The sequence below is a fragment of the Gymnogyps californianus genome, chromosome 28 (genome assembly GCF_018139145.2).
Source record: "Gymnogyps californianus isolate 813 chromosome 28, ASM1813914v2, whole genome shotgun sequence".
Lineage (NCBI taxonomy): Eukaryota > Metazoa > Chordata > Aves > Accipitriformes > Cathartidae > Gymnogyps > Gymnogyps californianus.
In genome coordinates this window covers 6,959,177-7,229,525 of record NC_059498.1, presented here as the reverse complement: position 1 = coordinate 7,229,525, position 270,349 = coordinate 6,959,177, and the positions used below count along the sequence as shown (strand labels likewise).

Genomic DNA, 270,349 nt, shown 5'->3' with positions numbered 1-270,349 from the left:
GGGCGGACCGTGAGCAGTGGGGAGCTGGGGCGTCCCCCCTCTTCCTGGGGGATGCAGGCGAGGAGCCTCGTCTGGAGCAGAGAGCTGGGGGAGACGGGGATGTTCCCGGCGGGAGCGGGTCTTGGGGGCCCTCCCAGGCTGAGCCCCTGATGCCGGTCTCTGCCCGCAGAATGCGCTGGTCTCCTTCAAGGAGCTGTGCGGGCTGACGCCCGCCGCCAACATGAAGCAGTGCATCCTGACGGTGGCTGCGTGGCTGCTGCACAGTGACAGTGCGCCCAGCGTCACCCTCAACCTGGCGGAGCGGTACCCCACCATGGAGGCCCAGGGCCCCATCCCGGACCTGCTGCGCAAGGTCCTCACTGCCTACGAGACGGTAAGCACCGTCCTGCCGGGGCTTGGCTCCTCGCGGGGATGCTCCACGGGGCTGGCAGCACTGGGACCACCGCCCTGCCCAGGATGGGGAAACCTGAACTCACTGCGCCCATCCCAGTGCAGGGGGAGGCTGGTGGGGGGCTGCCCAGGGAGGAGTCCTATCGAGGCGCAGGCTTGCCCAGCTCGGTACAAGCCCTGGGACCCTGCAGCCCCTGTCCCCCTGCCTGCGCTGCCTGCACCCTGTGCCATGGCCGGCTGGCGTGGCGTCCTGCGGTCCCGCCTGGCGGGAGAAATCCCATTAATAGCCGCAGCCGGAGCTGCTTCCTTCCTTTGTGTTGGAGGGGGACCTGGCCGCCGGCCAGGCGCTGGTCACACCGCACCTGGCTGTGTGCGGCAGGGCGAGGAGGGTCAGACCCCGGCCACCGCGCTGGGGCGAGGGGCAGCCCCTGCCCGAGCCTCTTCTCCCCATCCGCTCTGCCAGGGGATGTGTGGGGCCGGGGGCTGCCCAGCTCCTCACGCCACCCCTCTCCCCAGATGATCCAGACCAGCCGGACGCTGATCGAGTCCGCCGACGCGGTGTATGGCAAGCTCATCCAGGCGCAGCAGGCAGGTGGGTCCCAGGAGGGCAGGCCCAGCCCCGGTGCTGCTCCGTGCCGCAGACCCGGACACGTCCCTGGGGGGCCGGGCGCAGGGGTGCCGTGCCTCTGCACTGGGCTGGGGGCACGTGTCCCCGCAGGGCTCGGTTCAGGGGGTCTGGCACCAGGCTCCAGACCGGGGCACAGGCACAGCCAAGCGTGCCGGCATTTTTGGCCGTGCACTTGCATGCCTGCGGTGCACAGTGGAGGACGAGAGGTGCATGTCTGCACCCCAGGTGAGTGCGTGCTGGGGCTGGAGTTCAGCGGCAGAGCGCCGGGGCCGGCCGGCCGTGGGAGAGTGATTTCTGGCTGGGGTGGCCCCGAGCCCGGCTCTGCAGTTTTCCCACGTCCTGGCAGCACAGGGTGGGCACGGGAGGCTGCCCGGTGCTGGGTGCTGCTGGGGCACGGAGCCGCCTGCGCCAGGGCAGGGTGCTGGGCGGGTGGGAGGGGAGAGAGGGAGGGGAGCGGAGGAGGCTGATGAGGAAGCGGGGAAGAGTCATTAGCTGCCAAACGCCAGAATATAATTAGCACCAGAAATAACAGGCTGGGGCTGACGGTAGAAGTGGCAACGGAATGTTACGACTTCCAAGACACATGGCTGAACCCACACAGGCAGGTGCTGCCGGCTGCCTGCCCCGGTCCTCCCCCCTGTCCTGCCCCCACCCCGGCGGCTGCCCGGACCCCCAGCCCCACTCCAGGCACCGACGGCTGCACAGCCCCTCTGTGGGCTGGGGCCCTGCAGGGATAGCCCCGGCCACCCCTGGCTGCACGGGGGGCTGCTGGCCCGGGGGCTCACGTGGGCTCCCTGTGGGGCTGGGAGAGGTGCCAGGAGCTGGAGGGGCCGGGGAGGAAGGAGGGGGCCCCGCTTGCCACCCCCAGCCGGTACCAGCCTTGCTGCCAGCAGCCCTGTTTGTTCCCTGCCTGCGCAGCAGCCCGGAAATCTCCCCAAGCTCTTGGCTTTCGGCTCCGCCGCTGCTGCCAGCGCCGGGGGGAGCGGCAGCGGGGGGGCTGTGGGCTGTGGGGCTGGGGTGCAGGGCACTCTGCGCCCTCCTGTGCCGCTCTGGCTGCGGGAGCCCCGCTGCTCTGCTGGGGGGGGGGTGTCACAGGGCAGAGGGGCTCTGGGGTGTGCGGCTGCCGCTGCTGCCTCTGCCCAGCCCCTCGAGGCGGTGGCAAGCAGCGGTTTGGGGGCTGCAGCCCCCACCCCCATGCCCGGGGTGCTGCCTGTCCCTGCTTTTGCCCCGGCTGCGCCGTGGACAAGCCCCTGCGGTGCTGGCTCAGCCCGTGCCCGGCTGGCGGGTGCTGCGGGGTCCAGGGAGGTGCTGGCTGCGGGTGGGGGTGCGGGGCTGGGGGCGTGCTGATTGACAGGGCGTGGGCGAGCAGGCTTGCGTGGGAGCCCTCGTGTGGGCCCGGAGCCGGTGCTGCGTCAGGAGGGGTAAATATAGCACCCGCTCACGAGGACGTCACGCGGTGCACGGCGCGGGGGCTCGCGCTCCAGCAGGGGGGGGGCCTGGCGGCCCCGCTCTGAGCCCCCCGGGTGAGCCGGGGTGTGCAAGAGCCGTGCCTCTGCCTGGGGTCGTTGCTGCCCTTCCAGACCCCATGGCCTCCGGCGCCCAAAACCGCCAAGGGCTGGGGCTGAGCGCGGTGCCAGGGTGGCGGGGGGTCCATTGGCCTATTGTTCCCAGCACGGAGGGGGCTCGGGGCTGCTGGGGCAGTGGGGAGCCCACCCAGCCTGCACCCCTGTGCCGGGCAAAGGGCATCCCTCCGGCTCGGTCCCCGTCCGTGGCGGGCAATGGCTGTCCCCATGCCCGTGGCCCCGTGCCCGCTGAGCGACGCTCCCGTCTGCGCAGGCATGGACTTCCACAAGGAGCTGCACCGCATCGAGGCCAAGGAGGGGCTGCGGGGCCGCAAGCTGCAGAAGGCGCTGGAGAGCTTCGCCTGGAACATCACCGTCCTGAAGGTGAGGGGTGAGGGCTGCATGGCCCCCTCCCCGCCCTGCCCTGCCCTGCCCTGCCGCCCCGTCGACCTGCACCCGGCGGATGCTCCGTGAGCGCTGGGGATGGCACGGGCCCGTTCAGGGGGTCCAGGTGGTGCCTGCACCCAGCGAGCCCCCCTCGTGGGCAGTGGCCGGCGGGGCAGCACATGCTCCGCGCCGGGGGTCCGAGCAGCCCGGGTGGCGTGGCCCCAGGGCCGGCCCCTGACGCCCTCTCCCCGCACAGGGCCAGGCTGACCTCCTCAAGCACGCCAAGGCAGAGGCGCTGGACAACCTGTGGCAGATCCACAATGCGGGACAGTCCTGCGGCATCGGCAGGAACGGCTCGGCCTCGCCGGAGCCCTCCCGGCTGCGCGCACCGCTGGAGCCCATCCCCGAGACGGAAGGAGGCGGTGACACGGCGTCCTGCTGACCCCGGCCTGGGGCTCGGGGGCCCGGACTGAGCACCCCCCCAGCTGCAGGGGCCGGGACCAGGGAGCCCCAGCCTGCCCGTGGATGGGCAGCTGCCTGCCCGCAGGCTCCGTGTGCGTGGAGGGACGTGTGCAGGGCTGGGTGCCTGCGCTCTGCTGTGCCGAGGGGCTGTGGCGGGGCCCAGCGGGGAGGTTGGGGAGGGGTGTCCCCACTCCCACTTGCCCCCGTGCCCCAAGCTCCCGGGGCCTCATCCATGCCCCCCATCTGCTTCTGGAGCAAGCGCCCTGCTGCGGGGCTGGCGGGGATGCTGGCACCCCGGTGCCTGTGTGCATGTACCCCCAGCCTGCTGTGCCAGACTCCTGTTGTAAAAGCAGCCCCGGGTCTGGGCTCCTGCTCCCGTCCAGGGCCACAAGTTTTACCTTCGCCAGCCCTGGGGAAAACCTGCCTGGCAGGAAGGGTCCTGGCCAGTCCCCGTCCCCTCTCTGCGGGGCAGTGGGTCCCTTCCCCTCCCTGGCATCCCTGGGGACCCCACTGTGCAGAGGGGCCGGGAGGCTCTGGGGTGCAGTGGGCGGGGGGCTGGGGGGCTGCTGCAGACCATCCTGGGCAGCAGATGTGGCTTCTGGCATCAGGGAAACGTCGGGGCTCATCCCCCAAGGAGAGGGGGTCCCGGCGCAAGCAATGGGCGAGGGGCGGTCTGGGGTCGGACCGGGGCTGCGGAGCATTATAAAGAGTGCGAGACCCACCTTGGTGCCCTGCTGCTCCCTCCGCGCGCCTGGCATGGGGCCAAGGCGGGATGGGGTCACCAAAGGGGATGGAGGGTGGCACTGGGTCCTGGCGACACCGTCCCTCCCCTGGCACCAGCTGAGCACAGGGTGATGGCTCCCCACGTCAGGGAGCCGTGCAGCTGCCCGGCACCCCTTTGTTCGGGGAGGTAATTAGCCTAATGGGGCCACGAGGCGCGGACCCGCACACTGCCGCTGTCGGGAGCAGGCCAGCGCCTCCCCAGCGCTGACCTTCATCCCCTTTGTGCCGGCCTGGCTGCGGGGCCTGCAGGCAATTACGGCCTCATTAGTGCCACGCGCCCCGGCCGCCGCGCCCGGCCGGTGAGCACCCACACAATGAGGAGCTGCAAATGAGGGGAAAGGCCTGGCTGGTCTCCGAGCTACCGGCCACAGCGCACCCACGTCTCCCAGAGACCGGCTGCTCCCACCTGGCCCCGACGGTATTTTTGGCAGCACTATTGTGCCAGGCCCTATAAAGCGGCAGGCAGCGCAGGGCGCTGTGCTCTTGGCTGCCTGGCGGGACATGCCCCAGCGCCGCTCGGCCGCCTGAAGACCCCAGGAAGGATGGAGGTGCCCAACGCCAAGGTGGGGCCAGGGAGGGCGGCAATGGGGGAGAGGTCGGGATGTGGGGCCGGGGGTCTGGGAGTGCGGGAGGGCCTGGCCAGTTTCTCGGGAAGCCCGGAGCGTGCAGCTCCTCCCCAGGGCTCCCGACTGTGGCCAGCAGCTGATCAGGGGGGCTCAGCCCCATGTGGGCTCCTCGAGAGGGAGCTGGGCACGTGGTGCCTGCGGTGTCGAGCATGGGTGCTGTCACTGCTTGTCCCGTGGCTCTTGGCAGCGAGGGGAGGGTGTTTGTCACGGCTGCCTTGTGCCGGAGCAGGGCAGGCGTGCCGGTGAGGGCACCTGCGTCTGGCTGCTGGTCAGAGTGTGGGTGGGGGCTGCGGTTACTGGGGCTGGGGGGGTGCGGGGAGCAGCACTCCCAGCTTCCCTGGGGGTGCAGTGCTGGCTGTGCCCCAGGGCGCTGAAGGGCGATGCTCTGGGCGTGGGGCTGGGCCCCGTGGCAGCGAGGACGAGCAGGCAGTGCTGCAGCAACCACGGCAGATGGGAGCTGAGACACCGGCGGGCACGGCAGGACCGGGGGGCAGCCCTGGGGCTGTGCAGCCCCCCCCTCTCCAGCACTGCTGGCTGCCCTGCACTAACGCTGCCCATTGCTCCGGCAGTTCCAGCGAGCTGCCTGCCTCTTGCTCCTGCTCCTGCTCTGCTCCCTGGCCACTGCCCGGCAGAGTCTGCCCGAGTGCTGCCGGCAGAAGACCTGCTCCTGCCGCATCTATGACCTCCTGCACGGCATGGGCAACCACGCTGCCGGCATCCTCACGCTGGGCAAGAGGAAGAGCATCCCGCCGGCCTTCCAGAGCCGGCTCTACCGCCTGCTGCACAGCTCCGGCAACCATGCCGCGGGCATCCTCACCATGGGCAAGCGCGGGGAGCACCCTGACACTGCCTGCCCCGACGCATCGGGCTGCCCTGTGGGCGCGGACACCCAGCCGACGCCGGTGCTGCGGGGCGCTGACGCCAGCCCTGCCAGCCCCAAGGAGTGCCAGGGACACTCGGGGAAGGACCTGACCAAGAGCCAGGCCCAGGGAGCTGCAAAGAGCTTTTACTGAGAGGGGTGGGGGCAGCGGGAGCAGGGAGGTGATCCCTGGGGGGAGAGACCCCGGGGACACACACCCGGAGCTCGGTGTAAATAGCACTTTTACATACCTCCTCCTGGCGCTGGCCGACCCTGCTCAGGGCACCACAGGTACCGCTGGCCTTTTACAATAAATGGTAGCCTGACGTTACCCGGCTCTGCCTTCTCTCTGGGGAGGGGCTGGGGGGCACAGCTCTGCCCCGGGTCAGCCGGCGAGGCTGGTGCCTTTGTCTGTGGTGCCTGCACCAGGGGTGCACGTGGGCCCGGCCGGGCGGATGCAGGACCAGAACTGGGGTGAACCGAGCCTCGACCAGGCTTCCCAGGCGCGGAGGGTGTTTGTGAAGCCCCCCTAAAGGGCTTGGAGCATCCCCCACTGCAGCACCAGGGAGTCTTTGGTGACCCTGTCACGGCCGCAGGGCCCTGACCTGCCACCCTCCCACCACCCTGTCCCTGCTCAGGGTCCTGGGCAGGGCTCCGGCTGGGTCCTGTCACCCCTGGGTGCCCCTCAGGGGGTCCTGCAGGACACAGCCTTGCCCTGCAGCCCCCGGGCTGGCCCTCCCCAGGGCTGAGCCCTGAGCGGCGGGGCTGGGGCTGGTGTCCCTCAGCAGGTGGCCCCGGGGACGCGGGGTCCTGCCCCCTCCCCAGCCTCCACGGACCCCGGGAGGGCCGGTGCCTCCCGGTGCCGAGCGGGCTGGTACCGAGCAGGTGCCGGTGCGACGGGTCCCGGTGCCGAACAGGTCCCGGCGCCACCAGCGCGGTGCCCCCGGGGCCGAGGGGCCGGTGTCCCCCGGGGCAGAGCGACCTGCCCCGGGCGGGTGCCGGTGCCCGCCGGTGCCGAGGCCCCTCCCGGTGCCGGCGGCGCGCAGGGCCCGGGGCGGGGCGGGGGCGGGGCGGGAGCCCCGGGCGGGCCGGGCCGGGCCGAGCCGGGATCAGCCCGCGGCACCGGGGCCGCACCTGCGGAGGGGCCCGGGGCGACGGCGGAGCCCAGCCCCGCGGCCGCGGCCCCGCGGCGGGCGGCCCGGCGGGACCATGCCGGTGATGAAGGGGCTGCTGGCGCCGCAGAACACCTTCCTGGACACCATCGCCACCCGCTTCGATGGCACACGTAGGGCCGGGGCCGGGGCCGGGCCGGCGGGGAGCGGGGAGCGGGGAGGGTCCGCGCTGGGCACGGCGGGGCCCCGGGCGGGGGGAGGCGCTGCCCCCCGGGAAGCGGCGGGGAGGACCGGGGCTCGGCCCGGCACCGCGGCCCCCGCGGCTCGGCGGGACGCGACCGTCCACGCGCTCTGCGCTGTCCCGGGGGACCCCCCCTCCCCGTGTCCGTGGCCGGGCTCGGTGCTCCCGGATCCCCCCCCGTGTCCCCCGTGTCCCGGGCAGCCCCCGCGGTGCGGCAGGGATGCTCTCCCCGCCGCCCGTTCCCCGCTCCCGCTTGCCGGGGCCCGCGGTCGGTGCCGGTGCCGCCGCGCTCAGCACCAGGGACAGAGCCCGGGCGCGGCGGGAGGGGCCGCGCGGGACACGGGGGGGCCCCGGCCGGGGCGAGGGGGGGGTCCCGGGGAGCGGGCACGGCCGGGCTCACCCCCCCCAGGCTGCCCCGGGAGCCCCCGCGGGCCCGGCTTTGCCCCGTCCCGTGCCCGAGTGGTGGCCGGTCCCGGGGGGGACGTGCGGGTCGTGCCTGACCCCGCGGCGCGCGGGGCTCGGGGTGCTGCCCTGAGGAGCCCCCCGAGCCGGGGGCCCCCGGAGCCAGGGGGCGGCCGTGGGGCGCAGCCTGTGCCTGTCACCTCTCCGGCACACAGCGCTGCCGCGACGGACACCGCAGGGAAGCCCCAGTGCTGCACAGGCCGGTGCACCCCGAGCCCCCGGTTAGCAAAGCGCCCGCTTGCTTGGGGTTACGTCCCTGGGAAAGGTGGACACCGGTAGCGGTGCGTTTTGGCAGGGGCGAGGAGCTGGGCCTGTGCTGTCCCAGCACCGTCCGTTTTGGGGCCCCTTCCCACGGCTGGAGGTGCTGCGGGTGTGTCCCCGGGAGCTGGGCTCCCCTCCATGTCCATGTCCATGTCCATGTGCTGGGGCCAGGATGGATTAAAGCCCTGACACATTGGGGAGGGGATCATGCCGGTGTGCCATGTGCCAGCTCCTGGCACCACTGGCACCATGCAGCCGCCTGGGGATGCCCCACGACCCCCCAAAATCACCTGGAGCAGGGGCCTCCTGGGCCAGCTGCCTGCAGGGCTGGACATTTCTCACCTTGCTGGGAGGCACTGGCATGAAGATGGCACCGGAGCCTGCAGCCACCTCCCACAGCACCACCGGGGCACCAGGAGCAACCCTGGGGCATGTGTTGGCTGCGATGCTGGGCTGGCTCCTGGCCTGGTGTGATGCAGAGCATCCCAGATGACACAGGGTGTCGTTTGCCCATAGGAGCTCTCATTTGGGATGTCACCTTTGAGACTGTAATGCGTAACGAGGCAGCCAGCCCCCTGAGCCTTCCCCAGCCCAGCCCGAGCTGCGCCCAGAGGTGCCAGGGCAGAGCCGCATGTGCCTTGCGCTGGCGATCCTACGGCTGTCCCTCCGCAGCTCCCCAGGGCTGGATCTGGCTCTCCGAGGAGAAGGGTCCCCAGGGGAGCTGCCTGCAACACCCCGATGCAAAGCCCTGGGAATTTGCCCCGGGGAGACGGGATTTGCCCCACAGCACCCTGGCAGCATCCTGCCTTCAGCTGCACCAGCCCACCTTCCAGGCACTTTTAAACAGTGTCCGGCTTTGCGGGTTTGATGTGTCTCTTATCGGCTTTATCTGCCATGGAGAGGGGCTTTAGCCGCAGTGATACGCCGTGCGAGTTAACCCTGCCTCTCCCAGGCAGTCGCTGCCCACTGGGCCCGAGGGTGCCCGTCCAGGCAAGCTGGCCACCGTGGCAGGGGGCTGCCAGCCCCGCAGGGCCACATCCCCCTGCTCGGCAGAGCTGCTCCCAAATGCAAGCCCTTTTTTTCTTTTCTAATAACACATCCTGGACAACGCCATAATCCTGGCTCCCCAGAGCCAAAATCTGGCCTTAGTCACAGCTTCAAGCTATTTTTGCTTCTCCAAGCTAATCCTGGGCTGAGCTGTGCTGTGGTGGCCCCGCTGCACCCCCATCACACCAGGGCTGCCTGTGGCTGCCATCCCCTCCTTCCCGCAACCTCCTCTGCCCTTGCCCTGCCTGCGCTGCCTTGGCACAGCTCTGCTGTCGGTGCACGGGTGCTGTAATCTGCTGTGGGCTCCCCTTCTTCGCTGTGAGAGGGGGCAGACCACGTCTGACTGCTCCTAGTGCCTGGGCTGTGGGGGTGCAGGGGTGCTGGGCTGGGGACCTGTGGGCTGGAGACCGTGTCAGAGCAGGGGACACCGTGGTCTGTCCTCGCAGGGTGCAAACACAGCCCACGCCGGCCGCACACCCCGCTTCCTTGGCACTTTTTTAGCATGAAGCCGTCTGTCCCACTGGTGCAGAGCCTGCAGCAAGGAGCCGCTGCGGCCCCGGGGGCAGAGCCCCTGTCCGGCCCGCGGCTGGGGGGCTGCGGGGAGAAAGCGGCCGCTCTGCGGCTGGGCAGGGCACGGGGCTGGCAAAGGCTTTCCTCTGCCTGGTGCCATCTCCCCACCGCGGCAGGGGTGATGCTGGGGAGGCTCCGCGGTGCTGCGACAGACCAAGGGCGCTGCATTTCCCCTTCACCTCCAGCTTGTGCCAGCTCAGCACAGGCCCTCGACTCACCCCAGGCTCGTGGCTTTTCTCCCACCCTCTCGGCGGGTGCCGCCGCGGTGCCGTGGTGCCGCGCCGCCGCGCCTGGAGCTGGAGGTCGCAGCACCGCAGCCTGGCACCTCTGGGCTGGCAGCACCCGGCTGGGTTTGCCGCTGCTCCCGCTAAGCTGCCTGAGCCCCGGCGGGAGGTGGGAGCGGCAGATGGCGAGGGGGAGGCGTGAATCGCCTCGCTCGGGATCGCGTCTCTGGCGGTGGGAGCCGGGAGCTGGATCTGGGCTCCTTCCCCTTCCAGTGCATGGGGCTGGGGTCCTGCCCGGGACGGGGCCTTGGGGGCAGCAGGGCAGGGGATGAGCGAGCTCTGGGAGCGGCTGGGGGCAGCTGGCAGCTGGACGGAGACCTGGTTCTGCTTCCCAGAGGGACCCGTGGGGGGCCGGGAGGGCTGGACTCCCCTTTGTGCCCCCCAGGGTGGCCCTGAGCCCTCAGTGGCAGCTGCGTCTCCTTTCAGACAGCAACTTCATCCTGGCCAACGCGCAGGTCCGCCGCGGCTTCCCCATCGTCTACTGCTCCGACGGCTTCTGCGACCTCACCGGCTTCGCCCGCACCGAGGTCATGCAGAAGAACTGCAGCTGCCGCTTCCTCTATGGGGCCGAGACCAGCGAGCCCGTCCTGCAGCGCATCGAGAAGGTGCTGGACGGCAGGCAGGAGTACCAGACCGAGGTCTGCTTCTACAAGAAGGGTGGTGAGTGGTGCATGGGGCTGGGTCCCTGCCCACGGCTCCGGCTGGGACTCGGCCCCGTGCCGGCCCCGGGGTGAAGCCACCAAGCAGCGAGGGGGCTGTCCTGCCTTCACCACCCCTCTCCTCCACGCAGGAGCTGCCTTCTGGTGCCTGCTGGACATCATGCCTATCAAGAACGAGAAGGGGGAGGTGGTGCTCTTCCTCTTCTCCTTCAAGGACATCACAGAGAGCCGGGGCAGGAGCCACCCAGGCGACAAGGAGGGTGAGCCATGGCTGCAGGATGGGGATGGGATTCAGGGAGCGGGGTGCGCAGCGGGCACGTGGCAAACGGGCTCCCAGTTCCCTGCTGGGTCCTGCCTGCCTTCGTGCACCCGTGCAAGAAGGGGTCCCCAAAGCAGCCCCTGCTCTGTTGCACCAGCAGAGGCACAGCATTCCGACTAACCCAGCGTGTCTTGTCCGCTGCAGAGAAGCAGAGGAGCAAGAAGCCCGGGAGCTCACACCTGCGGGCAGCACGGAGGCAGGGCCGGACAGTGCTGCACCGGCTCAGCAGCCAGTTTGCCCGGCGGGACCACGGCGAGATGAAAATCAACCGCGTAAGGACCTGGGGGAGCCCTCAGCTTAGCCCAGTGCCTCCCAGGCTGGGGCTGTGGGCAGGCTGGCGGTGCTGCAGCTGTCCCGGGACCAGCCCTGCAGCAGAGCCTGGTCTCGCTGGGATGCTGTTCCCATGCACGCACCTCACTGGCCTCCCCAGGCACCGAAATGCCCTCCATCCCTGGCAGCCACACCGTGGTCCAGGCTGCAAATGTGGTTTGTTGGCAGCAGGAGAGCGAGCAGCGGGTGCCCAGAGCTTGCCGTGGGGAGAACAGATCTTCTGGCAGCTCTCACAGGGCTGTGTCTCTCCTCACACGTTAGCTGTCAGGAAAACCCAGCCGCTCGCTCGCAGCACAGCCGTGCCGGCCCTGGGGAGCGCCGTTACCAGGCTGCGGCAGCCGCGGGCGCGCGAGCAGCAGGGCTTCCAGCAGCAGCAGGGACCGGTGTCGTCTCTGTGCCAGCCTGTTTGTGTGGCTGCGGTGCCCCAGCGCAGGGTCCCAGGGCATGGCTGCAGCGATGGGCACCGCCTGCAGACGTGGGGCCAGGGCGGGGGTCTGTCACCAGCTGAGAGTGGCCGGGGGCCCAGAGCTGGCAAGCAGGCAAAGGGTTTCAGTGTGCCAGTCTTGAATTTTGGGGGCTTGGGTGGGATGGACCCGGCTCTCCCCTCGCCCAGGCTGGGCTCTCGCTGCCCCCCAGCAGCGCCGGGTCCCTGCAGAGGGTGGGGGTGGCTCTGTCCCAGCACATGAATTGGCACCTGAGGCAGTTCTGGGCAGCAGCTGGCAGTGCCAGTGGATTACGGTTAATAGCATTAGCATAGCGTTAATTCATGTGCCGTAATCGGGCATTCTGTGCCCATCTTGGAGGGTGACCTCAGCGCAGCCCATGTGCCCCATTGGAAAAGTGTGTCCATCACTCTGGCATCAGGGGGTGTCAGCCAGGCTGGCAGGACTCAGGAGGAGGGGGGTGCAGTGGCCTCCACCCCTCGTGGGGACGGCCCCTGCGCCATCCATGTGCCACCCTGCCGCTTGCTCCCCCAGAACGTGTTTGAGAACAAGCCGTCCATCCCCGAGTACAAAGTGGCCTCGGTGCAGAAGTCCCGCTTCATCCTGCTCCACTACAGCATCTTCAAGGCCCTCTGGGACTGGCTGATCCTGCTGGCCACCTTCTACGTGGCCGTCACCGTCCCCTACAATGTCTGCTTCACGGGCACGGAGGACAGCCTCTCGGCCGCCCGCAGCACCATTGTCAGTGACATTGCCGTGGAGATGCTCTTCATCCTGGGTAGGTCCAGGGGCCGAGCACCCATCTGGGATGGGGGACGTGGCTGGGCGGGGCAGGGATGTGGCCAGAGGAGCGGACCTGAGGGGTGATGGAGAGGGGAGCTGGCATCGCTTTGCCCCTGCTGCTGGTGCCGAGCACCCCGGGAGCGGGACCCAGGTTGGCCGTGGACCCCGGCCCAGCTCCTCCGGCCGCGGCAGGGACGGTGAGGGCTGGTCCTGCTCTCCCCGGGGCAGACATCATCCTGAATTTCCGGACGACGTACGTGAGCCAGTCGGGCCAGGTGGTGTACGACCCCCGCTCCATCTGCATCCATTACGTGGCCACCTGGTTCTTCGTGGATCTGATCGCCGCTCTGCCCTTCGATCTGCTCTACGTCTTCAACGTGACCGTGGTGAGTGCTGCTCACGCCGTGGGCGGGGGCAGCGGGTGGGACGTGGCCCCTTCCGCAGGGATCCGCTCCTCGCGTGCCTGTCTGGGAGCGGCGCGGGCAGTGAGGGGAAGCAGCGATGGCAGCTATAGCGGGAAGCCTCCCACGCATCTTAATTTAACCAGAGGCTGCCACAAATGACAGCAACTGCCAAGGCACCGATCCAGGAGCTGCAGGCAGGCGCCTGCCCTGCACCCAGCACCCAGCACGCCTGTGCTCTGCCCAGGGTACAGGGCAGCTCTGAGCAGCTCCACGTCCGCGTGCAAATACCTTGTGCACACATGCACACCGTCGCAGCGAGGGGCGCTTGCACGTTGCCTGCTCTGGCAGGGGCGTGCCCACGCGTGCAGGCACACAGGGCTCACGCCGGTGACGAAGGCAGGTCCCAGCCTGAGCCTCCCCGGGCTCTCAAGGGGCACCGTGGCACAGCGGGTGCGATGGGCTGTGCAAGCGCCCTGCTGGCACCAGCACCTTCCCACCCTCTGCTAATTGGGGCAGGGAGGGGAGGAGGGAGGCGAGTGCAGAGGCTGTAATTACGCTTATTGGAGGCAGAGCAGTGTGCGGGGAGCACAAGGGCACTTGGGGCTTGAACTGCCCCCCTGAGCCAAACCCGGCTCCACTCACACCCCGGCAGTGCTGCCTGGCAGGAAAATAACCACAGCCGAGGCAGGGGCGCGTTCCTGGGGCCGTGGCCGCAGGGGCCATTGCTGCTGCTGCCTCTGCCGGGGCTGGGGGCACGCAGCTGTGGCTGGCAGGATGGGCAGCCCTGGCAGGGACCCTCTGGGCAGCGGGGAGCTGAGTGGAGCTGAGCCACCCAGGGAGCGGCTCCGTCCTGACCCACCTCAGTGGGGTCTGGCCCCAGCATCTGCTCTGGCACAGCCCCTGCCCGGTGCCCCTGCCCGGTCCACAGCCCTGGGCTCCTGCGCGGTGCCCGGTGCAGCACTGGCAGGAGGCAGAAGGAGACAGGAGCTTTGTGCGAGGTGGGAGGCCCTGGGGCGCTCGGCATCGCTGCGCGTCCAAACCCACCTGCCTAAGCCAGGGCATCTCTGGCTCTCTTTGTCCAAGATCTCTGCAGGCAAGGCACAGCATCTTGCTGAGACTTCCCCTCGCAAATACATTAGATCAGCTTTCCGCCAGCACAGCCTCACCAAACGCAGCCTCTGGTAGCAAAGCCCCTGCTGCCTGCTCCCCCTCCCACCAGTCACCTCCCTGCCCCTCTCCAGCACCTCAAATCTCCCAGAGTGATTTGGTGCCCTGACAAGCTGTGACCCCGGCTGCCTGCTGGATGCTGGGCACGGTGGTGGAAGGCTGCCTGGGGACGAGCCCTTCCCAGCTGGCCCCGTAGCCCATGACCCTCCTGGCAGCTGTGGGGGTGGTGAAGGGTCCCTGCCCCGGGGGGAGGCAGGGAGGGTCCCTTCCCACCCCTGCCTGCAGCTCCGCCGGGTTCACTCGCCTGCCCCGCTCCCCAGACCTCGCTGGTTCACCTGCTGAAGACGGTGCGGCTGCTGCGGCTGCTGCGGCTGCTGCAGAAGCTGGACCGCTACTCGCAGTACAGCGCCATGGTGCTCACCCTGCTGATGTCCATGTTCGCGCTGCTGGCCCACTGGATGGCATGCATCTGGTACGTCATCGGCCGCAAGGAGATGGAGAGCAACGACCCCCAGACCTGGGACATCGGTGAGCAGGGCTGCCTGCGTGCAGGGGCTGCGCGGGGTGGGGGCACGCTCAGGACGCCCCACTCCCCCTGTGCCGCTGCGTGCCACTGGCAGGAGGGAGCGGGCAGAGGGCAATCCCATGGGACGGGCAGCGGCGGGGGCTACAGCCCTTCTGGCTGGCTCCTGCCTGCGAAGCGAGGCCGGAGCAGGGACGGGAGGTGCTCTCCATCCCCCTCGGCAAGCGCTAACCCCTGGCTGTGCTTGGCAGGCTGGCTGCACGAGCTGGGCAAGAGGCTGGAGGCTCCCTACATCAACAACTCAGTGGGGGGCCCCTCCATCCGCAGCGCCTACATCGCCTCCCTCTACTTCACCCTCAGCAGCCTGACCAGCGTGGGCTTCGGCAACGTCTGCGCCAACACCGACGCTGAGAAGATCTTCTCCATCTGCACCATGCTCATCGGGGGTGAGGCGGGGAGTTGGGCAGGGCTTGGGGGGCTTCATCTCCGGCTGCCAGAGCAGCGGGTGCGGCAGGCAGCCGGGCAGGGCACCGGGGGAGGCAAAGAACACGTGTGCCCTATGGGACAGCCCTGGGGATGGGGTTAGGGAGAAGCCCCCCGTGCTGCACCCCTGGACCCCACGTTGCTGGCGGGGGCTGAGCCCAGACCCTGCCTGGGCCCCCGTCCGACGCAGCCCCCACCCAGCCGGCGCCTCGGCGGGCCTGACGCTGCCCTCCCGGCCCCCAGCGCTGATGCACGCCGTCGTCTTCGGCAACGTCACAGCCATCATCCAGCGCATGTACTCCCGCCGCTCGCTCTACCACACCCGCATGAAGGACCTCAAGGACTTCATCCGCGTCCACCGCCTGCCCCAGCAGCTCAAGCAGAGGATGCTGGAGTACTTCCAGACCACCTGGTCGGTGAACAATGGCATCGATGCTAACGAGGTAGGAGGTGTTGGCTGGGCTGGGCCAGCCCCCTCCGGCCCCCCGTCCTGCACCCAGCGTGGGGGTGATGGGGCTGGCAGGGCCAGCTAGGAGAGGGCGAGTGTGTGTGTATGGACGTGTGTGCAAGCGTGCGGGTGTGCAGATGTGCACATGTCCGTGCTCTGTTGCTGGAGCGACCAGAGCTGCGTGCCAGGTCTGGGGCAGAGTCCCGCCAGCACAGGGAGTGGGACAGGCACGTGGAGCAGAGGCAGCCCATCACCACGGCCAGAGCTGTCCTGCATTTGCCAGCCAGGACTGCTGGGCTCTGCCGAGGCAGCCAGGGCAGCTGAGCAGCGAGATGCTCCGCTCCGGAGGGGGATCTGTCCCCTGGGGCTGTCAGGCTGCGGGGAAAGCTGCTCCCTGCCACCCGCACCCCAGCACCCCGGCCCTGCTCTCCCCAGCTGCTGCATGACTTCCCCGATGAGCTGCGTGCGGACGTGGCCATGCACCTCAACAAGGACATCCTGCAGCTGCCCGTCTTCGAGACGGCCAGCCGGGGCTGCCTCCGCTCCCTCTCGCTCCACATCAAGACCTCGTTCTGCGCCCCGGGGGAGTACCTGCTGCGCCAGGGCGATGCGCTGCAGGCCAACTACTTCGTCTGCTCCGGCTCCCTCGAGGTGCTGAAGGACAACGTGGTCCTGGCCATCCTGGGTGAGGGCAGGCGGGTGGGCTCTCCCCCAGCCCCTTCTGCTGCCCGGCCGGGTGAGGGGCCCAGGGCTTGTGCCGCTAGCCCACCCTGGTCCCCTCCTGCAGGAAAAGGGGATTTGATCGGAGCCGACCTGTGCAGCACGGACCAGGTGATCAAGAGCAACGCGGACGTGAAGGCGCTGACCTACTGCGACCTGCAGTACATCGGACTGCGGGGGCTCTGCGAGGTGCTGCAGCTCTACCCCGAGTACGCCAGCAAGTTCACGGCGGACATCCACCAGGACCTGACCTTCAACCTGCGGGAGGGCAGCGAGATGGAGGTGGGTGCGTGTCCTCCCTCGCAGGCCCCCTCCCGTCCTCACGGCCCCGGAGACCGGAGCAGGGCTGGGGCTCCGCACGGCCACGGCAGGGGAGTTTGTCCACTCCCTGCTCGTGGTCCCCAGGCTCCGAGGCTGGGGCAGGGGCTGCGGCTGCGGCTGTGCCACCCCGGCCGTGCAGGTACGTCCCGGCCCGGCTCCTCTCGGCTCCGTGCAACCTGGGGAATTGGAAGCAAGAGCATTCGCAATGCAGGAGGCTGAGGTGGATGGAAGGCTTGGAAATGGGGGTGGAGGGGCCTGGGGGGGGCACTGCGGGACAGGCAGCCGGGGCACGGCCCCCCCAGTGCGCAGGAGGCAGTGCCGGGGGCTGTCGGGTTTAGTCACGCTGCCAACTCCGGCAGCCGGCGGGATGTTCTGCTGCAGAAATAGCTCTGCAGCGCTTTTCCTCCCCCGTCTCTGCTGCTGGCTCTGCGCTGGCACCAAGCTGCCAGGGGCTCCTCCAGAGCATCTCCCCCCGGTACCCACCGCCCCCAGGCCCTGCAGAGGTGGGGCAGGAGGTCACTCTCTAGATCCCACATAACCCTACCAAAACCCAACACGTCCATCGCCCAGGAGAGGTATCAATAAACCAGGGGTGGAGGATGCAAACAGAGCTTGCCCGGTCCTGCAGAAGCCCTGTGCACCCTCCCCTGGCCGGTGGCACGCTCCCGGGAGAGCTGATGCTCTGATGGCTGAGCCGGGGCTGGGATTTGGGGCACAGCCTTGACTCCGGCTTGGGACACACAGGCTGAGGTCGGGCGGCTCATCAGTGTCATGACAGCAGCAGAGGAAGGAGAGCGGGCGAGGGGCTGCGGAGGCTGGTGCTGGGGCTGATGGGGTTGGGGGACGTTTGGTTGTCCAGGGGGGCACCGAGAGGCTGGGAGGGCTGCGTGCCGAGGCGGGGAGGGGTGGGCACATGCCCGGCACTGTGTCTGCCTGCGGCCGGTCCCCACGGAGCTGCGGGGGTCCCGCGTGCTGCTGAGCCGGCACCGTCTGCTCTCCCCGCAGGGGCTCTGCCGCTACTCCCGGTCCCCGCGGCTGTCGCAGGCACCGCAGGTTTGTGCCACACTGGGGGCGGGCGGGGGGAGGACGGGGCAGGGGTGGCCATGCTCGGCCTTGGCACCTGCACGGGGACCAGCCCTGACCTCCTCCCTGCACCCACCCACAGCCTCGTCTGGAGAGCGGTGCCGCCCCGGAGAAGCCCCTTCCCTCCATCCTGGAGGACGAGGAGGAGCCCGACGAGGTCTTCCAGCACTCGCCCGCCACCATCACCCGCCGCAAGCTGCTGCTGCCCCAGCTGAGCAGCCCGGCGCGCCACGGCTCCCTGAGCAGCCTCCTGGGCGATGAGCTGTGCCAGATCTCAGCCCTGCGGCGCAACTGCCGCTCCCCGGCCCGCTGCAGCGGGAGCCGCAGCCCCTCTCCACAGTGCCGGAGGGACACCCGGCTCCCGGAGCAGGAGGGTGGCGTGAGCAGGAGGCCGGCCAAGCTCCTCATCCCCTCCCTGCACGCCTACGGCCCCCCGGACCTCAGCCCCAGGTAAGGCTGGGACATGCCAGTGGCTCATCCCGCTGCTGTGGGTTGCTGGCTAGGCTGCATGGGGCCCCAGGAGGCCACTGGGAATGGTGGCAGAGGGGCGAGGGGGTGATGATGGCCAGCCCTCACCCCCTCCCTGCCCTAGAGTTGTGGACGGGATCGAAGACAATGGCGGGACATCAGAGCCACAAACCTTCTGCTTCAACATGGACCCCCCGCCGCAGAGCGCGGCGAGGGACTCCCCCACGTCAGGTACCTCCAGCAGCCGCTGGGCACGGCCGGGAGCGCTGGCCGTGGGGCTGGGGGGCTCGGGGAGCTCTCTGCCACCGGCCGTGTCTTCCCCGGCAGGAACCGACACAGGCGGCCCAGCCCTGGCGATGGAAGCAGAGGAGATAAAGCAGAACATCAGGAGGCTCAACCAGGAGGTGCGGCGGGGGCGGGGCGGGGGGCTTGGCCGGGGGCATCCGCCGGTGCTCACCGCTCTCCCTCCCCTTCCAGATCAACCACCTCAACCAGGAGGTTTCCCACCTCAGCCGGGAGCTGCAGCGCATGATGGAGCTGCTCCAGGGCCGCCTGGGCACCCCGCAGCCCCCGCCTGCCCCCACCGCCTGCCCGCAGCTGCCTCGCCGCCCCCCCGGCCCTCGCCACCCTCTGCCTCGGTGCCCCCCTCACCCCCACCCGTGCCCCCCAGCTCCTGCAGCTCCCCCTCCGCCAGCCCCCGGGCCAAACGCTGCCCTGTCCGCAGCCGCTCGGCCCACGCCACTGCCAGCCCCCCCACGCACCCCTGGGTGGGTGCCAAGGGGCTGTGCCCGCCGCGGGGGGACACCCCCAGCCCTGATCCCCACCGGGCCTCGGACTTGCAGCCCCTCTCACTGCCGCCCCGCTCTGCCCACTCCTTCCCCGGCTGCTCGGCCGGTGGTCGGCCCCGCACCCACCCGCAGCCCCGCTCCAGCTCCACCAGCTCCCACTGACCCCACGGGCATCGGGGTGGCGGCGGGGGACCCTCACCCTCGAGGGATCCTCGCCCTGCGGGACCCTCGCCCGCCGCCTCGCTCTGCCCTCCTCGCTGCCCAGGACACGCCAGCTTCGGCCTCGCCCCGGTCACCGGGTCCGACTCCGCCAGCCCGAGCCCCCCGGGAGGCGGCCGCCGGAGCAGGGCAGCAGCGGGGGGCACCCCGCACCCACCGCCACGCTCCCACGGGAGCACCCCAGGGTGCAGCGCTCGCCCCGGCCCGACACCAGCAGGGATTTTGATACGATTTTATACTCTTTGCCCACGGGGTCTTTTTTACAACCGGGCCAGGCCGACAGCCCCTCCCGGGACCCCCCCCCCCGCCCCCCGTGACCGGGGCCGTGGGACGGGGCCGGGCAGCGCTGCCCCCCCGGGGCCGGGAGGGGCTGGCGGCAGATTTTGTGCGCGGGGCGGTTCGGAGGCTCGGCGGGGCGGTGTGGTGTCTCCGGGGGGGGGGGTCACGGCTGCTCCCGCCCGGCTCCGCGGCTGTCGGCTCTGCGGCGGCGGTAGGTTAGGGTGTTCCCCCCCCCCCCCCCGCGCCCCCCGCCCCATCGGGAAATAAAGGCTCTATTTTTCCAGCCCCGGCTCCGGGTGAGTCTCTGCCCGCGGCTCTCCCGCCCCCGCGCGGGGCCTGCCCAGGGTCGCCGCTCGCCCCCCCGCGCCGGGACCCCCTTTCCCGGATCCCCGCCGGGGGCTCCCCGCTCCCCCCGGACTACAGCTCCCATCGCCACCCCTCCCTCCCCCCGCCGGCGGACGCGCCCTGACGTCACGCCGCCCGGCTCACGTGAGGCGGTGCGCCCGCGAGGGGGCGGAGCCCCTGCGGGGGAGGCGGGGCGCGGCTGATTGGCAGGTACCGCTGCCTGTGTCCGGCGGGCTGGGAGCGGAAGGGGCGGGAGGATCCGGAAGCGGAACGGGTAAAGGCGGAAGTGAGGGCCGGGGCCTGCGAGACTCACCTGCGGCGGCGGGAGCGGCGCTCCGGGCGGTGAGTGGGGCCGGGGCCAGCGGGGCCGCTCGTCCCGCACCGCCGCGGCGGGGTCGGCTGCGACGCGGCCCGCGGGGGCTCAGGGCAGGCGGTGCCCGGCGCGGCTCGGTGCCGAGCCCTGCTCCGGGCGGTGCCTGGCCTGGGGGCCCGGTTCTACCGGGCCCGTGCGCCGCAGACCCGGCTCCCCGGGAGCCCGGCCGGTTGGGGGAGGTAGTGGGGCGGCGTCGCTCCGAGGGCCCCGCTCTACCGAGTGGGGCGAGGCCGCCGCGTCTCGGCTGCGCCGTCGGGGTTTGCGTGAGCTGGGGTGCGCAGCGAGCTGGCGGTGCCGTCAGCGGGGCGGGGGGCTCCGGCCCTCGAGGCTGCCCGAAATAAACCTCCCCTCACCGGGTCCTGGGCCGGCCGGACCCGCTGGGTGTCCTGGCGAGGCGGGAGAGCGGCACCGCCGTGGTGCACCGGCGGCTCCGGCCTTGTGGAGTGTGGCACTGGTCTCGTAGTGAGCCGTAACCAGGGAAGGGAGCTATGCTGCTGGGAAAGATCAACACGTCAAAGGTGATGATCTCAAACTCAAGGAGAATGTCATGTCTGCCACTCCTTCGGGCTGTTGTCCTTTGTAAGTAGGAAGGGCTCGCTCGGCAGCGAGTACGAGTGCTGCTGTCGGTGTGCTGGGTCTGCCTGACTGCTGTTTCCCAACTCCTTTGTCTCTCTTGTAGCGATGACTGTTTGGAAGTTAAATAGAATTTGGGGAAGGTGTGGCACCTGTAAGGATAGAAGTGGTATAATATTTTGTTGTAGCTAGTCAGCTGCTGAGGTGGGAATAGAAACTCTAGAAGTCTGAAAGCCCAGCCAGGTTCCTGAGTAGAGGACTGCCTAATTGAAGGATGTGACTTTACCTGCTGACAATAGGTTCTAGTGGAGCGGAGACTGTTCTGGATTGCTGCTGGTGACAAACGCAGCCCCTGTGCCCCCCAAGGGGCATTTGTGAAGCGAAATATGTGGTGCTGCAGGCTCTAGAATGAGGCACAAAGTCTGCAAGAAGGTTTTGCAGCCTGTCTGGAAGGAAACCCAGATGCGCTCAGATGCAAGGCCATGCTTGGATCTTCAGCGCAGTGGGGGAGACCACTGCGTGTAAGCTGAGAGCACAGCCAGTCGGTATGTGATCCTGATAAGGCTAATAGTGCAGATGCAGGTATGAGCAACAGGTTTGTAGTGCTAAGTCCTGTGAAAGCTGCTTGAACCTTATTCCTGGTAATGCCCAAGGTGCTGCGAAAACTCCTGGGGCTGGGTGGGGGCCGTGAGGAGCCATGACAGTCGTAGTTGCTCTCTGCTAACTAATTGTGACTCTCACTGTAAACTGGTCTGCCAGCTAGACCAAATACAGTGTTGACTCGATCTCAGCTGACCTTTAGCTTGTTGCTTTTGTATGTGGCTGTTGGAGTTCTGACCTTGACTGTTTCCAAGCGTGTAAGGAAATCAGAGGGAAGAGAGTACACCGAGGTACTATTTTAAGTCTTACATGGAACAACTTGCATCTACTATTCTTAGCTTTTTGTGTGGTGGGTCAACACATTTGAGCTGCCCTGCTTATAGCATGACATCAATTCCACTTTGCACTAAGTTAGGACTCCTGAGCCTACTCTGAAGGCAGGACTCTCAACCTTGGTTGAGACCAAAAAAAGAAAGATACTTCTGATTCATATTGGCTTGATGTGCCAATGTCTGAGTGAATTGACATGCCTGTCTGAGTGAACTTTCTTGGAATATCCCATTAATGTTCACTACTGCCTTGACTCTAAAAGTCTCTTACTTTTTTTCAGCTTAACTGGATAATAAGGTGAAAGAACTGTGACTGAAAAGGGTGAAGAATTCAGAATAGTGTGTGTAGGCAGCTACGAGACAACGTTGGTCTTAATGCATTCTTGGAGTGAGGAGAGCAGGTAAAGCACAAGTCTGTATAGACCTGTAAGGTTAAGAAAAGCAATGCTTAGATTCAGTAACTGGGTCTCAGTGCTGAAATTATCTCAGACTTCTCTTGAGTCTCAGCAGTATGCCCAGTCAACTACTTCCATAGCAAAAATCTACCTCTAGAGGCAATCTTTCCCTTTAAGATACTATAGGCTAATTTAGATGACATTTGTTTTAAGATAGTGCCAGGCAGTGTAGGTCCCTTGGGGCTGTTTAAGTAGGTGCTGATACCCCTTCAGGTGAGGGAGCAACACAGGCAAGATGAAATGGGACTTCTGAAGAAGGGTTTAAGTTACTGGAGAGCAGTAAGGGGAAGGCTAGCTTGATGTGTGGATATGAATATAGTAAAATAAAACATTTGTCTAGTTTTACTATGAACAGAGTTGGGTTTAGGTCCATTTGCTTTACTAGTGAAACCAATAATAGATTGGGCAGTGTCTGAAACAAAACTGTCCAGTAATGTATTCATACTTTGTGTGCTTGGCCAAACTTAATTGTTGTCATGAGAAGTGGAATTATCTCCATTACAGCAAAGTTCTTCTGTGTCTGAAGAGGGATCAGCTCTAGAATTGCTCTAGGCCCTGCTGGTCATTAACTCTTGATCCTAACTTCTTAAACCTCCGCATGTTTAGCAGATGGGTGGTCATGGCATCTCCCTGAAAAGGGAGGGGGAAAGGATGCCAAGTACTTTCAGACACAGGAAATGAAATGGGAACGCTTCTAATGAAGTGGGCGTAGCCCAAAGTATTTCGGTCAGCATACTTAAAAGAGGGTAGAATGTAGAAATGGCGGAGTCAGCTGTTTTCTTCCCTTGGGGTATGAAGTTTGAAGTCCTCTTATGCAAGTTCTGTTAAGTTGTCAGAGTAACACTATGAAAACACTCCAAATGCTAGCCAGAAACAATGAACCTTCCTGGAAGTGACAGTATCTGGGGAAGAATAAAGCTTCATCTAAATCCTAAAAGGAACGCTTTCCTCCCCTGGAGCACAGGAATGAACTGCTGGAGTAGTTCTACATAAACAGATAAGAAAACACTGGTTTTCATGTTTGCTTTTATTTGGTGGAGCTCCAAATAAGGAGCTGCTAGAGGCAAGAGATCTTTGTGCAGTCTGGAAAAGATATTATGAAGGTCACTGACTCTTTTGCAGTGAAGATGGCAATTTTCTGCTTTGCATTGTTAATGATCTTGCCGCCTTATTCACAGAGTAGTAGGTGTTGTCTAAAGGCACATGTTGCTGGACTTCTGGTCAAAATTAAGCTGTGTCTTTTGAGGGCATGCTGAGCAGTGGATGATATCAAGAACAGGAGGTAAAAACCTTGCCTGCAGAATTAAAAACTTGATGCTTTTGTTCAATTTGTAGTTGGTCCAGACTGCACTCATGAGTTACTCCTTCAGCCTAGTTGTGCCTCATCTTCTGTGAAACAGGACTAAGTTCTTGCGGTATCAAGGATAACTGAAAGTAGGTAAGACCTCCGAGAGGGAGTTAATGTGGGGACAGGGAATATGGAGGCTTTGCTCCCTACAGCTAGTGAGAAGCTTATGTGAAATGAAAGTGATGCAGAACTCTTCCACAGAAGTCTTTGCTGCAATTCATGCCTTGGTAATGGTTGGTAGAAAGCTGCCACTTCTCATTCCGCTCTTTTTAAAGCAATCTTTGCAAGTGTATTGTCTCCATAGCTTAGCTAAGTGGAGCTTGACCAAAGCAGTCCCAAAAGCTTGCATTCGTGGGTCTTCCATCACTTGGATCTGGTATGAGTTCACTTGCTATTGTGTCAACACAACTAGGGGTTCGGTGGCCTTGGTTAGAACGTGAGTTCTAGTGTTATCCCTGCTGCTTTCCTGATACATGAGGACCAGGCAGAAGCCCTACACCTCAGCCTGGCCTCACTGGCTGTTGCTCTGTTCAGCTGTGGTGATCTAATAGGACACTAACTGCAGTTTTAAAAGCAATTAGTCATGCTATTCTGCAGAATTAAAACCCCCACTGGATTAGGCATGGAACTTTCTTGTGCTGCCAGTGACCAACATGGTAATAACTCTTGTTGCTGATACCTATTAAACTCTCTGAGTATAAAAAACTGTAGCTCCAAGGTAGTATCAGTAAGCGTAATGTCTTTTTACGTCATGAGTTGTTTTCAAGAATTCCTGGTAAAGGATAACCACTTAAACCTAGGAAACCCTTCTGAGGGGATGTGTATGGGGTTAAACTGGCTAGAAGGCTTGAGGGAGCTTGGTAACTCCCTTTGGCCAAAGTACTGCACTTCACTCAGTCATGCAGGCTGTGATCTTTGCCTCACCTTCTAAAGAGTCAGATCAGCTTTGTAGGATGCACGAGTGTTCCTGGCTTTGTAGTTTCCTAACAGTCTTAGAGCTGACTTGCCTAGTTCAAGCAGATGACATCTAGCAAATGAGATTTAGTCTCCAACTGAGCGGTAGCTTTCTGTATATAACAATGTGTTCTGAGTTGATCTGAACTTCAGACCATCTTGGCCAAGTACAGCGCTGCCTGTTCAGATCAGATCTTCAGTTTGGCCACTTGTGCTCAGCTCTGAGCAGCAGCCTGTCAGTAGGGCCTCATGCATGAGGCCTTGAGAAGTAGCAGAAACTTGGCCTTCGTCAGGATTTCTTCTCTTGGGTTTGTCTTGCCTTAAAAAGCTTTAGAGATGACTGAAGGAAGATGGCTCCATTTCACTGTGGTTGGCAACTGTCCTTCACAAGACCAGGCTTCAGCTCGCATCATGAAGCGATGGAAGGGCCTCTTCTGCTGGCTTGGCCCTGGATTGCCCAGCTGGGGGTAGCTGCGTGTTGTACTGTCCTGCTAGCTCAGCTGCACATGGCCTCTGCGCTGGATTTAGCGGTTACTGCGGGGTAGTGGCCTTGATATCTCTGATAGAATTGTTTTTGAAAAGCTGCTTTGAAAAACAGCCGGCTGCTGGGGCTGCTTTGGAGGCCATGGCTCTGCAGATGTCAGGAAACAGATGCAAGTATTAAAAGCATGAAAAGGAGCTGGTATTACAGATTCTACTATTCTTGTTCAGGACTGTAGCTACCAACAAAAAGGAATTTAACTTTTTGCCAATGTAAATCCTATTTACCTCTAAATTAAAATGAGCGTGCCCAAGTCTTTGGGAGGGAGGCTTGGGCATGAGACTCTACAGAGAAGTTCTGACTTTAACTTATGATAGTGTAACAACCATAGGAGTACTTCTGAAACTGCTGTCTGAGCTGATTTAGGTCTGTGAGTCTACATTTTAAGGCTGTAGCGCAGCTCCTGACAACTGCAATGACTAGTTCCCCAATTTAGAGCTGTTACTGAGGCTCCAGATTATAGCCTTACTGATCAAGAGACTAAGTGTTCTTTGTTTGTAGAGGGAAGTGCATGTTGTCTGTAGAAAGATGAAATATTAAAACTGATCAGACTTTGTGGGGCTGAGGGACTGAGGTCTGTACTTCAAGTCTGTTTCCTGGTTCATCTCATCAGTAAGAGCTGGATCTGTTACTCCTTCCTCTGCAGTGTGGACCCTACTGCAGTACGGCTTTTGAAGTTTGTTCTTATTAATCATACTGATGTGTTGGAAAATCAGGTTGACACCTCACACTATGCTAATCTGGGCTAGTGGAGTCTGTGTGGTGTTCTGGTGGGTCCCACGCTTGCTGCTGGTCCTGCTTGTGGAAGTTGCTTGTGAATCTGGGTCCTAAAGCTGACTTGCCAGTTCTGGGTGGGAGCAAGGTAGCACAAGCTTCCTGCTAGCAGTGGCTAGCTGCCCATTCAGTGTTAGGTAAAGCAAAACCACTCAGTAACTGCAGGAGTTGCTTTGCCAAGAAATTCATGTAACGCTGTCAGCTATTTAACAAGATAAATACTTCACTGGGGCTTTTGTCTTGAGTACTTTGATTCTAAGCCAACAAATCCACAGTGAAATGGTTTCTTGCATAGCTGAGAGCAGCAGCAGTCCTCTTGGGTAACTAGATTCTTCAGGATTGGGTTTCTAAATATCGCCAGCTTTCAGAGTAGTCCTTGCTACTGGGTGAATGCAGGGCAAAAATATCAGATTCTGTAACTTCTGACACCTTAAACTAGCAGCTTCCCTGTGGTAGGGAATCTTGTAAAGCAATTCTCATGCAGGGGTTAACATGGGGATCTGATAGTAATTGCCCCGTGGAGACTGGGGTTCTTGTACTGGGCTAGTTTGTTTGAAACGAGCGCTTGTGCTATTCTCGAGCATCCTAACAGCTCTGGAGAACTGCCTTGCTCTTGGGTAGGCTGGGAATGCAGCAGCGCTGGCATGAGCTTTCTCATTTAGGGCACTCAAATTCTTGAATTCAATATTCATGGCAGTGTACAAGCCCCTACAACAAATCTTGGGAAACGGGTGAGGTGTTGAGAGTGGCATAAACTGCAGAAGTGATAGACCTGGAGTTCTTGGTTGTTGGACAGCATCAGGCATTGAAACTTGTCTTTGATCTCAAAGCAAACAAGAGTCCGTTCCAGGAGTTTACAATAAAAAAATTGGTACTTTTGCCTGTGTGATGCAGAGCTCCTGCCTGTGCTTCAGTAAGCAGGAGGCGGGTGGGGCAAGCAAACAAACCAGCAGGTACCTTTTTATGGAGCTTGTGACATCACAAGCTGCTGAGTTTCACTGGTTACAAGAAGCTGGTAGGAAAATTAATACTTGTTAATCTTGATTACATGGGTACCCTATCATACCCTTCCTTCTCATGGTCTTGACTTCTTGAATTAGTATGGCAAGCTGCAACTTCAGCTGCTTTCACTTGTCTGCACAGTATCGCTGCAGTTATTTTGGTCTGACTGACCCATGGCTCAAGTGTCAGTGCCAGTGTTCTCTCGGGGAGCAGGCAGGGGTGCATGCCCAATCCACTCTGCTGGAAGAGGGGATGAACAGCCTCCCTGAGCACCAGAAATGGCTTCATACAGCATGAAGCACTCCCTGTTTCTCAAACCAGTATTCACTGATCAGTGTGGGCTGATCTAGCATGGATCCAGGCTGTGTAGTTTAGCTGCCTGTTACTTCTGCCTTCAGCAGAGTGGAGTTCTGTTTCTGACAGGAATGCAGAAATCCTCGAAGATGTTGGCATTAGCAAAAAGTGCCAATCTGATCCTCCTGCAATGGAGAGTTCTCAGTGTCTACAGCTTTGGTAGTCGCTCACTTCAATTATTTGGTGGTCTTGTGAACATTAGCAGAAATGCTAAGCTGGTCATCCTGATCTCAGGTATGTTCTTAGCCTGAGACTGTTAGTGATGGCTGCAAATAGGGTCATCTGAACTGCATAAATTCCACCCAAACATCCTAAAGATCTGGCAGCTTCTCAGGTGGACATGAAGTCATGTAATCCTGCAGCCAAACTTCAAACCAGCTTTAGATGGTGATCAGGTTCTCCATAATTAAAAGTGGTCAAAGGCTCTAGCTGCTTGACTACTTGCTCTGATCAGTAGCTCTCCATGATGAGTTGGACAGACAGACATGCTTGCCTAATTCTGTTTGAGTTCATGTAGCGCAACCAGATGGCAAAATGAATCAAGATCTATGAAATATAGGTCACACTAAGACTTGAGGATGTCAACAGGCTCATTTCCTTGTTTTGCTCTGGGAATCACCCCTATCATATTTCAGGAGGTCATAACTCAGTAGAGGCATGATTCACGTGGCGTTTAATGTGCAGAATGTTAGTCTGAAACAGTGACAGAGCTTACGTATTGCTGAAAGACTGCCCTGGTAAATGAATACAAGGTTAAACAAGCAAAAGCAGTTCCCTTGCAAACTCTGGTTAGAGGAGAAACTCTAGAAGGTGGAAACTTTTTCAGGCTGGTAGGGATGTAGAGCTGCTGCTGTGCCTCTCAAACCTGGTGGTAATCAAGCTGCTCCTGGCCAGAGCTGCAAAATGCTGCTGCTTCATCATCCAGCAAAACAAGTTGCTAATTTGCTTCCTATCAGGCTTGCTCATCCTGTCAAAACAGTGTTTGTCCTTCCTCGGAAGAGGAGGTGGGGGTCCTGACAGTGTTACTGGCCTTTGCAGGGACCCAGCTCTGAATTGCAATTTCTTCACTGACTTAACCCAAGACTGGACAGGACACTCAAAGCAACGGCTTCTTCGCAGCTCAGGCTACTGAAACATCTCACCACACCGTGAAGTTACTCATGGTTTCTTTCCTGCCTGCTAGCTTCAGTGAATGGTACTGACTTAACAGTAGGTTTCTGACTTGCCTCCTGGTCAAAGCAATTTGAGGTTGATTGTCTCTGTAGGTCAGAGTATGCTCAAGTGCTTTTGTGTTTTGAAAGCTGAAGAGGTTTTCCAGCTGATGACACTAATGGGCTATCCCTCCGGATGAGCTCTTGGACTGAAATGGCTGTAGGTTTCCTGTCAAACCATGGAATTGAGTTTAAACTTGAGATGTAGTTAAAGTAGCCTCACAGCAGTCACAACTGGACAGGCTTTGCTCTGGAAAGCAGGTATTTGAAACTCTTCTTTGGTAAGCCTCTGTATTGAGGCAGGCCTGAGTCTTGTTCACAGGACACACTGCTCCAGTTCAGACCCATTTCAACTTTAAGCTTTTTATTCGTAGGAATCTGGTATTTGCTGGGCGAATGCTGGATGTACTCAGAGCATACCCAGAGTTTCTTGAGGGTACACTCAGAACGAGGAGAAATTGGCTTTCGGGGGATTTTTTTTTTGCAGTTGTCTCCGTCAACAAGATGCTTGGGTTATGAGAGTTGAAGGGAAAGTGGTGATACAGAGCAGATGCAATCAGTTGTAGCATTTATCATTGACAGGAAGTGGGAGTTGTGATGAGTACAGGAAATATGCCTAAATCTGTATAACTGTGCACTTTGAAAGTACTCCTGTTCTCTGCTGCGTGCAGTTGAGCTAAATGGTTAGGAAGGCACTGAGACTTCACTTGTGGTTAACTATAGATGCTTGTCTTACTGTTCTTGCAATGGTTTTGTGCTTCTGCACGACTCTAGCGATTTGGTGCTGGGGAGATGGGATGGCAGTTCTGATCACGGGTGATGCTACCTGTTTGTGCTGTTCAGCATAGCTGGATTTGAACAGGCTTCTCGTGAAGAATGTGGCCAGTAGCCTGATGACCTGGAACGATGTGGGATAAGGGCATTGAGGCAGCTGGGACAGTGTGGGAAGTGGCAAGTGTCAGGTGTTGCCTCTACATTTGGATCAAGCTGTTGAGACTCTTGTTTGGTGGTGAGTATCTGTTTGCAGCAGGGATGGGAGTAGTTGCTTTTAGTCCCTGAATAGGCAGCCTGTGCCCAGAGTGGCTGCTACCAAATGACTTCCCTCCCTGTGGCAAGCTGCTTGCCTAGCAATTCAAAGGCCTTCCTCAGGACTGCTCTAAGATGCAGTATTTAACGGCTTGGTGTGAGGGCCTCTGAACTAACAGGCTGAATGTAGAAACTCCCTTTGAATGCCTTGTGATCTGAAGGACTGACATACAGAACTGCTTCCTGTAATGGCTTACGTGTGGCACTCGAACGTCTCTGTACTGCATTGATAGTCTGAAGTTGCTACCTTGTGAACTCGGGAGAGGAGGAAGGAGCTAAAGGTCAACCTCAGTTACCTCCATGAACTGAGTAATTGTTTTAGTAGACAAAGCTCTAATAACACCAATTGGTGTGCTGGCTGTTCTTTACTTGCCTCACCCTAGCAAGGTGTGTGTAACATCCACACAGCATGGAAGTGCTGGAGGGCCCACTGGTGGGGAGAAAAGCTTGTGTTACCAATATCCCTTCTCCAAGGAGGCTCAGAAGACTTAAGCTCCTGCTGAAGGAGCTGCCGACTGACAGAAGCTGCCCAATAGTGCTGTGGTGCATGCAGTTGGTAACTTTCCACCATGGGAAGGAGTCACCACCTGCCTGTGCTGATGGTGGTTGCAGATCGAACCCACCCTCTAGAACTGGTACGGCTGGTCCATGAGCATGTCACTAACTCTGACCTCCTCTTCCAGTTGCAACCTGCCTCCAGGTGGATCCCAGTGCAGAACCTGCAGCATCCTTAACTCTCGGCACTCCTGCACTTAGGCTACAATGGCAGGTCGAGGTGGAGCTGCTCGACCGAATGGACCAGCCGCTGGAAACAAAATCTGCCAGTTTAAACTTGTTCTCTTGGGAGAGTCGGCAGTGGGGAAGTCCAGCCTCGTTCTGCGCTTTGTGAAGGGGCAGTTCCACGAGTACCAGGAGAGCACGATTGGAGGTGAGTGCCAACTCCAGATGCCTACAGCTAAAAGATGCTGGCCTCACTAATGCAGTCCAGTGGTATCAGAAGTAATAATGGCTATTTCAATCTGGTCTGGGGTTTTTGCTATAAGTCAAGCAGCTAATGCTTTAACTCTTGGTTTACAATTTGTTTGTTAGTGTGAAGATCAGCGCAGCAGAGAATAATGCTATGGCAACTGTGCGCTCTGCCTCTAAGGCATCTTCACTTCCAGTGCTTGAATTCCTGCTTCTAATTGGAACAGAGGCCTTCAGCCTTCAGCTTGGTTTATAGCCCTTAATTATCTTTTCAGACCATGACCTGGGATTTTGGGGCTGTTTCTAGCCTGATACTGTTAACTACTTCCACAGCTCTTTCAGGTCTAGTAGTTCTTTAGCTTGAAATCCTTAGCATGGTGTCACCAATCAAAGGTCAGTCGGCACCTGGGTCTCTGGGCAGTAACATTAGGAGGTGTGTACTGAGAAAAGGCTTGATTTGTCCCTATAGTAACCCATGCAGGGAGTAAGTATAGCTGTTAAGTATAGCTTATGGGCAAGCAGGGCTTAATGCTCTGCTGCAGAGGGCCATGTGGGCACTCTGCTGTTCTGATTCAATCTGTATCCAAGGCTGGTTGCCTTTATCCTAGTTGTAACGCATGGTATTATACTCGCTGGAGCAAGAAAATAACCAGTTACTAAATTGGGGAGCGCAGTAACTGGGCTGACTGCAGTGCTTTGGCACTGTGGCGCTCTCCGAAGCTAATCCTGGCGATGTTGCAGCTGTACTGTGTGATCTGTGAGAGGAGGCTGCTGGGGAAGGGACTGGCAGTGCTGCTGCTCCGGTGCCCGTCTGCTGCCCGGGCTCTCAGGGCCACCTTCCTGTCGGCTGCGTGGCGGCTCTTGGGTTCCTGTGTGCAAGGAGCTTGATGATACAGCAGAGCTGCAACTTCCACAGCAAGTGGCACCACACTGGCCTCTGTCTGGGGATTCTGCTTGTGCCCATGCAAAAGCAGAGCTGCTCCGAGCTCCTGGCTCTTGCTGCAGGGGCTCTCCAGCTGGAGGTAAGGCAAACATGCACCTTCTCTTTCAGCTGCCTTCCTAACACAGACAGTCTGCCTGGATGACACAACGGTGAAGTTTGAAATATGGGATACAGCAGGACAAGAGCGGTATCACAGCCTGGCGCCAATGTATTACCGAGGTGCCCAGGCAGCCATCGTTGTCTACGACATCACTAACACAGTGAGTACTGCGTAGGGCTGTGAGTGTTTACTGGGGAGGAGGTGTCTGCGCTTGCAGCTGATGCCTCTCGGTTCCCTGGGAGCGTGTCTGGGTTCAGAGTCCCTGCAGATGCCTGCCTGCAGGTACTGAGTTTCTTGAAAACTGCTAATGGCCTCTTCCTCAGTTCTGACCAAGGCTGTCTAAGCTGATAAAGGATCCTGCTACAAAGTGCTGTAGAGGCAGAACACTTACAGGAAAGACTTGTTCTAATCATATCTTCACTGTGGATTAATAAGAGGCTGCCCTTCCTGACTGCTGCCTCCTGTTTGCTTCCAGGACACATTTGTACGGGCCAAGAACTGGGTGAAAGAGTTGCAGAGGCAGGCTAGCCCCAATATTGTAATTGCACTAGCAGGAAACAAAGCAGACCTTGCTACCAAGAGAGCTGTGGACTTCCAGGTGAGTGGGAATCCAGATCAGTTGTAACCTGAGCGAGTTGGGAAAGCAGCTTTTTGCTTAAGTGGGGGCGATGTGCAAAATGCTTTGAGGGAGAGTGGAAGTCAAGATTTATGCTGCTGAGGACCCCAGGATGCCACTTGAAGTGAATTGTAGCCTGCTTTTCCCATGCACTCCTTTCACAGCACTTGTAGCTCTAGTTGGTAAGTTATGACAAATGTGGAGGATAAGGCCCACAGAGCACAAGCGTCTGTCTGCAGTCTCTTCTGGTGCCTTACTCCGCTGGGGCTGTCTTCAGCAGCGTATGAAACAGCATCTTTTAGATACAAGATGTGAAGAACCATTCCCAGCTTGTTCTCTGCTCTTCACAGCTCTTACCTTGTCTAAGGCAGACTTTCAAGGAGAAGCTCTTATCTCAGACCTCTGCACAGGATTGCTTGTGGTGCATTACAGTGTGTATTACTCTCCCAGCTAACCAAAGTACAAGGTGGTGTGCTGCTCGGGACATGCTGTCTCTACATTTGGCTCCAGTGGCTCACAAACAGTCTGTGCTGCGGTACTCCAGCTTGGCTGCTGGGACACCAGCCATGCAGTATTGTCAGTGGTGCATGTCTCCCGGCTGTCCTGGCCAGGCAGGGTCAGGGGACTGGGGTGGGAATATCTGGCCTGGGATGGGACCGAGCGTTTCTCAGTGTTTAGTTTGCCAACAAGTGAAGCGTGTGAAGCCTGCTTGGGCATCCTCTTGGCAGGATGCCTTTACCACTCTGATGTGATTGTTTGTAGGATGCACAAACATATGCAGATGACAACAGCTTGCTGTTCATGGAGACGTCGGCAAAGACAGCGATGAATGTGAATGAAATCTTCATGGCAATAGGTAACAGCTTGTGTGTGGAAGGATGGCTGGAGTAGCTCTGAGCACCAGCAGTGCAGCCTGCTGCAAACCATGGGAGCTCCCATGTCAGCCAGGTCTGGAGGCTCTTACTGGAGTAGACGACCAGTGTGCTACACTTTTGTGAACAGTCACTCCCTGAGCGTTTGAGCCTTTGCCTTGCAAAGCCTGTTCCCTCTCTCCCTTTATCTGGGGTGGTGAGTAAGGAAGGAGCAGGACTGATGACAGCCAAAACTAGGAGTGGGTTTGTTTGCTGTACTCGTGCTGCTAGCAGTGTCTGATCCCAAGCTCCTTAAGAGGTGAGGCCTTGGGCCAGAGCGGGGCTGAGCCCAGCCTGTGGCCTGCACCGGGGAGGAGGTTGGCCTCTGTAGAGGAGCCTACTAACATCTTGTCTCTTTCTAGCCAAGAAACTGCCAAAAAATGAACCCCAGAACGTTCCTGGTGGCCCAGGTAGGAATCGGGTGGTGGACCTTCAGGAGAGCAGTCAGCCCAGCAGGAGCCAGTGCTGCAGCAATTGAGCAGCCGTTCCTGCCTGACGGAGCCCTCGAATGACGTGACTGGAATCCACGCTAACAATCGCACTTACCGTAGAGCGGCTGCTGCCGGTGGCTGCTGTGATTTCTCCATCCCTTTCTGATCATAGGCTGGAGGGAGTTCTTCCACCTGCACCTTTCTGTACAAATACTAATTCAATTCTAAGTCTTAAGTCACTTTTTTAATATATGAACTTCTGCTCTTCCCTCTTCCTGGTGGTGGTGGATGCATGACCTGGTGTCTGCCCAGCCAGCTCACCCCTGCCCACGGGTGAGGGCCAGCAGCACCCAGGTCCCACAGTACTGTAGTTCACTATTGGAAACAAAGGGATATTGAGACTAGACAACCTTGTTTAAAATTACCCGTATGTACAAGCTAAGGCTAACGCCAGTACGATATGCCTAGAGCAACCACTAAACTGTAGCATTATAGTGACAAACTCTGGCTTTTCAGCCACTTATTGACCAAATCAATTATGAGTATTCTGGGGTGGGGCAGAGGGAAGCAAAACTGGTTTCTTCTGTATTTTGTATTGTATGTTTCTTCATGTAACCAATCAGTATCTTGTCAATATAGTACATACAACTAGCTGCCTGTTGTCTTTATTTGTGTTGGACTCTAGCATGCCAACTCTTTTTTTTCTATCTCCAGTTCTGTCGTAATGCACTAATCCTGTTGCAACTTTTGCAAAAATCTTGTATAGAAAACTGTCCTTTTTTTGATGGTTGTGATGCCACTAATGTTGTTAACCCTACTCTAGTGTGAATACACATGGTTTACTGATGTACAGAGGTGGGGTGGGGGAAACCTCGGATAACTTGTCAGTGGAAACGATATGTATTGCAAAAGCCTGTAATTCCATGAAGTATGAAGGGAGGTATTAAAATGGCTTCTGTTGCCAGACTCTAACTGATGTTGGCTGCTGCCTAGTGCCTAATGCAATGTCTTATGCATACTGGTATTTAAGAGGAACTGTCAACTTAGTCTTCATCACAAACTTCAGTTTTGTGTGATTAAAAAAAAATTTTTATAAACCTATCATAATCAACAATGTTCATGTTTCTTAATCAGCTCAAACCAGAATGGGAGTGGACCAGAACATAACAGTTGTGCTGGAGGCTGAGATGTGCTAGGCTGCTTGTGGTGTGTGCAACACCCAGCTCTTCCGTAGGGAATCGTGGCCTTCCTTCCCTGGGCAGGGAGAAACACGGGCTGCTTGCCCTCGGACCTCTGCCTTGAGTCTGGGCTGTGCCAGCTGCTCCTGCAGCAGCCAGCTCCCTCGAGAGGCAGGAACTCCTTACAATGATGCTGCAGGTGGTTCTGTAAGCTTGTGGTGTGCTGTGCAGCAGCATGCAGGGAGCTTGCGGCAAATAGTGGGAATTAGTCATTGCCTCATACTTCTAGGGGAACTACAGTGCAAGTTGGGAAGAGGTGGGGGGAGCAGTATGCAGGGGAGCTCAGCCTGACAACTGGACAGGCTTAGGAATACTGTGCTCAGGCATTAATGAACAAAATGGCTCTGTCCCTGGAGGATGATGGCCTTGAAAGATGCTACTCTCCTGTCACTGCTGCATGGACTTGGAGATCCTTACACCCATGGGTGAGACCTGGAGTCAATATGGAAAATAAAGCATCCCCTTGCAGCTCTACTGCTGGGCCAGCACTGTACGTGCTTGGGAGAGCTTGAAGATCGTGATGTGCTGGTGCCTGAACCTGCTGCCTCTCCTCAGCTGTGGCTGCTGCTGGAGCTCTGCGAGAGGCACAGCTACTGTGCCCATCCTGGGGCTGGGCTTGCCCTTGGCTTGCAGTGTTGGGGCTCTGAAAGCTCTGCTGGGTAGCTGCGAATAAAGTCGTCTGTGTGAACAGCCTTGGCTCTTGTGGGCTTCATCATCTATGCGAGGTCTTGGTGCCTTTTGCTCGTGCTGGATTTCCTTGAAGTTCTGGAAGCAGGAAGGGTCTGGAGCGACTCAGTGACCGAGTTCCTGACCTCTGGCTGGAGCGCAGGCTGCCTGCGGAGCGTGGGCTCCAGCGGCCTCAAATGGGCTTTGCTCACCTGGTGCTGTGGGTGCTGCTTGTTTCCATCCCCTGCAAGGGAGCCTGGCTGCTCATCTGTGGCACACCTGAGGTCTCATGGCTTCCAGTGTGGTTTGGACTGGTGCTGCTGGTTTCTCCAGGCAGCAAGAGACGGACCTGTTGGAGAAAGGCTTCCCCAATCCCAACTCGGAACAATCTTGTGAACACAATGCAAGGTGCTGTTGCCATCTGCTGGCTTCTTTTACTTGGTTCCTGGCTGACAAGGCTTGGTTTCTAGCTCCTTCCAGGACTCCGGGTCTCCATCCCTGTGAAGGAGCCTGCGATGCCCTAAGGGGTGCCTTGCTGCTGCCTGAGCCTGTGCTGCTCAGCTGCAAGGGACTTGGTACGGGGCTGGGGACCTGCTGCTGGCTGCGGAGGTGTGCAGCAGTGCTCCACGGAGCCAAGCCTCCTCACTGCCAGCACCGTGCTGCCACGGGGAAGGGCTGTCCGAGCTCAGAGCAGCTTTAGCACAAACAGGCGTTGCCTGCCTGCATCCCTGCTGCCTGCCCGGGCCTGACCATGGGCGTTTACGGTGGTTACACACAGTGCCTGGGGATGGGCTTCACCCTCCCTGCTGCTGGGATCTCAGGGGGGGCTCCAGCAGCCCCTTTCCAAGCTGTGTGGGGGAAAGTGTGGCTACAACAGGGGCACCCTACACCTGGCCGGGCTGTCCAGCACAGTTGTCTTCCTATTCAGTGGCATCGGCCAGGGAGCGAGGGGCTTTGGAGCTGGTGCAGATGCTGACAGTAGCATGAGGAGGGAGTGAAGGCAGCCTGCCTGCTCCCTGGGAGAGCTGCCTCTGCACCAGTACAGGTGAGTGGGGCTGTCCCTCCCTGCTTGGGAGCTTCCTGCCTCCCCCCACCCTGAGCAGCACCGTGCTCACAGATCCCTTCCCTCCCTCTGGGTCCACTGTCGGCCCCACTTTGTGCTGCCCTGTGGCACCAAGAGAGGGTCTTCCCTCTCTGTGCATCTAGCTCCTCTGGCATCAAGAGCTGAGACCAGGGCCCAGCCTCCCCATCAGTCAACACCAAGAGAGCACAAGCAAGTTGTATGCAAAAGTGTTTTTATTGGATACAAAAACATTCCAGTATAGTGAAAAAAGTGACATCATTGCTGATGGAGCTTGTCGGGGCTAAAACCCAAGATTTGCTGCTGTCTGCTCCGGTCCTGCCGCGGGCCATCGGCTTCCCTCCCATTACACCTGGGCTTTGCTGGGAGCTCCATCCTCGGAGGCTGGTCCGGGCTGTGGGGCTGCAGGGCTGACCTGGATGGGCACGTTCCTCTCCGGGGCAGCCGGCAGGGCCAGCCTGGGGGCCTCGATGCGGAGCTGCCCCTCCTTGGACAGGGAGCATGTCAGCGCCTCGGCGTCCACCTCCTCGGGCACATCCCACTCCCGCTTCAGCACCTCATACTTGTAGGAGAAGGAGCCCTTCTCATCGACGTTCTGCGTCTCCTTCTGCCCCACCAGCACCACCTTCCTGCCCACCACCTTCACCGACAGCTGCTCGGGAGCAAAGTTCTTGACGTCCTGGCAGACGGAGAAGCCCTCCCCGGAGCCCTGGGTCAGGGCTGCGCTGGTGCTCGGGGCTCGCTCCATGGCGGTGGCTCCGTGGCTGCTCAGGAGCTGCTCGAAGCTGCTCATGAACTCCCGAGCTTTCTCCATCTCCTGCTGCAGCTCGGTGAAGATGGTCTCTGCATGCGGCCAGAGGGTCCTCACCGTGCCCAGACGGCTGGCCAGGGAGCTGGAGGCGAACGGTGCGAGGTGCATTCGGCAAAGCATTGCTGCTGCTGCTGCTGCTGCTTGCTGCTGCTGCTGCTGCTGCTGCTGCTGCTGGCTCTTGGCTCTCGAGCTGGGAGCACTCTGCCTCGGCGCTGTGACCCGCAGCTTTTATTCCCCTTCCTGGGAGGAGTGGCCTCATCCCACACATCACGTCATCCTCGGGAGAAGAGCTCAGCTCTTTCTAGCCCGTTCTAGCTCATTCTTGTTACTCATCCATGAGGAGAGGCACCTCTTACGTCGTGCCCAGCATACCTTCGCCCTTAGTCTTGCAGTTCTGCTCTCCTGGCTTATAATTAGTAGCATCACCTCAGCCTCCGAACGGGATGCCTGAGCCACCGCTGCCAAAAATCTGTGGCCTTTCTACTTCCCAGGCAGGGAGCGGGGCTGGGCTCCTCTCCTCCCTGCCTTCCCCCCCCCGCCCCGTGGCCTATTTCCCCCCATCTGCAGGCAGGAGAGCCCCTCTGCCCCCCGCCCCGTTTGCAGGACCCTCAGCTGCTCAGGGGGGGACCCCCAGGTGAGACCAGAAACCAGCCCATGGGCCCCTCCCCAGGCGGGGTGCACAGGCGGGGTGCGCAGGCTGGGACAGGACGGCGGATGGCCCCCGGGGAGGGAGGGGCCTAGAAAGTGCGAGAGGCGTCTGGCAGCGGGTGACGTAGGAACACGTTGCTTTAGGGGTGGGACTGTCCCCGTGCTGGCTGAAGCGACGCGCTCCTGGCACGGCGCAACCTGCGCTCCGCCGAGCCCCCCAGCGCGGGGGCTGCAAGAACGGCTTTGCTCGCCCCGCGGCCGGCAGTCCCGCGGGCGTTGCTGTCTCACGGTGGCTCTGCAGAAACCCGAGCTCCCAGCGGTGACTGCAGGTCCCTATTTGCGGCGTGTGACTCGTCCCCAGAAGCAGGCGCTGCTATTTTGGCTGGCGGATAATCAGCTTCTCAAAAATAGGTGATGGCTCCGGGAGGGTGCGTGGGGAGAGAGCGTTCTGGAAGGGGCACACCCCTGGGCAGGGGAGAATAAAACCCGCCGCTCCCCGGCCCCAGCCCAGCAGCGCTCCAGCCCCTGCACAGAGCCGAGCCGCAGCACGCACCAGGAGCACGCACCAGGAGCAGAGATGCTTTGCCGCCTGCACTTCATGCCGCCCACATCCAGCTCGCTGTTCCCGTGGCTGGGACCCATCCGCACCCTCTGGCCGCATCCAGGCACCCTCTTCGCCGAGCTGGAGCGAGAGCTGCGGCTGGAGATGGAGAGGGCTCGGGAGTTCATGAGCAGCTTCGAGCAGTTCCTGAGCAGCGGGAGCAGCCCCAGCCGGATCGGCATCGCTGCGGAGCGAGCCCCGAGCACCAGCGCAGCCCTGACCCAGGGCTCCGGGGAGGGCTTCTCCGTCTGCCAGGACGTGAAGGACTTTGCTCCCGAGCAGCTGTCGGTGAAGGTGGTGGGCAGGAAGGTGGTGCTGGTGGGGCAGAAGGAGACGCAGAGCACAGATGAGAAGGGCTCCTTCTCCTACAAGTACGAGGTGCTGAAGCGGGAGTGGGACGTGCCCGAGGAGGTGGACGCCGAGGCGCTGAAGTGCTCCCTGTCCAAGGAGGGGCAGCTCCGCATCGAGGCCCCCAGGCTGGCCCTGCCGGCCGTCCCGGAGAGGAACGTGCCCATCCAGATGGGGCCGGCGGTGGCGCAGCCGACATCCAGCACCGACGACGCAGCCGAGCGTGCCAAGGCGTGACGGGGAGCGGCGTAGGGCCGGGCTGAGCCCGGCTGCCAGGGCAGCAGCGGAACCATGCCAGGGACAGCGCGACGGCCCGGCGGGGGGGTCTCTGCCCAAAACATGTAGCTTTTTTGATATGTAATAAATATTCCTGACTTTTATTTGCGCAGTTTCTGTGTTTGCTGGTCTTGCCTGGCCCCATGCTTTGCAACGCTCCTGGCTGTGCCCACGCAGCCGGACAGCAGCCCAGGGAGCCGGGCTGTGCTGGCACAGGGCAAGTCCCTGGCACCTCACCCCAGCCCTGCCTTGGCAGAGGAGGTTGTTTGAGGGGCTCCAGCACATGCACAGCGCTGAGCATCCCGGGAGGGGGCCCTGAGCATTCCCCCCCGGGGCAGCCTTTGGGCACCCGACCCCCATCTTCGGGATGGTGCTGGGACACTCCCGTGCGGTACCCGCTCGGTCACGACCCGTGCTATGCCAGCATCCTCCGTGCCGTGCCAGCGTGCCGCGTACCGTGCCCCCCCCCCCCGCCCCGCCATTGCTGGCACCTTCCAGGCGCTGCCGGCTCCTCCGCGACCCAGCCTGCCGCCAAGCCACGCCCCTCAGCAGCGAAATGGGCGGAGCCTCCCATAAATGGGCAGGCAGGGGACGGCCCCACTTCATATATAGCCCGGGAGGCGGGCACATGCCGGGGTTGGGGCGGGGCCACACTCCATATTGGGTGGAGGAGGCGGGGCGCGGCGGCCTGGCCCCCACCCCGTGTTTCCAGTGAGGAGGCGGGGCGCGGGAGGTGGAGGGGCGGGGCCTCGCCCCATATTTGGCGGAGAAGGCGGGGCCGCGCTCCATATTTGGAGGGGGATGCGGGGAGCCGAGCTGCGCCGTGCAGCGCCGAGCACCCGCCGAACCGGGCACGGTACCGGTTACCGGAGGGGGCTCCTCCGGGCAGTGATGGTCCCACGCCACCGGTACCGCCTCGGGAGGGGCTCTCGGGGTGGTTGGTCCCCGTCAGGCCCGGACCTTGATCCTCCCTTGCCGGTTTACGTCGCCCGCAGCCCCGGGCGGGAGCTCCGCTCCCGCCCGGGGCTGCGGGCGACGTAAACCGGCCCCGGGAGCACCGACCTCCCCCCCCCCCCCCCCATCACCACCGCAGCGGACTACCGATCCCGGCGTGCCCGGCGCGCAGGCGCAGTGAACGCGGAGCGCACGCCGGACCCGGCATGGCGGAGCCGGAGGCCGCGCAGCCCGGGCGGCCCCCGCCGGGCCCGGGGGCTGCAGCGGGGAGCGGTGGGGTTGGGAGCGGGGCGACGGCGGGAGGAGCGGGGTCCAGTGATCCGGCGCGGCCCGGGCTGAGCCAGCAGCAGCGGGCGAGCCAGCGCAAGGCGCAAGTGCGCGGGTTCCCCCGCGGCAAGAAGCTGGAGAAGCTGGGGGTCTTCTCGGCCTGCAAGGTGGGCTGGACCGGCACCGGGCAGGACCGGCGGGGGGGTTGGGGTGCAAGGACGTGCATGGGCAGGGGATGCAGGAGGGAGGTGCTGAGCTGGGCAGAGGGGTGCAGGAGGGAGGTGCTGAGCTGGGCAGAGGGGTGCAGGAGGGGGTGCTGAGCTGGCAGAGGGGTGCAGAAGGGGGATGCAAGGACGTGCATGGACAGAGGATGCAGGGGGTGTGTGTGCGAGGACGTGTATGGGCAGGGGATGCAGGAGGAGCATGTAGGGGGTGCAGGAGGGGGGTGCAAGGCCATGCATGGGCAGGAGGTTGCAGGAGGGGGTGCTGAGCTGTGCAGGGGGTGCACAAGGGGGATGCAAGGACATGCATGAACAGGGGGTGCAGGAGGGGGGTGCTGAGCTAGGCAGAGGGTGCAGGAGGGGGTGCACAAGGGGAATGCAAGAATATGCATGAACAGGGGATGCAGGAGGGGGGTGCTGAGCTGGGCAGAGGGTGCAGGAGGGGGTGCAAGGACATGCATGGGTGGGAGGCGCAGGACGGGGCTATGGGCTGTGCATGGGGTGCGGGAAGGAGATGCTGGGCCGTGCATGGCTGGGGGGTGCAGGAGGAGCTTGCTGGACCATGCATGGGATGCAGGAGTGGGTGCTGGGCCGTGCGTGGGCATGGGGTGCAGGAGGAGAGTGCTGAGTTGTGTAAGGGAGGTGCAAGGACATCCATGGGCAGGGGGTGGAGGATCCTGGGGCTGCACACAGGGGAAATGTGGGAGAGTGTTAGGGTGCTGGGTCATGCAGGACGGGTGCTGAGGAAAGCTGGGATGGATACATAGGGATGGGTGGGACAGGTAGAGGAGACTTTGCAGGGGGGGTTGTTTGGCCAGAGAAGGCGGCAGCCTTGGCACGAGGCAGTGCACGGGCCGCTGCATGACGGCCTCTCCTGTCGCTCGTCCCAGGCCAACGACGCCTGCAAGTGCAACGGCTGGAAGAACCCCAACCCTCCCACTGCCCCCGCATGGACCTGCAGCAGCCGGTGACCAACCTGAGCGAGCCCTGCCGGAGCTGTGGCCATGCACTGGGTAACCCCCCTGCGGGGCGCCCGGGACCCCCCTGGGGAGAGGGAGTGGTGCCGACCCCCCCGGTCTCACTGCGGCTTTCTCTCCACCGCAGCGGACCACGTGTCCCACCTGGAGAACGTCTCGGAGGAGGAGATCAACCGGCTGCTGGGCATGGTGGTGGACGTGGAAAACCTCTTCATGTCGGTGCACAAGGAGGAGGACACGGACACGAAGCAGGTGTATTTCTACCTGTTCAAGGTGCGTCTGGGGCTGGGCACGTCTCACGGCCGTGCTCACGGCGGGGCTTGCGCAGGGTCCCTCAGCATTGCCGGGGAGCTGGGGCTGCTGTCCCGCTGCTTGTCCTCTGCCTGCTCTGCTGGGAGCTGTAGTCTGCGGCTGTGAGCCGTCCCGCCAGCCCAGCCGGAGACCTGAAACGCCGACCCTGTCCTGGGAGCAACTGCTCTCCTGGCCTTGAATTCCTCCAGGAGGGAGGTTTCCAGGGGAGACACGGGTGTGCTGCGGCGTGGACCCTGGCACCTTCCTGGCTGCGTAAATTGGTGCAGCCCCGCAGCAGCGTTCTGCCGCTTCCATCACTCGTGGTGTGCCTGGGACTTGAGTAATCGTGCCCGATGGTGTCTTCGCAGCTCCTGCGGAAGTGCATCCTGCAGATGAGCCAGCCTGTGGTCGAGGGGTCCCTGGGGAGCCCCCCCTTCGAGAAACCAAACATTGAGCAGGTGAGGCTGCTGTCAGGCTCACGCATTGCACTGATGACTTGTTCTGCGTTTTGCTGCTCTTGCACGGTCCCCTCCCTGTTCAGGGGGCAGCACTGAAGGGTCTGGTGCAGCACCCACTGCACTTCCACCGCCCCCTCCTCTCCCCAGGGAGTCCTGAACTTTGTCCAGTACAAGTTCAGCCACTTGCCACCCAAGGAGCGACAGACGATGTACGAGCTCTCCAAGATGTTCCTGCTCTGCCTCAACTACTGGAAGCTGGAGACGCCTTCCCAGTTCCGGCAGCGCTCCCAGAACGATGATGTGGCCACCTACAAGGTCAACTACACAAGGTGAGGGCGGGAGGGGGTCTGAGCCAGCCAGCCTGGGGGTCTGCCCGCTCCTCCCGCCCCTGCGTGGGGCTGACCCCTGACTCCCGGGGTCTTCGTCTCTCCCCAGCTCCCCTGGGTTGTTGGTCTGCTCTCCCAGGAGAGCAGGCTTCCAGTGGGGAGACTGCTTCCAAATAACATCAGCCGTGACCCCCTGGACGCCTGCTCTCCTCGTCCCTGCTTCCAGCAGCGTTGTCCCAGGAGGGGTGCGGATGCTCTGGGGTTGCTGGTCCCAGCCCCGTCATGGAGCACGTTCTTGTCTCCTAGGTGGCTGTGCTACTGCCACGTGCCGCAGAGCTGCGACAGCCTTCCCCGCTACGAGACCACCCACGTCTTCGGGCGCAGCCTCCTGAAGTCCATCTTCACGGTCACCCGCCGGCAGCTGCTGGAGAAGTTCCGGGTGGAGAAGGACAAGCTGGTGCCGGAGAAGCGGACGCTGATCCTCACCCACTTCCCCAAGTAGGTGCCCGATGCGGGGATGGCTGCTGCGCTGCTGGGGAGGCTCTCCTCCCTCGGGGCACTCGCACATCGAGTGTGGCTGACGTGCTGCTCCCTGCCAGGTTCCTGTCCATGCTGGAGGAGGAGATCTATGGCGAGAACTCCCCAATCTGGGAGGCCGATTTCACTGTGCCGGCCGCGGAGGGTGCCCAGCTGGTGTCTCGCCCAGGTATCTTGGGGAGCAGCCCACCCAGCTCGGGGGCGGTAGGATAAAGGACCAAGGTGTGGGTGAGCCTTGGCCGGTGGCGGTGGCTGGGCTGCCACGGCATGGTGAGCTGCTTTCTGGCAGTCACGGGCATCGTTGGTCTTTTCCAGCCGCGGTCAGCACCGTCACCGTGCCCACCACTCCACTCTTCAGCAAGAAGCTCAGCAACAGCAGCTCTGCTGCGAGCATGGACACCAGCACTCCGGAGCCCCTGCCAGGTAGGGCTGGCGTGAGCCCAGCACTGGGGGAGCTGGGACCTCCCTTGGTCCCTTCCGGTGCTGGACGTGCTGCTCCACTCCCCAGGGGAGAAGCGGAAGCTGCCCGAGAGCCTGACGCTGGAAGATGCCAAGCGGATCCGCGTCATGGGAGACATCCCCATGGAGCTGGTGAACGAGGTCATGCTGACCATCACGGACCCTGCTGCCATGCTGGGCCCCGAGGTACGGGGTCGGGGATGCTGAGGCGGCACCGGTGCTCTGCAGGGCCGCAGAGCTGCTTTCCTGGTGTACCGGGGCCTGGCTGGGCTCTCCCCACAGAGGGTGTGCCAGGGCCAGTGAAACCCCCCGCACCCCCCCAGACCAGCCTGCTGTCGGCAAACGCGGCGCGGGATGAGACGGCCCGGCTGGAGGAGCGCCGCGGCATCATCGAGTTCCACGTCATCGGCAACTCGCTCTCGCAGAAGTCCAACAAGAAGATCCTGATGTGGCTGGTGGGCTTGCAGAACGTCTTCTCGCACCAGCTGCCCCGCATGCCCAAGGAGTACATCACCCGCCTCGTCTTCGACCCGTGCGTGGCTGGGGGGGCGCAGGGAGGGCTGGTGTGGGGGGCTTCCATCTCATCCTCGGCCGTGCTGCCCGCAGGAAGCACAAGACCCTGGCACTGATCAAGGACGGCCGAGTGATCGGGGGGATCTGCTTCCGCATGTTCCCCACCCAGGGCTTCACGGAGATTGTCTTCTGCGCCGTCACGTCCAACGAGCAAGTGAAGGTGAGAGCGGGGAGGTGGGTGATGGGCATGGCACGGGGGTCCCCGGCAGCCCAGCACGGTGGCTGTGGGGTAGGGAGGAGCGGGATGGTGGGTGGGGGGCTGCAGGGCGCAGGTTGGTCTCGCTGTAGCTGGTAGAGCCCGGGGGTGTCCCGACCCCTGGGGCAGCCAGACCCGCTCAGCGCTGGCTGGCCCTGAGCAGCAGCAATTGCTCTGGGACATCTTCCAGCTGCCCATGTCCGTGGGTGGGAGGGGGCTGTGTGTCCTGTCCGACTCGGGCTGCCTGGGGGGGTCCCTGTCTCACGGCGGCTCCCCCAGGGCTACGGAACGCACCTGATGAACCACCTGAAGGAGTACCACATCAAGCACAACATCCTCTACTTCCTCACCTACGCGGACGAGTACGCCATCGGCTACTTCAAGAAGCAGGTGGGCTCCTTCCCCCGGGGTGGCTCCCCTCGGCCCTCCTGCCCGCCAGACCCTCCCACCCGCCCTCTCCCTCCTAGGGCTTTTCCAAGGACATCAAGGTCCCCAAGAGCCGCTACCTGGGCTACATCAAGGACTACGAGGGGGCGACCCTGATGGAGTGTGAGCTGAACCCCCGCATCCCCTACACCGAGCTCTCCCACATCATCAAGAAGCAGAAGGAGGTACATCCTGCGGGCGGGCGGGCGCTGCCAGGCTCTGCCTGCTCGGGCCCCTGCCAGCCGCCTCTTGAAGGCAGGGGAGAGGTGTGGGGATGCGCCGGTCCTTGGGAACCGGCCCTTGAATCTCCCCCGGGAGCAGGCTCGCGGGGCAGAGAGGGGACACTGCGGTGGCATTTATGGTGGCCGGGGTTGGCTCCAGCCCTGGGCAGCGGGTGCAGTCGATGCTCTGGGCCCGTGGGGTCCCACGTCACGGTTTGGCTCCCCGGAGCATCCTGCAGTCCCTGCTCACCTCCCCGCCGCAGATCATCAAGAAGCTGATTGAGAGGAAGCAGGCGCAGATCCGCAAGGTCTACCCTGGCCTGACCTGCTTCAAGGAGGGCGTGCGGCAGATCCCCATCGAGAGCGTCCCTGGCATCCGTGAGTCCTGCCGGCTTCTGGTGGGGAAGGGCTGTCTGGCAGGAGGGCTCTGTCCTCCCTCGCCCGTGGGCGTGGGGCAGACATGGTGACATTGACCCTTGTCTTCCAGGAGAAACGGGATGGAAACCACTGGGGAAGGAGAAGGGGTGAGTGCTGCGGGGGGGGGTGGGGTCCTGCAGCAGCTGGGCTGCGGCGCTCGGCTTGGGCTGCTCCTCTGCCCCAGCAGTGGCCCAGTGCTGGGATGGGGAGGTGGGAGCACTGGGCTGGAGAGAGGCTGCCCGCCCTCGGGCTGACGGCTGCTGGTTTTGTCCTGCAGAAAAGAGCTGAAGGATCCGGACCAGCTCTACAACACCCTGAAGAACCTCCTGGCCCAGATCAAGGTGCGGGCAGGAGGGGACCCTCCATTCTGGGGTGCCTGTCCCCCCGACAGCCCTCGGAGGTGCCTCCCCTGGGACAGGCTGTCCTGGGCTCTGCCCTCAGGGGGCTGGTGGGGTGACCCAGGCGTGCCGGGAGCGGGACCCCCATGTGCTGGGGCCGGCAGGGGCTGCGTGCACTCGCTGCTGTAACCTGCCCCCCTGCCCTCTCCCCAGACCCACCCCAGCGCGTGGCCCTTCATGGAGCCGGTGAAGAAGTCGGAGGCGCCGGACTACTATGAAATCATCCGCTTCCCCATTGGTAGGTGGTTGTGCCCGGACCCCGGGGCAGGATTGTGGAGGGAGGGCTGAAGACCCCCCATCTGGGGGGGATCTGTGCTGGGGAGGGGGTGTCATGGCTGGGGGTGACGGGATTCTGGGAGCTCAGAGAGAGGGACAAGTTGGGATCCTCGGTCAGTGTCCGGCTCCATGGCTGGGGGGGTGCAGAGGCCTGGGCGACCTGACCCTTCCCCACCCCCAGACCTGAAGACCATGACCGAGCGCCTGAAGAACCGCTACTACGTCACCAAGAAGCTGTTCATCGCCGACCTGCAGCGCATCATCACCAACTGCCGCGAGTACAACCCGCCCGACAGCGACTACTGCAAATGTGCCAACACCCTGGAGAAGTTCTTCTACTTCAAGCTGAAGGAGGGGGGGCTCATCGACAAGTAGGGGAGCTGGCCTGGACCCCACCTTGGCCACCAGCCCCCCCCACGGGAGGGACAGGGCTGCCTGTGGGACCCAGCCCCGTGCCGTGGGCAGGGGCTGCTGGAGGGTTTGTTGCTGCTGAGCAGCCCGGGGGAGCTGGGCCTTCCCTTGGAGGGGGCAGGGGGTGCCCAGTGCTTTTATCCCTGAGCTGTCAGCTGCCTCTCCTGGGGGTGTGTGAGCAGCGGGGCTGGAGCCCCCTCATTGGGATCTGCCCGGGGCAGGGGCAGCGCTGAGTTCCTGCCTCTCCCTGGGGGCCGGGAGCCCCCTGGCACTGGCACCAGCATTTCCCCGCTCCCCAGGGTCGTGCCTTCTGCCCCAGCTCTCCGCGACAGGGCAGGGGCACACAAGTGCTTTGGTTTTCTGCTTCCGTCCACGCACAGGCAGCCTCTGCCCCTCTTCTTGAATGTACGGCAGGGCCCAGCCCTGCCCGCCCTGGGCTGCAGGCAGAGATGCTGCTCGTGGTCCAGGGTCCTGCTGTGAGGGGGTGCTCTGCCCCTGCGCCCCCCAGCTGCTGCTGCCTCTGTCAGCTCTTCCCTCGTCCTGGGGGCAGGTCTGCCCCAGCCCAGCTGCAGCCTGCACAGTGCTCCCTGCCTGCACAGTGCTCCCTGCCTGCACAGTGCTCCCTGCCTGCACAGCCTTCCTGCCTGCTCCTGCTGCTAGCCGGGGCTGCCCCTCGCCTGGCTGGGAGTGGTGAGGGCTGGCAGCCCTGGCTGCTGCTCCTCTGGCTGCCGGGGCAGTGGGATGCCCGGCACTTCCCTGGCCTCTGCTCCCCCTGCTCTGCCCCAGCTGGGAGCCAGCCTCTGCCCCTGGGTGTGGGGTCGGCTCCTGCTCGCCTCCCCCCTTGCTGCCCCCTCCTTGCGCCTCGCGGACCGTGTTCCCCCTGCGCCTCCTTGGGCACTGGGCTGGGGAGTGCCCGACCCCAGCACTGGCCTGTCCCCCACTCTCGCTTGGTCCCCTGCTGCCTTGCCCCCCGTACTGTCATCGCTCTGTGGGCGCTGGTGATGCTCTGTGGCTCGCTGGCCTCACGCTGGTGGGACCAGCCCCCTCCACCCCTTCCCTGCCACCCATTCCACTTGACTGTTGTTTTTTGGTTTTGGTTTTGGTTTTTTTTTAAATAAATGTCCTTGTGCGGACCCAGCTGCATCCTTGAGTCTGGCCCCACAGCACAACCAGGTGGGCTGGCAGCTTGGGGTGCTCGGGGGGGCATTTGAGCTGGGGAGAGGGACAGGAGCAGCTCAGGGTGGGGAGGATGCAGAGAGCCCCTGGACTGGGCTGGGGTTCACTGGGGTGCACGGTGCTGCCCTGGGGGGCCCGGGCTGGCCAGGGAGCAGGGGCCTGTTGGGGTGCAGGGGGGGGCTGCACCGGGGCGGCCGCGGCTGTGGAAGCTCCGCCTGGTTTCGGTTTCTGTCCGTGGCCGGGGCTCCCGGGGGGGGGTTCCCGGGCCGCTGCGGGCCGGGCAGGCGCCGGGGGGGCGGCGGGGGCGGGGGCGCGGGCAGCGCGGTTCATCCCGGCTCAGCCCCGCTCGGTTCGCCCCGGCCCGGCCCGGCTCGGCCCGGCCCCGCTGCCCGCCCGGTCCCGGCAACGCGGCCGGCGGGGCCCCCCCTCGCTGGGGCTCCGGCAGGACGCGCCGCCCCGAGTTTCGTTTCCCGGCCGGCACCGGCACCGGCACCGGCACCGGCACCGGCACCGGCGGGATGGAGCTGCGGGGGTACCAGCGGGAGGCGGTGGCCCCGGCCCTGCGCGGCTGCAACAGCATCATCTGGCTGCCCACGGGCGCCGGCAAGACCCGCGCTGCCGTCCACGTCTGCCGGCGGCACCTGGAGAGCCGGCGGGGCGGCAGGGTGGCCGTGCTGGTCAACAAGGTGCCCCCCGACCCCCCCGTCCCCTGCCCCGGGGATAACGGGGCACCAGTGCCCGCCGGCCATGGGCTCCCGGGCGGTGGTCCCAGGCCGTTGCTGAGCGGGGTCTCATGGGCGCAGGTGCACCTGGTGGACCAGCACGCCAAGAAGGAGTTCCACGTGCTGCAGGACACCTTCAGGGTGACAGCCATCAGCGGGGACAGCAGCCACAAGTCCTTCTTCGCCTGCATGGTGAAGCAGAGCGACGTCGTCATCTGCACGGCCCAGATCCTGCAGAACGCGCTGGTCAGCGAGGAGGAGAACATGCACGTGGAGCTGATGGGTGGGTGCGGGACCCCCAGGCCCCAGCACTGCTCTCCCCACAGCCGGCCCAGGGTGTGACTGCCCCGGCTGAGCCTCTGCCGCTGCCCGGCGGCTCCTGCACGGCTCACCGCTCACCTCCCTCGCCCGGTGCAGATTTCTCACTGCTGGTGATAGATGAGTGCCACCACACGCACAAGGAAGCCGTCTACAACAAAATCATGCTGAATTACCTCCAGCGCAAGCTCAGCGGGCAGCAGGACCTGCCGCAGGTCCTGGGCCTGACGGCGTCCCCCGGCACTGGGGGGGCAACCTCCTTTGAGGAGGCCGTAGAGCACATCCTGCAGGTGGGTCCTGTGCCCCCCGTCCTGCGCCGAGACAGGGTGCAGCGGCCACGGGCACAGCTTCCCCTGGGGTCCAGCGGGGTGTCCCTTGGGGTGGGCATTGATAACCCGGTGTACAGGCGCTGGGCAGCTGGCCGGGGGAGACATCCCCAAACTCGCCGGGGTGCCAGCGAGCGCCTTGCGCCGCGTCGCCCTGGGCTGCAGGGCTCAGGGCTGGAAGCGGGGTCTCGCCCTCTCAGATCTGTGCCAACCTGGACACCGAGAAAATCACATCGGCGCAGGAGGAGGTGCAGCACCTGCAGATCCATGTCCCCCAGCCCAGGAAGCAGTACGACCTGTGCCAGGAGAGAGCGCAGGTGAGGGGCGGCTGGTCAGAGCCACAGGGCTGCTCACTGGGTGCAAGACGAGACCCCTGACCCTGCTGAGCCAGGGGGCTGTGTCCCTCCATCCACTTAGCTCAGGCCAGCGCGAGGAACCGGTTGACCCAGAGCTTTGGTGCAGGGGGATCCCGCAACCGTCCGGGTCCTGCCGTGCAAACAGCCCCTAACCCCAGGCCAGGTGCTCTGGGCTTCGCCTCCGAGGCTGTCTGGAGCAAAGTCCCCGAATCCTCGGGTCCTGAGCCCCTCTCTGCTCCCAGGACCCCTTTGGTGAGCGGCTGAAGAAGGTGATGGAACAGATCCAGCAGTACATGGAGATGCCCGGCCTGTTGCAGGACTTTGGCACACAGATTTATGAGCAGCGCATCATGGAGCTGGAGAAGAGAGGTGAGGAGGTGGTGGTGTGGGTGCGGCGGGGCAGAGCCGGCAGCCGTGGGGCCAGGCTGTGACCGCGGCGTGCCCTGTCCCTTGCCAGCGGCAGAGACATTCTGTCGCAAGATGCGGGTGTGCGCGCTGCACTTGCGCAAGTACAACGACGCTTTGCTGATCAACGACACGGTGCGGATGATTGACGCCTTCCAGTGCCTCCAGCAGTTCTACGCTGCCGAGAGGGACATGAAAGACCCCACCGAACGGTTCCTCACTGCCACATTTGAGGGTAACGGAGGGGCCTGGTGGGGGGTTGGTGCTGGCTGCATTTGGGGAGCGGGGAGCCCCCCTGACGCCCCGCTCGCCTGCGCAGAGAACAGGACGAGCCTGCAGGCGCTCGCCGGTGACCGGCGGTACGAGAACCCCAGGCTGGGCAAGCTGGAGGAGATCCTGCGGGAGCACTTCCAGCCCCTGGGCACTGCTCGCGGCATTGTCTTCACCAAGACCCGGCAGAGCGCCCACAGCCTGCTCAGCTGGCTGCAGGACACGGCCGCGCTCTGCGGGCAGCACATCAGGGCTGCCGTCCTCACCGGTGCCGGCTACAGCAACCAGACCAGGCACATGACGCAGGTGAGCGGAGGGTGGGAAGGAGCTGAACCAACCCCTCTCTGCACACTTTGCGGGTGCTGCGGGTGCTGCCAGGGGCTCGGAGCCTTATGCAGCTGCTGAAGCATCACCCCCTCTCCCCCCAGAATGAGCAGCAGGACGTGATCAAGCTGTTCCGCGAGGGAGCCCTCAACCTGCTCTTCTCCACCAGCGTGGCCGAGGAAGGCCTGGATATCCCTGAGTGCAACATTGTGGTCCGCTACGGGCTGATGACCAACGAGATTGCCATGATGCAGGTAGCTGCCCGGGCTCTCTCCAGCTGCTCTGCCCAGCCCCATGTGGGGGGCAGCCTGCCGGGACGCCCCAAAACCACGGGGGTGGGACACGGGGGCTCTTGCATCCCATGCCCGCTGGCAGCTCCCTGGGGATGAGCCCAGCCCCTGGCAGAGCGTCCCCTCGGCGAGGCACAGTGGGGTGTGGAGGGTGGATCTGTCCTCGCGGGGTGGCGTGGGAGGCAGGGGGGCTTGGCCACGGCCCGCCTCTGCTGACCACAGCGTTTGGCCCTTCCGCTGCAGGCTCGGGGCCGTGCCCGTGCCAAAAACAGCGTCTACTCTGTCCTCGCCAAAGCCAACAGCAGAGAGGTCTCTCGTGAGCTGCTCAACGAGGACCTTGTGGAGCTCATGGAGAGGGCGATCAGAGCGGTCCAGGCCATGCCCGAGCAGGAGTACCGCCTCAAGGTGAGCGCTGGGCACTGCCCTGAGCACCAGGAGGGCCAGGCAGCTCCTGCCCGCATCTGCTGCCTGGGGACAGCGCTCTGCGCCCTGGTTTCGGCCGCCTGCTCTCCCCTTGGGGCAGCACCGGCTCCTGGGAGGGGGAGCCATCAGGTGCATGGGGCAGCGCGTGCCACGCTGTCCTGCCCATCCGGCCCTGCCCGTCCTGCCGTGCGGCTCGCGCTCCCTGGGACGGTGCATCTCTCTGCGGCCGTGTGTCTTGCCATGTCTGCCATCTGTCTGTGCCCATAGCCCTGCTCTGACCCCTGTCCTCCCCGCTGTCCTGCTTCCCCCTGCCCTCTGCAGATCAGGGAGCTGCAGCGAGTTGCCGTTGCCAGCTGGCTAATGAAGGAGGCCAGGATCAGTGAGAGGCGGCAGCAGCACGACCCGGATGCTGTTTACCTCTACTGTGTCAACTGCAACACAGCGGTGTGCCGCGGCAGCGACATCCGCACCGTGGAGGGCATGCACCACGTTAACATCAACCCCAACTTCGGGTAGGAGCTGGGCGCTGGCAGGGGTGAGCGGGCAGAGCCCTGCTGTCAGGCATCACTTGCACGAGCTGCCACGCTCTCCAGCCAGGATGGGCAGGGGGTGGCAGCAGCCTGCTGCCAGTTCTTTGTTGGGGACATGGGTCTGGGGAGGTCACAGGGGCTTCGTGGGACTGTGTGACTACAGGAGCACATGTGCTGCCCTGTTTCTGTCCTCTGGACCGTCATCCTTAGAGTGTCTTTCGGCCCCTTCCTTGCAGGTTGTATTACAGAGTTTCCTCTGGGAAAATACAGTTCCAGCGGACTTTCAAGGACTGGGAGCCCGGCTGCCGCATCATGTGCAGCACGTGCAGCCAGGTGAGCGTGGCACACGGCAATCCCCCCGTGGCTGCAGCCCAGTCGGAGTTGGAGGGGCAGGAGGGGCCGTGCCTTGTGCCCCAGCTCCTGGCTGAGGAATGGAGCTGTATCTCCCTTCAGCACATGCCCGTGTGCTGTGCGTGCTGCGCGTGCGGGACATGCACACGGGCAGCTGTCTCCAAAGGGGGACGTACCCCGGGAGAAAGGAGCTGCCTCCCTCCCCGGTGTGCGTGGCCCTGCAGCCCAGGGACGCTGCGCCATGGGCTGCATGACTGTCCCCTCCCTGCCCACACAGGACTGGGGAATGGAGATGATCTACCGGCAGGTGAAGCTGCCCATCCTCTGCATCAAAAACTTCGTGGTGGAGACGCCGGCTGAGAAGAGGCGGTACAAGAAGTGGAGTGCTGTGACGTTCCCCGTCGAGGAGTTTGACTACCTGGAGTACTGCTCCAGCACCCACGGCCAGTCCTTCTAGCGTGGGCCCTGCTCAGAAGAGGACTATTCCCAGGCCACTTCCTGGGGCAGTGGGACCCTTCCCGTCGCACTTGGCATGGGACCCTCCCTCCAGGCCCGTGCAGACAGGGAGCCACGGCTCGCTCCTCTTTTCCTTGCTGGACTGAGCTGCCGCAGCCCATCCCTCACTAGAGCTCCCGACTGCAGGAGGAGGCTTTGCTGCGCCCACGCAGAACGGACGAGACACTGGGATGGGAAAGCACCCAAACCCTTCCCTGCCCACTGGCAGCTGTTCCCTGTGCCGCTGCCTTCCCCTCCTGTCCCCCAGCACTGCCGGGATCGGGGAACTGTCTCTGCAACCCTGCCAGGAGAACCAGCCATTTCACATGGGCCCAGGACATGGGCCAGCGTTTCTCTGGCAGCCTCCGGTCTGCTTTGTGAAGTTGATTGTCCTCCATTAAAAACGTGCGTGTGCGCTGGGAATGAGGGAAGCGTTGGCGGTCTCATTCATCGCGAGAGCTCGCTGCGCGCAGGCAGGTTCGATGCGGGACAGCCCTCGCACCAGAGCCGGACCACCCCATCACCTGCTGGAGAGCCAGATCCCACCGCGCACCACGCTGGCCCCGCAGGGGTCCCCAGGGAGGCACCTGCATGTGTGGGGCTGCCCCAGTCCCACCTTTCCCTGCAGACAGTGGCCTGAGCGACCCACCTCACCTGCCCACCCGAGACCAAACCTTCCCGTGGCCCAGAACGAGCCTTGGACCCTCCGGGGCAGCTCAGCCCTACAAGAACGCAGCCGGAGCTGCGGGAGGATTTGACCTTCTGATAGAAATGAAAGGGCTGCGGAGGCTGAAGCGGGGCGTCCGGCACGGCGCGTCTGGAGTCGCCCTGCCTGGGCGCCCGGGCTTGGGGAAGGGTTTGTGTGCCCCGGCCCCGGTCCCGGCCCCGGCAGCTCCGGGTGTCCCCGCGGGGCTCTGCGGGCTCAGCTGGGGCCGCCCCGGGGAAGCTGGGCTCGCCGGGCCCCTTGCTGCCGAGCCGGGGAGGCTGAGGGAGCCGCAGGGCTTGCGGCAGGACCCCGGGCCCGAGCCAGCCTCGGGGCGGGGAGGGGGGGTGTGTCGGTGCCGGGGGTTCGGGGTCCCCGCGGCCGGGCCGGGATGCTGCAGCCCCGGATCCCGCGTCCCCCCCCCCCCGCCGGCCGTGCTCTCCCGCCGACGGTCGCTAGAGGGAAGCCCCGGCCCGGCCCGGCCGTGGGATGAGGGCGATGCCCGGGGAGCCGGGGGACGCCCGGGGCAGCGGGCCCGGCCCGGCCCGGGGGTGCCGCCCGCCGGCGGGAGGATGCTCAGCCGGTGCCCGGCGGGTGGCGGGGGGCTGCGGCGCTCGCACCCGCCGCTCCGTGCGTGCCCCTTCCCCGCGGGATCCGGCCACGCGTGTCGGTGCCGGCGCGGGGACCTCCCGCTCCGGTAAGCAGCGCGGTTGCTCGGCGGGTTACGGGTGGCTCCGGGCGCCCCGGGAGGTGCGGGGGCGGCGGGGGGAGGCGGGAGCGCCGGGGGGCCGCCGTCTGTCCGTGCTCCCAGCCCGGTGCTGCTGGGCACCAGGAGCTCCCGCCAAGGGCGAGGGGCAGCTTTTCCAGCGGGCACCCGAGGCTGCAGGCGCAGGCAGGGGCACCTGGGTGCCTGAGCCTGACCTCTGTCCAAAACCCGGCCCCCCCTCTGGGCAGCCACCCCGGGGAGCGCGGTACCCCGGCACTGCAGCCATCCGGGCTCCTCGCCGTGGGCCGCTGCCGGCAGTGATCTCCAGCGAGGATGCATGCTTGGAGCAAGCGTGCTGCTCCTGCCTGACTTTGAAGGCAGCGGCTTCTGCCGTAATGAGGCATAGCCCAGTTTCAGGTGGAGTTAGCCCCAGGGGAAAGATGAAACCAAACTCCTGTTCATCAGAAACTGGATAATGAGGCCGTTTGAGTTATTTGTAGCTCTCTGTGGGCTGGGATGGCCTCTCCTACCTCTCCCCAGGCAGAATCCCTCCTGCAGGGACCCCAGATCATTTTGGTAAGCTCAAATTGCCCTGATTTGTGCTCGGAGAATCCAGGCTGTGAGTTAACCTGATGGGTGCCTGCAGCATTGGGTGGTACGACCTGTCACCAGCCTAGAGGGATCTGGTTGTCCATTTTGGTGCCCCAAACCAGAATTTCTGCAACATCAATCCGAACTTGCCCATTTTTGAGGGGGTGCACCTGACCCCATGCGATACATGGCCAGGACAGCATCGCTCTGTGGGACTCTGCAGGTTTTGCAAGCGGGTCTGCATCCAGCCTCTGCTTGTTCCTCCCTGTGCATCTCTGCTTTAACGCCAGCCCCATCTGGCTTCTCCTTCCCGGGGGCTCGGTCACCTTGGGCCTGGCAGCAGGGAGCAGCCGAGCTGCAGCGATCGGTGCTGCGACCTTGGCCGGCGTCCTTCAGAGCCAGCCTCCTTCAGAGCCGGCCTCGTGTGGCTGAGTCCCCAGGCTGCCTGTGCCTGGGCCAGGGTGCGGGGACGCGCATCCCTGCGACCCCCGTTAATCCGCCCTGGCTGTCGTGGGCAGCCTCCTCCGAGTGCGCTGTCACTGCATCCCTCAGCCCCGGGGCAGAGGCAGTGGCTGCTCCCCTCTGATCAGCCATTCAGGTCACTCCCGCATCGATCGGGTCTGGAGTGTGCTGATAAACCGGCTTCGGAGGCACAGGGACTCAGGGAGGCTGAAAGTCCCTGTCTGAGCAGGTCTGCATGTTGTAGGGCTGCCCAAGTGCGTCCCCAGCCCCAGCCTGCTCCTGGCAGGCTCTCCCCGTGCACTGGCACAGTGTCTTTGCTTTGCACCGCTCGTCCTCCCACCGTGGGTCAGACCCCTGGCCGGGGGGGCCCTCTGCTCCCCCCGCTTCTTGCACAGCCCAGGGCTGGGCTCCCCCGCGGGGGCTGCACCCTGCCCTGTGCCACCCCGCTCCCTCCTCCCTGCGGCTCAGCGTGGCTGTGCCCCCACGGAGAGTGACAGATAGATGTACCTGGCCCTTCGGGCAGCGCCGGGCAGGCTTGTCCTGTGATTAAACCAGCCTGAAGCCCCACTTCATCACTCCAATTGCGCTGTCAATAGCCGGGCATTAGAGAGGGCTGCTGGACCGGTTCTTGTGCACTGACACATCCCCTGTCAATAACCTCTGGATTTAGGTCTGTGGCTCAGAGCATCTTTGCTTATCTCAGCTCCCCGAAGCACTTACGCTCCCAGCCATCATAACTCCCTGCCTGTAAGTGGAGGCAGGCACCATTAGCCCCGCAGCAAACAGCTGCTGCAGCAAGTTTTGCTGGCAAAAGTGCGGCAAAGGTGTTTTCCACCCGCTCGTTTGCCGGTGAGCTTCCCGCAGGCTGCCAGGCCAGGGCTTGGCGTGGGGATGGGCACAGCCCCAGGAGCGCCCGCATCCTCCCTCCCCAGCACCCCTCGTGCCTCCGGCAGCCGTGTGTGCTCACAGACCAGAGCGAGGACAACACAACAATTTATTTTTATACAGCCCATTTCATTTATCATCAGTGCATCAGAAAGCAACAATTCACCTTTCAATGCACCAGCTGAAAAAGCTCCGGCTCCACTCTGCTTGGCAGCGCCGCAGATTGGCCCTTTCCCGAGGCTGGGTGTTTAGCAGAGACTTAGAGCTCAATCTGTTTAGCTTATCGAAAAGTAGCCTGAGATGTGACTTGATTACAGTGTGCAAGTACCTTCCCAGGGAGAAAACTGCTGGGTATTAAAGGGCTCTTTAACTTAGCTGAGAGAGGAATAATAAGAACTGAGGGCTTGAAGATAAAGTCAGACAAATTGAAACTCAAAATCAGGCGCAGGTCTGCAGCAAGGAGGGCGCAGAGCGGCTGGAGCAGGATCCCTGGGCACCGTTCCCAAAGCGATGCCCTGGCTGGACCGCGGGTGCCCGGGGGTCCTGACCCGGGGGTGGCTCTGTCCTGCCCCTATGGCTCTGGCCCCACGCGGACACGGGCTCGGGCAGCAGCAGGGTGAGTCCGGTGGCATCGTGGGCGAGGGGGATGGGGGACTGAATTTTGCTTCCCAGGCACATCTGAAAATCTTACTGTCACATGGTATCTCTGCCAGAGCCCGGGAGCATGTCAGCCCCCGAGGTGACCTTTCCCGGGACAGCTGGAGCCTCCCTTTCTGTACCAGGGGAAATTCCAGCCGGCTGAAAACTGCTCATCATGGAGGAATTCAATCCTGAAAACCAAAAGCCCTCTCTCCACGCTGCTCGTACCTCCCCTCTCCTCTGCTGCCAGGAGTGCGTGGGTGCCCGCAAAGCGTGCGGGGATGTCCTCGTCTTGCTCTGCTCTGCTGTCCCCACGACCGAGGGCTACACGTCTAACGATTCCCCGCCGGGAGTTAATCTTGACTGTTAGCATGTCAGGTTGCCGGTGGATTAAACAAGGGGATTAGCATCAAACAATTTCCCTCCCGCCCCGAGCGGGGAGGCAGGAAATATAATCACTGCAGTTTTATTCTGCTTAGGCTAAAAAAGCTCTCTGGCATGCGGCCAGGCGATGCCAGCCGTGCCGGTGGCACAGGGAGGCATGTGCCCAGGGCGCTGTGGGGGCAAGCACTGCCTCTGCCGCGCACGGGTCCCCCACCGGCATGGTGATGGGGATGCCGAGACCAGAGGCTGCTTGTCCCGGGAGGCTCGGGGAGGTGTCCCTGCTGGGTGGCACTCGTGTAACTGCTGCAGCCTGCGCCCGGTGTAACTGGGTGCAGCCACGGCTGGATCAGACCAGCCCGTTGCCCAGCCGTGAGGTGTGCGAGTGCACAGGGGCTGATCTGCTGGGCTCAGGGCAGGGGCTGCAGCCGTTCATCAGATGCCCCCAAGGAGGGCACAAAAGCCGGGGCTGGAGAGAGGGAGGCTCCCAGCCCCAGGCAGCGACCGAGCTGCCCCAGCACCTTCCTCCCTGCTGCTCCTGCCAGCCTGGGCTCAGCTGTGGACGGCAGAGGATGGAACAGCCTTGCAGGTGTGACAGCAAATGTGTCTTCTCAACAGCTCCCAGGTTCCAGAGCCAGGGGACAGCGACGCAGCTGTGATCCGACGGCTGCGGTGCTGCAGACTTGCCAGCTTTCATCCCAAGCTTCCTCCCCACCTGCGATCACAGGATCTGCTGTCAGCACCGGGGCACAGCACTGCCTTCTCAGCCACTACATAAAAAGTCAAATAAACCCTCTAATCCAGGGTGTGTGTTTGATAAAAAGAACTCGCGCAGCTCTGGCTGGGGGCAGGGGCAGAGCAGCCAGCCCCGTGCTCGGCGCAGAGACTTGACGTCTCTTCAGGCCAAAGCGCCACGGGGGAGCAGCCAGCCTCACATCCCTGTGTCCTCTTTGGCCCAAATCTCCTTGGTCCCTGGAGGTAACTCGGCCACTTTCATCTGAGGAGCATTTCCAGGGCGGCCAAGTCCCTGGTCAGCCGAGGAGGATGGGACTGCTCGCTGAGACGAGGCAGCGGCTGGGCCGTGGGCTGGCAGAGGGGCCGGTGCCCGGGGGGGCTCGGCACGGCGCTGCCTGCAGAAGCGTTGCCCTGGGGAAGGGGTGGCCCAGCAGCGGTGGGTGGGCTGGCGTGGGCTGCAGCGAGGGGCAGCGCAGTCGTCTGCTTCCTCATCAGAAGGCCAAGAAACCCTGCAGAGATCTGCCCCCGCGGCATCCGGGGTTCCAGGTCTGAGCTGGTGCGGGGGCTCCTCCTGCCCAGGAGGGGAGATGCTGCTGGGAGTTATTCCTGAGGGGGATTGGCCATGTGTCTCCTTCTCCTCCAGCGATGGGCTGCCTGCTGCTCCCCGACTCGATTTGGGACCCAGTGAACCCATGGGCTGCTCCCCAGCAGCAGCGCAGGTGAAATGCGGCTCCTCTCCCTGCAGCTGCCTCCCCGTGCCACAGCCCCGGGGCCAAACCGCCTCGTTCCCTCGCCAGAGGAAAGGCTCTCCTGCCTCTCCCACCTCTCCTGCCTCTCCTGCCTCTCTCTCCTGCCTCTCCGGGCTCACTGCTTTTAGGGAAACTCATGGCAACCTCCTCAGCCTAAGACCAGTCAATCGGCTGAAATTGGCCAAAAGGTCCTGGGCGGGTGCCAATGCCCAGGCAGTCGCTGCCCTGCACGTGCCCACCTCGCTTTTCTGGGAAGCTGGGCTAAAAATACTGTCCTAGGGCTGTGCAGCAAAAGCCTGGGCAGATCCTCAGCTACTGGAAGCCCGAGTGATTTACAGCCCGTAGCCCATGCGTGATCCCAGCCCCGCTGTCCCTGAGGCTGCGCAGGGGCAGGGATGATCCTGGCACGTGGCACCCGGGGCCGAGGCCAGGGCATGTCTCCGTCGGACAGAAGAGCAGGGAGGCTGCAGGTATCCCCCTTCTTCAGCGCTGCCGGGGGGGGTTGCCTCTCTCATTCTTGCCATGTTTTAGGTGACTCCCTGCATTTGGGCTGTGCATCGCAGGAAGCAGGGAAGGGAGGGGATGCAGCACGGCGGGGGTGAGACCCAGGGACGTCTCGACGGGTGCTGGCACAGCCCAGGGCCCGCGGGGACCTGCGGCACAAGCTGCAATATCGGAAAATTCCCAAACAAAATTTCATGCACTAAATCTCAGGGCTGCGATTCTGCTGAGACTTAGCTTTATAATTGGATCTGTCAGAAACCCGTCACACTTAATGTGCAGCTGCCAACACGCCGTGCGGCTCCTCGCTGCGCTCCGCAGCCAGCGCCGGCTCTGCCCCTCTCCCTGCCCCTCGGCGGGCAGAGCCCTGCGAGCAGCGCGGGCTCCCCAGCCCCACTGCGCTGCCCGGCCAGGAAAGCCTTGTGCTGACGTGCCCATTGCCCCAGCCCACTGCAGAAACATCCCCAACCGCTGCTGCCCAGCCCAGTGTTGGGAACGGCTGCGACGGGAGTGCTGCTCATCCCACCCATTCCAGACACCGACCCCTCGGCATTCAACCTGCCAACAGCTCTCCCCTCCCATCTGGAGCAGTGGACTGGGAGCACCCGGTCTCGGTCCCACACCGGTGCTGCCAGCTGCAGTTGCGGGTTCCTGTATAAAGAGGCAGGAGTTTTCGCACCCGAGGGCTGCGGGCTGCACTGTCACCATCAGCCCGGCGGGCGCTCCCGGTCCATCACGCCTCTCCGCCTCGCATGCCACCCGGCTGCTTCTCCTCCTGCAACCATGGTTATTTTGGCGGATGGTTTTTGTTCGGTAATTTGTTTCCCTCCCACAGTTTCTCTGCTATTACCTAAAACGGGGCACGGCGGGGCAGCGGCGGTGGGAGAGAGCAAGAATCTGCTTTTCCTTCCCGTCCCGTGCGAGACCACGTGCATGCTCGTGGAAGTTCTTCATTGTCGTTTACCCTCCCCGGCGCAGTGCAGAGCCTCGGGCTGCGCAGTGGGACGTCGTGGCCCCTCGGTCAGGTCGGCTGCGCCTCCCACCCATCCCCAAAGCCCCCGTGGAGGGGCTGGGGCGTTCGGGGCTTCTGAAGAAACGTCCAGAGTTTTCCAGGAAAAGGCTGGGATTTCTGGTTTCTCTCTCTGCCCCAGGGACTAACAGTTAGGGCCGGGCACTGGGGAAATCTGGCTGCCTGGGATTTTCCAGCTTGAGGAAAGATCCAGCTTGCACCTAAGCCTCCAGCCCTGGGAGCGGGGCGGTGCGGGCCAGCCCCTGCTTTGGTGTGGTGACCACCCAAGTTTTGCGTCAAGGTGCCTCAGTTTCCCTCTCCGCCGCCAGGGAAGGTGGTGGGATGGTGACGGTGCCGGCGAGGCTGCGGCGGTGTCGGCGAGGCGTGGGAGCCCAGCAGCCTGCGGCCACCGAGGAGCAGTGTGCCTGTGTGTTCTTTACCTGGGTAATCAAACCCTTTATCCAGTGTTTGATTAAAGGCCATCAACATATTATCTTTGATTCTTTCGCTTTATTTTTGTTCCCTTCATTTGTCCCTTGGAGATGAGGGTTGCTCTGGTACTTATTAGTCACAAAGCCCTAACCTCGCGCTGCGTTCTTGCTATCTGAGAAATGAATTATTAATGGTGCATTAAACAGAGACTAGAAAGGGGCCCTGGGACACTGATAATCAGGAGCTAATTGAGGAAGAAATGAGATACCGCTCCCATTGCAGAACGAGGACTGTGCAGCGCTGCGATACCGAAGGTGACCCTGCTGCAACTCCTGGGCCGACTGCGCCAGGCTTTGCCTGCCCAACCCTCGCCGATGGGTTGCACGTGCACGCTCTGCCCTGGCTGGGATGCTCTGCCCTGGCCGGGATGCTCTGTGCCGGATGCTCCCGTGCTCTGCCTGTGGTCCCACGTGTGTGCAGCCTGTGCAGGCGGGAGGGTTGCAGCGGAGCCGGTTTGCACGACAGCCGCTCCCGAAGGGACGAGGCAGTCGGGCACCATTACTCGTTGCGCTTCAGCTAATCCTGGGTGAAACGGCAGAGCCGGGGAACGGCCCGGGGGGACGCAGGGGGCCTGGGACCAGCGTCCGTGGCCATGGCAGCATTTGGCAGGAGGGATGAACATGGCCGTTGGAGTCAAGGGATTAACACAGATTTTTTCCAGGCTGCCCGCGAGCCTGCAGAGAGCTCAGCCCAGCGCCATGCTGACATGCCCGGCAGAGCTCGGCTGCGGGGGGGTGCGGGGAGGAGAAGATCTTTCCCAGGAGACCAGAGGAGCCCCACCACGCTCAGCCCCCGGCCCCTCCGGCACGGCAGGGATGGGAGATAAATCCTGCTGTCTCGAGGCAGAGGCTGCCTGGGCAGAGCCGTGCGGCGAGGCAGGAGGGCTCATACCCCAACGTGGTGTTTATTTATTTTCGAGTGTGTCGCCTGGCATCAGCTGTGTCCCTGCTCCCCTGCCTCGCTCTCGGGCTGTTGCAGGAAGCTGCCTGGCACGCAGGCAGCTGGGGAGCAAACAGCGGCGTCAGTGAGCAGGAAGGTGCGGTAATAAAACATGCCGGCAGCCCGGGCTGCGGGGGGGCTGGCACACACTGGTGGGGGGCTGGCACAGGCTGTGGGGGGCTGGCACAGGCTATGGGGGGCTGGCACACACTGTGGGGGACTGGCACAGGCTAGTGGGGGCTGGCACAGGCTGTGGGGGCTGGCACACACTGGTGGGGGCTGGCACAGGCTGTGGGGGGCACCAGGCTGGGAGCACCAGGGGCTCAGGCAGGCAGCAAGAAGAAATCAGACAAATGCATTCAGGCTCCTGGAAAGCTGCTGCATCCCAGATTTTTGATGGCACGAAGCAGCTCCAGGGGCTGGCCGGGAACGCCCAACCACAGGGAGAAGGTTTCTTCCTTCAGGCTTCCCATCGGGCACCCAGGGCAGCACCTCTGCTCACAGCCGGCTGCTGGCACGGGCTGCTCCCCGTGTCCCTGGGGATGATGTCCCACCTCGGCAGTGGCTGCTCAGGATGCTGGATCCCACCAGACCTCAGCTGAACTTCTGCACAAGTGACTGGGGGCTGAATGATTTCAATCATCTTTAATTTTTTCTCTTTTACTGCTTTTCTACACAGCTTTGAGCCACGGGCCTCTCAAATTTCTCCTCTTCCACTCTGGCTGCATTAAAGCATAAAAAAATGTCTCCTTTTAAGCCCAAGCCAAATGGCAAACCTGTGCGAGCCGTAAAACTTTCTGCAGCAGCTGAGGCAAAGCTGTGAAAAATGCTGTGGCACAGATGATGTCCCCTTCTCACTGCTGGGGAGCTGAGAAGCTCTGAAATGGCCTCTTGCTGCCGGGACTGAGGGCTCGGGGTGCAGGTGGGGGCAGCCGGGGGGTTGGTCTGGGACGGCAGGGAAAGGCCATGATGGAAAACAGCATTTTCTGTTATAAAACATATCGTCCACGTTGCTAAAGCGGTTGGGGTTAATAACAGAAGGTGTTGAGCAAATCACAGCTTTTCTCTGCGCCTCAGTTTACCTCCTGGAAAAGGGGGTCCTGGCAGCTCCCCTGCAGTGCAGGCAGCTGAGCGGGCAGGGGGGCGGGCAGGGGGGCGGGCAGGGGGGCCGAGCCCCCGCACCCAGGTGGGGCTGTTCAGCCTCCCCCACCCTGGGGCTGAGGCTTTAAAGGTGAGGGGGTGGTGGTGATGATGATGCTGGTGGTCCCTTGGGCTGTCTGGGGGCAGGGATGCTGGGAAGGAAAAGAGAATGAGGTTTGTTTTGTGGGGAAATGGCTATTTCTGTTGCTGGGGATGGAGTTGGCCTCGGTGACGTTTCCTGAGCCCCAAGGTAGGAGAAACCTCCAGGAACCCGCAGGCGTGTGTGGCAGTGGGGGGCCGGGGGCTGGGGGAGTAGCTGTCCCCCCAGCATGGACCCAGACTTCTTCCCGTGGGGCTGCTCTTGCCCAGCCTGTCCCAACGTCCCCTGTGGAAGCTGCTGTGATCCACCAGCTGCAGACCTGCCGGGGCTGCCCGCACTGCTGGCACGAAGCCCCCACCTGGGCTGGGACCACTGGGCTGGCAGTGCTGGTTCCCTGTCGCTGTGACCTGAGGTACTGCCTGGGGCTGGCGCCGCCGCTCCCCCCGGGGCTCCAGCGCGTCCCCCTGCTCCGTGCCACGGGGGCAAGGCTCGCCCTTGCTCCCCCGGCTCCGGCACCAGATGCCTCAGCGGTCCCGCTGGGATGTGGCCACTGGGTCTCAGGGGCTGGAGAAAGACAGGGAAGGGAGAAGCCGCTGTCGTCGGCCGCCCTGGCCACGTGCAGTGGATGCCTCTGCTGCTCCGCACGTGGCCAATGTCAGGCTGACACAGCCCCACGGAGTCCCGCTACCTCTCCTTTCCCAACACCAGTGGTGTTTTGGGTTTGAGACCCTTCTATCCTGCTCCCCTCCCGGCACCGGTGGGCTCGGCTCTGCTCCCCCCGAGCGCCTGGCCAGGGCTCCCCACTCCAGCTCCGCTCCAACGTCACGCTGAAGCAGCCGCAGTTCATCCAGACTCCTTGCATAAATATTTATGCGCTGATGCAATGCTCTTCTAAATATAAAGCTTTATCTGGAATTTCATTTAAACATTAAGTGTAGATAATTTATTTATAATTAATGTAGACATCAAGTCCCATCTCTGGAATGCCTGTGAGCTTTCATTTATAATTGGGAGGTAAGTCAGAAGCTAGAGGCTGGGCCTCTTATCAGTTTCATTTTAATTTTCCTCCTACAGCAAACGAAGCTGGTGCAATTCATCTCTCATTAGGAGGAAGCACAAAACTCCCCTAAAATAACAGTTTTATAGGGAACGTGTAATAAACCCATCTTTGTTCCTCTTCTCGCCTTTGATAATGTTACCAGGGCTCGTAGCTCCCTTCAAAGTGTTGCTCTTCCTTAAAAATAAGTCTATTAAAAATTAAAACCACTTTTCTATACAATAAAATTTACTCCCCGCAATTATGCGGAGGGACTAGTTATCTTCCTTTTGTAGATTTTAATTAAAAGTTACAACGGGAAGGAAAGAACAACTGCCATAAAATAATAGAAGTCTCTCCACTAACGATGAGTTACTGGTGCCTCTTTCACTCAGGCGGCCTTCCTGGGAGCTGATGCTGCGGCGAGGAAGCGATGCCCAGTGCTGGCATGGGGGCGGCTGGGGGAGCGGGCTGGGGCTGCGGGTGCTGGGGGGAGCAGTTTCCAGGAGCCGGTGTCGGGGGTCCCTCTGTTATCCCTGCACCCCGTGAGGGGTCTCCTGCACCCATGGGTGCCCAAATGGGCGCTCAGCTTGGCAGAAAGCCCGTCTCATGCTGAACCCCCGGCAACGCTGGCTCTGACCCGTTTGTGCTCTCGCTTCTGCGCCCCGGTTAGAAAACGGGGCCCGTTGTGCCTGCAGCACCCATGGGTGCAGGGTGCAGGTGTCGGGGTGATGGTGGCTGTGTGGATCCCAGGGTGCAAACCAGGCTGTCTGCACAGCCCGGCTCTGCCAGGGGTGCCGGGGCACGGCTGCCCCACGCGTATTTAATCTCCAGAGGCGGGTGGGTCCCTGACCCCCCAGACGCCGGGTTCCTCCCCACGGCGCAGCCCCGCCGGCGGCAGCCAGCGTCCCTGAGCCCTTCCTTGCAAGGCGTGTTATGGCAGAGCTGTGCTGTGGAGGCTGCACAACGTGCTCATCTGGCCCGGGTATTTTACAAACCTAATAGACAGTCGATCAAAGGCAGCTCCGTGCTAAAAATAGCGGGTGCCCAGGATGGAGTGGGGGCTGCCGGCGGGAGCGTGCGGTGCCTCGGTAACCCGTAAACACCGAGCGTTGCCCACAACAGCCCCGTTGGGGCTCGATTGTCCCTGTTGCTTGTTCTTGAAGTCATGCAACAGCCCCTGCTCCTCCCAGCTGCCGCAGGGTGCCGGGGGCTGGTGCCGGACCACGTGCATGGCCGACGGCTCCATCCTGCCGTGGGGCTGGAGCATCCCTACTGTGGGGCAGCTTCCAGACCGCTCTGCGGGACCAGGGCCCCTGCGCCGAGCGCGGCTGCACCGCCAGGTTGGCTGGGCTCCCCGCAGGGACAGACGCCACGCGCCCGGTGCGGGATCGGCAGAGCTGCGGAGCATCAGCTGCTGCGAACATTCCAAATTCATAAAGCAGCTCCCCAGGACCAAGGGACAGACTCCAACTCCCCAGCGTTTCCGTGATGGATAGTGCGCTCCTCTGGTTGCCTTTTGGTTTCCAAAGGTTTTGCTAGCGCACGCACTTTGTCTCAAGCTTTTGTAGGCTCAAGGTAGGCACCTTCTGCGCCCAAGATTTTGGTACAACCTGAGACAGCTTTGAGGTTTTCATCCTCCTGTTTGCTCCCAACCAAACCACCCCCGTGGTGCAGGGGCTGCAGTGAAACGGGCACCCGCCACGCGCACTGCGGTAGCTGTGACAATGTGGGCGTTGGGGTGGCCAACCCCTCTGGCACTGGGGCCAGGTCACTGCCCTTGTCCTGCTGCTCCAGTGACGTGCCGGTGGAGCCAGAGCTTGGCGGCAGAAGTGCAATCACCACCGCGGAGGCGAGGCATCCGTTGGGCATGGGGACAGATGCACAGACAGGTCGCTGTCCCAGCGCTGTTGCCCTGTCCTTAAAAGCAACAGGAAGGTGCTGCTGGACCACGGGTTGATCTTCAAACTGCGCACCCTGGAGTGCTGCTGGTAACGGCCTTACCTTGCAGAAGAGCGCTGAGATTTAATTAACGAGTGATTTGCAAAGTGATCGTGTGGAAAGGGCTGCATAAATGGAAAAACTTATCCCATTTTTACCATAACTCTTACAGAGCGCAAGCTTTTGCCCCTGAGGATGCCGTGGGCTCCTCTGAATCCAAATGTGGGTGTTTGCCGGGCCGGTGCCCTCCCTGTCTGTGCTGGCTGCCGGGTCGATCGCCGCATCTGGCCAGAGCCAGGTAATCTGCTAATCCAGGTAAGAGGCGCAGCACAGGCATGAGAGCCAAGATGCTGCTATTGCTCGGGCCCTGGCTCGCCCCACGCTGGCTTCTCGCTCTCCTGGAGGCTGGTGGTGCTGCCATGCCCGCATCCCGGTGTCCCACCGCCCATGTCAGCAGCATGCCGTGGGAATTTAAGGTGAACAACCTGGAGCCCACCAAAGACGGGCCCTCGCACCCAGGCTATCAACTGGGACCAATCCTGCCCATGCTGGGGGCCGGGCAGGGTCAGTGCAGCCTCAGCACAAAGGCAAGGACAACTTCCCGTGGGCCGGGGCTGCCCGTCGGTGTCGTTTCTTTAACTGGTTATGGCTGCTGAGATGTTCTGCTGCCTGTCTCCCTGTCACCTGCCCCCTTCTCCTGGCCGTAAAGATGCCAGGAGATCCCCATTTATCTGGATCTGAAACACTCATGAAATCTTTATGGGCTTTTGAAAAGATTTTAATTCCCTGTCAGTGCTGCTTTCACCAAAAAAAAAAATTATGACTCAATGAGCAATTAGAGGCTTAACAGCTGCTGAACGGCCACGGCAGCTGCCGGAGCAGCTTGGCACGGCTCAGCGCGGCGGCCGAGGAGCCAGCGAGGCTTCCTGGAAAGCGATGCTGGGACTGAGCCGCCCCATGCCGACCTTCCCGGGCTGTGGGACCCCGGGCTCGGTTCCTGTGGCACGGCCCCTCCTCTGCCCACCCGTCTCCCGTGGGCCTCGGTGCCCAGAAGCCCGGGCAGGGACAGGCTCTGCCTGTCGCAGGTTCCCTGCCTTGTGGGAGGCAGCGATGCTGGGGAAGGGGACGAAGAGCTCTCAGCTGTGCCCGGAGAGCTGGCACTGCAGCCAGCCAGCGCCGGTGGGACCCCGGCGGGTGCTGCAGGAGGGGTCCTGCTCCCCTCGGAGAAACCTTCAGGCTCTCGGTGGCAGCTTGCCCGGAGGAGGCTGGGGCTGGGGGGCTCTCGACCCTGGCTGGGCTCTCTCGGGTGGCACTTTGGCAGCACCTGAGCTGCCGACTCACGTCTCCACGGGGTGCAGCAGAGCCTGCACAGCCATTTCAGGGGATCCGTCGCTCATGAATCACGCACAAGTTGCTGCGCTGGCAGCAGCAGCCGGCGGCGGCACCGGCTCCACGCCCCGGTGTTTGCAGACAGGCTCGGTGCAGCAGCGTGCGCAGGTGGGGGCCAGCAGCCCGGGATGGCTCCGTGCCGGCAGCTTGGGCTGCACGCTCGGGGCTGCTCCTCGCAGAGCCGGCTGGTGCAGGGAAGGGCTTTGCAATAATCTGCTGCTTAAAATTGCTTTCAAAGACTCTCGCTGGCTGGCCCTCCTGGTCCGTCGCAGGTGCCTGCGGTGGTGCCTCGAGGCGGGTGCAGCTGAGGGTCTAGACTGTGGTTTTCGGAGGTGGGCTCCTCCTCGTCCCCCCCTTTCCTATCCACTGGTGATTTGGGACCCCGATGCTGCGCAGGAGCCTGGGGCTCTCTGGGGACGACACGGGCAGGGCTGGTGGTCCTGTGGCTCCACATTTGGGATTGGAAATGTCTCGATGGCATCAGCTCCTCCGTCACCCCCACCCGGCACCCAGCTCACCGGCGAGGTGCCACCACGGCGTCCCTGGGCAGCGCCAGCACCTCCCTGTGCGGTGAGATGCTCAGAGCTGCCGGGGGCCGACAACGCAGCTCCCTCGCTGCCGTGAGGATGTAGACCATTGGGTTAATTGCAAAACTTCTTATTTACTGAACGTGGAGCTGCTGAACTCCACAAACACGAGGAAAGGTGAAGCTTCAGCCCTGACGAGTGCCCCTTCCCGCCTCGGCTCATTTCTTCTCTTCTGAATGCAAAAAGCTGCTGTAAAGAAACGAGCATGGGGCGGGGAGAAACTTTGTGAGCCACTGCAGTGAGATGGAGGATTTGGAGGTGCTGCTCCTTCTGCTCATCTGTCCCACAGCATTTCGGTGTGGTGCAGCTGGAGACCACCTTCTCTTTGTTTAGAGATTTGTCTTCATTTTCAGAAATATCTGCAGCAAACTAAAAGGTTTAAGGGCGATGGGTCTCCGTTGGCCTCAGCGCAAACAGTATCTCGGGCGAAGCTGAACTGAACACAAGACAAGAGGTTTCTCCGGGAGGATTAGCCAGCATTGCTGAGATGCATATCACATTGATTGCCTTGCCCTGGCTTTGTACGTGTTTCTGGATGGGAAAACAAGTTTACTTGCAGCCTGTTAGAGTTTGTTTTGAGCCAGCTGAGGCTGGGTCTGTGTGGGAAGGAGATGGGAGCAGACAGGGCTGGGCAAGGTTGTATGGGAAATAAAGAACAGATCGTGAAGTTAGCATTAGTGAAAACATTTTCATGAGGAATTTAATCAGCAAAGCCCGTTTGCCTGGTGGGGAGCCAGGGCTGGGCTCCTCTCGGCGGGCGCAGACCCAGGGGGTCCTGCTGAGGACAGTTTGTGAGAGCCGATCGGATCCAACCCTCCGGCTGGGAACACCTCCCTCCTCCCTCCCGCCTGGCATTCTCACTCATCTTTTTGACACAGCAAAGTGTCACCGGCTTGGTCCCTTCGTAGGGACGGGCTAGAATGGGCATGAAAGCTCAGTTTAATTTAAAAAATCCCTGCATGCAGGCTTGCTAAATATACCATGAAAACTTCAGGAGATGGGAAAGACGGCAAGAGGAATATTGCATTAGACTGTGAGCGATCTGAACGGCTGCCTTCGGGAGGGGGAAGCCAGCAGTTACCGTGGAGGGGGAGCGACTCATCCGTGCTCCCCAGTGCTGGAATGCCGGGAGACGTGGGTTGGGTGAGAGGCCTCATCCCTGCGCTTCCCGGTTCACATGCTTGGAAGGGGGGAGTACGGCCCCCTTCCTCGCAGTGTGGTGGAGGCAGGACGAGGCTGTAAGGGTTAATGTAAATGAAAAAAGTCTGCAGAGGAGCTGCAGCCCTGTCTCTGCTCCTCGGAGAGGAAGGCTACACCGTAATCATCGAGCTCCTGACAGCTAAGGTAATGCAAGGTTTGAGATCCATTAGAGTGCCTGTAATTATTTATAGGGATGAAAAAGCCACCCTACGTTGTGAAAATCAGATGGCATGGCAAATAAATGCACCAAGCTTTGGAGAAAGGATTCTTAAAAACCAAAGTAGTTTATAATGAGAGCCACGCTGAGGCTCGGCGGTGCCACACTGCTGTTCCTCGGGACCCGACCCTGGCTCTGGTGGCAGCGAGGAAAGGGGCTCTTGGTGTAGACAGGCGTAACCCAGTGCTGCTGGGCCATGCACTTGTGTTCCAAGATCTACAGACGTAGAAATAGCTGCTGGAGAGGAGCTCAAAGCCCAGTCTCTCTACTCCTGGTTTCCACCTCCCTGGTAGCTGGGGGGCCCTCGAGCCCTCCTGCAGCCATGGTCCTCCGTGGGCTCGGAGGAGCTCAGAGCAGCGCGTGGTTTGCCCTCGCTTCCAGCAGCCTCCACCGCTCTGCCAGCGCCTTCACGGGGCTGATCGGACTTCTTCATCTTGGCATCAATTCCACTTTTTAGTGGAGGCAAAACAGCAAGCGGGCGAGAGCTCCCGGAGACGAGAGCCCCTGAGTGCATCTGCTCTGGAGGAGAGTGCTCTTGGCCAGAGCGCCCGGGAGGGCAGAGCAATTCCCTCGCAGCCGGGCTGCAAAGCTTAATTAGCAGTTTTGCGAAGTGCTTTGAGATCCTCTGCGAAATGTCCTGGAGGAGGGCAAAATGTGATTATATAACGTGTCTAGACAGTATATTCCTTGGGGCGGGGAGCAGGTCTTTTTTATATCTGCTCTTCTATGTCAACACTGTGTGGCCCTGCTTAAAGGTTCTGGGAGCTGCTAAAATATTAACAACAACGACAGGAAAACGCATGCTTTTGCACTCAAAAAAATGTTGATCTTAGCACAAGCCAGCTGTACGTCAGCAAAGGAGCCTTTGCCTGGCAGGTGCCTTGCGCTCCAGCTACGATGACTTCAGAGCAAAGAGCATCTCCCTGCAGGCCCCCTCCCTCCATCCCCTCCCGCCCGGCTCCGTTTCATCCTCCTGGAGCAGCTGGGCTCCTCCAGCTTTTTCGGAGCGGCCGGGCTGTCCGGGCAGGGTGCGAGGTGTTATCCCACCATGCTGCCAGCTGCCTGCACAGGAACCGCAGCCATGCTCTGGGTCAGACCGGGGGGCTCTGCCACCAGTGAAGCCCTGCAGTCCCCGCGGGGCCACCTCCCCCGTCCCCTCCGAGAGCTCCTGGAGAGCCGGGCTGTCTGCTGCCGCTCGGGGCTGCGGGACTGGGGACCCTCGTCCCGGCGGGACTGAGACCTGACCCCTCCGTGCTCCGTGGCGCTGGTGGGACCGGGCATCTCTGTGCCCTGAAATCGGGGTGCCCTCCCCAGAGCCCTGCTGGGTCACCCTCCTCTGTGTGCCCAGCCGCGCTCCTTACTGACCCCCCAAATCCCCTGGAAAGGGGCTGGGGAGCCACCGCGCTCCCCCGGGGGTGCCCAGGGGGCTGCGGCAGCACAGCCGGGCAGGGGGTCCCCGGGGGTCCCCCGCCCCCCCAGACCCCGCTCAGCTGCCCGCTCTGGCTCTCTGCAGCCCTGTCCCAGCCCGGGGCACCCCGGACCGAGGGGTGCGCGGCGGCCCCCCCGGGCCTCGGGCCCCGCTGCGGGATGCAGCACCGGGATGCGCCGCTGCGGTTCCCCCCTCCCACCCCGTACGGGCGCACGGCGCCGGGGCGGGGGGGGGGGACCGCGGCGGCGCGCGCGCTGCCTTCATCCCCCCCTTCCTCCTCCTCTTCCTCCTCCTCCTCCTCCGGGAGCGCGCTCGCCCAGCCGGGAGCGAGCAGCCGGCGGGAGGATGCTGCAAACGGCGGCGGAGCCGGGCGGCTGGGCAGGTAGGGCGGGCGGGCGGGCAGGGGCGGCCCGGGCTCCGCCGGCACCGCCGGTCCTCGGCGGCCGGGCTGCGGGCCCGGGAGAGTTGTGGCCGTAGCAAAGTTGTCGGGGCGGGGGGGGGGGGACGGGATGCGCTGGGGAGGCACCGCGGAGCCGGGAGAAGGGATGGATGTCCGCCCGGGGGGATGCTCCGGTCCCCGCTCTCCATCCCGGCTCTCGCCTGCGGCGCCTGGAAACGGGAAGCCCGGCTGCGCAGCGCCGTGCACCGGGGCGAGGGCGGCGGGGAGGGGGGGCCAGAGCCCCCGGTCCCGCTGACCTCCCCCTCGGGAGGTGTCAGGTCAGGAGGGAAACTTCTTCGGAGGAACTTTGCCGAGGCCCCGGTTGCAGCCCCTTCTCCCTGCGCGGAGCTGCCTTTCCCACGCCGAGCGGGACCCGCGTGGGTGTGCGGCGGGTGGTGGTGCCCCCCGGCTCGTCTCTGCCAAGGTGTCTGCGCCATTGGGATGTGCGGCATGCAATCTGCACGGGCGTGCGGTGGGCTTGGGTCTGCCGGCAGCGCCTGGGCCCGGGCGGCGTTTGCCAAGGTGTCTGCCTGCAGCCGGGTTGTGCGGCACGACCTGGGTGGGTGGGCGGTGGGGCCGTGTCCGTGGGCACCGCCTGGGCCCCGCTGTGCTGCTCAGGGTGTCGGGGTGTGCGGCGCACCCTGCGTGTCCCACGGCTCGGCCGCAGGGCGCCCGGGGCTGCTCACGTCCCTGCTTTGATTGAGGCACGGAGAGGTTTGTGTTGGAAATGGAGCCGAGGCTTTCTGGCTGTCTCCACAAGGGGTACTCGGCTTTTAAAGAAAAGGACTTTTACTGAAGCCTTACAAAAGCGCTTTCTGTTAGCGATTTGGGCAGTGAGCACTGTGTCTCGGGGTGGCTGCAGCCCAGGGTCGTCCTGAGCAGGCACGCACCTGCAGAGTAACCCGCCGAGCAGGAGGGAACTTGGATACAGAAGCAGCATCCTCATCTGGAAGATCGCCTGCTCTCTCCTCAGCTTTTATCAATATATTTTGCTATTAACTTGAAGCAGCAGTGAGTTATCGCTGAAGCTTTTGATGACTTGTGCATCAGGATGGGGTAGGGCTGGTGCTCTCCTCTGCCGGAGAGCAAACCCCACGGATCCCGGAGAGCGGAGGCGTGCCTGTGCCTGCCCTTGACAGCGCAGCGGCAGGGCTGCGAGTGCCGATCACGCTGGATGTGCATGTGGGAAAACAACTTCTTGCACAGAATCTGAACTCCCAGCTCTCCTTGGCACATGTGGCTGCTTTTAATTTTCAGAGCAAAGCTTGAAAATGCATCTTAAATACGGGAGATGATTCTGCATGAAGGTAAGGGGTCGAGGGCCCGGCTTTGCACTCCTGGAGTCTTTAAGGGGCTTCTAGGTTAACTCGCCGGCATGAAGGGGATCAGCACCAGCTCTGTTGCCACCTTGCTGCTCGAGCTGCCGGCTCCTGCGAGGGCTGGATGTGTCCGCGGGTCCTGTGCAAGCTGGCAGCACCCCCTGCCCTGAGTGGAGCACGGCAGCAGTTTTCAGTGAGAATGTGAGGCAGGAGCTGGCCTCGCGCTGCTCAGCACTGCGCGAAAATCGTCTTCATCTCCGTGATTATCTGGGGTGTCTGAACGGGGAGCTGAGACGTTTTGTGTAAGCTGCTGTGTCTGCATGTGGGGCACGGTGCCTGAAAATAGCATCAATGGGCAGTGCCGCTGGATGTGACAGTCCGCGAATAAATGAGGCTCTGTCCCCGGCTGCCAGCCTGGCCAGGAGTTTCTGCAGCCAACGCAAGTCAAATCCACCGTCACTGACGACTTCTTTTTTTTTGAGTGGCTGCAGGTGTTTTCCGATGGAGCATCCAGCCCCGCGTCCGCTTCTCTGAGTGATGTTTGTCACTTGGCTGAAACGGCTCCGTGGGGATGGGAGGAACCGCGCCGGTCCCTCGGTAGCTGCCGGTGTGACTCTGCTGATGAGAAACTCTCCTGCCATATGTAGAGTTCGGAGTTGGGCTGGTGATAACGTGTGCTGTGGGGTTTCTTGCTTGTTCTGTAATCTGCCACGTGCATTAAAAAAAAAGACTTGTATAATCCTGGATGTGGCTCTCTGTATGTCAATGTACAGAGCTTTGCTATGCGTTATCAGGGTGGTGACGTCACACCGAGCTGTGACTTCCCGCTGTGTGTCTTGTGCACAAGCATCCCTGCGCTCTTGCATCGTGCTCTGCTCGGCTCGCTCTCTGGAGCGGGCTGCTCTGGCTGCTGGCTGCTCGAGTGATGTTCAGCTTTGACAAAAGAGCCAGCCTCCAGTACAGATAAATCAGGAGGTTGGTTTAATAGACTCGAGAATAAGAAATATTTGTTGGGGCTGGTGGCTCGCTGGCCTCGGGGCCTTGTCGCCGTCTCTGGACTGTGCAGGGACATGCATCCTGGCCGCGGTAGGTGAGGGTCAGGGGCCCGGCTGCTCGGCAAAGCCCGACAGTGAACCCGTGCAAAGAGATGCCGTCCCGCTCGAGCGTGCGCTGCCGGCTGGATCGGAGCTGCCTTTCCATCCCTCCCCTCCTGCCTGGCTTCTCCTGTCTCTTTCAGCACAAAGAGGCGAGACACCCAACTCAGACGTGCTGAGTCTATTTTTGCTGGCAGGAAAGAGTATAAATACCGCAGAACCTGAGGCACAAAACTGAACCGGCTGCACAGCAACATCGCACCCAAAACTGCGGGGTTTCCCCTCCCGCATGCAGTGCTCCCCGCCGGGTTGTGTTTCAAGGCTGGTTCGCTCTCTGTGCCGTTTATTTGGGGCTGGTGTTGGCTGCCCGGCGTACCTGGCCATCGCGGCACGAGATGAGGCTCCCTTCAATGTGCCAACAGGGATGGGGATGGGGCAGAGCTGCCCCAGCCTGTCCCGCCTGCACCCTCCTGCTGTTTATCCCCACGGGTCAGTGCTGGGGCTGGCGTTCCCGAGCGGAGCCTGGAGCGACGCCGTGGCCCCGGCAGAGCGGCACCAGGAGCTCACCTGGCTGCGGCCGTCCACAGCCATTCCAACCCAAAAATACTCCTCAAGCATTGCCCCAGCATCCTTGAACATCGGCTGGTGGCCGGTAAAGGAACCTTGGTTTTGGGACTGCTATTTGCTATATTTCTGGAGATCTTCCCCTTGCTTTGGCTTTTATCCGGCATTTCTGGGGAGATCTACATATTTCTATGTGCACAGTATAAGTCTACTATTGAATAAAGGACCTTTGCACAGATGCTCTCAGTCGAGTACTGAACATGTTAATCAAGTTGCTTTACACTGTTCAATTTCCAGGACTGGAAGCAAACCTGTCCTGGAAGCACGGGCCAATCTCCAAAGTGTGCTAGACTTAAACATCATAGGAACAGAGAGCCCCTCTCTGAGCTCCGCATCCCATCAAGCTACTTTTCTTGTTTCTCAGCTTGATCGGGGCTGGTGTTTGAATTTTCCAAACCCAGAGCCCACGGTTCTGCAGCCCTTTAATCATTCCTAGGGAAAATAAAAATGCAAAAATGTGCGCCCGGAGCAGAGTAATGAAGCCCATGAGGGTCTATTTGTCAATTTAGAAACAATATTGTGATGTACAAAGGCTGTTTCTTAGTCTGATGTTCTGAGATTGCTTCCAAAATAGTCTCATAATTTATGTGTCAGGAAGCCCCTGTCAAGAATTATATCTGTGCTCTCAAGGAAATCCAGTCTGTGGCTGCATGGTAACAAGTGCTCATTTTTTATTAGAACCACAACAATTTACTTGCAAGTCGTAAAAGGGAACCTGCGTATTTAAGGAGCCTTGAGCCGCTCTGCAGGCGAGCTGCAGGCACGGGACGTTCCCAGGGAGGGTCCCGGTTTCCCGTGGGAAGCTCGCCCGGCGCTCCCCTGGAATGCCATGGATGAGGGCTTTTGTCTTTCGGAGGCATTGCAGTGTTCTTCTGTGGCCGAACTGCCGGCGTGCCCAGCCTGGCCGTGGCTGTGGGGCTGGGCGGGCGCTCTGGCCCACCCGGGGCCATGGCAGCGGGGCCGGCCAGGCTCTTGCCCCGCAGTGCGGGCAGGGGACGGGGGCTGAGCACCCCGGGGCTGCGGGCAGCGGGGGGCTTTGCTCTGCAGAGCTGTGGGGCAGAGGGGGGGTTCCCCTGAGCACCCCCGGCTTTGCAGGGTCTGAAGGCAGGGAAGGGTCCCGCCGCTGTCAGAGGGCCGTTTATGGTTGGGTTTTTTTTAAAAAAACACCGCTTTTTTCCCCCTGCAATGTAAACAGCCTTTTCCCCAGAATGAATACCCGGCTGAGTGCCAGGGAGAGGGGCCGGCGGCGGCCGGGGCTTTCGCGGGGCCCTGGGGAGGTGCTGCCCGCGCACGTGGGCTCCCGTGCCGCCGCGCCGCGAGGGCCACGGAGCAGCATGGGGACCCCGGCTCCCCCGGGGCCGAGCAAATTGCCGGGCCCTTCCCCACGGGGTTTGAAGCTCTTGGGGCTGCAGGGCCCGAACGGGGCAAGTCTGCGCTGAGCCCTGGTGCTGATGGGGTGGGGGGGCAGCCCGGCTCCGGCGGGGGCTCCGAGCCCTCAACGCGGAACAGATGTGTGCTGCTTTGAAATGGGAACGTTCCCGAGTTGTGATTTTCCCTGGCCTAATTATGGAAATTTTTTAATTAGCTGATAAGAAAGATCACTTGGAAATTGCAAGGGAAACATTTTGAGGTTAAGTCCTGATCTGTGCCCGTATCTGCCTGAAGACGGATCTGCTCCGGCTCTTTACCTCTGTAAAGGCTGCAGCAGCCGGGGTGCCAGGGTGCCAAGGAGGCTGGGCGTCCCTGCCGCTTCCTGCAGCGAGGAGCTGGGCTCCTTCGGCCAACAGGTTTGATCCTGGAGGAATGAAACCAACCTGGGTTCTGCTCGGTTTGGCTCTGCGGCCAGGCTGTCATTTCATACTCCACGGGCTCTGGGCTCGGCTGCAGGGATGCTTTTCCTCTGCGGAGGGGAGGCACCTGCAGGACAGGGGCCGCTGGGCTCTGCTCGGCGTGGCCGTGGGGAGCAGAGGGCCTTTTGCCAACGTCCTTCGCGGTTCCTGCTGCCGGCCCATGCCCCGTCTTGCTCCGGGCACTCTCTGCTCCGTCCAAGCAGATCCCCCACACCGAGCTGGTTTTCCTCCCCTCCCAGACCAGGCGGACCTGGTGGTCCGGTGGGAGCCCGCGTGGCGCAGGCTTTGGTCCGCGTGTGTCAGCGTGGCACGTGCGCCCCGCCGGCCCCCCAGACCCCGCTCCGTGCGGGCTGTTCCTCCTGCTCCCAGCCCAACGCGTTGCATCTCCGAGGATGTGGGATTCACCTGGTATCAGCAGGTCAAGGAGCCCCGGAGAGCTGGGAAGGATGAAAGACAAAAACTGTGGGGTTTATCGCTTTGGCACAGCTCAGTCTGGGCTGGCAGAGCTCGCTCTGCCGACTCCTCCGCCTGTGAGCAGGACTCTGCCTCAGACCCACCGGGCAGGGGACGAGCTGGGGCACCTCGGGGGGGGATCCAGGCTGGGGCAGCACTGCGGGGCAGATGCCACCGGCTGCCTGCCTGGCAGGGCTGTGCCCAGTGCTTTATTTCCAGTGCGGGTATTCCTGGCTCTGACGTCTGATCGCTGGCTCTTGCTCCACATTGGCGGGGGATGAAGGAGCTGTTGAATGTGGGGTGGGTTTTGCCGGTGTAAGATCAGAGGCTGCTTCTCGCCTTCCTTTCACCTCCCAGTTCTTTGAGACCTTTGCTGCCTTTGAACTGGGAAAAGTACCACAGCCCACTGCAGCGGGGAGCAGCAGGTCACGGCTCTGTAAAACTGCGTGGCAAAGGGCCAAGAGCTTTTTGGGGTTATTTTTTTCCTTTATCTGCTGGAGCAGGAGAGACGTGGGACCGGTGACCTGGGCCTTGCAGGTGCCGCGGTGTTGCTGCCCTGGCCGTCCGGCGGCTCCCCGGACCCCGCTGAACCCAGGACTGGCGCGGCAGAGGTGCCAGTGGCCACCAGTGGTGGTCACTGGAAACCAGACCTCTAGAGCGGGACCCCTGCCTCCTGGCCAGCTGCTTTTGGAAGAGGGATGGAGCTGGACAGGTCCTGGCCAGGATGAGCCTGGGGATTGATCCTGGCCGCAGGCGGGTGAGGTACAGTGCCCAGAGGGATTTCTGGTCTCGAAACACTTTAAGCTCTCTCCTCCGGGCAGCAGCGATTCCTGGGGGTGGTGCCCGTGGCAGGACCCTGCCCCGGTGCCGCAGCCTTCGGGGGGGCTGGTTTCCCAGGGTTTCTGTGTGCCTGGCTGGCAGCCCCTGCGCTGTCACAGCTCGCTGCAAGCGGCGTGGAGGGAATGCTCCCGCTGGCGAGCGGAGCAGGAGCCTCCTGTCAGGAGCCAGGTCCATCCCCGTGAAGGAGGGATGCGCGCGGGGGAGCTGATCCCTCTTCCCTGCGGGAGCCGGGGAGCCCCTCGCCCGGCTGCTCTGCCCCATCGCCATCCCGCCAGCTGGCGTTGCCTGGCCTCTGCTTCCCAAGGGAAGACGGGAGCAGCCCCGCTGACGAAGAGCGTGAGCGACCTGGCTCTGCCCTGCGCGGCGCATCCCCGAGGCACAACGACATTGAACACAGCTTCAGCGCCTGGAGACGGGGTCGGAGCTCTGCACGCAGATGTTTCTCGGTGGCCCTGACCAAGCAGCTCCCTGCGGGTTTTTGTGGATGTGGGTAATTTCTGGCACTCGACGTTGTGCAGAGCTTTGGCATTTGGTTCCCCACACGACTCTGCTTCAGTAATTCTCGGTGAGCCCAGGCAGTAATTCGTGGGTACAGATCTTCAGCAAGAATCCCCGCCATGTTAGTGGAGAAATAATTGAAGGCTTTGTGCTGCTCCCTCATCCAGTACCAACACGGTCCGCTGCGCTCTCCTCTTTTAATCTGCAAGTCACAAAGATATAAAAAAGAAGAATAGCAGCTGAGAATTAATATTTTTAAAACCAAGAACCCTGCTCTGGGACAGATAGAGGCGTCAGGGCTGGCCCGGAGAACGTGATGTCCTGTCCTCGCTGGGGGCAATGCCAGCCCCGTGAGCCCCTGCCTAAAGCTGTGCCTCCGGCAGGGCTGGCCCAGCCCAAGCGCTGCTCATCACCCAAGCAGATTTCACCGCGTGGTTGCAGCCGGTGAGAGACCTCATCTCCCGGCAGGATCTAACCCACCTCTGGAGGGGAATCGGTTCTCCAGGACCTTTCCGGCTCTTCGTCCTCGTGCTGAGCCTGGCGGAGGAGATGCTGATGGGGGCCGGGATGGTCCGTGGGGGGAAAACCTCGTGTCACGTTCCTGGAGAACGAAGCAGAGCAGCTGGGAGCCTCAAGCGTGTCGCTGTGCTCCTGCCCCATGCACCCCCGGCCGTCAGGGGGGTCGGTTGTTTATTGGGAAGAGAAACAACCGCAGCCCCGGTGGGGCTGGGCTCCTCCAGGCTGGTTTGTTTTGGTTTTTTTTGAAGTGTCACTTTTCCTGTTACTGTTTGTCATCTGCTCCCCTCGCCCTGCCCTCGTCTTCCCAGGGAACACGTGCTGCAGGGGACGCAGGCACCGCCGCTGTTTATCTTGGTGAGGGGTGCCGCTGCTTTGCATGCGTTTGAAGTGCTGAAGGCATCTCAGCACAGAGCCTGCCTGTGCGCTGGGGGCTGGAGTTTCTTCTGAGGAGCCCTGAAATGTTTTTAGGAAAAAAAAAATTAAAATCCCAAACAAGGGAAGCTTGTTACTGAGCTGGCAGGCGACGGGGGAGCGGCACAGAGCGGGCTGCCGGCAGGATTGGGGGGCGAGACCCTGGGGGCCCGACAGCGAGTCCCCCCCCGTGGCAGAGCCCTCCCACCCATCACTGGGTGATCTTCATCGCACGCAAGGGCAGAGCCTATAAATATCCCAACTCCAAATTTTCAAGAAGTATTAGGAACTCTCCAGGCTTATTTTTGAGCACTGTTACGAAAGGGCTTTAGCGGATTAAAGCGTGCCCAGATTAATCTGTGCTCCGGCAGGCACAGGGCGCGGGAAGGGCAGCTCTGACGCCCTGGGGACGTGGTGCAGGGGGTTCACCGGGGCTCCTGGGCTCCCCGCTCCCCATGCCGCCAGGGCGCGGGGCGGCAGCAGCGGTCGGGCCGTGGGGCAGGGAGGGACGCTTCAGCAGCCGCCGCATTTCCAGTCCCTCGCTCGCCCTCCAGCCCCGCTGGGCACCCCAGACCCAGCCAGCATCTGTGGGCTTGCAGATTTTCACAGCTCAATGTCAAATTTCTGTCCTCTCCAGTTTGCAGAGGAGGTAATTAGCCAACAGGCATAATAGCAATTTAATAAGTGTGTCAAATTAGCGACCAGTCATGGTGTAGGGCATGCTGTGCCTTCGGAGGAGCCTGCCATGGGATGGGGATGTGGCGGGCGGCCTTTTGAATGGGAGCACAGCAATCCCCTCATCCAAGCTAGGGATCAGGCTGTTCATCCCGTGGCTGCGCCTGAGCTCGCTCCTGGCCAGGAGCTGCTGTGGAGCTCGGGGAGCGACCTGGGACGGGCACCCCGGCGTTTTAATCCGTGCCAGTATCTCACCTCCCTGGCCAGACGTGGAGGGGAGATTATTTGTGCCGCTCCGTTACCGCTGGAAGGCACACGGCGTTGCAGGGCTGGGAGCTCGCGGGGCAGGATGAGTGCCGACTTACGCAGTGGATGAGGCAAAGGGATTTACAGAAACCTGGCAGCTGCCTGCACCTCCGGGTGCTCGTGTGACGCCAGCGCTGCTGCAGTGCCCGTGCTGCTCCACGCGGGCAGGGGGCTCCGGGCAGCAGCGAGCACGGCCCAGGGAAGCGCTGAGATGGGCTCTGGCAGCAGGAAATCCGGCTCCAGCGCCTGCCTGGGTTTGGCCTCTGCTTAGCAGTGGGAAAGCTTTTCTATTCGTCCTTGGGAACATTTCCCCTCCTAAGGACTTGGGCAAATCCTGTCTTTGGCAAGGAAGGCGGTGGCACGCGCTGGTGAGATGCTGGCAGGAGACAGAATCTCCCCCGAGTGCCCCGGGGGGCAATTCCCCACTGCCCACCCACACCCGGCTGACGAAGGAGCTTTTTCTTCTCCTGCCGGTTGTGGGGAGCCCGACTCCTCTGCAGCCCCGGCCGGAGATAACGCTGGCTGTGAAGTGACAGAGATAACAGCAGGCAGAGGAGGATGGAGGCAGCTGCCTGCGCCGAGGTTTGGGGCGTCAGGGCCGGGGTGAAGCCGCAGTCCTGCGCAGGGTCCCCGCTCGGCGCGTCACCTCCGCGGGGAGGGTGATGGGGAGAGGCGCTGGCTCGTGGCACAGAGCCAGCTGCATCGCTAATAAACAGCCGGCCCATTTGAATACTAATTAGCACGCGGCGCACGAAGCCCGATTTGGCTGCGGATGGAGCGAAGGGGCGGCCGGTCCCGGGGGGCTCGCACGGACGGGGGGGACATGGCCACAGGACGGTGGTCGCCGGTCCCGGGGGGCTGCAGAGGGTCGTGCGTGGGGCCGGGCAGCGGCTGCGCCGAGACAGGCAGGGCGGTGGGCTCTGCCCCAGCACAGGGATGCCTTGTGCGGGCAGGGCGGGCAGGGTCACAAAGACGCCTCTGTGGAGAATTTGGCCTCTCTCTGCCTGGCCCGGCCCCCGGCAGCGCTTTGATGGGGTGTAAATCAGTAATCAAGAGCAGGAAACCCCCGCAGAGCCCAGATCCCGGCAGCGCGGGGGTCTCACCCTTTCCCCGGCACCACCGAGCCCCATCCTGGTGTAGGACTGTGCACGGGCACCCCAGCACCCACGGCTGCGGTCCAGAGCCCTCTTCCCATTGCCAAGGCGGGTGCCAAAATTTCTGCCTTTCTTCACCTGCTGACAAGGCGTTGGAAAAGGGAGGATTTTTTAAAACATGAAACAAATAAAATCAGGTCTTCTGGTAAGGGATTAAATTGGGGCCCTCAGCTATATTTATAGAAGGTTCAAAAGTAAATCTGTTCCCAGACTGAATAAATATTTTGCTCAGGCAGGCGCGATCTTCAGTTCATCTGTCTTGGAAAGACTTGAGTGAGAGGGGAATTGATTTTCTTCAGCTTGAACAAGGCAAGCAACTCTCAAACCCAGATAGATCGTGAAGTCCCATTATCAGCTAAAATGGGGAAGCAGCTGGGAAATCATTAAAGAGAAAGTGAAAACGAAGCCGCTTTAGGGAGGCAGCAATTCCCCGTCCCCCCGTGCCCCCCGCAATGGCTGGGGCTGCCCCCCCCGGGAGCTGCTTTGGGGCCGTGTTGGCCCAGCCCCATGAGAGCGTTTGGCGACGCTGGGCGACCATCTGCCATCAACACCAGCAGCTCCCCAAGGGAGACGGGAGCGGCTGGCACTGGTCGTACTGGTTGCACTGGTCGCACTGGTACAGGGACCACCCGCCAATGGCCCTGTGCCAGGGAGGTGGCATGGGGGACCTGGGGGTGGCTGAGCCAGGATGGAGGGGGATCGGGGCAGGCATGGTGGCGGTGCCAAGGACGTGGACCTCAGCCTCTGCTCCTGCACTGATCACCTGGAGGTCTGGAAGCGCCGGCAGCTGGGTTAGCACCGCCGGGCACGGAGCCACCCAGGGCTGGACCTGGCTCTTGCCGCATCAGGCTTCAGCGCTTGGACGGCTGATGTGCTGTGGCTGCCCTGTCTGTAAAGATGAGAAGAAATTCATGACACATCCCTGTCACCGTCCCCAGCCTGCCGGAACGTGGCCATTCATGTGGTCCTTGGGCTGCCCGTGCAGTCCAGGCAGGTCCGGTGCCCCCGCGCTGCTGCTGCAGGTGGCACAGGCAGAGGTTCTCTCCGGCAGTGTTCGCCCCGGCGTTGGCTTGTTTCGCAGCAGAATTCCAGCTCAAAGAGCTTGTTAATTCAAGCCGGCACCTGATGTTTTCAGACATCAGGTACCACTAAGACAAGAATTCAGTGCTTTGCTCTTGACAAAAGCTGCTGCCGGGTCAGCTCCAGCCGGCGTGAACTGCGCACTGAGCACTGCCAGGGCTGCCCGAGCTGCCAGGGCTGCCCGCACCTCCCGACTAACTAGGGCTGTAGCACTCCCCTTTCCTTTTCTAAGGTCATAAAGGAAAAAATAAAAGGGAGAATGAAGAAAAAGGCAAAGCCCTTGGCAGCGTTGTCTGATTTCTTCTCCCTGTTTTCCAGCAGAGAACCGCATCAAGCAGACATTTGTCTGCAAAAGCTCCCCAGCCCCAGGTGGGCAGCCCGGTGCTGGGACGCCCAGGGTGGTGGGAGCGGTGGCGGTGCCAGGCGAGGGTTTGCCGTGCGAGCTCTGTCCGCCCCATGCTAAAAAAAGCCACAAGATGAGCAAAATTATCCGCTGAGTCACTAATCATTCACCCGCTGCTTTAGTCACCAGCTTTCCCACACTGGGGGGACGTTTGCTGCTGAGGGGGCATAAACTGAATTGTAATCACGTTAAATAGACGTGGCCGAAAGAAATAAAGAGCTGCTGCTGCTGCACGTGCGGCATCTGACACCAGATGGATCATCGGGCTCTACGGCCACCGGTGGTGCTCAATTAATGACGACTCCCTAACGAAACCATTGATTAATAGCGCCCGTGTGCTGCAGTGCTGAGGTGTGCTCCCCGCGGAGGTGGTGGCAGCGGAGCCGGTGCTGCCCGTGTCCTGTGACAGCACAGGTCACTGCGTCCTGGTCCCTGCCCTCCCAGCCCCTCTCCAAGGGCATCGCAGCTCCTGCTTAGGGACATGAGCCACTTTTCCACGGGGTGCTGGTGCGGCGGGAGCACCCCCTGCTCGGGGAGGGGTGCAGGAGGTTGGAACTGTGGTTGGGTGACCACAGTGGAGGCAGGTCTGAGATCCTGGAACTTGGTAAAGCAAAGCTGTGTCCTGCACCCATCACCTGAGCCGAAGGCTCTTGTCCTTCAAGCAGAAAATCCTGCTGGAGAGCTGGGATTTGCCACACTTCTTTCTCAAGTGTGTGACCTGGAAATACTGAGAAAGGACCGAGTCAGGGCTGCAAACCTGCCTGCGAAGGCGTACGGCCGGCAGCCAGGGCTGCAGGCTACCCCTGTAACACAGCTTACTCTGGCCTGGGGAAGCCCCGGTCCCCTCCTGCTTGCCCTCTTACCTGGGTGCCAGCAGGCACCTTCTCCTGCGGGACTGCAGCGCACTTTGCTCTGCCATTTGCCCCAGAGCACCTCAGATGAGGAAAAAGAGATTATTGCTCAGGTGTCAACACATTTGCAGCTGCAAACGCAGAGGGAGGGATGCTGGCAGGGCTGCCGCCCTGCGCTGCTGGTGGGGCCGGGTGGGTGTCACATTGCTGGAGCCTCCAGACAGAAATAGCTCCCTGCACAGCCCCATTTCCAGGGAGCCTGCGGGGCCAGGGAGCAGGAGGCAGCAGAGCACGGTGCCCACACGCGGGGCCCGTGGGCAGCTCAGCATCGGCTGCTCTGTCCCTGGAAGAGGCTCGCTCTCGCGGGGGGGTGATTGCTGCAGGGGAGAAAGGACCTGGGAGCTGCGTGGGGTAGCCCCGAGTCTGCAAATCCTGTCTGTGTGCATGGAGCAGGGGCCGCTCTGGGTTTGGTGCAAAACAGCATGGGACTGGGCTACGGATGGGCCCTTGATCTGCCGGTGCCGTGCTGCCTGGGCTGGAGGGGGCCAGCTGGCGCAGGGGGTGTCCTGTCCTGGAGCCCAGCCTCACCGCGAGGGATGCCCCAGGGCAGGCACAGGATGCTCCTGGCCAGGCACCACATGACGTCTCTGATGCTCATGTGGCTTGCTCGGTGCTGGACCTGGCCATCCCCATCGCTGCTGTCCTCTGACCGGCCCCAAACCAGCTTTTTCCCCGTCCCGGGCGGGTGCTGGCATGCTGAGGCTGGGCCGGGCAGTTCTGCTGTGCCGCACAGTTCTGCTGTGCCGCGGCTCTCAGCCTCCCGTCTGCCGGTGCCTCCCTGTCTCCCCCCGCGCCCAACATGAAGAGCTCTTGTAGCTGAGTAACCCCGCCGTGCCGGAGCCAAGCGCATGTGAAAGGGCCTGTCTCAGAGCAGGCAAGAGCCATAAAGGGCCTATTTATGTAGCTGGCTCCTTGCAATGTTTTCAGACACAGCCCTCGCATGTTTTCATAACAGCAACGCCTCCACCTCTCGCCAGCTGCCAGCAGAGACAAGCCTTTCGCCGCTGTCCTCCGCTCGCTTCCCCGTGCGCCCGGGGCCGTGGGTGGCTGCGGTCGGTGCTGGGGCAGCGCCGGGCTCGGCAGGGTGGGCACGGGGCGCGGGTGCTGCGGTGCTTGCTGCCTGGCGCAGGGCTGGCATGCCGTGCACTGGCCGCTCGGCGATGCTCCAGCCACCCTCCCCGGTTAGCGAGCATCTGGGTAGCGCGCAGGTCTGCAGCCAGCGTGGGGGCACGTGTGCTGGGGCCGAAACGAAGAGCCCCTCTCCCGCCTTCCTGCACGTCCCTGTTTGGAGTGCGTGCTGCCCTTCTGGCTCTCCCATCCGCCCGGGAGCAACGCTCGCACCGGGGGAGCGGTGAGCTCTGGCGATGGGCTGGCCGGCTGCTGTGGTTCCGGTTGGAGTTCCCGTTGGGATGCCAGCCCCAGCACACGGCCCAGAGGCAGCCTGCAGGACTGTGCCTTGGCTGCCTCCCCCAGTCCCGTCTGCGAGGGTGGCACTGTGCCCGCTCACGGACAAGCTCGGACCCTTGGCACGGACGGGCTGTGTTGCCTGGTGGCCGTGCATCCCGGAGGCGGACTTGCCAGCACCTCTGCCTGGGCCACCTCAGCACCATGTTTCCTGTCACCTGGAATTCGCTGGCGGGCAGCGCTGAGCACAGGGCTGCGTCTCATGCCCGGCTGGAGGAACGGCAGCTCCCAGGCTTCACCCTTGGAATGCCCCTGCGGAAGAACCAGCCTCTCCTCCAGCCGTGGCTCCCGTGCTGCTCGTCGGCCATGTACAGGGGTCGATGTGAGCTGCCCCCTCTGTGCCCAGCCCTGCCATCCCCCCTGCGTCAGGCACCACCGGTGACAGCAAGGCAGCCCCTGCAGCGACAGTGCTGCAGCCGTCGCAGTGTCACGCGTACTGGGCGGTGTGGGAGGCAGGTGAGCAGCAGAGGAGGGAGGAGGGAGATCTTTCCCATTCAGCGCCGATGCGCGGGAGGGAGCAGGTGCCGGGTGCCTTGGCTTGCACGGGGCTGAGCGAGGCTCCTGCAGGTGCCCCAGCACCGTAACCGGGACCCCGTAACCGCTCAAGTGCTCTCCTGGCCACGGGGCCGTGATGGACTCCTTGTCCCCTGTGGTGCAGTGCTGCGGAGCGGGTGCAGAGCTGCGGCCCCAGAGCACCCGGGGCTGGAGCGGGAAAGGAAACGGGCAAAATTTCACTGAGTGCTGGGGGTGAGTCCCAGTCCCATCACTGGTCCCTCCTCCTGCGCCAGCCGAGCCTGAGATGGGACCTGAGCGTTGTGCTGTTGCAAACCCGCCCGAAGCTGCCCCCCCTCACGCAGCGAGCCGTCTGCGGCACGTACTGTGCACGGCTCTGCGCGCCCTGGACCGGCTGCTTGCAGCCCGTGTCCACGTGTTTTCCATGGCAGGGAGACAAGTAACTTTTCATGAGTCCATTTACGAATTCCTTTCAGACAGGAAAGCTGACCCACTAGAGCTCATTAAATAACGTTAATGGTGCTGCCCAAATAAATATTAGAGCTGCCACCTGCGCTGCCAGCCAACACTTGCTGCCTTCTGGCCTTGGAGCAAAGGTTTCTCAGTTTAATTGGACACACGTGCTTCTCTCCTGACACCGGCGACCTCTGCTACAGCAAAGGATGCTCACACTGCAGCGATTGGGTTCCTGCAACTTTATCCTGGCGCTGCAAAAGCAGGAGAGTGAGTCCAGCCGGCTCGCGGGAGCCACGGGCTGCTGAGCTTGGAGATAACCGAAGAAACCAAGACAGCGTGTGGAGAGGTGACTAATTCAGGCCACGCTTATCACTGAACTGATTAAACCCGAGCTCTAAAACTCTTTTCCTCTTCCTTCTGTCCTCTAGCCAGCAAGTAATGTATAACTTCATTAGTCCATATCCAGGAGACACTGAAAGACATGGACAATTAATTATCATCTGTCCTGTTTAATTTCGCTGCCGGTCAGTGATGGCTTCCCGGTGGTTCACAGACAAGTCGGCATTTCAAGATGTGAGCTGAGGCTGAAAGCCAGCGCTCCTACAGCGCAGGTCCTGCTCGCGTAGCTGTGACGGGACCCTTGCACCCCCATCGCTCTTGGGGAACCCCTCAGCGGCACCTCCTGGTCCTCACTGCCGCCAGGCTCGGGGGGCTGCCGTGCCACCCCCGGGCTGTGGGACCACCGCGAGCAGGCTCAAGGCTTTAGAGGCTTGACGACTGGAAGGACCCAAAGTGCTCCCACATACCAACACGTGCCCCGTCTTTCCCAGCAGCCTGGGAAGGTCTCTGTGCTTCTCCCCAGCCCACCCCGAGGCAGAGCCCTTCCGACACCCACGAGATTTTGTCACCGTCTGGAGGGTTTAATAATTCTGCCAGATCCGCACGAACACCCTTGTTACCTGGCTGGGGCAAATCCCCTGGGGGGGCTGGCGGCTTGCCGGCGCCTTTGCCATGGGGCCAGGCTACCTGAGCCGGCCAGGCCAGCGCTACGGCCGCATTTGGGTGCTCCGAGCGTGCGAGAAGTGTCGGGGTGCCCCGGAGGTGCAGGGTACAGCAGGGTGGGACGAGTCACCCCGTCACCCGAATATGTGGTGAGCTCCTGAGAGCTGCTGCTGCCAGCTCGGAGCCCCGGGGTGCCCGCGGTCCAGCGCCGGGCGGTGCAGCATCGTGCTGCGGGGCTCTGATCCCCCTCGGGGTGGCCAGGCTGTGCAGCCAGCAAAAGCTGCAAAACCTGGTGGAGAACTGGTAGCTGACAGTTCATAAAAATGAGTAAAACCAATTAAAAGGAAAATGAGTGAGCTCCCACCTCCTGCGAGGCGGCTCAGATAAGGGCTGAGCCGCCTGAGCCGGCGGTGATGGGAACGGCCGGGCTGTCTCAGACTGGTCCCCCAGCCTCGGCTGGCTGAAAGGAGTTCTGGGAGGGGGTAAACACCTCAGAATTTCTATAAACAAATAAAAGCTTGCAAAAATAATCTGCAGATGGAGGGATTGCCATGGCTAATCTGAAGGTGGCAAGCGCTGACTGTGTGGTCCCTCTCTAGCCCAGGCATGAGACTGGGGCGGATGCAGAAGCGAGGGATGGTTTTGGACCCCAGTTTCTGGCTCCCCTCCTCCCCACGGCTCCAGTACCATCACGCTTTGCCTTCCTCAGACCCGTCTTTCCCGCTGGCGCTGCCAGCTCGGCCATGTCCCCCTCCGTGCTGCCCTGAGCGGGGACCAAAGGCCCATGCGGGGGTGATGCTCCCGCAGCCCGAGGAGGACGGCAGCAGCGGGTCCCGTGGGGTCCTGCCCGTACGGCGCTCGCCTCAGATCCTGGTTACTAATTGCTCTGCAGAAAGCATTTCTCACAAGTTTCTTTCATAAGAAATGGTAAGCACAGGCTTTGATTTAGCTCTCCTTTTTCTTTCTTCCTTGCTTTTTTTTTTCCTCCCTTCCTACCCCAAATGAAGAAGCCCTTTTGATCGTGCCGGGTTCAGACTCTGTAACAAGCATCTCTGTTTGTATTGTAGGGTTGTCAGCGTGATAACATGACAACGCGTCTCCCCGTCGTCTCACACACAATGAATTATTTCTTCTACTCTTTCTTTGTACCATCTCTGGGATAAATTACTGCTTCCAGTATTAGCAGATGGGCTTGTCAACCAGTGAAGCATCCTTAAACTCTTAGATTATATGCTGCCCAGCACGGAGCACCGGCCACTCCCGTGGCTCAACCAAGGCTGCAGTAAAGTGTTTGTGTGGGGAATTGTCAGGCTGGCTTGAAAGCAAATTGCTTTGCCAATTTATTTTCTTTCCTGTGTATGAACATATTTTTCTTAAAGGGATGCTGTCACATTAAATATGGAACTGCCAACTGCAGGCATTAAAAAATCATGGGTCGTCCCATTTTCCTTCCTCCCACTCTAAATTCTCAGAAAACAATAAATTTGGGGTTCTTTTTACTTGTCATCTGCCTTTCAGCTAGAGACGCTTTTTCAAGCTCTTCCTGGCAGTCGGGAGGTTTGGGAACTTCAGCGCCATGACAAGTGCTGCAGATCTGGGGCAGATCGTGCCGGGGCGCATCAGCGGAGGGGCGGCCCCTTCTGCTGCGCGATCAGGGAGGTCAGCCTTTCTCTCTTGGTCCCTTCTCTCCAAAGATCAGGGCTTGGTAGCCGGCGGGCAGAGGGCAGAGCTGAGAGCAGTCCCAGTGACAAAGCACTCGGGGAGCCTTTCGTTCCCACTGAAGCTGATGGGACTGGACCATGTCCTGGTAAGCAAATTTTCCCCAAATTTGTCCTTGAACGCATGTTCACCGTCGTCAAGCCCGATCCTGCTGCCTGGACTCTGTGTCACATCTGCTGTGACTGATGCAGAAAATCCTTCTCCAGCCTTTATCTTTCCAAGCACTTTTTTAGGGAAGCTAATGAAAGTAGCTTTGTTACATTTTGACAAACTTTCATTTTTAGAGTGTGCTTTTATGCAGCAAGCGTATTGCTTAACTGGGGGAGTAAATCAGGCATTTGTCAGAACTGAACAACCTGATGGTAATTCCTATAACACACATTTGAGAGATCTGTTTGAAAACAGGTTTCCTTTTTGGCCAGGGGTCGGTGCTTTCCCTTCTCTCTGCTGCGGTGAATCCCCCTGCCAGCAGCTGCCGGTGGTGGGTTACACCAGCTCAGGGGCTGGGCTGAGTTTAGGAGGGCTGTAAGAGGTGGGGGGCACAGCCCTGGGGGGTTTGGGAGGGGGTGTCCTGCCCAGCAGCCCTGCTCCCGCACCCTGGCATCCCTGGGCAGGGATCGCTTCGCCCTCTGCCAGCCCAGCCCGCGCCGATGCTCTGGTAGGTCCCGATGTGCTGTTTCATTTGGGGGGTCCTGGCCTGGGAAGAAATTGCTTTGGCTTCGGTGGCGTTCGGTGCAGCTCCCTCTCAAGTTTAAGCGCTTCTGAGTGTGATCCTGGGATGTAGGGAGAGCCTCTGTCGAGACACGGGTATTTCAGTCCTGGTGGTTAAAATACATGCAACACACGGTCATGGAAGGTTCAGGAATCAGAAGGCAGAAGTAATGCAAAGTCTTTTGCCCATCTTAACTTTTTAATGAAAATAGCTTTTAAAGCTATGCTTTAATGGCAGGCTCGTGGGTCAGCAGGGCTCAGCTTATTTACTGCCTCCCCGAACCACGGAGCTCCAGCGCGTGGGCTCCAGAGCCTCCTCCAGGAGATCGGGTATTTGATAACTTTTATTTTAATAAAGCACTGGGCTTGTTTTGATGGACTGATCCACAGCACTATGTGGATTTAAACAGATCCCGTTGCAAATATCTTTATTTGATACCCCTGCAATGACTGGATTTCAAATGTCACTTGCTTAGCGCTATGAAATATTTAATTTAGGTTGTAATACAGTAGCCTGCAAGAGCTCCAACTTAAATTGGAGGTCTCCTGCATAAGCCGGCAGCTATCCACAAACATGCTTAAAAGCCAGTTTCTGCCCCAAAAAGCTCCCGACCCAGATGCGGGAGTGAGGGGAGCCGGGAGGGCAGACCCTGCCCGCCTTTGCTGCGGGTCTGTGCCGGGACCCCGGCTCGTCACTGGAAGTTGTCGTGGTGGGTGTCCCCCACCTCTGCCCTCCCAGGGCACGCGTGGGGTGGGGGGGACGCGACTGCCACTGCCGCCACCGCCATGCTTGTGGCTTTGTGCCTCCGGTGGTGGCCGCGGTGGGGATGGCGGCTCGCCGGGAGCTGGCAGCCCCTCACCTGGTATCGGGCACCGGGGTTAGGACCGCGCTGGGTGGCGATGGCAGAGCTGCCTCGGGCACGGCGCCTGCGCGTGGGCTGGGCAGGCAGAGCGGGAGCCTGGCGGGCGCCGGGCTGCGGCCGCATCCTGCCCGGGCGGGCGGGCTGGGATGCCGGCCCTGGGGAAGGGTCTCTTCTCGCCTGGGAACAAAAGCTTTGAGCGGTGCTTGCCTGGCGAGGGCTCCGAGCTTTGCTTTCTCTCTTTATGTGGCTCCAGCACAAACCCAGCTGTAAGGAAATGTCGTTTGGCTCCGCAGAGGGAGCAGCACTGGCCGGTGCTCTCCGAACTGGGACTTTTAACGTTTAATGTGATAATCTCGTTCTGAGTCCTGCATGTGTGGTAAATCATCTTCTCCAGGTACTTGCTTGTGGCAGCTTCAGCAAGCAGTGAGAGGGGCACGAGGCGCTGCCGGGCTCGGACCCCTCCCGTGGCATAACACGTTTCTATGTATTTTATTTGCCAAGAGAAAATAGTTGCAGCAAGTTCAGTGAGGAGACCGGTGAGGGTCAGGATCAGGGCAGGGGTTACCTCGAGCAGCACGGGGGGACGGTGCATTCGGAGAACTCCAATACCAGCAAAGCTGCACGACGTGGGCATCACCTCGTTGTGTATGGGTCTGTGCGAGTTGCCACGAGGGTCGGGGCTCCGTTGGGGTGGCGGGAGCCAGCCCCGTGCCCCGAGGAGACGTTGCCATCTCACAAATGGTATCTGGATTTGATTTCAGGGGGATTTGAAAAAAATACCCTGTTTGTAGGGACTAGGAAGAGCCAGCGAGGAGCAGCTTGGCCAAGACTTGCCCCGTGGCTGCATCGGGTTGCACTCCTCGCGTCTATTTTAAGAGGCGAGCGGTGCGGAGGTGGGGAAGCAGCCAGAGCCGTCATCTGCCAGATCCCTTCGGCTGGGCAGCACTCCTCCGGCAGCCGCCCCGTGATGAGCGGTGTGCCAGGGTGACATCCCCACTTTCTCCCCAAAGCTTGGCTAAGCTGCCCATTTTATTCCTCTCCTGCCGTGACACTTCAGATCCCCACCTTGCCCGCACCTCCCTGCCCTGGATGATGCCCGCGGGCAGCCAGCACAGCCGGGGTGCCCTGCCCGCCTGCATCCTCCGGCAGCTTTGTGCCCTCCTTGAGTTTTGGCATCACGCAAGGGCTTGGCGGGGCGGCGCAGGGGAGAGGGCTCGGTGCCGGGCGGCTGCGCCAAGGGCAGGCACAGCCTCAGCTCGCCGCGGGTTTGTAGTAGGTGGCTCTGCCCTAATCTTTGTGCTGATCACAAGAAACCTGAAGGATTTTGTGATCTTGCAAGCCCTGTGCCAGGCGTTCCTCAGCTGGCAGCATGCGGAGCGGCCGGGGGGAACAGCAGCCAGTCGGGATGATGAATCGCTGGTGCCTCAATCTTTCCTCTCCCGCTGCTCCCTTACACTGTGCTAACATTTACAGCTGAACCCCCGGGGACAAAATGTCAGACTCCCTGCCTGTGTTTGCTTTGCTTTTTTCTCTGCTGGTGCGAGAGCGGGTGGGTCACTGCCGGGGGCTGCCGGGAGCCCACCCAGTGCACCCTCACCCACCCCGGGCGAGGAACAGGATCCAGCCATGGCACATGCCCAGGACAGCGTGCTCGCCAGACCCAGCACCATCTCATTTATCATTCTAAAAAGACACAGCCTGTGCGCCCTGCCACCACCACATTTTCTCTCGTGTTACCCCACACTCGGCCTGGTCGGTCCCTGCTGAAGCTGATTAATCAACTTGTTACTGACACAGCTGAGGGATTGCGGGACCTTGGGATGGGAGCCGAGAGGCACTTCCCAGGTTTTGGTTCCTGGGGCCGATGGGCATGTTCTCTGCACCGCTGCAGAAAAGCAGTGTTGTTCCCTCCGCGGCGTCTCCTTCAGTTCGGGTTTGGGAGCAGGGCTGAGATCTGCTGATTCAGGGGACACGTAGACCTGCGGTGTTAATGCTCTCTGATGTGCAAACAAGAGGACAGGCACAGCAGCACCGGCGTGCCCGTGCAATGCCCTCTGCGTGCCCGGGGTGCTGCAGGATGTCCTGCTGCCCTTCAGCGTGTGGGAGCGGGGCTGAGGGGGACCTCGGGGGGGCATCCTGAGCCAGCCTGGGTATTTGGGGGGCTCAGACCTGAGGTGCCCTAGTCGCTGTGCCAGGAGCCAGCCTGCAGCCCTGAGCTCTTTGGGAGGGCTGGCTCATGCTAATCCTTGCTCTGACAACGGATGGTTTATGGACTGATCCTAAAATGTGCCTCGCTCTGGCATTAGCAGAGCATATGTTGGGGCTGGGGGGGGCAGAAGGGGGCTGGTTTGATGCTGTGTTACGAAATGCTGAAAGGGATACAGGCATGGCCAGGGCCCTCTGAAATCTGTGGTCTGCCCGCATCTGCTCAGCTCTTAGTCCGGCACATCAGAGCATCTCCTGATGCCGTAGCAGGTCTCCTGGGCCACCTCCATCCCGGGGGGCAGAGCACCCGTGCGCTCGCTGCAGCCGAGGCCGGTTGCCTGCTCATCCCTCTACCAGCGGCTGGTGCCTCTTTATGAAGCTGCACCGGGAATTTTCTGAGTCCGACGTGAGAGGCAGCCCGGGAAGCTCCCCCGTCCCCCCGTTCACCAACAGAGCTGATGTCAGGTGCATTCGCCCGCTCTTGGCTCAAGGTAGCTCCTCCAGTGCAGCCTCCTGCCAGCTGGCGCCTGCTCCCCCGCGTGACGCCCGGGGCTTTTTGGAAACTTGCTGAGCCGCAGGCACCCAGCTCGTACTCACCCCGGCTCTCGTCTGGAGGCTGCTGCTGAGGGCTGATTTAGTGGCGATCGAACCGCATTTGAAATGCTCCTTGAAATATGAGACAAGTGTCGGAAACTCTCCGGGCGTAGGGGTGTCTGCTGTGCCCCGACGGCCGCGGCACACGGGCAGGAGCCGGCTCGGCGGCTGCGAAGGGCAGGGCTCGGCGCTCCCTTTGCCGGCGACCAGGTAAGAGCCTCCCCGTGCTGGGCTGGGGGCACCAGGCGCTGCATCTTCAGCGTCGCTTTGTCCTGAACCCAAATGGGTGGGTGGGTGGGCTGCAAATCGCCTGCGCCAGCAGTGAGGGGTCTGTGCGAAGGCAGGACGGCACGGCTGCCTCCCCCGAGCCGGGCTTCCCTGCACCCGGGGGGGTCTGGGGCTCCCTGGGGGCTCTGGAGGGTGGACGCAGCCAGGGGTCCGCAGTGCAAATACCCGCCTGACCTCTGTGCGCGGCAGTGATGGGATCACAGAGCTGCTCCAAGGCTCGAACTGCCCCTCTGCTGAGATTTACACCTCCGAGCATGGGATAGCTATTGGCTAATTTGAGCATTCAAGACAATTTTAATGGGGACGCACTGTCAGCTCTAACAGCAAATTTCAGTAGAAGAGCGCAAACTGAGCCAGCAGTGAGATGCAGTGATTTGAGTCGTGCTCAGGTAGGGGTTGGTGGTATTTTCTGGCTTTCCTGTGGATCCTTGCAAGTGCACACGGGGCCACTGCAAATACGGTCATTGCTCGAGGGGCTTAAGTGAGTTTTGTGACAGCTGTTGGCGGTGACTTTCATACTAATTCTTACACTTCCGTTGCTTTTATTTACTATTACGTGCACTCAACCGGAGATACGGAAAGCAGATTCACAGTTACGGAATCACGTGAACTCAAATCAGATTTTCTTTTTTTAGATTTCTTGCTCTCTTAGCAAGTTCATCCAAACTTTAGGTTCAGGTGGTAGTGTCCCTCATTCCACACTGCTGAACAGGACAGATCTTCAGATGAGCAATTCTGATGCCACTTCAGCTCCATGGCAAAGGTGGTTTTACTTGGGTGGAGGTTCTGGCCCTGTGTGTTGGGTCCGTTGTGTTCAGGCCCAGTAAAAGACCCGTGGGACACAAATCGCTGCCGATGGCAGGAGGGAGCCCGGGGGTCCCTGCCGGGGTGGGACTGGGAGAACATCCCTGGGCAGACGCTCGGGCTGCATTAGCACGGAAACCTCTGGCCGGGCTGCGTTTAACTGCGCTCCCTGTGCCCCGGGACAGGCTCACCGCCTCTGTCCTCAGGTTATCCGGAGCATCAGAATCGAGGCAAAGGACCCAACATGCATCGAACCCACTCCCTCATCAGGATGTTGTAGCTTGGCCAGAACCCTACCGTCCTGGTGACTTAGCTCATGCCCAGGCAGCTGCTTTTCTGGGTGCAAGCCTATTCCCCCTGCTAAAAAGCTGCTGTTTGGAGATTTGGGGGGCCCCAGCATGGAGGGTGGGTGGCTGCAAGACCTCTGCCATGTGCCCTGAGCTCCAGCTCCTCCTTTGCAGGCTGAGGGTGCGTAAATGTGTCAGCACGCTGCAGATGTCTGCTGGCATCGCCTCCGCTAATCCCCCTCGCTCCTCCCTGCCGGCGTCGGGGGCTGCTGTCGCCCGCAAGCTCCTGGCAGAGCCACCCACCAGAAGGTGTCCAACTGTGGCACAGGGCACTGTTTGGTCCCCCCGCACAGCCCAGGGGCTCACCGAGACTTGACCCTCCCCGGCTGCAGAGGTGAGGGATGCTGCGTCCCCGTGCTCGCGGGGTGCACGGGCAGCTGCCGGCGCGTGTCGGCACGGAGCCGCTCTCCAGTGCCCGCAGCCTGCGCGGGAAGTTATAGTTTCCGAAGAGTTTGGTTTAGCGTTTAGGAGCTGAAGTAAAAGATGTCCCAGCGCGGGGCTGCTTCAAAAACTTGGCTGCTGACCGCACAGAGCAGCCACAGGGATGTCCCCTGCGGAGGGGACCCCAGGGCAGGGCAAGCCCGGTTCCCACACAGGGAGCCTGGAGGCGCCAAGGTCTTGGGAAACGGGATCTCACTGCCGGGTGCACGCCAAGGACAGGGCAAGGCCAGGCCCCCGGTGCGCAGGCAACCAGTCAGGGTTTTCCAGGGGCTGAAATTAATTTGGGCTGGGGCATCAGCTGAACGGTTACCCCGGAGCCCAGGGCTGCGGCGTCGCTGGGGCCAGTGCCAGCGTTGGGACAGAGTCCTGCTGCCCGGGCCCCCGGTGCAAATGCATCTGGCCTAGCTCCTGGGAGGGGAAATCGCTGTTGGTGGGGAAGCGTGGTATGTGGGGGGCTGAACTGGGGCGGTCAGGGGACGGAGCAGCCGCTGCAATGTCCTGGAGCAGCTGAAGCAGCGTGTCCTCACCCGGCAGAGCCTCGCTCCGCCGCTTCCCTTCCACCCGCACGGATGCTCTCTGGAAAGGAGGCGAGCTCTGCCATCGTGCACCCTCTATAAACCAGAGTGTTTCTTACTTCAGATATTTAATGCCTGGATTTTAAATTCTTTCTAACATTTGTCAGCGCTTTACAGCCTTTTGCCACATGTTTATGGTGTTACTAAAAAAAAGAAAGAAAGAGAGGGAGAGACCTGAGGTTATGGGCTACTGTACAAGAGCATAAAACTGACCTTAAAATTATGAACTCGCTGTGCAGACCCGCCTGCCCGACAGCCTGCTGTGCTGCTCAGCTGGGGAGACCAGTCTGGCTGCTGGGAGTGATGGGGGACAAGGGGATGGCAATCCCAGAATCAATTTGTTATTCCAAGCGATCACGAACAATAAAAGCGGCGAGGACTAGAGCGGAAAAGCTCCCTTGGACTTGGAGATCAGAGTGCTGCAGTCCTGGGCTGGGGCCGTGTGTGTCGCAGGGTGTCCGGGGCTTGGGGACCGGGGCTGAGGACCAGCATCTGGCGGGGGACGGGACAGGGACTCGCCGTGCCGGGTGGGCAGCGTGTCCTGGAAACACTGCATGGTGGGAGGACGGGCGCTTTGACGCAGCGCTCGCCGCTGCAGTGACACCCAAGCCGCTCTGACCTTCTTTTATTTCAGAGAGATTTGGACATCTGTCAGGGAGCTTTTCGCACCCGGCAGGAGCCTTTGGCCCCGCTCGGCCGGCGGCGGGGCCGGCACAGCCCTCGGCGGCTCCCAGCAAAGGGCAGCAAAAAGTGCAGATAGCCGGGGGGCATCGCAGGCCCGGGGAGGGGCTTGATGCCGATCGGCCAAGTGAAATCTGGGCAGAGGTGGGTGAGCGGCAGCTCAGCCCCCCCATCCCAGGGGAGCCCTGCGCCCCTTGGGAAGACCACCCAAAAGACGAGGTTGCTCATGGTCCTCCATGGAGAAGAAAAAGCTTGGCTTCATCGGCCCCGGGGTGGGATAGAGCGGTGGAGCTGGGATGCGGTGACCCTGTGCTTGGTGCTGCGTTTGGCTCAGAGCCCCGGAGCCACCGTGGGGGTGTGGGGGCTGTCACTTAAACTTCACCGTGCCTCAGTTTCCCTCCTGTGAAAGGGGGTAACAGCCCCCCAAAAGATCCTCAATGCTTTGCTGAAAAGGTGAAACCTGCCCAAAGTAGCTGTCAGTCAGGGAGCCGCGGGTCCTCACACATGCAGTGACCTGTCCCAGCCACAAATCACCAAATTTATGGTCCTGACACCTGAGAAGCAGAACAGGCACAGCAGAAATTAAGTGAATGAGACAAGCGTGCATGTAATTAGGACAGACCTTTTAAACGCTGCAACGAGAGCTGGGAAAGGGAGCCGCTGTCTAATCAAAGCAACAGCAGTTCCTTTTTTTAAGACGAGGGAGACTTTTGGGATACTTTATCCACATAATGTTCCAATTTTAGCTCTGCGTCCCGGGATGTAATTGCATTAAAAATACCCGGGGAGGGGGAGGATACCAAGGGCAGCCGGGGACCTGCCTCCGCTGGCGCGTCCCCACCAGCGCTCCGCGTGTCCCGCTGCATCCCTCAGGCCCCGTTTCACATTCCCGATGCCGATCGTCTCCCAGATCTGCTTTCCGGCTGCTCCGCTAATGGTTATTCTGGTAAAGGCCCTCTCCCCGGGGTGCCGCGGGGCTCCCTGCCCATCCGAGTGCAATCAGGCATCGATCGCTGCGAGTTTTGGGGAACGACTGCAAACGCCGTGGTTTGGTTAGACGGGGCAGCTCTGCTGCTGAAATCTTCGCTCTCGGTGCGGGGCGGCTCCGTCCTTGCTGCTGTGCCAGCCCCGAGTGCGCCAAGTCCGGGAGGTTTCATTTGAAAAACATCAGCTGTTTTTTGGGTTTTGTAAATAAAATTTAGGGGGGTTTTGAGCCTTTCAGGGCTGGGCCATGCTTTTTTCACTTGTCTCAAGCACAAGGGCTATGCATTTTCTTTTGTTTTCGTTAAAATGTGAAGTTGCAGCCTCAGGAAAAATCCTGAGGTCTCTAGAGAGAGTCCAGGGTTAACAGGTACCAGAGGGCTGCATGCGAACTTCAGGCTCCTAAATCCTTCTGCCAAAAAGTAGATTTACTTATTTTTAATGTAAAGCTCCTTTTAGTTACGCTGCTTAGTGTTTCAACTGGTGAAGCAGGAGTTTAAGGATCTTATTGCTAACATTTTTGGCTAATCATGGAGTAATTTAGGCTGGAAGGGACCGCTGGTGGTTGGTCCAACCTTCTGCCTGATGCACAGCTGGCTTCAAGGTTGGGGCACGTTGCGCAGCTCCTGGTCCATCCCCACATGCGGACCCCCTCCCTGAGCAAAAATGACATTAATTCCCTCAGGAGATGGTGGCAGGCGCTGCGGTGGGTGCGGGGTGGTGAGAACCCCTGGGGTGACACCGGTCACCCTCCATCCCTGCAGGTCCCGGCTTTCGCCTCCAGCTCAATTAACAGCTCGTGGAAAAACCTTCCGTTACCTCTTGCTAACTGTAACTGTTACGGGAGATGCTTGTTGTCACCTCCAGGGAGCTGGGAAGAGCAAGACGGGTTCTGGCGTCTTGAAAACGCCAAAACCCGCTGAGGACCGGGGCGTTTGCCGCACGGGTGGGAGCGCACCCACGCACCGCGGCGGGGGGGGTACCCGCTGCCGCCCCCCTGTCCCCGCAGAGCGGCTCCCTCCCGCACCGTGGGCCCGGTGCTCGGAGCGGAGCCGCTCCCGCCGCCCGCTCCGCTTTCCCGTGGGGACCCACGCGCGGGGACCGGCGCGGAGCGTCTGCGCCACCGCGGGGCCGCGGCCGGGGCTGCAGCGCCCGGAGACCGCCCGGCCCGGGCCGTGCCCCCGCTGGGCCCCCCCCCGCCCGGGTCCCGGTCCGGGTCCCCGGTTGTGCCTGTCTGCTTTTGGCGCACCAAGACCCGCTTTACCTGTGCGGCTCCGGGTGCTTCCCCCCGCTTGCTGGGTGCTGGGGGGGGGGGGGGCAGCCCCCACCGAAGCCACCCACGCCGGGCTCCCGGGGCTGCCCAGGCCGGCTGCTGAGCCCCGAGGGGCTGCTGGGGAACCAGGGGCACTTCTTGGGGTGCTCAAGTTGCAATGGGTCGTCTTTGGGGAGAAATTATGTGACTTGTCCCAGACAGGAGCCTGCAGGAGCTCGGCCTGTCACCTCCTGCCGCAAAAACACGGGCAGGGAGGACTGAGCTCGCAGTGGGTGCGGGACTGGGGAAGACAAGCCGTGTCCGAGGGGACGCGCAGGGCCTCCCACCATCAGGAGTGGTGGGCTGGGGCTGCTGGGTGACCTTTTCCAGGATGGTGCTGCACCAAGTCAGGCAGGGACAGCGGTGGTGTTTCAAGCTGCCCATTGCATAAACCAAAGCCTCTGGTCTGGTCCCTAATGCCCGAGGAGTGCACAGATGAACCCCCGAGCAGCGTCTGCGCGGCCCTTCCTGAGGGTGCCAGGGGCACCTCTGCAGTGCACCTCTGGGGCCTGCCTGGCCACCCACAGACACCCCAGTCCCCCGCTCTTGGCCCCTCAGGGTGTCTCGGCGCAGCGTGCCTGTGTGTATTTGTAACTGGCAGCTGCCAGCTCCAAGGTGGTAACTGGATCGCAGGGCTCGGGTGACCTTCGCGCCTCTCCAAGGCTCAGTTCTGGATGTCCCACCAGCTCCCACTTCGGGGTCGGGCAGTGCGAACAGCGTGTCTGCGAGGCGAAGGCCGCAGGAGGGCCATCCCCGGCTGGCCCCAACCCCTCCGTGGGCAGCTCTTCCACGTGGGGTCCCTGTGCAGGTCCGGGACTCGAGCTCCCAATGCGAGTTGGTCCGCAGAGCCCTGCGTTCAGGACAGGCACCCGCTTAATGCGGGCGAGAAAGTGCTCGTGGCTCGAGGTGCCGGTGCCAGTCATCCTCCTGCTGCGGTGGGGACGGGCTGCAGGACACCGGAGCAGCACACGAGTCCCTCCGGTTGAATTTCTTGCCTGCAGAGAGTTGGTTACCATCCCAGCTCTGCCTTGGGCCAACCTACAGCGCTGTCCGGGAGTAAACAGAAAGACTTGAACTGACACGAGGAGTGTCGTCCGGTGCTAGAAACTTGGAAGAAGTGGGTTATTCCCTGCTCCAGCACTAACCTCCTAGGAATGCTGCTGCTCGTGTCGTCTTGCCTAACGCAACTCCTTGCAAACGCTGTTGCTCTTGCTCAGGGAGTCCCCCCAGATCCAGGCAGCCTGGGCACCCCACAGGCGTGGGACCTGTGCTGGGTTTTCCTGCCTCGCCTGGCCCCCTGTTCCTGTCCCTCTGTCCTCACGGCGGGTCTGTCCTTCCTCCCGCAGGCATGAAGCGACCCCTGAGCCCATCCCACAACCCCGAGAACGGGGTGCGGCTGGTGGAGGCGGCCAGCTGCCTGCCGAGCCAGCCCGAGCAGCGCATGAAGCGGGAGAAGAAGCACCAGTCGTTCACGCTCTGCGAGGTCTGCAACATCCAGCTCAACTCGGCCGCGCAGGCGCAGATCCACTACAACGGCAAGTCCCACCAGAAGCGCCTCAAGCAGCTTAACAAGGGGAAGATGCCGGCAGCCCAAGGTAGGAGCCCACCCATCAGGTTGAGGTTGCCCAAAGGCTGCCCTTGCCCTGGGCCAGCTGCTCTGCTGGGCTTGGTGCACTGGATTCGTGGGATGTTCGGGAACGCTGTGTTGTGTCGTCGGCGTCTGTCGCTTGCTGGTCTGCCTGAGCTCTGGGGGCTTCCCCACCCCACCGTCACTGCTGGTCCTCAAGTGGTTTTGGGCCCTGAGAGCCCGCGCTGCTGCGCCGAATGGATGGACACGTGTGGGTCCTGTCCCTGTGCAAGTGTGGTTGCTGGTACTCTCTGTCTTTGCGAGCGTCTTCTTGGGTTTCCGTAGATGACTTGTGCAGCTGGGATGAGCGCATCCAAGGGTGGAGTGGCTGGCGGTTCTGGGTTACTGGCTACCTGCTTTCCAGGTGCCATCTTGACCCTGTCCCTCCAGCCTCCTGCCGTGCACGTGCCCTGTAACCATGCTGAGTTTGGCTGCTGTTGTCTCAAAATGCCACTTAGATTTTGGTGCCGAGGGTTAAGGATGGACTTCTCAAAAGCTCTCAAGCGACACTTTCAAATATGGTTGGAGGTTTTGTTGGAAACGACGATCTTCTGAAACTTCATCTCCTTTTTTCTGTTGGGGTGCTCTGCGCTGGCAACCCCTGTTAACCTGCGGTGCCCTGTCCTCAGATACTCTGGCAGGAGGTAGCTGCCTCGGATCCCACTGGCCCTTTGACAAGTAACGTCCTGGGCAAATTGTCCCGTTGTGCTGGTTTGTGGTGGGGGATCTGGCTTCTTTCCTGCACCCCCAGGAGAGGCTGCCTGGGGAAGGCTCCCGTGGTGTGTGTGCACTGCCCCGAGTCCCTTGTGCAAGGGGAGCTGTTGCCTGCCGTTAGCTCACTGGGGTCCCAGCGAGCGCTGGGATATCGTCTGCTGCGACACCGACACTTGATGGGCCTTACAACAAACCAGACAAGCTGAGCCGCCTGGGGTCGATGTGTTTAACCGGGTCGATCTGTTCCAGTGAGAAGGAAGCACCAGCATTGCAACAAGGGCAGGTTTTGTTTTCCATTTAGAGACCGATGTTTATCACAAAAGCCACTTAGCAGAAGTGGCAGCCACGACAGCTCTGTGCTTGCCCTTGACAGGATGTTTTAAGGTCCATGGTTGTGTTTTGCCAAGTGTTTAGGGGATGGGCTGAGCGCACGGGACCTCGGGCATTGCTGCATTAGGAGGCAAAGGTATCTTGTGAGGGATGCCCCTAGGCACCTGTATCTGAACTCCCGGGGGTGACGTGCTCAGTGGCCTGTTTTACTTGCTGGTCGTCCGTGCGATGCGATGCTGGGGGCGTAGCGATCCGAGGCTGCTGTGAGTCAGGGACGGTTTCTCTTTTTGGCGGTAGAGCTCCTGTTAATTGCCTAATTGTTATAAAACACCTCCGTTGTGCTACGGCTGGCAAGCGAGCAGCGTCATCCCTCCAGGCAGGCTTGACGTCCACTCGATGATGTTAGCAACTCTGGGAGGTGCGGAGCCACGTATTAACTAGTCAGGCTGCAGCACGGGGGAAGGAGTATGTCTGCTGGTGGCTGGACAAAGCCTCTGCTAAAGAGCAACGAGGTGATCCCCGTCATGCTGAGCCTGACTAACCAAGTCTCCGCTTTCCTGCCTGTTTTTTTCCAAATGTCACCTGGTGACGGCAGTCTCCTCTAAGCCCCTCTTGTTACTTCTCTGGGGGCACTTTCTGAGCGTACGGGAAGGGCTGGTGCTTGTCCCCGGGGGCCGGGTGGGTGGGCAGGCGGTCCCGGCGCCTCGCCTGTCAGCCGCGGCAGGGATGCTGGCACACGGCTGGTGCTGCGCCGCCGGGCGGGAGCTCGTGCGAGGGCAAGGACTCGCTTGCCCTCTGTGCCATCTGTTGGCATTTACCTGGCCTGGGCCCGTACAGCTGACTGCTGCAGATTTTCTCCTGCGTGAAAGCAGGGAAACGTGCCCACAAATGTCACCCTGCAGCAACGATTGACCAGCTCTGCCTGAGCCTTTCGGCTGCGAGGGCTTGCGTGGCACTAAGCAGCAAACCAAAGGAATTTGTCCTTCCTGGGGCTGCTCCAGATACCTGTGCCCAGGGCAGTGCCCAGAGCCCGGTGTCTCCAGCCTGGGGCCGGAGACGGTGCATCCCCCAGGACCCCGCTGCCGTTTGAGGAGGGTGTCGCTGGCTGCGCACCCTGCGGCCCCTCCGCAGGAAGCAGCGGTCGCAGGGGGTCCGGGTGCAGCCCCCTTCGAGCTGCACTGGGCGGCTGACTTGGCAACTGCCCTCCTTTCCTCACAGACTAATTACAAGTTGGATTAATGAGCTGAGGTCTCCAAAGCACTTTGTAGCTAATTGATGCCTTTATCTGGTGTGAGGGTGACGAGAAGTTGAGGGGAGGGGGAAAGGGCAGGAATGTGCTGGAATCCTGTAAAACGGCGTGTTGGGTGCCAGCCCCTCGCTCCCAGGCGCCCTGTGCCCCGGCTGCCCTTCTGCAGCCCACGGCGTGCTGTCCCGCAAGGAGCTGCTCTGCTGAAGAGCTTAAGAGGTTGGAGTCCAGTCCCAGTTTTGTCAGGAAATGTTTGTTTAATAACATCTGAAGGGTTGGCAAACAAATCTGCAATGCTTTTGCAAACAGCAAAGCAGCAGCGGGTTGCAGGGTGCTAAAACCTGCTGCACCCAGCCCCCCCAGCCCCGGTTAGCGGGATGGGTGATCACGGCAGCATGTCCCACACACGCACAAAGCACGATGCTCTCTGAGTACCGGGGTGGCCGTGCTCGGTGCCGGTGCCTTCGCTGCTGTGCTCACTGGTGGCTTCTGGCACATTTGCAAGGGTTTGGGGGAGTCCTGGGTGCAAACCTGGACCCGTGCTCCCCTCCATCACTTTCCGTCCTGCTGAACACTGGATTTCCTCAAAGGCAGGAAAGTGCTGACGGGACCTGGCTCTCAGCCGGGTCAGGAGGATGCTCGTCCCCAGCAAACCAAGAGGGTGGGCAGCCGGGCGCTGCGGTCAGTGCCAGGGCCCTGGCTGTGGTGCCCTGGCCTTGGCAGACCCCTGGGGACCAGCCGGTATAAATACCTGCTCCTGCTCTTGCTAGAGACCGGGCAGGCTGGAGCCATAAATTCCTAGCATGGCAATGGTCATCTGTATGCCAAATCCTGCCCTCCCTGGTGGTGGTTTTGTTTGGGCAAGGCCTGGGATATGCAAAGGAGCTGGTCTGTTTATCATCGTTTACTGACAGATGGAAATATCGCCTGCTATTTTAATGGGAACAGGGCTCATAAATTCCAGCCTGCAGCTTCTAAATTCTCCCCCAGGACCCGGTTGTGGCTCGGTGGGAGGCTGTCCAGGGATGCGTTTCCTACTGAGCCAAAGAATCTCGGAGCATGCAAGTATGCTCTTTGTACTTCTGCATCGTCCCTGACCTCCGCCAGCATCCAGGGCTCCAGCAGACAGTCGCAGCCCTCGGGGCTTTGCTGCGCTGTCAGCCTCACGCACGCTTTGCTCTGGCGTTCAAGGTGAAGTCGGCTTCTGCTTGCGCAGGGCTGCAATTTGCTTATGTGGGGAAATTGCAGACGGCATCTGCTCCCCTCGCCTCCCCGTCCCTCCTGCCCCCCCCCGCAGCAGTGGAGCAGCAGTGCCTGTGCAGGATGCTGCTCCCGCCGCAGCCTGCTCCGCTTGTCCGGAGCCGACCTTCTCCCCGACGCTTTTAGCTAAAGATGTCATTTCCAGCTTTGTCACAGGCAACCTTTCCCAGCCTCCTGAGGCGCAAGCCCGGGGGGGCATGTGGCCGCGAATCACAAATTAGGGCTGGGAACCAGCTGACACAACACCCGTGTCCCCTCCACGCCGGTTGCGCCGCTGGCACTGTGGGTGCTCCGTGTCACCCGGCCCCATGTCACCTGTGCTGGGAGAGGGGCTGATCCCACCCCAAACCCAACCGTCCACCGCTGCCGAGAAGAGGGGAGCAGCCCTTTCTGCCTTGCCCAAGTGAGCTAAGGACAAGCGCTGGAGAAGCTCCTGCTCTGTGCTCCTGCCTGGGCCACAGCGCGCGGGCAGGAGGCTGCAGGCAGGGCTGGGCAGAGGTGACGGTTGCTTGGGCTAAGCCTGGTGCCGGGAGTGCTGGGGGGGGCCCTGCCCTGCCCTGCCCTGCCCCATCACACTCCTCCTTCACCAGCCAAACCAGCACCTTTGGGTGCTGAGAAAATGCACCCGCCTGCGGTCATGGGAGCAGTCACCCCTTCTCCGGCAGCTCCTGGCCAAGCTGCCTGCTCCGGCGATGGGCTCAGCCCGGCACCACCCATGGAGAGGGCAGGGTAACGCGGGCCTCTGCTAACGTGTCAGCACTGGGGGAGCCTTGGGAGGAGAGGGGGTGTTTTTAAAGACAATGGATTAAATGAAATAATTGAGTCAGTTAGACAAAGATGGGATATTCCTCTGAGCTGGAAGCTCTGTCTCGCACTGACATCTACAGCTACATCAAAGGCAGCTTTCACAGACGCTGCTCGATCTTCCCTGTTTCCCCTCTGGCTTCTCTGATCAGTTATTTCTGCAAAGGCTGCAATCGCTTGCATTTCGTGGAGCAAAGCTGTGGAGGAGCTTAGCTGGCAAGCAGATGTGATAATCAGTATCATTACAATTTATTAGCTCCATGCCAGAAAGACCCCCAACTTAAAAACAAATCATTGTTCATTAGGCATCTTCTTGCAAGGCAAATCATAGATTTCTGTTGTCTTGTGTTCAATTGTAGTGCAGGCAGCAATTAGATACGGGATGTCCACAGATGAAAGATGTTTTCATGTTGCAGATGCCAGTTCAAATCCAACTGGGTCAAGAATGATTTAATTACTGCCTGTGATTTTCAAGGGTGCCCAAGCGAGCTCAGTTTGCTCTTGGTGTCCTCGTGCTCCCGCAGCCAGGAGCCAGACCCCCCCGTTCTGGTGCCGAATGAGCAGAAAGCGCTGTGCTACCCCAAAACGGGGAACGGTGGCTGCAGGCACAGCCTCCAGCGCTGCTTTTGTGCCAGTGCAAACTGCTGGGTGAGGGCAGGGGCCAGGGGACAAGGGTTTGCTGCCTTCCCTTTTTCCTCCTGGATGATCTCAGGGGCTGCCCATCGCAGGACGGGCTGAGCTGGAGCATTTCAGGAATTTGCTCCCTTGCTGTCCACTGCTCCCAAAAAAGGCCCTTCCACCAGTGTCCCAAAAAAGTCACGGGATGTAAAGAGCAGCTCGCGCTCCCCCGCTGCCAGAGCCAGCGTCCCCGGGCCCTGTCAGCTCGCATCTCGCTGAAACGCGGCGGGGAAGCGCTCTCCTTTGTAGCAGGAGTCTCCCAGCTTCCCGGGCAGATCTGAGCTGACAGCAGCTCATACCCCACCTTGGCCGGGGGCCGTGGGTGCTGGGGGGGCAGTGGGTGCTGGGGGTGGTGGGAAGGACACCCTGTCCAGGCATCTTCCGTGCTGGCAGGGTCTGTGCAAGCCCCGAGCCCACCTCGAACCGCCTTTCACAGCCCTGGGGGCTGCCGGGCTGCTCCCCCAAATGCAGTGCCGAGGCCGGGTGGGCAGGGTTGGGCTAAAACACCCGGAGCCAGCTGTGCCCTGGTGCTAATCCGTGTTGCAAGCTCTTCCTCCGCTCCACGTGCCCCCGTGGCGTTACGTACCCAGACCCTCTCCGGGGCTGCCCAGTGTCGTCCCCCAGCACTCGCACTGGGGCTCCCTGCGCTGCCATCCCCACCCGCTCAGCAGCACTGCACAGAAATAACGGCTCCTTGCGAAGGGAAAGATCCTGGTTTCCCCAATTAGCCGCTGAAACGTCTGTCTGTGCGCGTTTGCAGAGCAGAAAGGTTTGAGATGAGCAGAGAAATTGGTGTGACAGCTTCAGCATCGCTGGGCTTGCAGCAGAGGGGACAGGCCCCTGGGAGGGGACGTGGGGACCCCATGGGAGCCTGTGCCGCTCCGGGAGCCGGGGAGGGGCTGGCAGCTGCCGGTGGGAGTTATCTTGTGTTGCACGGGGGGTGCCAGCCGAACCCCCCAATTTTGGCAGCAGGCAGGGCTGCTTCTGGGCACTGGGGGGGAACCTGCTCCCCTCGAATGGCTCCTCCATCGCAGCCCGCAGTGCACGAAGGCTGGTTTATCCAGACGAAAGCAATGGGCTGTGGCGTTAAACCGTGGGAGACCCCAGAAGGGTCCCAAGGGTGCTGCACTGCTGAACGAAGCCTGGCATCCCCGGGCATCACCCAGGCTGTCGCTGGCCTGGGCGAGCTGTTCCCAGCCAGCAAATGGAGGGTCCCTACAGCCTGTTGCGCTCACCAAGGAGTACAGAGAGGTTCATGGCCATGCTCTCTGCTGGGCTGGGATAACCCTGCTGCTAGACAGGTCCTGAAAACCACCCAGAACATCGCCTGGAAGGCATTGTCCTGGCGTGGAGAGCAGCGGAGGGAGCAGAGCTGGCGGGTCTGACTGTGAACAGTCTGGCTGGTGCGTGGCGGCTGCGTGATCCTGCTCTGTGTGCTCCGGCACGCAGCATCTCGGAGGTCAGCTGCAGCGAGTGTTTCCTCCTGCCTTCCCCCTGCTGCTCTCTGCTGTCAGAGCTCTTCAGCTGTTAATTACCAAGAAAATGGGTGCCAATCTAATTTTTTTCAATTTCATGTTATGCACGGAATCCTTTAATTGTCTTTAATAAACAGGGCGATGCTCAGTGGCGCTTTGTCTGCAATAAAATGCAATGTATTGATTTAAACAATATGCAAACATGCAGGATTAGAGTCTAATTGGGGACTAATAGGGGTGCAATGGCCACGTTGCTGCCGGGGCCGGGATGTCCTCGAAGCCAGGGCAGGCGTGGTGGGCAGGTGCCCGGCCTCTCCAGCCGTGCCGCGTCAGTCCTTGCCGGGAGCCCCCAGCCTCGGCAGCCTGCCGGGAGCTGCACCAGCGATGCCGCAGGGGGGAACGTCGGCTTTTCTGGCTTCCTCCTTAATTCCTGCAGTGGTTTGCTGCTCTCCTGCTTTTGCGACTTTTTGGAGAAATTTGGCAGGGAGGATTAGTTATAGATATCGGGGGGGAAAAGAGCAGTTGGGAACTTAAAGGAGCAGCAAGCGAGTGGGGAAGGGCAGTGGGGAAGGGCAGGCATGGGTCTCGCAGGGGCCGGGTGGGGGAGCACTCCCGCTCGACCCCAGCCCGGAGCTGGGCACGTTCCTCCTGGGGACGTCGATGCAGCGCATCAGGCTCTCCTGAACTTCCTAACAGCAGATCTGCGCCCACCCTGTGTGTTAAAGGGTATTTAATATTCAGCTGTGACAGACGCTGCATCTCCCCAGGATCGATAACCCCGTGGCCAAACGGTAGCGGGGTTCATGTTTTAAGCTTCTGTAAATTTAGCGAAGGACAAGCATACGGAGTCCTCCTGCTCGGTTGGCCTCGGCTGCTCCTTCAGCTGCAAGCAAAGATGATTAAAAATAGCTTTTCAGATCAGATTTGAATAACCTGGAATCTCAGTGGGGGAAACGTAATGTTTTTTCACGTCTTAAAGATGTTTGCTGGGATCAGGTGTCGTTTGAAGAAGCGCAGTTGTGTAATTGTACATTTCCCTTCCCTCTGCTTGTTCCCAGGCGTCTCCCTTCCCCGCCGGGGTGCGGGGATGTCCCTCGAGGGTCCCGGTGGCAGCGAGCCCCGGCGGGGTCGGGTGCTGTGCGGAGCTGGGGAGGGAGCAGCCGCCCTGCCCCGGCCCAGCTGCCGAGGGCCAAGAAGGGGAGAGATTTACCCGCACTACCGGGAATTGGCAGAAAAGCTCCGTTCCACTAAATGCTCTTGTTATACCGAAAAAGCCATTTCACGTGGGGTAAAGGGCCCGTGGGCTCTGCGCGAGAGGCGCCGTGGGAGCCCAAACCCTCCTCTCGGCACATCAGCCTTGTGCCAGCCCATTAATCCGGAGAAAACTGCTCCCTTTTTAAATCCCCTGAAAATACCCCATTAACTTGCTCTCCCTCTGAAAAGCCCAGCTATTCAGCTTATCATGGATTAATAACTGTATCATAATTAATCTCTGATTTTATTGAGTCGGTAACTTCAATTAAAAAATAAATCGATTAGCTGTTAACTTTTGCTAGAAGGATTTTCTTGATGCAGTGCCTTCCCCATCAGGGCACTGCCCCTCCACTCTGCACCCTGATTCTGGCCAGAGGCTTCAGGGATTTTTTTTTTCCTGACACATTTATTCTAAAAAAGATCCTTAAAATTTAAACTCTCAGCCAAAAAATGACGCAGAGAAGCTACTGGGCTTTGCTTGTGCAAGCGCAGGCTGTTGTGTGATGCTCAGAGCGAGGGGGAGGTCGGAGCCCCGCACAGTGGGGGCTCGGGGGGCCGGGGCGGATGCTCCGGCTGCATCCGCGGCAGGGCTTTGCCTTAAAAAAAAAAAATAGAGACCAAGCCAAAAGATAACTAAGATAATATCTATATCAAGTATAATTTTTGGGTGGGCTGGCAGCCTGGTGCCCGGGCTGTGGGGGTCAGCGACCACGGGGGCATTTGGGAGGGGAGCGGAGCAAGCTGCGGTGTCTCAGTGCATTGAGGGGAAGCGGGGGGGTCCCGTGCCCAGGAGGGCGAGCGGTGTCATGGCAGAGGATGAGGAGGGTGCAAACGTCGGGCTGGGGGAACGGGTGGCGGGAGGGACGGGGTCATTTTGAAGGGGAGACCTCGGCAGCGGCTGCTGGCTGCAGACAAATATTGGAGACTGGCTTTTGGCCCCACGCCAGCCCCCAAATTGTCTCCCGAGTGTGAAATGGCTCTGACCTTCACCAGGCACTTCTCAGGGGGAGGGTGCGGGCCGTGTTCATCCGCCGAGGATGGGGCATCACGGCAGGGACGGAGAGCTTTGATCCGACCACCCGGTCCTGTGCTCGGCTGCGCGGCCAATTCCTTCTCCGATAACGTGCCAGCCAAATTTTTAGTGCTGCTTCCCCCCCCTCCCCCTGTTTTCTTTCTCTTAAAATCACCCTCATCAAAAGGCTGTGATCGTTTCTGGCAGCTGGGATAAAGGGGTTTAGTCCTTTGAGTCCGCAGAAGATGCAGCAGCCAGTGCAGCATTCCCGTGTGTCCGGTTCACTCCACTGCAGGAGCTATTGATGCCAGGGATGGGCTGGGATGAGCTGCTCGGGACGGGCTTTGGGGAAGCCATCAGCTTAAATCACAGCTTGGGGTGCCCGGGGCCTCTGGCCCTTGGCTGAACCTTCCAGGGGGGTTTGGTTTGTGCCCTGTGGGACCGTGCGTGGGTGCTGGGCTGTGGACATGGGGTCGCAGCGGGGCTGTGGCAGTCGGAGCGGTGAGGGGAGCAGCAGCAGTCTGGCAGGGCTGTGCTCTGCACTGGGCGCTGCTGAGATGTGTTGCCAGCAGAGCTGGGGAGGCAGAGGCTGAGCTGTGCTGTGTACAGAGGATGCTGCTGGCGGTGGTGATTTTTCCCCAAATCAGGAGGAAATTGCCTCGTGTTATTTTTAAGCACTGTATTTTGTGAGCCAGTTATCCTTAATCTTGGATTTTGCTGTAGTTTTCTTCCATTTCGTTTGCTATCAAGTTCCAACAATAGCGTTTTATGGGCACTTAGCTCAGGCATGCGTCACGCGTGATCTTAATTAGAAGTGGATTAAGAGCAACGGGGAACATGCAGCCATGGAATATTTCACAGTTTCCCATGTAGCATCAGCTCAGCAGATTTGGAAGAGGAAAGCCTGGGATTTATTTTAAGTGGGGAAAACATGGTAAAAGCAGCAGCTAACCATGAGCGTGTCTCGGCTCATTAGCTGCCGCTGATCCCCGTCCCGAGAGAGCACCGAGCCTGGCGGGGCCTTTCCCAGGGAGGGCTCCAGCAGCAGCTTTGAGCGGGGGGCGAGGTCCCCCCGGGAAGGGGGAGAGGTGCTGGGTCCATACCAGGGGTGCTCCGGGGTCAGGCAGCTCCTGGCTTTCGTGCCCGCCCCGGGCATCGGAGCCGACTGCATCCTGCTGGAGGGGGGCTCGGCTGTGCCCCCCCATGTGCTCGGGGGCTGCTGCGCAGCCTCGCTCTGCCAGCCAGCACCCTTGCACCAAGGTACATTTTGCTCCATCAGCATCCCCAGGGAGAGGTGAGGACGCGTGGGACCTCGGCAGCCCCAGGGGAGGCTCTGCTGTTCCCGGGGACAGGGGCAGCCACTGTCCTGCTCCAGTGCGGGAGGGAGGCGAAGCTTCCCGCTCCTGCACCGGCTGCTGTCATTGGGGATTAGAGGTGCTGGATAAAACGGGTCGCACCGGGCTGTGTGTGCAAGGGCTGCGCGGCCACCCGGTGCCGAGGCGCCGTCCCAAAGAGCACCGGGGCCGAACGGATGGGGGGGGGACCGGGGCAGGGTGACAGCGATGGGGAAGTGACTCGTCTGGGGTCTCGATGACCCAGCGAGGCTGGGAACGCAGCTCGTCCCTCCCGGCCTCCAGCCCCGGCCCCTCTCAGTGCCCGCTGCGCCTCAGGCTCGGCTGCTTCCCTGCATGCGTGTGCACACGCATGTGCTGCTCTCCCGGAGAGAAGGGGGGAGCAAGCGTCTAAAAAAACAAAAAGAAAGTGGGGAGGGGAGGTAGGTAGGACTGAGCTGGATAAGGGCGAGCAGAGGTTTGTGGGTAGTGTAAAGCTGTCACTGTGATTTAGGGTCGGCTGGTTAAACTGTTTTATGTTCACAGACAGTAAGTCGTAAGCAATATAAAATTTTCTATGAAGAGATGATCTTCCCTCGTCATGCTTTATGCCATCTTTCCCAGAGTGAGCTCTCCTTTTTATAACCCCGTGGTGTCGCGGCGCGGTTGTACAGAGGGAGAGAACCGGATTCTGGCCATTTGAGAAATGGCGACAGCCCGAGCCCCCGAGGTTGGGTCTGTGCCCAGGGGGAAGCAAGGAGCCGGGGGCTGAGCCGCGGTCGGGGTGCTCACCTCCCTCAGCCTGACTGCGGCGGCTGCACCCATGTTTTGGCTGTGTAAGGCCGGGCACTGCCGCTCCAGCCCAGGACCGAGGTTCGTGATGCTCTGTGGCCGCGCAGGGAACCTGCAGCACAGCGGGGCATTGCTCCACCGCGCCGCTGCCGGGACCTGCCCTTTCGCTGTGCCCCGGTGCTGCCGCGGGACAGCTGATACTGCTGAGAACAGATCAGTGCAAAGCCCGTGTGTGCCGGGTGGGTTGGCCGTGAGTGACCGGCGTGCGTCCTTGCACGGCCGCATTTCCCTCCAGCACAAGGACCAGTGGCCTTTCCCCTGCGGCTCCTCCCGGGGCTGCAGCCACCTCTCTGCTTTCAGTGCATGGGAGGCGGTTGTAGTCCACTGGAGCAGGACTGCGTTTAACTGCAGTCGTTGCATCGACTTAAATTGCAATCGCCTTATATTAGGTTTCCTTCCTTTTTCTTGCCTCCGAGTTGTTGCTGCTTTTTGAAAACTTGCACACAATGCTGTTCCAGTTCACCTTTGATATTTTCTACAGCCATAGACTTATGAGTAATAGTTTCATTTATTTTACCGTTGCCATGCCAGTGGGAGTGTCTCGGCGTGCTCTGCGCTGTGGCACTGGAGCCCGTGCCCATCCCTGCGGTGCTGCCGCACAGCCGGACGTGTTCCCCGGCCCCCGGCAGCGGCAGGTCCCCGGGAGCCCCCCGAGGGGCACGGAGCTGAGCGGGGACCTCGCGGGTGAGACTGGAGCCAGCATCACCCCCCGGCTAATTAAGCATCAAGAAGATTTTGGGTAGCTGGTTGCCATGCCAACCCCCAGCTGAGCCAATATGGGGGCTGAGAAGCCCTGCGACCCCCCTGGAAATCTGCACGGGGCCGGGGGGAACCGGCATGGCAAACACTTTTCACCCTCTAGCCCGGAGGATGAGGAGGGAGGAGGAAGGCAGCTGCCCCGGGTGCCGTGTGGGGCGGCCCTTGGCCACGGGAAGGGGATAACAACGCTGGGCCACGTGGGATGCTGCGTGGCCGGAGCTGCCGAGGCTCTGCCTCCGGCATTGGCCGTGCCGGGCGGGCTGGGGCGGGAGACCCGGCGAAGGGGTGATTGTGGCAGATGTGCAGACGGGCACGGCGCCTGGCTGCGGGCGTTGCAGCCCCGGAGCTAACGGCGGCTGTCGGAAGGCGTGGGATTTTATGTGGCTCCACAAGCTGCTCCCAGTTAGCACCCCTCACGTCACAAAACCTCTTCCAGATATTTCCAAGCTGTTGTGCTGCTGTTGATGCCAGTTATCGGAGGTCAGGTGCTGGGTGGGCTCCGTGCTGGCAGCCCCAGGCACCTTGGTGCCGGGGTGGGCTCCAGGCGTCCTTCCCGGCAGCGCTGGGCGAGCTCAGGATTTCAAACAAAGCACCGAGTTTGTGGTCTGTGCGTGCGTGCCCCGGGCTCAGTGGTGTGTGAAGGGTTTCTTCGTGCACTGAAGTGTGGTTGCAGGTGAAATCCTCTGCCCTGTTTCTTCCAGGAGGGCCCTCCTAAATTAGATGGAAAATATTACACTCTCTCTCTCTGAAACTATTTACAGGTGTAATTTCCATCCCTTTTCCTGATAATTAAATATTTTTAGGTCATCTGGTTTCTCCACCCTATTTGCAGACCTGTCCTGGATGCCTTTGTAATTAGACATCTCCCTGTGAAAGATGATTAACACGGGAGGCGGCAGCCGCGAGCGCAGCCCCGGCTCTCCTCCCGCAGCCCTGCCCACCACGGTTCCTGTATTCAAGCAGTTGCTCGTCCTTGGGGCTCCTCATGGGCGTCCAGCCTCGGGCACGCCGGAGCCCTGTCCCCTCGGAGGGCGACGATGGATGGAGCAGCCCCTATTTAACGTCCCCAGACCTGGGGACACGGTGGCCGTCCTCCACGGTGACACCCGGGCAGCAGTTATCATGGCCTGGTTGTTAAAGGGTGAGAATTTTGAGAATACACATGTAAGCAATTTTAAACTGCGTTTTTGAGGTGGATCCTTACTAAAATGAGGGGAAAATAACGTTTTAACACCTTGCCCTGCAACAAAAAGGCCCTTAATGGAGTAGCTGCCATCACGGTTTAAAGCTGAGACTTTGCACAGGAGCTGGGATTAATGAAAGGGCAATATTGTTCTCTGCTCCTGAAACGGCGAAGATTAAAGTAGCACAGAGAAGAAAAGCCGAGGCGTTTGGCTGTTACCCTGGTTCTTAGCAACACGATGAGACCAGACCTTCCCTTCCTGGGGAAAATTGAGGTTAAACCCCAGCCCCCCCGGCCGCAGCCTCCTGCGGCGCGTGGGCTCCTGGCAGCGGTGGGCAGCAGCCGGGGTGCGTGTCCCCCCCGGGGACGGCCAGCCAGCGCCGCGGGTCCCCCCTCCGCACAGACAAATGCATCGCTAGCCCCCCTGCTTTAGCTTTGCTCTTTTTAGATGCGTAAAAGCAGAAATCTTCAGGGGGAATTCATTAAAAAATCAGCGTGCCCTGATCTGATCAGGGTGGGCACCTTCCCGCGGACTCGGCGGTTTGACCGGGTCCCTGTTTATCGGGGGGGGCTGTGGGGAGAGTCGTGGGGGGAACGCGAGCTGCAAACCCCATCCTCTTTGTGTGGGAACCCCCGGGGGAGGATTCAGCCCTTAAAATATGTTATCTTAATCCTGAGCAAACTCGGGAGCAGGAAAGGTCAGCGCCCGCCTTCCTGGCCTGGCGGGGATGAAACGCTGCTCCACGCCTGAGCCTTCTGCTTCTGACGGGGCTCAAGTTACAGAGCAGAAGAAAACCGATACACATCCTCCAGGTGTATCGGTCTTGATCCTATCTGGCATCTTTCACCCTCAAATTATACCCTAAATCCTGGGTGAACAAAGTCAGCCAGAAAGGCTCTGGAAGGCTCGGGAGACCTGGGCGGGGGGGCTTCCTGCTGGTTTTTTATCCCTGTGTCTCCCTTCTCGTCTATTGACGTGTTCATTGCCCAATTCTGGTCGCTATTTGCCAGGCTGCTTTTGGAGTCTAAGGCTGGGGAGAGCCTGTCCCGGTCATGTCTCAGCCAGCGAGGAGTTTAACACTGCCCTCAGTAGGTTTCAGAGTAATTGCTCTGTTGTGGTTCCTGGAGTCTGTCCTCACAAAGAGCCCAGTGAATTGGTGGCGTTAGAGACAGCCTGTGCCCAAACCGAGCCCGACGGGTCACAGCCGGACCCGTTCTGCTTCCTGAGCGCCCTCCCCATCTCCCTGCCCTCCCTTTGAGCCGCTGCTGCCTGGGCCGCAGGCACGGCTTGAGCAGACTTGCCTGAGCAAGCCCGGCTCTACGGTGGGTGTAGGCGAACGCTCCCCCTCTGACTGCATGTTCGGGATTTGCCTCTCCCGGGAGGTGTGCGATGAGCTGCAGGCTGAGGACTGCTGGGGGGCTGCGGCCATGCCGGGGCAGGCAGTCTTGCCTCTTTGCAGAGAAACCTCTGGTTTCATCACCGCTCTCTCCTAACGCTCTGCCATCAGGGCCCGGACTTTGGTTAACAACCTGTGTCGAAAAGTAGTGACCGCGGGGCGGGGGGGTGTAGCGTCTGACGCAACCAGGCCCGTTGGCTTTGATTTTTTTTTTTTTAGTGCCTCCCACGGTGTTACGCAGGGATGGTAAAGCTGGTTGTCACGGCCCCCGGGCGCCCTTCGCAGCTGCGGGCTCCGGTGAAGATGCTCGGCAGCGGCAGCTCTGTCCCGCAGAGGACGTTGTGGGAAGAGGTGGCCGCAGGCTGTGCTCCCCCGGGTGCGGGGCGGCTGGCGATGCCCCCGGGAGGGCGACGCGGGTCTGGGCCCGGTGGGAGGGTTTGTGCTGCTGCTGTGTGCCAGCACTGGGGTCCACGTACAAATATAGCAAGTTATGCACCGGCCGGACCCACGCTGCGTCGCTGGGAAATTCCAGTGATCTGCTGCGGCTGGGCAGGAGGCGTTAATGGCAGGGGTCTGTAATCAGTACCTGTAATTAGCCTCTGCTCCAGCTGGCCTCAAAGGCTCGGCCATAAAACACACCGTCCCACGCTGCCGTTCCTCTCCCACCCCTCCGTGTCACGCTGGCTTGACCCCTTTCAGCTGCAGCGATGCCAGCCAGGACCTGCCCGCCCGGCTGGGGTAAACTCAGCACCGGCCCGAGCAGGGAGTTTATTTATTGGTGAAATTGCTGTGCAGAACTCGGGGAGGCTGGTCAGGGCTGGGGGTGAGGGTGGATGGAGGATGGAGTGTGGGGGTTCAGGGCTGTACGTTGGTCCAGCCGGTCCTTGCCCGCAGGGCTGGAGGTCGGGAGGTGCCAAACTTGCCCATGGCTAGTGGTCACCCCGGGGGAAAGGAGAACAGCCCCCGGATGGTCGTCAGCCCCCCCACTCCTCCCGGTCTTTACACCTCCACACTCCCCTCTGCTTGACACTCGCTTGCAGTAACACCAAACTGCTGATGACATTAAACAAATTAATATCGGGTTTAAATAGCCTGCCGGGAGGCTGGTAACAGGCGGCGCGGGCCCAGCTGTCAATCCCAGATTAGGGAGCGCCCGGGCTAAACTTACTGCTGCTGCTAACGACCCCGAAAGCAACACCCTGTGCCGGGGGCACGTGTGCCCGGTGCATTGGCCCTGCTCGGGGCTTTGCTGGTGCTGCCCCGGTGCCAGACGAGCCCGGGTAGGTGTTGGGAGAAGGACCCGCAGGATGCCCTGGCCCAGCAGCAGTGCGCAGGGGGTCCCTGATGGCTTTGGGTGCTTTTCAGAGCACCAAAATGCTAGAATTTACCCCGAAAGTGCCTGGTCTGGCTGCAGCGCCTGGGAGGGGAATTTGGCATCTCGTGGTTTTCATCTTCATTTTTGCTCTGCTTCTGGCTGAAGGAGAGGGGTTCCTGCCCGACTCTTTGAATTGTTTGACTTGAGGGAAGTATTTAAATCCCTCCCTGTTCTGTCTCCCTTTTGGGGGGGGGGGGGGAGCCAATTGTTTCCTCTTTTCACAAGCAGGTTTTTCATCATTTCCCTCTTTAAAAGGCACCATGCGATCAAGTCGTGAACCTCCCCTCCCAAGAAGCTCTGGAGGCCAAAAATTCAGCACAGAGAAGGTGCTGCCATCGGGGAGTCCAACTGCCTCAGCCTTTGCTAACGAAAACGATGGGGAGGGCAGCAAACCCTGCGCTCCAGGGCTTATGCAAAACCCCAGTCACAGGGGGCTGGGGCGAGCCCCCCACCCAGGGCAGGCTGCCCACATCCACCCGTGTCATCCGGCGAGGCGATGCCACGGCTGGATCAAACCCTGCGTGTTTTCAGCGCTCGGGGCCGGGGCTGAGCCGGGCAGGGACACACGGCTGCTGGGCAGGGACACGCGGATGCACCCCGTTCCCCATGGGGCTGCATCGCCTGCGCAGGTTGTCTGGCACCCGACGGATGCTCTGGGGCTGGCTGGGAGGTTCGGACCGCTCTCATGTGGATAGTGGAAAAAGGGATGAGTTCATGCTGCTGCTCTTGGGCAAGCGCCAGTGTCTCGGTTGTGAACCCCGAAAGCGGAGGGACGTGCTGGTGACTGGAGGGGGGATGCATGCCGGTGTGTGCGGAACACGCTCGGCTTCCCGGGCAAACGAGGCTTACGCAGTTCCGAGGGATGGTCGGTTCAGCCCGCATCCCGCCAGTGCGTGTGTGCGACCCTGCCCACAGCGGGGATTTTGGGGGGCCTTTCCCGGAGGGGTTTGGGATGGGCGGCTGCCGTGGCTGTCTCCCCTCCCTGAGCAAACCCCGCGGTGGAAAGCCAGCATGGGGCATCTCAGCAGGTGCCTGCCCCACCACGGCCACCCCAAAACAGCTCCCTTGGGGGGGTGGGTCCTGGGTGCTCAGAGAGAGTTTTTGGGGGTGCAGACGAAGCCGGTTGCGGGCTCCCTCCTCCCCGCTCCAAAGTTTCTTTGCTTTGGCAGCCTCGGCGCTCAGCTTCGCACCAGGCTCGGGAAGAAAAGGGTGCTGGTGCTGTGCGGGGGGGGGGGGGGGGGGGGGGAGCGGGGGGAGCGGGGGGAGCGGGGGAGCGGGGGAGCGGGGAGCCCCCCGCTCCCCCTCCCACCCGTTGCCATGTTAATACTCGGCACCTCCGGCTCCTTTTCCCCTCCACGCTCCGGCTGGGGCCGAGGCGGAGCCGGACGCGTGGGCGAGGGGTTCGCACCGCCCGGCGACATTAAACGGTTAATTGGGGTGTGCGGGGGTTGTGGGGGCTTGCGCGGCTGCGGGCGAGCCCGCCTTGCCCTGCGCTGCCCTGCCCTGCGCCGCGCTCCGCTCCCTTGCGCTGCGCTGCGCTGCGCTCCCCTGCGCGCCCGCCCTCCCCGCAGCCCAGCCGGGCGAGCGGGAGGCACCAGCAGCGCCGAGGCGAGGCAACCGGATCCAAAATGCTTCTAGGTGGGTGAAACGCAACTTTCCCTCCCCCCGCGGGAGCAGCCGGCCGGAGGCTGCTCAGCCCCATCGCTCCCCGTTGCTCCCCATCGTTCCTCGCTCTTATTAATCGGCAGGAAAGCCGTTTGCAGAGCTCGCTGCCTGGGCTGGGTGCGGAAGGTGGGTTAGTGGGAGCCCTGCGTTACACGGAGACCTTGGCAGCGTGCCGGGCTCTGGGTCTCGGCCGGCATGGCGGTGGCGTTGGGAAGGGGGTCCGGTGGGAGGTGGTGGGGGGCAAGGTCTGGGGTGCTCGTCCTGCTGCTGTCCCAGGGATGTTCCTGCCTGCACGGACCCAATTCAAGCGTTCCTGCAGGCAGCTGGCTTTTGCCGAGTTACTTGAGCTTGAGAAAATTGAAATAAATCAAGGTACGAGTTGTTCTTTAAAGAAAAAATATATTTAGTTGTTTCTTGTTTTCTGGGTAGCTCTGCTAACGTTATGGGGAGGGGGTGTCTTTTCTCCCCCTTGCAATTTTGACCACAGACTTAACTCTTAATAGTGAAAAACTGAGGTGGGTTATTTACTGCCAGGGAAGAGCTCCAGAAATATGTGGTGCTTGAGGAGTCCGGGCTCGGGAGCAAGGGGCTGGTAACAGACTCGGCATCAAGCACAAATATTGATTCACCTGTGGGGTCCCCATCCTGCTCCCATCAGGGCTTCGGCACGCTAAATCACCCTCATGTGATTTTCTTCTTTCTAAGCAAATCAGGTCGTTACCGTTCCCTATTGGGATCCTGCCCAAAAACCCATTTAAAGAGCTGTTCTTTTTATTTGCATCAACTAAGCTGTGTACCATACACCCACAAAATGGTCCCTCCCAGCTCGGGCACACAGGCAGCCTGTTTCTTCAGCTCCCAGCCTGCTAATCCTAATTACTTACGGGATTCAAGCTGAGTTTGACTCACTGCATCTTATTGATTTTTCCCAGGGCTGCAAAAAGAGGGAGAAAAAGGTCGCGCGCTGACACGGCTTTATTTTGCCCTTGCTCTTCGTTTGGGGGTCAGCTCCAACTTGTGTTTCTGCTGCCCCCGCGACGCAAATGTTTGATGCTTTTTGTGTGAAACGAGGCTGGGGGGGCAGTGCCCGGCGCGCCTTTGCGGAGAAGGCAGGGAAGAGCTGGCCGGGGGGTTCTGGTGGTGCTTTGCTGCTGGCTTCGGCCGGCTCGGGCTCTTGGAGCGGAGCTGCGGCAGCAAATGGAGCGTAACGCTGCGCTCAGACCCGTTTCACGTGCAGATTCGGGGCTGGTCACTTCAGTGGTTTTGCTATTATCGGCGTTAACTTTCCGGCAGGCTGCTGGGGAAGGAGCATCGCCCCCGCTGCTGCCTGCGCCGGCAGCGATTGCTGCCCTATTGCTGGCAGCAACAGGGGTCCGGCGGGTGCCTGCGGGCAGCGGTGCTGGCTCTCCCCATGCATGTACATCTGCGTGTGGCGTGCACATACATGTGAGCGTGTGCCTGTCCGCATGCTTACATGCACTCGTTCTCCTCTGGTAACGTATCGCCGGCGTGTGCTTGTTGGTGCCTGTGGCTGTAGGAGAGCAGCCAGGCCGGGGGAACGGCGGATGTGATTGAACTGGCAGATCTGACAGGGCTCCTCCGAGGTGCTCGCATTGTTGTAACTGCGGCCTTGCCCATCAGCTGTCTCCTATGGATCACTTTAATTTTTCTAATAGTTTGAAACACAATCTTTTCTCCGCGAGCTGTCTTTCCCTGTGTCTCTGGAACACGTAACACTACTCGGGATATTTATCTGGAATACTTGTCAGGCAAAGCAAGCTTAAAAAAAAAAACCCAGCCAAAAAACCCCCCAAAGCTTGCTTTTAGCCTTGTGGTCTCAAATACATAGGAAGTGTTGTAAAGCCACTAAAGCTTCAATTTTGAACCCGCCGTGCCAGAGGCTTGCTGGCGATCTCTGTGCCACAGCCGGAGACGCGGGACCGTGGTGCTCTGGTTAGAGGAACATGGTGGTTGCAAGGCGCTTGTGTGGCGGCTGCTCCCTGCCAGTGCTGAACATCCTCTCCCCCACTATGTTTTAAACGTCTCTTCAAAAAAAAAGTGGGAACTTGGAGTCACCTGGCTTCGCTCCGTGCCACAGCGCAGACCCACGGTGGGCAGCGCAGGGTGGGACCACGCGAGGGTCCTGACGCTGCTGTGTTTGCTGTTGTTAATTGGCTGCTTAATGAGGCTTCCTGTCCTCTCCCCCCACTCAAACGCTGGCTTTGGCTTTGGGGCTCCTTCATCAGACAGTGGGACTGGGCTTTCCCTGAGGTTGTTTTGGGCGAATTTCCCTGTAAATGCAGGAGTTGTTTTTATTGCCAGGGGCTTGCTCTGAGGAATGTCCTGGGGAAAACATCTGTCCCCTGGTTTCAACCATGAGCGATGCCCAGGGAGGCACTGGGGGCTCTGAGCTCCTCCGACAGCCTCAGCCTCCCCCTCGGAGTATTTTTAGACCAAGCTGTCATCTAACCTTGACCTCCAGTATGATGTGGGCTAGAAAATATCACTGCGTTTCCAGCATCAAGCCGAGGGTATAATTCACAAATGTTTTTAGCCCATTTTTAATTATACCTCACCTTGCTGGAATAATGAGTTGCTAACAAGTATTTTGAGCAAATGTGAACTTTTTTGAAGTTTCCGCAGCGACGATGCTCCCAGCAGGCTGCTGGTGGCTGCGCTGCCGGCACCGATGCTTTGATGGTCCATTCCAGCACCCGCCTGATGTCCCAAAGCTCGTAATGACTGCAGGGGCTGGGTATTAACAGATTGCTTTTTCTTCCCTTTTCTGAGCGGGATGTTAGAACGAGTAGGCTGGCTGTTCCCACTCTTCTCTGAAGTGATTATATTAGCATGGCCTGGGTAGGAGTGGCGGAAATTACAATGAAATACTAGCAGTAGGAAATAAAAATCTAATTAAAAAATAATGACAGATGTGTGTCATCTTCCAAACCCTGGGTATGACCAGCCTGGCCCCAGGGCAGCCGTGGTGGGGAGTTACGCACTTCTGCAGCTGTCGGCGCAAACGTGGCGGGCGCTGTGCTCGGGGCTCCCGGAGAACAGCGGCGTGAGCAGAAAGCAGGCGGCGGGACGCAAAAGGCTTTGACCTTTATAAAACTTGGAGCAGGGGGGAATAGGTAAATGGGGTTTGAAAATCCTCTCGGCCCCCCAGGACTTGCACCCCTGAAGTCTGAGCCGGTGGGACCCTCTGCAAGTGGGGTGATTCCCCTTTCACTGCCCCCTGAGCAGAGCTGGGAGGGACTGGCTGAAGCCCATGTGGTTTCACTGCTAGGGCGGCATTGGGGACAGCTATGATGCCGTCACGTGCGGTGGTTTGGGCCTCACCGTGGTGGTCTGTATGCATCGCTCCGGCATGTCTGGGATGGGACTGCCACCAGCCTGGAGCCTGGCTCTGCCACTGACCTGCCAGGTGGCCCCGGCCATGTCCCTTATCCTTGCTGAGCCCGTCTGTCTCCTCAGGGCTCTTCTCTGCTCTCTCGGTGCCCTGGGGACGGGCCAGCCCGGCCCCGGCTGTGTGAGGGAGGCACCTGCCTGCAGGTCCTTCAATAATAGAAATCATTAATTTTCACTGCTAATGGAGGAAACGCTGCACTATGAAAAATGTGCATTGGCTTAGCAGCAATTGAAAAGGCTGGTAATAGACGGGAGCCCCTTAATTTGTTCCAAATTGGTTATTTCACTGGAATGGTGAGAAAGCATCCATTTCAGTATCTTTTTTTCCCTATTCATTTCTGTCAGTCGCTCCCTGGCTGTAATGAATTGGACTTGGCTGTAATTTTTATGATTTAAACGATGCCCAGAATAAAGGCTGAACTAATGTGGGGCTCCAGTCTCCCCCCGAGCTCTCCATGTTTCGGAAGGACCCTGACCTCTCCCCCCGCCACCCCAGAGGAGACAGCGATGGTGGGGAGGGGCGGGCAGGGCTTTGGGGAGCGGAGCCTGGATCAGTGTTTAACGCTCGCTGCCTCCTTTCTGCCGCCACCCCGGGTCGGGATTAGCCCAGCTCCTTCCCGAGCTCCTCTGTACCTGTCGCGGAGATCAGCGAGGTCTTGGCCAGGATGCGCCAGCCCCGGCAGCGACGCCGGCCGTGGTGCAGGGAATGCTGAGCTGGTGGGGGCTGGACGGGGGCTCTGCAAGGAGGGCATTGCTAAATGCTCATTTTCAGATCATGAGCGGACAGACGGGGAGAGTTGGGAGTTAAAATCCAAGGGGAGGTGGGCTCGATGCTTGTGGACATGCGGAGGAAAAGAGGCTTGATAGAGCAAGACCTGTGTCCAGTTTTGCTCCTCAGAAATCGTTTATTGTATCAGTTGTGCAGGGTTACCGCTCCCTGCAGCTCCCGGGGTGCTGGATGCAGCCGAGCTGCATTTCAAGGACCAGGCGCATCAACGGGGAGGGAGCCCAGGGTGGGAGATTAGAGACAAGGCACCTTGTCTCTGCCTCTGCTCTTGCTCCTCGGCAAAAGGGCTTTGCCCTTCTCAGCTGCTGCATCATGGAGAGCAAACCGGCCCTGTCTCTGATCGGGGGAGCGTTAGCCCAGAGCCGGGGTCGCCGGCGGGGGAGAAATGAGCACTGCCACCCCCCCCCCAGCCCAGACAAATAATCCTGTTTGTGGCAGTGCCCGGGAGTTTGCAGGGATGTCAGCTGAGTTTATTTCAAGGCTTGTTCCCTGCCAGCTCAAGTCACGCAGCAAAAGGTTGTGACAAGGCTGTGCAGGGGAAGGAGGCGCGAGGCAGCGTCCTGCAAGCTGGTAGTGGCTGAGGGGGTGGGGGGTCCCCGTGTCAGCCGCTCGGGGGGCTTCCTTCTCCAGCAGCACCCCATGGTCCCCTCTCCATGGCCCACTGCCCACCCAGGCCCCTCCGCAAGGACCTGAGCGTGCCCGAGCCAGAGCTGCTGTGCCCGCAGCGGTGCTGGAAGGGCCCCCCCGGCAGACGAGGAACAACTCCTCGAGCACCCTGGAAATGTGCGGAAGAGCTGGGACACAGCAGGGAAATATTGGGGTCCCCCAGCGTGTGCTTCATCCCCTTCCCTGAGCTGAGGCACCCGCTCCTCCCCGTGACCCTCCGGTCTCTTTGCAGCAACGCTGTGAAACAGCAGATCCCGCAGGAGGAGCCAGCCCTGCCAGACCTGCCTGTCCAAGCAACAGCCCCGGGGGGGTTGCAGAAGTATTTTTAATTTGTCTGAGCTGACACGGTGTTGAGTGCTGTCTCCCTCACAGAGGGACGGCTCTCTCCTACACATGACAGCGGCTCCTCGCAGCCTGCCTTCCTCCGCCATGCACGGCAGAGATTAAATTGAACTGTCACCACCTTCGGGTGCGAGGGATGCTGCAGCAGTGGGCAAAGCCCGGCCATGGGGCTGGGGCGGCTCCCGTGCATCCTCCCGTGCATCCTCCCGTGCATCCTCCCGTGCATCCTCCCGTGCATCCTCCCGTGCGTGCCCCTGCTGCTCCCGGCCCCAGGTTCGTTTTGGGGCCTGTCACAGATGGGGCTTTGGGTGCAGAGGGGCAGTGGGGACCTGCAGGGCAGTGTGCTCCTTCCCTCCCCCCAAAATCCTCCCTGTGCAGAGCTGACACCGCAGCCCTCCTCGGGCGGCGTGCCGGGGCTTTCCCACCCTGTCCCCATGCGATGGATGGGGAGGGAGGGAAGGAGGGCGGCTGGTGGAGCCGGGCACCGCAGGGCGGGCAGGAGAGCCGGTGGGCTGTGAGGGGATGGGGCTCTCCAGGGTTAGCAGCTTCAGGAGCACCAGCAGCTCCGCTTCCCTGCCCCAAAAGCGTGAGTTGTTCCCCAGAGACTGAGAGACTGGCTTAAAGCCGAGAAGGAAAACAAAATCTCATAAATATGTTTGGACTTGGGGGTTTAATATTTTTGGGGGTAATACGGCTGGGGTTTCAGTCTCTTCTGTTCAGCTTCTTATAGATCAATGAAAAACCCTCGGGGCAACGCAGCCCCCAGACGTGGGGCTGAAGTGCTGGCGGGGGCTGCCAGGGTCTGGCCCCTCAGCATCCCCGACGGGAGCTGTGTGCCTCGGGTTTGGTTCGGCTGTCGAAGGCGCGGGGCTCAAATGGAAACTGTGGCTCATCGGGCAGCGGCCGCCCTCGTGCCATGCTGATGATAAATGTGCTCGTGCAGACAGGGCACCTGCCCGCCGAGCTCTCTAGGCATGTCACGGGGGAGAAAAATAGCAATGATCAAATCAAACCAAGACTGCTGCTGCTGCATAGCAGTAAATAGAAATATTTCCATTTCAGTTCCTTTGGGAAGGACGTCTGCTGTCCTGCAGGGACGCAAGGGCAGGGGTGCTCGTCAGGGTCAGGGACATCCTGCAAACACTGCCCAAATCACGTTAAAGCTGGAGGCTTCCAACAGAAATGTGAATTTATGGAGGGAAAAAAAAACCACCAGGCAATTAAAGACTGTTTCACATGAGATGTTTCAGCTGTTTCCCGTAGCCTCCCCGCCGCAGGAGCCCAGGCAGAGGCACGCAGGGTAGAAGAGACCAGCAGGTTCAGCCGTGCCCCCGGCACGAAGCAGGCAGAGCCCCGGCACCCACGGGGTTTGCCCGGCACACCCTGGTTTCCCAGCCCTCTCCCTGGACCCGGGGTGCCTTGGCAGGCACCCGGGGTCTCTACTGGCTGCTCAGCCCCTGGCAGGTGCCTGCGTGTCTGTCCCCGTCCCCCCCCTTGCTCCCACGAGGCCGCCGTGGTTTGGCGTTAATGCGGGCGAGGGTGCTCGCTGGGCGCTGAGCTGGGCGGCTGAGAGGGCTGGAGCTGCTCATGGCGGGTTACCGACCGCTCCAGAGCCGGCGCCCTTTGCAAAGGAAAAGGGCACAATAATTACGGTCCCCCGCCCTGGGCAGCAGCTTTCGTCTTCCCCGGCTGATGCCCATCTCCCTGCCGGGGGCTGGGGCAGGGTCTCCTCACTCTGTGCGGGCGCTGCCGTGTGCCGGGGGCTCTGCAGCAGCGGCTTGCCCATCGGTGAAACGCCCCGCAGAGCTGCCGGCCTGCCCCATCTCCCTGGTTTTCTGGCCGTGCTCAGAGAGGAGCCTGGTCCCCGTTGCGATGCCGCGTGCTGCCGTGGTTGGTTTGCCCAGCGGGATTTTGGTGTTCTGCCTGGTCCCCGTTGCTTCTTTTCTTGAGTGGTTTTGTTTCCCCACTGCAGATTTTCCCTGCCTGGCTCCCTTTGGCTCCTGATAATTATAAGCGACTGTGTTTGTATCTGGTGCTGGTGAAAGCGGAGGGGAGGATGGGCAGTGAGTGCTTTTGCCAAATCCACCTGTTTTCCAGGGCTTTGCATGGGGCTCCTTGGCGCTCCTCGTCCCTCTGCTCCAGGTTTGGGTGCCTCTCCCGACGGTGCAGGGCGGGAGCAGCCTGTGGGATCGGACTGGGCTGCTCCCTTTGGGAACCCGGGGGGAAAAGCAAGCGTATTCCTGGCTGGAGTCCCCCGGTCCTGCCGGTGGATCCCAGTACAGGGGCTCAGTGGGGGCCAAGCACTGCCGGGACCATGGGAAACGGGGTCGGCCCCAGCCCGCGGGGCTGCCGGCCGCTGCCGCTCCCCACCCCGGGACTGCTGACCTTTGTGATCCTGCTCCGGATGCTTCGGGCCAGGGGATGTGGCAGCCTCCTGCCTGAAAACTGATTAAAAAGGCTAAGTCCTCTTTTCTCACTTGCATTAGCACAAGAATAAATAGTGCATATTTTCACCCCTGGGAGCCCCGTCTCTGGTTTCACCCAGCTCCTGTTAGCATTAACCCTGGGCTGAGGTGGCCGGGCAGGAATGTCCTGAGAGCAGGAAGAGCCTCTTGCCCCGGGACATGTGGAGGAGCCTAAAGAGAGGAATTCACTCGGGGGCCCTGGTCCCCTCCCCGGTGCGGAGCCAGCCGGAGCCAGGTACAATGCAGCCCCTAATCCAGGCACATACCGTGGGGCCGCGGCCCTTGTCCAGGCCTGGCTGTGCACGGGGAGCAGGTGGCGTCGGGGCCGAGAGCATCCTCCAGCGCCCGGGCACCGTGTCCGTGCCGGGGGGCTGGGGAACGGGGAGGGGTGTTCCCACTGGCGGCTCTTGCGGGACATCGGTGCTCTTTGGGGTTTTAGCGTCCTTGGGAGCCTTGTTTGGGGGAAAGCAAAGGCGGCATAAAATCCCATTTTTGGAAGATGTTGAGGGGCTCTAAATTTCACCTGCATTTAGTGCTAAAAGAAGGGGGTTTTGGCATGAGTGGAGCCCCCGTGCTCGCTAGGGAGCCCCAGCATGAGGGGGTGGGTGCCAGGCATGGGTGCCAGTGCCAGTCCCAGCGCCAGTCCCCAAGCTACGGACCAGGAGCGCAGTTAAATGGGGTTTGAGCGGGAGCTCGATCCAAGTCCCACTGCAGTGTTGGCTCAGGGGCTCGGACCTGGATTTTGCAACAGCTGAATGCCTGCGGGCAGGGCTGGAGAGCTGCGTTGCCCATGGCTGCCCGCTCGCAGGGCACTCGGGTCCTGGCTCTGTCCAAGTCCGGGGACACCCGTCCTGGCTGGATGCAAACGCTTTTGCAGCTCGTCCTGCTGCATGTGCAGGACCTGGGGTGGGGGTCTCCGGGGGGGTGTGAGCTGGGCACCCGATGCCTTTGCCCTCCTTGCATCTTGGGGGAAGGTGTCCCGGCAGGGGAGCGTGCAGCGTGCGCGGGGCTCAGCTCCACGTGCTCCCCTTACCCAGGGGCTGGCACCCACTGCCCGGCTGCCACATCCACCATCCCCACCGTACCGGTGGCCAGGCCACGGCCACTGCCACGCGGCCTTCCCCGTTCCTGGCCACCGCTAGTGGCCACTGCCGCCGTTGGCTGCCGGGAGCATCCGCGAAGCCAGACAGTCCTCGCAGCAAGATGGCTGCTCCCATGCTCCCGTGAGCGCGGGGCGGCAGCCGCAGGCTTTGTTCCCGCAGCCGCCGCACTCGGGGCCGCGGCAGCGCCGGCGGGGCACCCGCCCCCATGCACTGAGCGGGGCTGCCGGGGTGGGGGGTGCGCTGCTGCTCCCTGCCTCCGGCAAGCTTCTATTTTTTTTATTTTTTTTAATTTTTTTTTTGGCTTTGCATTGTTTGGCTGGGTTTGTTTTTTTAAATTACGGGTTTTTTTTCCTATTTAAAAACCAAAATCTGGGAAGTTTGCAAGCCCCCTCACCCCAAAGCTTATGGCAGCCTTTAAATGGTACGTATGTAGGGGGAGGACGGGCGTGCGGGTCGGGCACGCAGGGCTGGGTGCGCAGGGCTGGGTGCTGGGGTCATGTGCTGCTCTGCTCACCCTCACCCAGGTGGGCGTTAGGTGACCGGCAGCCAGGGCTGATGCACCCGGGCGCGAGGGTCAGAGCAGCCGCTCGTCCTCTTGCAAGTAAATCCTGATCCTGCCCAAACTTCCCTGCGGAGAGTGGTCCTGCCCCTGCTGGGGGAGCAGCCGGCTGGCGGGTGTACCGTAGTGTCCCCTACGCCCTAGTAGGTACGGGGTGGGTACCCTCGGGGGTACCCCACTCCCGAGCCGCCTCCTCCCCCTGCACGCTGCCAGGTCCCTGAGGAAAGGCAGCGCTGCTTTTCCCTGTGGCCAGCACTGTCCGGGGAGTGACGCGCACGGCGGCAGCGAACGGTGCCGGGGGCTGGTGCCGGAGCACAGCAGGCGCTGCGGGAAGTGGTGCTGCGGTGCTCTGCTCCATCCCGAGCATCCCCTGGCCCCGTGTGCCCCAGACACTAATTGCTGCTTTTTTTTTTTTCCTTTCCAAGGTAGCAGTTTTTGCTGGAGCGAGTGCTGGGGGCTGTGTGTAGGTGGGGACGGGTTTGGGAGTGAATGGGGTCGGTGAGAGAGGGAATGGAGGAAACCACCCCCCGGGGCCATGCACTGTCCCAGTTGCAGCCAGGGCATGCCGAGCTCGACGCCTGCCCAGCGCGGGGATCAGGGCGGTGGGTCCGGGGCAGGCTGGGTGCGTGGACCATGAGCGAGGCTGTTGAAGACGGCAGAGCTGTCCCTGCTGCGTGGGCACCTCCTCCTGCTTTGGGGGCGAGCCCCAGCCTCGCCGGGGCACGGCAGGGGCACCAGCGCAATCCCAACCCTGGCAAAGCCTGCATCCCTGGGGAGCATCTGACGGGTGCTGGCAACTGCAGAGGAAACATTCAGCAAGACGGGTCTGGGCTTTGACTCTCACGTGGCAAGTCCGTCACAGTTTCCTAATTAACGTGCTTCCGAGGAGACACTGCTCTGGCCAGCACTCGGCGGCTGCGGTGCGGCTCTTGGACCGGCCGGAGGAAGTGGCTGCAGCTTTGTCAGGACCCCTCGGCTGTGGGAATCATTCCCTGGGTGCTCCCGGCTGCACTGTGCTGAAGTGTGGGACCAGGCAGAGGACCTGGCTCTGGGAAGCAAACCAAACCACGTTAAATAGGCTAAGAACAAGATGCAGAGGGAATCTGCGTGCCCGTTACAAGCCTTGAAAGCTTTGTACTCCCTGCGGGCAGGAAGAAAACTCCCAGAGGGCTGTGTCCTGGGGTTTCTCTCTGCTTCCTTGGAAGCATTTGATGCTGAGTGTGGTTAGAGCCGAGTTTTGGACTAGCAAAGCCCTACTCTGACCTGGGCTGGCTGCTCTGGTCCTTCTGTCCCTGTCCCCCTGCCCTTGCAGAGCTGGCTCGCAGCTCCCCGGTTGCTGGAAGAGCACAAGGTGAGAGCTCCCAGGGCTGGAAGCAGACGGGTAACGCTCTGAAGATGCACACGTGCCTGGTGAACTGGGACAGGGCTGCTCAGGGAGCCGGACCATGACGCACCTGGACGGCAGCAATGGGAAATACGGGCTCCGAGGGTCTGCACTGTGCCAGGCGTCTGCACTGCGCCGGCCCTGCAGCACCCACCTCTGCAGGGCAAGGTGCTTGGTGCCTGGCCAGCACGTGGGCTATGGCTGGGCTTGGAGGTGCCGGTGCTGCCTGCTCCTCTGCTGGCTCCTGTCTGGGGGCTGGTGCGTTTTCTCTTTGGACAGAGAGGGGGTTTCCTGGCCTCCGATGCCTTTTTACCAGGCTACTCTGGTTTCCGTGATGGAGCAGCAAAGCAGGAGCGTTGCTCCTGTCCGGCGTGGCAGGAAGCTTTGGTACGTCCACCCTCCTTCAGGAGGAGTTTGATGGGGAGGAGGAGGAGAGGGTCCCCGAAAAGCCGGGCGCAGCCAGAAGAAACTCCCCAAGCTGGGGGAAGACTCACGGCTCGGGGCTGGACCTGGGGCACCGGCAAGGCGGCGAGCGAGGACGGGTGGCTGCTCCTGGGCACCCCGGGGAAAGCGCCGGGGCTGAGGACGGTCACCCCTTCTCCTCCTGCTCTCAGTAAAGGACGTTCCTCGGCCCTGGGGAGGGTGCCCAGGCGAAGGGAGCCCCGCGGCTGCAGTTCCGGCTGGCTGTGGTGCTGGGCAGCTCCACCGCCACCCGGCCAGCATCGCCTGGGGCACCCCGAGGGGACCCCCTGCTCCATGGGAGTGGGTGTTTGCAGCTCTGGGAGTCGGGGTATTGCTCTAATGCCTAAATCGTGAGGCTTCCCACTTCTTCCTGAGTGCTGTGGTAACGGCTCTGGTGCTCGCAGGTTTGTTCTTTAGAAAAACCTCAAGTTCCTCATGGGTTTCTCAGCAAGTCACACTGACTGACAGTATTCCGTGGCTTGCGCTGCTGCTGAATGTCCATTTTCTTCCCTTTTCCCTCTGTGTTTCAGTTCCCCCTCTTCCCCACCCTGCGCTGGGTTCCTCCTCCTCCTCCCACCGCCTTTATCAAGGCTCAGTTTGGTTTTTCAATCCAGTTCATGGAAGAATGCGAGGATCAGACTGAGTGGGGCTTAAGTATAGGGAAGGAGTTAAGTGGATGCTTAAATACTTCAGCTACCTGGTTAAACACGTGCCTAAGTGCTTTGCAGCCTCAGGCTCCAGCAGATGTTTGGGAGCCCTGGCTGGAGCGGGTCCTGTGCATCAGCCGCCCCGGGAGGGACGCTGGGCTGGGGCGCTGACTGTGCAGAGCACGGCCCCGCTGCCACGGGGCACAGCGTGGCTTTGGCGATTTCCTGGGATAGAGACAAGCAAGGGAGGAATGAGAACACGCACGTGCGCGCAAGCACGTGTTTCTGAGCTGGACTCCAAGTCATCCTTGTTCAGCTCCGGGTCTCTGGCACTCGCCGTCAGCAGCGGGTGCTGCTCCTCGTGGGGCTGAACACTCATTTTTAGACGTTTGGTCCAAAGCCAGCTTTGATTCTTCCGTACCTTCCCAGCATCAGCCGCAGCATGGAGGTCTGGTCTGATGGGAAGCGTGTTTGGGTGTCCCTGTGATTAGGAGGAGGACCGTGCATGTGTGCCAGTCCCACCGCTGAACCAAGAGCTGCCGGTGACACCAGTGAGGCGCTCGGTGGGATCCCCCTGCGCGGTGCCAGGGCTGTCGCACAGCCCTGCCTGCCCTGAGCGCTGCCGCCGCTGTGCCACCGCAGCTCTTCGTTAGCAGGCGAGAATAAACGATGAGCACAGGCTGAGGTTTGCAGGGCCCTAATCCCTTTCCCTTGTGTCTCTTTCATCTCCAGTCGGACCAGGAGAGATGTAATAGACCTTCTTACTAAATTAAATGTAGAGGCTGCTCCTCCAAGGCACATTTCAGTTCAAACGTAGTGTTTGATTTCCCAGCCACAGCAATATGGTGCCTCCAGGGAAAAAGCCAGCTGGGGAAACTTCCAATTCCAATAAAAAGTGTAAGCGCTATTTCAATGAGCACTGGAAGGAAGAATTTACCTGGCTGGAGTTTGACTATGAGAGGAAACTCATGTTTTGCATAGAGTGTCGGCAGGCGCTGGTGAAGAACAAGCACGGTAAAGCGGAGAACGCCTTTACCGTGGGCACGGACAACTTCCAGCGCCATGCCCTGCTGCGGCACGTCACCTCCGGCGCGCACCGCCAGGCGCTGGCGGTGAACCGGGAGCAGCTGGCTTTCGAGACCCGCGTCCACGGCCACCCGGAGCTGCGCTCGGTCATCAAGGTGGAGGTGAACCCGGCGAAGGTGGCTGTCCTCACCACCGTCTACTGGATGGCGAAGGAGGAGATCCCGGACGAGAAGTGCTCCTCCCTGCTCGACTTCCAGAAGTTCAACCTGTGCCAGGCGCTGCTGGCCTCCGAGCACAGCGAGTACTACCACCCCAGCAGCGTCAGGGAGATGCAGGTGTGTATGCCGGGCTGGGGCCTCTGCACCCGCGTTTGACGGCCGCTTTGGGGCCGGACGGTGCCGCGCGGCCGCCTGCCTGCAAAGCTGCCTGCACCCGCCGCGTTCAGCAGAGCAGGTTAGGTGCCCGCGCCGACCGGCTGCAGTGGGGAGCTCCGTGCTTCCAGGCGCCCGTCGAGCATCGCCAGCGCCCGCTTGGCTTTTCTTCGGGTGCTGCATGTGCGAGCAGGAGCCTTAAGCACGAGCTCCCATCCCACGGGCCCTGGTGAAACGCAGGGGGGCAAGCGTGTGCTCTGCCTCACCGGGGCCAGAGTCGTCTTTGCGGCGAGGATCCCTGGATCCTCCTGGCAGTGTGAGCCCGGGAGGGCTGGAGCTGGGTGCTGCGGTAGCAGGCAGGCAGGCAGGCAGGCAGGAGGCTGGGCAGGGAGCTGCTGTCCCTGACTCACAGGCAGAGCAGAGGCTGGGGCCATTGGCTGCTCAGGAGCACTGACAGCCTCTGCGTCAGCGTTTGCTGATGGGCAGACCTCCATCCCCGTCCTTGGACAGGTAAACACGCCCCATGGCACCAGGGCACGTCTGTGATGTGCTTGGGACCACTGGCCGGTCCACAAAACCAGGCTGCTCCGGGGCGTGCTCTAGTCCCACGGGGGAGCCGGGGGAGCCAGGTGATGCTCCTGTTCTCCAGGAGTTTCAGTGGAGACTGAAAGTTCCTCCACATTAACCATCAACGTGGCACTTGCTTGGTGTCATTCACTGATTTGACAAACCAGGAGAAGGCGATGGGCTCCATCAAAGGAGCCTTGGGCTCGTGGTCACGCGTGTGCTTCCAGACACGCAGGGAGACCAGGAGCATCCTCTCCCATCTGAGCCTGCCAGGCTGCTTGAAGGATGAAAGCTCAGGAGTTCAATTAGCACATGAGCACTGTGGGTTTTTCCTCTTTTGCCCTAAACTGAGTGATCAGAAAGATCAAGTAGCCGGAGAGTTTAGAAAGGATTTTCTTAATTGTACAAATGCTTCATGCCTGTTAAAATCAAATTAAATTTTTAGTGAGTCTTGGCCATTTGCCAGGCTTTTCAGATCTCTAAAGAGCCTTATTTTGCTGCAGATAGACTAAATCCACTAATTAGATTTCTCAGCCTGAAGTGCTACTTACAGTGTTCACCCACACCGAGGAAGTTTTCCTTTCAAACCGGAGCGTTTGCCTGAAATGCGGAAAACTGAGTAAAGAAGGAAAAGGTGCTGCAAAGTTTTGCTGCTGCTCCTGCCCGTGCTGGGCTTGCAAAGCACAAATGTAATTGCTGAAGTTTGAACCAAGGCGGCGGGTTATCGGTGTCTTGCCTCGCTCCCGGCACAGGCAGGGTCTCGGGAACCCGGGTGACGGGGGGCGGTGGCTCGGTGCTGCCCCGGCGGTGTTCGATCCTGCTGAAGCCATGGGGCTCCAACCCCGGCTCAGGGCAGGGACCCCCGAGCTCTCTGCAGCTTCGCTCGGTGCTTGGGCTGCAGGCCAGGAGCGGGAGGAGATGATATACTAGAACAGAAGAAAGTGATTTCCAGCTTGTATGTGTACTTGTATGTACAACTTGCTTAAGGGCTTTTCTCTGACTCGGGACCTTGCGCCGCTTTCGGGGAGATCCGAGGGCGGGAGCCTTGCAGCTCGCTTTGCGCCGGGTGCTGCGCATCTCCCGCCTGCTTTTGAAGTTCATTTGTGTTTCTCTTTCCCTCCCCGCCTGCCCTGCGCACCTTCTTTAACTGGCTCAGGCAGCGATCGCCAAAGTCCTGCACAACGAGGACAGGCACAGGATAAAAGCCTCGCCGTTTGTTGGGCTCGTGGTGGATGAGACGGTGGACGTCCTGGAGCACCGCAGCCTCGCCATGTTCACCACCACCGTCTCCCCCTGCAACGGGCAGACCTCCGCCACCTTCCTGGGGAGCTTCGAGCTGCCCGCCGGGGAGGCCTCCACGGTGGCGGGCAAGGTGGGCGAGGTGATGCGCTCCTTCGGCATCCCCACCATGAAGATCACCTGGCTCAGCGCCGACAGTGCCTCGCTGGTGGCCGAGCGGCTGAGCGGGGTGGGGACCACGCTGACCTCCCTCTGCCCGCTCCTCACGGAGATGCACTGCCTGTCCCACGGGAGCTCCCTGCTGCCGGCCGAGAGCATCGTCAGCATCGAATACCTCCAGAAATACGAGACCACTGTGGACGCTGTGTACAGGCTCTACTCCAGCTTCAGGGGGGAAAGCAACGGCCTGCAGGAGCTGCGGAGCGTCCTGGACCTCTGCGAGATAGACCTTGGTAGCCCCAAAGCCATCCACTGGACTTCTATTTTCCCAGCCGTGGAAGCCATTGATTCCTCATGGCCCACGCTGGTGCTGCTGCTGGAGAGCGAGGCGGAGCGGTCACCCGTGGCCCATGGCCTCTGTGAAGAGCTCAAGAAGTTCCAGTTTGTGGCCTTCACCAAGATCCTCCTGGATGTCCTTCCCATCTTCCAGAAACTCAGCTGCTTCTTCCAGATCGAGGACTTCGACCTCTCCATCCTGAAGCCCATCGTCTCCGCCACGGCCACCACCCTACAGGCCCAGAAGAGCGCCAGCGGCCAGAACCTCCAGGAGTTCCTCAATGAGATGAACGAGCACCCACGGGATGACCGGGAGGGCGAGAGCCGCCTCTACTACAAGGGTGTTGAACTGGCCAACTGCTCCAAGGTGCACCTGAAGCACTTTGAGCGCCTGAAGGAGAGCTACCTGGAGAGCGTGCGGGGCAACCTGCTGGACAGGTTCCCCAGCAGCGTCCTGGAGGCCATCAGCTCCTTCTCGGCCATCTTCAACCCCAAGTGCTACCCCCAGTCTTTGGAGGACATTGGCAGCTACGGGGTCAGCGAGCTGAATTTCCTCCTGCAGGCTTACTCCCGGGTGGTGGTGAGCGAGAGGGCCCTGAGCGATTTCCCCCTCTTCAAGCGGATCGTCTTCAGCCTCAGCCAGCTCTCCTTCAAGGACCTCTGTGTCAAGCTGGTCTACAGCAACTCTGAGATGCACGAGCTCTTCCCGGACTTCGCCGTCCTCGCGGCCATCGCCCTGGCCTTGCCACTGGGCTCGGTCCTCGCTGAGAAGATCAGCCGGGGCCGGGAGCTGCTGAAGCGCGGCCGGTCACGCCGCGCAAAGGACGAGGGGCTCTCCGACCTCATGAAGATCGCCATCGATGGGCCGGCCATCAACGAGTTTGACTTTGCGTTGGCCATCGAGTACTACGAGAGCATGAGGGAGTCCGGCTTCATTGTGGCGCAGGTGAAGTGAGCGGCGGCCGGTGAAGGCAGAGCCCTGCGGGCAGGGAGCTGGGTCCTGCGGGCAGCCCCGAGCACCTGCCTCGCTGCCGCCTTTGCCCATCGCTGGTCACTGCCGGGGCCGGGCGGCCACCGGTGGATGGTGACCTGCTCCGTGCTGGGAAAAGGAAATGGGATTCTTCCCGAAGCCATGCCGGTCCCACGACCGCCCCTCCCTCACCCCCCAAACATCCGTCTGAATTGGCCAGAATTTAAAATCTTGGGGCCACCGGAAATCCCAAATTGCGATGAGGTTTTTTTCAAGGGTTTGTTATTATTTTGTTTTAGGGAGACGAAGGCAAATCTTCTCTTGAGCTCAAATGTCACATTGCCTTTGCACAATGATACCCAGCAGCTTTTACTTAATACTCTGCAAAAATATCTGATTTTTGTTGTTTTGGAGCCTTGAAATGAATGCAGAAAAGGCAGCGCATCTTTCTAGCTCCGTGGCAAACCCCGAAATGCCTGGCGGTGTCTTGTTGGTATTCCTTGCGCACAGCACAAAATATTTTTAGCAGTGGCATCAAGTCATGATCATTTCAAGAGCAAGAGATTTAGAGAATGATATTGTAATCACTGAGGAAATAGTAACTTTTAAATGCATCCTTGTGTATATATGTGTATGTGTATATATACAAAAAATATATATAAATATATATATTAAAAAGGTCTATCTTAATTTTCCTAGTGTTTAAAGTACAAAGGTATCTGAAAGGACTTTTTTTGCAATGACAGAATAAATTATAAGCAGGGGTCCAAAATAAATAGCGAATTCCTGGTCTTTTCAAAATGGCATCACGTACCTACGTTCCCTTTGCACTCTGAGCAACCTTGCAACCAAAGAAAGAGTCTTTTAACATCCGCTGTTGGGACGAACCTGAGTTGTTTAGCTCGTGGTTTTCCTTTTAAACGTTCCCTTTACCCCGAAGCGAGTGAAGCCGTCGGGAGCCCGCGGCGGGCGGGGGCTCGGGCTCCTCTGCTGCTGGGCTCTGGGTGTGGGAGCGCGGTGGCCGAGCGGGGCAGTGGTGCTGCACAGCACGTCTGGGGGTTACGGGGCTTCTCTGGTTTTAACTCGGAGGAATGTTTTCTTCAGTTCTGTCGGGGTGGGCGAGAAGACCCTTCTGACTGATTTTAATCTGCAATAAAGCCAACGCAGCAGCCTGAAGCATCATGTCGGTTTAATACTGAGTGCCGGGTCCTCCCGCGGGATTCGGCTCTGCTCCTTCCCTGGGTAAGTTGATGCCGTCCCACAGATGCAGGGTCCGTGTCCGGCAGGATTTGACCCCAATGTCCGTAACGCTGACGGTCCCCGTTGGTCCCGTGCGGTTGCCTCCGGCTGGGACTTGTGCTGCAGCAACATGGAAGGGCTGTGGGGGGGCTTGGGCTCGCTGCTCCCCCTCCTCTGGAGCGAGCGGCCGCTGCCCCTGGCAGAAGGAGCTTCCTCTGCCCGCGCCCTGGCTTGCGGAGCCCCTCCAGCTCTGGGGAGCAGCCTGGATGGCTGGAGGGGTCGCACAGCCCCGGGAGCAGTGCTCGGCCAGCACGGCTGCCTCCCCTCCTGGGGTCCCTCCGTTGCTCTGAGGGGCGGTTTGCCGTCTGGCCGACCCGACGGATACCATGCCCCCGGACCCCCATGTCGGATGTGCGGACGGGGTGTTCAGGGGTGCCTGGCGGTGTCTCGCGGGCTCCCGTGGGCACACCGTGCCCTGTGCCTGCAGTGGAGGCAGGGAAAGCTGGGATTTCTGTCCTCGGGGTTGGCGGCAGGTGACCGCTGGTGGCCCAGAGTCCGTGTCCCTCCAGCTGATCTGTAAGGTGGAGATGCTGGTTTGACAGCAAGTGTGTTTGGGTGAAAGCTGCTCACTCACAAGCATCCCCGGTTCAGGTTTGTGGTTCTCGGTGTGCCCTTGTCCGGCAAGCTGGGCTTTGCTGCGGGCTGCTTTCTGTCCAAACTGTGCGTGTAGAGGAGGTGGCTGTGGCTGTCAAAAGCTGGAAATAGGAGGATTTAGCAGGGTGGTGCTCACAATGTGCACCGTCCTCGTGTTCCCGGGGAGGCTGGGACCCGGCGTCAGCACCAGAGCACGTTGCACAGAGCAGCCCTGCAGCCCCCGGGCAGGGGGGGCCTTGGCCCTTCCTTTCCGTTGGGCTCCGCTGGAGCTGGGCGGGATGGAGGGGCCAAGGCCGGTCCTGCTGCGGGGACTGCTGGGGCCCGGAGCAAACCCACTGTGCCGGGGCAGCTGCAGCATCGCTGTCTCAGGGCCAACAGATCTGCTGCGCTGCGGTTTTGCTGGGTCTGGTTGCTTTGGGAGTCCAACGCAGTGCAATCTGTTCATTACTGGTCCGGACCCCGAGCAGTGCTGGGGCTGCTCTGGTGCTGCGGTCGTGGTCCAGCTCCTCTTCTCCTGCCGGCAGCCTTTGGCATCGAGGAGCGCACACGTGTTTCCCAGAGAGTCTCCTGGAAATAGCTGGAGTGAATTCAGCCGACGCTTGGCCAGAGACAAAAGCTATAAAGCCCTGGGTAAGGAATTTGAGACATCACCAAAATTTGCTGAGAACACCTACTGAATGGGAGGGAGCCAGTCTGCTTCTGTGTGAATAAACAGCTCCCGTCTCCATCTGTCCTATGCAGACTCTGCGCCAGATGCTCTTGCGAGGCAGCCGGCGTCTGCGGAGATGGGTCCTTGGCAGATTCCTGTGTCGGTATGAAAACCCACAGCGTTGTCACTGCCGCTTTCAAAGGTGTTTCTTGGTGGTTCACACATACGTGGCATTAGAGCACAGCAGTTGCTCTAATCTGCCTTGCAGGGGACCTGTGAGAAAACCCGCTGCAGACGTGTGTTGTAGTTGCTGTGCACAGCACAGAGCAAAGAGGCGGTGGGGACAGGCTGGGGACAGCGGCCAGGCATGGTCCCGGGTGGGCTTGGTTAAATGAAGGACTGAAACGCGTCTTTAAATTCCAAGGGAACCCTCCGAGAGTTGCGTGCCTGCGGGACAGGAGCTGGGCTGAGCTCCAGAGGGCTGGGAAGGGGCTGAGCTGGTGGCTCCGGGCTGAGCCCCAGGCAGGGGACGCGTGGCACCACAGCAGTGATGCCGTGTGGCTTGGCGTCTTTCAGTCAGGCCTGGATGCTCAGTTAGGAATGGCCGTGAACCCTCCCTGCGGAGCTGGGGGGGCGAACGGACCCCCCCAGGCTGCAGTGGCTCAGACATGACCATCGCTCAGGGACTCGGCAGGGAGGATGCCCCCACGCAGCAGGGACGGGCACAGTGACCCACCACCGCGGCTCCAGTGGGGTGGCACGTGCCGAGAGCCTGGCTGGGGTGTGGGGCAGCGCCTGCGGTGCCCTTGGTGCCTGTGCCGGGAATGTGGGGCTCCTGTGCTGCCCTCCTTGCACCAGCCCTTCGAAACACTCTGCGGAGCCCCAAGCACGTCCCATCCCGGCAGGCCCACGGGGCTGACGCTGCAGTGCCGGAGCGGACGTGTTTGCTGCAGAGGTGGGGGCTCCTCTGCCAAATGGGGGGAGAGACAAAGACAGCGCTCTGGCAGGGGACGGTCCTGCTCCAGAGCTGCAGACTGAGCATCTGGGGATGCCATTCACCAGGCAAGCCCACCCTGCCGGTGGCCGTGCCCGTCACCTCGGGTAAGGTCGTGTCATTCTATACAGACCTGGGGGCCCTGCCACTCTCCCCAAAGCAAATCCCCGTAATTGAGTGTCTAATTAATACCTAAAAATACAGCCTGCAGCTGCTGCCGGAATCTGCCCTGCAGCAAAGGTAAGGCAGGAGCCGCAGTGGTGCGGCCCCGTAACCTTGGGAAGGTGCCCCAAGAGCATTGCGCGGGCGCCCCGTGCCCCGGCAGGGTGCTGCGGCGTGCCGAGGGGGCTCACTCCTCACCGGGGAGCTCCACTGGTGCCAGGGCTGTGGCTGCGCCGCTCGTCTGCCCTCTCCCTGCACACAGTGCTTATGTTTTTGTGATCATCTGAGGTTCAGGCAAACCGAAGCTGACGACGACGACTTTGGCCCCGTGCCGTGTGGCTGCTGTCCTGTTTCCCCTCTGTAGCCAGGGGACAGCGAGCCACGCCGGCTGCAGCTCGCCCCTTCCGCAGCAAGTGCTGGCTTTCCTCCTTGTGCTGGCTGCAGGCGCATGGCCGCTCCTCGCAGGGTGCCTGAACAATGATGATGCTGTTGGAGGCTTTCAGCCCTTTTCTTACTCATGGGGGTCTTGTCTGCTTCAGTGCCAAAACCGGGAGGGAAGGATGCTGCCCCCTCCACAGGGCCCCGTGTCGGTTGGGGTTTCTGGGCTCTCTCCTAACCGTCTGTTTTACCCCTGGACTGCAGACCCAGCCCAGAAATGTGTGTAATCCACAAATTTGGGATCAAGGATGTGCCAAAGCGGCTTGGCATATCGCACCCTTACTGTGTTGGTGGGCAGCAGCTGCCGCGGGCGGTGGCCGGCCCCGGGAGCCCGTGACCCCCTCAGCACCCCTGGGCCACGTGCCCACCCGCACAGGAGCTTCTCCCTGGGGAGCAAAGCCCTCGGCCGCGGGGCCAGGCAGCAGCAGCCAGGTTTTGCCGGCAAGGAGGTGTGTGCTGAGCTGCAAACTCCCTTTATTCGGTTAGTGATGATGGGGGCAAAGGCGTTCGCCTGCCCTCTTGTTCCTCCCAGTGGTAAATGTAAAATATATATATATATATATATATTTTTTTTTTTTTTTTTTTTAAGGCCAGTGCAGTCAGTGCAAAGCGTACTGACAAAGGCAAGTGGAAACCCTTGCCATCCAGCCCCAAATGCCTTTGTTGCAACTGCTGCTCTCCGCAGGGTCGCGGCTGCGTGTGCGGGCTGGGGGGGTCCCCGGGGGCCGGCTCCCCGGGCGCCGGCCCTGCCGTCTCAGATGATTTGATGCAGAAATACTGTTTCACGCCTCAGAAGGTTAATTATGCATCGTTCACCCATTTCTGCTTGCTTTTGCTCCCTCCCTCATCGCTGTTGCTGTAATTTTATTTATTTATTTTTAAACAGTTTCACAGATTTCCCTTCTGGGCGACTCTGGAATTAACTCGATCAATGCACGCCTGATGAAGCAAAATGTAATTTTTCCCCGGAGTCAGGCCTGACTCAGGGACGGCTCCGGTGCCGCTGAAGAGCCGCCCGTGTGCGCTCTCCCAGAAAGAGGTCGTTGCTGCCCGCAGGGCCGGCGCGGCGAGCGCTCGCTGCTCAAATTCAGAAAATCTTTCGAACTCTGAATTTCAGATTTGTATCTCGGCTCCTGCACCGGCCTGGTTTCTGCCAGAGGAGAGTCGGGTGTAGAGCAAAAAGCAAAGCACAGCGGGAGAGCAGCACCAACCCACTGCCAGACCGGGGTCCTCATCCTGCACAGCCGGTGTCGGGGCGCGGGGGGGCTGGAGAGGGGCGAGTGCCTCGGCTCTGTCCCAGAGTGGCACCGGTGATTACGGCTCCCGGTCAGTGTTTCTGCTGCGGGAGCACCCGACCCCCTCGGGCACTGGCCACTTTTGTGCTCCCACGAGGGACCGCTGCTGTTCTCAGCACCGGGGCGGGCAGGGGGCTGGGGGTGATGCTGCACCAGGGCAGCCTGGCTCCACGACTGCCTTTGAGGTGAAAAAGAACCCAGAAATAAAAAAAAAAAGGAACATTGGCCTTGTCCTTGTTCCAGGCGGAGGGACAGGGCTGCCGAGGTGGGCTGGAGGAGGGAGAAGGCGTTAAGCCGTGCGAGATGCGAATGGGCTTTTCTTATTTAATGTATTTTATTCATTTGTTTGTTTATTTTAACTTTTCCCCCCTCCTCGCTCTCAGAGCTGTGCACGGGCGCGGGAGCCCAGCCTGGGCCCTCCGTGGGTCAGAGGATGCTTTCCCGGCGGGGGGATGGATGAGTCCGAGTGGAAAACCACTGCCCTCGGGCTGCTGCGCGGGGCGAAGGGCTGGGACGGGGAGCGGGCTGGAGACAGAGCCCCTCTGTTTGGCCTTCCCTCCTTCCCAGGGGTGTTTTCTTTTTAAACAGAAAATTATTAATAACTCCAGGCTATTTTTAAATCGCACGCTGGAGCTCGCGGTTGGTTTGCGGGGGACGATGCGAGGCAGGCGGCAGTGCCTGGCCGGGGAGCGGGCGGCTCTAGTGCAGGAGCCGGGGGGTCGGGGAGGGGAGCCCGTCCCCGGGGGTTTCCACCCAAAATACCTGTGGAGGGGCAGAGCTGGGGCGCCCACGCGGCTTGGCCCCAGGGGCACCCAAAATTCAACACCTTTGCAAAGCTGTGGCGGTGCTGTGGTGGGGGCTGCTCAGCCCTCTGCCCCCCACCCAGCGCCCACAGGGGTGCTCGGGGCCGGGGTGCTCCTTCGGCTGCTGCCGGCAGCCAAAAAAGCACCGGCCCCGGTGAGGAGGAGCCCCCATGGGGCTGGCGTGGGGGAGCCCGGAGCTGCGTGGGCTCCCATGGGAGAGCCCAGGGAAGGAGCTGTTTCCCCGGGGGAGGTTTTGACGCCGTTCAGAGGGTTCAGAGTGAACTCCTGCGCATGTCAACGCTCTGACGTGAAGATGGCTGCATTTGGTCTTGAACTGGGATGCCACTTTTGAGCCCAAAAGGCAGAGGGGTGCCCGGGGCCACCCTGGGCTGGGACCTTTTGCCGAGGAGGGTCCGGAGCCCAGGGCAGATGGCCCCGCGTGCCATGTCCCCGCATGCCGTGGTCCCTTGCTGCGAGCAGGGGCCACCAACGCTAACGCTGCTCTTTCCCCTCTGCCTGCCCAGGTCCCTCCGGACACAGCAGCCCCCTCTTAGCGTCGTTGCCTATCCCCGGCCGTCCCCTTCATCCCCCCTTGGACATCAAGCACTTTCTGACCTTCAGGCTCAACGGGACATCACCGCTCAACCTCTTCCCCAACTTCAACACGGTGAGTCCCCGGGGGCGGGTGGGCATCGGCTGCTGGACCCCTCCTCCCCCGCAGCAGTCCCTTTTCTACACAGCACCACTCCCCGAGCCCCGCCGGGTAATTTCTGGCTTAATTACTGGGGTCTTTGGCTGCGGGACGCTAGGGCAGCATGCCTGCCCTACCCTTAGCTCGGAGCGGTTCCTGCCCAGCCATCGCCCTTATATACCAGAATTAAAAAGGTGGTTCATTTTAACCAAGATCAATTGGATTTTGCTCCTGGAATCAATAGTAATAAAGTAGCTCTGGAGAGCAGTTCATTAGTTGAAAAATAAATAAAGAAAAGGAAAGAAAGAGAGAGAAGGCGTATAAAGATACAAGGAACATGGCTGGTGCTGTGTGGCTGTGGGTGTCGGGTGAGCCTGGTCGCTGCAGGACTTCTCCCACCGCCCGGTTGGGCTCAAGGTCCCCGACCTTGAACCACCGGACCAAGTGCTCGGGTTATGCAATTAAACATGTCTCTCTAGAGATGTTCTGTTACACATCTAAATTGACATGGATGCGGCCAAGGACATACGACAGCATCTCGGGCGTGCAATGGCGTTTTCCCCGCTCCGTGCCGGTCTGCCCAGGATGATCTCAGCCCGGCTGGGGTCTCCATCCACCCGGGCACCGCCCTGTGCCTCTTCCTGATGGGAGGGATGGGATCCGCTCCAGGAGCCCCGCTCTTGCCTTGCTTTGGGTCCCTGCCCCGGTATTTCAGCCGCCTGGGATTCCCCTGGGACCCGGCTCCTGGCATCGCTGAGGAGCAGGTTTTGCACTGCCGAGGGGCAGCGGCGGTGGGGAGCGGGACCCGGGGCTGCTCCCCCGCTCTCCCCCCGCAGAGGCAGGGCGGATGTTTCTGGGTTTGGTAAATGCCCGGTTTTTTCCCTCATGAGCCTGGAAACGGGACTTTCCTGAGCTCCCTCCCCGCTCGCTTGCCGGCCTTTTGTAAGTGGCTTTGAGATTAAACATGCTCGGAAGGTGCAAATTATCGTTGAGATCTTCAAAGACAGCCGTAGAAATTAAGTACAGGATTCCTGTTGCTGTTGAATGGGATTCAGACGTCTAACTCCTTTAAGCTCTTTTGAAATCCCAGCTCTAGCCTGTCTCTCCCCTGTGCTAACAAGCAGAAACACAGGAGAGGAGGATTTTTTCAATGCCATTAAGGTTTCTGCTCTTTGTCTGGACTCCTTTTTTTAGTCGCTGGAGTCAGTAGCTAACTTGAACCAGACCCCGTTGTTTGTTCTGCTTGGCTCCCACATGCCCCTGCCTTGGCACATGTTCTCCAGAATTGTGTTGCTTTAAAAAAAGAATAATAATTTGGAAAATGAATCTCTTGCACTTGCTGGAGCCGCACAGCCCCATCGCGCTGCTTCTGTGCTCGGTGGGGGCTCCTCTGCCCCGGAGCATGAGTCGGAGACAGGGATGGAGAAGCTGGGGGAGGCTGTCCCGGCTGTACGGGCACCTTGAATGAACTGCTCTGAGCTCAGCCCCGAGTCTGGCGTGTGACGTTAGCTGAGCGAAGCCAGGCCTGATCATCCGGGGGTGGGAGCTGCCCCTTCGGGAAGCGTTTGTGCTGGAGAGGCGGCTGAGGCTGGGGGTGCGAGGGCTCAGCGTCACGCCCGGGCAGGCGGCTTTGCAGGGAGCCAGAGCAGAGTCCCCGTCCTCCGAGGACGCAGGGCTCGAGCATCGCTGCGCCCTGGAGCCGGGCTGGCGGCTCCTTGTTTCTCTGCCCAAGTAACTGTGGTGCCAGGTCAGAGACTCCACCTGGCAGCTGAGCCTCAGGGGTAGTTTGGGGGGGTGGGAGGCAGCATCAGTCAGGGTATTTTACTTTTTGAGAGAGCTGCTGTATCTGAGTTGCTATAAAAAGAAATCAGAGGGTTTGCCTTTGCTCACCCAGCGTTGCTGGTGATGCTGTGCAGGATTTGGCGTTGCCCTGCAGAGCAGGAGCTGTTTGCAACTGCTCAGCAGAACACTTTGCACTTTGAGCAGGTCACAAGGCTCTCATGAACCCAGCAGATGTTTTACTCTGGAGTGAGCGAAACCTTTCCAAGCTGAGCTCTCCTGCCACTTAAAGCAACAACAACAAGGGAAAAAAAATCCTAACGCAACACAGAAGGCGCATTTCATGCTCGAAAGGCCCTTTCCAGCTCTTGGGATGTTGCAAATCCCCAGGACCCAGCAGCGCCTCGCAAAACCACGGCAGGAGATGCAATCCGAACTGATGCTGCGTCCCTGTGAATTCCTGTTTCTGACCTCGGTGGCAGGCAGGGAGCTCAGCGCAGGGATCTCTATTTATATCGGTAGGAACATCCAGGGATAAATAAAGTAATGTGAGTCAATAAGAATTGACTATAAAGCTGAGATCTTTATTCTCCAAGTGTGCGGTGCCCAAAGCTTACCTCTGCTGTTGGGTCAGTTCTGCCGGAAACCGCCAGGAAGAGCCTCGACCCACCCGGCTGCAGGCGCCGGTACGTACCGCTGCGGCACAGAGCCTCACCGGCCCCGGGGGAGAGCTGGGGGGTCTTTTTCACATCTGAAATGGCAGTGAGTGCATATGTTAGGGAGAAGTTGACGGTGGGTTTGTATTTTCCTTCGGAGAGAAGCACAAGGGCTCTCAGGTGGCATCCAAGCTTCGGATGTGCTCAGCGCTGCGCACTGGATGGAGCCGGGCTGGGCTTCCAGCAAAGCGCCCTGCACGCCGCAAGCATGCCGCGCTCGCCAAGCGTGCTCGATGGAGCGAAGGGCGGCCGTGGCGAGGGGTCACTCGGCCCCCGGGCATGCTCCCACGGGGCTGGGCGCCTGAAGGCTTTTCAGGACACGGTGCTTGCGTTCGCTTTGGGATAGCGGGAGCAGTGATGGTCACGAGCTGCACTGGCCTTGGCCGGGATACGCGGGGCTGGGGCGAGGAGCCAGGTTTCGGGTGCGCTGGCCCAGCCCGGCCCCGGGGAGCTCGTGGCTCCTGCGCCTGCCTGGGGCGGTTGCAGGCAGCACGGGCTCTCTGACAGACACAACTCCTCGCCGTGCTGTGGGGCCGAGCGATGGGGACTCAGGTTGGTGCCATCGCCTTATGCCCCGGGAGGACGAGGGGGCCCTTTGCCGGGGCCACTCAGTGCCGCCGCTCTGGAGTCAGTGCTCAACCGCAGCCCCGGCGCCACAGGCTTTGCTGGCAGGTTCGGGTTCATGCCAGGACGGTCCCTGGCTGCTTTTGCATCCTCGTGCCGGTGTCTCCCTTTCCTCTCCATCCTCCTCCACGCCCCCGCCCTGCTCCTGCTGCGGTGCTCGGGAGGTGGATGGGCCCGTGGGAGCCAGCAGGCTCGGTGGGAGCCACCAGCCGGGCCCCGGCAGCTGACGCTGCTGCGATGGTCAGAGCTGTTTTTCTTTTCTTTGCGTGGAAAAGGTGGGTGTTTCTCTTGAAAACAAGTGCCGGCCCTGCTTCTGCCCCCAGACTGGCAGCGCAGGGATGCTGCCTGGAGCACGTTGCAATGTTTGTCGTCAGGGGTGGAGCGGCATCTTTGCCATCTGTAGCTTCCTCCGGGTCTCCGCCGAACCCCAAATGCCTCTTCATTTATATGCCAGATAAGTGAGTAAAATTTCGTAGCAAACAGGCACTTCATTAATCACCTGCTTTTACCATTCTGCTCACTCCTGGAAAGGAATTTGGGGTCTTGATAATGGCTCTGTTGTCCAGGCATGTGCCTCGAAGACTGATGCACCTGTCTCGGCAACGAAATAGCTTTGCAGAGAAATACGATCGCCTGACAACCCAAGGCTCTACTGACAGCAGGACTCAGATAAGATAATCTTCCTATGCCACAGGGTAGGGGAACAATACTTGCATTATAGATTATAGCCACGCTCAAACAAAGAGGTTATTCTTATTTTCCCCCCCTTAATAAATGCATTTTGTTTAAAACAATTATGGCTTTTCGAACAAGTTTGCTGCCTGGGCTGAGGAATGACGCCGAGCCCTGGGGAGAGACAGAAGCGCCAGGGGCTGTCATCAGCCTGCACTCATCTGCCTCGCCTGCAGCCCCCGCGCGCTGCCCCGCCACGAATGGGCTCGTGGAAAGTCACAGCTCATTGCAGATAACCGGAGCTGTTCTGTCTCCGCGCGCACGCCCGGTGAGATACCAGGGGCTGCGCAGGCTTGCAAGTCGTCAGCCTTGTAATTCGATTAGAGCAGGCGAAGTGCGTACCTGACCGGCAGCGGGCAGCAGGGCAGCCCGGAGTGGCTTTGCACGGGCACCGTGCCTTGGGCGAGCTGCGCCCGCGGCTGCGGGCACCGTTGTCCCTCCTGGCCCGGCCCCTGCATGGGCTGTGCGGTGTCCCGTGGGCAAGCAGCAGGCACGCGTGGCTCTGCTTGCGCCTTCGGCTTTGCACAGGGACGTTTCAGCTCCCTGATGAAGAGCATGTGGAGGATTAATGGCTGGTTACTCGTTTTGATTGCCTCTGCCCCCTGTTTTGGTGGTTTCTGCTCCTGCTAAGTCTCTCAGAAAGCTGCCCTGGCATTGGGAGGTTGAGGGCAGTAGCTGGGAGCTCAAACAGAAACCGATAATTTGCCACCTGCGACACCGGTGTCTGTGGTGGGGGGAGAGGGGACGGGGGGTGACACGCAGGGGAGCACGGCAGGGCCAGGGAGGGCAGGGTCCACAGCCTGTGCCCCCGCAGCGGCCTCGTCCCCTCTGCCAGACCCCAGCAGGCATTTGGACCCTGCAGGTTTGGTTTTTACAGGGATGGTTTAAAAAGGACAAGAACAGGCATCGACGTGGCGCACGTTGCCCCGTGCGGGGGGTGCCTGCGTGGCAGACGGGGCTCCTCTGCCGCCCCAGCTGCTCGCTCCTTCCAGGCGCCAGGAGCGAGCTCTGCCGGCGTTTGCAGCGGCTCCTCGGCGAGCGTGGTGGGTGCAGGGGATCGCCGGGTCACGGTGCCGTGCCAGGGCGACCATCGCGGCGTGGCACCCAGCCGCCCTCTGCCTTCCCTCCCCTTCCAGATGGACCCGGTGCAGAAGGCGGTGATCAGCCACACCTTCGGCGTGCCCGCCCCGCTCAAGAAGAAGCAGTTCATCTCCTGCAACATCTGCCACCTGCGCTTCAACTCTGCGGTAAGCGGGGCCGGCGAGCGCAGGGCTGGGCGGGCGAGTGGGGTGCGTGGGGCCGGTGCCAGCGCCTGCGGCTGAGCAGGAGCATCCCACGACGGGGGCACCGCACAGATGCCCATCGCGCAGGCAGCAGCCCCTCGGAGCTCTGCCCTCCCTCGCTCTGCGGCTGCCCCGGCTGACGTTTCCACCGAGATCTCCCAGCCCGTGGGCCCAGGTGCTCGCGGGGCTGCCGTGTCCTCTGTTTGCCATGCCGGCTCTTTCTGCTCCTCGTCGTTTTGTTTGGGTCTGTTCCCTGCTGCCTTCGTCTCACTGTTTGCGCTTAAGCTGCTTTATCAACCCGTGCAATTCATATCTGGTCCTTGGGAGCTGAATATAATCTTCCCTGCCTTGGCTTCCCAGAGCTCTGGTGTGGCAGGCGGTTTTTTTCCCTGCCTTTTATTCTAAGTAAATCAACCACCTTGTAGAGGGGAGGAAGGAAACATTCACTGATCCCCGCGGTAATGAATTGCACACAGCTGATCTTTTGTGGGGAAAACTGATAAAAAGGTTTGAAAGGGAATTCTCGCTCAAAGCTGGCAGGAGAGGGACGGGAGTTTGCAGGCAGCAGGGCTGGGAGTGGAGCGGCAAGAGCCTCCTCCGCACGGGCAGCAGCTCGGAGCCTTTCGCCTGGGCTGGCCCCGCTCGCACCGGTGCAAGTCCATCCTCTCCTCTGCCGCTGCTGCATGGCGTGCAGGGCAGAGGTGCAGGCAGGAGCCTCCCGCGCTCAGCCCAGCCCGGGCACATGCGTTCCCTATAGAGCTGCCAGCCTGGGAGCATCCCCTGGCCTCGGCCTTCCCTTCCTGGGGGAGCGAGGCAGCGCTGAGCCCCTGTACCCACGGCAGGATGGCCCTGAGCGGAGTCTCATCTGCCGGAGCTGCCTGCACGCTCGGTGTCTGGCAGCGCGGGCTGCCGGGAGCTGCTCTCGCCTCCCCTGGGGCGTCTGCACCCGCCCGGACACTGCGCCCTGGCCAGGCTGGCTCCGAGCTGCATCAGCAGAGCCTGGGGCTGCGTGCTGCTCTGCCAGCAAAAGTCAGCGTTTCTGGGCTTCATTATTTTGCTCTGCAACCAAGCGGCTTGGGGAAAAGCATCGCTTTCCCATTCCAAGCGGCATCCCGGCTGGAAGCGTGGTGCCAGGAGAGTCAGTTGCACCATGTGCTCCCACTGCCCTCGCGGGTGCCCCGTGCCGCTCTGCCTGTCCCTGCCTGTGTCCCCCCGAGGTCACATCTGCGAGGGAGCGCGTACTAGCGCAGACCCTCGCACGCCGCTTGTATTTCTGCGCAGAGCGGCAGCAGTGCTGGGTGACCTACTTAGGCTGCAGCCCAGCCCCGTCCCAGCCCCGTTATCTGGGGGAAGTTTATTGTATTTGCTAATGAGGCCCCGCGCTCGGGTGGGCCTCTCGCTTTCCCACGTACCCGGCCGGCGCTGCACAGCCCCGGACACGGTTCCCAGCCCTTGGAAAGCCACGGGGGGAGGGAAGGGATGCTTCTTCCTACCGAGCACAGGAAGCCTCAGCCGGCCTCTGAGAACGCCGTGCAAATTAATCCGTGCTGCTCAGTGGTACAGTGTCTTAATTCATATTGAATTTACTTTCCATAAATTGCTAAACTGTAGTTGTTTTTGAGGACAATGTGGCATTGTCCCCGACTGCGGAGTACACAAACGTTCGGGTGATTTTCTTTTGTGTATGTTTTTATCAGTTGGGTGCAGGCGTGAACACATCAATGTGCACTTCATTATTCAGCGTTTGCTGGGAGAAAGGAGCCCGTGAATGTAAATTGCATGTTAGACACCCGTTAGGTTACAATGGGAGACGTGTCCTCCCCACCAACGTACTTTTTTATTTTATTTTTACAGCTAGCAATTCATTGTACATTTCTGAAGTCATAAATTTTGCCTGAAAGCTTCTTTTAAAAGTGACTTGATGCATTTAATCAGAGCAGGGTCCTTATCTCGGCCGTGCATGCGGTGATGTCTTAGCAAAGTGATACCTCGGCCTGAATACATCTGTGTGCAGAGCAATCTGGCGGGAGGAGAAAAGCAGCTTTGCGCTACACCCAGCCAAAAATACCACCTCCGAGGTGGCCCTGGGGATGAAAGTCACCAGGGGAGGTGGCTGCACTGGAAACGTGTCCGAGCGGCCACAGCCCGGGGCTGACCCCTTCACCCGTCCTCCCTGTGTCCGGCCGTCTGTCCGGCTGCAGCACCGACGCGGCCGTCCCCGTCTCTCCCTCCCCAGAACCAGGCAGAAGCCCACTACAAGGGCCACAAGCACGCGCGGAGGCTGAAAGCCATCGAGGCCATGAAGAACAAGCAGAAGGCAGCGGGGGCTGCGGCGGTGGCTGCCGGCCGGGACGGCGCAGCCGACTTCGCCCCCAGCCCCGAGGGCAGCGGGGAGCCCGGCAGCACAGGTACGCGGGCAGGGGGTGCGGGAGGGTCCCGCGCCGGCAGCCTGCGACACCGGAGTGAGCGACCTGGCCGGTTCCCAGGAGCGCAGCGGCGTTTGTGTTCACAGCCCTGCCGTGGCTGCAGCATCCTGAAGAGCCCCACGAAATCCTGAACCGCAGCAGCCTCGTGTCTGAGCATCCTGCCATGGTCAGCTGCTGGTCGGGCCGAGGAGGGCTGCGATTAGTGTGGCATGAATGCCACCATGAGCATTAATAAATGAGCTTTTGTGCTCCGCTGGCGTCCCCGGCGTGCCTGGCTGGGGGCAGCATCGCAGGGAAGGGGTGGAAATCCAGCCCAGGAGCCTGGGCAGCTCACGTCCCTGGGGGGAACCTGGCCCCTGTGCGTCCCTGCAGCTGTGTGGGGGAAATGGCGAGTGTTTCCCCTGTGATTTGGTGTCTCTGGGAGACGTTTTGAGCGGCTGCAGGAGAGGAGGCGTTCCCTGCCCGTGCCCTGATGAGGGCTCGCACATCCCCAGGACTCTGCTGCCGCGCAGGGACGGGCTGGTAGGAGCCAGATCCCCCCGCGCCGAGGCAGCACCGGAGCTCACCCAGGCTTTTGTGCTGAGCCCGGCTGCCACGAGCCACAGATAAAAGCGGTAATGGGAGAGACCTTGGGCAGAGCCATCCTCGACAGGGATGAATGTGAGCAGACGGTGCCTGAGTTGGTCTTTGGGAGGACAGGGGTGCTCTCTGAAATCCAGAAAACCCATTCAAGCACAGAGAACTTTCCCTTTCTGTCCATTTCTTTCTTTTTTCCCCTTTCCCCCTTTCCTTTCCCTCCCGCCAGCTCAAGCCAACGGCCTGCAGGAGCCAGAGGGTGAGTGCAGCAGCCTGGGGCTGACACCCGGCGCCGAGGAGTCGCCCGCGGAGCTGTCGGGCAGCGTCGCCCCGCTGGGCTCCCCGCCGGCCTCGGAGCTGTCGGAGGGCACCTCGGACGCCACCAGCGTGGCCTCCTCGGCCGCGCAGGCAGGTGAGGCGCAGGCAGCCGAGTCGGGCAGCAGCGTCAGCTCGGCCCCCGAGAGCGAGAAGGAGGGGAAGAAGAGCAAACAGCACCTGTACTGTCCCACCTGCAAAGTGACCGTCAACTCCCTGTCCCAGCTGGAGGCTCACAACACCGGTAAGGGCATCGCCCGCGCCGGGGATGGGGGGGGACGGGCCCCTCGCAGCTCCGTCCTGGGCTCCGTGCCAAGCCCCGCCGTGCCCCATCACCAAACAGCCTTGCAGGGAAATGGCGAGCGTTAACGGATGTTGCTTTAATTAAAAAGGGTTAATTAAGGTGGCTTGCAAAGATAAGAGGTGGTGTTTTACCTGTGCTGCAGCTTGTGGAGTGAATTTTAGCAAGGTCAAATGCTCTGTTATTGTTCATGTCTCTTAATTAAAGACATTTTCAGATACATTTAATCAAGTGATTGGAGGCTACTTTATATTCCATTGCAGTTTGGCTTTAAGCTGACGGCAACCAGAGTGCCGGTGCCTCTTCCAGACCCAGGGTAGTCCTTCCAAAAGCAGCTTGGTGGTTTGGGCTCGTGATCATTTTGAGAAACCCCTTGGGAATCTAATGAGCTTCGGAGCCCAGCAGCAAGCGATGGCTCATCGGCTGCACATGGCAGCCCCCTCGGGGCAGGCAGGCGTCTGGGGCTGGCGGGGGTCCCCCTGCAGCCTGGGGTGGCCGGAGGGGAGGAGGGGGCAGCCGGACCCCCCCAGGGGCGGTGGTGGTGGGGCGGCAGCCCCGGTGTGGGGGACCCCCAGCGGGGTCTGCGGGGCCTGCAGCGCCAGCTCCCGGCTCGCCCCTTTCTCTGGAGGATGCTAAACAAGGACGGGCACCCCAGTTTTAAAGGGATGGGCCTTCTTTCCCCCAGTTCAGCAAGAACTGGGATCCAGTTCCCCCAGCCCCAAGTGCCTGCCGGGGCGGCAGCAGCAGCCATGCACAGGCATCGGCTCAGGACACAGCTGCGGCTTAGCTGCAAATGTGTCCTTTTGCTTTTGTCAGCTCCGGTTACAAATTTAGGAGCTGATTTGGGGAAAAAGAGCGAACAAACAAACAAACAAAATGTTTGCAGGCTTGCGCTCCTCTGTGGCTGTCACACGGACTCGGGCTCCTTGCTTAACGCCTTAAAAAATAGAATGAATTAGCAGCGGCTTAAATTACTTGCTCACCCCCACCCCGCCGTCCCAGCGCTGGCAGGGGCAGGACAGGGCGCCCTGTCCCTAGGTGTGCGGGGATTTGGGGTTCCTCCTTCCCCGCCTCCTGTAACCCTGCTGAGCTATTCCTGGCTCTGCGGCCGGATCCTCTCTGACCTTGGGCACGGCTCAGATGCTGCAGCACGGCAGGCGACGCGTGCCCGGCTCTGCAGACTGTGCTAACGCCCGAGGACAGGCAACAGGCTCCGGCACACGCTTAAAATAGCAGTTTCTCCGAAGGTCTGGCACATGGAGAGCGGGGGGGGTCTCCAGGAAGCTGAGCACTTCTGGTCTGCCTGCGAAGCGCAGCTGGCCACGAGAGCTTGGCAGGGTTTGGGAACGGGCTGCCGCATCCCCGGCAAGAGTCCGGACTCCCAGGCAGCTCCCTGTCCCCTCTGCCTGCAAGTGCTGCCGGGCACAGGTCGGTGGGGGCACCGGGGTCCCACGGGAGGGGGGACGCACAGCGCTGTCGGGTGGGTTGCTCAGAGGGCATCCTTCCTGCTGCCGCGGCACTCGGCACGGCGCTGGGTTTGTTTGCAAAGTCAGTGTTTGCTGAGTGTCCCTTCCGCCACCCAGGTGCCAAGCACAAGTCGATGCTGGAAGGTCACGGCACCCAGATGCGGCGAGGCCGAGGCAAGCTCCTCTCCCGGGCAGGGCACAAGTCCAAGCGGATCGGCAACAAGGGCAGCATCAACATCCAGAACAAGGCATTTCACTGCCAAGTGTGCGAGATCTACGTGAACTCGGAGACCCAGCTCAAACAGGTGACGATGCCAGGCCTGGCGCGGGCCTTTCCCCTGGGAACGCAGGGGCACTGGGTGGGGGGGTGCAGACCCCTCTGCACGGGCCCTGGGGGCTCGGGGGGTGGGCACCTGACGGTCCCCTGCAAGAAGGTGATGGGTGTCCCCTGTGGACCCGAGCCGCGCGGTTGCTGTGGGTCTGCCCTCGCTGTCCTGGCTCCGGGTGATCCGGCTGTTTTCCTCTCCCAGCACATGAGCAGCCGGAGGCACAAAGACAGGCTGGCGGGGAAGCCGCCCAAGCCCAAGTACAGCCCCTATAACAAGCTGCAGAAGAACGCTGCCCTCGCAGTGAGTATTCTCAAGGTATCTGTCTCCCTGCAAATTACCCACCCGGTTTGCTCTCTGAAACATCGTTTGCCACGTTAGCCATCTCTTGCAATAAGAGACATAGGGGCTGCTTTTCTTAAAGCCTCGGTTCCCATCATCACATCTAACCTGCATCCCTTGGGGAGGGCGGGCTGTAGTGGCGAGAGGAGTTTTGAGTCTTTATTCATGGGAAGGAACGCATGGGAATAACTTGCAGGTCCTCTGGCAGCAGCATCCACAACTGCAGCTCTTGTGATTCTTCCACCTGTTTCGCGATTTCAGAATGGGAGAGCTGTGATGGTTGGGTGCTTGGGGCTGGGACAGCTCAGTTAAACCAAGCCTAAGTGTTTGCTTGCAGAGACGCATAGCTTAGCAGAGAGTTTGGCAGCACAAGTCATCCCAGGGCAGCAGAAGAAAGCACTGCTGCAGGGAACAGCCCAGCCATTGCAAAAGCCAGGGCAGGTCTCCAGGCCGGGACGATGGGGCTGAGGACCTCCCTGGGGAGGTCGTCACGACTGGGGCATCCCTGCGTGCTCTGACCCGGGAGCGGCTGAGCCGAGGGACCCGGGCTGTGGGATGGAGTGTGGGTCGGGTCGGGGCCAGAGGCTGCGTTTACTGCGGAGACGTGCTGAGAGCTCAGCTGAAAGCGAACACGGGCAGGGGCTGCCGCGGGGCTGCCTGTCTGGGGCCTGGGGAGCTGGGGCTGGGGGCTCTCCTGCAGCCGGGTGCCTCACGGTGTCTCCTCCTCCCTCCCCGCAGTCCAAGCTGGCTTTGCAGAAGCATCTCACCAAAACCCTGGCGACCCGCTTCCTGCCCAGCCCGCTCACCGCGGCCGCCGTCTGCGCCATGCCTGGCCCCCTCGCCCTGAGACCAGCCGCTGCCACCACCCTCTTCCAAGCCCCGATCCTCGGACCAGCCCTTTTCCGAACGCCACCGGCCCACGTCCGCACCACGCCGGGCCCCATCGTCTTCGCACCCTACTAGAGCTGCTCGCCCACCGAGGGTCCGTCCACCGCGGACCGGGCTGTGCTGCAGGGGCTGCGTGGTGTGGGGCAGCGCTCCCGGGCAGGCTGATCTTCTGGCTGGTGGGAAACCATAGTCGTAGACATCAACCCTGGCTTCTCCTTTGCTTCCAGCAGGCTCCTGCTGGAGCGAGATACCCCAGCAGAGCCCAGCCAGCCCCGCCGTGCATCCCCGCCGCTCCCCCGGCCCGTGCTGGCCCCGTGCTCAGCGGAGGAGCCCATCACACGGCTGGGCAGCGCACGGGAGAGGAAGGTGCCTGAGTCACCAGGACCGTCTCGTCGCGAGGGCCTGCCTGTCCTTGGCCCGCTGGCTTCTTGTTCATCACCCTCCCAGTTACCAGACTGGAAGAAGAGGAGCTGGCTGGTCCCTGGAGGAAGGAGCATCCCTCTGGCCGGCTGGTCCCTGCCAGCCCAGTGGGAAGGGAACTGCGAGGGGACTCTCAGCCCAGCTCTTACTGGCAGAAACGACCCCAGCACAAGCAGAAGGTTGGCAGTTCCCCTCTCAGACCGGGCTGGCCATGCCCTCGCCAGCCCCGCACTTGCCTGTGCTGGCTGGGGGTTTCCATGCTGCCCACCAGCCCCCTACGCCCCACAACCCCCTACGTCCCACCAGCCAAAGAGCCCCCGCCACGGCGGGCACCGGCCACGCTGACCGTATCTTCACTCCGAGAGCAATAGCCGAAGCCCAGGCCCGGCGCCTCCTCCCTCCGAAAGCACACTGCCCCTGCCCTGGCCCCCGAGAAGCACACAACGTGGGCATGCCGCTGGAGACGGGCTCTGCTCCAGCCCAGCGAGGACAGGAGAGCCGGGCTGCCTGGTGCAGGCTCCCCGAGGTGACCCTCTGCTCGGCGCCAGCTGTTTGCCTCTGTCCCACCCGCGGGGGACAGCCCTGCCCCTACCTCCCGGGAGACGCTGTGAGGCTGAGTGGATGTCCCGAAAGCACTTTCGGTTCTCCAGTGAAAGGCAATGCTGCTGCTCGCCCGCCGGCCCGCCGCTGTGCCCGGCCCTCCAACCCCATCCCTGTTAGGAGCTTCCAGGGAGTTACCAATGATTCCCGAAAACAAGGGTGTCCCCAGCAGCCCGGACAATCAGGTACGAAGGAGCAGGCAGCACCGCAGCCTACGTGCAGCACTCTTCCTGTGACGTTCCCGTCGTAGCCTGCAGAAAGCTGGGCTCCGGAGGGACCCCGAAGCCGTAGCTCTGCTTTTCACTGTGCTCAGAAAGCCCAGCGATGACCTGGTCTGAAAACTGTAACCACGGCGCTCCGGGTTCCCAGCGCGCTGCTGTAAATAGAAATATGCAGGAAAGTTGCAACCCAAACGGACCTTACGCTGGAGTGACAACCCACCCCGATCTATGCAATCCAGGGGGAGCAGCTCACCCGCCGCATTTGCTGTCTGCGTTTTACTTTGGTGCTCATGCTGTCGGTACAGCCAGGAGTGGTGGTCGGAGCAGAAAACAACAACGCAACACTTAGCTCTGTGCAGACGATTCCCTTCCCGTCCCCTGGCCCAGGGTGCTGGCTCAGGGACCTCTGAAGTGGCCCACGTTCCCTCCCAGCCCTTGGGAAGAGGCAGGTCGGTTTGTGCACCTGGGAATCCACACGCACAAGCACACATATCCGACATCTTGGCCATAAGCAACGCCTGGATTTCAGGAGGATTTTGCCCAGCGCACTACACCGATGCTCAGGCCAGGGTCCTGGCAATGGGAGGTGAATCGGAACCGGCCAACGGGTAACTCAGGCGGCTGAAATGCTTCTGCTTCCCAGAGCTGGCGGAAAGAGCTGGAGCCTCGGGCGAGGGCAGGAAACCTGCACAGAGGGAGTGGGGGCGGCACGGAGCCGTACGCCTGCGTGGGGAGGGCCCGTTTCTCGTGCCGTGGGCAGCACTGGCCCGCGGTGCCACCGCTGCGCTCCTGCCGCAGAGGACAGGAGTGCGAGGGAGCCCCTGGGTACGGATTCATCTGCTCAGGGCATCTCCTCTCCGCCCCAGGGGAGGAGGGAAGCGGAGAGAGCACCAGGAGAAGAGCGAGCTTGTATGGAAGGCTGGGGGTAGAGAGGACCGAAAGGTCTTACAGTGGTGGTGGGAGACCTGGCTGAGAGAGCAGCCGAGGGAAGGAAGGCTCCCAGCAGCAATGGCTTTGTCAGGGACAGGGAGATGGTCCCACAGCCCAGGGGACACGTGCAGCCTGGACCCCGCATCCCACAGGACAGGAGCCTGCGCTGGCTGGGGCCCGCGGGCGGCAGGAGGGACACAGCTCCGACAGCGTCGCGGTGCCAAGCAGCCCGTGGTCAGCCCGGCTCCAGCCCTCCCCCTGCTCACCTCACTGTGCTCTTCCCCAGGCCGCCTCGCCGGTCACTCCCAGCCCTGGCCACAGCAGAGGAGGGCAGCCCGTCCCCTCCTGCAACGTGCCCACCAGCCTCAGGAGCGTGGGGAGCCGGGAGCAGCCGGCTGCGGCCGTGCTCCAGCCTGCAGGAGCCGCTTGGCACTGGTGGGTCGTTCCCCTGCATTTTGTTCTAAAAATCCTGTGCTGGAGCCAGCGGTGGCTGCTCCCGTCACCCCTCCACCAGTGGAGTCCTAATACACTCCTACACTTGGCACTTTAACCCCTTGAAAGCCATTCCTTCTAATAACAATAATACTGCAACGAGCTGCGTAAGAACATGCTCCCTCTATCGCATCCCCCCGCCTCCAGAACCCTCCCTGCTCCTGTGCTATCCAAAGCATTTACTGCCTTTGACTTAGCATATGCTGTACTAGGTAGTAGGGCATAGTCCATAGCGCTCAATAACGTGTGCCCCTCTGTAAATAACCTTGGAGTGACGTGAACAGTTTGATTCAAAAAAAACAAAAAACCCCACAAAAATGGAATAAACAGACTCTAGGGACTTGGCCAGTACCCCTCCTGTAATGTTCATTGTATATTTTTTTGATGTACTATAACTGTTGGGAAAAAAAAAAAAAGGAAAATATTTTGATAATCGAATCTCATCGCTTTATTGTGTTACTCAGTAAATAAAAGGAACAAGTATAAACAAGCCAGGGCTTTCTCGTCATTTTTTTTTTCCCCTAGATCCAGACTAGCTGAAGGGAACACGTGTTGCTGGGCAGGACGGGGACACCTTTCCCTTATCTTGTGGTGGTTCCGAGAGGAGAATCAGCACCGTGACAGATGGGCAGCGAGAGCTGCCACAGCCCTAAGCATCAGGGTGTGCAGGCTAAGCACAGACCCAGCTTCTCCAAGGTCATGACCGAGTCTGCACTGAGGAAGAGGAGGGCTGCAGTGTGGTGGATGTGGGCACCCTCCCCTCAATAACAGCATCTTGCCCTGCTCTGCACTATGCATTCACTGGGGCAGGATGACTGAATGTTTCTGCACGTAAAGGAGCCGCGAGCACTGCCAGGTAAGGGGCAATCTGCCGGGGAACAGTGCAGCACCGCAGAGCCAGCTGGGCTAGGACAGGGGAGAGCTGCTCTGACAGCGGCTGGGCTGGAGGCAGGGCCAGCAAACGGGCGCTTCTCAATGGTATCAGTAAACAGAAAACGGAGCAGCTAGAGAGAGAGGGGGGAATTGTTTCCTCTGGCCCGGCTGTGCTCAGCCGTGGAGCTGATCCCCATCTGCTGGCCAGCCCCACGCTGTGCCTCCCCTCTAGCAGCCGACGGCCCTCGGGTCTGCCAGCCTGTGCCCAGAGAGCAGAGGGGCGTCACTCGGTGAATCCCGGCTTTCCTGTAGCACCTCCAACATCTGCAGGGGCTGGGCAGTGAAAAGAGCGGTCCCTGTCCCAGTGCAGGGAGGTGGGTCACCTCTCTCATCCTCAAAGACCATCCCCAGCCCCGGGATGCCCATTCCTCATGCCACCGTGCTTCCCGCAGGCTTCGCGACACCAAAAAGGCTCAGCAGGAGGTACGTGCAAGGGAAATAGGGAGGTGAGGAAGAGGAGATGGCAATGGAAGGGAAGGGAAAACAAGGCTCAGCCATCCATGGATCCGCTGCCCTTGTTCTTGCGACTCAGGGGAAAAGCAGACTTGCTTTGTGGCTGTGTCATCTTACTGGCCAGGTAGATGAACGGCTCGATCAGCGTACGCCGGTCAGCCACGGACACCTCCCACAGCTTCACCTTCTCGCCCTTGGCCCAGTGCTGGGCTGCGTCATGGTCCACCCGGCGCTGCTCCTGCAGGTCACACTTGTTGCCCAAAACCACAATGGTGACCTGTTCAAAAAAAGGGTGAGAAGAATCCCTGAAGGTACCAAATGCAGAGCTGAGCGGTGCCGCCTGGCTCTGCCTTGAAGACGCTCAGTGCCAGGCCCAGTCCTGCAGCTAATTCCCCCTCCGTGCTAAGGCTTTTTAAAACACGACATTTCCCAGCGCTCCCTTCTGGCGGGTTCCCCTCCTGTTCGGGTCCGTGTGTCTCAAGCCAGCCCCAAAGTGGAAGGGCCTGTTGAGCACTTGCACACTCAGAAAGCATCCTGGGACAATAGCCAGTTACCACTGAGAGTCTTACGGAACAGAGACCCCTGTCACTGTCTTGTGGCAAGCTAGAGGAAAGGAGAGTCTCTGGGTGAGAACTTGAAGAAGAGGAGCAGATCCCACTCTGCAGCCCCTTTCCCCTGGGGTACTCACCTCTTTCTTGTCTTTGGACTTGTCAATCTCCTTCTTGAGGAGCTCCACCCGCTTGAAGGACTCCTTGCTGTCAGTGCTATAGACCAGCACGTAGCCGTCCGTGCAGGAGAAGCAGTGCTTGGGAAGCTCCAGGCCGTCCCGCAGGCCCCGTGTGTCATAGAACCGTACCTGCTCGCGCACCCCCCGGTCCGTCTCAATGGAGCCCACGTAAATGTCCTCCTGGGTCTCGATCATCTCGGAGCCTGCCAGAGAGGCAGGCAAGGGAGTCACAGGGACCCTGGCCAGGGAGCTGGCCCTGGCACAACCCGGAGAGCCGTCCTGCCGGGTGGCCTGGGGCAGGACAGCGAGTCTTTCCTCCTCCCCCACTGCTTGCGTGTTTAGGGGGTCTCCAGGCACAGCCTTGCCCAAGGGGGCCAGGCCCTGCCTGCCTGCAGCACAGGGGCTGTCTGGCACCCAGGCACCCAGGCAGGCTGCTGCAGGCTCCCTCCCCGTCCCCCCGCCGACTCACCGACCACATGGTTCCCGTACAGAAGCTGCTCCAGGATAGACGTTTTCCCGACGGAGGCCTGGCCGCACACAACCACCTTGCAGCTCTTCCCCATGCTGCCTCACCCAGGGCCGCTGCAGGAATCCGCCTGCGGAACACGGCTGTCAGGGGAGGGCTGCGGGGCCGGGGACCGCCAGCACCGCTCGGTGCGTGCACCCACGGCCCAGGCCGGGCGGGGACAAGGGCCCGAGGGGAGGCGGGAGGCCCAGCCCGCAGCTGCCGGCCACCGGGCAGGGGACGCGGCTGTGCCCACAGCCGGCCCGGAGAGCAGCCTGCGGGACCGTCCACGCCGGGCCGCCCGGGGCAGCGCTGCGGCCGGGCCGGGCTGAGGGGCCGGCGGGGCCTCACCTGCGCGGCGGCGGCGGAAGTGGTGCAGCGAGGCCCAGCGGGCCCACAGCGCCCTCTACGGGCGGGCGGACCGGGCCCTGCCGGGAGCCCCCGGGCCGCGGTGACGGCGGGTGAGGGGCCCCTCCCCGGTGCCCCCCGTGCCCCCGACCGGCTGCCCGGGCCGGGGCCCATCCCCGGCCTCCTCATGGCGGGCGGACCCCGCGGCCGCCCCGCCCCACCCCACCCCACCCCACCCCGCCCCGCCCCGCCCCGCCCTGCCCCGCCCGAGCACCGCTCGTGCCGGCCGGCGCGCCGCCGTCGTTGTCAGCGGAAGCCCCGCCCCTTCCGGCACCGCGCCCGCCCTCGCCCCGCCGCCCGTCCCTAGCCCGGCCCGGCGGTAAGATGGCGGCGGCGGCCGAGTGCGATGTGATCATGGCGGCGCCCGAGGGACCCGGCGAGCCCGAGAGCGAGGAGGAGACGCGGAGGTAGAGCGGCTGCCGCGGGCTGGCCTCGCCCCGCCGGGCAGGGGAGGGGGCGGCCGGTGTCCCTCCTGGCGGGCGGGGTGGGGCTGGGCTCCCTGGGCCGGGGCCCGGCGGGCGGGTAAGGCTGGGGGAGCCGGGGGCGGCCCTGGGCTGCGGGGAGCGGGGGGGGGGGGGGGGGACGGGGGGGACGGGGCCGGAGCGGCCGGTCCCGGGGCCTCGGTGCGGGGGAGCCGCAGGTGCTTGGCCGGCCCTTCCCGCGCGGGTCAGCGCCGGTGGCCGGGCAGGGCCCCTCCGGCCTCCTCCGCGGGGCCGGCGCGGCGCCCGGCGGGCTGCGGGAGCTCTGCGGCGGCAGCGCCAACGGGCCGCGAGCAGCGGGGCTCGGGTGCGCGCTGGGGTGCCGGCAGTTCCTGGCCACCGGGCAGGGCAGGGTGCGCTCCCGGGGGGGCTTCGGCCGGTCCCTGCCCGGGGCGGGCCCTGAGGGTAAAGGCCTTACTCCAAGGCGAGCCTCGTCCCGCAGGGAAGCGCTGGCTGCTCCCACCCGGGGCTCTGCAGCGAGGGCCCGCAGTCCCGCCCCGGGCTGTGAGATGCCACATGCGGTGCAGGGCTGTGCTTGCTGCCCGGTGACGCTTTATTTCGGGATGTCTTGGCTGCACGTCCCATGTGAGGTGTCATGGCCTCCGTGTGTACCAGGATTAGAACATAAACCCTGTGGTGGAGTCAGGCTGTTTTCAGTCAACTAGAGTTTGAGTGTCCTAGAAATATAATTAACATCCTTTCTATCTCGAGGCCACACAGGCTGGTGTCTGAAGAGAGCTTTCTCCCGTCACTGAGGATGAGGAGGAAAGTATTAAACTGTGATGTAGAAGGGAAGCTTCAAACTCATAGGTTTGAGTGCTCTTCTCTTCATCATACCCAGTTCCCTTGTCCCTGGTACCATTTGAAATCTACACACAGCAATTTTTACTCTGTCCTGCCTTGCTGTGGATAATGGGAAAAATGTCGGTTGCAGGCGAATGTTTGGGCAGAGTCCTGCTCTGAAAATGTTATCCTAATTAAAGAGCTTCTTCAGGTTCCAGTAACTGGTTTATTTCTAAAGTGATCTGGTGCACCTTGCCCAGGGGAGCAGTGTTGTCTGAGGCTGGGGGTGGTGGGGATCCCAACCTTTCTTGCACGTTTTCTTCTCAAGAGCAAGTGAGCTGGTTCCCAGCAGCAGCTGAGCGTTGCAGGCTCTGCAGGCAGTGAGATGGGAAGGTCCAATGTCTAGGAAACTCCGCTGGTTCTGCAGCATCTAATGCTGGCAGTTGGTTATCTCCTGGGGAACTGGGGAGGAGAGAACTATTTCTGTAGAAGGTGAGGCAATTGCTCTAGAAAATTATTCAGTGGATGGAATTAAAGGGAGGGAACAAAACTGAAAGTGGCCTCTGAGGAACAGTATTTTCAAAATAATATTGATGGCCTGAGGTGTTTTGTGCTGCTTGTTTACTGTCAGAAATTGAAGGCTTAAGGAGCCGCACTGAGAAGGAGCTGGCTTCCTGGTGATGTCATTCTAAGGAGTTAAATTATATGTTGCTGAAGAGGCACCTGAATGTTGCGCATAGAATACCGACAAGTTGCATGGCCTGTAAAGTTGGGAAAGCCCTGTTTATGGGTAAGTCATTCCTTCCCCCAGGCTAATTAAATGTGGTGGTTGAAATGTTAAAAATATCCAAATGTAAAAACCATGCTGAAGGCACAGTCATCTTCTGATAGTGACCTCTAACGTTACCCTTCCTTCTTCCTTCCCAAGTTTCATTGCAGGAAACCAGTCATGAGTAGGGGGATCTTCTTGGGAAAGGCTGAGCAGGTGCAGAAGTAGAAGAATTTGTGGGCAGCGTTCAGACCTCGCCCTGCTCTGAGGGGAAGGTTCAGCTGTGAAGAACAGAGGCAGTGTCGCGCATCTGGGTTTTTCTTGGTGTCAAAAGGCCAGTGCCGTAGTTTGTGGTTATTAGCATGCAGTGCTTTTGTTAGGTGCTTTCACAATGTTTCCTTTTTTGTTGTTGTTGGGATATTACTCCTTTATCTTGCTAAAAGAGAAATGTGTGGGTAGGACATGATTATTCTACTTCCAGTTATTCTTTTTGGTTGCTCAGAAAGTGCAGGCCTTACACACTCATGCCTTTCTGCCAGCCAGGGTAGATTTTCTTGGGGTCCTGTGCATTAACCTCTTCTCTACTTTGGCCCTTCCTGGCTTACATCAGTCAGTCAACTTCTGTGGCTGAATTGATCTAATGTAAATTAGGGCGATAGTCACTGTATTAGGGAGAGTAGTTGGAAGCTTAATTAGGTGCCTGATGTTTGTAGAACATCTTGAACTGTGTAAGGGCTGTGCAGGCACTCCACATTAATGGGCATGCACAGACATACACTTCAATCTGATTCAGTACAGCCTTTATGATGTGTCTGTGCTAGCTTCTATAAAAAACCAGCAACAATAAGTGAAAACCTTTTCTGAATCATTGCTGTAAGTCAGCATCAAGGGTTTCCATGTTCTGTACTTCTGTTTAGGAATTACAGTACGACAAGATACAGATACTTTGCTTAAGGACTCACCTTTGTCTAAATGCATGATTCTGTTCTCTGTGGCTTAATGAAAATTAGGAAATTAGCAAAAGTGGAGATCTGTTTTTCAGAATGATTGTAACTAACGCGCTGAAACAGCTGAAAACATGCCGAACAGCTCACTCACAGGTTAAGGGAGAGGAATAGAGTGTGGTCACAGGATAATTATTGTCTGCTGCTGCATAAATTGTGGGGGTCCTTATGGAAAAGGGTTGATGTAATTGCATTAATTTTATCTGCCGGGTAGTGGTGCTGTTAGTGCCAGCTCCTCTGCTGGGGAGCAGCTGATGAGCAGGGGTTGAGTTGTGGTGCGGTCAGGGACTGGTCCACCTGCAAAAAAATAACTTTTAAAAATTAATTTTAAAGGTTTCTAACCCACGGGGACAGTTTTTCCTTGGGCCCAGCTGGTCTGCGAGCTTGGGGTCACTGGAGTTTTGCCAGGGAGAATTTCCTTGTCATCTTCCTGGCAGCTCTAGATTCTGTCTGATGCGCGTGCTTAAGGCTGGATCTTTCTCCTCATTCTTCAACACTGGAGGATGTGGAAGCCTCTTAAAAAGAAGTATCTCAAATTGTTTGGAAAATATTATGAAATAATCTGCCTAGACTGGTGCTTTTACAGTGCTTTTGCTGCAGACTTTAGATATGTTGATGCCTCAGTAGGAAATCATAGTTAACCTTAGTAAAGCAATGAATGTGAAATTTGCCACACAAAGGAAATTGGGCAGAAGTCAAGAAGGTTTCAGACCTTGCCTGACTTTGGGTCACTAATTAGTTCGACAGATGTTGCCTGGAGGTTGTCGGGTGTTGGTGAGTAGCAAGAGTCTTTCCACTGCTATTTTGCGTGAAATAAGTTGCATCTTGGTCAGGCTCCTCGTGAACAAATGTCGTTACTTGACTGCTTTCACAGGGAGTGCTGGCAGGAGTGGCAGGGTTGAGTCGGCTGTAGGGGCACCGTTGGCAGGTAAGCATCGTTATGGGATAGCCTGAAGAAGGTTCCACTATTCCTGTTCTGCTTGTAAATGGGCACTTGAGTTTCCCAGGCTGTAAATCCAGCCTCTTTTACTAATATGTAATTACTTTATGATCTTATGATAATACAAGGAGCAGCACGAGCTGCTCACATAGTTGTTTCCTCTCCCATAAATTTGCAGAGTATTTGGATACTCTGAATTAGGTAGTCGCTTTGTACAGTATGCAAAGATGGTCAGTAGCTACAATTCCAGCCTTTTTCTTTAAGATGAGACATGCTTTTTTAGGGTGAATCATGTTGTAGATGCAGTTGTTTTACCATGTAATTCTTACAGCTGGCTGGCTTCCTTCATTTAGGCCTCTGTGGAAAAAAGCAATCTCTAGCTGATTCTAGACCCTTCTGTGGGTTTTCACGACAGCCATGATGTGACCCTGCCAGGCATGAGCGTGCCATTGCTATGAATTAGGCTAATACGGAGCTCTGCGAGCGAGGTGTGTTACATAACTGCGCAATTAAAGTTCAGGGCTCGTCTGGCCGTTTTCACTTACAGCTGCAGGGAGAGGTTTGGTTCATTTCTTTGGTTTCTTGTGGCATATTTTGGTTCTTGCGGCTTTTGGTCTTCCATGTTTGAGTTTGTCCTCGGGTACTGGGAGTGTTCTGGGGTAGAGGATAGCATGGGTTTTTTGTGTGCCTTCTGGATGAAACGTCAGTTACGTTGCTGTTGTCTGCTCTTGTGAGAGACTTGAGGCAGACCTTTGCTTTTATGTTTCAGTTGGTGAGTCTTTAGACTATCCATGCAGATATTTGCAGGTACAGACTCAAGATTTCCCTGGTTTGGGGCCTGCTGTGCCCAAGTGTTGTCACTTTCGTTTCTACATTGCAGCTAGTGGTAAACCTGCTCCTTGTTCAGTGGGGGGTGCTGGTGTGCGGAGAAATGTGTTGCATGGTTCTGCTCTGTGTTCAGTTTGGTCTCTACTGCAATAGGGTCAGCATCACGCTGCCTAGCTGCAGAGGGTGATCACAGTATATGTTATATATGATTTTGTGTTGTTTTCTGCACCAGAGACAGAAAACACGAACACTACGGATGGGAGCTTAGAGAGAGAGAGAGAGAGAGAGAGATTCCCTTTGCTCTGAATCAGAGTGTAAAACCTAACCTGGAGGAAGGGTTTCTAAAGCATACAGAGAAGCATACCCTGTGTATCTCTGTGGCCCACGTAGTGTTTGGCTTCCCTTCTGAGTCCTGAAAGAAGGCAGGGGAGAGTATCGTATGTCCAGTGGCAAATATGACAGCTAATTTTAAGCTCTAGACATCTGCCTGCTGTAAACTGTATTGAGATCACCAAACTTATTTTACCTCAGCAGCTGAGTAACATCTGACAGCTGAGAATCTGGACTGGATTTCAACCAAAAAAAATGCCGGATAAAGGCTCTGTATCCTATTAAAGAAAAACTCTCTGCAAGAATTGCTTAGAAAAGGCAGGTGTGTTCCTTTTGTCAGAGCATCCCAAAAAAGATTGCTTGGCCAGGACAGGATTTTGGAGCCTTCCTTAAATCCTAGATATTTTAGGGTTTTTGTCACTGTTTTGTAATGGAGGCAGGAAATGAAGTAGGAGTGAGGGTCAAGAGAGCTGAGAGAGCGCAAGTCTGCCACCTGCTTAAATGCTGGATTTCTGTAGCTGGGAAGTACTGCTTTGAGTGCGTGTACCTGTGTGCACAGCGTCTGTGCCAGCACGTCTAGACCCAGGAGGTGCTGTTTGTACAGATCCCCAAAGTTTCCAACAACTTAGAAAATTAGGTGTGTTGCGAGGTAGGTCTGCATATGTCTCGTTAGGAGCTGGAGTAGGAGGGGTGGAAGCCATGATCGGCACTCGAGCAGGGACAGCGTGTGGAAACTCTGAGGAGGAGGCAGAAGTTGTTAGGCAAGCGTGGGATTGTGTCACTGGTGCGCGGGATGGCTGCTTCTCATAGCTCTTCTGTTCTGGGAATGAGCAGGGGCTGAGCTTTCGGCAGGGCACGGGGAATAGAAGGAGCCTTGTGATCGTTCCTTCTCCCACCAGGCAGGCAGCGAGCTCCTCGCACTGTGTCCTCTGAGCCCCTGGGTGTGCGAGGGGAGCATCAGAACGCAGGGCTGCTGCTTGTCTTGGTGGCAGGTCCTCTAGGGTGACCGGGGCCAGAGCACTTGAAGAATTAGGGGTCCTGACAAATCTTATAAAAGAGGAAAAAAAATTGACTAGCTTGCAGGGAGAGTTACTCCAAACAGTTCCCTCCTTGTGAGCCCGTGGTACACGCAAGCAATGAAAGACAAGCTTCTTCCTGAGATCCTTGGTGCAACTCTTCCCTGTCTTCTGTGTCCAGTGTGGAGAGGCCCTGAGAAGACACTAACCTCCCCTCACAAAGCAATCCATTCAGCCTGGATCGTATTTTTAGCAAAGCACGATTCTTCTTCAGTTTCAAAAGTAGCAAGTGGGGAATGCAGCCTACATCAGTGCGAGATGCAGAATGATCTCATTCAGGCTGCAGCATCTGTTTGGATTGAAACAATTACCAGTGATATCAGGAGATCTGCATTTTTTCTTGTTATAGCCAGAGACCGTGGTAAACAAGAACTGTTTTCTCTGTGTGCTTTCTATGTCAGTGGAGCACGACTGGGGAGAGATGCTTCTGTTCTGTGTCTAGGATCTCAGACCACAAGCCTTGCATTTCCAGCAACTGGCTTTGCCTTTGTGCTTTGGAGGCAATTTGCTTTTTCTTTCACAATCTTTTTTCATCGTTAAGCTTTAAGCCATGTGAGCAATAGAAATACCTGTGTACTTCCTTTCTCCTGGTGTTATCCGAGGCGCTGTGACTTGTTGATATGTCAATCTGTGTTAAAGTAAATGCTTAAAAGGAAAATAGACCAATAAAAAAAGAGTAGAAAACAGTAATTCTGGTGTTTGTGTGTTTTCTCTAGCATCTCAGAACACCAGTGCTATGTGAAAGTTGGTTTTGCCATGTATCTGTTTTCTTTCTCCCGTTTTCCCAGCTCTCCCCAGCAGTTTGTTGGCAGACAGGATGCTCTGGCACTCAGCCCTTTAGCTGTATCTATTAGACGATGCTTCCTCATAACATGACAGGTAAAATTGCTAAAAGACTTGTGAATCAGGGACTCGTATGCTAAGCAGGTTACAGTGGTGGCTCAGATGAGTTCTGGCATTAATACTGTTCACCCTTTTCTTTAGATTATAAAACAGAGAGCTTCTGAGGGAAGGAACTTCAATAGGATCTGTGATTTTCTTTTCCATTTATGATTACAGAAACAAGAGAATAAAGTTTTGGTTAAACTACTTACTGCCAAGGTTCCAGAAGTGCAGAATTGCTGATTAGTTTTTCCACTGTATTTTGAATGTTTGATCTGTAATATTCAAAAAAGGTGGTGGCGTTTGGACACATTTTTAATCATGCAAAGTATGAGTCCTTCCGCTTGCGATACAGATCCATCCAACAGGCACATAATCATTGCTAGATCTTGTGGCCCCAGGGAAGGAGGAGCACGGAGGGGTGCTGTACTGCTGTTCAGGGTCTGGCAGTGTGCTGGCTTCTGAGGAAGAGCAAGGCTGTGGAACAAGCACCTACCTTGGGCAAGGTGGTGGGAAGGCTGGGGCGGAGGAGGTACGGCAGTTTCCCTTCTCAGATGGGGGAGTTCACCGTTTGCTGGAACGGGAGCGGGTGCAGCGGGGGTGAACTGAACCCGGAGCCCTGACAAGACCCTTCTGAGGCAGTGGGGTGCGTGTGCTAACCCGTTTCTTTGCCACCCTGCTACTTATTCATCCTATTTCAAATAAATACAGCAATGTGGTTGTGTGTTCTTTCTGTTGTTTGACTTCAGCAGAGTTACAGCAGGGGTGCATCTGGTCCATTGCTGGAGTGTAGCCGATAGCAAAAGTTAAAAATGAAAGTGAAGAGCACATACTTCAGCTGTGGCCCGCGGGCCCTCGGCGTGGCAGCTCCCTGTGTCTATTGTTTTGCCAGCTGGCAAAACTGTGATGGTTCAGTGAAAACAACCCTCTGCATGAGGCGGTTGTGTGGGAATGGCCAATGGCAAGCCTGAATGAGGTTAAAAACATGTGAACTTGTTTCAATACAATTCCCTTTGTTCTTTCTCTAGTAGGCTTGCTGAACATTGCTCTCGTTCACTGGTGGGGTCCCTCCTCCCTGCTTCGGCTCCCGCGCTGCCTTTGCCGAGATGTGCCCTGGGAGCGCCGGGGGGCTCTGGCAGCGCTCCCCCCTCGGCGAGGACGCTGCGGCTTGAGTTCAGTCTGTCCTGGGTTGGCAGCTTCGTAGTGAGGGCAGCTTCCAGTAGACAAATGCATTTCTTGCACAAGGATCTGATCTCTAGGTACTTCTGAAATGAAAATGCAGAGTGGTGGTTGACTCTTACCAAGTCTGCTCTGCACCCTCAGGTCTTGGATTTGGCAGCTTATTAAAATGCAGGACTAGTCAGCAGCCTTCCCTTCAGTTTTTGTTTTATATACTGAAAGAGGCTTCTCACTACGGTACATTCTAACAGTATGTCCTCTATAGCAAGAGCACCTCTTCCGCTCTTTGAATGTGTTGTAGCTGCCGCCTTCAGTGAAGACAGTCAGCTTCTATCCTGTTAGGTTTATTAAGAATGTTATTCGTGAAAGACAAAAGTCTTTGCTTCCTCTGGGCAAAACCCAGTCCTGTAACGTGCCCAAACCTGCATCTAATTTTTGAGAATTTTGTAAAGGTGTACAGAAATATAGAAGCGGATCACTTGCATTATACTTTCTGCGGTAGATGAGCCTAAATTTTTAAAGGTAAAGATTATGTCTGTCTTTATACTACCTGGTAGACTGAAGACTGGCTCTGACTCAGGCCTTTGACTGTTACAATAGTGTTGCCAGACACAGAAATAAAGCTCCTCAGCCCCAAGAGCGATTGAACAGCTCATGCTTACTCTGGAGTTGGATGGAGCTATTTGTATGTAAAAAGTCCCATGACTCTTCACTCTCTAGTCCTGTGTTCTCTGATTTGCCTTGCTGTTATTCACCTTGGGTTTCCCTGTAAATAGCTTTCCTGCAGCAAGTGGTGCAACGAGACACCTTCACTTCTGGATCCTTCTTTCAAGAAAATGCTGAAGCCCAACGTTTCAGCACAGCCTGGAAGTCACCCATGTTTGAGCCCGCAAGTGCAGCTCCGCTCTGGCAGACTGGGGGGTCACCCAGCTCTTTTAGCTTCCTTGGCTTCTGCTTCATTGCTTCAGCAAAGGTTATGTTCAGATCGGTTGGTAGTCATCCAAGAGGAATACGGTGATCTCTAATAATCAACTTCAACTGTACTGCTTGTGATATGGTCATTTCCCCTGTGCAGGTGATCTCCGCGACTGGGCTGCTCTAGCAGAAGATTGCTAGTTGTTGAAGGAGAGAGTAGCTGGGGCTCGTAGATATGCTGGCCGCGTCCCTGGTGGGACATGAAGGATGGGGTCTGAGCTGGTCTTTGTTCTGATGGTTAGAATTTGTCTTTGTCTGGGGCCAGAGTTCTGGTTGTGCAAGTGCTTTGGAGAGTGGACAAACAGTGTCTGTGTCTCTGACTACAGCAGTGAAGTCCGAGAAGCACGATGCAAGTCTTGACTGCTGTATCTTAGAGCGGGGTGATGCTTCTTTTGAGTTGGCCTCAGTTTTTACGTGTTAAACAGTCTAGGAGGGGAAGCAAGTGAACTAAATCACTGAATTTAATTCAGTGAAGCTGAATTAAACTTCAACACAATGGTACAAGTTCCCTCTCAGACTGCTTATCTAAAAAGGTGAAGGTAGATGGGAGAAGAAAAAGAAGGGTTTAATTTCCTTCAGGGGAAGCTTTGCTTTCAAGAGTTTAAGGGATGCTGCTTTAAACCATATGTTGTGTGTTTTTAAATGTCCTAAACTGTCTCTGCAAATGCTTGCTCTTGAGTGTGAGGACTATTTCTGGACCTGTTGCCAAGGCAGTGCCAAGCTTCTGCTTGAGGCTTACACCCTTATTTCTCTTTGATTTAGCTGTCTTTTGAATGTAGAAATTGTTCTTGGCCCTGCTTCTTAAGTATGTGGGACTACTTCTGAAAGATAGACAGCACTCTGTTTCTTGACTTCAGTGACTGCTGAGGTTATGCAGCACCTCACAGGAGCAGGCTGGTTTGATTAACCATGTGCAACGGAGTTTTGCTGGACTCTGAGAAGCCAGTGCATCTGAGACTGAAAGGAGGGTACTCAAAGGCGGCTTTAGTCTGCTATTGCGTTCCTGTAATGTTCAGCTAGGTAGTATCCCTGAGTATCCCTGTTCCTGGCCCTGGCAAAGTGATGAAGTATCTGAGAGGCAGCAGGACACGAGGTGTGCTGTTTTCTCATGGAGAGTGTGTACAGAGGAAATCTCGCAGCAACCAGCTACAAGCATTTTGGAGCACTGAAGAGTTGTACTAAGGTTGCTTGGGGATCAAATGCTCAGTCATGGTCAGAATCTGTTCTGGTGCTCAGTTCCTCTTAAAATGTGTTGTTTTGCTTCCTTTCAGAGAAGCAGAATCATTCAAGGAACAAGGAAATGCATACTATGCCAAGAAAGATTACAATGAAGCCTACAACTATTACACAAAAGCCATAGGTGAGAACAGTTGGTGATAATATTAATCTTTGCTGAATACCATGTCTAAAAATCAAAGCTGGTTATTGATTTAAAATATACCAGCAGGGTTTCTAACGGCACACGCTGGATGAAAACTTTTTGCCTGCTTTAATTACCTTGTAAAATTTCACCGGATTGATAATGCAAGTCAGCGCCAATGTAGGTGATTGCAGCAGTTCTTTGTTTCTCCTCCAGCCAGGATATTCTTAACATGAAACCAATCCAGCTTTCCCTCTAATGCAGGGTCAGCAGTGCTGCCAGGCTGAACACCACAAACTTTAGTTCTATGAGAGTTTATTCCTGTGTATAGTGTGGGGAGCAATAGTCTTATCGCTTGCTATTCAGAACAGCTGCTTGACCATCGTGCGTCATCTTAAGCCACTCAAGTGACGTTGTAAATTGGGAGGGAATATGAGTTTTTAATCCAGTCATGGCTTTTTAATATGTTCTACAAGTTGTATAGCTGCTTGCATTACACTAACAGCGAGTGCTCTTATGTCTTCTTCAGATACCTGTCCTAATAATGCCAGTTATTATGGTAACAGAGCTGCTACACTCATGATGTTGGGGAGATTCCGAGAAGCACTGGGAGATGCTCAGCAGTCTGTCAGATTGGATGATAGCTTTGTAAGGGTACGTGGAAAACTTCCTCCTTCTTATTCGTGTCTCAATACCCTTGTCTCCACCTGCTGCAGCTTGCAGCTCCCTTTTAACTGTCTTCTCAGGGCCATCTACGGGAAGGGAAGTGCCATCTTTCCCTAGGGAATGCCATGGCTGCCAGCCGCTGCTTTCAACGAGTTTTAGAACTGGATCATAAGAATACCCAGGCGCAGCAAGAGGTAAGAGGTTCTTGAAATTTAAATATTGCCAATAGATGGGGCTGTCAAAGGGAATGGATTGAACTGGTAAGCCTTTTGCTTCGAATTTGCAAGGTGGAATCACAGTCATCATTAGTAATGACTGTTTGCATGCTGTGAGGTAATGGGAAAAAGTGAGATGCTGTCAAAGCCTCTGTATCTGTTTTTCAGTAGACTGCCAGGTTGCACAGTTACTTCTGTGTGCGATTGTCTCTTCTTAGCAGAAAAGCGTGGAGGCTAAGCTGGTCTTTCACCCAGCACTCCAGAGGAGAAATGGTAAATGGTGGTAAGGGAACACAGAAATGGCTGATGCAGTATGTAGAAGGCTGCTGCCACTTTGATATCTCATTCACAGGGGTACATTTTCCTGGGCGACCAGTTAAGTCACTTGATTTCAAACTGATTTTCATGCCAGTAGAAGTATTCATGTAATCTGCATTATTGTTCCATGATCTGCAATAGTTTTTGCTCTGACGCTTTAGGGATTGGCTGCTTAAACGCTGCTTGATGGCGTTTCAGAGCAGTGACTGTCCTGCAACACTTGCTGTGTTCTCCTGTCTTTCAGCTGAAGAACGCCAGTACTGTGCTTGAGTATGAAAAAATAGCTGAAGTGGATTTTGAGAAACGGGATTTCAGGAAGGTAAGATTAACTTGATTATTTCCTGTAGCATTAAGAACTGACATATTTTACCTGGCCATTTTAGCCAGATGCATGTCTAATTTCCGTGCCTGACATTCACTGGGTCCTAATGGGAGGCATGGTACAACATACTTTTGCTATTGAAGCAGGGCTGTCTTGTGAACTGTAGTAGTTGTGAAAATGGCAGAGCTCGTGCTCTCTTAGCACTGAACGAATGAAAAGTGAAGAGGGTGACTGGCTCAGGCTGAATATCCTCTATTACTGTTTGCTTTGCAGGGTGAGTGGAACCATGAATGAGCTGTTTGATGCAGATTTTGTCAGCAGCAGCATTTGATCACGCTTTGCTCCTAAAATGCATAGCCAGGATTCTTCCTTCTCAACTCTTTTAATTTAAAAAAAAAAAAAAAAAGGGGCAGTCTGTCTGCCAGTATTATAGTGAGGGTCATTGAAGGAGGAATGCAGATCTGCGTGGGGCATTCTCCGTTACTGTTTCCAAATCTTTCTTCCCAAGGGCTGTAACAGGATGCAGCTGGTACTGACCTGATATAACAAGAAATGACAGCATGAAATCTGAAAGGCACCAAACACTTCTCATGCAACTGTTTCTGTTCAGTGGATGCATGTAAGGCCCAAGTTTGGCCCAGAAAGGAGATTGTCCAGCACATTAAGCACGCTGTTCAGGTCACTGACTCTTAGTCTAAGCTCAAGATTTTGGAAGGGTAAATCCCAGCTTTGTATCACCTGGTTATGAGGAGCAAATGGGATGTATGGTCAATCTGGATTTCAGGTGTAGCAATTGCCCTGCCTGTACTGCGTGTTCTGGGCTTTTGCATCTGTCCCTTCACTTCTCCCGTCTCACTTCACTGCGGAGGCTTGCATGAAATGTGATCTTTGTTTCTGGAGAGTTGCTCTTGCTCCTTCCTCACCCAGAAGCCATTGGCTTCTCAGTCTGGAGCACAGTGCTTCCCACAGCGGGCAATCGTGATGTCACGGGCCGGGGAAGCAGATGAACCTTGGTGGAACAATGACCCTGTTCTCGTGCAGATGTCCCCACCAGAGAGGCCGAGATGGAAAAGACCTATTAGGTCACCCTGCCCATTGCAGTCAGACCAGTGTAAGATCAGTCCCTGCACTGTACTTTTTTGTTTTTTGTCCAGTCCAAACTGTCTCAATCTATTGAATTTCTGTCCTTCCCACATGTCTTTATAATGCAGGAAACAGGGGCAGAATTGTCTTCCTTGGCTTTTTCTTTAGGGCCTACAATTTCAGAAGAGTTAAAGGGATGGACCTTCTACAGGTGTCCCTTGAATTTTCTGTGTAGGACTACGTCATAGTAACATAGCAGGTGCCACAGACCTTTGTACGAAAAGCCCTTTAAAAGACAGGACAAAAAACCTGCACATAAGGAAAATTTTCTAATGAAATATGCCTCCAGCAGCAGAGGAGACAGGTGTCTGCACGCTTATCTTCCTGTTCAAAGACAAGTATGAAACCTCAAGTGTGGTAATGGTGCAGCCTTTCAAACCAGGCCTCTGGCTACTTGCTTTGCTCACATTTGTGTTTTTTCTCGCACCAGGTTGTATTTTGCATGGATCGTGCTTTGGAGTTTGCTCCTGCTTGTCACCGATTCAAAATCCTCAAGGCCGAATGTTTAGCATTATTGGGTCGCTACCCAGAAGCACAGTCTGTAGCAAGGTGAGCGTCTGAAGGTCTAGAGTTTGAGTAACAGCTGGTGGTGCGTCCTGGCTGCTGCTTGTTTTCCACAGCCCGAAGTGAATGAGAGAAGATAAAAAAGAGATAGTCCTTAATGCAAATTGTGATGAGGAAGAGTGCATTAATTTATCCCCTTTAAAGTTAATCTTACCAGGAAACTGTATTTAGACTCAGTTAATAACCAGCAGTCTTGCTTGAGCAAGTTCCCATACTTTTTGCACATCTGTACCACAGGCTTGATAAAATAACTAAATCTTTTGGCGGAGGAAGCGTGCTTTTGGAGATCAGAAGGAAACGAATAGGGAAACATTTCATTTTTTTAATATGTCTCTCATTACAGTGACATCTTACGAATGGACTCAACAAATGCAGACGCTCTGTATGTCCGTGGTCTCTGCCTTTATTATGAGGACTGTATTGAGAAGGCAGTGCAATTCTTTGTCCAAGCGCTCAGAATGGCTCCTGATCACGAGAAAGCATGTCTTGCCTGCCGTGTAAGTTGTGGATACTGGGGATGGGACTGCAAAATCACCAGGATTTTTTTTTTTTTTAAACCAAACACCTAACTTGGTTCTGCTGGATCAATCCCTTCTCCCTCCCACAACATTATCATTCCCCAGATCTCCAGTAGCAAGTAGTGTGTCAAACCCTTCCCAAAGACAGCCAGCTGCTGCTTTAGCTAAAACTGAGTTGCTAGAAGTTCTTTCTCAGAAGACTGTGATACTTAGAAGACTGCCTCCCTTTCATTCTTCTTTGTTCATTGATCAGATATAGGAGCAATAAAACTAGGTCTATCAGTTCTAAAAGAACTGACTTTCAGATTCCATATTAGTGCCTACAGGTTGACTTGCATTTAAACACTGTTCCTTTCATGTTGCTCCTTTGCTCATTTCTACTCTGTTGTAGTTCTTTGACTGACTTTTTAAACCTGTTTACTTGTATAAGCTCTCAAAAAGTGAGATCCCATTCCTATTTTTGTTAAACACATAAATTTACTTCACCATCATGTTCTCATCTTAAACATTAGGCAACCTTTGTTCCCATGGAGCATGCCTGTAACTAGCACTGGCTGTTCCTTAGCGCTTCTCTTGGGGGAAAGGCAGAATGCTTACAGCTCGTTTCAGCTGCTGTAGCAAGGCTGTGACTTTTGTATCCTGTAATGGTGTCTGAAACCAAATTAGAACAGTTAGGTTTGAGGACCCTCACCCAGCAAAATAAGGTGCTTGGTACCCCTGAACCACTTACCTCATGTCCTTATCCAGGGTTTATTTTCTTTCAGAATGCCAAAGCACTTAAAGCAAAGAAAGAAGATGGGAATAAAGCATTCAAAGAAGGAAACTACAAACTAGCATATGAACTATACACAGAGGCACTAGGAATAGATCCAAATAACATAAAAACAAATGCCAAACTCTACTGCAACCGGGGGACAGTTAATTCAAAGGTAAGAAATGGTCGCCTGGCAGGTAGTCTTTCATCGTATTCCTCACCACGTAGTTTATAAATTGCAAATCAGTCATTCTGGAAAGCATAGGCTTCTCTGGCTGCTGGGGCAGCTGAGTCTTTCTAGTGCTATAGGCAACGTTTCAGGTTTTTGTACTTGCACAATGACTGGATCTGTTCCAAACAGCCAACAAAGTTGACTCCTGAAGAAACAAAACTCAAATACTTGGGCTGCACAGAGTGGGAGGGAGAGGAGGAATGTGGTTTAGCCTTATCTTAATCAGCATAAAGGCATCCTTATTTGTTTCCTTCCTGGTAATGAGGAGATTTGTTTTCTTTTCTTACTCTTCTTGTAGATCATCTGTCTTGTTTTGGGTTTTGATCTAAAAAAATATGACCTAATTTAAAAACCCCGGACACTTTCTCCGGGTTTGCTGTTGTATTTCAGTCATCCACTGTCCAGAGAAACAGTCAGTCATGTGATAGTGCTTCCAGTTTCCACCCTGCATTTCCTCTAGGCATGTTTCCTCCTCAGCTGTCTCTGTGTTGATGCCCGCTCTGCCAGCGTCGAGGCTTTTCAACACCCCCGCTTGGTCAAGAGACAGAGGCTGTTCTCAAAACCTGGGAAATGGGATAAGCTGGAGGCAGCAGTAATGGATATTTTACATGGCTGTTTGTGTCTGAAAACAAACCATGCTTTTTTTAAAAAAAATTCTTTTACATATTTTTAAGTTTATTTTCCTGTCTGGGAATTAGTTTGGACACAGAGTAACTTGGTTTTCAGATCATTCTCAGGAGGACCCTTGTTTCCAAGTGCATTTCTTAAAGAGAAGCACCACGTAGTTCTACCATTTCACTAGCCAAGCTTCTGATTTTTCCCTAGGGAACAAAAGCTCTGTATTTTGGGGGGATTGGAAAAAATTTCCTAGATGCAGACACACAAAACAGTGAAATTTTCCAAGATTCTTTACACCTTTCAGTTGCCTAAATTCATAATGCTACTTAGTAGAATTTGTTCTCTGATTGGGATTCACTTAACTTCTGTCTGACGTTGTAGCTTAGGAAACTTGAAGAAGCAATAGACGACTGCACGAATGCAGTAAAACTGGATGACACGTATATCAAAGCATACTTGAGGAGAGCACAATGGTAAGTAGACCTTTATAATGGACATGCTGAGCAGGTTTGTGGGTAGGAGCGTCCTCCCTACAGCACTGAGTGACAGGGATAACAAATCTGAAGCTTAACTGAATAAAAGGTTCTGTCTTAAGGGGCCTCTTCCTGATGCTGACGAGGAGACAGGGGAAGCTCTATGTAGTCTGTCCTGCCTGCATGGATCTGGGACTGCCTATTGATTGTTGTATTTAGGCAGGATTTGTTCTAAAGCTTGACTTATTATGTTTATAGATTAATGTAAGATGTTCTGTCCCAGAGAGCCTCTCTCTTAAGCTTTTTCAGAAGGGCCGCTGCGGGTAAGAGATCTTATCCTGGCAGAGCTGTTCACGCTTCCAACAAACCAGATTTTGAAATGGGATGCCCTGCTTCCCATAAAGGAGAAATCAGCTGAGACTGTACATATTTCAGCCCTAGATAATACTGCAGTGTAGCGCAGTGAGGCTGAGCGAGTTGTACAAAGGAAGGTCGGGTCGGTATGTCTCCTTTGTAACTCGGCACCAACCAGGGAAGCAGTCAAAGCTCTGTTCTGACTATGGATTTATTTGCTACTTTCCTCAATACTGATTATTCCCCAATTTGTGGCAAAGCTGCCTGGCTTATAGAGGAACCAAAACCGTTACTGCAGCCTTCCCGTTATGCATTCATTTTAATTTAGAACCTTCAGTGTTGTCTCGGTAATTGCTAAATTACAGTAAGTAGTTAGTGAGTAAGGCTGAAACACTAATAGACAGGCACACGTCCCTCTGAGGTGCCGAGATTGTCACTTCTAACCAGCGTTGCCAGTGTACAGCTCTGCACGAGCTTCAACTCTGCACCAGCTTCTTTGAAATCTTGCTGGCTGGTGTTAGTTCCTGCGGCTGGATAAAGTAATTATCAGATCGTTAAAGTAGAACTTGTGCTGCCAAATGAGACTGCAGTCTCCACTTGGAGCCCAAAGTACAGGTTCCTGTGCCAGGATTTCCCACAAATAGCAGGTGTCTGGGCTTCCAGTCAGTCCAGCAGTGACCCTTTGTGGGTTCCTCTAATGATTTGTCTTTCTGCAGTCCAGTGCACATCTTTTCCTTAATTCATACCCATCCAGAAAGCTTGTACCTGAACCCCCGTTTGGTATTTCCTGTGAAGTACACCTTGGCCACCAGTGTTTCTTTCCACAGTTATATGGACACAGAACAATATGAAGATGCTGTAAGAGACTATGAAAAGGTTTATCAGACAGAAAAAACGAAAGGTGAGCATATTGGCATTCTTTTTGTGTGCATAAGTTTCCTTTAACTGGCAATTTTTTTGTCGTTGCTTTTGTTTGCTTTTTTCCCCCACAGTATGCTCTGATTGGCAGCGTTTTACCCCAGCAGGGCAATAGTGGAAAAGTCCTCAGAAGCACTCTGAAATGCCTGTCTCAGAATCTGGTTTCTCTCCCAGCATTGAATGCTGAGAAGATAATTTAGCTTGTAGCTGAAGCAATGCACTAGGTTCAGAATATCTGGTTCTGGTTCTTGTTCTGAACTGTCGTCTTGCTTTTTTAGTAGCCCGAAATGAAACGGACAGAGTAACCTTAGTCCTTGCAGTTCAGTTTCTAATACTGGTTTAATAGCACTGAGACGTTTACCTACATTTGGAAACAGCCTTAAGTGAACAGTGAGGCTTTAATTAGCTACCTGACCGTAAATCCAAGTGGGGTGGTTACTTGTGGCACTCGAATCCCTCAACCCAGGTCATCTCAACGTGTTGGTCTTCAGCCTCTTTTAAAGCAGGAGGCTGTGCCTGACGCTAACGCCGCTTTCCTTTGGCATTGCGCTTCTTTCTAGAACACAAGCAACTTCTAAAGAACGCACAGGTGGAACTGAAAAAGAGCAAACGGAAAGACTACTATAAAATCCTTGGGGTTGACAAAAATGCCTCTGAAGATGAGATCAAGAAGGCTTACAGGAAAAGAGCACTAATGCATCATCCAGGTACCCACAAACAGTCCGTTATTAGAGCATGTATTGTTGCTTTGATCCCCTTGCTCCATGCATGTGCCCTGCGCAACCATCACTCAGAGGCAGGAATAAATATGAGAGGGAATTTCTGGACAGATAGCATTTCTGACCCCACAGATCTAAGTCTGTGACAGTAGCTGGGAACGTGTAGCATTTTCCATTTGCACTAGAAACTAAAAGCTTCTTTCCTGCTTGTTTTTGTATCCCTAGACCGACACAGTGGGGCAAGTGCAGAAGTACAGAAGGAAGAGGAGAAGAAATTTAAGGAGGTTGGTGAAGCCTTTACCATCCTGTCAGATCCCAAGAAGAAGGCCCGCTATGACAGCGGGCAGGATCTAGAAGAGGATGGATTGAACATGGGAGGTAAGTGTTCCTTAAGATATTCTACCATGGCAGCCTTTAAAAAGATTAGACCATTTAGAGTCTGCCTTATCCTCTAAAGCAAACCTCCCATTTGTAATAATCCTATGAATTGAGTCGGTTTGGTCTCTGAAAGCATTTAAATAGCAGATCTGCACTGCATGCTTCAAGTTGTGAACAGTCTAGGTTATGTGGTGGATGTTATCCTTGATGGAGCCGGCAGGTAGTAGCTGCCATTAGGCAGAAGTCTTTCACAGGAAGTGTAAAATAGCATAATAGAAAGATTGTGGGTCCCTAACTGCTGCTTATCCAAAGTTCTTAGGTTGCCCTTGTGACTGAAATTGTCTCTCTGACAACTGTTGCTTTTACCTGTTTTCTGCTACTGTCAGTGGCCCTGTTCTCTGCTGCTGGGTAGCAGTGCTCAGGCAGAGCAAGCTGTTTGTTTATAGCTTTTTGTCCGCTTGTACAATGCTTTACGGGCCCTCAGTTAAGTGACAATTTCTGAATTGTGGAAACTGTAACTGGCTGTTTCACTTCAGCTCAAAACTTCCTTCTCTTCCCTGTAGACTTCGATGCAAATAATATCTTCAAGGCCTTCTTTGGTGGGCCAGGTGGCTTCAGTTTTGAAGGTAGGTGGAAGCGTTCTCCTGTCAGCTTTGGAAACGTAAGTACGCAAATCACTTGACAGGACAGCCGAGTTTCCCAGAGTGGATGTGCTGTTCGAGGAGAGTATTTGACTTTTCCATAGAAAAGTATCTTAGCTCTTGGAAAGTTTTGTCTGCACAGCATCCCAGCTGATGGCCGGTTCTGGTTCTTTTGTGTTCAAAAGCAACGTAACACAAGGTTTCCCTTTTCAGGAAGTCTGTGTAGGCTTTGCCATCTAAGTGCTGCTTTGCTGCTTAGGAGTAGTTGACCATCACTGGGACACAGCTGCTGGGGCTAAAGCAACAGAAGGCGGTTCTTGGTCAGAAGTCCTGTGCGTGTGTATCACACCGCGCTCTCGTTTCGTAACGCTGAATCCTCCTGAGGGCCTCTGCCTGCAAACATTTTGAGGTGACTGGAGGCGATGAAGAAGCTGTTACTCACTGTCCCTTCAAACCTCACGTGTGGTGAGGCTTTCTTTACACACTTGGAGTAGCATGGCTTTATACAGCGCTGAGCGAGCTCTCAGCCCTTAGCTAGGAAGTGCACCATCAATGCACCCCTTAGGGAAGTGTGTGTTCCCCAAGGTCTTTTGTTAAGTGAATTTTGAGAAGTCTTGCACGCTTTGTGTACTGTTTACCTTCCTCTTTGTAAATCTGCCTCCTTTACCCATATTATCAGTAGTCTACTCTTGTTGGAAATTAGCGGCTGGAGATGCATAGCGAAGATCTCCTCTCTCCTACCTGTTCAAATGCTTTTGGTTGGATTAAGTACTGGCTTGGCATCAAGCTACTGCAGGATGGTAGTTAACTGTGATGTCTTTGAATTTTGAAAGTGCTAATATCTTTCATTTTCTTTTTCAGCTTCTGGGCCTGGAAATTTCTTTTTCCAGTTTGGCTAAAAAAAAAAAAAAACCAAACCACCCACACATACCTGATCTGCTTATTTTAACCTTGAATACGGACATACTTAGACTCCTTCCTTCATCATGTCTCATTGTACTTAGAGCAGTTTCATTTTTCTCGGTTGGAGACCTCTGTTTTGTGTGCTTTTGTGTGTGAAGAGGAAACCAGCTCGGGGAGGGGAAGGCTTGTGAATTTTGTTTTACTGTTAACTTTATTAAAAAAAAAAAAAAAAATAAAGCTTTGAATCTTTTGGTCCCTCCATGCTGGCCCGTACTTTCAGACTGTTCCTGCTCCTCAGCAGAGAGGATTTCCCTGAAGTCCTCCCAGAATCTCGACTTGTAAGAGGGTGAAGTAATCTCCTATTTTGTTTTGGTTGGTTCCGGAGTGCAGTATGGCAGCATGTCCAGGGTTTGTAGTAACTTGTAAGTTAACTTAATCTTCTGAAAATATTGCCAAGATTCAATCAAGTTTCATACAATCGCGTTTTACCTGCCAGCTGTCTTTTTTCTTTTCTTTTCTTTTCTTTTTCTTTTCTTTTCTTTTCTTTTCTTTTCTTTTTTTGCCATGGTTCTACCAGAACGGTACACTTGGGCATTAACTTAAATGATAACGTGTGAGCTTAACAATTTTGTATCAGAGAAATGCTTCTTTGGATTTCAAAGAGTGGCTGATGTGAGAATTCCCTGTGATGCAGCTAGAATTAAGGGCTTTGTGTTTCCACTCCAAGAATTGTCCTGTTGAAGGGAATATTGAATTAGCTCTGGGCTGAATTTCTTCACCGTACTTTTTTTAATTAATCCACTTGAACATTTAGTATTTGTGCTAAAACTTGATTTTGTTGAGCTTGATGTTTGATTGCGTGTTACTGATCCATAATGTGGATGAGCTCTTTCTAGCTCTGAAGAAATGCAAAGTAAAATTCAGGTTAATAATTGAAAACGGTTACTGTGTGCGTGCAGCAGTGTGCTCTCATAATGTTTACAGGAACTGTACAAATATGTTAAACTAGTCAAGTAGTTTTCAACTAGAAGTGATTTACTAGTCCAAAGAAGCAAGAAAATGCAAAGTCAAACTCTGAACTGACAGTCTGTCGCTTGCTTCTCTTGCACAATGTCAGGACAAGTGCTGGCGGGGGGAGCCTAAAGCCTGGAGCTGCGTGCAGCTGCACCGTCTCGAATTGAAAATGGATTTGGCCTGGTGGTACTGCCAGTTAACGTGAATGCTGTTTTATTTTTCACCATAAATGTAGTGTTACAGCAAGATCTCAGCTGGGAGAGGACGCTGCTTCCAGAATTCTTCCCTTTTCCCTAGAGAGTGAAGAACCTTTTTGACTCGGTGCTTTGTTCAAGCTAAGTACTGTCTGTAGAACGGTGCTGGAGCACAGCGCGTGGCGTTGTCTGGCAGAGCTTCGGGCAGTCTCGCTCAGAAGTGGGGTTTGAGAGAAAGTGTGTTGGCACTCGGCAACACCAGCGAGAAGGGCAGAGTCTCGGCAGCGTTGCTGTATCTGGAGCGTTTTGAACTGACCTGCGGTAGTGTAGTGACGTTTGGAGGGCTGAATTTTGCTTGGCTGAGAAAACGGGTGTTTGTACAAATACGTGCAAGACTCTCCTAGAGAAACCTGACACTAACTTTTATATAAAACCTGATTTAACTTCTTACTGCAGGAACAAAAATTGCAATGAATTCATTGCATGAAATGATTACTTTGAATGCTAACATCTTTGTCTTCCTTCCTTTTGAGGGCTGTACTTGTCCTGTTCAGTGGGACAGAGTTGCTAGGCTGCAGTGCAAGCGAACTTCGTTTCCAACAGTTGCAATAGTGTCGTGGTGCTGCCGCCGCCGAGTACTGCAGTCCTGGCGTTGTGTTTTGTCAGATTTTTTGACAATCTGCTTTCATAGAGGGAGGATTTAAGGGCTTAAATTCTTGTACTGCAGAATAAAGAAAGTATTTTATAACTCACTCAAAAGTCAGCTTTTAAAATGAGCCAATGTTGAGTAATATTTCCAAAAACAGGCTCTACAACATTTATTCTAACTTCCTTTGTACCAGTGTAACGTGATGGACTTGTCTGGATTGCACTGAGAGCAAAATAAGGTCCTAGCGTCTTTCAGACTCTGAAACGGTAATCGTCTGGAGAATTGAGATACTGGTCTATGCATATTGACACTTCTCCAGCTCTCACGGCACTTGTAAATCAGAGTTTACAGGACTTGTTTTAGTGTGGCATTCTGGATTCATAATGTCTTGTCCTGTGTGTATTGATATTACTGTACAGTTTGGACTTTTCTCAGTCTTTTATCACCGTGCAGAGACGTGTCCTGCATTTGTCAGTGGGTTTTATTATTATTATTATTATTTCCCCCTCCCCCCAGTTAAGTGCGACAGGCTTCCTTCTCTCCAGACTTTGAATGAGACCGTTCCTTGGAGGACAGAAGTGGAATGGTTTTTCTTCCGAGAGAGAAAATGTATACAGCAGATATTTATAAAACTGTACATGAGTGCATGATTTAATGTAGTTAAATATTAATATGGTGAGTGCCAAGACTTTTCTAAGGAGCGTTATAATGTGATTCAAAGTGCAGGCGAACACGTGCTCCCTTTCGCACAGCGCGCTGGGGTTTGTGGCGTTCAGGGACTCTCCCCTTACCTCAGGGCAGCAGCAGCAGCGCCTGGAGATAGCGGTGCGGTGGCTTTGTAACCTCCATCGTGTCCTAGCACGGCTTGGAGACACGGGACTCTGTTTCTGTCAGAAAAATCTGCTTAGATGTGCATTGCTTGAAACGTTACCTTTCACACTCGGTAGTTACGGAACATTATTCATGGGTTGTATTCTGTACGTAGCCACAGGGAACCTTGGTGCCATTTTTCCAGCTGCTACCACGCTGCGGACCTCCCTGGCTTCCTTCGGCTCGACAGGAGCTGCCAGACGTAGGAATTTGCCACAGAGATAATGAATAAGTATCTTAAAGTGGTGTGATGCCTGTGCTTTTTCTAGAGTGATAAAGAGCTAATGGGGGTGACAGGAGGCGGTTGCTGTAGGTGACACCCTTGAAGCACGAGCACAGTGGATACACGTGCATCGAGCCTTATTTAGAAGCGTACGGTTCCCCTCGGTGTGACTGTAGGCCACCACGTGAACTTGGCAGGTGGAGGAAGCCGATGGTGAAGCCCTTCCTTTTCATGAAGAGAGTTCTCTTTCTGGAAGTCGGCCTTTGTGATTATTGCAAGGTTCATTTTTTGGCGTGACAGCAAGAGCCTTGATGCTTGACCCTGACGTGTACCTGAACGTGCCCCCAGGCTCTTCCCCGCGCAGAATCCCTCATGCCCTGCTCTGCCTGGTGAACAGCCCGACGTACAGACGCCGAGCAGCTTTCGCTGCGTGGTGCACGTTTGCCCTTCGGCCTGCCAGCTCCCGCCCGGTGTTTCCGAAGGGGAATGGTTGGTGCTGTGAGAGCTCCTGCCGATGGGAATTACCCAGAGACAGCAGAGCTGACGTGGCTAAAAGCCAGACCGGGCTGGTGTGTAAGGGAGGGATCTTTTAGCGGATGTGATGGAAGTAATTGCTATTGAACAGCTCGGTAACTGGCGGAGTAGCTGTCGGCTTCCTCCGTGAAAGCTGTGAAACTACAGGGAAAATTGTGCGTGTGTGCGGAGCGTGGCTCTCGGCAGACCAAGCGTGAGCAGGGAGGCTCTGTTGTCGTGACTCTGTAGCGTTTACAAGGAGATAAGGAATCGTTTGACTATTACGCTTGCCCTCTGATGGTTTTTTGCCTAATCGTGATACTCGTGGCGTCTGAGCTGCTGTAGAGATAGTTTCAGAGAGTGAAATGCAGTTGCATTCAAATGAAAATGGAAGCAATTTCATGCTTTAAAAATGAAAACACGCATCAGTAACGTTAGTGTGTGGGAGATACTTGCATGTACGATGGTCGGACCTCTAGACCACAAAGCCTGGTGTGTTTTTTCTCGTGTGGATTTACTTCACAAATCTGATGCTGTGTCAGCTCCGCCTTTTGCGGGGGAGTATTGAGAGTCCTTTCCAGATACACTGAACCTGGACTTGAAATCAGCTGTAAAGACCATTACGATGCTTCTGGCTGCCCACTTCGACAGGCTCGTCGCTGTTTCGGCTACACGTGCTACATAGGAAAGTACATGGTTTCGTTTGTGAACTTGGAAGCGTTGCTGTAAAGCTGGATCCTTAGTGCTAAAGGCTTCTGACTGTTTTGTAAATACATTAATGCAAATTGGAAAAAAGGAGAAAGGAAAAAAAAAGATGTTTAGGGACAACAGTATTGTTATCGCTGGAATATTGCAAGTCCCTCAGCTTTCTGTATCTGACGGGGATACAGAGCGAAAGCTGCTGGGCTGTTGTTTTGTTTCCGATAGGGAAACCGGCTCAGCTCCTGCGCCCGCCCGCGAGCGCTGGTCTCCGAGCCGGCTGCGCGCTGGGGGGCTGCGCTCGGCCGAATCGCTCCTCAACCAATTGAATGACCAAAGCGTTTGGACCACACAGTGGTTTGCTCTTCTTTCAAAATTACTTCCTCAGTTTCAGTAATAACTAAAGATACTCACTTATCTTCAAGTGGATGGTTTGCATCCCGTTTAAATTTGTGCCTTGTACCCTCCCCTCCCCTTCCCTTTCTTAGGGAAAAGGACAGCTCGCGTGTTGCACCTACCCGAGTTTCTCCGAGCAGCGCCCAGGTCCGTCTCGGGCTGTTGCAGCCGTGCTGTAACTGAGGCTGAAAGGTGGCAGACTGGATCGCAGCGCTTCTGCGACCCTCCCTTCTCCTGGAGGCCGCTCGCGCGCAGCCGTACCGTTTTCTGGAGCTGTCCCTGTTGTCCCTGCTTACCAGGGCAGCAGGACCCGTGCTTGGCATGGAAAGACGATGCGTAACGCTTTGGCCTTCCTTGACGTACCCTGGCTTTCCCCGCTCCTGCAGAGTCAGGGACAGGATTACCCCCTCTTCTTTGAGTAGTGCTAGGCGAGTTTTCACTCTAGCATAGATCCGACCTCTGAGGGAAGGCTCTGGTATGAAATGTTGTGAGCAGGGTGCCGAGGCGCGGCATTGTCTGCAACGCGGTGTTACTGGGCTAGAGCTTCGGCATGATCGGGGTGGCTCGGGAAGGCAGGAGCCTGTTGGGAATGCTGGGTTGCTGCCTCTGGCTGGGTGTGCAGCTTGGCTGCCGTGCCGGCAGAGCCAATCTGACCTCGATTACCCCGTCTTCCTCCCTGCTTTCACTTCATGAAGCTCGTGCTTCAAAAGAGATCGTGTGAAGCAATGTTGGAGGGGTTGAGTGCGAAACAGCAAAGCGAGCGCCTTCATTGCATGCGTACCTGCTGTGTTGTAACGACATTAAGGAGTAGTCAAGACAAACCAGACGCCGATGTGAAGCCAGCTTGGAGAGGATGCCAGACCCTGTGCTGCAGTATTTATCTGAATCGAAATTCTGAATGTTTACCTCAGTGTAAATATCTCAACCTTTCCAGTGGGAGGAAAGGAGTAATTGCATGGAGCAATCGCTGTCCCCATCGCTTTGCCAAACACGTCATCCTCTCCAAGACAGGCTTCGCATCGGTACGAACACTGTCCCTCTTCGGCCCCTTACCTTTCTAGGATGTGAATGGTAAAAATGTGAATATTTGTTGTTTACTTCATTAGGCATAATTCATAATGATGTGTTTATATGAAGAATATCACAGACTGAAGCAAAACCATATGCAATTGGTTTACTTTATTATAAACTGTATATGATGTACAAACTAATAAAAACTTAAATGACGACAGTCTCACTGTTGTTCTTGAACAGGCAAATAAACAAGATGCTCCAGCTGCGCAGTTCAGTGCTGGACGTGACCTGGAGCACTGGGTTGTTCCCGGGGCGCCGGAGGGAGAGGGGGTCAGCGTGCTCCTGCGCTCCCACGGGAGCCGTCCTGGGCGGGCGCTGGGAAATACGCTTGTAAAGTTTTGGTGGAACAAACCCGCGAGAGATTCCCGGTGGGAAAGGCCCGAGCTGAGTATCGGGCACTCGCCCCTCTGCCGGCACAGAAGCCAGTAGGGTTCCTCTGTTGAAGGTAAGGGAGGATTACAGGTGCTACAGGGGCGTGCATATATAATTTGATGTTATAATGAGAATTTATTATCTTCTGTCTTTTGAAACAGCAGGAAGTATTTTGCTTTACTGGCAAACCTGCAGAGCGTACCAGGCTAGCCCCAAAGCACTCCTTGCTTTTGTTTTAAACATTCGGAGGAGAAAGGCTTCTTCCGCGGGCAGCGTTGGGCTTCCCAAGCAGGGGTTTCAGTGTGCGCCCAGCTCCGGGTCAGCTGTGCCCACGCCGCAGCTCCTTTACAGACAGGAGCCCAGCACACGCTTGCCAAACACCGTAAGTATTTACATATGTTAATACGGGATTAATTTCACAATGCAGTTCCCCAAACACTGAGCCATAGCGTGAGTTTAAACTTGTCCTGACGCGAGTCATTAGTTGAGCTTTGTGTTACAGTAAAGCAGTGGCCACAGATCCACTGAGCAACTGGCAGGCAGCCTGGCTAAGAGCAAAAACACAAGTTTCAATAAAACAGACTTAATAACAGAAGTGCTTGATCATTAACTTTTTCCCAGGTTTAGGTTTGAGCAGACTTAAGTTACACAGTTATGATACCTCCACTTACTTCCTAAATTACAATGTTACTGCCATCCTAACTTTTAACATTCAAGTGCATTAGAGAAAAGTAGTAAAATCCTGCATGAAGTACAGGTCTATACTTCAGACATGATTTTAGTTTCTATAAAATAAGATGGAAAAGACATGAGTTCATCTCTTCCACCCCCTGCCAAGGCAGGATTGTTCCCTACAGGACGAGGACGCTGGGCAGTGCTCGGTCCAGCCCACTCTGACACGTGAAGTGAAACGGCTGGAGCCATGCTACAGGAACTGAATGCCTCTCCCGCTATTTCACTTGTTTCCCTTTAAGCCCGCGACAGCCGTCTTTAAGAGATCACCTGGCCGTGCGCTTCCCCTCTCTCCGCTCGCCAGCGTGGCTCTTCCCTGCAAGGAAGGAAGCGTTCACGTGCCAACAGCGACCATGAGCAGGGGCAGAGCGCAGCTGGCGGGCTGCAGGGCCGACCTCTGCTCAAGGCCGTTGGATGCCCTGCTGCCTTCCGCCAGGCCTCCTCTGACGGGCTAAACTGTTAGTAACTGCCACGCTTGACAGAAGGGATCCACAACTGGGGCTCACTGGTTTTTACCCAGTAATTCAGCGACCAGAACGACTGATGTCAGTCCCTCGGGTGTGGGAGAAGGGGAGAGACATTACACAGTTCACTTGGCTTCAGACCGGTTACGTACAGGCTTTGGTCTGCCACCGCTTATAGGACTGACATGTAGAGACCTAACGATTGTGGTTCATAGGGAAGTTATAAAAGACCATAGCTGGTCTTCCTCTGAGGAAGAAAACAAGCAGAACACCACGGCTGGTTCTCTCCAAAACTCTTGCATTAAAACACACTCAGCAGCACTTCGGCTATTGACATCAGTTGTGACGGTTTGCCTTTGTCAGTCAGGAGCTGCTTGTTTTCTTCCTCGTTCCGAGGCCAATAAACTCTCTCCGCAGAGAGGCTTCACACTGGGGTTGGCAAAAGGGCTTACTTTAGTAAAGGTAGAATTATTTCTCTTTACACTTTTAAAGGTTACAGGAGTTACGTGCCTTTTAAAAACAAACCAACAAGCTACCCTGCCCATGCTCCTAGATGATGGTGCAGGAACTAAAAGCAGAGCCCCGTTTGTTGGTGCTCTGCGTTGGCACAAGTTTTCCTTTTCCATAGTAACCTGAGAATATTGCCTTCACATCCATCTTTTTAGAAAGGATGAGCATCCACATACCATTATCAAAATACAGCAGTTTCCCTCCTCCAATTTCCCCCACTTCATCCCCTTTGTTCCCTGCCTTTTCCAGTTTCACAAACTCCAGCAGATCGAGCCCAGTCTGCATCGCTTCGATGCCGTTGGCGCAGCCGAGGGTGATGTGAGCCCGGCTGCCTTTCGGGAGGCTGTCGGTGGGCAGGATCTTATCGGCGTCTCCAGGCCACAGCAGCAGTTGCTGTTCGCTCAGCTCTACGCGAGCGCCAACAGTTTTTGTTGTGATGAACAGAGCAGAAATGGACAAGGTGAAGCCTTTGCCGTAGGAAGCCTTCACAGCCTGGGAGAAGAGGGAGACAAGTCCAGAACACAGCTTTAACTGACCGCAGAGGGGTGGGATGTACAGCTGTGCGGTTGGTTTTACTGTCCACGAGCTCAGGGTCTTGGCTGATCACGGTAGCTCTTGCTTTGACATATTTGAAATACTGTGTGCAACTAGAAGATCATGGCCTGAAGTTCCTGCTCCATGAATTCAGAGCTGGTTACAGCTTTTTCCTTCACAAATTCCAATATTTAACTTGGGCTTATCTGTTTTGAAATAATTTAGCTGGAAGTGTAAACACCTTAATTCATCGTCATTCAAACCAAGCTATTGGAGAGGATGCTGGAAGTGGGGGTGGGGGGGGCAGGAGTTTTTTGTTGGGAAACTAACAGGAAATAGGCACCATCTCTCCCCCAGTTACGACTTTTCTATTGCACAGGCTGCGTGGACGTACTCGCTGTCCCTACGTTTGGCCTCTCCGCTCCAAGCGGAGCCACGTCCCCAGCCCACCCTGAGAGGCTCCTGGATCCCCTGCTGGGAAGGGGGAGGGAGACTGGGGTCGTGGGGAGGAGTCGGAGCCCCGGTACTCACTTCTTGCTGCGTGTATTCCTCAGCTCCAGCTGCTTTTCCAAACTCGGTGTATTTTGTGGTGCAGTGTAAGACCCCGGGCGGCCTCTTCACAAAGTAGCTGGTGAGATCTATTTTTATTTTGGGATCTTCGATAGCGGAAGCAACTGCAAATACAGGTAAACAATATTACTATCAAAAAATGATCCCCCTGATGTCACCCCACGAGCCTAAGTCCCGTCTCAGCTTTCTTCACCAACCTGTCCTTCATGTTTCATCTTTCTTACTGCTCAAAAGGACTAGATGGGTAAATGAAACTCCTCCTTCCACCTAGGCTAACAGCGGATGTAACCAGAAAGCAGAAGCTTCCACGCATCATCATGGCTCGTCTTAACCTTGACGCTGTACAAGTCCCTGAAGGGACAAGGTTGTTCAGTCCTTCCCTTTTCTCTCTGACTCCTCGCAGCGCCCAGGGGATGCTCAGCCACCTGAGGTAACGCTGCTGCCATCCGGGCCCAGCTCCCTACAGTCAGAGCTAAACAGACTTCTTAGGGACAACTGTTGCATGTATTTTTACTTGCAACAGCAACTTTGTCAACTATGGGAAACAGATTGGTAGCTTTAAACAGTTTGTCTTGTTGCTAACTTTAACTAGAAATTCACTTTAGCAGCTGACCAAACTTGTTCCTTTTGCTGTGTTAACATTTCATCACCAGAGTAAGAACTTGGTAAGATACTTCTATACATACAGTATTTACTCTCCTTTTTGAAGGCCTTGAGACTTCCAAGCTCATCTAAGAAGGCCTGGCCAGCCTTCCTCAGGATCTCTGAGCTTCTTTTGCTCAAAAACCACCCAAAATACATGGGTAAGAATTCCTTCTCCAAGCTCGGCTTCATCTTCTTCAGCTCTTCCACTGACAGTTTCCATTGATTCTTTTCCTTCAGCTGCAAGCAATCCATTCGCCACTGGGTTTTGGGCTCGGCAAAGATGACTTTGTACCGGTATTTGTCAGCAATATCAAAGAGTTGGTCCAGTCGTTCCCTCTCATGGTGAGTGTCATCCAAAACGATAACGCTGATGTCTCGTTTGCAATAGTCAACTAGATCCTCATCCACCTTTGAATACTCTTCAGGAATGGTGCTTCTTATTGAAGGTGTAATTTTATAGCTATCAACGGAGACGACCTTGCAGGCATCTTTATACCTATCTTGAATAGCCTGGGCGAGAGTGGACTTCCCACTGCCTGGCAGGCCTCTTAAAATGAAAAAGGTTTTAGATTCTTTGACTGTGGAGATGGTATCTTCATCGTCAAGGAAAGGGAACTGCAAGCTTTCGGGTCTTTCTTTCGCTGATTGAGTAGACATTTTTCTAAATATTTTAGGCAGGAATGTGTGACTCTTCTTTGAGAAGCCCCTGTTCTGAAATGCAAGAAGAAAGTATTTTGCAGGCTAGCAACCCCGAGAGACCGCGCGTTCCCACTGCACAAGCACACGCCGTCGAGAACCTTTGCTGGGAGGAGGGGGGCGCAGGGAACTTCTCCACCCCTGCGTCCCCTAACCTCCCCTGCCCTGCTCGGCTTAAAGCACCTCTCACAGCCACCCCGGCTGGTCCCGCAGCGGGGACCTGCGCCCTGTCCCACCGCCCCCCGGCACCGGCCTTCTGACCTGAGGAGCCGAAGGCGCAGCTCCGCTCTCCGCTCCGGCCTCGGCCAGCTGCGGTCCTGCCCGACCGGGAAGGGGAAGTTTTACCCGTCATGTGGCAGCAGCTGCCGTTTCACAGGCACCACGAGCTGCCACAAAGCTACAGCCGGGGCAGGGCACTTCAAGCGTCAAAGTTATTTCTGAACACTTAAACAAATACTCGTGGCTACTAGATAACAAGGGCGCAGCGTGCGGTGGGGAACTCCGCCTGAAAACGGGAAACGGAAAGTCCCAGCAGGTTGCAACAGCTGCTGCAATCTCATCGCTTCATCTGAATAAAAAAGGCCGCAAAGGGATTTAAGTCTGTCTAGGGATCCTCCGTCCCCACAGGAAAGGCTGTTTCTGAGTGAAGCCTGCGAGGATGCTGTCTCTCGCGTTAAGAACTGCCATTTCTTCACGCTACACTGAACATCAGCATCCCGAATGCCTCAGAGGAGGGAATTTGGGCTCCTCTTGCGATGAAGAGCAACTGAAATGGCTTCCAGCAAAGACAAACCCCCTCCCAGCAGCCGCTGAGCTGAACACGAAAGTGAAACCAGCCCTCCGAGCACCGCAAGAAATGCTCGCGTTTGGCAGCAGCGAGCGAGCCGGGACAAGCACTGCTGGGGAGCTGGCGCTGGCTCTCCCTCCCCTCCTGCCAGCAGCTCCGGTAACTGGAATCCCAGATTAATTCCCAGCAGGGCCTGGGAAAACACGGGACTGGAAGGAAACGAGGGATTTCTTCAACTGTGCGAGTTTTCAATAGCATCAAGGGAGCAACCACTGGTTTTCGGGTCAATGTGCGACCTCTCCACCTTCCCTCCCCAGCTGCCTCCTCGCCCAGCCCAGCCCCTGAGCGGCTCTCGAGCCGAACGCTGTGCCAGCAGCCACGGACTGATGCTGAAGGAGCAAGTTTTGCCTTTGATGCAAAAGCCGAGGGGTTTTACATACAACATAACTGCTCTGCCCATGGCAGAAAAAATACGGCTTTCCTGTTTGCAGGGCGAAGACATTGTTTAAAAAACAACTATTCAGCCGATTAACTTTTCTATCCCTTATTCCAGAATGTGGAGGTGGGTTTCGGTTCCAAAGCGCCCTGGGACCAGGACCAGGGCCCCACTGCTTCAACGGACGTGTTGGGCAGGGAGCGCTGCCTGCCCTGGGCTCAGCTCCTGTGCAGCACACCGGGACGGTGAGCCCCGAGCACACCGGGGCAGCCGTGCCCGCTCCCAAAGCCGGTGCAGAGTTCCTGCCACAAGAATGAATGGGCCTCCGAGAAGAGCGAGGAGCACACGGCTCTCCTGGGACCCCTGGGTTGCCTTCCCCATGGATTCAGGGCTCTCAGGTCATCGTACAAGGGGAAGCAGATGGCATGAGCCACCTCCGAGAGCTGCTCCTCCTCGCAGTGTAAGGGTCCTGTTTGCCAAGGGGGACGCTCGGCCCGAGCAGCGGCTCCGGGCAGGGCTGGGCCAGGCTGGCCTCGCCGTTCCTGCGGCCGGGCCGCGCGTGCCGAGCGAGGGCGAGGGCTGCGGCTGGGCCAGTCCAGGTCTTTTGCTGAAGGCAGCTGCTGGTGATCGCAGTAACTGTGGCCGCTTTTCAAACGCGCAAACAAAAGAACAATAATAGAAAACACCCTCCGGCCCCATTGTTCAGCCGCCAGCTTGGAGGATAATAGTCGCCTTCATGGGATGGGGCCACGTACGGCCCGGCCGGACAATGGCCCCACAGAGCCCCGCGTCGGCGGAGCGCTGGGCTCCCCGGGCAGACAATCCCCCATTGAGCCCGCGCCCCTGTCCCATCCCTCCCCACTGTCCCCACAAAGCTCCCGCTTGTCTCCGCACCCCGGGGCTCCCCGCGGGACAGGGACTCGCGTGGAGGGAGCGATTGCTCCAGGCATCGAATGCATCGAAGGTGCTCGTACCCCAGCTGCCCCCAGGGAGGGATGGGGCAGCCCGGGACCCCCGGGACGGAGCCGCTGCACCCCCGGCTGCACCGCGGGGACCCCGGGGCCAGGGACCGTTCCCGGCTGCGCTCCCCGCCCCCCGGGCCCAGCGCCCACGTCTCGGCGACGCCGCCGCCGCTTCCTCCTAATCCGGGAAACGAAACCCGCGCCTGGAAGGGGGGGGGGCGCCTGCCCCGGCCCCCCCACTTACCATGGTGAGGGTAGCGGCTCCGGGGCGGCCGCCGGTGCGGAGCGGGGAAGCGGCTCTGGGGCGGGCACGGCCGCGGACCCTTTCATAGCGCCGGGCCCCCCCCCCCCACCTCCGCCGCCGCCGGCCCCGCCCGTGGCCGCGCAGGCGCGGGGGGGAGCGGGGGGCCGGGCCGGGCCCTCCCGGGGGGGGCTGCGGGGCGGAGGTGGGTGTCCGGAGCCTCGGGCTATCCCCCCCCCCCCGCCCTCCGCCCAGCCTGCCCGGGCTGGGGGCTGCCGCCGCCGGGTACAGCGCGGGGGGGGGGGGGGGGGAGCGGCGCGGGTCCGTCCCCTCGCCCCACGCGTGGGCGCGCAGCGGTGGGTGCGGCGGGCTGGGTCCCGCAGAGCCGGGTGAGGGGAGGGGGGGCGCGGGGAGCGGTGGGGGCGCGGTGCGGGCTGGCGGGGAGGAGAGAGCCGGGCTGCCTGGGACCGGCGCTGCCGGGAAGAGCTCGTGTTTGCAAAGGCGGGAGCGCGGGGCGGGAGCTCACTCCGCCGCCTCGGGACGCGCCGCTCGGGTCCGGTGCTGGGTACGGCTGCGGTTCGTCTCCTCCTCCTCCTCCCTGCCTCTTCTCTGCTTCTCCCCTTCGCTCTCGTCCTCTTTATTTTCTTGTTCGTTTCCCCCTTCTTCTTTGTAGTTCCTGGCATCTTCTTTTTGCTTTCCATCTTCGTGATTCTCTGTGCTCTGTTCACTTTCCTCTCTGTACTTCTCGAAGTTGGCGTCTTTTGTGTTTTCACCGCTGAAGTCATAGTCTGGGGAGGAAAAAGCAATCTTGAACCAAGTTCCAGCACTGAGAAATCAGTGGGGCACGAGAAAAGAACGACCCCTGGCCTCTATCACCACAATTAGAAAGCTCTCCTCGGTTTTCCGCCTCACAGGACGCCGTTTGCTGCCGATGCAAGGTGCTGAGCTGCATGATGTGAGGGGAACAGACACCGGGAGCCGGCAGGCCCACCGCCATGCCTGGACTCCTCATCCGAGCCGAGGACGGGCGGGTGAAGGCCGGGGCTGCGGGCAGCAGCGGGCCCGGGGCCCGCGGGAGGCTTGGGCAGTGCCGCCATCTCCCGCTCGGGCCCGACATAGCTCCCGGAGGGGCACGGCCGGGCCTGGGAGCGCAGCTACGTGCGGCAAAGAATGCAGCGCTTTTACGAAGATTTTAATTCGGTACTTGCAAGGAAATCAATACTACGTGAACTCTAAGATGCAGCTGATGTTTTTGAAGGCCTCGCCACTCAGGATCTCACTCACTTGGTCACAGCCACTTTTACAGTCACATTTTGCTTCCGACCGCGCTCTGGGCCACCGTTCTGCATCCTGGGCACTGGAGCTGCTTTTTAAAAGCAGTTTTTTAAATGGATGGCACTGAAGAGTGAAACCTGGCTCCTTCACTGTTATCAAGGCTTCGTTGACATCCCTCACTTTGGTTTATACCAGCTCAAGATTAAACCTTCACTACCAAAAACCTGAAGCCACAAATTATAACTACGCTATGGCTTCACATATAAATTAATTCCTGCTACTGTGTACTAGTACAGAGGATGCAATATGGGCCAGAATTTTGGATGCCTGCTACCGGGGAATGGGGTGCTTTGTTCCCATGCCTCGGTCTGTGCCCCAGAAAAGGGAAGTGGAGATTTTGATATTTATGGGGCGCAGAGGTCTAAATGACAACTACCTTTAAGAGAGTAAACTGTCGTTTCTTCTCGTCTTTTGTTCAGCTCTTCGATGAAGCTTTTGCTCACGTCATCTAAGGCCTGAAAGTGATATGGCTTATTAATAAAAGCTCTAGAAATGCAGTTACATACCTAAGTTTTTCCTGTTTTCTTTTGATCTCTGCTATCATTACCTGGTCCTTTCCTACCGTAAAACTCTCTGCAACAATAGGCTTCATTTCTCCCTGCAGTGATTCCTACCTATTAGTATCCCTTATCAAATGTCTCCTCCCCTGAAGATTCCATCTCTCTCACACTATCATTTTTCTTCTGGCAGGAGAACAGGCTCCGCCTGAGCTCTGGACACCCACGAGGGATCACCACATAGGTACGTGTCTATGCTGTAACTGTTGCCTGGCACGCCGTGTGCGGTCAGATCACCCACAACCCACTGTCGGGTCAATGAAGGCTGGCTACCAGAACATGCAGACTGCTTTACCATGGGTCACTGGCCATGCCCAGATGTTCTTCCATGGTCTGATGCAAAGTGGTTTCTCTGGGATATTTTGGAGAGGCCAGACAAGGGTGAGCTGTGATCAGCAGCTGATAGCAACTGAGCACAGAGAAGGCACCACTGTATTCTGTGTGTGAAACCCTTGCCCCAGGGAGGTCAAAAGAAAATGTTCTCTTGACCTGAGCAGGGCTAGGGCTTCATCCTTTTATATATTGGACGGTTCATAAACTGGGGTTAAGTTTTCTGAGCCAGGAGGTTTCATAACTTTTAATATGTAAACTGCTTCTGAGGCTGCATTTCCCCTCTCTTAACACACTAGCTGTGTAGTGATGTTTTCTCAATTCACAGGACACTCAACAATAGTTACAGCTAACTTATTGATGCTGCCCCAAGCTTCTCTCCTCTTTGCAACAACCCACTTACTTACAATAATGATGGCCTTCTGAGCAGCTTCATCATGAATAAGCTTTGCTTTCTCAAGGGCTTTTTCGAAGTTCATGATTGCAGACCGGTAATCCTTTAATTTTACTGTAATGGACAAATGAAAACATCTATTTTAACCCAAGATCCAGAGAACAACAATAGTTAATCAAGCAAGTCTCCGATGAGAGGTCTTGATCTGAGCGGTTACTTTGGCTGTTAAATCACAGAGATGTTTTCACTAAGATGCTGAACAGACAGGCTGTCTCCATCCTTAGAGCAAACTTTGTACTAACGCCTTTACCTTGTGCTTGTGCCACTAGTACAGTAGCGTGGAGCTGCCACTCAACATCTCCCTCTTCATCTGCTGACTGCAGGGACTTCCGTCCGTAATTTTGGGCTGCTTCAGCATTATTCAGCTCGAGGTAACATCGGCCAATTTCGTGGAACAGCCAGGTCTTCTCCAGGCTGGATTTTGCCATTGGAATCTTATCCTCCCAACTTCAAGCAGAGAGTAAGAAAGGCAGACATTTACTGAATCTCACTAGGTGCAGTTATAATTTCAACCACTGATTCTATAAACAAAGGGTTCCAGGTACTGTTGGTATGAAAAATTTCACAGCCCCCCTTGCTAGCAGTATGAATAAACAAACTAAAAAGACATAATCTATTTAATTCAAAATACAACCTTATGCCTTTTCTGTTACTGATTTTACGTACGTGTCAATAGCTTGCTGGAATTTGCCGATTCTGGCATAAACCCTGCCAATGTTATCAAGAGCTCTGGATACGGCATCTGGCAGATCACTGCATTGAAAAGAAAAAGAAATTGTAGTAGCTAACGTAGTCTTGTTCCTGATACAGTCTGAGCTTTCTTCAGCCTTAATGTTTTCTTTGGTGCTCGACATGACTTGGGGCTAAGTGTTGAGAAGTAGAAGTAAAGGACCAGTGTCAGACTGAAAGTCATAAAATCAAGGTAGATTTTTTATTTTATCTACAGCTGTTGCAATTGACACCCCATAAGACACAGGGGAAAATGGTTTAGTTTTGTCTTTGATTTTTTTTTTTTTTGGTGCAAATCTAGCAGTCCTTGTGAAAGTCTTTCCACTTTTCTTTGCCTCAGTTTCCCTTTGTGGCCTTGTGGGTCCCACGGAAGTCCCCTACCAGCTCCTGGGTCCCTAACACTAAGATGATTTCTGTCCAAAAGAAAAGGGAAGACCCAAAAACGTGTCTGCAGTGTGTCTACAGACTCCTGGTAACAGGCCCTGCTCTCTGTGCTCTGAGTGAGCCTTTGCCCCATGCTAGAGGCAGCTCCTTCTATAATAACGTAGCCTGTGGACTTTAAATTTTTCCCTTAATTAGTCCTCGTTCCCATCTTCGGAAGTGGCCTGCTTTGACTACCCTTACCCTACAAATGAAAAAGCTGATGAAAGGAGAGGATAAATGCCTTGCTGGGGCGATGCGAGTCATTAACAATGTCTCCTCTCAGCCAGCTGAACTCCAGCCCCCAGGGGGCCAGGCCCCCCCAGTCATCGCTGCGTGCATCTCCTTTCAGTGTAACTTCACGTCGCTTTAAAAAAGTACTAAAATTATGGATCTCATTCCTGCCTCTCTACTGCTAATTCTTAACTTTATTTGGCGTAACTGGGGAGCGGAGATCACCAGGAGAGAGGCAGAAATTTCTTAAACCAATATTAATTTTGAGAAGTGATTTGTGAAAATGATAAACAATAAGTCAGTTACATTTTAAAAGCCCTATGCAGTATTGGCAAAAATAAAACCAAAATAACTTCAATTCAAGCAACTATTCAGTGTTTCCTCCTGTGCTTTGCAAAACTCTTACTAAATCTTAAGACTACATTTTACTCCATTCTGCTTTGGCTGAAAGAGCTGCAGAATGTGTTCTGTATGGGCAGGTAACTGTACCTCTTTTAGATAAATATGTCAAGCCTGCTATCGTGGTTTGAATGCAAATGATTTTAAGAGAAAATGTAGCAGAAAACTTGTGCAATTTAGAGCCTGACCTTCCTGAGAAGGAAACGCATACTAGAGGCTAAAGTGCTGAGGCTGGGACTTGTGTCCTCTTTTGCTTTGCTTCAGCAGAGATTTAGATGTGCCACGTGGTCTAGGTCCTTTAAAAATCTGCTTCAGGCTCCTTATTTTTGAAGTAGTGAAGATAGTAAGTCACTAGAGACCATGATACTTGGGCAGAGTCTGAATGCGTTGCCCTGTCAAATCTCCAGGTGAGAATTACAACATTACCTGATGCTAAAACATCTTAACAGAGGTACTTTCCTCTTTTCCCCATCCATCTGAACTTCTCAGCACTTACTTCTGCCTGGCAAATTCCAGATCCATTTTATGGCTTTGCAGAGCTGCCTCCATCTGGCCCATCTCTAACTGAGCATTCCCAATGCAGCTGTGGAGGTTTCCAATCAGTTCATTCTTGTTGGGAACTTCATCATCTGACCACCCTTGTATTGTTTTTAGCACACGCTCAGCTTTCTTGCAGCTTTCTTCAGGGGAGTCGCCAGTCAGCACTAGAGACAAAGAGGAAAGTTTAATGCCAGTGTGTGGACACAGTGATATTGGGGAAGTAAGACTACGTGCAGTTGTGTAAGCCTCGGACAAAGCTCGGGAAAGGTTAGAGCTCCTCACTCTTCATGCATCTCCTACACTCCTCCCTCCGATCTCCAAGAAGTCTGCCCCTGGGAGATGGTACTTGTGACCCTCACCTGGCACTACTGGAAATCACTTTCATCACAGCAAGTAAGGGGAAATGACTCTGGTAACACCTCACACTTGCTGAAGAAAAATAAAGGAGAATGATGCTTGTTGTCTGAAGGTTTTGAAAGCTCATAGCTATTGCAGCAGGGCAGTCTGGTCTTGGAGATGAAGTTCTAGGTACAGTACTTAGGTTTTTATCTCCTAAGTTAGCCTCTTGCCCTTTCCTGGTGAGCTCTGTTCATTGCCGGGCTACAGCGCTGCGGGAATTAGACTGCAGGATGTTTCTGACGCTACCTTCACCGAGCTGTTGTAGCTTAAAAGAACTGAATTGCAGTAACAACTAAATTCTTTTCCCTGAGTTGTAAATATGTAGCACAGGAAGAGAGAAAGAGACCAGAAGTGGCTGAATTACTCCTTCCTTCCAGACCGCTGTTTTTCAGCTGCTTCATCTCTCTGCAATGGTATTTTTGAACTATAGAAGTAATTAACTCCAGTGGCCTGTGTTCCCTCCATAAAACAACTTCTGATAACCAGACCAGAGGCATTTGCTCAGCATGCAGCAGTGGCCTACCTGGCTTTGATGTCTAACTGGTGTCCTGAAAACCAATCAGCAAGACCTCAAGTACAGAAAAAGCTGAGAAAAAAATGGGTTGGACTCTGTATCTAAGAAAGCGTTGGGAAAGGTGAAGAATACAAAAGCAAATACTTCCCCAAACTGCCTACTAGTGTTTGTTAATACTTGCACTGCTTCTATTGTTCTGGTCTATAATTACTATAGCAAATAATTACATGTGCCAATCATCATTTTCTTACTGCTTCCAGCCGGGACACCTACACATATCAATGTCCTCCATACTCTTCACAATGTATCTGCCAACCTCAGCTGGTTTTCGTTTCTTGTCCCGGATCCACCTTTGCTGCCTGAGCTTGCGCTCTCTCACACGGGCATAGATAGGCTTCTGCTGCTGCCAGAATTCACTGCGTGTGTCCAGGTAGGAAATGCCACTCAAAACCAGGTCCGCTACTTTGATGCCCTGCTTTGTGCTGCTCTCCATCAAATCTGAAAATAAGATGGTAGAACCCAGGAGAGTATTAACGTATATGATGGATGAAGCTGCAGTTCAGTGGGGGGCTGCTTGTGAATGTTTTTCTGCTCTGATAGATAGTCTTAGAAACTAAAGCCTTCAGTGCTCCTCAGAACTGATGCGATTAGGAGGGAAGTTGTGGAAAGCTCCCTTGCCGTTACCCATTCTGCATGTTTCAGCGAGCTAGAGCTGGTGTTCCCAGCCCCCAGAGCTGCCTCCTCCTCTGCCGACAAGAGCCGAGAAGGGGCCCATAACGGGCCAGCTGCGACGCGCGAGCACCCGGCCGCCTGGGCAGAACAACTGTGTGGGGCGTTGGCACTGAAATGGCACTTGGAAAAGTGGTGTGGATTAGATTGCGAGGTGGAAACTGAGAGGGCTTTTACATGCCTGGAAACCAGATAGCCCACATGTATTATTAATGCTAGTAATACCATAAAACCTGTGAGTAGACTAAGTTCTTAATTAATTACTTCTCTATTACTGGGTAAAGAGTTCCCTAGAAAAAAGACTGAAGGGGAATCACCCTTCTGCCTAGTTCTAAAATAAGATACTTCTCCGAATCCTGCATCTTGATCTTAACAGCATTTGTAACAAAACCACAAATGAGTTACAGTCTTATGAGCAATGCTTTGCACTTAATGCAAGTGTTAGTGGAATTTATCATTACGGCAGAAGTTAAGTAATTTGTAATGATACTGTTCCTGCTTTTGATTTCATCGGCACAGATTGCTTTGAGTTGATTTATTGTTCGTTATAAAAGCCTGCCATTTAATAGGGAAGGAAATATGCTCAGACATAGTTATGAATATTGGATCTGGCTCCAAAAATACCCGTACTTTCCAGACACCTGCCTCTCTCACGAACACTGCAAGCACTATGTGCTATGTGAGCTCCGATACAAATAAGGAAGAGTAGTCACAGGGATATAAAAGAAGCAGAAAAAAAAGAACCTGCTTAGAAGGAACTTTAAGTTAAATACAATGGAGAAATACCTTCATCCTTGAGCAACTTTTCTAGGTAGGCCTTGTCAGCATAAAGCTCTCCAAGAAGCTGTCGCTCTGTTTTTGGATTCCTCACAGGCTCCCGTTTCCTTGTCCATTTTTGATCCTTAGTCAGTTTGGTTTGGAGTTTCTGATCTGCTTTTTTGCTCTACAGTGAGAAAAAATAAAGGAAGTTGGGGGAGATCAGTGGGGAACACTAGAATTGGCAGAATTCTGTTTACACTCCATATAAGCCAACTTATTTTTTAAATAAAAGCAAAAAGTCAGTGATTGCTTTTGGTCATGAGCAGCTGAAATTTTGCACCCAATTGTGCTCCCTCACTTCCAGGAACAGGAGGGGGCATTCTAGTAAGAGCAAGAATGAGTTCTGCCCCAGTGTCTTGCACTGTCCTGGAGGGCTTCCTGGTCAGTGCTGGGGGAGGACATCAGGGCTGTGGGAAAGGCAGGTCCACAGTCAGAGAAACAGAGGCTGTAACTGCCAGGGCTTCTGAAACGTCAGGAGGGTATTGCTAAAGTTTCGCATTCAAAATCCCAACAATTACAGTGCTAATCTGTCGGCCCCTTCGTACAAATTATTTTTACCACTGAGTGCCCATAATTTCAGCTGAAAGAAGCAATGAGCATTCACTGCACTGACTTCAAAAGGAAATGTGGCTTGGCGTCTCGGAGCAACAAGGCACTACTTCAATGGACCACCCCAAAATTAAGCAATTGAGAAAGTGTCTATTATCAAAAATGTGAACCTTAAACATCAGGTAAAACCAAAGTAAATATTGTAGATAAAGGTACCCTGGCTCCAGCCTCGGTGCTGTTACTTATTAGCCTGTGATGGGTGATCAGCAACACCCAACAGAAACAGTCAGGCTGGTAGAGAAATTTCAAACTGGGCTTTGTTTCTCCATGGTTGCTCTTCCCTGCCTTCTCCTTTAAATTTTGTGTAGCTTGAGCCAGAGCTACATTAAAAGCAGGTGCATAAATACTCTCATAACAGATCAGTGGGCTTCCTGCGCTCAGAAGGCACTTCACTACACCAGCCATATCCGCATCCATGTTGCTGCAGAAACTATTAATCCTCTAATGCCTATTTCAGAAAGTATTAGCATTATAACAACTCTAGTTAGCTTCTATAGCAAGAGCTCTTCAGATTGTACCTCTGCCTGCCTGCTTATAAAGCACAGATCCTCTTTATTCTCCAGTTTAACTGAGGATGGACCTGCAAATACAGAGAAAATACTTGTTAGTGTTCGAGAGTAGCAGTGCAGAGGCTTTAGAAATTAAAATGACCATAAATGTGCCAAGCCTATAATCTTCTGTTTGAAATAAAGCTTTCTACTAATTCTTTCGTATGAAATATGTGGATGTTGGTATCTTCTGTGGGCAGGGAATACAGCTCATAGATGCAGCTCCCGTCGGGTTTTTATTTACTATTTTCACATGGCACCAGGGGGCTCCCATCACAGCGCCGTTTTCCTACAGAGACATGCTACATCCTGCGTGGAAACGGAGGAAGAAAAAGGATTGCAAGTTCTTCTGAGGGATCATAGCTGAAGCTTAAAATGGAAGGAGAGCTCATAAGCAGAGGGATCTCCAGCAATCCAGAGAACTATTTTAAAGTTTTTGTGCACTGACATTAGGGCAAAACTCCCATTTCCTTTTTCACTCCGACATCCAGTTCTGCTATTCAGATTGCACTCTGGCAGTGGAGGTAAGAGTGAAAACCAGCTCTGTTTTGGCCTCATCTGAAGGAAGGAAAGGGCTTCACGTGCTGTTGTGGGATTTCCTTCAGCAAGGCAACTGGGCCAGGATCAGCAATGCGAGTACATGCGTATCACAGAAGGTAGGTGTTCCTGAATCTGCCCGGCAAAGCAGATTCAGTAAAGCAGTTTTGGGGATGTGCCCTGTTAATGTGTGTGCATTTCCCAACTATTTAAACATCTAGATCAGATGCTAACATGTTTCCTTGCTTCTTTTCCCCTGCATCTAGGAGCTATCGCTCCATTAAAAAAATGTCTTCTTGGTTTTTAATCTGTTCATTTGCCTACAGCCCAGATGCTTGAAGGCATTTAAAGCCCTTAGCTCAGTACATCAAGCATGGCAAGCGTTTCAGCTGAGAGCTGCAAAGATACCTAGGCATTTCTGTTAAGCTGAGAAAGCAGCAGTAACGGAGGAAAGCAAGCCAGATCTGGAAACTTTCCTTGTTTTTTTAAATAAGTATCACATATGAAAGAGCTTCAGGCTTTTACGCAGCTGGGAGATGAAGTTAATCTGTGGCACTGGAGGTGGACTGCAATTTTGAAACTGATCTCAGGGGGAGTAAGGCACTTAAATATCTCAAGGATCAGGGCCTACGTGTATGGGGGTGCAGCGGGGTGTGTCCTGGCTCTGTGAAGGGACAGGCTGTCCGGGATCCACCTGAGCTGTCTCTAACTAGCCGGGCGGGTTTTACAGCAGCCTTGCCAGCTACGCACAGGTTGCTCGGTGCACGTGTCTAAGGTGGCAGCCCCAGCTGAGGTGTGTCTGTCTGCCTGAGAGCGGGTGCACGTCCTGTCCATGCTTGTTGGCGTAGGAGAGCGTTGCTAAGAGAAAAACTAAGGGAAAAGAGACAAGTTTTCAGTTTGCTTTGAACATCACTAGGTCCTTGGCCTTTCCTGCCTCCTGCAGGACTCCATTCTATGATCTAAGCCAGAAATTATGAAAGCAGTGCTCCATTGCAATAGTCAACAGTTTCGTTGGTCTTATGCAATGTAAATTGGAGGAAAGTCAGGATCTCAGGAACGCCAGTCTCAGGTAGCAAGGCAAATTTCATTAGAAACTTGGAATATTAGGATAAAGATCTCAAAATGGATTCTGTAACCAGTAGGGCTGTAAGTAGATGAGCTGCTTTGTTCTGTATCACCTAGAACATTTTCATGGTGACTTTGGAAATTTAAGTTAGTGTCATAATTTGCTTACATAACTGAAGTTATTAGACACTGTATATGAATAGGCCTTCAGCCAAAAAAAGAAGAAAAAAAGAACAGCGCTGTGCTCTTTTTGGTGCTTCCTGGTTTCATCCGAGAGTGGCCACTGAGCGCATGAATCCAGAAGCAAAGAGACTCTGCTCTTGCAGAGTCCTTGGGTCACTTGCTGAGCTAATATGCCATCAGCTGTCCACCGAACAGCTTCTGGCTGAGCTTGGAGGGGCCATAAAATGAAACATCTTACTTCCAATGCAGTTGACAATTGCCTCCTGGGATTTCTCGATACCCAGCCTGAACTTCTGTAGTTCTGGACGTAGTCTGTAGCCTCGATGATAAAACACTAACGCAAATTCAAAATCACCCATGGTATATAATGTCTCAGCTTTTTGGTAAAGTCCCTAAAACGACATTTGGAAAAAAAAACACAGAATAAAAAAGAGAAAAAAAAGCTTCAGAGATCTCAGTTAATTCCCCGCTAGGCAGAAGTGAGAGCCCTATGCTAGCACATTCTGCGTACAATAAAATCCAGTCCTGGAACTCTTTCTCAATTGCTGACTAAGCACCTCCACTTCTCTGGAAGCAATAAAAATGTCAAAAGTGTGTTTAGAGTTAGCTGTTTCTACACAATACCGTCTCCCAGACCCTTCAGCGTCTCCCAGATAAAAGACCAGTCCTTGGCCACCCCAAACTCTTACCACTTCATGCTGTTTACCTTGGAGAATGTTTTGTCGTTTTGGAGAGACGCTTCAGCATCTTTCAGGGAATTTTCTGTGTCTCCAAGTTTCAGGTAACATTTTGAGCGGGCAACTAGACAGTGCTTGTCTCCTGCTCTCAGCTTCAGCGCCTGGAACGCAGCAGACACGGATATGTCCTCAGTGCTGGCTCAACAGCACAAATACATACAAGCACGTATATTTGATGCAACCTGCTCTGTCCCAACATGGATCTTGATGGATGAGGATAAAACCACAACATTTTTAATGAAAAAAATATTCTCTTGATGGTCACACGTTCCCTCTGCTGCAGCTACCCCCCCCCCCCCCCCCTTTCCATGCCGTCGGTGCTGCAACCCCTCTCTGAGCACTCCCCGCCGCCGGACGGGAGCTGCACCTCCTCACGCTGCCCCGCGTGTGCCACCTCCCTGCAGGCTGTGACCTCCAGGCGCCCTTGGGGACACTTCCCTTCGTGCCACCACCTCGGCGGGCCGCCTCTCCCCACGCTGCCACCTCCCCTGGCCGGGGCTGCCACGTTCCTCCACGTGCCCCTTCCCTTCGTGCTGCCACCTCTGCCAGCCACCCCCGCCTGAACCGAGTGCCACCGCCACGCACGTCCCTTGGCGGCCGCCACCTCCGAGTGCCACCTCCTGCCTCCGCGCCACCCCGGTGCCCTCGGGCCCCCCTCCCGCCGTCCTCGCCCCTCCGATCACGCCCCGCCACCCCGCCCCGGCCCCCTCACGTTGTCGAAGCAGGCCAGGGCCTTGCCGTACTCGCCCCGCCGGCACAGCAGCGTCCCCTCGGCCATGAAGCTGGGGAAGGTGCCGGCCGGCACGGTGTCCGCCGCCGCCGCCGCCATGGTCAGCCCGCCGCCGCCGCCGCCGTCGCCTGGCAACCGCTGCCGGGCAACGGCCCGACTTCCGGCGCGGCGCAAAGCCCCGCCCAGGCGGTGAGGTCGCGGTGGCGCGCCCGGGGAGGTTTCCCGCGCTCCGGCTGGATTTTCCCGCGCCGCCGCCGCTGTGACCCCCCCGCCGAGCGCGGTTTCTCCGGGCTGCAGCCCCAGCCCGCGGCCTGCCAGCGAGGCGGCACGGCGGGGGAGCTCGCTGCTTCCTCCGGCCGTGGGGCCCCGCGCCACGCGCGGGCGTGGGCCTAAAATGAACGCCGCCCCGCCGCGTTCCCGCAGCAGGGCGTTGGGGAGGCCCCGCCGTGCCGCTGACGGCCAGTCCGCACAAGCACGGCGGTGCGGGGGGAAGGCAGCGCGGGGTGGGCTGGTCAGAGGTGCGGTGTAAGTAGGGCACGCGTGGGTGGCGATAGAGGGGTGCGTGGGGAGGGGCTGCGCGGCTTGGGAGGGAAGGAGATTCGCGTTTTCCACCAAAATGTGTGCGGGCTCTGGCTGAGGGCAGTCGGGGCTGCGCGCCGGGTGTCTCACGCTTCGTCTCTCCTGACCCAACCTGTCCGACCGACGGGGGATGCGGCGCCCGTTGGGGTTCTGTTCTTACCCCCGCGTTTCCAAAGCCCTGCGCTGGAGGCACGGCCAGAAAGAAAGGGGTTGTGGGAGCACAGGCGCTTGGTAAAACCGCTTTGCAAGAGCATTGGTGGCAGTGCCTCGGTTACTGCTGAACGTCGGGCTGAACAGGTTCCTCTGCTCAGCCAGGTCACAAGCTGGTGCCCACCGCAGAGGTTTCACCAGGGCAGCCCATTGCCTCTCTCTGGAACAAATATATTCCGTACTTTTTGGTGTTTGCTGGTAGCCCGTGGTGCCAGTTTTATCACTGCAGTATCCAATCCTGGACAAACAAATGATGAATGAGGGATGGTGCTGGTTCTCTCCTCCTGTGAGCAACTTTAGTCTTGACTTTGTTTTGGCCTCGGATAAGACCCTGCCAAGATTAATGTTTGAAGCAATTTGTTCCTGCCAAGTGACTCAGAGTGGGCGTGACATGTCTGTCCTGCTTGGAGCCTGTAAGATTTAACTTCACCGTGGGGAAAATCACCACTGCTGCTGGGTTCTGGATGCAGCTCAGGAATGACATGGCCTGTCCTTGCGCCATGGCTCCTGGGACGGGGCTGGAGCGGCCGCACAGCACCGCAGCGTGGGAGGGAGGGAGGCAGGGTGTCTCATGTACGGGTGGTGAGACAAACACCAGTTGAGCGCTGGAGTGGGAGGCCAGCGTGACACGCCCCTGTCCACAGGGAGTCAGGCAGAGAATTTCAGAGAGTTTAAGCTTTTGGTAACTGTCTTCTGTGGAGACTTTCCCCACTGGCACTGCCGGGTGTGACATGCTCTCCCCAATGAGATGGGCAGGAGCATCATGTCTGTGTCCACCGGCCCCCCTCCGCACGGTGGCTGTTGCAGGCCTGTGCTCCAGCCCGGTGACAATGTCATATGGGCCACAGCAGACCTCGCCTCTGGAGCAAGGCCATCTGCTCTCGTCAGAGACCACCCCAGGGTGCATCCCTTTGGCATTGCTGATGTGTGCTTTAGTCACAGGTTGGAAATTCCAGGGAAAAAATGAATGCGCGATGATTATTTCTGACAAGTGGAAGAGATGTGATGTCTGCCGTTAGAGGCTTGTTAGAAAACGGGGCCGTCGGGAGCAGGGAGGCGGGATGGCCACGTCCTGCCCGAGGCCTCGCGCCGCCTCAGAAGTGTCTCTCTCCCCTGCCTGTCGTGTCCCTGATCTGTATGCGTCCCGCTGCCCTGCGCAGGTGAGAAGCGCCTGTTGGCCCCATCCCTGGGGATCACGCTCCCGTGGTGACGTACGCCGGTGATACTCCGTTCCCGTGCAGGGCTGCTGTCCGCCGGTGACCGGCACAGGCTCCGGGCAGTAGCAGCACTCCCCGCCGTGGGCACCGCCGGGCGCCTCCTGCCCCTGCACTTGCGACCCCCATCCCCGTGGGAGGTTTCTCGGCCCAGCTCCGGGGCGATGGGGCGGGCGGGCGGGCGGGCTGCCCGGGGGCCGAGCGGCACCGGCAGGAGCGGGTGCAGGCGGGGAGCTGTGAGGCCGCTCCGGCGTCAGGCGCCCCAACGGGGCCCGGAGCCAGGCGAGCCCAGCGGGGAGGCCTCTCTGCTCTCGCCGCCGGCGGGGCGCGCTGCCCGGGGCGACGCAGAGCGTGACGGTGGCGTAGCGGCGGCCCTTTGCTCCGGCATGACGTCAGCGGCGTTGGCCCACGACCCCCCCCCCCCGGGGCTTCACGGCCGGGGATAGGCGGGAGCGAGGGGCGGAACTACGACTCCCACAAGGCCGCGCGGCCGCGCCCCACTGGCGGCGGCCAATGGGCGCGCGGCCGCCGCTCAGGCAAGGCACACGTGGCGTCGGCGGCAGCCAATGGGCGTCGGCGGCGCCCGTAGCCCGATGGGCCGGGGAGGCCGCGCCGCAGCGAACAAAAGGCGGCGGCGGGCAGGGTGCGGGGCAGCGCGGCCGAGCGGGCGGCCAGGTGAGTGTCGGGGCGGCCGCTGCTGCACCGAGCGCTGCAGCGGCAGGGCCCGCCCCGCCCCGGGAGGGCGGCGGCGGCGGCTTCGGCTCCGTCTGTGCAGGCGGTGGGGTCTGGCTGGAGCGCCGCTCGGCCCGGGCGGAGAACGGCGGCGCCTACGCGCTTGCGGCGGGAGCGAGGCGGCTCAGCGCCTCTCCCGCCCCGGGTGGGAGGTGTCTGCATGCCGGGAGCCCGGGGGAAAGCAGGGGCCGGTAGCGCTGGTCGATGGTCGCAGCCGTCCCCGGCAGCAGCTAGCTCGCCGTACGGCGGGCGGGCCCCGGGAGCCGGGCCGCAGCCTGCGGGAAGCGCCGTGGTTTTACTCAAGTAGCGGGTTTGCAGCTGGGAGCGGAGAAGAGAGCGTCCCGGTGCAGGACGGAGCCGGAGCCCCGTGCTCCCTCCTCGCACCGCCGCCCCTAACCTTGAGGGAGGCGCGCCGCCTTTCAGCTGAGGCTTCCTCATCAGCTGAAGGAGAAAAGACAGTCGTGTCCGTGTCCGGTGGGGCCCTGACTGACCGGGACGTTTCTGAGGCACGGTCTGTTTGCAACGGGCACCGTGCAAATATTTAACGAGGGGCTGGGAGAAAGAGCCCTTGTCTGTGCCAGCGGCAGATTCAGGCTTCGTCTTTGCACGTTCGTTCCCTTCCTCCCTCGTCTGGGAAGCCCTTTGCCAACAGCGCGCGCACCCCTTCTCCAGAGTGAAAATCCCTTTGTGGTGGTTGTGGAGGCAGCCGCCGCCGTGTTGGGGTCTCGTTCCGTTCTTGCTCTCGTAGTAGCAGGCGGGTGGGTAGCCTGTGTCTCTCTCGGTTCCTGTGAATGGATCCGACAGTTCCAGGAGCTGCGAAATGGCTGTTTTCCAGCTCTTTTGTTTGCTACCTGCAAACACCTGCTGTTTATCTTGCTGCTTTGGAAATTCTCTTCCTCTTGTATGGACCTCTCTTCTCTCTGTTAAACTACATTTGTTGTCTGCAATAGCGACTAAAGATTGAACACTTATGTGCATCCTGAATAGATTGTCTGTAGATATCTGTGTTTGTTTTGTTTCCATAATTGGGTTTGGAGCTCAGAATATCAGCTCTACTGTCTAATGCTGTTATTCAAACCCTGTAGAGTTTTCTGCATATGAGACTTCTGTGTGAACATGCAGAAAGCGTGCTCTCCATCCTGCAGCTAGCGGTGCTCTTCCTACTGTTAGCAGCTCTGCTTGAAGTCGGACCCGATACAAAGGACAGCCACAATTGGGAATCCTGCCCAGCCGTGCAGGCCAGAGTACGCACTGCTCCTGTCCACTTTTCAAGTGATGTGGGGAAGGATTTAAGGAATAAACTTGTTAAGGACCTTGCCCAAGGCTGCAGAATAAGATGGTCTTTAAAGACAGAATTCCAAATACCCCACTTCTGGTACTAGATGCTTACCAGGGCATTTGGAGCCTGTCTGCTGCTCTCCGTTAGCCAGGCTTAACTCGGTTTGTAGTCTGTTCCCCTCCCTGGCTGCTGTTTTGTTCTGAAAGGTTCCGTGTCTGCAGGGAACCTCCTCCAGAGCTGGGCATTCCACACGCTCACTGCCTTAGCAAGTGCACCTGCTTGCTTCACACCAGAACGGTGCCAGGCATTTCATAACGCGCAGCATTGAGGTATCTCGACCCGTGAAGTTTGCTGACGGCTGTGGGGCTGCTTCTCTTGAGCCCTGTGTCCTCTGATAAAAGCACGTGTGTTTGCCAGGTGGAAGCTGACGTAACTTTTTGCACTGCTGTGGGCTGAAAATGCTGGCTAGTCTTGAACTGTGTTAATAAATGACCTGGGATGGAGGGGGAAGGTTGCTTTACAGTGTGGTTTTGTTGACATAATTATTGGGAGAGAGCGCATGAAATCTTTACTGGAGAGGGAGTCCTTTTCTCCCAACGAAAGCATTGCTCAGTATGATTGGAGTATGGTACTGATCTGGATCTAAGAAAATTCCATGTACGAGCGCCGTGTTCTATATGAACACAAACTGGTGAAGCTCACAGAGTTATACCTCTGAGACCAGAAAGGGTTTAAAGAAAAATAAACCAAAGCAATGTCTTTAATTTTTTTTTTCTCCCCTTGCAGAGTAGACCATGTTGCGCTGAGTAGTGCCACATCATCTGATCTCTTTGGGAGTCAAGGAGAATTTACCCGGGTTCTGTTGTCAAGAATGCCTCTTCTTGTTTCCCCACCTTTTTTCCTTTGAACTGTATTGCGTTTTCCCTTCAACTAGTTGCTAGTGTATTGGCGCAGACCTATCAGTTATGTCACAGCAAACACAACATCCAGCTCTTTAATCCTCATCTAGCTTGCCACCATCACACTCGGTTTTTTTCTCTTGTCAATACACTCAAGAAACTTTCCCCAAGCATAATTTTTTTTGCATATTTGACAGGTGACATGTTTTGAGGGAATAAGTGCTTCTGAGCCCTCAAAAATGTGATCTAATCCATTTCTCTTACTTGCTCTGGACTTGCTAGCGAAGGCTGAAAACCAGCACTTTTTAAATCAGTGGGTATGGATGATGGTATAAAGGTCTCTGATGCGTAGTAGGGAAGCTGTTTGTTTTAGAGCCTCAGTAAACGAACACAAATCATTCACGGAAATCAGTGACGCTTCCAGAAATAACTTATTCTTACACCAGTAACCCAGTTGTCAAACCAAGACTAGGTGTGTGACATCTGTCAAACAGAGCTCTTTGCTGTCCTTTACTTCTTAAGCAGAGGCATGCTTCAAAGGCAAGAATGGTTCTGGTAACCGGGGCTGACCCTGCTTTGAGCTTGAGGTTGGACTAGGTGACCTCCCGAGGCCCCTTCTAACCTGAACTATTCTGTGATCCTATGATCTGTTGCATTTTAACTGAAAAGTTCACAGCGTGTACTGTGGAAAATGCTTTAAAGTGGCAGTAGATTGTCCTTCACTTAGCGAGTTTGGCCAGGAACCAACTGTGTTTCCATTGTACACCCCTCAAAGGAAAAGGCAAGGCAGTTTATAATAATTGGATCTGAAGGGTTGTGATAGTGCAGGTACAGTACGGAACTCGCAGAATGACCAGTAAATCATTGCAGGCAGCTAGAGAGGCATTATAGGTTAGAAACTGTTAATTCTATCTGCCCCTATCCTAAATCTTGTGCAGCAGAGGATACATATTAAGAGCAGACTGGAAAGGGCATTTTGTGCTGCTGACATGAATCTACCATTGTGTGTGGTGGTTGCAAGATCTGGGGCCTAAAGTCCTAAGAAAATTGCAGTTCAGTCTTACCTAACAAATCATGAACAGAGCAGTGTCTGGGAGTGAATCAGTAGAAGAGAACGTTATCCTATAGCTTGTACTTGGTATAGCGAAAGGGATTATTTTTTTTTCTCTGCACCCCCTCTGTTTTTCTTCAGAGGTGCATCCATTACTCTCATCAGCCATAGCTGGTACTGCAGGTGCTAAGCATGACTGAAAATAAGATTCTCCATGACAGATGAGAGTCCTAACCTGCCTCATTCTTGGGAAACTGCAAAGATTCTGCTCCTCTACTTCTGTGGTGACCTGCAGTGCATGCTCCTGCTCAGTGTTTGCAGAACAGATGCAACCAGTTAATGGAGTCTGCTCTGATTATGTCTCTCTGGTTGATGAGGGACCTGCATGAGCACATACAGCTAGGAATTGCTGATGCCCTATGGATTTTTTTTTTTTCCTGCTGATCTTTTAGCTTAACAATTCAGCAGACTGAAGCAATTGTTTTGTGCTGTCTATCCCATGAGAAAGGCAGGGTTGGAGCAGCAGAAAAACCTGAGTGAGGGATGTGACTAAAGACTTCCTAATGATAAGGAAATGTCTCGGTGAACCATGGGCAGATAAGGGCAGAAAAGCCTCACTTCTGCTGTTCTGTTGCCATGACACAAAGATTTTGTCATTTTTCATCTACTGCTATTGTAATAATCCTCTAGGTTTTCTCTCTTTACCCCAGTAGTGTTATTGCAAAAATGAGGTGATGAAATTGGGAGAGAAACTAGGGGAGCAGCAGAATGTAGTGGCATAAAGGAGGCCAGTCAAGTTTCTGAGAGATGAGCGACTTCACAGCGCCATGTCTTGTGGGAATGCCCCCGTGTTTTGTGTCCCTCAGGTTTAAGCAATCCCATGTACGTCACTGTTGTTCCCACTGACTTTTTTTTTTTTTACAGGACTGTTTTTAGTAAGACCTGAGGGATGTCCTGGGTCCAGTTTCCTGCAATTGCAGACAATTACATCTTGGTCATTGGCATAACTAGCATCAGCTTGATTGTTTTAATTTGTAAATGTGGACTGAAGATCTGCAGTATTGTTCAGGGGCTCTGTATCACCCTGGAGAAATGAAAAATACTTAGGGTTTTTTTTTTTTTAGATTAAGAAATATGTTTGCCATTTTCTTTTATCCATCTGCTTCTACTGCAGTGAAATGTGACACTTTTTCTCTGGGACTGGCCTTTAGCATATTGTAGAATAGGCAGTTGATGGATTTCTAAGAGCTTTGAAAGCAAGGGCATTCCAGCTTTCTACTAGGCAAAATAAATAGCTGCAGGTAACTTGGGAGCAGGATTTGCTCTCAGAAACAGCACTGCTTTAAAGCAAAAATCATAATGGAAAGTTTTCAGCACTACAGTACAGATGACTTACTGTAGCGTGTGTGTGTGTGCAGCTGTGAAGACAAGGTAGCAGAGGTGTCTGTGGGAATTGAATATGTCTGTGCATGCTTGCAGAAAAAGGTTAGGTGGGGTTTTTTTTGGTAGGCTTTTTTTTTTCTTGCAGCTCTGCCAACTACTAGCCCAATGTATGGCCACTTCTGTAGCTTTGGAAAGTCTTCCTCTGTAGCTAGCCTGTGGCTGACCGACCATATAATAAAGCTGTAAGCTTTTGGTCAGAGAAGCTGGCATATTCTTTTTGACAATGCTTATCTGATGCACAGACAGTGCCTCATAATTAAGAAAAAAGCTGTTTCAGAATGGTACCATGAAGCTGGTCCACAATTAGTAGAGGATAGATGCAAACCAGTTCTGCAAACTCACTTGAGATTCTTCTTAGTCTGATGTAGCAAACTCTAGTTGGTTTCTAGTAGTTAAACCATTCTGTCTTTTGCAGCTTCCTTGCTAATAAAGATTAAGCAGTCAAAGCAACTCTGCTAATCTTTGAATTTTTAATGCAGATTACAACACAGCTTACGCTCCTACAGTTTTGTGGCATTTGCAGGGCAAAGACGGGCAGAGAATTGCAATCGGCAATAGGATTTTGTACAGCAAATACCCAGTTGCTCCACAAGCACGAGAAGCCGTGTCTGCAACCCATTCAACACACAGGTCATCTGTCAGCTAGCACCCTTATGATGTGTCTGGCCACTGCTGCTTACCTGTGGCAGATGGCTTCCCCTGAGACTGTTGCACACTTTGCCCCCCTTCACCTCCCTTTCCTTCCAATCAAAATTCCTATCCTTCTAGAAAGCTGTGGTGGTTTACCACCAAGAAGAGATGAATGTTTCTCCAACTTCAGCGTCTGTGCTTAGCTTACAGCCAGAATTGCAGCCTACCTAAGAAGGTTATGCAGTAAGCCTTGCAGCTCCTAAAATGTTTGAGGTTAATCCACTGGTACCCAGCATTTCCCCTTCACTGACTCTGCTTCCTCTTCCGATACATGCTGCTGTTATTTGTTCCCTGATAGCTATGTATAAATCTTCCCCTTGAGATAACTACATTATCTCAATGTCACTCCATCTTTTGTAATTAGGAGCACCCGATGGAAGTTCTAGATTGCTTCTAAAGTTACTGCAGAATGGCTGCTCGTAGCCCCAGGACTTGACATAATTCAGTGGCTCTCAATGTTTTCCTGAGACAACTCTATTCCCACAGCATCTCTGAATACATATTTTTAGGAATGCCTCTTAGAGAGCAAATGAAGCTAACACAGCAGCCTCAGGATAGCATTTGTTTGGGCTGTGACGTTAAAGGGGGCTGCAAGGGAGGACGGAATGGTAGGATGTGTATCTTGCTATGAGGGGCCAGACAAACAAAATGTGCTTGGTCTCCTTTGGCTTGTTCACAAGAGCTCCCCTCTCCTTAGCCTGTGCTGACTTCGGCACTGGGGTAATAAAACAAAGTGGGGTTACTTTTAGCAGACTAAATATTAGGTGCAAGTGTTTATGGTGACAAGAATGGGGTTTTGATTCTATGAAGAAAGACAGGGTGCTTCAGAAACATTGCCTGATGCTGTTTTGAAATGGGATTAGATTGTAAGCTGCACTGCAATCGTGTTGGAGTTTTACATAATTATCTGAAAGCAGGAACACTGGTTTTTTAACATCTTTTACCCTTTCTGTAGCTTCTCCTTTTCTACTTTAACACTGGAATTGTGTTTGAAAAGATGTTAGCAGCAAATTTGACTGCCAGTTCTTAAGCCTAGTTAACAGCTTTCAATATCAGTACTTCCTCAGTCCAACCTGTTTCATTCTAGAGGCATACAGAGAATGCAACCTGCCTCCTACTACTTCTTTCCGCAGAATAAGTATTTTTTCTGTTTATTGGGGGGGGGTGGACCAAACCTCTTTCTTCCTGCTCTAGGGAAAAAGGTCTTTAGTGATGGTTAATTATTCCCTGGCAAATTTTGTGCTTGCTTATAGGATGAATAACCCAATTGATTACTAATGGTTATTACCCAGAAGGTAGCACAAGAAATAACTGTGGAATTTTTAAACTGTTTCTCTCTGTGGGTCTTAAGTGGGGCATCTATTTTGTGATGGCATGGGCAGTTAGTCAGTCTTATTGAGCCATTCAAATACGTCACTGTCCAGATACTCAGATGGAATCTGAGCGCTTCTTTTCTGCGTTGGTGCCTTTCTGCTTTGCAGCTCTCTCAGAAACCATCCTAAGCGTGCTTTTGTGTTTCCTGCCACACTGGCTGTGCTTGGGGAACAGTGACATGACCTCCAGTCACTCAGGATGCAGCCACTGCTCGAGCTTCACTGCCAGCAGTCTGCCCCCTCAGAAAAATCAAAACTGCTTGTTGACCTCTGGCTGATCACAAGACTCAGTTCTGATGTTTGACACATCCAGACAGGTTCACTAGGAGGAAGTATTCTTTTAAATAAATATTTATTGCAGCTAAAAATAAATGCATCTTTGACACCTACAACTTTGTTGCTGCATGTCAGAAAGAAAAGTTACAGCCTTGAGATTGGAAATAATCTACTTATGTCAGTTTAGAATATACTCTTTAAAAGAGAAGAAGGCCATCTCCAGGAAAGGCATGAAATTAGGAATTTTTTTAAATGACTCTTCTCAAACCCCAAACTGTCTGACCTTAATCTTCTATGTTGTCTTGAGCATCTTATTCTGTAGGGTATGAACCTGCTTCCAAGACATCTAGGTTCTGAAAAAAAACAAACAAAAAAAAGATGTAAATGTGTTCTGGTTCTGATAATACTGGGAACATTTTCTTTTCCCTTTAGAAAAAGGTATGGGGGATTGCTAAATTGCCTGCAGTCAAGCTCAGACTGGAAATGTGGCATGCCATAAGAAAACAAGTGGGAGGGAGGGTTTTCCTCTCCTGTTGCCTTGTCACTCCCTGCTACTGAACTAGAAGAAATGGTAGGTGTGTTACATAGATCCCACAACAGCAGACCCGGGGTGCTGTGTAGTTTGAGACAAGCTGCCTTAGCTGAGCGCTCCCCTAGATGCGGGGGGATGCTCTGAGCTGGCAGGTTTGCTAAAGGTGCAGTGGTGGCTGGGACAAGCTGCAAGGATTACGCCTTTCCCTGCAGGCAAGGCTGGACCAAAGTAGTGTTCAGGGCAGGGGAATGGGGTAGAAGTTTTAAGCAACACTAATAGTTCTTGCTCATCAGGTGAGTTTTATAGCCTTATTTATAATGCGGAGACACAGCCCCAGCTCTGTATTTGCTTTGGTTTTGCATTGAGCTAGGTGATGGGGAATTTTCTGTGAGAACTGAACTCTGTTCCTGATTGCTCTTTTTTTTTTTTCCCCTCCCAATTCAGACTAGGTAGCCATGTCAGCCAAAGCCATCTCTGAGCAGACGGGGAAGGAGTTCTTGTATAAGTATATCTGCACATCCTCTGCCATCCAGAACCGTTTCAAGTATGCCCGAGTCACCCCAGTCACTGACTGGGCACGACTCACCCAGGACCATCCTTGGCTTCTGAGCGAGGTAAGGAGAGTGTCTTGCCTTCCTGTAGTGGCTCAGCCCCGGACAAACCTCTGCCCGCCCAAGCTGCTCCCTGTCAGGCACGGCACGTCGTGCTGTGGCAGGTTGTGAGCAGAACTGTGCTCTGGATCTTTCCTGAAGGACCGGTCGCTGCTGCTGCTCTGCAACATTCATTTGCAACACTGATGAAGAAACAAGCCTTGCTTCAAGGCTGTTGTATCACCTTCTAGGGGGTCTGATTATAAAATTCCTTTAAGGACACTGTGAAATACATGAGCAGAGATATCTGCAAACAAGAAGCTGCTAATAACCACACAGAAGGTAAACGAGGCTAATTCAGACAAAGCAAGAGTCTCTTGAGATGTCAGTCCCTGTTCTCAAACCCTTACTTTCTGAAACCATGGAGTGCTTTCTCTGTGGCTGGCTTTTATGTTCAGTTAGGATACCGCTTAGGTTTCCTGCGTCCAAGCAACACATCAGAGAAAACTTTATTTTTTGCTTTTTCTATGCAACATCTTTGATATCTCTGTGTGTTTCATAGCCATGTACTTTCTGCAGAGAAAGCATATCCAGAACTCTTTTTATTAGTTGTCCAAGCTGGCTCCTTTCCAGTGGTTAATTATATTAAGTCATTGGTTGGTAGAACATGAATGTTTCACAGTCCTTTACTGACTAATAGAAGCCCTACACTAAGTAATTAAATGTTCCATACTCAAGTGCATGAGTGAATTGCAGGAAGATATCAGCAGTGCTTCTAAAAAGACTTGCAGAAAGCCAGAAGGCAGCAAGGATGCCATCTAGCCTTTAAGGCAGAGTTCTGTAATGCTAGAGACGGCTACAGGGTCCAGCAGAAAGACCACGATCAGTGTTCTCTACTGCAACGTGTTATGTTCTGACTCTACACTGTAAGTTGCTGAAGTTCCAGGACACATCAGCTGTACAGGAGAATGGCACCCATTTCTTATCTTTTTTTTTTTAATATTTGCGAGCTAGAGATAAGTGTGTTACCTAGGAACAGCTTTCCATAGGTATCTTAGAAAGAGCCACTGTCAGTTGACTAAAATGTGCATGACCGCTGGCCCTAGCCAGTCTCATATGCAAAGTATGTAGTGACAGCAGGAGCTTTCTTTGAAAGCAGCTGACTGTGCTTGCCGTGTCTCTAATAGTTTCTCCTTATGAGCCTCTGCTCACAGAGAAATATTAATTTCATGATGCATCTTACAAAGACAGTTTGCAAAACTGATGGGATGCTGTACACTTTTCAGTGTGGTTTTTTTTTTTTAACAGAAAGTGAGTACATATACCCCATCCTAACAACTGCTTTGAAAAAGTTATCAAAGTTCATCAAAAAAAGTCAAACTGTCACCTCGGTCTCTGATGTATACTCACGTCTGAGTAGAAATAAGGCAGCTCTTCGCAAAGTACAGCGTAAAAAAACCTGCAGGCATGTTGCACCAGGAGATGGATTTGCCAAGAGGTTAAAGAAATTCTGCAAGGACGTTTGCTGTACAGAATTTATTTAAGTTTTTGTTTCACTATCTGCAGAGAATCACTCGACTAAAATCACTTTCTAATGCTTCTTTCTTTTAATCTCTCTTGCACAATGTTGTAGCGTCTAGTGGTGAAGCCAGATCAGCTCATAAAGAGACGTGGGAAGCTTGGACTGGTTGGAATTAACCTCACTCTGGATCAGGTGAAGGTTTGGCTCAAACAGCGTCTGGGCCAAGAAACCACGGTGAGTGCCACCTTAGCAACAAAAACATAAGACTTCTTGTTCTGTCTTTTCTGCCTGCTTGCATGATAGGAGCTGGTGTGCAGGTATTTCTCTTGCTTATGGTGGTTTAAAATGCATGTTATGCTGATGCCAAAGCAAGTGAGAAACTGTCCCACATGTGAACTTCCTGCTGGTAAATGAGCACTGATAAATGACACGCCTTGACAGGGAGCGCAGCTCGGTGCTCCCTATTACCGTCTGCTGTCCAGGTCTGCTGTGTAGGGCCTGTGTGGTGGGAGCTCAGCAGGAATTAGTACCATTTTGAAAATCCCTTCCACTTGGGAGTCAGCAGTTGATAGCTCAAATGCTGTGTCTAGTTGGCATAGCTGCTTCACTTTAATACCCAAGGCAGATCTAACAAGACAAGTATAAAAGCTGTCATAAGATTGTCCTTTTCTTGTAGCCAGCCAGTGTGCTTTGGCTGATGACTGAGTGTTACTTCAAGTCCTTATTTTAACTCAGCGCTGGCTTGTAATATTTATTCTCCTGGGAATGACACTGCAATGCTAATGATAAAGAAACACCTGCCATCCCAGCTGCTGTGTTTCAGGAGCTGACAGAGTTCTGCTGCCTCAAGGAAACTGATGCCTTGACCCTACTGTGATTGATTTGCTGCTGGCTTCAGCACCAAGGTGTGCAGCCGAGCCACTGAGGCTTGCCCAAAGGCCATTATGAAACAGCAGGCAACTGCATCTTGTGTGCCTGCCCATCAGGAAAACGATGGATGTTGAAATCACTTCTTTAGCACAATACAACAACCACATCTAAAGGATGTTTTTACTTGTGCCAAGGACTTCTAACCAGTGATGTTCACTCCTGAAGCAGTGTCCTCAGGAGCAGGGGGTATCTCCTGTGGCCTGTGCAGGAGTGTCCCTTGAGCCAGGAAACTTGGTTTTGGACAGCAGGAAAGCGCCTACGCAGGACAGTTCCTGGGACCTTGCTGTAGCTGTCTGTCCCTGCAGGAAGAGGCTAAATGGTTCTCTTACTCTTCCATGCTCACTGACACCACTTTCAGGGCGAGTGCTGGGCAGAGGCCTCTGCTCCTGCCACTCCCTGTCTAGCTCAGGAGTTCCCTCATGTCTGATTTTTTCAAAGCTCCAAGAAGAAGCTCAAGCCATCGCATTTCACACTGCACTAAGCAGTGCTCTGTAAAGGTGCTGTCTCTGGGACAGGAGATGAAGAGCAGCCATTCTGGTGTAATTCTGATAGCCATCTGTCCTGTTAGGAAAGGGGAAGGTGACTGACTCCTGTAACCGATGAAGTTCCAATACCCTGGAGCGGCACAGCAGCATGTCTAGCAGTGACAGTGCTTGATGCTGTGCTGGAGCGGGAGGAGTATGGTTCCAGGAAACATGGTGGAGAGGTGCTTGGGAGGAAGTGATTTTAGAGTAATGTTGATTAATTCTCAAAACTTGCCTTATGCTGTCATAAATGTGGATACTGGACAAGCATTTACTGGTGTTTGTCTTGTTTTCTGCCTACAGATTGCTAATGCTAAGGGAATCCTAAAGAATTTTCTGATTGAACCCTTCGTCCCTCACAAACAGGTTAGTATACCAAATAAAGCATTAAAAAGTGCTTTTAAATCTCTTTTGATTTGCATGCAGCTTAGATGGATTGATACAGTGGAGAAAGCAGAAGTTTGTGAGTGTGCTGTTAAGCTGACAGTGTCGATGCATGTGGTCAGAGCTGTGTGCAGGCACAGCATTAGTCCGTGCAAAGAGCTGTTAATAATCATGTTGGTTGCTGTTAGTCTGCTGGGAGGAGTCAGATCAGCTCAGAGGGACCAAGTTGGTTGGTCAGGGCAGCTCACAGCTCCTTGAATCTGGTACTCCCGAGCACGGATAACAAACTGTTGATGTGAGATATCTCAGTTTGTGCTGGTGAAATATTCATACTCCGCCATGGTTTGCAGGAAGGGTATAATTACCCAAGATATAGGTGCTTTCAGTGCACACAAGAAAGGACCCTGTTTTGCACTTCAGTTGTGTAAGATGGGAGCAGTTTTCTCCAGAAATCCCTGGCACATTTCACCAGGATGAAGCACTCTGGGCCCTGCCACTCTCCGTCCCCGGCCAGCACAGCCTGTACAACCCTGGGGAGTGTCTGGGCTGCTCCAGTGCTGCTTCTCCTTGGAAAGCTTAGTGGTGTGCTCAGTTGCCCCTTCCCTAGCATTGACACAGGAGCTTCTTCTTCAAGGTCTTCTCTGGGTGTGACTTACTAATGCTTGTGCCTGGGTCTGTGGTGCAGGAGGAAGAGTTCTATGTGTGCATATACGCTGCCCGTGAGGGAGACTACGTACTCTTCCACCACGAAGGGGGTGTGGATGTGGGAGATGTTGATGCCAAAGCTCAGAAGTTGCTTGTGGCAGTGGACGAAAAGCTCAATGAATCAGATGTAAAGAAATATCTCCTGCAGCATGCACCAGCAAATAAAAAGGAGTAAGTACAGATGCCCAGTTCCGGGAATGGCCAGCCACCCAGAAGCTCCTCTCCTTTATTTCAATGCAACATCCCTTTGTTCTGTTTCACCCTAAAGCTTGCTCTCCTACCCTTCTTGCTTTGCTCAAGAATATGCCGTGCATCCTAAATCCAAGTTCTTTGACCTTATCCGAGCCGCTTGTAAAACCTGAAATAAGTGTTCATAGTGCTTTGAGCCTTTACTTGACAGGAGCACTTCTCGGTCTACTGAAGTCTTGACCTTTGAGATGTTGGAGACATTGAATTTTCATCCTTTGTGCCAGCATAGAAGAGTCTCTTTTATTTAGTAGAAATGGTGATAAGATGTGAATCTGATTGCTAATTCAGAAATGTACTCTCCCTTACTCTGGCCTAGTCTAAGAAGGTATTCTCTTGCTATTCCTACGCTTACTGCAAGCTTATCTGTAGATCTCAAAGCTTCTTCTGCACCTCCTTTAATTAGATGCCTATACCTAGTTATCTTAACATATGTCATGATTTTTCCAAATGTAACGTAATCACTGATGGCATTGTTCAGCACTGAAAGGCTGAAGAAGCCTGTCACTAATGTAGTTTACTGCAGTCTCTTCCCTATCCCAGCTAACAAAGCTTAGTTCTGACAACGATGGATTTCTGTCTCTCGGTGAGATTAAACAGACTCAACATCTATATGACAGTTGTGAGCAACTATGTTCTCAGCAGAGTTTGGCGGAGTGTAATTAAGATGAGTCATCAAGGTCTTCCTTTCCTTGAGTCATCACCCAGGCTTCTTCCAGAGAAGATGAAGGAGAATGAAAGAAATTGATACAGAGTAGATTTGCAGATTGCCACTAATATAAATGAAGCAGAGCAGGCTGTGCTTTATATTTGGCTGCTTTAATGAATTTGTGTTAAATTTTTTTACAGCATCTTGGCTAGCTTCATCTGTGGCCTGTTCAACCTTTATGAAGATCTATATTTCACATACCTCGAGATCAATCCATTAGGTAACAGCTATTTTTGGGAGCAGGACTTTCTGTTCTAGAATACTGAAATGTGTACTTTATCCTTCTCTGTTTTATGTAGTTCGCCACAATACTAGGTGGTGTATGCAAAAGAAGTACAAGAGTGGCTATGATGTGTCCTGGAGCTATTAATTGAATGAATCCAAAATGAGGACTGCTTGCAGGTGTTCTCTGTTATCTAACTTCCTGGTAGAAATGAAAAATTCCATCAAAAGGGATGTTAAGTCAGGACTAAGGAACGTAAAAAATTGCTCTGTTGGATCAGAACAAAACAGCACCTGAGCCAGGGCCTGGTCCCAGGACCATGGTCACTAGTTAATTCTTAAGGGAACTCTCTGGGTTTGGTAAATACAATTAAATGACCGAAGTGGAGGAAGGGGAACAAAGGTGACCTAGCTTTTTTAATGATCTCTGTGTGGTATAAAAATTTATGAGTAAATCTGTAATGCATGTCTCTATAAAACAGAGCTAATTCTGGTATTTTTTTCAAATGCAGTGGTGACTAATGATGGTGTCTACATCCTTGATTTGGCTGCGAAGATTGATGCAACTGCTGACTACATCTGCAAAGTGAAATGGGGGGATGTGGAGTTCCCCCCTCCCTTTGGCAGGGAAGCTTACCCAGAGGCAAGTAACAACCCACTCTGGCCCAAATCCCTCTATTGTGGACTAGAAGATTAATTCCTCATTGCTTTTATGTCCATGGCATTGAGGTTTTCCTCTCTTGTGGGTTTTGTTGCTGTGTTTCAAGTACCTTGGCATTGCTAACCATGATAACAGCTTGTACAAACCTGTGTATGGGTTGCTGTAGTACTAGGACTTCTTGTAATCATGCTCTGAACCACAATTGCTTTACATCTTTGCTTGGGTGTTGTTTCAGTTCTTTTCTTTAATTCAGAATTGACTTTTTTAAATGGAGGCTTATATTTAACTTCCTTCAGCTATTTGCCAAAGCTCTGTACTTGTACAGTCTTCCTTATATGGTTCTTGCCTGCATTGCTCCCCTATCAGCATCATTATTTTTTGTTGGAGCACTGGTTATTGACAGCCTCGTGGCAGCTGACGCTCCCTCGGTGTTTCAGTTACAGCTTCTGAGAGCAGAGTAGCAGTTGTGTGCAAAATCTGTATGCGAGTATGAATCCAGAGAAAACAATTGCCATCTCTCAAACTTCAAAGTAAAAAGTTGAGATGTTAATACACCTGTTTTCCTGAAAAGTGATGACCAAGAGGAGGCCTGCAGGCAAACTTTTTGTTTTAAAGTTAGAAATGCCTGTTCCCTCTCAGAATTCCCTGGGTTTGTCCTGCTGGTTGCATAAACACCGCTTCATACATAGCCTCCCAGCAGTTTCAAAAACTGTTGGAAGCAGAGCGCTCTCCTTAATTGTTCTGTTACTCATTTCAGGTGACTGTTCTGCTGTCTCCGAAAGGATTTCTGTCCTGACTTTTTCATTTTAATAATTATAATTATGCTTCAGTTGGGGGAAGGTTTTTGTAACATGGCCAGGAAATCCATTTAGCTATTTCTCTCCATGTAGCTTGCTGGATGCCAACACTTAACTCAATTTGCTCTTAAAAGGATTAGTTCAGTTTTTGCCTCTCTGAATCATCCCTCTGCAAGTCACTGTGAAGGTTATTATGGCAGTGCCTTCACTGAGAATTTTAATGAACTCCCAGTGAAGTGCTTCTCAACAGGCAAGCACACTGTGATACAGGAACACCACATTGAGCCAAATTACAGCGCTCTCAGCGATTACATTCTTGGCTGTAGCACAGCCAGAGAGTGTGTAGCCATGGGTGTGTTGATTTTAAATTTCCTCTGGTCTCAGTCTGCAGACAAGGTCAGAACAAGACTCCTCAGTTCAGAGGCATTTGATTTTGTGACTGTCGTATGCGGAACCATGAAACCTGGGAGCTTCCCAGGGCTGGCTGAGCAGTAAAGACCACTGTTCGTGGACAGGCCAGTGTAGTATAGCTTAGTGGAACACACCCAACAGTTGGCTGCATTTCCAAAGTTTTTCATGTGCAAACAGGAAAAATCTGCTTCTGGATTTGCACTCTACAAATGAAGTAATATCAAACCTGTTTATAGCAATCACTGGTGACTTCACCTGGGACAAGCAAGAGACAAGCCAGCAGGCCTTATAAAGACGACATATTCTTTGGAAGGCGTATTTTTTTTTCCCCCAACAAAGAATCAAAATTTGAGCATACGCTCAGGTTGATCCCCTTTGAATTTGTTACAGAGAGAATGGCGCATGCTGTCTATATCCAGTCCAATTTCAGTGTTCTGTCTTGGAGAACACCTAACACAAATTAGTCCTGGCCCCTGAGAGATGAAGCTGGGTCTCCGTGTCTTACAAAAATGGTGTTTGTAGTTCTGCTCTCCCCTCAGTTGCAGTTGAGAGGAGATGTGGGAGCTCTGCGTGTCCAAACGGGCCCAGCACTACAAACCCTCTGGTTTGGAAAAGGATGCAGAAGGAAGTTTAAATTGTGTGCTGCTCTGTCTGCAGGAAGCCTATATTGCTGATCTGGATGCAAAGAGTGGAGCCAGCTTGAAACTCACTATTCTCAACCCCAAAGGCAGGATCTGGACCATGGTGGCTGGTGGTGGTGCCTCTGTGGTTTACAGGTAACAGGAACAAGGTTTCCAGAGAGGGGGGTGGGTTTACAGTGCTGGAAGAAAATAATTGATGCAGCCTCTGGAAAGGAGACTCTTCTAAAGCGATCTTTCCCACGCCATGACTGCTTGGGACCTCTTCAGAATGAAGAAGCTGTGCAGATTTCTTACCAAGATGTGGAACATAGTGTCCCTTAGAGAAAACTTAATTCTGGGCGGTTGAGATATGGTTTCGTTTTGACTTGGAAAGGAACAAGCTGGCTGAAAGCTGTTTATGGTAATATCATTGCTGTGGTAGTCACTGAGTTCCCACCATATCTAGGAAGTATAACAAGATTAATCATGACTGGCACCAAGAGGAGAGCAGCCTTGTTTTCAGCAGACAGCATGATCTCTCTGTTACAAGTCCCACTTTCCCAGGAATTTGGAATGCTTTATGAAGACCTTTATAGTAACTCAAATTATAACTAACCTCTTAAAGAACTTTTTTTTTTTTACAGTGACACCATTTGTGACCTAGGAGGTGTGAATGAACTGGCTAACTATGGGGAATACTCAGGAGCCCCAAGTGAGCAACAGACCTATGACTATGCTAAGACTATTCTCTCCCTCATGACACGAGAGAAGCACCCTGAAGGTAAGGGAGTCGCTGCAATTTCAAAGATGTTCTGCTGTGAAGCTGTGTGTGGGGAAAAAACTGAACAAATCCGGGCTGTTACTATGCTTAGACCTCCCTGGCAGAGCTTTTAGGGTATTGCTGCCTTCCAAGTGAAATAGTGATGATTTCTGTCAGAGAAGTCCTGCTTCAGAGACGGGGCTTGTGGTTTTCCACGTAGCAAAGAGCAAATGTGGCTCAAGAGATTCTTATCAGGAAAATTCTTGCTTGATACAAAGCTCTTATCTTCCAGGCTCTGCTAAACACAACTTACTGCAAACTATTGGCTAGTCTGAACTGCAGCATTGTTTCACTTTATGTCCTAAACTGCTTCATGACCTTACAGTACACTGTGTTCTTAAAACAGTTTTATTGATGCGTGTTTCTTCCCTCAGGTAAAATCCTGATCATTGGAGGCAGCATTGCTAACTTCACCAATGTAGCAGCCACTTTTAAAGTAAGTGACTATTCAGAAGTATCAGCAAATGCCCACAGTCATCAGCCCCAACCCATTCTCCCCAACTCCATGTTGTGCTGAGGCTGACAGTGCATCTCTTACAGGAGTTCTTGAGATGATGGGACAGGGTACACATCGGGCTGCCCAGCTCACCTGTCCTGTTTGTTTCTTTTAGGGCATTGTGAGAGCGATAAAGGATTACCAAGGCCCTCTGAAGGAGCATGAGGTGAGGATCTTTGTACGAAGAGGAGGCCCGAACTACCAGGAAGGGTTACGTGTCATGGGAGAAGTTGGTAAGGACCAACCATTTCCTTAAGTTTTGTTCTCCCATCTTGTTTCTTCTATCTGCTTTCTGCTGAGCCTTTTCAAGGTTAAATGCTTCACTCTGGCAGAAGCTCATCTTGTTCCTTTTTCCCCCCAAGGCTGACTGTTCTTGTATGCCTACACAGGGAAGACCACTGGGATCCCCATCCATGTCTTTGGCACGGAGACTCACATGACTGCGATTGTGGGCATGGCGCTCGGCCATCGGCCTATCCCCAACCAACCGCCTGCCGCAGCCCACACCGCCAACTTCCTCCTCAACGCCAGCGGCAGCCCTTCGGTGAGTTCCTTCCCCTCCGTGAAAGGGAACGCTTGTGAGGAGCCTCCTGAAGGCAGCTTCCCCTGTCTGAACAGGTCGGAAACGGATCTTGGCCACCATTGTATTTGTACAAAGCTCTAGGAAAACTGAAGTGACTCTGCCTGCATAGTTTATCAGGAGGGGCCCTCCCAACGTCCACCTCACTCGTGCAGAAAATGTGACCCCTCAAAACCAACAATGAGACTCTTGCATCTACTGGGAACTTGGTCATTTAGGAGTTTTCCCTCGCTTGACTGAAATGGTCCTATCTCAAAATTAACTTTCTTTTGGTTTTCTTTGTAGACTAGCATAGCCAAAGTGGCCATCTCCTCCTACATGCTCCAGGCCTTAACTGGCATGCTGTCCCTTACTGACTTGGCTTCTGAATCTTTCAGACTCCAGCACCAAGCAGAACGGCTTCCTTCTCAGAGTCCAAACCAGATGATATTGCTCCAGCCAAGAAGGCAAAACCAACAGCACCTCTTGGTAAGTCCAGCATTTGAAATGATGGCTAGCAGTTCTCTTCTGCTCCAGAAGACAGAATGTGGACTAGACTAATGCTTTTTTCTGCATATAAAGGGAAGCAGTTTTGTGGTACCTGTCTATCTTTGTTTTTAATTTAGTTAAGTGTTTTAGAATGTTGTCACTTGTCGTGCTATTAGCTCATACACAAGGTGAGTCAGAGTTGCCTTGATCTGGGATGTTCCTTTGAAGGGAACAGCACGGTTTGAGAACTCCAGCTTTCCCATGTCCCCTTACACAAGGCCAGCAGACAACAGGTTAGAGTATCTGTGCTGTGGTTGCTGAACTGAGGCCTGCTTTCCAGTTAAGTACCTGGGGGGTGTTCCCATGGGATGCCACTGGAACAGTGTAGGTATTCAGAAAGTCTTTCTTGGTACATGCTGCAGCTTCCTGGATGAACACTCTACAGTTAGTTCAGTAGGAGTTGTGACATACTCCTCACACATTTAGGGTTAGAAGCTACTTGGTGGTGTGTGTTTTTGTTGTTTTGGGTTTGTTTTTTTTTTTTTACTGAAGCTTGTAGGAAGCTTCTTTAGCATGGTGATATGCAAGAGCTTTGGCAACTGGCAGCTTTTTGGTTGTATTTGTTGGAAGCCTTATTGGGTAAGAGCATGTTGTATGGGGGGAAAACAGCACAATTAGGCAGGTACAGAATGTGAGAGTGTCCTGGTCCTCCTCCCTTGAATTTGAGGAGATACTGGCCTTGTTTACAACAGTATGACATGATGATGGCAAGATTCAGATCTGATTCTGGTGAAACGCATCACAAAACCCACTACTGCTCTCTTAATCATTGTGCGCAGAATTTTGCATGAGCAATGCTTCAAAAAGACATTGAAAATGTGCGCCATGGAGCTTGCAGTGCAAGGAACTGCCACCTGAACCTGAAATGTGTTTGTGCTGGGATAAGCAAAAAGTTTCTAGATGGCAAAATGCAAAATTTCACGTCCAGATATTTGGAGAGGAAGTACAGTGGGGAGTGCTCCAGTCCGCTTGTTTTTTAACAAAAGCAAAACCCAAAAGGCCTGAGTGCTGTGGGGAGGAGGGAAGCTGCAGCACCCCGCCACAGGTGCCCTGCTGTCGGGATGACAGCAGCCAACTCTGTCATATTGTTGCATGAGTGATTCTCTCTTTAACAGATTCAATCCCAGCTTCAAGACCTGGTTCAGGTAGGACATGTGTGACTAGCTGAATGTGCCTGGCCTTGCTGGCAGCTGACTTTTTTAGTTCTTGGTTTTGTTGCTGTGTTTTCTCTCCAAAAGTTTGCAGTGTTGTCTGGTCCTTCCCTTCCCTCCTGCCCAGCATATTTAGCTGTCACCGTATGAACTTTTCATCTGTTTTTTCAAGTGCAGATCACATACTCCTTTGCACAAAAACTTATTATTCCTGGGGGAGAGAGGGACAGGTCTCAAACAAACTTTAACTATTCTTCCCTTCCCCCCTACAATCATTACAGAGAAAAACAGACCTAGGCATATTGTGAAAAGCTCTGTTCTCTTTGCTTTCAAAAAGAAGGAATCATTAACTATGCCTAATGACTGGCACTGTTTCAAAGGGGAACAAAACAGTGCAGGTGCCGTGCTTATGAGCCTTGAAGGGCACAGAAAAGTCACTGAATTAACTAAATGTTCTTATTGCCTTATCAGTTCAGCAAACCATTAAAGCTGGTGCTCAGTGAAGTTATGGGGACTTCAAGCACTCTTGAGCTCTGTGCTGGATGACAATAAACTGCTGAATAGGGGTCAAAGTAGAGTTTCAAGCCATCTCCCCTAGCATAAGAGGAGGGACGGTAGAAGGGGAACTCTCAGATCCTTCCTGTGTGGTCTCAGACAAATAGCATCACCTTTCTGGGCCTGCATTTTCCTGTTTCTATGAATCCTAATATTACCTCCTTGCAGGCACCCGCAAGATAAGCGGAATTTTTCAGGGTAGGCAGTTTCCTAATAGCAAGTCATGTGGCAGTGCATCTAAACTTGTGAACACGATGGGTTGGAGAACAGTGACTGATTTCTTGTTAAGGCCAGAAGAACAGTATCCTGTTTAATCCCTAATGCTGTTTACCTTTGATTCAAAGCCAAAAAGAAATTAGCAGTAGACTGAGTTGGCATCAGCAGTTGGAACAGCTCTGAGTTCTTAAGAGTTTTATAATGAACTCTGCCTGGAGTCAAAGGGAGGAACTCAACATTTTGCTGTGACAAGTGGTGTAAATATACTTTAAGCAAACAGTCCATCCTCACTAGCTGAACTGTTGCCTTTCCTGTGACTCTGTCCCCCGAAGCCAAGTTTTGGGCCATGTATAAATTCTTGGAGCCACCCGGTTTGTGTTGGATTCTGATCATCAAAAAAAACTGAAAACAAAGGCTGAGTATGTAGAGCTCCTTTTGCTTTCTTTGTCCCCTCCATTTCCTGCTTTTCTTTTTATTTCCTATCATCCTACTGTGGTGCCCTGACAAACACAGGAGGCAAACGTCCTGTGGTTCTCCCAGACTGTAGGCCATACGCAAATAAATAAATAAAATTCAAAGTTCCCTTCTTCAGCTTTGCAGAATAAAACTATCTGGGAGGAACATGAATGGCCCATGTGAGAAGAGGAAGAGGCACTTATCTCTCCTCTCTTACACCATCTCCCCCATCCCCGCCCGGTCCCCAACCCCATGATTAAGCACTTGCCCATTTTGTGAAACCCAAAACCTGGCTATTGTGTTCAGAATCCTAGGAAGGGGGATGCTGCTTCATCTAAAGTTTCTTCCTTAATTTGGACAGTGTGGCCACTGTTCACCTGCAGTTCACCTGTTGGGTTCAGTTTGGAGGGAGGGGAATAGGCTCGTCTGGGAGCCTTTCAGCAGACACTTGGCAAAGTTGCAGCTTTTGTCTTGCACAGATGTACATTTTGAATATGTTTTGTTTTTGTTTCCACACACCCCCCCCCCCCCCCCCGAGCAGGTAAAGCTACAACCCTGTTCAGCCGTCACACCAAAGCTATCATTTGGGGGATGCAGACACGGGCCGTGCAAGGAATGCTGGACTTTGATTATATTTGCTCCCGGGATGAACCTTCAGTAGCTGCCATGGTTTATCCATTCACGTAAGTAGCCTGTGTTGACTGCATTATTTTTCTGACTGTTTCCCTCAAATTCTGCTGTTAGCTTCCTCCTCTTCTGGTCTCTGCTGTTCTTCAGTGTAGCTCTGCCCTAGTCTACATCTCTGCTTTAACACCTTCTCCTATGCTCCCTTCCACCATCAGGTTGGCTTTGCAGACTGCTTCCTGTTTCCCTCAACCATTGGTTTCAGGCTGCTCTGTTGAAACAGCTTAATGTTAACCACAGAATTTAAGTCTCACTTCATGCTCTTTCAAAGGGTGTCCAAATTCTGCTCCTTCACTCAGCAAGTGAGGAAAGCATGACTAGTTGGGCTTTCTAAGCTAAGCCCACTGGCTTAGCAGAGGCAGTAAGGCTATGTAAGGTTTCTTCCACTCATCTACTGTTTGCTGCGTGCTTGTCTGAGACATCTTGATTTGTGCCTGCAGCAGCTGGAATTTTCCCCTCCAAATATTAGCCAGAATTAGAGCAGCCCTGCTAATAGAGTAAAGCAGTCTGTCTGTCATGTAGCCAAACAAAATTAAAAAAAAAAATAAAATCCTGTTCATCTTGTTCATACTCTTCCCTATAGTAGCAATAGTTTCTTAGCAGGCAGGAAGTGTGCGGATCCTTCAGTGGGAGAGAGTTCTCTTGTGGTATTCACCCTCTTGTACCTTATCCCCATAGCTAACGGGGATGAGAGAGGCTACTGGGTGTTTCAAACTGCCCTCAGGAGGAACCTCCAGAGCACAGCTCTGCGTAAGCTCTTTTGTTCTGGTACCTCATGAGTGGGGGGGGGGGGGGGTGTCTCCCTGTCAAACAGGGCAAGTAGCGAGAAGGAAAGGAGCGGCTGTCTGGCCTGCTGCTGAGACAGTGAGATGGGAGCCCATACAAAGGCAGGAGGTTTGTTTCATTTCTGTGGTATTTACAGATGTCCAGGATAGCTGACGTCTAATCAACCTCTGTCCTGCAGAGAATTTTGCCTCTTGACAATTAAGTACCTTGTACTGTTAGTCTGCAGCTCTGATGATAATTGCAGCTCTGTAATAACTTCTCAGCAAGTGCAAACCTCAGGGTACTAAAACTGAGTGCAGGCATAGCCACATCTTATAGATGAGTGGCAACCCCTTGCAGTGCCACAGTTGTTTAATGAAGAAAAAGCAATAGGGATTAAAAGTTTAAGGCTACCTATAACTATCTGATTCTGCTTGACCTTTTGGAGGAAGCCAGGCTGGCAAAACCTGGAATGTTCTGTTACAAATGTACCAGTATGGGAACACAGCCAATATCTCTACACTTTTAAATGACCGAACAGTATAGACTTCAATGAAGTTCCAGTCGCAGCATCTACCATATCTAAAAGACAACACCTACAGTGAAACTTTCCTAGGTGCATCTCCTTCAGTGTGTGTGGGGCAGGGTGGGTAGAGTCTCACTGTGGCAGAATTGGAAAGCTGACTGGCCCTCACATTGCTGTCCTCGCTGTTCACTGCAGATACTGGTTTCCTGTTCCCCCAGTCTCGTATTTGTTCCAGTCCAGTAATGCAGCTTTGCATGCATCTCATTCATTACTCTTTCTGTGCCTCATTCTGTCTTCCAGCTTGGAGTAGAATTGAGGCTCTGGTAACTTCACTGTGGGAGAGCTTATTCATCTTGCTGGATGCCTCTGTCCCCATTAGCCCGTCTCCTTCCATATGCTGCTCTGTTCTATACTCTGAAGAACCTTCTGCTGTTAGTATGGTCCCTCCCCATGTACGCTCACTTCCTAGTGAGTGTCTCACAGTCAGTCTTGGTGTCTGAGAATTGGGGTTTGTAAACTCCTCTGTCTGCATGCATTGTATCCCTTTGTCTTTCCAGTAGTAGCCTAAAGGGTCAGGGCTTTTTCATCTTCTCCTCCATAGTGGTGACCACAGGCAGAAGTTCTATTGGGGCCACAAAGAAATCCTGATTCCAGTCTACAAGAACATGTCAGATGCCATGAGGAAGCACCCAGAGGTGGATGTTCTCATCAACTTTGCATCTCTGCGCTCTGCTTATGACAGCACTGTTGAAACCATGAATTATCCACAGGTGAGTGAGGGATCTAGAAGCAGCCCAAGAAAAGAAGGAAGATCTTGTCAGCAGGGTACCAGTGTTTCTTAAACCGTGATGGTATTAGCAAATTGTCTTGGTCTTCTAACTTGGCAGATAAATACCTCAATTCTAACTCCTTGTAGACTCTAAGGAGGATACTGGAGTTGCATAGCAAATTCTAATGCCAGACTTGCAACTTTTGTAAGAGGAATGCAGCACCTCTTGGTTAGGAGTAATTACTTCGGGTTGGTTAAAATCTAGTGCTGCTCTAACGTGCAAGGGGGAGAAAAAAATTCTCTGAACAGTGCATTGAGGCTGCTGTCAAGATCACAGCAGACTGCGGATCCATGCACTGGGCCTTCCTGTATGAGAGTGCCCAGCAAGACCTCCCAGAGGTCTGACAAGAGGCAGAAGCTGATCGTGCCCTGTGAGCAGATGTTTGCCTTCTCTGTCATTAGGGTGGTGACACTGGGGGGTACTAATGGTTTTCTTTATCTTGATGCAGATCCGCACCATTGCCATTATTGCTGAGGGCATTCCAGAGGCCCTGACACGCAAACTGATCAAGACAGCTGATAAAAAAGGAGTCACTATCATTGGGCCTGCAACTGTAAGTACTGGTGACCTTTTTCTCCTCTTATCCATCTGTCTTAATCTTCAGATCGGCTTCCTCTGAAGGATAAAGTATATCCTACAATCCATTTTGTCTTTAGTCATATAAAGTGCGTGTTAGTTTCTCATTTTAAGGTCATGTTACTGCCTTCCGCTGTTTGTATAAATAAAGACAAGACTCTTACAGAAATGTTCCTAAGTTTCATGTATATTTTAAAGGGCTTTACATCTTTCTCTAATTTTCTTGTAGGTTGGTGGGATCAAACCAGGTTGCTTTAAAATAGGCAACACAGGAGGCATGCTGGATAATATCTTAGCATCAAAGCTGTACCGTCCTGGCAGCGTGGCTTATGTTTCACGGTCTGGAGGAATGTCCAATGAGCTCAACAACATCATTTCCCGAACCACTGATGGGGTCTATGAAGGGGTGGCCATTGGAGGAGACAGGTAGGAGTCTGCATCTTCAACACAGGCACCATTTTTTTAAGTCAGTCAACAGAAGAATTGTTAGTAATCTGGGGGAAGAAGGGCAGGTTGGCTGTTAATTTTTCTTCTTTCAGAAAGTTCAACTTCAACAACAAATTCAACTTCTGCCATTTTCCCTGTATTCTACCCAGATATCCTGGTTCCACTTTTATGGATCATGTCTTGCGTTATGAGGATACTCCTGGAGTGAAAATGATTGTAGTACTTGGAGAGGTGAGTGAGACCAGTTCACTCCTATCTGAGAAATACCCAAGTGTTTTGTTTTGGAGCATCTGACCTGGCTGCAAGGATGCTAAATAACAGCTGCAGATAAGAGGCAGCTATTAATACTGTTCTTGAATGTCTGAATTTTTATTTCATGCTTCTTTAATCAAAAGAAATTGAGTGTATTCCACAGACAAGCATAGTCTCCCCTACTTTTTTTTTTAAAGTCAAATAAGGAGGCTTTGTTCTGAGACTTCAGCTGTTACTCAATGAAAAAGGACCAAAAAAAAAAAATCCAAGTAGTGCTTCTGTGTGCATCTCAGAGCTGGTTTCTACAAAAGTGCAAAGTTTTGAACCACCTCAACTCTCTTTCTCTCTGCAGATTGGAGGCACAGAAGAGTATAAGATCTGCAGGGGTATTAAAGAAGGTCGTATCACCAAGCCAGTGGTGTGCTGGTGTATTGGTACTTGTGCCACCATGTTCTCTTCAGAGGTATGTGCAAAAATGGGGGCAAATGCATGAAGTAAGTATATATCCACGACAGGAAGAAAAAAGCCAACTTCTCTCACTGGGCCTAAACCTTCCAGGATTGCCAATAGCAACTTAACATGCAGAAATTAATAAATATAAATGGTAAAAGCTTTTGTGCTTCTGTAGTCTGCCACTGGAGATTTCCAAGGGATTCTGCATACTTGTAAAGGGAGCCCAGAAATCGCAGGGAATGCAACAGATTCTAATAGGCACCTGCATCTGGAGTGGGAATGGTAAAGGTGCATGTTAAGCAGCTCTGGAGAGTGGGGGACCTTAGGGAGGCAGAACGTCAGTGGAAGAACCTGGAATGATTCCAGACCAGAAAATGCCCTGCATATTGCAGTGCTGACTGTAGTTGCAACCAAGAGTTCTATTAGCCCAAATAAGAAGGCAAATGTGCAGTCACTGGTATTCCTCTGTCACCAGTTTCCTAGTCAGTTCTTTATTCTGTTTTACTCTCTGCAGGTAAACAACTTGTATTCCTTACTGCTGTCTCATTTGTAGGTGCAGTTTGGCCATGCAGGAGCTTGTGCCAACCAGGCTTCTGAAACTGCTGTTGCAAAGAACCAAGCCTTGAAGGAAGCTGGTGTGTTTGTTCCCCGGAGTTTTGATGAGCTGGGAGAGGTCATTCAGTAAGTCACACTAACGGGGCACATTCAGCAGGGGACAAAAACTGTTAGGGCACTGATTCCAGCCTGATAAAGGAATATATTCCTGCTTAAGGAAAGCAACTTCTATTCATTCTGGGTTTTTAAGGTCTAGATTAAGACCACCTCACTTGTCCTTTTAAGAGATACTTAAGGTAATAAACGGATTCTCTCCCTAGGTCTGTCTACCAGGATCTTGTAGCTAAAAGAGTGATTGAACCAGCTGAGGAAGTGCCGCCTCCAACTGTGCCAATGGATTACTCCTGGGCAAGGGTGAGCTGTGCTGTTTTACCTGCTTTTTGGTTCCTTAGAAACCAGACAGGGTGTTTGTTGTGATTCTGGATGCTTATGGTGATAATGGTGTTGCCTTGGGGTTTTATCTTGCACTTTATGGTGTTATCTGTGAGATCCCTGGCTATGCTGGTCCTAGGCTGTGGAAGCCACTCTGAGGGCAAGCTTAAGGCATTGTTGTTTGACCACTCTGCCTCCTACTGCCCCTTGCTTCTAACGTGGAATGTTTAAAATCCCATCTTTATGCTGTGATTTCAGGAGCTGGGTCTGATCCGCAAACCGGCTTCCTTTATGACAAGCATCTGTGACGAGAGAGGTCAGGAACTGATTTATGCTGGGATGCCGATCACTGAGGTCTTCAAAGAAGAGATGGGAATTGGAGGGGTTCTGGGCCTGCTCTGGTTTCAGAGGAGGTGAGGCAGCTTTTTGTGAAAGCTCCCAAATTCCTTGGCTTGAAGTTTTACTTGTTTATCAACAGACTTTTAAGCACAAAAGTAACTCCAGGATTCCTTTGTGAACATAGATTCATTGGAAATCTCTGTATCCCCTCCTCTGAGACCATATCAGCATTTCAAGGCTTCATACAGTATGTTTTAGTCTTGGGATGAAGTTTTCCACAAGTTTTGTGGTGCATTGAGGAAATGTCTCTATTCTAGGCCTGTTTCACTCTCTCTGACTACTTGCTTATTATAATTGTCACCTCAAGTCTGGAGAGATTGGGGATTTTACAAACATTTCCTAACCAGCCTACAGGGAACCTTCTGAATGGCAGAAGTTTGCTGCCTTCAACTGATCAGGCTTTCATTAGAGGCACCCTTGGCACTAGCTGGAATCTCTGGCTCAGCAGAACAGGATGAACAGAACTGTAGCACAGCCTCATGGCTCCCCTCAAGGGGACCCACAGAGCTCACTGATCAGTCAGCTGAGTGTGTGCAAACTCAGCATACAAAACTGACCCTCAGCTCTGAACTAAACAGCTCCTGTGGAAACTGAATAAAAATCTGATCTCTGAGAAAGATATTAGGATGTACTGATGGGTATTGTGACCCTACAGCTCCCTTTCTCTGTTCTACTTCTTTCAAGCATACACCTAAAACAAAAGTCACTGTCCAATATAACACCAAGTGTCTTGTTGCTCAGTTTGCTTTACAATAAATGACTTCTGTGTCTCTTTCTTGCTCAGGTTACCAAAGTATGCCTGCCAGTTCATTGAGATGTGTTTGATGGTAACAGCAGATCATGGGCCTGCTGTATCTGGAGCCCACAACACCATTGTCTGTGCAAGAGCTGGAAAAGATCTTGTCTCGAGTCTCACTTCAGGCCTTCTTACTATCGTAAGTACCTAATATCCAGAAGATTTAGCTTTGTTACTCATTACTCCGTCTAGGTTTTATTACTATTAATTTAAGATTTAGATTGGCTGCAGAGCCATGGACAGGTTGTGTCTGTTCACTCACACTTTGAATTTGTTGAATTCAACTCTAATACCTTGATGCTCCAAGTTTAAAACCTAGTCCATTTTTCTAGTAAGCAAGACTATTTTGATGTGTCTCATTTGAGACTAGAAATATTTTGTAGAGGCCAAATTGCTGTCAGCATTGTCCCTATATGGTTGCCTAGTCTCTTCCAAGACTGACAAGTAAAAATGTGAATAAAACAGACTTTAGATTGCATTTCCCCCCACACTCTGTCTCTAGTGGAGATGCGTTGGCCACATATTGGCACTTGTGTTGAGTTATAAACAGATGCTTTATCTCAGGTGCCTGCCTAACTTTAATTTCATGAATGCTGCAGTGATAGGCAGGGCAGATGGGGAAGATAATCTTGTGCTTGTTTTGTACCTTAACTGTGGAGTCCTTTGCTATAATTCCCTTTATGTATTGCACCCAGGGTGATCGGTTTGGTGGAGCACTGGATGCTGCAGCTAAAATGTTCAGCAAAGCCTTCGACAGTGGGATTATCCCTATGGAGTTTGTCAATAAGATGAAGAAAGAAGGGAAACTGATCATGGGCATTGGACATAGAGTCAAATCAGTAAGAAAACTGCATTAGTACAAATTGGAGGCTTTTTTTTTTACAAAAGGGTGGGGGAGAGAAAAAACGAAGGAAAGAAAATGAGCAACTTCCAGAGGCAGCTATTGACCAAATTCTCCTAAACCTACAAATAGTAAAGCTTATGGCAAGTACCTGTGTAAGAGGCAACATCAGTGACTGTAATATGTTCTTAACTTGCAGATAAATAACCCAGACATGAGAGTTCAGATTCTCAAAGACTACGTGAAGCAGCATTTCCCTGCCACCCCACTGCTGGACTATGCACTTGAAGTAGAAAAAATTACAACTTCCAAGGTGAAATGTGCTAGTATTTAGCTCCTCTTGAGCACTCTTTCTTACTGGAGGAGAAGTGAACGGGGTTAATACTGTATTTTAATAGCAGTGCTGCATAAATTGTTGCTAGGGTTTTGTTTTTCTATGGTAGACTTGAGGCCAAGTACAACCACAGTTTAGTAAGGCTGAAGACATTTGTTGGACACCAGGAAAATGCTGACCAGCCAACACCATTATCTGTGTTGTCCACTGTCCACACTGGAACTGCTGTATTCTTTAAACCTGAGGCAGAGCTAGCACACGTGATGGGCTGTGGCAGATAATCTCTGTGGTTTGAACGAAATGCAGGCCCATTGGGGCTATTTTTCCATCATTCGCATTAAGCATGGCTCTTGCTCAAGTTGCTGAACAGCCTTCTTTATCGCTAGGCTTGTGTGTCCACAATTATGGGCAACCCTCAAATTACCCTTGAGGATGGAAGTTGCCAGGTGACCATCATTTGCTGCTGTTAACACCTTTATTGGGGTGTGTTTTCATTTCCTGCAGAAACCAAATCTTATCCTGAATGTAGATGGCTTTATTGGAGTCGCCTTTGTTGACGTGCTCAGGAATTGTGGCTCTTTCACACGGTAAGTATGTAGTGGGCTGTTTCTCTTAGATCATGGTCCTATAAAAATGATGGGAGCCAGCTCATGTGGGGCCAGGATTTCAAAAGGACATTGTGAAGGAAATGTAGCCTGAACTTGGGGGAAGAAAGCTTTCAGATGAATTCGGTGTTGCTGCTGGCGCTAGAGCAGACTCACAGCCTTTCTACGATTGATTCCTTAAATAGATCACTATGAGGAACTACTTAATTTCTTTTCTTTTGCAGGGAAGAAGCAGATGAATATATTGATATAGGAGCTCTTAATGGCATCTTTGTACTAGGCAGGAGTATGGGATTCATTGGTAAGTTTGCCACGTTCCTGCCCCTTCCATCCTACTGGGGCATGCCCTGCCACCATGAACGCAAGACAAATGTGAACCTCTGGGGGACACAGTCTAAACTGCTAGTTGTAGGAATCCAGAAATCAAAGTTGTTTCAGGGCAAAGTAAGACTAGGAGGAGGAACAGAAATTTGTAACACAAACCACTTTCATTTTAGGACACTACCTGGATCAGAAGAGATTGAAGCAAGGTCTGTACCGTCACCCGTGGGATGACATATCCTATGTTTTACCAGAGCACATGACCATGTGAAACCTGTAGTATTGCCTCAGAATGTCACTTCAAGAAGACAGAAGCCTGCACAGAGGACAGCCACAAATGGGACTTGGATGTATAAAGGCCATTGGTACATAGACACTGAGCTGCCTGGTCAAACTGTGCAAAGCAACTGTTTGATAAGAATAGAAACTTACTCTAATAAAAACCAAAACTTGTGATATTCCATATGTTACCTGCTGTATTTAATACTGTCTCTCACCCTTTTATTTTTCTACTCTTGTTTCATTTTGTTCCCAGAAAAGACTTTGAGGGTTTGGAGGGGGGAGTTTTGCTCATAGGGCGCAGTCTTACTGAACTCATGGAAGATCCATTAGTCTGGTAACAAGCTGTAACTTTTCCCGATAGAGGGGAAAGTACTCATCCTTCCCATAAAAGCCATGACTTGGGATTTTTTTGTTGTTGGTTGTTTTTGTTTACTGTGTTCTCATCTTCAGTCTGATTTGTATCCTGAGTAGTGGGACCGCTGCTGATGTATAACCAATGTTACTCAAACTCTGGTGTAGTAATTTAAAGTGTAAAGTTGTAACATACTGCTGTTAAAACTGTGAAACTACATGTATTCTGGTGTCTGTATTTATGCAAACAACTTCTCATTTACTGTTGGATTGCTCATGTTATCTGCAGATGCAAAAATAATCTCAATAACTTCAGCGTCCTACTTGTCTGTGTATTGTAACCTAACTCAAATAAATGATACACTACTAATTTATTCTTTTTCCACTTCTGGCTTCTAAAAGTTGGTCCTAAACCGTGTGATGTGTGACAAGCTGGGAACCAGTTATTTAACAAAATACCAAACTTCAAAGTAATTATTCCTCTCTCATGGTGTGTGTTCTAGTTGATTTAAAAGAAGGAAAAAAAAACCCCAACAAAAACCACCATACAGACTTATCCTAATATGTTTCAGTGTAGGTCAAAAAGATGAAATTTAGCAAAGTAGAGAAGAACCAGGAGGAAAGAAATCATCTGTAATTGATATAGTATTATACAATGTGTATCGTGTTGTAAACATGAAATAATCAACTACAGCTCACTTCATTAATAAAAAAAAGTGTACCTTAGTTAGAGTGAGTGAATTCCTCATGTAAAGTCCCTTCCCTGCAGGCTTGCCTGAGAGTGCAATGTTAAGGAGAAAAAATAATCAACGGGATAGCTCAAGGCTCTGAAAAGAACTACGCGTCTATTTCTGGTCTGTGGTACCTCTGCAGTTTGGCAAAGAGCTCCAATCCCCTTGCAACTGCAACGTGCATAGCGAGCTACCTGCCTGCTCCATCGCAAGGATCGCTGGCAGACGCTGCGGCTGTCGCACCGGTGCCCTCACCAGCCGACCCAGCCCTCGCCTACGGCACCAGGGGCCAGGTCAGGCTTTAGCCCCTGCGTGGGGCAGGCCCAGCAGCTCCCTCCTGACGGGTTTTTCGCGCTCGCCGGGCGGCAGCGCCCCGGGGGCCGAGGGGAGCGGGTCCCGCCTGCCCCCGTCCCGCCTTTCGCCTGAGGCGGGGAGGCTGGGGCGGGTGCCCCTGCCGCGGTGCTGGCCCAAACGCCCCCTCTGCTCGCTGGGGAGCGAGGGGGACACTCACCTCGGTCACATCCCTGCTCCCCTCAGGGCACCCCTTGCCCCCAGGTGGCGGCGGCCCGGGCTGAGGGGACGGGGCACCCCGGGCGCTGCGCTTGTACCAATCCCCCCCCAACGCTCCCTCCGGCCGCCATTTTACCGGCGGCGGCGGCGGCGCCACCTCCCCGCCAGGGGGCAGCGCCGCGCACGTCACGCGCGCCGCCGGCGCCCCGCGCGCAGGCGCACTGGCCGCAACCCGCCATGTCGGACAAGATGGCGGCGGCCGCGGCCTCCCCTCAGCCGCAGCCGGGCCCCGGCCCGCCGGCGGCGGAGGCGGAGGGCGGGGGCCCGCGCGGTGGCGGGGTGGATGGGGAGGCTGAAGCGGAGGAGTTCGGGTGCCCGGCGCACTGCTCTGACCTGGCCTGGCGGCAGAACGAGCAGCGCCGCCACGGCCTGTACTGCGACATCACTCTGGCCTTCGGCGGCGGGCGGCCCGGGGCGGCCCGCGAGTACCGGGCGCACCGCTCCGTCCTGGCCGCCGCTACCGAGTACTTCACTCCGCTGCTCTCGGGGGCTTCGCGGAGTCGCGGTCGGGCCGTGTGGAGCTGCAGAAGTGGAGCTCGGAGGGAGGCCCCGACCCCGACACGGTGGAGGCCGTCGTCGGCTTCATGTACACCGGCACCATCCGTGTCAGCCCCGGCAACGTCCACGAGGTGCTGGAGATGGCCGACAGGTGAGCGGGGCCCGGGGGGGTCTGGCCGCGACCAGACCGGCGGCAACCGGGCCGCAGCATCACCCCTGTTCGTTTGTTCTGCAGGTTTCTACTGACCCGGTTAAAAGAGTTCTGTGGAGAGTTTCTGAAGAAGAAACTCAACCTCTCCAACTGCGTTGCGGTTCACAGCTTAGCCCACATGTATTCCTTGAATCAGCTGGCCCTCAAAGCTCAGGACATGATCAGGAGAAACTTCCACAAAGTTATCCAAGATGAGGAGTTCTACACCTTGCCCTTTCATCTCATCAGAGACTGGCTCTCAGACTCAGAGATCACAGTGGACTCTGAAGAAATCCTCTTTGAGACTGTTTTGAAGTGGGTTCAGAAAAATCCTGAGGAAAGAGAGCGATACTTTGAAGATCTCTTTAAACTGCTTAGATTGTCTCAGATGAAACCCACTTACCTTACTCGCCACGTCAAGTCTGAAAGGCTGGTATCGAGCAACGAAGCCTGTGTTAAATTAGTGTCTGAAGCCGTGGAGAGTCATGCCTTGCGGTCTGAGAACTTGCAGTCTGGTAATCTACAACATTCCACTTGTCCTGTAGCGCTGTTGCCGCGTTTTGGACAAAACATGGACGTCATTATGGTGATTGGTGGTGTGTCAGAGGGAGGAGATTACTTGAGTGAGTGCGTAGGGTATTTCATCGATGAAGATAGGTGGGTAAACTTACCGCACATACATAATCATCTTGATGGGCATGCTGTTGCTGTGACAGAATCTTACGTTTATGTGGCTGGCTCCATGGAACCAGGATTTGCCAAGACTGTAGAAAGGTACAATCCAAACAGAAATATTTGGGAGCAAGTCTCAAACCTCATAACCAGAAAGCATTCTTTTGGCCTTACTGAAGTTAAAGGAAACTTGTACAGTATTGGTGGACATGGCAATTTCAGTCCTGGCTTTAAAGATGTGGCCATTTATAATCCCGAGCAAGACAAATGGCTTAACCTGGAGTCAGCACCAAAGATTCTTCGTGATGTCAAAGCTGTTTCTGTAGAAGACCGGTTTGTTTATGTTGCTGCTCGTACCCCAGTTGATAGTGATAGCGAAGATGGATTGAGGGCGGTTATTATCAGATACGATGCTGAAACAAGGCAGTGGCAGGATGTGGAGTCTCTGCCACTCATTGATAATTATTGCTCTTTTCAGATGTCTGTTGCTAACACAAACTTTTACCATACAGCATCGTGCTGCCCCAAGAGTTACCCTATAGATAATGAGGAAGCCAAGATAAAGATCTCTGGCAGGGCCTCGGATGAAATACTTGAAAGCTTACCCCCAGAGGTTCTTAGCATTGAAGGAGCAGCTATTTGTTATTATAAAGATGATGTTTTTATCATTGGGGGGTGGAAAAACAGCGATGATATTGACAAGCAATACAGGAAAGAGGCCTATCGTTACTGTGCTGAGAGAAAGCGCTGGATGCTTTTGCCTCCTATGCCTCAGCCTCGCTGCAGAGCAACAGCCTGCCATGTGAGAATTCCCTTCAGATGCTTGCAGGGAACACAAAGATACCCTATGCCACAAAATTTGATGTGGCAAAAAGATAGAATAAGGCAAATGCAGGAAAGGCAGATGCAGGAAATACACCGACACTCCCTAAGCTTACGGAGAATGCCACGCTCACAGATTGAGTGCTAGTTTCTGGAATATCACTCCTGATGAATCTAGGAAATAACTGTGCTAAACCATTTTGTTAGGCTTGATACGTCTTTATAAGACATGAGGGTGTTGGTTGGATTTGCTGCATAAAACCAGCATCTTTTCTGTATTGAAAATTAAGAAGCTCAGAAATTGAGGATGGATGGGAGTTGAGAAACTATGTGAATCCAACAGTATTACTTAATGGTGCCCAGGGAAAAACTGCAGCCTGTAACGGGCTGTGAAATATCTCCGGGAACATTAAGTCTGTTATTTCTCTCTTCAGATCTTTGTTTTCAAGGATTTTTGTAGAGTTAATCTCTAACAGTTCTATTTTGAAAATCAAAGATCTCTGTCTTAATAGTTCAGTGGTTACATTTGTGTGTGCTTGAAGGCACCTGTTTTATTTGCACTTACATATTGACATTCCTTTGATTCTCTCCTTCTCAGTGACTAAACTTCACATATAATTGGTGTTAGTGTACTTAGCTTTCCCAAGTTGCAGGCAAGTGCAATAGTTATACCTATATATGAAAACAAAAGCACAATCTTTCTTTATAAAATTACTTCAGGATGTTTCTATGTGTATTAAATATTTTGTATCTGTATGTTGTAGAGAGGCTGCAGAGTTTGTTTATAAACGGATGATTGGTACAACACAAGACACTTGCTAAAACAGAGGACTTGAGGCAGTAGATTTTTTTTCAGGTGTGTCTAAAGATGCTTTGAGTTTGTCTTTGACAGCTTCATTAGAAACTTGGGTCAACAATCAGCCTGATAAAAGGTGTGAAAACCAGCGAAGTAGCCACCCACCAACATTAACTATTCACTTCTATCAGTGTGGATTAGTAAGGATGAGATTATTTCACAGTAATAGATTGAAACCTGAGCTATTTGCAGATCCTTTCACAAACGTTGCACGCGGTTTAATTCTAGTGAAAAAGTGATTAGAAGAACCCCCACAAGCCTGCTTCCAGCCTGTCTTTGACAATCGGTACCCTTTGCCTTCGGTATACTTTCCCGAGAAACTTAGTAGCACAGTAGCTGTGCTGCAGTGCTCCTTAACACATCAGCACTTGGTGTTCCTCCTGAAGTGAGATAGTTGAGTTTTCATAGTCTCTAAATAGTTGAATTTCCCTACTTACTGTGGCGGTAAGATTTAAGCTGATTTAAATACCTTTTGGCGTTTTGAGGTGGTTTTACATAAACCAGTGCCCTCGTTGGCTCTGGTTTGCTTACTGCTATACTCCCAAGGAACAGAATGTGGAATATTTCCTTTAGAGTATCACTGCCTCTCAGTTAACTGTCCTGCTGAACACTCCTTCTCCCTGATCCCAAGAGCTCCAGGACGGTTTAGGTTACTAGCAGATTCAGTGCATCCTTCCTACCTCCTTTTCTTCCCCATCCTTCCCTTCATTTGAATGTTCCAGGTTTTCACATGCAACCTAACTCAGGATCTTAGGGAAGGGAAAGGGAGGGGTAACCAGGGTGTTCCAAAATTTGTGTAGACAAACATTGTTGGAGAATCTGTTTACTGTCTTTGGTTCATATGATGATTTGCTGGTGTTTTTGATGTGGGCAACTTCTTTGCAAAAGAACTTCTAAACAGTTTGGTTTTTTGTTTTGTTTTGTTTTTTAATTGTTTAGCTTTCTGAGCTGATACTTCTCATTTTCCAATTCAGCAGGCAACCTAGATCATATCTGAAACACTGGGTAAGTCTTTCAACCACATAGTGTGTAAAGGTTTCTGTGATGTGTACATCCCTTAATGCTCCACTTTGCAGTTCACTTGCCACTTTTGATATCGATAACTTGTCTTTTTGTAATAGAATAATCTAGCCTTGTTTAAAAAAAAAACCAAATGTTGAAAATCTTAACAGTTTAGTCTCAATTTACTCATCTGTGGTAACTGTGTTGTATTTTATTTGCCTGTTGGATTGTTATGCAAGGGCAGATTAAATTGTACAATGCTGGCCTAATGCAAGAGAGGAAATAGGTGAGCTTGTACAGGTTTAAGGCTGATGTTTAGAAGTGACTGTTACCAAATCAGCTTATGCAGGCCTGTAAGCAAGGGGTTAATCAGTGGAGTTTGGCCCATGAACTTTTGCAGATTTCGCTGGAGTAGTTCAAGAATTACTGCCCCTACAGCAGGGTTTGTGAATAGAAGTGTGACAATGCCTCACAGCTTTAGTACTAAATCCATTGATTTAACTTAAATTTGTGGGAGCTGATTTTAAGATACTTCACCGGACTTTGCATAGAAGCAACTGAGAAGATTTTACGTACTCCATCCCACTGACTTTGCTGTAGGGATTTAACAAGCAGCTGAAGGATGGTAGCATGTCAGACCATCACAGCTCTGTCAAAACCCTCTTGTTGTCTGTCAACAAATACGGACAATTTGTAGGGAGAAATACCAGGATTGTTATTTCTGTTGGAATATGAACTAAATAGTTTAATGTGTGGCAGCATGCAACAAAGTTAGATGCAAGAACAAACTTCTTGCAGTCTTTCTTTTTCTAAGCAAAATTGATATTGCACTTAGAACTTTTGGCTGACGTACAAGCTGTATAGTTTACTAAAAACATTCCACTCAAAGACAATGTCAAAACAGCTTAGTGTCTGGACAGCTTAACTTGTGAATGCCAGCCGTGATTCTGTATGTGATGCACTATATCTCCATATGCTCTGTTTGCATGGTGAGTGACGGGCACTGTGAACAGCACCAGTTTGCTCTAACTTTTGCTATGCCAATTCTATGGAATTTTTAAGTAGTTGGGGTTTTTTTTTAGCCTTGACTTTAAGTGGACCAATTGCATTGCACATGGTTTTTAACTGACAAGTCTAACTCTCCATTGTATCACATGTAGGTGTGCGGAAGAATTGCATTATTGACTCTGGCTGTAATTTAGCCCACTAACCTGTGGATCGCTTAACAAATTCCTTGTGGCCCTTGACTGCCGTAGCTTGCTGGGTGTTCATAAAATGATCCTATAAACAAAAGCCTGGGAATTCTTTCAGTGTGTTTATAGTGGCTAGTTAAATGTCAGTAAGATCCTAGTGTGTATTCAGTAAGTATTAGAAGGCTGACTTCTGGCCTTCCTAATGTAAAAGAACATCAGGTGGAGTTTTTCCTCCTCCTTATGACAATCATACCTCTATACCTGTACTGAATACATGCCACAAAATGCATGTTTCATGTCCTGTCTTTTTGCTCAAAGTATTAGTGGAGTAGGACACATCCTGCCTAGCACTCGGCGGTCATTGTAGTGATTTCTAGGTGCCATATGTGTACATAATATTTTACAACTACCTGAATATTCTGTTAGTATGCTGGGTTTGTACGTATTTTTAATAAGACTCTCTTGCACATAGTAGGATACCACTCCAGAAATGAAGAAAACATGCCAACTTTTTAGCATGCATTATGAATAACTATGCCAAGCATTCTGCTATACTATTTCAATATAATTTTTCTCCATTACACTAAATGTTAAAATCAGAACTATTGGCTCAACTTGTGTGTCACGGAATAGACTGATAGCTACTGACAAACTGAGTCACAAAAAATTGCAACTTTTTAGGTTATTTTTAACACAACCTTGTAATAGTCCGTTGTAACATTCAACGGGCTTAAAAAAGCAAGCTTAAAATAAGTGGTTTATGGCTTAGATTTATTTTCAGCCATGTCCACATTATGTTAGGCTATAAATCATCTCTCTAATCTGACAGTCCTGAGTGGAAGTCTGATAAAACAGGTGCTCCTGAGGATCTAATCCTATTACTAATATGAATGTAAAGTGTGGAACTAACGAGATGTTTGAAGACCATTAATAGTCAGATACTCCTCATAGGTCCATGTCTCTGTGGATCACGGCAGCTGTACTCTCCTGTTGATATTAATGTAGACTTCAACAGATTGCTTGGGGAAGCAGCACTCCTGTACTTACTTCCAGTAAGGTAAAGTAGTATGTGTGTATAGGCCGTTTGAAACAAATCCTACTGTAATGTTCTTTACCTTAAATACACTGTACTAAAGTTTATTGTAATAAGTGAATTAATGAAAATAAACCTTTTATTTCTCTAGCATTCTGTTGCACCTTTCATTTTTTAAGTTGCTCTGTAGGCTGTGGCCGATACACACATTTTGCGGTGCCATAGAACAAGTTTCAAATACTAATTATTCATTTGGCCTGTATCAATTGTTTTTATTTTAGAATAAGTGAATACATTCACTTGCTGCTCAGAAGACTTTATTAGCTAAGTGGAGCTGTTTATACGGGCAGGCTACTTGTTGAAGAGGTGAACCTGACTTCCTTTGAAGAGTTGTCCACGTAGCAGTCGCGTCGGGCAACGTACTCCCTGACGTTAGATAGACCTGGCACCACACAGCAGCTGAGAGCACTACGGTATATGCCCATGTCGTGAACATCGTACCACTCGTTAGCGTTTTCATCGTAACACTCAACGTTGAAAGTAGTAGTAAAACCGTTAAAGCCACCAACCACAAACAAAAGATCGTCCACCACTTCAATGCCAAAGTTGCTGCGAGGATTGAACATGGTGGGGACTGTGCGCCATGTGTTGGCAATGGGGTTGTACGCTTCCACGCTCCGAAGCCGGTTGACTCCATCAAATCCTCCTACCTGTGAATGCCAAAGGTACTGAGCTGAACTAGGCCTTTCCTCGCCCGCCAAGTCAGCCGAATCATTTCGCGCACCAGTGAGACGGTAACTGGTCCTGCCTCACGACTTCAGTCTGAGCATTGCTGAGAGCATGCCATCTCACGACACAATGCTTGCTTGTCGCAGACTGCTCCCTTGTTCTTTCTGGAGCTTCCAAAAGTTTTGTGCAACTGTCAGATTTGACACTTCTACAGAGTTTAAACGCAGTACGTGGATAGGATAAACAGGACCGAGTGCATGTTCTGTGTGCTAATGCTGTTAGCAGCAGCAGAAAATAATTTCTTTGCTGCAGCTGCTTAAAAATTGCCCATAACAATTTCATAACAAAAAGTGTGCAGGCGATAATATTCTCGGGAGGCCTATCAGCCATTCTGGCTCTGACTTTCTTCCCTAAATCTCACTTTAACAAGCAAATGGCCAGCCTGAAAATCTAGGAAATGCAGATCAGCAAAAGTAAGCACTCCAAGTGCTGGGGGGTGTTAGGGCAGAGGTACCACGTCTCCCTTACCGCGTACACTTCGTTTCCATACGCAATCACACCTACTCCGCTTCTTCTGCTTCTCATTGGGGCTATAAAGGTCCACTGGTTTGTTGTGGCATCATACACTTCAGCGGTGATCAAGCATTCGTTTCCGTTGAACCCACCACATATATACACCTGTTCGGAGGAGGAAAAAAAAGTGTGAGCAGGGCAGTTACACTCGGTGGGAGAGCACGTTGAAGAGAAAATGAATGGTGTGGCTGGATTTTGGGGGAGTTTTGTTCTGGTTTTGAATGGGAATGGTCCTGTCGTCCTGGGTTTGAAGTAGTAGAAGTATAATGAGTTATTCAGGCCAGCAGGATTTAGACCCTTTATTTCCTGAACTGCATGAAGCAGATAGGCATGGTATGTCACTTGTGGCCAGGAAAAGTACTGTCCGGCAGCAAGTGGGCATTGGTGGTAAGCAGCTCTGGAAGAGTTTTAGCACTCCTGTCTGCATCTCCGCCACGCCAGTCAGTTGCTGCCTCTTAGCTTTATACCTGTAGCTCCAGGATTTAATGAATAAGGTTTACGTGAACTTTCTTCCTCTTTATTTTAAATGATTCATCATGTTAAAGGGAGCATTTGTGACCTTTCCTGCTCCCACAGCTCCTGTTTTCTAGCTAGATGACGAACTCGGAGCGGTAGCTGTGGTTATCAGGTACGTGGCCAGTAAGAGGCTGAGCTCCGTGAAAGTCCCTACCTCGATGCGTGCCATATGAAAGGACAGGCACTTGCTCGCTGTGTAACGCTGCGCGCTGATGTTTGTTTGTTTCCTTATCCTGCTCACCATACTTCAACCTTAACTGCTTTTAATAGTCTCACGGTCCGTTTACCTTTTCATGCAGCGTGGTCGCACTAGCATCGCTTCTCTGCTCGTGCATGGGGGCAATCAGTGTCCACTGGTTCGTCTCTGGCTCGTACCGTTCTGCTGTGTTGAGGCGCACGTATCCATCAAACCCTCCCATGGCGTAGATGAAGTTGTTGAGAACGGCGACGCTGACGTAGCAGCGCCGCGAGTGCATGGGTGCAACCTGCTGCCATGTTTTCTTAAGTGGGTCAAACCGCTTGACGCTGTTGAAATAATCCACGCTGTCAAACCCTCCGATAACGTAGACAAAGCCTTTTAAATAAGCAGCGCCGTGATAGGCAAGGGGGCTTTCTTGCTCGCATGTGACGTTCACCCACTTGTCTGCACGGGCATCGTATGTCTCAATGGCGTTGGTTGGGCTCCCCCCGCTCCAGCCCCCGACAGCAAACAAGATGGCATAGGGCAGGCGAGGCCGACTGAGCGGGTTGGTGAAATCAGAGTAAGATGGGCCGTGCGTATTGAGGTTGTACATTTCTGTCAGTGCGTTTATGATGAGAACTTTGCACTCCTCATTGTCCTTCACATAATCGTGCGTTTTGACATTGTTCATGAAGTATTCTGCTTGCATCAGTGCCAGTCGAACCTGAAAAATGCAAAAAGGAGGTTAGAATATTAATGCAGATGGTTTACACCTTCCTGGATAGCTCCAACGCTGGATGGCTTTGCTTTAAGGCTACAGTGTTGTCTAAAGCCTATTAGAGAACCAGAGAATTAAATGTGTAGTTTTTAGCTAGTCCAGAAAGGGGTGTGCAAGGGTAAATCATTCGATTTCGTGGCAGGGAGTCTGCCACTGCTTTGGCACGGTGCTTTCCTGTACGCAGACTGAAACTGCCCTAACGCCTGCTGCTATTTGCATAGCTTGTCTAGGCGAATGCTTGTAAACTGTGTATGTAGAGATAACGCCGTCCCATGTGAACTTTGGCCCTTCCTGGATGTGAGGAACAGTTAAACTTAAGCTCTAAACACGAGGAAATGCGCACTTAAAAGGTCTGCCCCAACCCCAGCGCAGGATCGTCAACCCGTGCCCCAGCGCAGCAATAGCCTGACGGTCTGAAAGCTGGCTTCTTTGTGAGCAGCGTTAGGAGGCTGCAATTTCCTCCAGTCTTACACAAAAAGCAAAGCGGCTCTGGCTGAGCTGCCCCAGGCCCGGCTCTGCAGAGCCGCCCTGGCCCACGCCGTGACAGCACCGACCTTGCCCAGCAAGACTGCGATGTGCTGCCTCCTGTTCTGCGGGTCGTGAGCAATCCATTTCAGAATGGCCTCGAACACGGCATCTTCTTGTTTCACATTGAGCTCATCCTTCTCAATGATGTGCTTTAGCTCGTTGATGGAGAGGTCAAGAAACTCTGTAGACACCTTGGACATCTTCTCGAAGTGATGGAGGATGAACACATAGGCTGCTTCTCGCAGGTCGGGACAGTGGTAATAATCTGTGAGTCTGCAGATGCCGATGCAATTTTCCAAGCATAACTGGGATTTTAAGAACTCACAGCACAGCCTGATGATGCCCATGATATTGAACTGGTCTGCTGCGGTTAGCAAACTTTCAACGTTGTCAGCCGTGACCGGTACTGTCCTGGTGTAAGCGTACTCGATAATGAGCCTCATCATTTCAGGTGAAGTGCCAGGGATTTTATATACTATCTTCTCTGCGTTGTTCCAGCTGCTGGTAAACAAAGCCCTGAAAAAACAAAGCAGTGCTGGGGGAAAAACCAGCTTTGCTGCATTAAACCCTGACCCCGTTATCCCCTGTGCCTTCTTCCCCGGCCCCAATTTGGGCACTGGCAGTAGCCATGCTGGGAGGCCGTGTAGTTTGTTAATTAATGTTTTACTAGCTGGTTGTTTTAAAAAGGAGTCACAGCCTCCGGCTGTGGACAGAGAGCAACAGGGCGAGTGGTCACCTTGCTTCAACAAGAATACCAGAGAATAATGGTGTGTGGGGAAGGAAAACCTCCCGCCCGATGGCAGATAAGCCAGGCTGGCCACACTCCCAGCCCTGCACCGCATCTCGGGGTTCATCAGACACCACTTCCAGAGCTGCTGTTAAATACTAGGTTGTGGATTAATTCTGGTGTCCAGGGAGGTACCAGGACTGTGGGGAACTGCTGGATGAGAGTTTTAGTGCTGGTGTAAGCACTGGAGACTCACTAAGGCAGTGTGACCCAGACTAGGAAATACCATTTGTCCCCATCCCCTCTTGTTTCAAGCACTGACCTGAAATAGTGACTGCAGCTACAGAGGATGTTCTTGTGAGCGTTGAATTCAATACCATCCACGCTGATGATCACATCACAGAGTTTCCCTTCCAGGCGAAGCTCATTGAAGACAGTGCAAGCCATAGCACTCATCTTCCTCTCCATGTGTGAGGATGAATATCCGGTGGGCGCCAAGCTATCGCCCATATTGAAGCCTGAGGCAGTGGAAGGTGCTTCTCCCTGAGGTGCTACAGGGCTTTGTCCTTGCCCTCCAACATCGTCTCTGAAACCCTGTCTGTCAGGTGGTTCTGGAATATGCCCCACAATGAGATCACAGACGCGAGGGGGGCCCGGGACGGCTGCGGCAGCGGTGCCTGGGCTGGCGGGGCTGCGAACCCCTCCGCAGACAATGGGGTCCTGGTCCTCCCAGTCCCCTCACTCCATGGCTGCCCCCAGCCTTTGCTTAACCACGGCCCAGATTACACTGGACCCTGTACCTACACCCTGTTGATGGCTGCTCTGAGCAAAAACAGCCTTGTGATTCCTCTGCAACTTTTTAATGTTATTTAGCCTAGGTATAAAGCTCCCCAAATGTAGGCACCAACTGCCCTTGTACCAGCTCACACAGGAGGAAGCTGAGACACAGGCTAATGTCAGTGATGAAGCCACAAATACTCTGTCACTGCCGTATCTGCTGCTAATTTGGAGGGGTGGAAGATGCCGCCCGGGGCCAAGGGGAGGAGAGCGGGGGGACAGGGAGCCCCGTTCTGACCCCTCACTGGCTTAACTCACGGCCAGCTGCTTTTCCTCTGTGCTTCAACATGTCTGTGGGTAACACGGGCGCCAAGGAGCACCTCTGTGCGGGTCTCAGTACTGGAAAACAGTTTGGACTTTTTCATGTTACTGTCGGGGTGGAGTTTTTTTAAGTTAAATGAGTTTTGTGGTAACGCTGGGGGAGGCGCGACGGCAAAAAGACAGCTCTTGCCATGTACTGTTTTGTTTGGTTTTTTTTTTTTTTTCCTTTTAATTTTTATCTCTCCTTTCTCTTTCGCCTTCCTGGCTCGGAGCGTGTTGCAGAGGAAACGCAACCGCAAGCGCCGGTACCGGCCGGCCCCGCCGGAGCCGCTTCGGGCGCGGGGCGGAGGCGCAGCCCCAACCGCACCGCAACGGGCGGCCCCGGGCACCCCACCGGCCCCGGGCACCCCACCGGCCCCGGCACCCCCCGGGCACCCCCCGGGCACCCCCCCGGCCCCGCTCCGGCCCCGGCCCCGCCCCCGCGCCGGCTCCTCCCCGCGGCTGCGCGGCCCCGGCGCGGCGCGGCCCTGCCCGGCCTGGCGCGGAGCGGAGCGGAGCGGAGCGGGGCGCGATGGTGAGCGCGGGGGCTGCGGAGCCGGGGGCCGGGCCCGGGGGTTGTAAGGAGCCTGGGCCGGGCTGGGGAGCAGGGTCCTGGGGGAGCGTGGCCCTGGGGTAGGGGGAGACGGGGAGCACGGCCAGGATGGAGAGCACAGCGGGGGCTGGGGGGGGCATCGGTCCCCCGGGAGCTGCGTGGGATCCCGGGGGCGTCGCTGAACGGGAGGGGGGGGTCTCTGCCTGCAGGTGCCTGAGCTGGAGAAAGCCACGGTCCGCGTACAGCAGCCGGAGCGTGTGATGGGGATAATCCGGTCCATCAAGGAGCAGGGGACGAACAAGCTGCAGGTACTGGCCCTGTTTGGCTCCGGCTGCGGTGGGGCTGGCCCAGCTGAGAGCAGGCGATGCATCGCCGTCACGCTCTGTCCTTGTCTTCAGCTGCCCTCCCCTTCCTCAGCCTCCCCGGCCGTGGCCCGGCTGCTCCCAACCCATGTGCAAGGAGGCACCTTCTACGCGTTGTGCAGATGGAGAGGGAGAAGCCCCGAAGGAGAGGGGAGGACTGGGCTATTGCTCCTGTCGAGGCCCATGCTGGTGGCTCTCCCTGGATGGGCCTTTTTCTTCCCTGTTATGCAAGCTATAAATATGAGCCAATCCCCAAACAACCCCCTCCACCCACGGCAATAAGTCTGCAGAATTAAGCCATTTGGTGCTGATAAGAGTGCTGGGGTGGGAGGGGTGCTGGCTGTCTCAGATGAGGACATCTGCTTCACGGCTGGCGGGAGCGCCAACGTGCGTTGCTGCTGTGCCCCGCTGCGAGTCTGCACCCTCACATGAGCCGTGCCAGTGCTGGATTTGCATCCTTGCAGGCAGCAGCACCCTTGGCTAGCTACGGCAAAGGCAGAGTGCGCTGGGTCACACACAGATTTGGTCTTCTCTCGCCTTCCAGGTCATTTCTGACTTCGACATGACGCTGAGCAGGTTTGGGTGCAACGGCAGACGCTGCCCCACTTCACACAGTGAGTTGAAGCCATTGTTTTTACTGTTGCTAATTCTGTTTGTTTTCCGTGTTGGTGTTCTCAGTCTCCGTGGCTCCTGTTTTCCTCTGCCTCCCTCCTTTGCCAAGCCTGACCGCTCCGTCTTGTTCTCTCTCGGTGCAGCTCCGGGCCTCGGCTGCTTAGAGCAGCAGCTGCTCGTCGGGCAGCCCACAGCCCGCTGCAGAAGCTGTCCCCTGCTCTTGGTGCTTCTCCTTCTAATACTCGCGTCCTGCAGCTTGCTGGCGTTGATGCTGCTCTCTCCCAGCTGAGCAATGCCCTACGATCAGTGCGTGCTGCGGGTTCGCAGTGGGAGCTGCTGCGTTGAGACCCTGCGGCGAGCCTGTGCTCGGGTCGATGTGCCACGTGTGGCTCGTTTTCGAGCAGAGCTGGCACTGGAGACCCGGGATAGCTGCCTTTTTGAAAGCCTTTTTATGTTTCTGGGCTACAACATTGGCATTTTATTGTCTTTACAGATATCCTCGATAACAGCCATGTTATCAGTGAGGACAGCAAGAAGAAGGTAGGTGCTGTTTTGTAAGGCACTGCTTCTTGGCTCTGTGTCTTTCGTCCCTGTCACCCATTGTCAGGACGTTGTACTGGCTCGCATGACATCTCTCCAAGCTGTGCCTTGCTGCCAGGAGAGAGAGTGGGGCAAGTGTCCAGGCTGCGTTTCAGCCAGTGGTGATGGAAGGAGAAGTTAAAAAGGGAAATTTCATTTGCATGCTCAGCTGTGGGCATTTTCGATCTGGTAAGAGGAGGAAGGGGGGGTGTGCATCTGTACCTGCGGTATTCAAAGCAAGGTGAGAGTCAGCCAGGCTGCCGCAGCGTTAACACTTCCTCCTGAGATCTCCACATTTGCTTAGAGTGACGTTGCTTAGTGAAACGGTTTTGGTTGTGTTCTTCGTTAGGAAGTGTGATGCTTCGGAGGAATTTAGAAGTGCCTTTTTTGTTGTTTACAATCTCTTTAGACGTGATGTTCACTCTGTTCTTTTTCCATCTGTACAACGCTCCAGCTGAAAGATCTGCTGCACTATTACTATCCCATTGAAATCGATCCCAACCGGACCTTGGAAGAGAAACGTCCCCTCATGGTGGAGTGGTGAGTGCTTGTATGCAATGAGCTTGACCTTGTCCTGGCAACTTCTTGCCCCCGAGGACTACGAGACACAAGGCTTGAACTGTCTCCAGGCTTGGCGGCAATACTGGGAAGTTTTAGTTGTTATCTTTCTGACCGCCTTAAGATTGCTGCCCGGGAAGCTCACTCTGCTGCCTTTCCCTAGGTGGACCAGGGCCCATGAGCTGCTGTCACAGCAGAAGATCCAGAAGGGTGACATAGCCCAGATTGTCAGAGAATCGGATGTGATGCTGAGGTACGGGCTCGGGGTTCAGCTGCCTGCGGCCCTTTCTCTCCTGCCACTGTGCAAGCAGGTCTCCTTGCTTTCACCCTGATCTGCACGCCGTCTCCACAGCGTGGCAGATGCAAATCTCCCTTCCTTCCTGGGGCCGAGCTCTAATCACGAAAGAGCCGAAAGTCAGCGCCACGAGCCGCAGCCTGAGCTCGCTCCCTGGCTGCAGGCTGCTCCGTTCATGCGTGACACCTTCCTGCTCAGAAACCGCTTCCATCTCCCTTGAGTCTTGGCAAGGAGCGGCCAAGAGGAGGGGTGATGGGCAGAGCTCCCTGTTTGCAGGGCAGGGTTGGGGGGCAGCATGCAGCTCCCCTCTTCCAGGAGAGATTTTCTCTCCACGCACTGTAACTGCTGGGCCTTATCCAGGCCCTTGGCTCAGCATCAAACTTCACCCACAGCACAAAAATGTCATGCTAAAACTTGCTGTTAAAGCTGGCCTTGGCAGCGATGGTCCTCAAACTGGCTCAGGGAGCCTTGGTTTGAATGGCCTGCCAGTCTCAGAGAGGAGATGGTACTGTATGTCCAGGTTTTCTTGAGCCCAAGTTCCCCTTCTGCACGGGAATCGTGTCCTGGCAGTTACACGTTTGTCTGATCGTCCTCACAACCAGTCCGACCTGTTGCACACCTCTAACGTAGGGTTTCTGAGTGGGCTGGCAGCACCCGCTCTCGTGGGCGCGTGTCCAGGCACGCCGTGCCTTGTGCCCCCGGTGAGAAGCTGGATGCGTTCGGGAAATGCTGGGCAAACCGCTCGGGTGCTGCGTGTTCCTGTGCAGCTCCCCGCTAGGTCGCTGCTCCCGGGAGGGGTCTGGGGTTCTGCTGCTCACCCCTTGCACGCACAGTGAACGCCACAGAAATGCTCGTGCCACAAAAAGCTCATGCTTTTTGCAGAGCTCACGCGTGCATTTCTGTTTGGGAAGTCCTGGGCAGAAATACGAGCCTCGCAGCTGGGCTGAGAGCGCTCCCAGCCCACGGTACACCAGGCACCTTGCTGCGAGCCGGGAGGTGGGAATACAATACTGTGTAATGGACACTTCTGCTCTAGGGATGGATTCAATGAATTATTTGATCAGCTGCGTAAGTACAACGTCCCCCTGTTCATCTTCTCTGCTGGTGTCGGTGACATCCTTGAAGAGATTATCCGTCAGGCCAACGTCTTCTACTCAAACGTCAACGTGGTGTCCAACTACATGGACTTCGACGATAATGTGAGTTTCTGCATCACGTACGTGCGGTGAGCTTGCAGAGAGGAGAGTTGTTCGGCTGGAACTGAGGGCTGCCATATGTTTAAGAGAGACACCGCTAGGTTAAAAGCTGCCTGGTAACATTTCTAAGTGTTTGATCCCTGTAGATGGAGCTGACCCTTTGCTGGGTCATGGGAGGGCTCTAGAGGCTGGCCGTGGTCTCCCGCCCCATTTGCTCTGCCTTCAGGGATTGCGACCTGCTGCCACCCTAGCAGCCCTCTGCGCATCAGCACTGGGGGTGTTAGAGGTTCCCCTGTCCTCCCCGGGAGCTGGGTCAGCGGTGAGAGAGAGCAGAGGACAGATGAGGTGGGCAGGCAGAGTGCAGGAACAGCTGAGCATCTGCTCGCGATCTCAGGGACTCCTCGCCTTTCAAACTTGCTTTTTGGTGGCAGAAAGGGCGCTGCCGTCTCTCTGTCCAGCGCTGTGTGCTCCGTCCTGGTGCAGGGTGAGGATGGAGTTAACTGACCGCAGAGGTCTCTCCTGATCTGAAGGCCAGATGTCCTTTAAAGCAGCTTGGGAGGCTTTTGTTGATGTACTAAAGCCTGAAAAGTCCCAATGCTCAACAGAAAATTGCACGTCTCTTACAATGAAGCCCTCTGTTCCCACGGGTAGTGTGTTGGGGCAGGCAGTCCTTGGGGGAGCATGGGACGGCGTGACAGTCCTGCCTTCTGCAAGGGCTCTGCTCTGCCCTGGGGCTCCCCTGACTGCGGCTTTCCGTGGCCCCTGACCAGCTCCAGGGCAGCGCAGAGCCCTGAGCAAGGCCTCCAGGATCTCCATCCTTTGGGTTTGTTCTCAGTGTCTGGGAAGGGCTTGCCCTGCAGAAGGGGACTCCTGGGGACTGTCTCCAGGTGTTCCGTGGCTCCTGGGTTTCCAGACTCCTTGGGGTGTCTCCGAGATGAGAGCTGGTGCCCTGTGAGCATCCCTGCCGTTTGCCCGTTCCAGAAAGGGTACTGAGGCTGCGGCACAGCGGAGGGATTGCTGCGGGATCAATTTGTCTGTCCTCTTTGCACAGGGAGTCCTCACGGGTTTCAAAAGACCTCTCATCCACACCTACAACAAGAACAACAGCATCCTGCAGGGTACGGAGTATTTCCAGCAGCTGAGCACTAGGACGAGCATCGTCTTGCTGGGGGACTCCATGGGTGATCTGACAATGGCAGACGGCATTCCCAGTGTGGAGAACATCCTCAAGATTGGCTTTCTCAATGACAAGGTGGGTGTGAGAAGCAGTTGTCTTGCTTCCCTGCCAGCCTTCCCCAGGTGCGAAGCCTGGGGGGCAGCAGAGAGGGACCGCCGGCTGCCCGAGTGATTTGGGGGCTGCAAGAGAGTCGTACGAGCTCCCGTGAGGTGGGCAGAGGGAGCCAGGGGCATCTGCTGAGCTCCCGGTGCACCTGGGGCATTATCAGGGCGATGATTGACCCCTCTTTTCGGTAGCATCAAGAGATGCAAGGGCTGTGGGTGCAGCATCTTCATTCTCAGCTGCTGGTGTTTACAGTCCTCTCTTCTCTGTGGCCCTCTCCTCTCCACCCCGTCCCCGCGGCCGCGCTGCAGGTGGAAGAGCAGAGGGGGAAGTACCTGGATGCCTACGACATCGTGCTGGAGAGCGATGAGACGCTGGATGTCGTCAACGGGATTCTCCGGTACATCCTTACTGAGACATGAGGTGGGAAGGCAGCGTCCCAGCTCCGGCCCCTCAGCAAGACGCCTGGGCAATGTTCTTCCCTTGACAAAGCTGGAGCAGATCTTCTGGTACCTGCTGGACTCCATCCTGATGCTGGGCAGGCTCCCTGCCCTGGCTCTCGTGTGTTGTGCACATCCCGACCTCACTAACCCGCTTCAGTCAGCCCTGGAGCAGGAGGGGTGAGATGGAGGAAGCTTCTCCACTCCCTTTACCCCGCCTGTGCCCAGCTCTGCTGCTTCCCACTCGGACTTCATCCCACTCGGACTTCATCCCCGCCACCGTCTGAGGCCACAACAAACCATTTCATGTTTCAGGTAGAGATGTTCTGCGCTTGCTTCAGCGGCCAAGCGCGGAAATGGAGATTGTTTGCTGTGGCTTTAGGACAGACCCGTTTTAGGTGGAAGCTGTTTAGTTTTACTGTGTTCCTGTCTGAGAAAACAAGTCTCTCTCTTTTCCTGTTTTCTGTGGGCTTCAAAGTGCCCGGGCTGAGCTGCGGTGGTGCCGCCTGCCAGTGGGCTGGCGTGGCCCTGCCAGGCACAGCATCGCCCAGCCCCGCGTCCCCCACGGAAACCCTGCAGCTCCCTGGCCCCCGTGCCCCAGCCCTGCTGTCCCTCTTGCTCCGTTACAGCTCTTGCTGTAAAAAAAAAAACAAAACCCAAAAGGCTTTTCCAGTCATCCCTGCAGGGCCATGGAGCTCACCTGATGCTGCTGCACAAAGCAAGAAGTAAGTGTGTCTGCCGAGGGGCGGGCTGGGGGGGTTTGGGTGGCGGCGGCGGCGGCAGCAGCAGGCTGGGTGCTTGGAGCGGCGCGTTTGCAGCCCATGGGCGTGGATGGGGGAGGAGAAGCCAACGGCAGCATTTTGGTTTTTAAGGAATATTTTAGCTAACCATGTTTCTGTCCTAAACTTCTGGGCTGATCCTGGGCTCTCGGAGCAGCAATAGAAAAAAACCCTCTTATTTCTGTGTAACCTCTGGTAACGTAAAGAGTAAAGCTATGACAGCCCTGACTCAGCAAGGGGCAAATTCAGACCCTTACGTGGGAAACCGCTTCCACGTCCCGTCCTGCCGCCCACTCTGATGGCGGCAGGAGCCCGTGCTGGTGCAGGGTGAGCTCGGATATGGCTCTTTGGGGGCTGTTGTAGTGTGGGCCAGCATGGGTCGGCAGCCCCTGCCCTGCCGCCTTTGGACGGGGCAGCTCTGGCTGGTGAGCTCCGGACTGCTCCGGGTTCAGCCCTTGCTGCCCTCCACGTGATGGATGAGTAAATGTGACTTCTGAAAGTGCAGGCTCCGTTCTCCTTGTTGAAATAAAAACGTTGGCTGAAGCTGGGCCACGGGTGGTTTGTACCCAGCGCCGAGGAGCTGCGACCGGAGCCGCTCTCCTCCCCGGGGCTGGCGCTGGCAGCTGCATCTCCGCTCCCCAGCTCCAGGTCACCCCCATCCCTGCCGGCGCCCGCCGGCCGTCACCGGGCGCTCTGCGCTGGAGCTGAAGCACAGCCCATCTTTGCTGGGGGATCCCGGGAGCTGAGTTTTGGTTTCTCTCTCTCTCTCCTGCCCGAGCCAGCAGGTGCTGGAGCCTGAAATCCCCCGGGCACCACGCTCCCGGGGACGGGCGAGGCTTGTCTCTGCGCCGCTGCCCGGACACGCAGGAATGTTTCATGGCAAAGTAACCTGACACAAAGGCAAACTCCTTGGAAACCAGTAGGAATTATTTATTTGGTGCAAGGTAGAAGTCATCGTTTGAGGGGTTCAGTCTGACCCTTTGCACTGTTCGGTTCTTACATTTCTTTTCTCTCTGTCTGCCAAGACACTGTGCAAAAGCTTTTAGAGCCGGTGGGAGGTGATGGAGCCGTGCTGGTCACAACTGGCAAACCTGAGAGCACCGAGTTAATTAGCTGCATTTAGGCATCAAAATAAAATTGGGCTGATTTTTCTCAATCGCTGAGGGCTGTTGCTGCAGGGCAGGGAGATGCGGATGGGGATGAAGCTGCTCCCCGAGGGCCTGGGTGGGAGAGGTTTTCTGTTTTCCTTGTCCCAGCTGACAAGGGGTTTGCCAGGTCCCACCCCTGCTGTCTCGGGGGGCCCGGGCTTTCTGGATGGATGCCTGTGGGGTATGGGGGTCTCACCCTGGGAACCTGGGCCCCCTCCAGCCTCTTGTCCTGGGGAGGATGGCAGCAGGGAGCAGAGGCTGGGCCAGCAGCGGGGATTGGCACAAAAGGCTTCTCTTTGTTTCTCCTCTCTAAAGAATTTTATATGTTTATATAAAAAAAACAAACCCCAACCCTAAACTACAAAATGCTGCGGTTGAAGTGGAGGGGAACCCCCCCTCCTGCCTGCCTGCCTGCCCCAGGAGGCAGCACGGGCAGGCGAGGAGGCTGGAGCGGGATGTGCAGTCGCTGGCTGAGGACGCAGGGGCTCGGGGAGGGGATGCCGCTGTCCCGGCCCTTCCGTGGGGAGCTGAGAGCAGGGGGTCGAAGCGGGGTTCGGCAGCAGAGCGGGGCAGGGCAGGGCTCCAGGGTCTGGCCCTGGCATCCTCGGTCCCGCTCCGCAGCAGAGATATCGTCTGCAGAGCCGGGGAGCACGAGGGGACGGGCAGTGCGTGGAAACGTGGGCGCTGCCGTCCCCGTGGGGTATCGAGACTCCCAAGAATGTGGGTGTTTCCCACCTTCTTGCCTGGGTTTATTAGCTGGGGGTTGGTGAGTTTTCCTTCCCAGGAGGAACACATCAAAAAACCCCCAGTTAAATAATAGGGGGGAAAAAAAATCAAAATATGCCCCCCCAGCCCAGGGCTGGGGAGGGGCAGGGGCAGATTCCTGGGGCAGCCGGTGGGGGAGACCGGCCATGGCATGGCCAGGACGAGTCCTGTCTCCAGGGGAGAGCGGGGTCCGCTCCTCAGAGCTCCTCGTGGATCTTCTCCTGGTCCTCATCTGACTTCAGCTTCAGCTCCTCGGAGGTGATCTTCCCGTCCTGGTTGCGGTCCTGGTTCCTGAACATGTCGGCGATGACTTTCTCCGGGTCGGAGCTGGGCATGAGGCGGCCTTTCCCTTCCGCCACCTGAGTCTTGATGAAGGTGGAGAACTGCAGCGGGGAGAGAGGAGAGATGCAGCTTTGCTCCACGCAGCCGGCACGGCAGGGAGCACCACGGCCCGCGCCGAGGGCAGCAGCCAGGCAGCAAGGACGGGGCAGGGACAAGAGCACGGGCTGCCCTCGGTGTCCCTGCCCACATCCAGCAGCGATGCTCTGGGCTGGGGTGTTTTTCCTGCACAGCTCTTCAGGCTCGCGAGTGCCTGGGGACAGCAGTGCCCTTCGGGTGCTGCTCCCCGGGGTGGCATCGCCTGCGCCCCCGTTTCCTCCTGCACCCCGTAAGCCCACGGTCTGGCGGTGCTCGGGGCCCTCGCTCACCTCCTCAGCGGGGATCTCCCCATCCTTGTTCAGGTCCATTTGCTCGTAGAGGTTCGCCGGTGGCTCCCCGTGCCAGATGAAGAGGTAGCCCTCGGGAACCCCCTCCTCCATGGAGATCAGCTCCACCTCGAAGCGGAGCACGGCGCTGCCTGGCACCCCCCGGGCTGAAAGAACAAGCGAAGGCTGCTGCACCGCAGGGGAGCCCAGCAAAGCGCTGGCCCCTGATGGGCAAAAGCCTCCCAGCCCCCAGCGAGGGGGGTGAAGGAGCCCAGCAGCGGTGCAGCAAGGCAGAACCCCCCGATTTGCAGCCGCACGCCGCTCCCCTACCTCCGCTCTCCCCGTGGCCCAGGTGGGGGGGATGATGAGCACCCGCCTCTCCCCCGCGCACATGTTGAGGAGGCCGCTGTTCAAGCCCTCGATCACCTTGTTGGTCCCCAGAGTCACCTCCTGGGGCTTCTCGTAGTCGTGGCTGCAGGAGGCACAGAGAAGACCACGCAGCTGAGAAAGCCCCTCGGACCCAGAGGGCAGCCCCGCCATGCCCCGAAATCCTGTGCCTTCCATCCTGCTGTGCCCCAAAATCCCACACCCTCCATCCTGCCATGCCCTGAAGTTCCACACCCTCCATGCCGTCACACCCCAAGACCCTGCACCATCCGTCCCGCTGTGCCCCCAAATCCTGCACCCTCCACCCCGCTGCACAATCCCTGCTGCCCCGTGGCCACGCAGCTGATGCTCCGGTGCTGCCCGCTGCAAAGAGTTGATGCTCCCAGCGCTGCTCCGGTGCCCGTCCGCCCCCCAGCTCAGCGCCTGCCAGGATTTGGCCCTGTGAAGGAAAGGTGTGCTCGGGGCAGCCCGCAAGCAAGCACGCACGAGGAGAAGAGCTTGGTGCCGTCCAGCAAGGAGCAGTTGTAGTGATAGCGGACAAAGTCTCTGTCACGGGTGGTGACGTTGCAGCCCTCGGGCCGGTACACGGTCTCGATCTCCACCGGGTCCGCGGGGTTGTGGAAGTCGATGATGTGGACGTCAAAGATGAGCACGGCTGAGCCAGGAATTTTGTTCCCTGGAAGAGGAGGACGAGGAGAGCTGCTAGGAGAGCTGCTGGAGCGCCGTGAGACTCGTAAAGCCTTTCCCTCCTTCCCACGCCCCATGACATGTCCGTCCCTCAGGGCCCTGGCTCTGCACGTGTTGGCGTCAGCCGTTCCCCTGCCCACGACGCCCGCTGCAACACCCAGAGCCCTGGGGGTGGTGGTGGCCCCCAGGGTGGGGAGCTGGCCCCGCTTGGCCAGTGCTTTCCCGATGTCAGACCCACGGTGTGCCAGTGCACAGGGCTGGAGGAGGGGATGCCGCAGCCCGGGGCTGTGCCGTGCAGGCATGCCGGACCCCACGGGGCTGCGCTTTACCTGTTCCGTTCTCCCCGTAGGCCAGGTGTGGGGGGACGACCACCCGCCGCCTCTCTCCCATGCAGACCCCTTGCAGGCCCTGGTCCATGCCAGGGATGATGTAGCCCTTCCCGATGTAGGTGTTGTAGGTGTGATTGTGGGAGTAGCTGCAGCGAGAGAAGCACCCGGTGCTGTCGTGCAGGAGAGCCTGGCCCGTCAATCCCTGCCACCCATCCCTGCACCCCAACCCGCACCCGTCTCCCAGCCTCTGCCCTGCTCCCCCAGGAGCCAAACCTTGCTCCTAGGGATGCAGCAAATGGTTATTGTCTTTTTTAGCCTATTTCATGCCCGTTACCACCCTCTCCTCCACCCCCCCCCGATTCTCAGCCTCTCCTTGCAGCCGGCTGCTGAGCATGGGGCAGGAGAGGACACGGGGGGATCTCCCCACTCGGCCGCTTCCCTCTCCGCACCTGGAGTCGAAGAGCGTGCCGTCCATGAGCGTGCCGTTGTAGTGGTAGCGCACAAAGTCCCCGGTCACAGCCCTGCGCTTGCAGGACTCCGGCACCTCCAGGTGCTCCAGGAAGATGCCATCCTTGGGGTTGTGGAAGTCCACCAGCAGCACGCTGAACACCAGCGACGCCTGCGGTGGGATCATGGTCCCTGGGGAGGGGACACAGGTCAGCCTGGACAAGGGTCCTGATGCACCGTGGGGGGCTCTGTGCAGAGCTGGGAGGGAAGGGGCCGGGCACGATGGGGTTGATGCCTGACTCACCGTAGCCCTTCTCCCCATAGGCAAGGAACGGGGGGATGATGATGCTCCTCTTCTCCCCAGCGCACATGCCCAGCAGCCCCTGGTCCATGCCCTTGATCAGCCAGCCGGTGCCCACATAGGTGTCATAGGTGCTGTCCTTGCTGTAGCTGGTGGGGAGAATGAGGGGGGACGGCTCTGGGGCCACGCCAGCTCCCCCAGCCTGAGCGGTGCCGCGCGGGAGGCTGGTTTGGGGGTCAGGGAGCTGCACTGGCCCTGACAGGGTGCGGGGAGGGAGAGCCCAGGGGAGGCTGCTCTGACTGGGGTGCAGTGTGGGCCCCCACGTCCTGCCCCAGGCCAGTGTCCCCTGGTCCCGGCCATCCCCGGTGCCCCCAGCCCAAAGGCAGAGGGTGCACCTGAGCTCCAGTGCCCTGTACCCGAGGCGAGGGTGTATCCCAGTGCCAGTGTGCCATACCTGGAGTCGAAGGGAGTGCCATCCAGCAGCGTGCCGTTGTAGTGGTAGCGGACGAAGTCCGAGTTCTCCACCGTGCGGTTGCAGCGCTCCGGTTTGGACAGGGTGGTGATCTGCAGCTTGTCGTCCTTGTTCCAGATGTCCAGCATGACGACGTCGAAGTACAAGGTGGCGTCTGGGGGGATCAGCCCCGCTAAAGGGGCGGCAGCGAGGACAGAGCACCTTAGGTGGGACCAGCGCTGAGCCCAGGCGAGCCAAGGGCTCTGTCCCCTGAAGCCCTCCCGAGCCCGCTGCTGCTTGGGGCTGCTGGCCACATGTGCCAGCCCCCGGGAAAGCAGCAGAGCCCGGGGGGGCAGGACCCCTCACTCCTGGGGAAGCCCTGCTTAGGCACCACTTGCCCTGGCAATGGAGCTGCCCTTCGCCAGCACCTGCCAGCCGGGCACCGGACCTCTGTCCCCACTAACGCCGGCCCCGGGGGCTTTGCTCCCTCCATCCCCCCGCGGTGCCGCGGCCCCTTACCCACGCCGATGCTGCCATAGCCCAGGTGGGGGGGCACGATGAGGTGACGCCGCTCGTTCACGCACATGCCCTGCAGCCCCCGGTCCATGCCGGTGATCAGCCGCCCGACGCCCACCACGCCGGCCACCGTGGCCCCTCGGTCGTAGCTGGGGCGAAGGGACAGACGCGTCAGTGACGCGGCAAAGGGCGAAGCCCCCAAAGCTGCTGGTGCTGGGGGTGCTCATGCCAGCGCCGAGGGCTCGGGGCGGATCCAGAGCCAAACCACGAACCCTGCGAACACCGAGGGACGGCGCGGGGCTCCCGGCTGCCTGCCCCCCGTGGGGACAGAGCAGGGGGACGGGGCTGCCCCCTCCCAGGGGGTGCAGGTAACCCACCGCAAACAGTGGGTCCCTGTGCTGCAGGCAGAACCCACAGCTTAAAAACATTGATGCTGACGGGATCAATCCTGCGCTGCCCGGGGTGGAGCTGCCTCCCGCAGCACTGGTCAGGGCTCTGGCCCTGCATGCCCAGCACCCTGGAGGCAGGGGAAGGCGGATCGGGCCCTCTGGGTGCAAAGGAGGCGGGAGGTGCTTTCAGTTGGGACCGAACCCATCACCACCCTCCCCAGATCTCACCCGGTGAGCTGGGCTGGAGGCCGGCAGCTCCCGGGCTGTCTGCTGCTTCCAAATCATTTCGCCTATGGCACATTTGGAGCTTTATGCAGTGAGAAGGAAATAAGACGTCCCAGGCCTCATTTTTAAACTGCAAATTTGTTTTTATTTTTAAATCTTAAAATACTCCAAGAAGCAACTGGGGCCATTTCAGATAAATTTAAATCCTTCATCCCCTTTAACATGCAGCTGATGCTTTCTCCTGGCAGCACACTGCAGTCGTGAGGACAAGGAATTATTTTAGCGGCGAACGTCCCCAGGCTCCCACTGCATCTGGGGCGTGCAGCAGCAGCAGCAGCAGCGGCACTGCAGGGCTCAGTTACTTTCTCCCCCATTCATGCTCGCAAGAAAGACAAGACACATTTAACCGGAGCAGAATCCCTTTGCTTTCCAGGGCTCTGAAAAATGCCCGTCTGGAAAGTTTTTGTTCCTACATGGGGCTGGGGCTGAGCCCCAGCACAGCCCAGTTTGTTTCTGTCCTTCCGCTGTGTCCCTGATTCTCCCCCTGCTCACAGTGGTGCAAATCAGGGACTGCACCAACATAAACACTGATTTATAGCCAGCTTGAGTGGAGCAGGATCAATGCATGGGCCGAGGAAAACTACGACTCGCCAGAGTGAAGCCTCTTAGGTAATGAACGGGTTTCGCCGCTGCCACGTTTCAAAGTGCTTTAAGCGTTTTCCCTGCCTGTGCAGCACATGCAAATACATGTTCCTGAGCACAAAATGTCTCACTTAGGGCCAAATCCTGCCCATGCCCGAGACGGGCTTCCCCGCGCCCCGCGGCACCCCAGAATTGAGGGCGTGCAGGCGCTGCGAGCACCCACAGGGCTCTGCAGGCTCCCCAACGGGCGGGGGGGCGGGGGGGGCTGCTGCAAAACCCGGGGGGGCTGCTGCAAAACCCAGGGCGGCAGCGCGGGCGCCCGGGCAGGGGCTGCTGGAAAGGGGCCGGGCAGGGGCTGCAGCCCCTGGGGCGGGGGGCTGCGCTCGGTGGCTGGCTCGGGGCCCCCGGGCTGACACGTGTACAGGGCTCCTCGGGCTCCCCGTCCTCGCCCCCAGCACCCACCGCAGGCGCCTGCCAAAAGCCCTCCTTGGGGTCAAAGCTGCGGGGCCCGGGGGCAGGTCCGAGCAGGGAGCTGCCTGCTCCTCGGCTGGCTGCCTGCTGGCCCTCGGGGATGCGACGGGGCGACACGCACGCGGGCTGGGGAGGAAGGCATGCAGGGATCCCCTCCGCAGCACGCAGCTGGCCGGGGCCGCATGCATTTGGTAAAGAGCCGAGGGCGATACCTGGAGTCAAACTTTTTGCCATCTTTAAAGGTCCCATTGTAGTGGTAGCGAATGAAATCCCCCATCTGGACTTCTCGCAGGCAGATTTTGGGGATATAGTATCTGTCTATCACCACATCTTCCAGGGGGCCGGGGTCGCCCAGGCCCAGGGCCCCAGGATGCTCAGGAGGAAGACGAGGCTGCCCGGGGACATGGCGCTGGGAGGCTGCAGCCGGCGGAAAGGCTCGGCCGGGGGGAAGGCGGAGAGGTGGGGCCAGCCCGGCCGCCCCTTCCCGCGGGATGCCTGCCCAGCCCCGGCCTAGCTGGAATTTCTGTACACGTGTACCCCGGGCCTGGCGCCTCGGCCTCGCCAGCCACGCTCCCACCGCCAGTCGCCCCGCGGCATCGCCGGGGCAATTCCCCCGCAGCCGGCGGCAGCGGGGCTGGGCGGGAAAAGTGGCGGCAGCAAAGCTCCACGTCAGGAGGGTTTCATTTTTTTTTTTTTTTTTTTTTTTTTTTTCCCTTCCCTGGGCAGTTCCTTCTGCGGAGGAAAAAGCTGGAGAGAGCGATTCGGCAGCCAGTTTGTGCAGCTGGAGGTCCCACGCCAGCCCCGCTCGCCCCGGGTCCTAGCGCTGCCTGCGCTCCTCCCAGCAGCCTCTTCCCTGCCGCGGCCGGGGTTATCGCTCCCACCGCTCAGGGTGCTGCCGCTCGGTCCCTAGCAGCTCGGCAGAGTAAATACAAGGAATTCAGTGTTTTAATACCATCTGCTGCTCTTCAGTCTGCTGCTGACAGATCTTTTACTGAATGGCGGTGATTAAAAATGTGAAACTACCCCTCTGTCTTAGACAAACAGGAACAGCACTAAATGCACACATACGTGTTGCCCGCACGTCCCCGCTCCCCCAAACCCGTCGGCAAGAGACAGGAACTGTGGTAAGAGCCCTGGCGAGTCCCAGGTGGGAAATACGACAGGCCATAAACCCAAACCGAAACCTGGGTTCTCCGAGGCACAGCGCTACTGGGGAGGGCAAAAGCTCAAGCCCAGCGCCATCGGCTCCCTTGAGCCCGGACCCGGGGTGCTCTGCAGCTCCCCAACACACCGCGCAAGGGCTGAGCAACCTCAGTGCCGCTCGGAGTAGCTGGGCGGGATGTGGGGCTCTCCCCATGGCACAGTGGGGTCAGGGCCTGACTCTGGGGTGATGGCATCCCAGCGTGTGTGCTATGGAGCTGCTCGTCTGCAGGGAGGTGCTGGGCAGTGCTAACGGCCTCTGCTCCGCAGGAAGAAACCTCAGCAGTGTCCTGGCTCCTGCCCTGCGCTGTTACGTCCCTCAGTGCCACTGTCCAGCCAGCAACAAAGCGCTGGGCTTGGGCTGGGGCCAGTGTGGCCGTGCCGAGGCCTGGCGCGGTGCAGCCCTGGGGCCTGGGATCTGGCACGGCGCAGGGCGTGTGGCGTCCAGCTTGGCACCAGCCAGCAGCAGGACCAGCTCCAGGCACAGCCGGGCCAGGGCAGCCGGCCGGCTGCCCGGGGCAGCGCAGTGTGGCACTGCGCGCACGCCGGAGCACCCCGGGGCTGCAGCACGGGGTGCACCCCAGCACACCCCGCTCTGCAGCCTGCAGCACCCAGCGCACCCCCGGGGCCGTGCACCCCCGACCGCATCCTCCGGAGCCCGCAGCGTGGGGCGCAGGCTGAGAGCGCAGGGCGCGCAGTGACTCCCCGCAGCGTGGGGCACCGAGCCCGCCGCGGGGAGGGCGCAGCACTGCGCACCCCCCCCCCCCCGAGGGAGCGCACCGCGGAGCGCGCAGCACCGAGCACCCCCCTGAGCGCACCCCGCGGGCGCTGCGCCAGCCGCGCAGAGCCGCACTAAGACCCTGCGCGCCCGGCGCGCACCGCCCCTTCCCCGCCGCCCGCCCCCTGCGCGGAGCGGTGCGCGGCGCTGCGCGGGCAGTGCGCGGCGGCGGCGGGGATGGGCGGCGCGGCGCTGGCGCTGCTGCTGGCGGCGGGGCTGTGCGCGGCGCAGTACGAGGAGTACAGCGTGCGCGGGTTTCCCGCGGCCGCGCTGGAGCCGCTGCAGCGCGCCTACGCGCGGGCGCTGGCGCAGTACGCGGGGGCGCAGTGGGCGGAGAGCGCCCGGGCGCTGGAGGCCAGTCTGCGCCTCCACCGCCTGCTGCGGGACAGCGAGGCGCACTGCCACCGCCGCTGCGCCGCGCCCGCGGAGGGGGCCCCGCGGAGGGGGACCCCGCGGAGGGGGACCCCGCGGCGTGGGAGTGGGAGCGGGAGATGCAGCTCTTCGGGCGGCTGCTGCGCCGCGCCGGCTGCCTGCGCGCCTGCAAGCGCGACCTGCCCGTCTTCCAGCTGCGCTACCCCCCCGCGCAGACGCTGCGCGACTTCCAGCGCCGCCTGCCCTACCAGTACCTGCACTACGCGCTCTTCAAGGTGAGGCGGCGCGGCGCCCCGCGGGCGCGCAAATGCCGCGCAACGTGGCTCGTGGCGGGGGGTGGGGAGTGGGGGGCGTCCCGTGCCTCCGTCCTGCGCCGCTCTGGTCTGCGCCTCCTCTTCTGCCCTCCATCCTGTGCCCCTCCGCTCTGCCCCCCCATCGGGCGCACCCCATCCCGTGTCTCATCCTGCACCCCTGTCCTGCGCCCCTCATCCGGTGCCCCTTGTCCTACACCTCCTCTTCAACGCCCCCGTCTGGCAGTCCCCCATCCCGTGCCCCCATCCCGTGCCCCCATCCTACACCACCAGCCTGCACCCCCTGATCTGCACCCCCTGAACCCTGCTCCCCTCTATCCTGCACCCTGCTGTCACGTGCTTTCCCGTCCTGCACCCCCTTCCTGCACTCCCCTTCTGGCATCCCCCCCGGCTCCTCCTGCGCTGTGGCACGTCAGCATCATCTGGGATGCATCAGGCAGGACGTGAGGGGTGTGCCCGGGACTGGGGGCCCCTGTGGTTGTCCCCCCCACCCCGCCTTGTGTTGCCCTGGCCCCCCAAGGTCCCCCTGGCCAGGCAGAGCGTTGCCTGGGGAGGGGGACGCAGGGGCTGCCCCAGCCGAGGGGCCCGAGCTGGCGGGTCCCGTGCCACTGTGATTGCTGCGGGACACGTGTCTGGATGCTACCTCAGGGAGAAGCGCTTGCTCAGGCTGGCAGTGCAGACGTGGAGGGAGGTTTCGTAAGGGATCGCCCCGGGGTGACCCTCCTTTGGCCAGAGCTGCTCTGGCAGGGGACACTCCCCTCCCCAGGCACCGGCGCTGGTCGGGGTCCCGAGGCGCGCCGCTGGCCGGCTGCCGGTGCGGATGCTGCTTTAGTGCTTAGCGCTGCTGCCCTGCTCACCTAGCAGTGGCGAGGGACAGCCTGGCCTGCATCCTTAATGCCTTTTCCTCTTGCTTGCTCTGGCCAAAACCCATTTCATGGATAGTTCGTTCAACCCCCCCAATCTCGCTCCCCTGAAGTTGCAACACGAGAGCTCATAAAGCAGCAGGGGAGCGGGGGCGGCCCGCCCGGCCTGGTGGAAGTGCCCGAGAAGAGCGGATGTGTGGATCAAACCCGCACCACGTGGATCGCTCCTGGCTGGATGCGGGGGTCCACGAGGGGCTGAGCTGTCCCTGCGCCCACCATGGCCACAGAGGGGGAGGTTGGTGTGGCTAGATTTCTCTGCGTTGTCCATGGTCCCGGATCCTGTCTGTCCATCGCTGCCAGTGGATGACTGGGCTCGGGGCTGGCACTGTGGGTGCCGGGCTGTTCCCCCCCTGAGGACTAGCCTTCTGCCCACCAGCCCGGGGCTCTGGCTGGGTGCTGAGCCCCGCACAGCCGCAGCGTCAGCCGGCTGCCCCCGTGGCAGCCTGCTGCACCAGCTCTTCCTCCCTCCCCAGTCAAATAAGATCGAGAAAGCAGTGTCCGCTGCCCACACCTTCCTGCAGAAGAACCCCAAGCACGAGATGACCTTGAAGTACCTGAACTATTACAGGACGATGCTGGACGTGGATGAATACCTGGTCGACCTGGAAGCTCAGCCCTACGAGGTGAGGAGGTGACGGGGCTGGGGCGGGAGAGGGGCCCCCCGGGGTTCGGTGTGCGCCTGGTCCTGCCGAACCCCGAGGGAAGCGGCTCTCCCTCGCTGAGCCCTGGTCGCTCACCTCCTGCCCCCAAAAGAGCGTCTCTGTGGGGCCCGTGCTGGGGATGGAGCCGCCTTGGGGAGAGTGGGGCAGGTTGGTGCCGCTGGCGGGCAGAGCTGGGTTGCGGCATCCAGCGAGGAGGTGAACGGCGCCCGCTTGGTCCCTGGCAGCCGATATTCGTGCGGTCGGTGAAGCTGTACAACAACGGGGATTTCCGGAGCAGCGCGGCCGACATGGAGCAGGCGCTGGCTGAGTACTACAAGGCGTACGAGGACTGCCTGGCCGGCTGCGAGGGCGCCTACGAGCTGCAGGAATTCAAGGACTTCTACCCCGCCATTGCAGGTGACCGGGCAGGGGGCTGGGGGCTGGCAGGTTCGGGGGGGGGGGGCTGGGGGCCGATGGGGCGCAGCGCCTGACGCCTCCCCCCAGACCACTTTGTTAGCGTGCTGCAGTGCAAGGTGGACTGCGAGACCGAGCTCACGCCCAATGTGGGTGGCTACTTCGTGGAGAAGTTTGTGGCCACCATGTACCACTACCTGCAGTTCGCCTACTACAAGCGTGAGTGCCAGCGGGAGCAGGGGACTGTGCCCCCGGGGCGCCCCAGGGTGCTGCGGACCCCTGGGCGGGGTGTCGCCCCCCGCGTCACCCAGTGCTGCTCCCCGCAGTGAACGACGTGCGGGACGCGGTGCGCAGCGTCTCCAGCTACATGCTCTTCGACCCGGGCGACGCCGTGATGCAGCAGAACCTGGTCTACTACCGCTTCCACCGCGAGCGCTGGCGCCTGCAGGAGGAGGACTTCGAGCCCCGGCCGGTGAGGACCCCCCAGCCCTCCGTCCCATGGCTCTGCCGGTGGCGGAGGGGCTGACGCAGCCCCCGCTCCCTCCCTGTGCCCAGGAAGCCGTGCACTACCACAACCGGACGGCCGCCCAGAAGAAGATGCTGGACTTTGCCCAGCAGTACCTGCAGGCTGATGACGAGGTAAACGACAGCCCTGGCGCAGGGTGCAGCCGGGTGCTTTTGGGGGTGCTGGGTGGTGCAGATGGGTGCTGTGGGTACCCTGGGGCAGGGCCTTCCTCGGGCGGGGGGTCTGACCCCCAAACCAGCCCTGGAGAAGAGGCTGCAGACGGGGCCGCTGAGCCCCGCTGCCTCCTCCTGCCCGTGCCGTGCCGCAGATGGAGGTGGACGGCAGCGAGGGGCCGGAGGCGCAGGACCTACCCTCTGACGGCGAGTTCGAGGGCGAAGGCGACTACGAGGAGGGCTTCTTCTCAGAGTGGTGGCAGGAGCCCAAGACCAAGGGGGACAAAGCCGACCAAGGTTCCTGACGCCAGGGCCGGGGGCCATGCCGCGGGGTGGGGGGTGGCTGCTGCCCGTGCCCCGGTGCCACCGAGCCCTCCTTGTTTGCAGAGACCCTGCGATGAGCCAGGCGAAGGGGCGCCCGGCCCCGACAGAGCTGGACGGTGGTGGCCCTGTGATGCCATCCCGGGGACGCCGGGCTCTGGGCTCCTGCCAGCCGCCGCACAGAAACTTGGGCTCGTGGGGAAGGGCTGATCCTGCCCGGTGCCCTGCGGCAGCGCTGCCTTTGCCATCTGGACATCTGCTGCCCTGAGCCCAGCCCGATTCCCGTCGGTCGAGCACCAGCACCGCCGAACCTCCCTGCCTGCCCAGGAGCTCCCCCCGGGCCACCCCTGTCCCCGATGTCCCCGGGAGCCCTGGCCAGTGGCAGTGCGCCGCAGCACTGGGGTTTACTGTGTCCCTCAGCTCCTCCCCAGGACCTGTGGACGGTGCGCCAGGACTGACCCCCGTGTTGTCTGGAGGGGTTCGGGGGGCTGCCCCTGCTCTGGGAGCAATGCACGGTGCTGCTGGAGCTGGGCATGCATGCCGGTCCTGCCCCTCCTCAGGGCTCCCCGGGCTCCTACCCTGGTGCATCCAGCCTCCCAGCCCCCCTGCCAGCCCCCTTCGGAGCCCACGGCCCGGTGCTACAATGGGGCTCCCGGTGTGCCGGTGTCCCTGTGCCGCCGCGTGGCTGCAGCCTGGCGAGGCTGCGTCGCCCGTGCCCTGCGTGTGCCTCGAATTTCCGCCACACCAGCCCTCTGTAGCCTTAAGCTCCGTTAATTTAATACTTCCCGACTTGCACAGTCGCTTTTTTTTTATATTTACTGGTGCTGAACTTTTAATAAAATCTGGACCGGTCTTTTCACAGCTGCCTCTGCCTCGGGGCTCCCTGGGGCTGGGGTAGTGCTGCCACCGTGGGAGCCGGGTGCTCAGGGTGGGAGAGGCCCTGCTGTGGGAGGGATGGATTGGGGGGCTGGATGCCCCCATAAAGTGGGGGAGACCCCACAGGGGGGCTGGGGGTGGTTTGTGGGGCTGGGGAACCTTGGGGGTCATGAGAGCAGCCAGGCTCTTGTGGGGCTGGAGGGGTCCTGGGAGGGCCACGACCACACTGGGACCCTTATGGGGATGTGTGACCCCCCCGTTGTGCAGGGGAGGCTGCCAGGTGGCACGGGGGGGCTGCAGGGGGGGCTGGGGGGCAGCATGCCTCACCCCGATACGGGTGTTTGGGGTGTGATGTGCATCACCTGCTGGTTGGTTGTTTTGAGGGGGGTGCATCACCCTGACACTGGTCCTTGGGGGTGCATGGTCCTGCTGCTGGTCCAGAGGGTGCAGCCTGCGTCCCCCGATGCTGGTCCAGGGCAGCACGGTGGGACGACCCCTGTCCCGCCGGCGTCAGGGCGTTTCGGAGCCCGTTTCGGAGGCCGCTGTCGCTGCTGACAAGCCCATGCCTGCCCTGGGCATGGGGCGTCGGGCAGCGTGCGGCCGCCTCGCTCCTCCCTGCTGCGCCGGGCGCATTCCTGCTCCCCGTGGAAGTTGGCTGCAAGGACTGAAACCAAGAGGCTGAATCATGGCGTTCGCCCCGGGGGAGGGAAGGGAAGGGAAGGAAGGGGGTGGCGGGGAGGCTGCCAGCACCCCACCCTGCCCTGCCCTGGAGCTCCCATTTGCCAGGGCTTTCCCAGCTCTGTCCTCCCCACGCAGCGCTGGGCACGGGGCTGGGGGCCGGGGCTGAGCCCCCCGACCCGCGGGCAGGGCTCGGGGCTCGGGGCAGAGCTAAGGGGAGGCAGCGCTGGCGGCGGGAGCAGCCCGTTGCACCGCTGCGCAGGGCAGGGCTGTCCTGTCCCCCGGGAGGAGCGGGGTTTGTCACCGATGGGTCACGGCCACCCTCGGGAGGGGAGCACCAGCCCGGCGGGGTGCGGCCGGCAGCGCTCGCACCCGGATCAGCGGGAAGCGCTCAGCCCAGCGCGCTGGCGTCGTGGCCCGGGGGGGGGCAAAGCCTTGTTTATCTTCCCAACAAGCTGGGTGAGGGTGGCACAGGGGCCTCCGCCCTGCTCTGACGCACGCCTGGGCACGGCGTCCCCTCGCCAGCCCCAAACTCATGTTGGGGCACACAGCTCCTCGCTCCCACTCCTCTGCTGGCTCTGGGTGAAGCCCCTTGCAGGGGTCCCCCCCTGCTTCCACCCGCAGTCACCGGGTGCAGAGGTGCCGGCTGGGTCTGGCACTCCCGGCAGTGCTGGGCAGGAGTAGCAGCTCTGTGAGCAGCGGTGTGACCCCAGCAGTGGCTGGGGCTGCGAGCATGGCCACCGTCCCCCGTGGCATGCAGGGCCGGCAGAGCCGGGCTGCGGGGAGGTGCCAGGGGTGCCGAGGTGGGATGCAGGGGCATGAGCAGGGATACGGAGGTGGGATGCAGGGGGGTAAGCCTGCAGGACTCCGTGGGTTAACACCATGAAGGCAGCACTGCGCTTCCCTGACTCCCCTGACCTTGACCAAGAAGGAACATAAATGAGTTTTTTTGGCTGTCATCTCAGCTGTGCTGCGCCGTGCCGTGCTGTGCCGTGCTGTGCCGTGCTGTGCCGTGTGCCCCTTTCGTCCTCGTGCTGGGAGGGCTCTCGCTGTGCTTCGGATCCACAACTCTGCGCACAGCGATGGAATCCCGTTTTCTTGCAGGGGCGTTTGAAGCTCCGTCTCTCACCTCCCCCCAGAGCTGTGATTTCCCGACTGACTCAGCGCCTGCAGACAGATGTGCCAGAGGAGTGCGCAGGGGCTGATGGCGGGGGGTGCAGGATGCGTCCCCTCACCCCCATCCGGGGCAGAGCCCTCCTGCTCCCCAGATCCAGGGGGCTGGAGGCCTGAAGATCCCACCATGGGCTGGGATGTGCCCTGGTGCCGGGTGCTCGATGGTGACTCGGGCGCTGGGTGACGGAGGCTTCGCTCGG

At 56.7% G+C, this 270,349-nt stretch overlaps 20 protein-coding genes across 25 annotated transcripts in view; 14 read left to right on the top strand and 6 right to left on the bottom strand.

The window, feature by feature from the left end:
• The window catches only part of LOC127026550 (inactive phospholipase C-like protein 2), a 12,330-nt gene extending 8,737 nt beyond the window's left edge, over positions 1-3,593 (top strand). The window contains 4 exon segments of the mRNA XM_050911858.1: positions 170-373; positions 907-982; positions 2,855-2,964; positions 3,224-3,593. Coding sequence (XP_050767815.1) covers positions 170-373; positions 907-982; positions 2,855-2,964; positions 3,224-3,409 — 576 coding nt within the window. The 3' untranslated portion in view covers positions 3,410-3,593.
• A 1,161-nt stretch (positions 3,594-4,754) lies between these two features.
• On the top strand, positions 4,755-5,851 carry HCRT (hypocretin neuropeptide precursor). The gene is made up of 2 exons (XM_050911864.1): positions 4,755-4,775; positions 5,408-5,851. The coding sequence occupies exons 1-2, from the start codon at positions 4,755-4,757 to the stop codon at positions 5,849-5,851; spliced, it is 465 nt and encodes a 154-aa protein (XP_050767821.1).
• A 1,055-nt stretch (positions 5,852-6,906) lies between these two features.
• Positions 6,907-18,775, top strand: KCNH4 (potassium voltage-gated channel subfamily H member 4). The gene is given in 17 exon segments (XM_050911859.1): positions 6,907-6,982; positions 10,101-10,334; positions 10,465-10,600; positions 10,774-10,924; positions 11,960-12,203; positions 12,437-12,594; positions 14,100-14,307; positions 14,554-14,748; positions 15,029-15,228; positions 15,669-15,918; positions 16,021-16,387; positions 17,255-17,327; positions 17,440-17,807; positions 17,950-18,065; positions 18,153-18,229; positions 18,303-18,396; positions 18,399-18,775. Coding segments are annotated over 17 exon segments (3,324 nt in total).
• A 987-nt stretch (positions 18,776-19,762) lies between these two features.
• On the top strand, positions 19,763-34,124 carry RAB5C (RAB5C, member RAS oncogene family). The gene is made up of 6 exons (XM_050911861.1): positions 19,763-19,798; positions 29,740-29,984; positions 31,074-31,225; positions 31,541-31,663; positions 32,444-32,537; positions 32,955-34,124. Exons 2-6 carry the CDS (start codon positions 29,819-29,821, stop codon positions 33,068-33,070), a joined length of 651 nt encoding a protein of 216 aa, XP_050767818.1. The 5' UTR covers positions 19,763-19,798; positions 29,740-29,818; the 3' UTR covers positions 33,071-34,124.
• Positions 34,125-36,186: 2,062 nt separating this feature from the next.
• LOC127026555 (heat shock protein 30C-like) lies at positions 36,187-36,996 on the bottom strand. Its single transcript, XM_050911863.1, has one exon. It carries the CDS (start codon positions 36,937-36,939, stop codon positions 36,355-36,357), a length of 585 nt encoding a protein of 194 aa, XP_050767820.1. The 5' UTR covers positions 36,940-36,996; the 3' UTR covers positions 36,187-36,354.
• Positions 36,997-37,863: 867 nt separating this feature from the next.
• LOC127026554 (heat shock protein 30C-like) lies at positions 37,864-38,796 on the top strand. Its single transcript, XM_050911862.1, has one exon. It carries the CDS (start codon positions 38,045-38,047, stop codon positions 38,651-38,653), a length of 609 nt encoding a protein of 202 aa, XP_050767819.1. The 5' UTR covers positions 37,864-38,044; the 3' UTR covers positions 38,654-38,796.
• Positions 38,797-39,852: 1,056 nt separating this feature from the next.
• KAT2A (lysine acetyltransferase 2A) lies at positions 39,853-46,498 on the top strand. The gene is given in 19 exon segments (XM_050911860.1): positions 39,853-40,080; positions 41,025-41,073; positions 41,076-41,147; positions 41,239-41,384; positions 41,771-41,860; positions 42,008-42,189; positions 42,493-42,684; positions 42,786-42,892; positions 43,039-43,146; positions 43,232-43,368; positions 43,506-43,714; positions 43,789-43,915; positions 44,231-44,341; positions 44,419-44,562; positions 44,862-44,976; positions 45,086-45,122; positions 45,293-45,356; positions 45,567-45,651; positions 45,871-46,498. Coding segments are annotated over 19 exon segments (2,397 nt in total). The 3' UTR covers positions 46,065-46,498.
• A 1,296-nt stretch (positions 46,499-47,794) lies between these two features.
• DHX58 (DExH-box helicase 58) lies at positions 47,795-52,489 on the top strand. The gene is made up of 12 exons (XM_050911717.1): positions 47,795-47,962; positions 48,080-48,281; positions 48,416-48,606; positions 48,843-48,959; positions 49,241-49,367; positions 49,456-49,638; positions 49,723-49,979; positions 50,102-50,251; positions 50,531-50,692; positions 51,032-51,222; positions 51,477-51,573; positions 51,869-52,489. The coding sequence occupies exons 1-12, from the start codon at positions 47,795-47,797 to the stop codon at positions 52,046-52,048; spliced, it is 2,025 nt and encodes a 674-aa protein (XP_050767674.1). The 3' UTR covers positions 52,049-52,489.
• Positions 52,490-65,553: 13,064 nt separating this feature from the next.
• On the top strand, positions 65,554-154,751 carry ZNF385C (zinc finger protein 385C). Its single transcript, XM_050912086.1, is given in 11 exon segments — positions 65,554-65,659; positions 70,013-70,186; positions 70,189-70,299; positions 98,796-99,044; positions 139,664-139,806; positions 144,818-144,928; positions 147,201-147,372; positions 148,196-148,525; positions 150,166-150,353; positions 150,579-150,692; positions 151,455-154,751. Coding segments are annotated over 11 exon segments (1,923 nt in total). The 3' UTR covers positions 151,680-154,751.
• C28H17orf113 (chromosome 28 C17orf113 homolog) lies at positions 128,990-133,557 on the top strand. Its single transcript, XM_050911950.1, has 2 exons — positions 128,990-129,598; positions 131,358-133,557. The coding sequence occupies exons 1-2, from the start codon at positions 129,080-129,082 to the stop codon at positions 132,888-132,890; spliced, it is 2,052 nt and encodes a 683-aa protein (XP_050767907.1). The 5' UTR covers positions 128,990-129,079; the 3' UTR covers positions 132,891-133,557.
• NKIRAS2 (NFKB inhibitor interacting Ras like 2) lies at positions 154,680-157,274 on the bottom strand. 4 transcript variants are annotated; one of them, XM_050911959.1, is made up of 4 exons: positions 157,237-157,274; positions 156,850-156,976; positions 156,342-156,583; positions 154,680-155,930 (listed from the first exon to the last, which is right to left on the bottom strand). In XM_050911959.1, the coding sequence occupies exons 2-4, from the start codon at positions 156,941-156,943 to the stop codon at positions 155,691-155,693; spliced, it is 576 nt and encodes a 191-aa protein (XP_050767916.1). In that variant the 5' UTR covers positions 156,944-156,976; positions 157,237-157,274; the 3' UTR covers positions 154,680-155,690. The 4 variants fall into 4 exon arrangements, with proteins under 4 accessions (XP_050767916.1, XP_050767915.1, XP_050767917.1 ...); XM_050911961.1 differs by lacking the exon at positions 157,237-157,274 and having other exon boundaries at positions 155,766-155,930; positions 156,342-156,401; positions 156,505-156,583; positions 156,850-157,073; XM_050911958.1 differs by lacking the exon at positions 157,237-157,274 and having other exon boundaries at positions 156,850-157,073.
• A 343-nt stretch (positions 157,275-157,617) lies between these two features.
• On the top strand, positions 157,618-183,363 carry DNAJC7 (DnaJ heat shock protein family (Hsp40) member C7). 2 transcript variants are annotated; one of them, XM_050911953.1, is made up of 14 exons: positions 157,618-157,700; positions 167,810-167,898; positions 168,428-168,552; positions 168,645-168,758; positions 169,342-169,416; positions 170,993-171,111; positions 171,470-171,623; positions 172,409-172,573; positions 173,630-173,721; positions 174,903-174,976; positions 175,554-175,700; positions 175,938-176,090; positions 176,654-176,716; positions 177,593-183,363. In XM_050911953.1, the coding sequence occupies exons 1-14, from the start codon at positions 157,618-157,620 to the stop codon at positions 177,628-177,630; spliced, it is 1,491 nt and encodes a 496-aa protein (XP_050767910.1). In that variant the 3' UTR covers positions 177,631-183,363. The 2 variants fall into 2 exon arrangements, with proteins under 2 accessions (XP_050767910.1, XP_050767911.1); XM_050911954.1 differs by lacking the exon at positions 157,618-157,700 and adding an exon at positions 159,313-159,345.
• Positions 183,357-190,263, bottom strand: CNP (2',3'-cyclic nucleotide 3' phosphodiesterase). Its single transcript, XM_050911956.1, has 4 exons — positions 190,219-190,263; positions 187,135-187,804; positions 186,410-186,552; positions 183,357-185,836 (listed from the first exon to the last, which is right to left on the bottom strand). The coding sequence occupies exons 1-4, from the start codon at positions 190,219-190,221 to the stop codon at positions 185,384-185,386; spliced, it is 1,269 nt and encodes a 422-aa protein (XP_050767913.1). The 5' UTR covers positions 190,222-190,263; the 3' UTR covers positions 183,357-185,383.
• Positions 190,264-190,737: 474 nt separating this feature from the next.
• Positions 190,738-202,182, bottom strand: ODAD4 (outer dynein arm docking complex subunit 4). The gene is made up of 12 exons (XM_050912085.1): positions 202,066-202,182; positions 201,323-201,454; positions 200,855-201,008; positions 198,802-198,863; positions 197,642-197,798; positions 196,400-196,624; positions 195,170-195,377; positions 193,558-193,644; positions 193,142-193,338; positions 192,845-192,945; positions 191,927-192,005; positions 190,738-191,003 (listed from the first exon to the last, which is right to left on the bottom strand). The coding sequence occupies exons 1-12, from the start codon at positions 202,180-202,182 to the stop codon at positions 190,738-190,740; spliced, it is 1,785 nt and encodes a 594-aa protein (XP_050768042.1).
• A 2,545-nt stretch (positions 202,183-204,727) lies between these two features.
• Positions 204,728-235,066, top strand: ACLY (ATP citrate lyase). 2 transcript variants are annotated; one of them, XM_050911946.1, is made up of 29 exons: positions 204,728-204,761; positions 212,806-212,975; positions 214,585-214,707; positions 216,231-216,293; positions 216,997-217,187; positions 218,112-218,191; positions 218,706-218,836; positions 220,720-220,838; positions 221,327-221,463; positions 221,877-221,938; positions 222,114-222,231; positions 222,388-222,542; positions 222,956-223,046; positions 224,222-224,251; positions 226,026-226,167; positions 228,061-228,229; positions 228,738-228,842; positions 229,095-229,291; positions 229,462-229,543; positions 229,917-230,027; positions 230,571-230,698; positions 230,893-230,986; positions 231,263-231,417; positions 232,188-232,338; positions 232,895-233,038; positions 233,240-233,353; positions 233,879-233,961; positions 234,204-234,280; positions 234,477-235,066. In XM_050911946.1, the coding sequence occupies exons 2-29, from the start codon at positions 212,817-212,819 to the stop codon at positions 234,569-234,571; spliced, it is 3,306 nt and encodes a 1,101-aa protein (XP_050767903.1). In that variant the 5' UTR covers positions 204,728-204,761; positions 212,806-212,816; the 3' UTR covers positions 234,572-235,066. The 2 variants fall into 2 exon arrangements, with proteins under 2 accessions (XP_050767903.1, XP_050767904.1); XM_050911947.1 differs by lacking the exon at positions 224,222-224,251 and having other exon boundaries at positions 204,729-204,761.
• Positions 235,067-236,411: 1,345 nt separating this feature from the next.
• KLHL11 (kelch like family member 11) lies at positions 236,412-242,650 on the top strand. Its single transcript, XM_050911949.1, is given in 3 exon segments — positions 236,412-236,715; positions 236,718-236,883; positions 236,968-242,650. Coding segments are annotated over 3 exon segments (2,067 nt in total). The 3' UTR covers positions 238,565-242,650.
• Positions 242,651-242,838: 188 nt separating this feature from the next.
• On the bottom strand, positions 242,839-247,042 carry KLHL10 (kelch like family member 10). Its single transcript, XM_050911951.1, has 5 exons — positions 246,855-247,042; positions 245,832-246,321; positions 244,606-245,223; positions 243,758-243,907; positions 242,839-243,210 (listed from the first exon to the last, which is right to left on the bottom strand). The coding sequence occupies exons 1-5, from the start codon at positions 247,040-247,042 to the stop codon at positions 242,839-242,841; spliced, it is 1,818 nt and encodes a 605-aa protein (XP_050767908.1).
• Positions 247,043-247,656: 614 nt separating this feature from the next.
• NT5C3B (5'-nucleotidase, cytosolic IIIB) lies at positions 247,657-254,287 on the top strand. Its single transcript, XM_050912084.1, has 10 exons — positions 247,657-247,718; positions 247,913-248,204; positions 248,432-248,530; positions 249,129-249,198; positions 249,690-249,736; positions 250,230-250,315; positions 250,497-250,586; positions 251,665-251,827; positions 252,876-253,076; positions 253,415-254,287. Exons 1-10 carry the CDS (start codon positions 247,657-247,659, stop codon positions 253,523-253,525), a joined length of 1,221 nt encoding a protein of 406 aa, XP_050768041.1. The 3' UTR covers positions 253,526-254,287.
• Positions 254,288-255,228: 941 nt separating this feature from the next.
• On the bottom strand, positions 255,229-262,156 carry FKBP10 (FKBP prolyl isomerase 10). Its single transcript, XM_050911957.1, is given in 11 exon segments — positions 255,229-256,618; positions 256,943-257,106; positions 257,270-257,302; positions 257,305-257,411; positions 257,813-258,002; positions 258,343-258,488; positions 258,792-258,981; positions 259,094-259,239; positions 259,545-259,734; positions 260,061-260,206; positions 261,997-262,156. Coding segments are annotated over 11 exon segments (1,563 nt in total). The 5' UTR covers positions 262,062-262,156; the 3' UTR covers positions 255,229-256,432.
• A 1,783-nt stretch (positions 262,157-263,939) lies between these two features.
• Positions 263,940-267,556, top strand: P3H4 (prolyl 3-hydroxylase family member 4 (inactive)). The gene is given in 9 exon segments (XM_050911955.1): positions 263,940-264,188; positions 264,191-264,409; positions 265,842-265,991; positions 266,255-266,426; positions 266,514-266,642; positions 266,750-266,895; positions 266,979-267,062; positions 267,257-267,398; positions 267,489-267,556. Coding segments are annotated over 9 exon segments (1,305 nt in total). The 3' UTR covers positions 267,503-267,556.
• Positions 267,557-270,349: the final 2,793 nt, after the last annotated feature.

Bases quoted from the DNA above. Each gene is read 5' to 3' on its own strand.
- HCRT (XM_050911864.1), top strand. From the start codon at position 4,755: ATGGAGGTGCCCAACGCCAAG. The intron at 4,776-5,407 runs GTGGGGCCAGGG...TTGCTCCGGCAG, and splicing joins TGGAGGTGCCCAACGCCAAG to TTCCAGCGAGCTGCCTGCCT.
- RAB5C (XM_050911861.1), top strand. From the start codon at position 29,819: ATGGCAGGTCGAGGTGGAGCTGCTCGACCGAATGGACCAGCCGCTGGA. The intron at 31,226-31,540 runs GTGAGTACTGCG...GTTTGCTTCCAG, and splicing joins TCTACGACATCACTAACACA to GACACATTTGTACGGGCCAA. The intron at 32,538-32,954 runs GTAACAGCTTGT...GTCTCTTTCTAG, and splicing joins TGAAATCTTCATGGCAATAG to CCAAGAAACTGCCAAAAAAT.
- LOC127026555 (XM_050911863.1), bottom strand. From the start codon at position 36,939: ATGCTTTGCCGAATGCACCTCGCACCGTTCGCCTCCAGCTCCCTGGCC.
- LOC127026554 (XM_050911862.1), top strand. From the start codon at position 38,045: ATGCTTTGCCGCCTGCACTTCATGCCGCCCACATCCAGCTCGCTGTTC.
- DHX58 (XM_050911717.1), top strand. From the start codon at position 47,795: ATGGAGCTGCGGGGGTACCAGCGGGAGGCGGTGGCCCCGGCCCTGCGC. The intron at 48,607-48,842 runs GTGGGTCCTGTG...TCGCCCTCTCAG, and splicing joins CCGTAGAGCACATCCTGCAG to ATCTGTGCCAACCTGGACAC. The intron at 49,980-50,101 runs GTGAGCGGAGGG...CTCTCCCCCCAG, and splicing joins AGACCAGGCACATGACGCAG to AATGAGCAGCAGGACGTGAT.
- C28H17orf113 (XM_050911950.1), top strand. From the start codon at position 129,080: ATGGTGCCTCCAGGGAAAAAGCCAGCTGGGGAAACTTCCAATTCCAAT. The intron at 129,599-131,357 runs GTGTGTATGCCG...TAACTGGCTCAG, and splicing joins GCAGCGTCAGGGAGATGCAG to GCAGCGATCGCCAAAGTCCT.
- NKIRAS2 (XM_050911959.1), bottom strand. From the start codon at position 156,943: ATGGGGAAGAGCTGCAAGGTGGTTGTGTGCGGCCAGGCCTCCGTCGGG. The intron at 156,584-156,849 runs GTGAGTCGGCGG...CCTCTCTGGCAG, and splicing joins GTACGGGAACCATGTGGTCG to GCTCCGAGATGATCGAGACC. The intron at 155,931-156,341 runs GTGAGTACCCCA...TTTTTTGAACAG, and splicing joins AGTCCAAAGACAAGAAAGAG to GTCACCATTGTGGTTTTGGG.
- DNAJC7 (XM_050911953.1), top strand. From the start codon at position 157,618: ATGGCGGCGGCGGCCGAGTGCGATGTGATCATGGCGGCGCCCGAGGGA. The intron at 171,112-171,469 runs GTGAGCGTCTGA...CTCTCATTACAG, and splicing joins GAAGCACAGTCTGTAGCAAG to TGACATCTTACGAATGGACT. The intron at 176,091-176,653 runs GTAAGTGTTCCT...TCTTCCCTGTAG, and splicing joins GGATGGATTGAACATGGGAG to ACTTCGATGCAAATAATATC.
- CNP (XM_050911956.1), bottom strand. The intron at 186,553-187,134 runs GTATGTATAGAA...CTGTATTTGCAG, and splicing joins CAAAAAGGAGAGTAAATACT to TTGCTTCCGCTATCGAAGAT. The intron at 185,837-186,409 runs GTGAGTACCGGG...CTCTTCTCCCAG, and splicing joins AGGAATACACGCAGCAAGAA to GCTGTGAAGGCTTCCTACGG.
- ODAD4 (XM_050912085.1), bottom strand. From the start codon at position 202,182: ATGGCGGCGGCGGCGGCGGACACCGTGCCGGCCGGCACCTTCCCCAGC. The intron at 201,455-202,065 runs GTGAGGGGGCCG...GCTGCGTTCCAG, and splicing joins CCCTGGCCTGCTTCGACAAC to GCGCTGAAGCTGAGAGCAGG. The intron at 201,009-201,322 runs GTAAACAGCATG...ATGTCGTTTTAG, and splicing joins ACGACAAAACATTCTCCAAG to GGACTTTACCAAAAAGCTGA.
- ACLY (XM_050911946.1), top strand. From the start codon at position 212,817: ATGTCAGCCAAAGCCATCTCTGAGCAGACGGGGAAGGAGTTCTTGTAT. The intron at 216,294-216,996 runs GTTAGTATACCA...TCTGTGGTGCAG, and splicing joins CCTTCGTCCCTCACAAACAG to GAGGAAGAGTTCTATGTGTG. The intron at 218,192-218,705 runs GTAACAGCTATT...TTTCAAATGCAG, and splicing joins CCTCGAGATCAATCCATTAG to TGGTGACTAATGATGGTGTC.
- KLHL10 (XM_050911951.1), bottom strand. From the start codon at position 247,042: ATGGGCGATAGCTTGGCGCCCACCGGATATTCATCCTCACACATGGAG. The intron at 245,224-245,831 runs GTCGGTGCTGTC...TGCATTTTTCAG, and splicing joins TCGCAGTCTTGCTGGGCAAG to GTTCGACTGGCACTGATGCA. The intron at 243,908-244,605 runs GTAAACGGACCG...TCCTCCGAACAG, and splicing joins CGACCACGCTGCATGAAAAG to GTGTATATATGTGGTGGGTT.
- NT5C3B (XM_050912084.1), top strand. From the start codon at position 247,657: ATGTCTGTGGGTAACACGGGCGCCAAGGAGCACCTCTGTGCGGGTCTC. The intron at 248,531-249,128 runs GTACTGGCCCTG...CTCGCCTTCCAG, and splicing joins AGGGGACGAACAAGCTGCAG to GTCATTTCTGACTTCGACAT. The intron at 253,077-253,414 runs GTGGGTGTGAGA...GCCGCGCTGCAG, and splicing joins TTGGCTTTCTCAATGACAAG to GTGGAAGAGCAGAGGGGGAA.